The sequence below is a fragment of the Trichosurus vulpecula genome, chromosome 1 (genome assembly GCF_011100635.1).
Source record: "Trichosurus vulpecula isolate mTriVul1 chromosome 1, mTriVul1.pri, whole genome shotgun sequence".
Lineage (NCBI taxonomy): Eukaryota > Metazoa > Chordata > Mammalia > Diprotodontia > Phalangeridae > Trichosurus > Trichosurus vulpecula.
The window spans coordinates 90351627-90639984 of NC_050573.1; the positions used below are offsets into that span (position 1 = coordinate 90351627).

The 288358-nt window shown below is 39.3% G+C and overlaps 2 protein-coding genes across 2 annotated transcripts; one reads left to right on the forward strand and one right to left on the reverse strand.

Annotated features, from left to right (window-relative positions):
• Positions 1 to 17756: 17756 nt before the first annotated feature.
• Positions 17757 to 74482, forward strand: SLC45A4 (solute carrier family 45 member 4). The gene is made up of 7 exons (XM_036769643.1): positions 17757 to 18025; positions 57698 to 57886; positions 61655 to 61834; positions 64499 to 65571; positions 67911 to 68010; positions 69930 to 70141; positions 74097 to 74482. The coding sequence occupies exons 1-7, from the start codon at positions 17782 to 17784 to the stop codon at positions 74454 to 74456; spliced, it is 2358 nt and encodes a 785-aa protein (XP_036625538.1). The 5' UTR covers positions 17757 to 17781; the 3' UTR covers positions 74457 to 74482.
• Positions 74483 to 102427: 27945 nt separating this feature from the next.
• DENND3 (DENN domain containing 3) lies at positions 102428 to 220995 on the reverse strand. Its single transcript, XM_036764223.1, has 23 exons — positions 220888 to 220995; positions 196101 to 196380; positions 193190 to 193305; positions 192056 to 192198; positions 188017 to 188128; positions 183780 to 183899; positions 181319 to 181537; positions 178871 to 179001; positions 172886 to 173041; positions 169956 to 170052; positions 162747 to 162850; positions 150750 to 150952; positions 148929 to 149450; positions 136054 to 136313; positions 131934 to 132104; positions 129704 to 129833; positions 127193 to 127300; positions 121775 to 121914; positions 116855 to 117015; positions 114652 to 114791; positions 110734 to 110852; positions 110494 to 110631; positions 102428 to 104515 (listed from the first exon to the last, which is right to left on the reverse strand). The coding sequence occupies exons 1-23, from the start codon at positions 220993 to 220995 to the stop codon at positions 104315 to 104317; spliced, it is 3879 nt and encodes a 1292-aa protein (XP_036620118.1). The 3' UTR covers positions 102428 to 104314.
• Between the last annotated feature and the right edge of the window lie 67363 nt (positions 220996 to 288358).

The window sequence follows — 288358 nt, forward strand, 5'->3', positions numbered from 1 at the left end:
GAGCTAATTTTTGTCTTAACTTTGTTAACTTAATGGTAATATTTTTATACGTTAACCATGGCTCCATCTTTTTTTTCTCCTCCTTTCTTCACCAGCCCCTGAACCTTAGAATTTTTTAGATCAGATGATACTGAGAAAATTAAGGTGATCCTTTGAACCAGCCACAAAGTTTAATGAGTCATCAGTGTACCATGGCAGTCAAAAAACCCCTCAATTTTTTTTAACTTTGTATTCCCTGGGGTTAGGGTAGTGCTTTGCTCATGCTAAGTGCTTAGTTAAATGCTTTTATTAATTGAACTTGAACTAGGCTGCATTAAGAGAAGAAAAATGCCCATAATGAAAAAGGTGCTAGCCCTAGACCCTTCTGTCTTTGTTAGACCACATTAGCAGTGTTAAGCTCAATTCTGGGCGCCATGTTGTAGTAAAGACAGGCCAACTGGAGCATGTCCAGAGCAGGGAAACCCGAATGGAACAAGACTCAAGGCCATGCTATTTGAGCCACAAAGGAACTTGGGGAATTCAGCCTGGAGAAGGCAGACTCAGGTGGGGGGATAATTAAATGTCTATCAAAGTGAATAATCTTTCTTGTTCTACCTGGTCTTAGAGTTAGAAGGAGTAGATAGAAATTTCAATTACACGTAAGAAAAAGAATAATTAGAATTATTCAAAAGTGAAATGGCTTTCACTGGAAGGTAGTGGGTTTCCTGTGGCTAGAGGTCTTCAAGTGAAAGTTGCAAGACCTAGAGGTGGATACTGGAAGGAATTTTTTGTTCAAGTACTCCTCTTTGGACTAGATCCTTTGAGGTCCCTTCCAGCTCTTGAGATTTGTGATTCTTTCTGTCCAGATTGCTTTGAGAGAGATTGCGCTTTCTAGCAGCCTTCCAGAAAAGAACTTTATGTACCCTTAGGTACATAACTTACAGTTCTGAACTCCATTATTTTCTTTACTGATATGCAAATTGCGACAAGGTTATTCAACTAGTTATCTGATTAAGTCAGAACCGTTTTGTTTATCCCATTGTAGTTGACCTACTTATTTATATCATAGATTAATATGTAGTTTCTGTTCAAGAAGTAAAGATGGGCTTACATCTCAATCAGAATTTGTTTCTTCCTTTTTGCATGTACCATGGTTGCTGTGGCTCTTATCTCTCAGGGGTAGGCCTATTTACTTTTACCCATTTCAGGGTTCTATGATACCTTGAGAGAGTTGGGGAGGAGGGGTCCTTTGCCATCAACTAAAGCTTCTGCCTGATGTTTTCACCCAACACCAATTTTTAGGGTGTCAGTAATTAGCACTCTAGTTCCATTTAATCATTTACATTGGATTAACTTTTGCAAAAGGATTTTTAGTTAACAAGCAATGTGTTATATGTCTGGCACTGTGTTAAGCCATGGTGATACAAAGAATGGCGAAAAACAAGTCTACTCTCCAGAAGTTTACCATTTAATGGAGTTAACAGCATTATATAAATTGGGAGAAACCGTTGAAAATGCCTGGAATCAGGAGATGAGTGTCGTAATTAATGAGTAGCTGCAAAGAGGCCAGTATCACTGAATTTCAGACTACGTGGAGGAGAGAGTAAGGAGTAAGAAAACAAGGAGACAGGAAAGAAGGACAGGCTATGAAGCACTTTAAATCAAAGAATTTTGTATTTGATCCTGGAGGTAAAAGCCACTTGAGTTTGGGTAGAGGGGACACATGGAAAGACCATTATGTATTGCTGGAGGAAGGAAGGAGAATATTCTAGAGTTGTCAGACAGGAGCCACCAGAATATTGCTTGGGTAATGGGAGCCTGGGAATGGCAGTGGAGAGCAAGAAGTATTGCAATTCCTCCTCCCCGGGAATATGAATGAAAATTCTGTAAAGGGTAGAAGCCAGGTCTCAGTGAGTGCAAGAAGATGACTAGAACAAGAAAGGAAAAGGTTTAAGATGAAAGCTTATTTGTTACCTATGGAGCCGGCATTCCAGAGAACATAATAGATGGGTTGGGTAGCTTTAAAGTGGGACAATGCAGGGATTGACTGAGGGGGATGGGAGTAAGTGAATGGTGGTGTGGTAGTCTGAACAGTGGCGTCTTGAGGCTTCAGAATCACTTGTTGAAGGGGGTATGTGTTTGCTTGTTGTCTACCCCCATTAGATTGTGAGGGCAGGGACTGACTTTTTCCTCATTTTGTGTCTCCAGAGCTTAGCACAGTTCCTAGTACCGAGTAAGCACTACATTAATATTTACTATTATTGTGGGAATACATGATCCCAATATGTCCTGAGAGCATATCTCCCATTTTATAAAGGAATTAATGGGGAAAATAGAAATGCTTTGCAATCAGCTTGGTTTGGGGTGCAACCATAAGGATACATATAACTGAAACATTTTTTAAAAGAATTAGGAAAGTGTAGTAGTGCTTCAACCCTAAATCCTGTGATTCTTATTACAGGTAACTTAGCTAAATGTGCATTAAGTGTAGCCTCTAAGGCTAAGATGTAACAGAGTTTGGATCAGTTCTCTGTTGCTTGTGCCAATTTTGGCCTAACAGTTAACACCAAGAAAGCAGGTTTTCCCAACCAGCCAACACCATACCGTCCATCCATGAAACCATTGGTTACAAAGCAAATGGAGAAATATGGAATACTTACCTTGGCAGTATACTTTCCAGGGATGTACACATAGATGATGAAGTTGACCCACACATTGCCAGAGCTAACTCAGTGTTTGGGAGGCTCTGAGGCAAAGTGTTGACAGAGAAGACATATTAGACTGCTTACCAGACTAAAGTCTACAGAACCATTGTACTAACCTTATTGTTGTATGTCTGTGAAACCTTGACAACATACCAGTGCCAGCCAGCCAGGAAATCCAATCACTTCCATTTGAATTGTCTTAGATAAGGGTGGGAAACCTGTGGCCTCAAGGCCACATGTGGTTCTCTAGGTCCTCAAGTGCTGCCCTTTGGTTGAATTCTTTTATTCTGTGCCCCTGTTTTAGGAAGATTCTGAAGATTACCTGGCTAGATAAGGTACCAGACACTGAGGTCTTTTCTTGAGTTGTACTGCCAAACATCCACACAATACTTCAGAAAGCACAACTCTCATGGGCTGGCCATGTTGTTCGAAGGTCAAGCATTGGTTTGCCTAAGAGCTGGTTTTATGAAGAACTCCCACAGGGCAAGTACTCACGTGGAGGTTAGAAGAAAAGATACAAGGATACCCTTAACGTCTCTCTGAAGAACTTTGGAATTTATTGTGAGACACAGGAGGCACACCCACACCAAAGATGGTGCTTTGAAAACAGAATTTCAGTAGCTCAGAAGATACATGAGATGTGCAAATTTAGAGACATCTCCGCTCCAGATGTTTATGTAGATCATTTGTGCCTGACCTGTGGTGGAGCCTTTTGAGCTCATATTGGTCTGAGCAGCCACAGTTGGACATACTATAGTAGTACCTTGACCCCAGCATAGTGATGTCATTTTGATCTTCTTTGAGACCAGCTAACTAACCAGCTAAACATGAGACGGGCATTATATATGGCTTCTATAAACTCAATACCCTGAACTTTTCTTGAATTTGTGCATTTGTTCACATTGGTCCTCAGGCTTGGAATGTCCTCTTTGTACCCTTTAAATGCTAATGACTTCCCTCAATTCATTTCTGGCCTACCACTAACCTTGTCTAGTCTTTTCCTTCCTATATCTCATGTAGTATTTTCCCTTGCAGTGCACTTGTATGCATTTTTATGTAATAGCTATAGATTTGCAATATCGCCGTATAAAAGTTCTATTGTCTTAAGTATTTTCCCCTAGTGTCAAGTACATAAATAATAAATACTTGAATAAAAATGAGAGTTTTTAAGGCAAATTATAGTCAAATCATTTCTCCTCTCCAGGCCTCATTTCTCCTCTTCTCCTCCCCGTGCCCCGCCCCCCCCCCCATGATAGGATTGTTGTAAATTTGGGATCCTTAACCAAGGATCTCCAGAGGCATATGTGTATAGATTTTAGAGATTTGTGAACTTTGATGGGAAAACATTATATTTTCACCAGCCTCTGATTTCTTTTAATAGTGAATATAGGCAACAGACATTCTGAGAAGGCATCACTCTAGTGAAAGGGTTTTTCTACCAGAAAGGGTTGGCTTTTAGCCCTAAGATTCTAATCTCAAAGATGAAGGTAAAGTCATCATTATATGCAGTGTTCCCTACTCCTCTGCAAAGAAGTGTACAGAGAGGTGCAATTTCCTACCTTTTAGGTGAACCAAGCTTGAACGTTATAAATACGCATGCAACATTTTACAACATCTGAATTTTTGCAGTTGAGGAAAAATTCTCCTCAGTAAATAAATGTCAAATAGATATTCATAAAACCGATTTGATCATTATTAAAATCTTCAGTAGCTTCAGTATTGCCTCTAAGATAAAGTTTAAAGTCCTTTAGCCTGGAATTTAAAGACCTCCACAATCTGGCTCAAGCTAATCTTTTCAGGCTTAGTTAATGTTCCTCCCCTTCATGCCACCCTACTTCAGTTAGCCTCCCCTACTAGGCATTTTCCTAATACACTGTTCCTCTTCCATCTTCCATTTCCTACCTCCTACCCTAAGTCATCTTTGTTGCATGTACTATTTCCTTACCTCTGCATCTAGTTTTTTTTCAGAGCCTCACTAATGTGCCAGTGGTTTCCAAAGTGACAGTACACCCTTTGGCCATGGCCTGATCCCAAAGGGTGTTGTAATCTTTGAATTGGGTGGGGTGGGAAGATGGATCCCTCATAGCCTCTCCCAATAAGGCTGGACACTGTCCTTAAAGTGAAGGTTCTGGGAAGAGTCAACCGATTAGAGGAAGGGACTATAAATGAAGAGTGAACTTCTGGGGTGAGAAGTTTACTGTGGCATGATGGAAAAAGTCAAGAGAGAGAATGGAGCCCAGAGAAAAATGAAGACCATTCATGAAGTCTGTCTGGAAAAAATATGGGACTCATTTTGAGATAACTTAAACTAATCATAAAAAATTTTCAACAAGCTTTTCCACATAACAAATTGAAGGAAGTCACATGTTTTGGCATTAGTTACCCTGAAATTAGAAACAGGACAATAAAGGAAGTTGTTGATTTGAACAATTGTAGTTTCACTTGTCTGAGTGCATCTGAGAATCATAACAAAATGATTGTCACTGACTGTTCAAACAATCATCGGAACAAGCTCCAGTTAGATTGCTTTTTTTCTTGCTTGGGGAAATCCAAGTTTTGCTGATCTCAAGTAGAATTTGGAAGAGTTGATTGCAGTATAACTTATTACAGGAAATTCTGAATATATATGTGAAAAACTGTGATTCCAAAACCATTGGCACAGTTGTGGAGGAAAAACTCGGTCTTTCATGCTTTCAACATCATTAAGGTGTTAATATAGTTGATTGGGAATTAGAGAGTGTGTGTGTGCCTGTGCGCCTGCTCATGCGCCATATTATCAGTGAAGTAGTTGGTTGGAGACCGTGGCCTGATTTGTTATAGGAGCATTTTCCCTTTACTACAATGTGCATGTTGTGGAAAAAGTTATAGTTTCCTTCTTGTGCAATAATTATTTAAAAATACTTAATTCTTTTAAAATAGAAAGCTTTTACCACCACCACTGGTGGTGGACTGAAAATACAGGCTGTCCCTCACTTGCCTATTGTAATGTGCAAAAAGCCCAGTAGTGTAATGTAATAAAAAGAACCATGGTTGGATTCAAAGTTATAGCATAGTAGGATTTACAGACAGAAGTGACTTTAGTCAACTCCCTCATTTTACAGAGGTCACTGAAACTCAAAGTTCATGACTTGCTAGTACAAATCTGTGTTCCAGGTCAGATGTTGACAATTAGTTGTATCTGTAAGCAAGTCCTTTGTGCCTCACTTTACCTTTTCTTTGAAGCAGCTTTCCCTTCTCTATTATACTTGTAAATTTCTCGCTGTCCCCTGCCCTGTCCCCCCCCCCTGCTGGTCACACCTGGGATAAAATAGCTGAGCTTTTAGAGAGTTATCTCTGTGTTTCTGAAGTAGAAAGAGAAGAAATTGTAAAAAGATTGAAATGCAATATAGAGCTAAGTTGTCTGTCCCATCCAGTCCATTGACTGGAACACAGATACATTTTTATGTATGATGCCCCCTGTTCGTGTTGCTTCCCAGTCAGACTCCTCTCCAGATATTTAAATTTTACCCCAAGTTTCTTCAATATTTCACAGGGAAAATATATTAATACTAATATTCTATTGTATTATTTTTCCCCTTTTTAAATATTTTATTATTTATTTAATATTTTTAGTTTTCAGCATTGATTTCCAGAAGATTTTGAATTACAGATTTTCCCTCCATATCTACCCTCCCCCCAACTCCAAGATGGCATATATTCTGATTGCCCTGTTCCACAGTCAGCCCTCCCTTCTGTCACCACATTACCCCCATTCCCTTTTCCATTACTTTCTTGTAGGGCAAGATAGATTTCTGTGCCCCATTGCCTGTATATCTTATTTCCCAGTTGCATGCAAAAACAACTTTTTTTAAAAAAATTTTTAAGCATCTGCTTTTAAACGTTGAGTTCCAAATTCTCTCCCCTCTTCCCTCCCCACCCACCCTCCCTAAGAAGGCAAGCAGTTCAGCATAGGTCACATGGGTATCATTATGCAAAACCCTTCCATAATATTCATATTGTGAAAGACTAACTATATTTTGCTCCCTCCTATCCTGTCCCTCTTTATTCAGTTTTCTCCCTTGGCCCTGTCCCTTATCAGAAGTGTTCACTTTTGATTATCTCCTCCCCCATCTGCCCTCCCTTCTATCATCCCCCCTTTTCTATCCCCTTCCTCCTCCTTTCCTGTGGGATAAGATACCCAATTGAGTGTGCATGTTATTCCCTCCTCAAGTCAAATCCATTGAGAGCAAGATTCACTCATTCCCCCTCACCTGCCCTCTCTTCCCTTCCAACAGAACTGCTTTTTCTTGCCACTTTTATGTGAGATAATTTACCCTATTCTATCTCTCCCTTTTCCCTCTCTCAATATATTCCTCTCTCATCCCTTAATTTGATTTTTTTTTAGATATCATCACTTCATATTCAACTCACCCTGTGCCTTCTGTCTATATTAATATGTATATTCCCTTCAGCTACCCTAATACTGAGGTCTCATGAATTATACACATCATCTGTCCATGTAGGAATGTAAACAAAACAGTTCACTTTAGTAAGTCCCATATGAATTGTCTTTCTTGTTTACCTTTTCATGCTTCTCTTGTTTCTTGTGTTTGAAAGTCAAATTTCCTATTTAGCTCTGGTCTTTTGACTGAGAAAGCTTGAAAATCCTCTATTTTATTGAAAGTCCATATTTTGCCTTGGAGCATGATACTCAGTTTTGCTGGGATTCTTGGTTGTAATCCTAGCTCCTTTGACCTCCAGAATATCAAATTGCAAGCCCTTCAATCCCTTAATGTAGAAGCTTCTAGATCTTGTGTTATCCTGATTGTGTTTCCACAATACTCAAATTGTTTCTTTCTGACTGCTTATAGTATTTTGTCCTTGATTTGAGAGCTCTGGAATTTGGCAACAATATTCCTAGGAGTTTTCTTTTTGGGATTTTTTTCAGGAGGCAATTGGTGGATTCTTTCAATTTCTATTTTACCCTCTGGCTCCAGAATATCAGAGTAATTTTCCTTGATAATTTCTTGAAAGATGATATCTAGGCTCTTTTTTTGATGATGGCTTTCAGGTAGTCCCAATAATTTTTAAATTATCTCTCCTGGATCTATTTTCTAGGTCAGTGGCTTTTCCAATGAGATATTTCACATTGTCTTCCATTTTTTTATTCCTTTGGTTCTGTTTTATAATATCTTGATTTCTCATAAAGTCACTAGCTTCCACTTGCTCCAATCTAATTTTTAAGGTAGTATTTTCTTCAGTGGTCTTTTGGACCGCTTTTCCATTTGGCTAATTCTGCCTTTCAAGGCATTCTTCTCCTCATTGGCTTTTTGGAGCTCTCTTGCCATTTGAGTTAGTCTATTTTTTAAGGTGTTATTTTCTTCAGTATTTTTTTGGGTCTCCTTTAGCAAGTCATTGTTTTTCATGGTTTTCTTGCATCACTCTCATTTCTCTTCCCAATTTTTCCTCTACTTCTCTTATTTGCTTTTCCAAATGCTTTTTGAGCTCTTCCATGGACTGAGATCAATTCATATTTTTCTTGGAGGCTTTTGATGTAGGCTCTTTGACTTTGTTGACTTCTTCTGGCTGTATGATTTGATCTTCTTTGTCACCAGAAAAAGATTCCAAAGTCTGAGTCTGAATCTGAGACTGTTCATGTTCCCAGTCAACTACTTTACCCTTGAGTTTTTTGTTGGGGTATGACTGCTTGTAGAGTAGAGAGTACTTTGTCCCAAGCTTTAGGGTCCAAGCGCTATTGTTTTCAGAGCTACTTCTACACAGCAAGCTCTGCCACACCAGCATTTCTCCTCCCCCAAGAACTGCCAACCAGGTTAGGGCCCAGATCCAGGCAGGGCAAAGCAGGCTTTTCACTCCAGCTCTAATCCACTGCTTAATTCCTCTTGCCAGCTGGGCCTGGGGCTGGAAGCAACTGCAGCTGTAACTCTGGAAGCAGCCTCAGGGCTGTATCACCTCTGCCACTCCTGGGGTGGTGACTGAAGGAGAACTCCTGTCTCTCTTTCCCAGCAGCCTTTCCCACTAACCTTCTGTGTTGTCTTTGGCGTTTGTGGGTTGAGAAGTCTGTTAACTGCCACAGCTCAATGATTCAGGGCCCTACGGCCTGTTTTGCCCTGCTCTTGGTCTGGTTGGACCTGGTGCGGCCCACGCTGGGCTGTACTCCATTCTGCTCCCAGCTCCATGCGATAGACCCTTCCCAACGACCATCCAGCTTGTCCTGGGCTGGAGACCTGTTTCCCTCTGCTATTTCGTGGGTTCTGCAGCTCTAGAATTTGTTTAGAGCCATTTTTATAGGTGTTTGGAGGGAAGTGATGGGGAGCTTAAGCAAGTCCCTGCTTTCCAGCTGTCATCTTGGCTCCACCCTGTGTTCTGTTTTTTTTTTTTTTTTAATCAACCAAATTCTGCCTTTTCTACCTTCTGTCCCACCCTCACTTTCAATTGAGAACAAAAGAAAAACAAAACTCCTGTGAAACTCAAGAAATTTCCATGTTGACTATGTCCAAAAAATATGTCTCATTCTGTACTCCTAAGTTCTTCACCACTAAGGAAGCGGGTGGGTAGCTATTTCATCATTAATCCTCTGCAGTTGTGGTTGATTATACTGAACAGAGTCCTTAAATCTTATAAGGTTGTTTGTCTTTGCCATATTGTTCTTAGTATAATTTGTTCTGCTGGTTCTGCTTGCTTCACTCTACATCAGTTCATATAAGTCTTCTCAGGTTTCTCTGAAACTGTCTTCTTCAACATATTTTTGTAGAGAGTGTATTTTTCTTAGGGGTAATTCCTCCCTTAATCTATTCTCTCTAGTTTTCTCTTTTCCTGTTCCCTTTTCCCTCTTATTTCCCTGTTGAGGGAAATGTATTTCTGTATCCTTTGTGAGTATGTATGTGTATGTATAATGTATATATTTACTTGTGTGTATATGTACACATGTATGTGTTATCTCCTTTTCCCAGTTCACCTGAGAGGGAGGTTCAAATATCAAGCTCTCCCTCCCCATCTTGTTTGAATAGATGCCTGCTTGTGAACCCTGATTGTGTGATATAATTTTCTCTCTCCCTCCTGTTCCCACCAATATATTCCTTTCCCCTATATCATGGAGACAGAACAGAACCACTCCTAGGCCTTCTCTAATTAGATTCCTCATCCTGGATGATGATAGGTTTCAGAGGGGACAGAGACATGTATTATCTCCCCATATTTGAATGTAAGCAGTTTTTCTTATTTAGTCCCTTACGGTTGTTTATTGAGTTTACCTTTTTATGTTTCTCTTCATTCCTATGTTTGACCTTTGAAGTGTTGATGTAACTCTGGTATCAGGAATCCTTTAGAAGGCTTCTTTATCATTAAAGGTCCTTATTTTTTTAAACTCTTTCTATGCAATTTTGCTGGATAAGTTATTCTTGGCTATAAACCTATATCCTTGGCCTTCTAAAATTTCATATTTCACGTTTTTCCACACTTTAGGTCATCATGATTGTGGCTCTTTTGTACTTGAATTTTTTTCTTTTTGGCTGTTTGACCTGGAGAGAGCACCACATTTTGACTATAATTTTCCTGGGAGCTTTCATCTGGGGGTTGGTGGTTTGTTTGTTTGTTTGTTTGTTTTTGAGGAGGCAGCTGGTGTATTTTTTCTATCGCATTTTGGCCCTGTGATTCTAAGTGATTTGGGCAGTTTGTTTATTTCTTGAAATATAATTTCTGGGCTCTTGCTTTGCTCATGGCATTCAGGTAGTGCAGCAATTCTTGAATTTTTTCTCCTTGATCTTATTTTCATGTTACTCGTTTTTGCTATGAAATATCTTAAATTTTCTTTTAATTTAGTTTTTTGACTTTGTTTTAATATTTCTTGTCTGACAGAGTTCATTGGCTTGTTTGTTCTATTCTGACTCTCAGGGGGTTTGTTGCTTGAGCAGAATTTTGTACCTCTTGTGCCAAGCCTATTTCTTTCTAGTTATTTCTTCTATACTCCTTATTTCTTTTACAGTTTTTTCCTCTAATATTTTCATTTCATTGACATTTTATTTCTAACTCTTAAAATTTCAAAAACTGGTCATCATTTCTAAGAATTCTACTCGAATTTACCAAGCTATGTTTTCTTTTGAGATTTTGCTGTAGTTGTTGCAGAATCATTCTCTTCCTTTGAGTTTTATGTCTTAGGTGTCCTTGTCACTTACAGGTTTTTATGATGGGATTTTTATTTGTTCCTTCTTGCAGCCTACTTTGTGACTTTAGGCTTTAGTGCTAAAACTCTGTGCACTTCTAGAAGGACGCTCTAGACTGATTGTGTTGCTGCTTTCTTAGGGTTAGATTGTTGTGCTGTTCCAGGATTTTAGGGAAATCTTAGGCTAGGGATCATCAATCTTTTAGTGCTTCCAAATTAGTATGATACATGGCAAAGTTTGACCACCATTCTTCCAGGTCTGAGCTCTGCAAATCCTTTACTTTGGTCTGGGTCTGAGCAACAGTAGAGTACTGTTGCTGAACTTAGCCAGTATCAGTCAGCTGGGACTCTATAAGATACAGAATTGCAGGCTCCCCTTTTGGTCTGGAATTCCTGCCCTGATTATTCCTCTGTAGGCTTCATCCTAGGCTAGAAGCTGGAACTGAGACCCTGCTCTGCTCCTGATAGCCAAATCACATAGCTTCTGTTATTTTCTGAACTTGTTCCACATAGACTTCTCTGTTTATCTCCTTATGCCAGCCTGCACCAGAAAAATTACTGTGACTTTTTCTTGGATTTCCCCACCAGAATTCAGTCTGGTGTATTTTCTAGATCTATTTGGAGGAGTTTTGTGGGTTGGCAGTACTGTTTCTTGCTACTCTACCATCTTGGCTCTGCCTCCCTCCTTTTTTTTTCTCCCCAGAGGAGGTATTTTTTCAACTTTTTTAAAAGAAGTTTTTAATTTGGAGAGGAGTATAATTGGGAACATAGACCACTTAAGGAAGTAGGGGTTGTCTAGTAGGAATCTTAAGGTAACATGGGTACTAGAGCAGAGGCAGTGTCTTTGAAGTATCTCTTGATTTAAAAAAAAAAGAGAAAGAAATGAGAAATTCAACAAACTTGTCATTTAAAAGCTCCTTCATTTCCTAGCTCGGTGGTTCACAAAGGGTATGCCATGATTTTCAGCTAGTTATACCTTGAAAATCCTATGTCCTTACCCCATCTCCATTTTTTACCTGCCTCTACTTTCCACCTTGTTATCCAGAGAATCAAAATAGCAGCCTCTGTATGGAGGGAAAGCTATCTCCTCTGTTGCTAGTCCTGAGAAAGTAAAGAGGGTAGAAAGACGGTGGGGAAGTAGGGGAAGAGAAGGAAGGGTGAAAGAGTCCTAAGGCAAGAATACCTGTTCCTGCCGAATGAGATAGCAACTCTTTAGACTGTTAGGGCATTCAGTGGTCTGACTCTATATTTCTAGCCTTAATTTCATGATTTCTCTGACACTGGCTCATTATAAAACTGAATTACATCATTTTCTACAGTCTCCCTGCATTAATTCCTTCAGATGTGTCAACCTGCCCTCCCCCCACCACATCCCCATACCTTGACTGAACTGGTCCACTGCTTACCCAGTTCAGTACCTCCAACTCTAATAGGTTTTCCTGATTTTTGTGCTATAAAAGATCTCTTCCTGAAACCTTTCAAACCATTATTTAACCTCTCCTCTACTCTGTCCATCTCCGAAATTGTAGACTTTTGGAAGGCTGGAGCTATCTTTTGTCTTTGCATGTTGATCACCTAACGCAGGTCCTATGTACTTTGTAAGTGCTTATTAAATGTTTGTTGAACTGAGATGAAAGTGGGTTGCAAAAACAGTCTTTCCTAATCTTTCAACATTAGTTCTATTGGAGTGCATGGGAAGGCAACCAAATTAGAGATTATTGGTGTTGACATACTGACTGCCTTCTTAAAACATTCTCAACTTTCCATAGATTTTAATGTATGAGAGTTGCTGTTCTCTGACCTATTTGTAATCACTGGCTATGAAACATTCATACATGAGTCAATCAAGCATTTATTAAATGTCTGCTATGTGCCAGGCACTGTGGTAAGTGGTGGGGTTGCAGAGACAAGCAAGGAAACTGTCCCTACCCATAAAGGAATTTGTTCTATGTAGGAAAACAACATATACACAAATAAGCAAATGAAAATATGTATGTAGTCAATACAAGGTAATTGCAGTGTGCCTGTTAATATCCTTATAGAAATCCTAGGGCTTTACAGAATTGAAATTGAGAATCATTGTTACATAGAAGCAATAATTTGCCAAATAGAGTCATCTTAATGTGATAGGGGAGATCTGTAGGGTGCCCCATATAAAGTAAGGAACAGTTTAGGTATTGTAAAGTGAATTATTGTGGTATCATTAAAGGAAGCAGCCAAAAGCTTAACTGGGTTGAAAGTTATTTGTCTGTAAAGTCATAGTTTAGGAAAGTTACCTAAGCTTTTTTTGAAAAAGCTTTATCTAGACTCCTTGGAAACCATGCTAAGCTGCTTATGTTATATTGATAAATACTACCTCTCCTCAATTGGTAATATTATACTTGATTAAACTCCATACAGTTGCCTAGTTTTTGGTGATTTAGTATATGTATTTATTAATTTTTAAACCGAAGATGCTAATAAGGTTTGTCATTTTCACCAATATAGATGACAGTGAAGTTACCTGTGTAAAATCTATTTACTGTGCCTCCACGTTTGCACTACTTGAGGAAGGGAAGCCAGCTGTTTTAATGCCCAGACTGCTTGAATGACAGGTAAACAAAAACCAAATTTATCACATTTCATAAGTGCTTAACTAGTAATACTGCTGGGGGGACCTGGGTATAATTTCCAAAGGCAGGTCACCCTGGTAGGGCAGAGACTGGCTTTGCTTTATTCCAGTCAACTTCTACTTAACCATCTTATCTACTGTACAAATTAGCCATGCTATCCAGTTGGGTATCCTGCCAGGAATAGCTGTGTTCTGTCCCTGCAGGGGGCTCTGCCCCCAGAAGCTGGCCTCTACTACCAGGGAACCAAGACTGCCCTGTAGTAAAGGATACATTGTCTAACGTCCAACATTGTAGGAGCTGTTTCCCCATTTTTTATTGAAGGTTACTTGTCTTAGAAGAGCTTACATTACCCATGTGATAAATGCTGTATTATGGAGTGAAAAATTTTATGTATTCCTTGATGAAATGTATTTGACGATTGTATAGCATGTTAAATTTCTATAATAAAGTTTTATTGAAGAAAATGTCCATCTTTGAAATCTGAGAAAGATGTTAAAAAGGAACAAATTGAAATCAAAATGAAATATAAAATGTTTTAACATTTCCATTTTCTTCAAAATTCGGAACCCTTTCGTCTTAGTAGTTCTTTTTTGTTTAGATTAATAATATTGAATTTATATGTAAAAGTTCTGTTAGTGTGTCTAATATGATTGGAAAGCACAGGTTCTGAAAGACCTTTGCAGGGGTGGGGGTGCCCATATCTTCTGCCTGTTTTTTACATTAAATGTTATGAAATAGACTTTTCTTAACCATGTGCTTATAAATAAGACCCTGTGAAGTGTTTATATATAAAATACCTGGTTCTCTGAATTCTTACGTAATAGGGAAAACTTCTCAGAAATGAAGTGAAATAGCTGAGAACTAAAAATTTTAGTACATTAGCAATATGAAGTGTTAAGGATATTGACAGAAGAGACCTTAAATTGGAGCTTGGTTGTTACTGTATGTATCTTTTTACAACTTAAAAATTCTAAAAGTTCTTTAAAACAGATCAATTGACTATAAAAGGTTGTGCTGACTAGAAGTACCACTTAGGTATCTTGCCAAATCATCATGTTTGTGCAAATAATCTTTTCTTACAGGGAACTTAATAAACTAGCACATCTTTTTCAGCTATACATCAGAATTAGGATGCAAATGGTTATATTATGATAAAGAAATGTAAATTGTGTTACATGTAGGGTCAGTTTCATTAAGAAATCTTGTTGAAAATATAACATCTGAACTAGTTGTTAATCATTATAAAGTTGTTCAGTAAGGAGCCCTGAGAGACTTTTCATATTCTACTATCTCATAGATTCCAAGTGTAACATGCAAAGGTTTTAGGGAAGTTTAAAAAACACACACAAGATCTTATTCCTGCTGGTTTCATAACCAGTGTTATTCAAATGTATTTATAATCAGGGAGAGCTGCCTGCTTTTCTCATCTTGTAGAGAAATTAAGCTGGTTGGTAATCGGGGACCTAGCAGCCTCTCAGTGGCTCAGTTTCAGCACATGGGGGAGAAGAAGATAGAACCTTCTTGAAACAGAACCATTTATTTGTTGTTCATGAAATCCTTATGATCTCTTAGAAAACTTAATTATTTTATAGTTCAGACAAGACTACAGTTGATCTGTTATTGATGCAAATGGGTCATCTTATTTAGAGGATGGACTGATAGTAGGCTTTTTTCCTAACAATGAGCAGATTTTCTTTTATCCTCGTGATTTTCAAATGAGTGTTGAATTCACTTTGGAATGTGACATACAGATAAGTTCATAAATTTTAAGATATGAGTGATTCAAGAATCAGGTGGAGAAGAGTAGGAAATGTTTTATTTGATATATATATGTAAATGGAAGTCTAACTTAAAAAATATGTTGTTCAGTAATTTTTTTTATTCCTGTTCAACTCTTTGCGAGCCCATTTGGGATTTTCTTTGGCAAAGCTTTTGGAGTGGTTTGCCATTTCCTTCTCCTGTTCATTTTACAGATAAGGACCTGAGGTAGTCAGGGTTAACTGACTTTCTCTAGTAAGCATTTGAGGACCAATTTGAACTCAGGAAGAACTCTTCTTGACTCTAGCACTCTATCGCCTCCTAGGTGCCTAAATACATATTAGATTTTTTGAAGTATAGGGAAAGTGATAGACTTGTATAAAATTTGGGAGACATAATAGGACCAAAGTATATTTTGAGAATGTTTGAGCCAAATAAGAAAAAGTAAGCTTAAATTAAATTTCATCCTGGTATAAAGGGTCTTTTTAGTACAGTGATTCCTATAACAAAGTAATAAGATTATACTTTTGAGTACTTTCTGGCCTTCTCTAAGAATCTGTAGCTTAGTGGTATGCTTATCCTAACTGAATGACGCTTTAACTGAGTTAGAGGATATGACTGAAAAAAATTTGTTTACGTATTAAGTGTTTACAGAGTTCTTCATAGGAATCCTATGAATTAGGTAGTATGTACGACATCTTGAGGCCTCTTCTATTTCTATGACTAGAATTGTAGAACTCCAGTTAATTGGAATTGGTATGAATGTGCGTTTTGGTTAACTGAAATTTTTTTGTATTGTTTTACTTGAAGGAAAAAAAAAAACTAATTTTTGACACTCTTTTCTTCCTAAGGTTGTAGTAATGATCATTTAATTTTCCTTTGAGCCAGAACCTTGTCATTCCTAAAGACTGTTATCATAACTAAATGGTTATCAGTGTGTGTGTGTGTGTGTGTGTGTGTGTGTGTGTGTATGTGTGTATGTGTATGTGTGTACGTATTAACCACAGGCCATACATACCCTCAAAGGGTTTTTATAGGTTCAGAGCTGGAGGGGGTTGTAGAAAGAAAGGTAAGTGACTTGTTTAAGGGTGCACAGGTAGTAGGTTAGCACAGCTTGAGATGTGCACCTAGGTCTTCTGACTGCAAATCCAGGGACCTGGGAAGGAGAGGAGCTAGGCTATCCTGGGAATATGTGAGAATATATTATCTTTTTGTCACGAAGAAGATTTGCTTTTTCCTCCTAAATGCACAGTAAGTTGGGGGCTAAGGGTTGGGGGAGGAGTTCTAATTAGTTGACATTCACTTAATCAAGGTTTAATTCTCATTAGAAGATTTTTTTTGTAATAAAATTTATTTATACAAAGTATAGAATGATGGACCATCAAAGTGACATTTTTGTATAATTCCTTTTAGAAGGAATTGCAACTATGCAACTTTGAGGTTGGCATAGCAGAGAACCTTCCTGCTGGTCACTTGGGGTAGGCGTCGGGATGTGGTTTTATTTACTCTACCCTTCCATGGAAGACCTAAAGAACAATTTTCTTCCACAATGTTGATGGACATTGAAAGGATCTGCTGTCTACTTAAATTAGATGAATATGTTTGTTTGGCATAATACTTGTTTGGGGGAAGAGGATTGAAGGAACTCTTACCCTTAGCATGTTATTTCTCCTCTCCCATCTTTCCTTTTTGTTTTTCATTTTCCTTCATTCATTACTCCCAGTGTAAGACCTCAGAATTTAAAGTGGGAAAAGGACTCTAGAAATCCACCCCAACCATATATTTTCAGGAATCTGAGGCCCAGAGAAGTGAAGTGACTTGCCAGGTCACATAGTTAGAAAGTAGCAGGGCAGGATTTGAACCTAAGGCTAAATCCCGTGTTTTGGGGTTTGGTTGTTTTTTTGCCACTGTGCCATGCTATCTTTGTGTTAAGAAAATGTTGTCCTTCTTGTAAATGTTTGCCATTCTCTACATATAGAGTTCTTGAAGGCCAGAGGATCTTCACCAGATAGCTTTTTAAGGACCCAAAAAGTCAATTCTCTGGACTTTTTAGCCAACTAGGAACTGGGGAAAAGAGAGGTTTCCTGAAAGCAGAGTCCATTGAAGAACCGCATAGGCCATTCTGGCTATCACCTTTCTCACTGACTGTCTTGTTCTGGTTATTTTTCCCCTTTTTTGCAGATTAATCAGTCACTCGATGGGGATTAACAGTGGACCGCCTTTTTGTGATACCTTTTCACCTGTCTGTAGCAAGAAAAATAATTTCAGCACCTCTTCAATAATAATGATGAAACTGGTATTAACTGAATGGCAATTATGGATTTTTAACTCTAATTCACAGTAAACCAGCAAGCCATATGTTTAAAGCCCTACCAAATACCATTCTGTTTTGCTGCACGTCTCAGACATAGGTGAGAAGTTGTGAGATACCCGTTTGTACAAAGAGGAATGTGTTAACCTGCGTGAGGAATGTGACAGAAGCTGAAAGAGAAGACATCTTAATTTATCATTAAAGATATATGATAATATTATTTATATAGATAGAATAAAGATATATATTTTGGTGGTAATGAAAATGGCTCCACAGAATGCCGACTCGGAGTCTATGCAAGTTCAAGAGCTCACTGCACCAGCCCCAGACCTCCAGAAATCTGAAAATAAGGAGAGTGAAAACCACGATGAGACAGTTAGTGAAGGATCCATAGACCGCATACCAGTTCGCCTTTGGGTGATGCATGGGGCAGTAATGTTTGGCAGGGAATTCTGTTATGCCATGGAAACGGCTTGGGTCACACCGATATTGTTGCAAATTGGTAAGTGTTGTCTGTCTCTTGTGTGTATAATTATAAACATGATGTAAATGAAATTTAAATAGTGATTTTTCTAGGTAAGTAACAAATTGTGTAAGTTACTCTGCTCATTTAATAATAGCAAAAGGCATGGTCATTGGTTTTCAGGCTAAAATGCCATAAATCAAGGTCCTTACATTGTATCACTTGGGCTTGTCTGTGCTAAATACCTTCCTTTACCCATCCCCTTTCATATTAAACTATGGGCAGGTCACTGGACCTGACCTAAACTCTGCACTCATTTTGTAGTCTGATTCAGAGGCAGGAACATGACAAACTGACAACAGCAAAATGGAAAGTGATAGTCCATTGTCATAGAACTTCAGAACTGGATGATTATTTAACTGTGATTGACATCAGGAAGCTATCAGAATTTTCCTAAACCGTGGTATAGTTAAGTTGGATTTAGCAATGTGAATGGGAGTGCTTCATCAAGGAAAATTAGCCTTTACATTTTTCCAGCATAAATCCACTTTCAAAGAACTTATTTGCACATAAACAGACTCATTTGGTCCTTATAACATCCCTAATGAAACAGTCACATTTCTATATAGCTGTGATGTTTGCAAAGTGCAAGTGTGGCAGATGTTTAAACTTTTATAACATATCTTACATGTGGAAACTGATGCTCAGAGGACTGGAACTAGAAAAATAGAAGCAATGGCCAGGCAGATTATGATATACAAGTTTAATAGCTTGAAAAATATAATGTAATTTAATGCACTTACCCCCATTTTCCTACCAGAGAATGACTTAAGTTCTAGAAAGAGTCTGGCTTACTATTTTAATTTTCCCCTCACTTATACTTAAGGCTGGTATTTGAGGAGTTAGTTTCTTTTTTCACCCTTTCTCCCCCACCTTTTATTATTTTTTTCCAGTTAATAGTATTTTTTTTTTCAATTACATGCAAAGATACTTTTCAACATTCACTTTTATAAGATTCTGAGTTCCAAATTTTTTTCTCCCTCCCTTCCCTTCCCCCCCCCCCATGCCCCGAGATGGAAAGCAGTCTGATACAGGTTGTGCATGTACATACATATTAAACATATTTCTACATTAGTCATATTGTGACAGAAGAATCAGAACAAAAGGGAAAAGCCATGAGAAGAGAAAAAATGTAAGAGAGGAAATAGTATGCTTCCATCTGCATTCAGACTCCATAGTAGAATGGTGTATCGGTGGAAGAGTTCGGTACACAAGACGCAGTGGTCAATGACTATAGTAATCTACTGTTTGATCAGCCCAAAGACTCCAGTTTCTGGGATAAGAACTCACTATTGGACAAAAACTGCTGGGAAAACTAGAAAATAGAATGGCAGAAACTAGGCATAGAACAACATCTCACACCCTACACCAAGATAAGGTCTAAATGGGTATATGATTAAGTCAATAAGGGTCATAAGCAAATTGGGAGAGCAAGGAATAGTTTACCTGTCAGATCTATGGAGAAAGGAGTAATTCATGATCTAACAAGAGATAGAGAATACTATGAAATGCAAAATGGATAATTTTGATAACATTAAAATAAAAAGGGTTTATACAAACATAGCTAATACAGCCAAGATTAGAAGGGAAGCAGAAAATTGGGAAATAATTTTTGCTGCCAGTACTTCTGATAAAGGCCTCATTCTTAAAATATATAGAGAACTGAGTCAAATTTATAAGAATACAAGTCATTCCTCAATTGATAAATGGTCAAAGGTTATGAAACAACAGTTTTTAGATGAAGAAATTCAAGCTTCTGTAGTCATATGAATCGTTGTCCTTTGTTCCCAAAGAGGACCAAAATCACATCACTATGCTTGAGTCAAGATTCTTTGTGTCCAACTGTGGCTGATCAGGCCAATACAAGCTTAGGAATGCTCTACCACAGATTGGCCACAAATAATGTGAACATTTGGGGTGGATACTCCAAACTTGCGTATCCTGCATTTTCTTTGAGCTGTTTCAATTCTTCTTTGCTCATAGAGTACAGCACCTTCTCTGTGTTGGAACACCATGTTGAGCAGTCCTGTGCCAATGTCTCTCATGTCACACAATTAATTCCAAAGTTCTTGAGAGTGTCCTTGTATTGCTTCTTCTGACCACCATGTGAAAACTTGCCATGTGTGAGTTCTCCATAAAACAGTCTTTTTGGCAAGCATACATTGTGCATTAGAACAACGTGGCCAACCCTTTGGAGTTGTGCTCTCTGAAGCAGAGTTTGAATGCTTGGCAGTTTAGTTCAAGTAAGGACCTCAGTGTCTGGTACCTTACCCTGCCAGGGGTACTTCAGAATCTTCCTAAGACAATTCAAATGGAAGTGATTCAGTTTTCTCACATGGCTCTGGTAGACTATCCAGGTTTCACAGGCATACGACAATGAGATGAGCACCACAGCTCTGTAGACTTTCAGTTTGGTAATCAGCCTAATACCTCTTTTCTCCCATACTTTCCTTTGGAGCCTCCCAAACACTGAGCTAGCTCTGGCAGTGCATCAACTTCATTATCAATGTGTACATCCCTGGAAAGTACACTACAAAGGTAAGTAAAGTTATCCACAGCATTCAAAACTTACCCATTTGCTGTAACTGATGGTTCCACTTATGGATGGTGTGGTGGTGGCTGATGGAGCACCCGTGTTTTCTTGGTGTTAATTGTTAGGCCAAAATTATCACAAGCAGCAGAGAATTGATCCATATTTCCTTGCATCTCAGCTTCAGAGGCTGCATTGAGTACATAATCATCTGCAAACAAAATCATGCACCAACACTCCCTTCACTTTGCTCTTGGATTGTAGCCTTTTCAAGTTGAAAAAATGCTCTAAATCACTCTTAATTCTGGCCGGACATACAGCCAGAAGAAGTCAACAAAGTCAAAGAGCCTACATCAAAAGCCTCCAAGAAAAATATGAATTGGACTCAGGCCATGGAAGAGCTCAAAAAGGATTTAGAAAAGCAAGTAAGAGAAGTAGGAGAAAAATTGCTCTTCCAGTTTGATCTTCTTTGTCACCAAAAAAGGAATCTAGAGTTTGAGTTAGAGTCTGAGTTCGTTTTCACTGCCTGTTCATGTTCCCAGCCAACTACTTGACCCTTGAACTTTTTGTCAAGGTATGACTGCTTGTAGAGTAGAGAGTACTATGTCCCAAGCTTTAGGGTCCAAACACTGCTGTTTTCAGAGCTACTTCTACTCCACCATCACCCCAGGCTCTGTCACAGCAGCATTCCTCCAAGAACGCCAACCAGGACTGCAATTCAGATCCAAGCAGGGCACAGGAAGAGAATCTGCCTTTGTGCCCACAAAGTGCTCCTTGTACTCCTGCTCTGATCTGCTGCTAGATTTCTCCCACCATGTGACCAGGGACTCAGGAAGCTGCTGATGCTGGTGCTCTGGAAGCAGCCTCAGGAGCTTCCTGCTGCTGCTACTGCCACCACTGCATCACTTCCTCCACCCCCAGAGCTGGTGGCCGGACCATTCTGAACTCAGTCCTGCAGTTTCCTCCTAACCTGCTCTTTGGCATTTGTGGGTTGAGAAGTCTGGCAACTGCCATAGCTCAATGATTCATGGCTCCAAGGCCTGTTCCAGCTGGCTGACTCAGGGTCTGGTCTGTCCCAAAGGGGCACATGCTGGGCTGCGCTCCGCTCTCAACACCGTGTGATAGACCCTTACCAGGGACCATTCAGGCTCTCCTGGGCTGGAGATCCATTTCCCTGTGCTATTTTGTGGGTTCCACAGCTCTAGAATTTGTTCAGAACCATTTTTACAGGTGTTTGGAGGGATTTGGGGAGAGTTTAAGCAAGTCCCTGCTTCCCTGCTGCCATGTTGGCCCCACCCCTCAACCTCAATTTTTAAGGTAAAATAAGAGGCAAGGTCCTCTGCTGATGTATAAGGGGGAGAGGGAATACTTTAGTTGTCCTGAGGAGAGAGGAGGTCTGTAACAACTGTGGAAAGCAGGCTTTCATATCAGGAAGGAAGAGAATGTTTTCCTTGCTGCAGTGAGGTGAGGGCCTAGTTGATGCTACATCATATGAATTCGTAGGGGACTCATCCCTTTCTTCTTCTTTCCCCCTTCCCTACCATTTATTTAAGCTTTGTAAGTGTTATATAAATATTATCTGATTGCATCCTCAAATTCTCACAACCACCCTGGGAGGTAAGTTCTATTTATTTTCTCCATAATACAGATGAGCAAACTGAAGCAGACATAGGCTAGGTAATTTGCCTATGGCCACACTGCTTCTAAGTTTTTGAGGCCAGATTTGAACTACTAAGAGGGATCAGGTGGGGCAACGAGGTGGCGCAGTGAGTAGAGCACCAGCCCTGGTGTCAGGAGGACCTGAGTTCAAATGTGACCTCAGACACTTGACACACTTACTAGCTGTGTGACTTCGAGCAAGTCGCTTAACCCCAATTGCCCTGCCTTCCCCCCTCTGAAAAAAAAGAAAAGAAAAAAAAGCTATCAGGAAAGGCTTGAAATTTGGGTTCTTGTCTTTCACACATTTCAGGTGCTAAACTGAGACCTTATCTCTTAAAAGAAATGATAATAGTAATTTCTCTTACAGATTGTCACACTGGGTCTGAAAACTATAGTTTTTCAGTTCTCTTATAAGCTTAACTTCACTGCAAATTTTAAATGATCTTGCTTTTTCACTTCCTATTTTCTGTTGCTTCTCTAATTCTGACTTTGCTTTTTTATTGTTGTTTCATCATTTTAAAACAGGGCTTTGTCCTTAAAATCATAGGATCTAGAAGATAAGGGACGTAGAGATCATCTGGTCTGCTCACCTTTTATTACAAATGAAAAAAACTGAGGCTGAGGAAAGGGAGATCCAGTTTTACTCAGAGTAAGTGGCAAAGTTTGCAGCTCAGACCCAAGTGATGCCCTCTGTGCAACAATATACTGTTGTGTTTGTGTTCTCTTTGAGTCATTATAGTGTACAAGCTCTACTCTTTTTTTAATGACATTTTATTTTTGAAGTCCAGATCAGGGTTTTGGACATTGTCTCAGCCGACCATCCCTGGAGATATAAAAAGTTATTTTCTTCCTGGAGTGATATCTAACATGCATAGTGTTCATGAGAAGATATAGCTATGTCTTATGTGTGAATTTGTATGTTGTGATTTGACTGCATAAAATCTGATGACTCAAAGTGTGACAGAAAAAAGTGGATTATGGGTCCCTCCCGGGTCACTCTATAGCTACGGGCTCCTTTACAAGTCACTTGCTCCCATGCTTTTTTGCATGAAGTTTTCAGCAATGTTGTCAGATGCCTTCAATGAGAGAAAAAAGGCTTCAAGGTCAGCTACTGCCCTGAGGGTAAATTATTTAACTTGAAAAGGTTGGCTTCAAGCCAAGAATAAAGTGGAAGGAGTGTTGGTGCATGATTTTTTGTTTGCAGATGATTGTGCACTCAGTGCAGCCTCTGAGGGTAAGATGCAACAAAGTAAGGATCGATTCTCTGCTGCTTGTCCTAATTTTGGCCTAACAACTAACACCAAGGAAACAGAGGTTCTCCATCAGCCAACACCACACCATCCATACTTGGAACCATCAGTTACAATAAATGGAGGCAGACAGGGTGAAGTGACTTGCCCAAGGTCACACAACTAATAAGTGCCCTGATACTTTCCAGGGATCTCCGCAGATGATGAGATTGACGCATGCATTGCCAGACCTACCTAGGTGTTTTGGAGGCTCTGAAGCCTAGCGTGGCAGAGAAAAGATATTAGGCTGCCTACCAACTGAGGGGCCATTGTGCTGATGTTATCATTGTATGCCTGTGAAACCTGGACAGTATACTAGTGCCAGGCCAGGAAACTGAATCACTTCAATTTGAATTGTCTTAGGAAGATTCTAAAGATCACTTGGCAAGATAAGGTACCAGACATCAAGGTCCTTTCTGGAGCAGAACTGCCAAACATTCAGACTCTACTTCGGAAAGCACAACTCTAATGGGCTGGCCTTGTTTTATGAATGCCAAACATACATTTGCCCAGAAGACTATTTTACAGAGAACTCATGCAAGGAAAACATTCCCATATAGATGAAAAGAAGTGATACAAGGATACTCCCAAGGTCTCTCTGAAGAGCTTTGGAATCAGTTGAATGATGTGGGAGACTCCGGCAAAGGATTGCCCAGCATGATGTGCCTTTATCAAAGAAGGTACTATGCTCTGTGAGTGAAACAGAATTGCAGTAGTTCAAAAGATAATGAGATGTGCACATTTAGAGACATCTCCACTTCTCATGTTCATGTGAATTATTTGTGCCCAACCTGTGGTAGAGCTGTCCGAATTTTTGTTGGTGTAATCAGCTCCAATCAGATACTTTATAACACTTTACCTTGACCTCCCACATAGTGATGTAATTTTCATCCTCTTCAAGAACAAAGGACAACTAACAACCCCAAGTCCCTTAAATGCTAAGCTTTATTATTTTCCTCTGGAAAATGGGGATGACATTTATACTGCTTGCCTCAGAGTTGCTGCTAATAATGAGCTAACATTCACATAGCACTTAATAGGCAGCTACCATTTACTATGTGCCAGACTACATGGGCAGCTAGATGGTACAGTGGATAAAGCGTGGACCTGGAGTCAGGAAGACTCATCTTCCTGAGTCTAGACCAGGGCACTTAAGAGTTGTATGACCTTGGGCAAGTCACTTCACCCTTTTTGCCTCAGTTTCCTCATCTGTAAGATGAACTGGACAAGGAAATGGCAAACTACTCCAGTATCTTTGCCTAGAAAACCCCAAATAGGGTCATGATGAGTTGGACACGACTGGAATGACTAAACAGCAACAGCAAAATGTGCCAGACACTGTGCTGAGTGCCTTAGAATTATGATTCCATTTTATCTTCATAACAACCTTGGAAAGTAGGTGCTATTTTATTATCCTCATTTAACAGTTGAGAAGATGTAGGCAAACAAGCTAAGTGACTTGCCCAGGGTCATACAGTTAGGAAGTCTTTGTGATTCCAGGCCTGGTATTCTACCTCCTGTTCCACCTAGCTTAGCTGTTCCTCCCTGCTTTCCTCTTAATGAAATTATTAGGCTAGATAATCTTTTCTTAGAGGTAATCTGTGTTTCATTTTCCGAGTTCTTCAGTTCTAGGCATTTTTCTTCTATTATGTCTTTTATTATGGTGTTTCAGCTTTGACTTTTCTTCTGGGAAACATCATCCTTAGGTTGTCTCTCTGCATCTTGTCTGCTTGTATAGAAAATAATAATACTAATGCTTTTTAGTCTCTTCTTTTAGATTATCCTTTGCTTCTGTGTAATTGCATTTAGTGTAGTTGTAATTAGTTGTTCTCTCTTTTGTTTCTTTGGTGGGACTTGCCCTCACAGATTAAAGTTTTTCTGCTCTGCCAGTTCTACTGTGTAGGGTACAGATTTTGCTCTCATAATTTTCATTTCTCTTTTGAACCACTCAGGAACAGCACGTTATGGTCCCATGTTGTCTTCACATTCCAGAGTCTGCTGTCTCATTAAGTATTGAGTCACTTTCCTTTGTTTCACAGTATTTATTTTTAAAGGCCTGACATAATTTGCTAGGTCTGGAGGCCATATTTCCTTTTGCTGTTAATGTTTTCCTTGCATATTATTTTCAAGGTCTTTGCATTTCCTTCTCCTGTGATCTTTTGTAATTTGCCTTTTTTTCTCCCTTTATTTCTCCCTATTGCTCATTTTCTGACTTTTTCCCTCTGATGGTGGCTTCCCTTGGGGCTGGATCTCAAAGCATCTCAGCCTCCTCCCACGATGGCCAAGTCATGGTTCACCGTCCTTGCCCTATGCCCCAAGTGACTTTTGGGGAAACAGATCTGGCCCTAGTTGGATGCTGGGCTCTTTCCCTCAGGATTGGTGAAGTACTGCACAGCCCCCCATACATAAGTATCCTGTCCCATTTAGTCTTATTACCTCAGTTCAGTGGCCTTGCAGTTCAGAGTACTGCCACACTGGTAATACTGCAACTTGAGAGGATTTCTCTGATGAGTCCAGACATGTGTCCTGCCACTTTCCTTCTGTTCCTCTGCTCTCTTGAAGAGACCTTTTGAAACAGAGAATGCTATTGTGCTAGCTATCTGCATTTTGGAGTGTGGAACTCCATGGTACTGGAAAGAGGGATGGAGACTAAGATGTGAGATTATCTTTTTGTTGTAAGGCCCTGGATTACATTGGCTAGTACAGTCTCAGTGCTGGTAGCATGGTACTGAACGAGCTTTAGGTAGGTGTTAGTTCATGGAGTTGTTCGTTTTTAAAAATTTTTTTTAAATTACCTTTGGAGTTCCTAGTGTCCTAGACCACAGTGACAACAGAAGTTGTTTTATCTTTGATGCATAATTTCTGCATTGGAAGGTTTTGAGGGGTTATAGGGATCAAAGAAAAGATTTGGTTCTCCATCTATTCTAGATAAGTTTTCAAAGTCTTAGCTTTAAATCCAGTAGGTCTGCAGTCCAACCCCCATAGGGAATCCTCCCTACAGTGTTATCCAACATGTAATCTCACCTTTTGTTGGATTAAAAGACAAATAGTTCTGTAGAACTTTTTTGTGTCCTTTGAGTGGCAGACTACTTTACTTGACCCTTTATTCCTTAATGCTTTTTCAGCAAGGGAATGATATAATCAGAGTTAGGCTTTAGGAAGACGAATCCCATAGTGCTGTGAAGAATCTCCTTAAAGAAGGCTCTTATAACATTCTGGGAAAACATTAATGAGGACCTGGAAAAGGAGGCATATAATGGCAATGCAAAGAAGAGGGAAAGTGGGAGAGAAATTGCTGAGATAGGATAGATAGGATTTGGTGATTAGATGTAGGGAATAAGAGGCAGGTTAAAAATAGGTGCATTGAACATTGGTGCCTTATGGACATGTGGCTTAGATGGTGGCATCGATAACAGACATAGGAATATCAAAAGGAGATAAGAGAGATGAGTAAGAGTTCTAATTAAGCTACCCAATTATGACATACCCTTTATATAGGACAGTGATTCCAAAGTTTTTCTATAAATGAAAACCCCCTTTTAACATAAAATTTCACACCCTCATAACTATGATAATAGTTGAACTGTATGTATCTATGGCTTGAGAAAATAAAGAGAATGGCAGCCAGGATCATGTTAGATTGGTCAGATTAGAGATTGTTTCCTATGAGTACTAACTAAAGGAACCTGCAGATGTTTAGCCTAGAGAAGAGACTATTCACAGGTGACTGATAGTGGTCAAGTGTGTAAAGTATGTGGAAGGAGGCCTGTGCATCTTCTGCTTGATCCCACCTACCCAAAGAGAATTAGGAGCAAAAGGTTGCACAAAAATAAATTTAAGCCTGGTGAAAGAAAACACTTCTTTCTCATTAGAGCTGTCCCAAAGTGGAAAGTGCATACTCACAAGGTTCCCTCTCAATGTAAGTTTTCAAGATTAGATGATCACTTGTCATCATATGTTGTAGAGGGGATTCTACTTCAGGTACAGATTGGATTGTGGAGCCTTTTAAATCCCTTCCAATTCTTTGTGTGATCTTTGGCAAAGAGCTACAATGAATTTAATAATATTCTTAAATGACTTTGTATTTTATTAGTCACAAATGTTGAACCAAAAGCCTTAGTGCATCTTTAAGCATGATCAAATCAGTTAATGTCTTAGCTCCAGGCACCCTTCTAAAACTTAGATTATAGACAGGTTTCAGATCTTCATTAGTAGAGGGAGTTTCTATACTAAATGTTACCAGTACTAATGAAATCATGGGTCAGGTTGAAAAAATAACAGTTGCTTTTTTCTTATCAATAGTATATCCACATGTGGTGTTACAGAGAAATGTGATTATTTTGGTATGAAACCTGTATAGTTTAACCAGTAAAGTCATTTCTATTAGTTATTTTCTGTATATGCTTTCCTTCTCTCAGAATGTGTTCAGCTTGAACTAGGACTTGTTCATCTCTGCCTCTTCTCCAAGGTCCAGCCCCAGGACCTTGTACAATGTAGATACCCAGTCAATGTTTGTTTATTGTAAATTGAATGTAATCTTTGTGGAGTTCCTAGAACAGAAGGTGACTTCTTGTTCTTTCCACTTTTGTGGAACAGGTTTATTCATTCAGCAGATAGTCTCAAATGTGTGATCAGTTGGACCAGAACACAGGTAAAACTTTAAAAGGTTTTTGGGAAAAGTGCTATGGAACACTGACTTATTAAGAATGCTCCTCTTTGAATAGAAACAGTAAGTAAACTCAGTTTCTGTGAGTCATATCCAACACAAATTGTAATAGCCATTCTCAGATTTGTAAATCCTTCTGGGATTTTTTCCAGATAATTTTTTCCCTTGGGAAGGGGGAAGTTTTTCCCCATTTTATTGTTCTCATTTTGGACTCAGGAAATTGTGTGTGTTTGTGTTGGAGGAGGGAAAGTTAGTGTTAAGAGGGAGTCAACAGGGAAAGAAAATTATATAAAGGGGAAAAAAAATAATAGTTTTGAAATGAGTGTAATGAGTTACATTGTCAGGTCTTGGTTTCCCCCAAAATGTGAAAAAGATATATAGCATAGTATATCATATTCACATACCAAGACAGTGCATGTATGCATTACACACAGTGAATTTTTTTTGTGTGTGTGTGTTTGCTACCCTGATGCAAAACAATACTCTTTGCACACATTTCTATAGCACTACACAGTTTCTAGAATGCTTTCTCCTCTGGCTGTGAGATAGGTATCATTATCCCCATATGATAAATGGTGCAAAGGTCAGAGCAGTAATCACCCAGTCAGTAAAATCAAAGTAGGAAACTTACCTACTAATATCTATCCATGTTCACTTTGTGAAACCAGATAATAGGAGCCTGGAATTTAGTCCTTTGTCTTCTTAAACATAGGTCAGTATAATCTTTCTTTCCATAATGAACATCACTTGAGTATGGCCCTTTCAGTTGATTGTAGCTTGTATTCATTTTTAATAGAATCTTGGAATGTCAGAGCTGGAAGAGACCTTAGAACATTGAATGTTAAAAGTTAGGTAATCCAATCCCTAGATTCTCAGGGGTAGAACCCATCTCTCTTGCTTTGTACCTATGAGAAAGTAGAATTTTCCACAACTTTTAAAAAATTATATGAAGTTGATTGTATGAATCAGATTCTCAGGTTATGGTTTGTTTTATTTGCACGTATGAAAATCTTGCAGTGGGAAAGGCCTGGCTTGCCTTTTAAAACCTGCTTTAAAGAAAACTTGGGTATATTTTGATGTAGTCCACATAATAATTTTTTTTCCTCTTTCCTGAAATGTGGAAGAACACAGCCATTGGAGAGCTTTGTTCTCCAGCAAGGGGAAGGAGAGGTTGGAGATAAGGAATTGGGAGAGGGCCAGATGGAATGTGACAACTGTCCCCCTCCAGGAGGCCAGGTGCAGGAGTGGGGAACCTGTTTTACAGAGCAAATCCTTTTATTAAGGAGATTTGTTCCTTGAAGTTTGGATTCAGTCAAAGGGCCACACTTGAGGACATAAAGGGCTACATGTGGCTTCAAGGGTGCAGGTTCCCTACCCCTGGGCCAGGTCATGCTCTGAATAATCCTCCATAATCAATACCTTTTGAAACTTACATCATTTCAGCCCATTTGTAGGTCACTGAATTACCCCCTTATCTGTGTAGATTTCTGAAATGTTGTTGATCTTTTGAAGTTGTAACCCACTCACCATGACCCTATTTGAGACACTGGAGTGGTTTGCCATTTCCTTCTCTAGTTGATTTTACAAATGAGGAACTGAGGCAAATAGGTTTCAGTGACTTGCCCAGAGTAATACAGGTACAGGTAGTAAGTGTCTGAATTTGTATTTTAACTCTAGTCCTTCTGACTTTAGGCCGAGCACCACCTAACTGCCCAACTTCTTCTAAAATAGGACTAGTTAATTTTGCAAATTAGGATTTGGAGTATATTTGGTAGGCAGACAAGTATTTATTATGCACTTACTATATACTTGGGTCTTGTGCTAAGCCCCAGTGATATAAATAAATACAGTTGTCCTTTGAATAGGTATGCAGGACCTCTGGAAATGCGATAAACTGTCAGTAACTGTAGGCCCCACCCCAGACTTTTTTTTTTTAATAATTCAGACTGACTTCCGGGGTTGGGGCCAAGATGGCGGCTGGAAAGCAGGGACTAGCGTGAGCTCCCCGCCAAGTCCCTCCAAAAACCTATAAAAAATGGCTCTGAACCAATTCTAGAACTGCAGAACCCACAAAACAGCAGAGGGAAGCAGGGCTCCAGCCCAGGACAGCCTGGATGGTCTCTGGGTGAAGTCTATCCCACACGGATCTGGGAGCTGAGAGCAGAGCGGAGAGGAGGGGAGCAGAGCCCAGCATGAGCGGCTCGGACCAACCAGACCAGGAGCCAGGCGAAGCAGGCCCTAGCGCGCTGAATCAGTGAGCTGTGGCAGTTACCAGATGTCTCAATCCACAAACACCAAAGACAACAGAGAAGGTTAGTGGGAAAAGCTGCCAGAGTGGAAGGAGTTCGGTTTGGCCACCGCCCCCAGGGCAGCGGAGGTAGGGCAGCTACAGCTGCTGTTGCTTCCGGCCCCAGGCCCACCTGGTAGGAGGAATTAAGTGGCGGATCAGAGCAGGAGTGCACAGCCTGCAGAAGATCTAAGCCCAGTCCGGGTTGGGGATTCTTGGGGAAGGAGGAGTGCTGGTGTGGCAGAGCTGGCGCATCCCTCCCAAATGTGGAACATAGAACTCCTTAGTCTACAAGCAGTCATAGCCCACTGAAAAAACTCAAGGGTCAAGTTAGTTGGTTGGGAATATGGCCAGGCAGTGAAAACACACCCAGATTCAGTCTCAGACTTTGGATTCTTTCTTTGGTGACAAAGAAGACCAAAACATACAGCCTAAAGAAGTCAACAAAGTGTAAGAGCCTACACCAAAAGCCTCCAAGTAAAACATGAACTGGTTCCAGGCCATGGAAGAGCTCAAAAAGGATTTGGAAAAGCAGATTAGATAAGTAGAGGAAAAACTGGGAAGAGAAATGAGAAAGATGTGAGAAAACTATGAAAAACAAGTCAATGACTTGCTAAAGGAGACCCAAAAAAATACGGAAAAATACACTGAAGAAAGCAACACCTTAAAAAATAGACCAACTCAAATGGCAAAAGAGCTCCAAAAAGCCAATGAGGAGAAGAATGCCTTGAAAGGCAGAATTAGCCAAATGGAAAAGGAGGTCCAACGGACCACTGAAGAAAATACTACTTTAAAAATTAGATTGGAGCAAGTGGAAGCTAGTGACTTTATAAGAAATCAAGACATTATAAAACAGAACCAAAGGAATGAAAAAATGGAAGACAATGTGAAATATCTCATTGGAAAAACCGCTGACCTGGAAAATAGATCCAGGAGAGATAATTTAAAAATTATTGGACTCCCTGAAAGCCATGATCAAAAAAAGAGCCTAGATATCATCTTTCAAGAAATTATCAAGGAGAACTGCCCTGATATTCTAGAGCCACAGGGCAAAATAGAAATTGAAAGAATCCATCGATTGCCTCCTCAAATAGATCCCAAAAAGAAATCTCCTAGGAATATTGTCGCCAAATTCCAGAGCTCCCAGATCAAGGAGCAAATACTGCAAGCAGCCAGAAAGAAACAATTTGAGTATTGTGGAAACCCAATCAGAATAACCCAAGATCTGGCAGCTTCTACATTAAGAGATCGAAGGGCTTGGAATACGATATTCTGGAGGTCAATGGAGCTAGGATTAAAACCTAGAATCACCTACCCAGCAAAACTGAGTATCATGCTCCAAGGCAAAATATGGACTTTTAATAAAATAGAGGACTTTCAAGCTTTCTCGGTGAAAAGACCAGAGCTAAATAGAAAATTTGACTTTCCAACACAAGATTCAAGAGAAGCATGAAAAGGTAATCAAGAAACAGAAAGTGCAAGGGACTTACTAAAGTTGAACTGTTTTGTTTACATTCCTACATAGATAGATGATGTGTATGATTCATGAGACCTTGATATCATAGTAGCTGAAAGGAATATGCATATATATATGTTTATGTATATATATATATATATATATATATATATATATAAGTGAATGTGCATGTATGTGTATATATATATAGAGAGAGAGAGAGGAGAGAGAGTGAGAGAAAGAGGACACAGGGTGAGTTGAAGATGAATGGAAGATATGTAAAAGAAATAAAATAAAATTAAGGGATGAGAGAGGAATATATTGAGAGAGGGAGATAGGGAGAGATAGAATAGGGTGGATTATCTCGCATAAAGGTGGCAAGAGGAAGCAGTTCTGTGGGAGGAGGGGAGAGGGCAGGTGAGGGGGGAATGAGTGAATCTTGCTCTCATCAAATTTGGCCTGAGGAGGGAATACCATACATACTCAATTGGGTATCTTACCTCACAGGAAAGAAGAGGGAATAAGATTAAAAAAAGGGGGGGATGATGGAGGGGAGGGCAGATGGGGGTGGAGGTAATCAAAAACAAACACTTTGGAAAGGGGACAGGGTCAAGGGAGAAAATTCAATAATGGGGGATGGGTTGGGAAGGAGCAAAATATAGTTAGTCTTTCACAACATGAGTATTGTGGAAGGGTTATACGTAATGATACACATGTGGCCTATGTTGAATTGCTTGACTTCTTAGGGAGGGTGGGTGGGAAGGGAAGAGGGGAGAGAATTTGGAACTCAAAATTTTAAAAACAGATGTTCAAAAACAAAAAAAAGTTTTTGCATGCAACTAGAAAATAAGATACACAGGCAATGGGGCGTAGAGATTTATCTTGCCCTACAAGAAAGGACGGGAAAAGGGGATGGGAGGGGAGTGGGGCGACAGAAGGGAGGGCTGACTGGGGAACAGGGCAACCAGAATATATATCCTCTTGGAGTGGGGGGGAGGGTAGAAATGGGAGAAAATTTGTAATTCAAACTCTTGTGAAAATCAATGCTGAAAACTAAGTATGTTAAATAAACAAATTTAAAAAAAAATAATAATTCGGACCACATTTATTTAACACAAAACAAGTTAAAAGCCCAAACTGTACCCATAAAAAGTTGTCATTTCTACATGAGAGAGATTAGGGCCTAATACATCATGCTCAGCCGCCAACACTGCTTCATATTTCCTTCTAAGAGCAAGATACAAAGATCACAGTATCACTGAGAGAGAAAATGATGTAACTGAGTCTAGATGATAGAGAGACAAATGGGAAGCAGTCCTAAAGAGAGTGTCTAGCCTTTAGTGCACTGAAACTTTTGACAGAATTTAACTTTATAATACATTTATGCACATATACTTACGGTAGTAAATGACAAACTAGATTAATGTTAATTATACAGTATTTATGTATTTATAGCATACTAAATTTTTTGTTTATATAAGCACTGTCATCTGCTATTTTTCAAAGTATGCCACAAATCTCCAAAAACACATTTAATTATCAGTTGCCAACCTGTGAATAATAAACCTCGAATGTTGAGGGATGACTTTACAAATAAAAAACAGTCCCTGCCTTTAGGGAGCTTACATTCTAATGGTGGATGAAGTACATAAAAAGCAGCTAAAAAGAGATGGGGAGTTGGGGAGCTACCTGGACTAGGATATAGTGTTGAAGTTGATGGTCAAGCACAACCAGGAAGTGAATGAAAAATGATCATCCTCAAAACGAGGCCTGGGGAGGAACTCACCAATAGGGAAAGAGGGAAGGCATAGTGGGAGGATGTTCCAGAGTAAAGAAGGCACCAGATGCTGAGGGAAGATCTAGTATTTGTAAGTTTATTAATTGTGATAGTTTTCATTAAGATGACATTTTACTGGCACAAAACCCTTTCACATTATTTGGTAACATTTTCAGTAAAGCTAACAGAAAATCATGCACCAGCACTCCCTCCACTTTGGTCTTGGCTTGTAGCCTTTTCAAGTTGAAGAATCCACCATCAGTGCAGTAGCTGACCTTGATGCTGTGTTCATTCTCATTGAAAGCATTTGACAACATGGCTGAAAACATCATGCTAAAAAGCATGGGTGCAAGCACACAGCCTTTCTTCACTCCATTGGTTACTGGGAAGGCACGAGAGCATTGTCCATTATCTAGAACCTGGGCAAGCATGCTGTCATGAAATTGATATACAATGCTGATGAACTCCAGGCAACCAAATTTTGACATAATTTTCCATAAGCCCTCAAGACCAGCAGTATCAAAGGCCTTTGTCAGATCTACAGACGTTGTATATAGACCTTTGTTCTGCTCCTGGCATTTCTCCTGGAGTTGTTGGTCAGCTAACACTTTATCAACTGTTCCTTGGCCCTTTCTGATTCCATCTGTTTGCAAATGATTGTGCACTCAATGCAGCCTCTGAAGCTGAGATGCAAGGAAATATGGATCAATTCTCTGCTGCTTGTGCTAATTTTGGCCTGACAATTAACATCAAGAAAACATAGGTGCTCCATCAGCCACCACCACACCATCCATAAGTGGAACCATCAGTTACAGCAAATGGATAAGTTTTGAATGCTGTGGATAACTTTACTTACTTTTGTAGTGTACTTTCCAGGGATGTACACATTGATAATGAGGTTGATGCATTGCCGGAGCTAGCTCAGTGTTTGGGAGGCTCCAAAGGAAAATATGGGAGAGAGGAGGTATTAGACTGACTACCATACCGAAAGTCTACAGAGCTATGGTGCTGACCTCATTGTTGTATGCCTGTGAAACCTGGACAGTCTACCAGAGCCATGCAGGAAACTGAATCGCTTCCATTTGAATTGTCTTAGGAAGATTCTGAAGATCATCTGGCAGGATAAGGTACCAGACACTGAGGTCCTTACTTGAACTAAACTGCCAAGCATTCAAACTCTGCTTCAGAGAGCTCAACTCCGATGGGTTGGCCACTTTGTTCATATCCAAAACATATACTTGCCAAAAAGACTGTTTTATGGAGAACTCAGGCATTCACATGGTGGTCAGAAGATGCCATACAAGGACACTCTCAAGGTCTCTCTCAAGAACTTTGGAATTGATTGTGTGACATGGGAGACATTGGCACAGGACCATTCGGCATGGCATTCCCATATCAGAGCAGGTGCTATGCTCTGTGAGCAAACTAGAACTGAAACAGCTCAAAGGAAACTCAGGATGCACAAGTTGGGAGTATCCACCCCAAATGTTCACACTGACTATTTGTGGCTGACCTATGGTAGAGCATTCCTGAGCTTGTATTGGCCTGATCAGCCACAGTTGGACATGTTAAATCCTGACTCAAGCATAGTGATGTCATTTTGGTCCTCTTGGAGAAAAAAAGACAACAGCCAACCAGTAAAGCTGTGAGGTAGGTAGGGCATAGATTAAGCCCACCTCTGGAGCTCTGAATTAAAACCCAGGTCTTTTGACTTTTAAGTTCCCTGCTCTTTTTCTAGAAGTCCTAGGGTTTCCATTCACCATCCTGTAATTTCACCCTTATCTGACCACCACCCTTTTGTTGCAACAATTCAGCTAGCAGCTGCTGTGGGGGTCAAAGACCAACACAAGCCCAACAACAAGAATGCTGCCAGCACAAGTTCTTTTGATCTGCTTTACTAAGGAAAACAACGTTAACGGGTTAACAATCTTATTTCAATCCAACATACAAATATCATTCACTTAGTTCAGGGAAAAAAGCCAGCACCCTGAACTTCAGAGCAGATACCAACAAATTACAAACATACATTTATAAACAGAACAAATACAATTCGTAATTACCAAGAAACCATCAACATCTGAGTTCAGCCGGGAGGCTCTTAGAGTGGCTGTCCAGAGTCCCGTGCCTCCAGGAGTGAGAGCCTCAAGCAAATAGCTCTGTTCTTTCTTTTTATGCACTCTTTAGCCATCATCAAACCTCATCTGAGCCACCAGAACTCAGACTCCTACTATTGTCTCTGGTCTTAGCAATTCTCCTTAGGACCCTGAGGGCTTCACGCCCCCACAAGGCTTAACACCTAGTAGATAGGGGTTTGGGCCTGGGCCTTTGCACTTAGTAAGGCTCAATCAAAAACACTTAATCATTCTAAAACAGTAAGAAAGTCCCACCTTAGTTACCAGTGCACCTTCATATATGTTTGTGGTCTCAGCCAACCTGCCTTTGTCCCCTGTGTGTTTGTGTCCCCAGTGCCTTGGCACAAAGTTAGCACCTAATTAACAGATGCTTTTTTAATTCTTTCTTGTTGACTTGGAATCTGGAGGTCTGAGCCTGAGTCCCAGATGTGTTTTGTGATGGAATTTGAGTTGGAAGGGACCCGAGGGAGTGCATAGTCTGAATCTCCTCTTGCCCCAACCTTTCTTCCTCTGGACAGTGATGGAGCTGTGTACTACATGGTCTTTCGGCTTTCTTTCCGTTGCATATCCTATGATCTTACTCACCTGAAACCCAGAGAAGTAAAATGACTTCACTTTGAGTCAAGAAGCGTGGATTTGAATCATGCCCTTTATATTCCTGGTTTGTGACTTTGGACAGGTCATTAACCTTCTTTTCTACAGTTTTCCTCCTGGTAAATGAGGCTCTTACCGGCTTGCCTAAGGGTCGTTATGAGGAACAAGCACCACATGGTGCCAGGCACGGTATAAATGCCAATTGTTGTTACTATTGTCTGCGACTAATGAATACTCTCTCCATTCTTTCTCATTTGCAGAATTATTATTGTTTGGAAATGACCTTAGGGCCAAATACAGTTTTAAAACTCTTTGAGTCTGATTGAGAAATATATATTCATACAGTGTTCAAGTGAAAGTCTTGAGCTCTTTCCACAGTCTTTGATGCCAAGTATTCATCACTCATGAGTAACCCTAGAGTATGTTCTCCTAAGAAGTTGTCACATTATGCAATGAGAGAAGGACTGCTTCTTTGTAGAAACATTTAATTTGGGACTTCCTGTGAAGATTATAAAAATTTTTATTGAAAATCACTTTGCTATGCTAAAAGTCCATTACCCCAGAAGGCATTCAGATTATAGCCAAACAGTATGTTTCTATTATCCAGACAAATTTATAGCCTGTGTTTATGTCAGACACCACCTATGTGTTGGTATTTCACACCCTTCTCTAAGAATGGTGTACCATTCTCTAATATGAGACTTTGATTTGAGGGCTGTGAAGATCTGTTTCTGATTCCTCTCAAGGCATGCCATGTTCTAAGGTGCTTTTTACACATGGGCTTAGATAATTCATTTGGTTTGTTTCCTCATTTGGAAAACCAGACCCAGTAGCTACCTAAGCCAAAGAGATCTTCTGGCAAGTTGGATTCATAACAGACATGCCTGTTCACCCTAGTCCCATGACATCACTTAATTACAGCAAATAGCTGAAACTAATTAGAATAATAGGTGAATAATAATAAAAGGAAGAGACCTTAGGGAGTATCTCTCAATCTTTCTTGTAATGAGTGGGGGAAAACTGAGACTCAAAGAGCTGAAATGACTTGCCCAAGAGTCATATAAAAATTTTATAACAGAACTAACCTCAGAATCCATATCCTCTGACCCCTCCAGCTTTTTTTATTTACTATTGCCTTAATGGAAAAAATAATAAGTATACTTATATAATACTCGATGGATTGAAAAGTTTTAATTCAGTATATTATTTGTTGATCCCAGTCATTCTGTGAGAGAGGAAGTGACTTGTCAGGGTCAGGAGGCTAAAAAGTAACACAGTCAAACCACGTACTCAGGTCTCCTCTCCTTGAGGTTTCGTTGCTATTGGGCATAAATCTTTAAAAAGAAAATGTAAAAAATCCTGATATTTTCTAGCCCTCTCAGTCTCTGTGTAGGAAGGTGGTATAATGGTAAGCACCTTGCACTTAGTTTCAGACGATTTTGTTTGAATCTCACTTGTCTTTTTGGTAGACAGTATGACATTGGACAAGTAACTTCTGTTGGCTTAGTTTGGTTTTTGTTTCCTTATTTTTAAAGTGGAAATAATTCTCATGCCTTACAAGGTAGTTGTGAAGAAATCATTTTGTAATTCCTTAATGCAGTAGAAAAATGCATTGTGTTTTAGTAGCAAAGTACTACTTTGGAGGAGGACTGCTCACCCCCAAATGCAGTCTGTTGCCCAGTCCTGTTAATTTTCTTCACAACGTCTCTTGAATAGGCTCCCTTCTATCCTCTGACACTGCCACCTCTCTAGTATAGGTCCTCATCACTTCAAGCCTTGATTAGTGGCAACAGCCTCCTGGTGAATCTCTGTGCCTCAGGTCTCTCCCCATCATCATTTTGACTCAGCTGTCATGTTGATCTTCCTCAAGTGCAGATTTGGCCATGTCACAATAAAACTCCGCAATAAAATTTCTTATTTAAGCTTTCTGTTTCTTATTTAAAGCCCTTCATAACCTTGCTCCTTTCCTGTCTTTCTAGTCTTCCTACACTTTATCAATAACCTTCATCCAACACCCTCCGCTGCTACTGTTTGATCCAGTGGCTGTGGCTTGCTTGCTGTTCCTCAGACAAGACACTCCATTTCCCAGCTCTGGTCATTTTCACTGACTGCGCTTCATGCCTGAATTTTTTTCCTCTTCATCTGTCTCCTGATCTCCTTGGCTTCCTTCAAGTGTCAGCTAAAATCCCAACTTCCCTAGAAGCTTTTCCTGATCCCTTTCATGCTACTGCCTTCCCTCTATTGATTTATCTCCTATCTATACTGTATATAATTATTTGCATGCCTTTAGACTTCGAATTCCTACGTAACAGACTGGGGTTGGGGGGTGACAGTCAGCATCTGAACCTACAGCCTCTGATTACAAATTTACTGTCTGTGCCCCTTGGCCAGTTTCAAATGAATGTGCCAGTTGGCAATGCAAGTATACAGCTAAAAATGGAAACAAACTAGTTTCCTATCTTTTTGTAGCTTAGTAAAGCACCTTGAAGGGTTTGCCCCACATTACAGATTAAATGGTAGTCTGCCATCTTTGTAGTGGAAAAGAAGTGTTACAAATTAAAGTTTTTCATACCTCAGAGTTGTGAAATTCTTCTTAAGAAATGGCGGCCCTCTAGAGGTTTCCTTACTGTATTTTCCAGGATTCGTTGAAAACTTACTGGGGGATAAATGATTAACTGTTAAAAAAAATGTACATTAAGTTTATGTTTGTGAAAGATTATGAAGTTTTTGTGCATTTTGACCTTAAAGACTTAGGAAAAGATGAATAGAATTAATAGAAAATCAAGATTCAGAAGGGACTTGAGTGGAAATCTTGTTTGACCTGAAGCATGAATCCCTTCTACAATAACAGCCTTCTATATAAACAGCAGCTGACATTAATATACTTAATGGTTTTAATAGAGCAAATTTTTAAAATAGGATTCAAATGGAAAGAACCAAAAACTGGGGAGGAGAGAAGATTCCTTCCACACCGCCCAACCACTCAGGCCCAAGATTCTGCCTCTATTGTCTTTATATCCTCACTTTGGAACATGAGAGCATATGTTTACCAGCATAGAAGATAGAGTCCTCGAAAACAAAACTTGAGTGCAGATCTTCAAAAACTGACCATAAAGATGCCATAATGCTGATTCCTCCAGAAATTTGTTCAGCTCCATATATTCTCTTTTGTTTATCTTTTGGTTAGACTTATCTGAAAGGGATAGAAGGATATTGAAGTCTCCTGTCACTCTCGGTGTTGTCTTCTTGAAGCTCAGATAATGTTTCCTTTATGAATTTGGATGCTAAGGTATTTGGAGGGTATAAGTTTATTTTTGTTTTTTATTTGTTGTTTATGGTTCCTTTTAGTATAATAGAATGTCCTTGTTTATCTCTTTTTATTTCCTCCCCATGTGACCTTGGGCAAGTCACTTAATCTCAGCCTCAGTTTTCTCACATAGAAAAAGTTCAAATAGGTGACTCTAAAGTCTTTTTCTGCTATGCATCTTTGACCCTACTTTTTAAAAGGAGGTAACATGCTTGAATCCCATGGTATATGGTCAATCAAGCAACAATAATTTATTAATTTTTTTTAAGATCCCAAGTAAACTTGATAGGCCCTACAGATACAAATGGAAGAGAGAGTCCTTATTCTCAAGGAACTTATATTTTACTGGCTAGATAAGTACATGCAGAGCATGCATATTAAATATACAGTAATTGTGAGACAGGGTAGCAGTAACCACTGGGCAAATAAGGGAAGTTATCTCAAAGAAGACAGGAGGAGGGAATTAACCTTTATTAAGTGCCTGCTATCTTTCAGACACTGTGCTAAAGTACTTTACAAATATCTCATTAGATCCTCACAACAACCCTGGAAAGTAGGTGCTATTATTATCCCCATTTTACTCAGTTGAAAAAATTGAGACAGACAGGTGAAGTGACTCCGAGGGTCACACAGCTAAGAAGTGTCTTAGGTAGGATTTGAACTCAACTCCAAGCCCAGTGTTCTATCTACTGCATCACCTAGCTGCTGCCTGGTAGCACTAAGCTGAATCTTGAAGGGTGCTAAGGGTTTCAAGATGCAAAAGTGAGATGGGAAAGCATTTCAGGTACAGGTGACCAGATAATGCAATGTTGGGTATGGAGAAGGGAAAATAGACCAGTTCTGAATAGTGCATAGAATGGGTAAAGTGGAATCATGTGCATTAAAAAGATAGGTTACAGCCGGATTGTGAAGTGCAAAGCGGAAGTGTTTGTGTTTTATTCTAAGGCTAGGGTTCTTGACTGTGAGGTTTGCAGTTCTCAAAGGGGTCTGTGAATTTGGAAGAATAAAAAATTGTATCTTTATTTTCACTCACCTCAAAGATATATTCTCAGATGGAGTTCATAGGCTTCATCAGACTACCAGAAGGGGTCCATGAGACCAAAAGGTTAAGAAGGTCCCTCCCAAGTATAAAGGCAAGACACTGTGTAATGTCTTGAACAGAGCAGTGACACGGTCCAACTTTTAGGGACATTGGTTTGGCACCTGTGTGGAAGATGAGCTGGAGAGGGGAAAGGTAGAAACAGTAAATTGTAAAGCTATTGAAATAGTTGAGCGGAGAAGTAATATGACATAAGACTGAACTAGAGTTGTTATGGACGATGTAAATAGAGAGAAAAGGGATTGGATGATGTAGGAAGAATGGACAATACTTGGCAACTGAATTGAATGTAAAGAGTGAGAAAGAGTGAGATTCTAGTTGGCAAACCTGGGTGAATGAAAGAATTATGATGCCATCGATAGAAATAGGGAAGTTAAGGAGAAAGGGGGTGAGTTGAGAGGGAAAAATGACGACTTGGGGTTTGAGGTTGTTGATATTTTTAAAAAGTGTTGCTTTAGATCTAAAAATCATTCAGCAGAAACCCTACTGAGTAGACTCCTTCTTCATCTTTCTTATATATTAATCTTCTTAGCTTACACTATTACCTCGCCTTGCACCAGGTACCGAGTCTCTTTAGAGAGAAGAGCATTTTTTTGTGTTTATTTGTTTGTTTTTAATGAATGAGGAAACCTAGGCAAAGAGAGATTAGAACGGGGCAGGCTCAATATCAGAAGGTATTTCACCTTAAACATTTTATGATGCACCCGTTACAGGCTCTTTTAACAATGGGATGGCCTATCTCTGAAGGTAGAGTGATTTCTCCAGCACTGGAAGTGTAGCAGAAAGTATATGACTTGTCAGAAACTTTGTAGGGGAGTTTCATGCATATGTGGGGTAGTTGGATTAGGACATCTTTGAGGCCCCTTTCACCTTTAAGATTCTAGGATTTATGAAAAGTGTCAGCTTAAGACTCAGCACAACAGTCTTTCTAATGGTCTTGGACACCAATCATCAAAATACTTTCTGAAGTTAAATAAAGTACTTGAAGGATGTTCATATTGCTTTTTTAAAATATATTTAGTATACCTTCTTAAAAATAAGTCTCATGAAGAATTAATAAAAACTGTCCTCATCCAATTTGTATTATTTTTCATCAGAAATTACTTAAATATTTCTCCCTCTCCACCCCAAACACAGTTTATCATGTATTTAATTTTATTGTGAACTTGATTTTTGTCTGAGTATACAAACATATCTTGATATGGAAGGCTTTGTCAGTTGAAAGAATAAAAAATGTAAGTTCCTATTCCTATTTCAGATCTTTTGTTAAATATCGGTAGGCAACTTTCCCGCACTTTCCCACCCCCCAAAAAGTACAAGGTTATCAAAAAAGATGTTGTGAATAGAAACTATGGCACATGACTTAAGCTTTTCTCTCCAGTAGTTTGTGACCTCATACAGCCCTCTGACTAGTGGTGACACAGTCAGTATTTCCTGTGAACTGCAAGTCCGGCTGGTCCCACTATTGTTGTTCAACTTTTGCCTGGAAAAAAAACAAAAATTATTTACTATAAGCCAGTGTCCTGTTTGTTTATAACTTTTCTGGGAAATGCCATGCCCCAAGAGTCCCAGTGGCAGCGACCTGCTAGTAAAAGAAAGGTTGTTTTCTAGTGGATTGTGTTGGAGGCCGGATGTTAGTTACTCGCAGCCTGTCTTGCTGAATTGACTGGGAGGTGGCAGTGTGTACCATGTGCTTTTCCATGGTTTCCTTTCCTTCTAGGGGAAAAGTGGTGCCACAGTGCGGTAGAAAGAGCAAAGGTGTTGGGAGTCAAAAGGCCTGGCCTCTATTCCTAGTCTTAAAGCAAGTCATTTAATCTTTTTCTGTGCCTCACTGTCCTTGTCTGCAAAATGTTGAATGAGACCTTCCGTGTTTCCCTTACAAGGTTTTTGTGAAGATAAAATGAGATGTGTGAAAGCATTCTTAAGTATCATATAAGGTTTTGTTCCTTGTCTTGGCTAAATAGTCCACACAGTCTCAAGTTGGAAGGGACCTAATCTAACGCAAACATTATTTAAAACCTGTATCCCTCCCTTCTCCTATAATATCCCTAATAAGTCTTCATCAATTTCTTATTTGAAAACCTCTAGTGAATGGGAAGTCACTGTCACCTAACTCATAGCATTCTGTTCTTTGGCAGATCTAATGGTTAATATATTTTCCCTTATGAATGGAGTCACGTCTTGGGAGCAGGGTATAGAGTTAGGTTCTAAAAAAAGTTTACAATAAGATGAAAAGGCATATGAGAAAACCTCAAATCCTTTAAATTGCTCGTAAAGAACAGAAGGAGTTGCCTAGGCAACCCTTTTAACTTTAGGATAACTTGATTATTAGGAAGTTTGTCCCTCAGAAAATCTACCTTTCTACATTGCTTTTTGGGACCAGACAGAATAAATCTGATCCTTCTTCCAAATGATAGCCCTTTCAGTATTGAAGGCAACAATCATTTCCTCCCTGGTTCTAAGTCTTCTTGATGTCTTGTTTTTGTTGGATAAAAACACTGAGTATGAATTCAATGGACATGAGTTTGTGTGCCTATTCTGTCTATACGTAACTGCTCAGTTTATATGAGCTTCACTTCCTTCTTTGTAAAATGTACCTGATACACTCTACCCTTCCTCACCGGGTGTTGTAAACAGAATAGATGTCCAAATTTAGAGACATCTCCACTCCAAATATTCATATGGACTATTTGTGCATGACTTGGGATAGAGCTTTCCCGACCTCTGATTGGTCGGATCTGCCACTGTGGGACATACTTGAGAAAGGACAACAACTGACCAGCCAATCAGACTTTTAAAAGGGAAGTAGTTATTTAGTACTCCTCAACCCTGTACTCTGGTATTTTATGCCATGTTGTCAAATGCTTTCAATGAGGTTGAACACGGCAGCAAGGTCAGCTACTGCACTGATGGTAAATTCTTCAACTTAAAGGCTTCAAGCGAAAACCAAAGTGGAGGGAGTGTTGGTGCATGATTCTCTGTTTGCAGATGATTGTGCACTCAGTGCAACCTCTGAAGCTGAGGTGCACTGAGGTAAGAATCAGTTCTCTGCTGCTTGTGCTAATTTTGGCCTAACAGTTAAACGCCAAGAAAACACAGGTGCTCCATCAGCCACCACCACACCATCCATAAGTGGAACCATCAGTTACAGCAAAAGAAGAAGCTTTGAATGCTGTGGATAAATTCACTTACCTTGGGAGTGTGCTTTCCAGGGATGTACACATTGATAATGAGATTGATGCATTGCCAGAGCCAGCTCAGTGTTTGGGAGGCTCCAAAGGAAGGTATGGGAGAGAAGAAGTATTAGATTGACTATCAAACCGAAGGTCTACAGAGCTATGGTGCTGACCTCATTGTTGTATGCCTGTGAAACCTGGATAGTCTACCAGAGCCATGCGAGGAAACTGAATTGCTTCCATTTGAATTGTCTTCAGAAGATTCTGAAGATCACCTGCAGGATAAGGTACCAGACACTGAGGTCCTTACTTGAACTAAACTGCCAAGCATTCAAACTCTGCTTCAGAGAGCGCAGCTCCAATGGGCTGGCCATGTTGTTCAAATGCAAAACATATGCTTGCCAAAAAGACTATTTGATGGAGAACTCACACGTGGCAAGTTTTCACATGGTAGTCAGAAGAAGCCGTACAAGGACACTGTCAAGGTCTCTCTCAAGAACTTTGGAATTGCCTGTGTGACATGGGAGACACTAGCACAGGACTGCTCCCCATGGTGTGCCCACATCAGAGAAGGTGCTGTGCTCTATGAGCAAAGCAGAATTTAAACAGCTCGAAGGAAATGCAGGATATGCAAGTTTGCAATATCCACCCCAAATGTTCACACAGACTATTTGTGGCTGACCTGTGGCGGTAAGAGCATTCCAAGCTTGTATTGGCCTAATCAGCCACAGCCACAGTTGGACACATTGAATCTTGACTCAAGCGTAGTGCTGTCACTTTGGTCCTCTTGGAGAAAGAAGGACAACAACCAACTCTATTTGTAACTGAAGTAGAATGAGCAGCATCTTTTTTAAAGTAGAGAATAGGCATATCAGAGTATCTAAAAGTATTAAGAACTGTGTGACATGGTGAATAGAGTACAAGACTAAGACTTAAGGGATCCAGGTTTGCTTCCACAGCTGTGCCACTACCTAGCAGATTCCTTTCGTATTTCTTCATCGTTGTTCTATGAAATGAGTTGAAATAGTCTCTTTAGATCCCGTCCCAGCATTGTGACATGACAAGTAAGTTTAGTATGGTGGAAAGAACACTAGATGGAGAATCATTACCTGGGTTCATATCCTATCTCTGGCACTCGCTGACATTTGTCACTTAATCACCTGTGCCTTGGTTTCCCCATCTGAAAAATGGTGGGGATGTTGGGACTAGATTTCCTTTGACCTACCTCTTTTCCAGCTCTAGGTCATTTAATATACTGTGGTCCATTTTATGGCTCAATTAAGTCATTTGCCCAACGTCATAAAGCTAGTAAGTGGCAAACATGAGGATACTGTCCCATATCTTCTCATTCCAAATTCATTGTTCCTTCCATTATGTCACTATATATAACATTATAACATCATTTATGGCATTATATATGTTTCTGCAAGTATAGGCCTTTTTAGAATACTTTGAATGCTTCTGCAGAAATGCTAACTCTACAGTTAAAGTTGAATTGTCCGAAAGATACTGAGAATCCTGCTGAAGCTAGCAGGGAACTCTCATCTTGTGACATTTTATGTAATACTTTCTAAACTCAGCTTTAAATCTTAAATTCATTATCTCCACATTGAGTCCTTTACAAGCTAAGCTGCTGAAAGGATTGAGTTGAAGAGAAAAGAAGCATATAGTTGGCTGTTTTTTGGTGCTGAATGATGCCAAGCTTTAAAAATTACAAAGGGTGGGTGACTTAATGAGTAAGAGATGTCTTCTTCCACTGTTGTGCTTTTCTGATAATATCATTAATGCCAAGGTGACACTGCTTGGATCTTTAAAGACTTTGCCATAAGAGAACAAACAGATCACCAAGCATAACAGACTTTAAGTATGCGTAACTTTGAAGACAAGCCTAATTAATTCAGGATTTAGACTTACTGGAGTTGGCCACTAGGGTTTGGATTTTTTCAGTCTTAGACACTCATCATAATCCCTTTAAAATTAAGGCATAAAGAAATCACAGTATGTAGTAAAGGTAGTACTCTTATAAAATCACAAATCCTTAAAATATTGAAATAAGTATAGCCACATGTTATATGCTGCTTTATATTTTAAAAGCTCTTGATTCACCACAAGCCTGTGAGATGGGCTAGGTAATAGCATGGTTACTAACTCTACTTAATGAACCTGGGTAAAGAAACTGAATGACTCAGAGAAATTGTAGCTTGCTCTAGCCTCTTGGGGCAGTGGGGCCAACAACAATTATGGTATGAGAGGCATGTGGTGTAATATAAAGACAGTTCATTGCATTGGGATCTGGGTTCAGGTGCAAGTTCTGCCGCTTATTAGTAGCATGAGCCTAAATAAAATTATTTCCTTTTTCTCAGTCACAGTTTTCCCCTCTGTAAAATGTGAGGTTGAATTAAATCATCTCTAAACCGATTTTAATGATATCCTCTAAATCCAGTAGTCTTCTAGCCATAGATCTAAGAAGTAATTTCTTCTGTGATCCACTAATTTGCTTATGATGTCATACCTCTGTCTAAATCATGTGTTCATTTTGAGTGTATCTTGGAATAAGTTGTGGAATGTTGCTCTATGCCTAGTTTCTGCCAGACTGCTTTTCAGTTTTCCCAGCAGTTTTTGTTGAGTAGTGAATTTTTGTGCCAATAGAAGGGAGCCAGTAAGTTAACACACAAGATGCCAAATTAATCACCTTAATTTATAGCTAGGATCATGACTCAAAAACTTTCACTTGACTTCCCATTGGATTGACTCTTAATTCAAGGTTGTCTACAATCTATAACCCAGCTAACTCCCTTACCCTTCTCTCTTGTCCTTTGTGTACAGTATACCCTAGTCAGCTTTGCTATCACTGATCCCTCACACACACACACACACATGGGCTCATACTGTTAACCTAATTCTGGGATACTTTCTCACAACCTCCTCTTCCACATCTTTTTGTTAACATATCAGAAATGTTGAAATCCTACCACTTCCATGAACCCTGCTTGATCCTTTCAGTTAGACATGATCTTTCTGTCATCTGAACCAATAACACTTTGTACTCTCAATTACTCATGTAGTAAATTTTATTAGGATCAGAGGATTTGAAAGAACGGGAAATTATTTGGTGTAACTCCCTCATTTTATTTTTTTTTGACAAGAACAGTTAGCCAATAATTTTATTAATATCATACAAGCTTCTGTATAATGAGAGAAATTTATAATACAAGGTAAAGTCATTGTCTTAGTGCAGCCATTACTGATGCTTTGTAGAGAGTGATAAATTTAGAGACTTTTTCAGTCAATAAATATTAAGTACCTAGGTGGGCAGCTAGGTGGTGCATTGGATAAAGTTCCTGCCCCTGTAGTCACGAAGAGTTTAAATCTGGCCTCCAACACTTACTAGCCGTGTGACCCTGGGCAAGTCACTTAACCCTGTTTGCCTCAGTTTCCTCATCTGTCAATTGAGCTGGAGAAGGAAATGGCAAACCACATAAGTATTTCTGCCGAGGAAACCCAAAATGAGGTCATGAAGAGTTGGACAGAGCTCAAAAACAAACCTCCTAATTACCAGGGACTGTGCTAAGTACGAGGCATACAAAGAATGACAAAAAGATAACCCCCTGGCCTCACAGTCTCATTTGTGTAATCTTCTGGATGACATACAAATCAATACGCACAATCAAGACACATATATTGGATGAATTGGAAATCTGCAAAAGGAACTAGATTTAAGAGATACGCTTTCTATACAAGATGGAAATTTAACTGGAACATTTTGGAAGCCATGGAAACTCAGGAGACACAGATGAAGAGAGAGAGCATTCCATGTTAAGGGGGCAGAGAGGATAGCCAGTGAAAATTCCCAGAATCAGGAGATGGAACGACCTGATAGAAGAAGAGCAAGGAGGCCCATGTTACTAGATCTAAGAGTATAGGGAATGGGAGTAGGGAAAGGGGTGTAAAGTATAACAAGACTGGGAAGGCCAGATTATCACAGGCTTTAAATGTCCAACAGAAGATTTCATATCTGATCCTAGGGGTGATAGGGAGCCACTAATTTATTGACTCCGGGGGTTTCGTGGTCAGACCTCTGCTTTAGAAAAGTGACTTTGGCAGCTCACTTAAGATGAGACTAGGTGAATTGAGCCTACACCAGAGCAGTGGCATTATCAGAGGGAGAAGGGGGGAAGGTGGAATCAGTAGACTTTGATAAAATACTTTTAAAACATGTACTTAGGCAAAAGTGAGTATGGAGAATAAATTCAGAATATTATTTTTGGCTACAAGAATGCTGATTCATACTTGAGCAATCTGAAATGTGTTTTTTTTTTTTAAGTAGTCTTCTTAGTATCCTACTCCACTTTTCATTTTGTTTGGGGCAGCATTTCTAATTAAATCACATGATTAACAGGTCAGAATGTAAATAATGCTGTTTGTAATGTTCATTTTGTAAGTGCACATCTGATATGTTAAAATAATGTATGCCAATATAGATCTATATATATGCTTTCATTACATCTTTCCCTGACTCATGAATATTCTCCATACTTCCCTTCTTCCAATGTCTGCCGTAAATCCTATCCATTCTTCATACTTTTTCTCAAATCAGAGTGTTCTAATGGAAAGAGCACCTATTGTATTTGGCATCAGAGGATCGTGAGAGCATAGATTTTTAATCTAGCAAGGACCTTAGAGGTTATCAAGTCCAACCTCATTTTATAGATGAGGAAATTAGTTACTTGCCTAGGGGTCAGGTCTTCCTGACCCCATGCCCAGCCCTTTTATTAATTGCACTATCTATCTGCCTCCTTGCTTTACCTAGTCCCACCCATTCATTCTATAAGTCAAGAAATAGGCGCAGAGAGATTAAACGATTTGCCCTTGGTCACATCATTGCTGGTAGACCCTAGACTTGAACCTAAGAACCTTAAACCCAGGCCACAAGCTGGCCTTAGACTTGAGTTCAAATCTTGGCTCTGCTCTTTGCTACCTTTGTAACCTTCTTACCATTTTTCTGAACATCATTTCCTCTTCCAGAAAGTGATGAGGTTGACTACAGCATAGATCTAGAGAAGGCACTTCAGAAGTCTAACTTGTTTATTTTATATATGAAGAAATGCGTCCAGGGAGGTTTTCATTGACTTGTGTAAGGAGCAGACCTTGGTCTCACACCCTCTAACCCCAGAGCCAGTACTCTTCTCTCTCCCTTGGCAGGGTGATATTTTTAGAACCCAACAACCTGATTCTGCTGTGTTATGAAAGGATTGAGAAAGGCCACGACAAAATGTTAGGTGAGGAGAATCTTGACAGGAAGAGTCCGTGAGGCAGAGGTGACGAGAAAGAACATTCTAAGGATGAGGGACAGCAAAGGCATGAGAGTAGAAGATGGAATTTCATGAGTTCTTTGACTGTTCCAGGCCCTAAAACAAAAGAAAAATACAAAATACCACTTGGTCCTATCTGGCTATCTTCCCATTTTGGTAGTGGCAGTGGTAAAATAGCAGAAAAAGAGGCAAAAGCAATGACCTAATCCCAATTCCAGAAGACTCATGAAGTTAGCCTCTACCTCTTTACAAGGAAGTGAGGTGAAGAGTAAGATGCACATACTGGGATAAGGCCAATTTGTGCATTTGTTTTCATTCACTGCTTATTTGTTACAAAGGAGGACTTTGATTTGGGGGAGAAAGGAGAGTTGTGATGGTGGTTTGGGGTGGGGGTGGGGGGAGAACCTGCAGCCTCGAGGCCACATGCAGCCCTCTGGGTCTTCAAGTGTGGCCCTTTGACTGAATCCAAACTTCACAGAAAAAATTCCCTTCATAAGGACTCAGCCAAAAGGCCACACCCAAGGACCTCGAAAGCCACATGTGACCTTGAGGCTGCAGGTTCCCCAGCCCTGGATTGGGTAACTAGTAGTACTGATGAAAAAAGAGAAGAAAAGAAAGTACCAGTGAAACATGATTTTTAAATACTGATGATAGATACAATATAGTTATTGAATGAATAAATGTTTAAAGAATAAAGCGTTTCTTGAGCTGATCTTCGTAGTCAGTAAGTGTTATAGACATATCCTGGAAAAGAGCAGTGGACTTGGAGTCCCAAAACCTGAGTTCAAATCCCACCCCTACCACCTGACCATATGACTTTGAGCAAGACTTTAACCTCAGAGCCTCAGTTTCTTCTTCTGTAAAGGAATGGTTCATGTACTACCCGTTGGAATGAAAGTCCTTTGTAATCTTTTAAGCCATAAACAAAATGTGAACTAGTTACAGTATAGTATTTTTAAAAATACCCACGCTACCCAGCTAGATGGTAGCAGAGCCTTTCACTAACAACATAAGTAATGCCGTTTTGATCTAAGTTTATCTTCACTTCTTCGGAAGATCTGTTATTTCTTTGAAGTAATCATTTTCTCTACCACTGACAGATTGCATTTCCTCCATGCCTTACTTTTACTTCTTGACTTTCCGTGGTCCTCTCCTGGTGGCCATTTCACAAGCTTCTCTGCACACAGATCTTTAGGTGACACAGACACATGGCTGCACTCACGAAAGTGTTTCCATCTTGGTAAAATCTGCCAGAGTTTGTACTACAGTCACCTAGATGCTGTTTATGAATCTTTTTTTTTTTAACAGCTGATGTAATGTAATATAGACACACATTTCTCTCCTTTTTCATCATCCCTTTAGAATCTACTTTTTATTTGTGTCTATATCAGTAAACATTCAGTGAGTGCTTACTGTATACAAGGCATTGTACTGAGTGAGTGCTGGGAATCCAAAGGAAAAGCAAAAATGTTTGTCTGTAAAATGCAAACAGCCCCTAGGGCTAGCTCAGTGTCAGGTATATTTCATATCATGTTTGACATCTGATTTTACAGATTGTTCAGACTTTTTATGAATAATCATTATTTACCAGCATTCTTTTCCCTCTGTCTATCATTTATAGAATTGTAGATTTAGAATTAGAAGAGACTTTAGAGGCCATGTAGTCTCATTCTCTCATTTTACAGATGAAAAAACTGAGACCCAGCATAACTACCATGCCAAAGATATGGAAGTATTAAGCAGCACTGACAGGATTTGAACCTGGTCTTTTGACTGTAGAACCTGTACTTTTTGTACTTCTTCCCCTCCACCCCACCCCCCAAAAAATGTTGTGATGGTTTTTTTTTAACTTTTTTGGAGGAAGAATTCTACATTTCCCCCTCTATAACAGCATTTGGGTCAATTGACCCCAAAGGTTTTTTTTTCATACCCTAAATGTTAATATTTCTTTTGCTTAGTTATCATGCATGTCTCTGAGGGCTGCCTTGGGAATGGCACACAGTATAGCAAACCAAGAACCACAGACTTGAGACAGAGGACAATTCAAGTATTGTTCTTGAAACAAAGGCTAGCCCACCATTTTAACGGCAGTTTGCTGGTGATTCTGTGGTTCCCCAAAGCTAAAAGGTAGGGCTACTTGGACTATTAAAGAGTAGGGCTTGTACTTAGCTGAGTTCTATACTGTTCCATTTAAAGACTTAAGTTGTAACTGCTTATGAACTCTAATAAGTACTGATAATAGATATTCTTATAGCTGGCTCTTAAGGATTACAAAATACTTTATATAATTTCTCATCCTTTAAAAATGACCCTGTGAGGGACTAGGCAATGCAGGTAGTACTTTACCCGTTTTATAAAACAGACAATTAGGTTCGGGGAAGTAGGAGACTTGCTTATGGTCAGCTAGTATCAGGTGGTTTTGAAGCCTAACTTTAAGCTCACATTCATCCCACACTGTTAAATAGAATCCATGAAAAAGCTGGATTTGAATTTTAAATCAATACTTACTTTTTGGAACCCTGGAAAAGTCACTTATTTCTGTGAACAAACTTCAGTTTTCTTGATTGTAAAATGGAGGCAGTAATACTTGGATTATCCATCGCATTCTAATGCTTTAGCATTAGGCCTGGAGTTAGGAAGACATTTGTAAAAACATTTCATACGTGGGTGACCCTGAGCCGAGTCACTGAATCTCTCTTCAGTTTCCTGGCATATAGTAGGTCCTTAATAAATGTTTCTTTCCTTCCTGTTTTCCTTTTTACAGGTAAAAAAGCACTTAAACTCCTGAGACACTGCAGAACTGTGTGATAATGGCATGCTCACTTTTTGGCTAGCTAAGCCATTTTCCCCAACTCCTCCAGTGTGTAGGCCCACCTTACCCTCTTGTTCCCTGCACAACATGAGCATCATGCAGCAAGAGAAGTCACTGGATTTGCAGTTGAAAGTCCTAGCTCTCCCACTTTGCTACCTGTTTGACCTTGGCCAAATGACTAATTCTTTCCAGAACTAGATCTTGTTTTTGTATACTGAGGAATTGGGACCAGGTAACCCCTTTCAGCTAGGATATGATCTGGCAAAGTGCCTTACTTATACAGTGAGTAGGTGTTTAATAAATAAAATATTTAATTAAATTGTTTTCCCTTCTTAGCTGATGGTAACAACATTAAATAATGAGAGAAGAGTGGAGGAGCTTTTGTTGTGCTGAAACGGTTTGTCTCAAATGAAAAAGCTGATTGCAACTGAATGAATGATATGATTTATCATACTTTGAAACAGTTAATGGTCTAGAATCATAGAATTTTTAGAGCTAGAAGGGACTTTTTGAACCCATCTAACCTTAACACTCTTTAAAAAGAAAGACAGGCAAGGAAACCAAGGCCCAGAGATGTTTTTTTTTGTCTAAGGTCATATGAATAGTAAGTAGCCAGGTTAGATTAAAATTAATCTTCTGACTCTGAATGAAGTGTGCCTTATGCAGAATTTAGTCCAACACCCTCATTTGTAACAGATACTTAAGGTCCAGGGAAAGGAAGTGACCTTGTTTTAGGTCATGTAGCTTATTAGTTATTGGTAAAGCTGAGACTAGCACCTAAATCTCTTGATTCTTAATACATTATCCTTGGAATTACACCACTACACCATATTGCCGTGTCTATGTGTATCCAGAGGGTAGATTGAGACATTTGTTAATTGTTTTTGGATTGAGTCCTAACTTATGTCAAGCATCCTACCTAAGCTTTAGGTAGGTGTGTGGGAATGGTGCAATACAAGCCATCAACCCAAAATACTAGTTTGGCTAATGACAAATCTAAGCGAAAATTCCACACTGCTTTATTAATACATAAACTACCATATTAGTCATCACTGAAAGCATTTGCCCTGAACCACTAGATGTTGGACTGTACTGAACCAAGCAGTCAAATCAACATTTTTGCATTCTTAGAATTTTTGTTTAGTAATACCGACATAATTATATATAAAGAAAATATGTGTACCTAGAATTGTACAAGTATTGAACAAATATAGAATTCACAAAGAGGTGATTACTGAGGCCATTTGTTAGAAAGTTGAATGTTTGAAATGGACCTGTCCTTAGACCACAGGATGTTCAAAATTTCCATGCAGCCTCTGATTTTCAATTTCCTCATGTAAAATGAAAGCATTGCATTATACAATCTTGAAGTCTCCTTCCCTCTGAATCTCTGGCCTTTCACCCCTCCCTAAGATGTTTTATAGCTCTACAGTTTTAAGCATATTTATATTATCAAAGGCAAGTGCAGGTATCAGGGTGGTATGTTATAGAGAGAGAAGTCTAAATACTAAGTATGTGAAGAAAGTGAATTCTTCAGAAAAGACAGGTCGTTTTATCCAGTTGAAAGGTTTGTTAAGGTTTCAGGAACCCTCTAACAAAGAGAACTTAATGAATTGGAAAATGTGGGTGGGAGGCAGTCTAAAGATGAAACGGATCATAGGGAAGACCTGGGTGCTGTGCAGTCCACCTTTCCTGATTTTATGGATAAGGGAACTTGGGCCGAGGGAGATTAAGTGACTTGCCAAGGGAAAGCCATGCTGGTAGTGTAAGAGGCAAACTAGTAAGTATATGAGGCCGCATTTGAACTTAGAAGGAAGAATCTTTTTTTTTTTTAGGAAGATGAATCTTTTTGAGTCTAAGCCCACTCTTCTACCACCTAGCTTGCCCCCAAATACTCATATATACACTTCTATTTGATTAAAAAATAACAATTTTGAGATTACTTTTTCTTCTCAAAGTCACTTTTTCTTATAATGAAGAACTAGAGTCCAGTCTATGCATCATACCACTCAGAAACATTTTGTCTTCTCATATTTCAAGACACAAGTCTGTGTACTCTGAGCTAATGATGCTTTAAATAGCAATGACGTGAAACTTTCCCACAACTATTGAATGTGACATTCTGGCCAAGAATTAGAGTCAACTTGTGTTGAAACCTAGCATCGTAAATTGTAAGATGAAATCAGAAAGGATAAACTTGTGTTGATTGTAAATACTTTAACACATTAACTATCATTTCAAAAGGCATTTCTCTTTTTTCCTTTGTAAATGATTTCCTCATCATCTACAAGAGTAATTTTTTTCTTGCTGTTTGAACAAAAATCTTCTCTGCTCTTGGGGCTTTGTAGGAAGTTAGCCAAATGAAAGGACAGAGTACACAGCAGTTTCTTCTCTTGTATTTCTGGGTTCTGTGTGATGTGTGGGGGATATTATTGCTCCCTCACAGATGTTCTCAGAGCTGGAAGGGGCCTGAGACACCGTAAGTCCTGCTTCGACAGCATCGTCTACAAAGAGTCGTTTAGCTGTCACTTGAAGATTAGAGACTCTGCTTCCCAAGGTCACCCATTGCAATTTTACATAGCTTGTATTGTTAGGATTTTGTTCCCTCTGCCACTTCTATTTATTCACCGTTCCTACTTTTGCTTCTTAGGACTGAACGGAATGTGTAAATCCCTTTTTTATGTGACAACCTTCAGATCTTTAAAAAGAGCTATCATGGAATCTAGGTGGCACTGTGGATGGAACCCTTTTTATTTCCAGTGCCTATCACACAGTAGGTGCTTAATAAACATTTATTAAAGTAATACTGAATTAAATTGAAAATTTCTCCAGTCCTCTCACCATCTCAGTTACCTTCTTTTGGACATTTTCTACATTTTCCTCTCAAAACAGGTCTGAGAAATGAACCCAGTATTCCAGATGTCTGACCAGGACAGCATGTAGTGGGACTATCATATCTTGTGTTAATGACACTGACTCTTAGCTGGCTTGAGGTTACATTACCTGCCTTGTTTTAATAATAATAATAAACAGTGGTGCTTACTATGTGCCAGGCACTGTGCTAAGTGCTTTACAGTTATTATCTTGTCCTCAACAATGACCTTAGGGGGTAGGCACTATTTTATCCCCATTTTATAGATCAGGAAACTGAGGCAAACAGGTGAAATGACTTGCCCAGGGTGACACAGGAAGTATCTGAGGTGAGACTTGAACTCAAGTCTTCCTGACTCCATGCTCAGTGCTTTACCCACTGTACCACCTACCTTGTCATTCACTAAACCTCCCAGATGTTTTTTCATGTATACCATTGACCAGATGTGCTCTGTCATCCTGTATACACTATCACTGTCCATAATAAAAACTCTTCCATATTGGAAGAAATTACCAGAGCTCTTACAAGCATACAGCCTATGAAGAATTCATAGCAATATCTAATTTATTCGTCTGAGAAGAGACTGAACTGCCTAGGCCATCTTAAAGCATTCAGGGGATTGGATGCTTAATGATATGTATTCCCCTTCATGTTGAGGCATCTCAGTGCAGGTCAGGTCACGTTACTGTCAGCATCCAAAGCACCTTTAGGGAAATGAGAGATAGAGAAGAACTACTTGCCGCCTCTAAGTGGAATATGTGGAAGTGACCTAATCCCTTGTTTTTACCTTGGTATTATTTAAGGGCTCATTATAAGATTGTGGTCGTGGAGTATTTTTGAACAAATGACAAGCCTCCATCCTGAGTCTCAACTTCACTACTGAGTCTTGCCACTTCCATTCCCCTCTTACATTCCAGGAATCCTGACTACTGTTACATTTAATCTAGCTTTTAACTGCAGTATTCATCAACCGGCATTTATGAAGCACCTACTACGTGCCAGTCATGAGGAAGAATTCTTCAGTTGCAAGCAGGAGCTAACTTAGATCACTTGTATTCTAGCTTGACTCCTGGCCTATAGAGTAGCTGGCAAAATTCCATGACCTATACCCAGGGTAGTGTGAATGCTCTGATCATGGTGTAAATGCTGTAGGTTCCAAAGTAAATGTTCCAAACTGGTGACACATTTAAAGCCAGCACAGTCCAAAGTAATCCCTACTTGTGTTTTTATGTTACTTTTGATGGAATGTTAACTATAGTCTTTTCATCCTTTTAAGTTTCTAATGCTTTGGTTGAAGGATGATTTTAGATATTGTATTTCAGTGTGAGAAATAAGTACTGTTGGACTTGGAGTTCAGAATCCACAAATGTGGAAGAATAACTGGAATAAAGTACCACTATAGCCTGGGAGGCAAAACCAGACTGCATATTCTGAAACAGCGTGTCAAAGGCTTGGTCAGAGGAACTAAGGTTTGTTGTAGGTAAACTCCTAGAATCCAAGAGGGGATTACTTGTTTTGTAAAATGAGTATGAGGTGCTGGGGACAAAGTGCAGAGGAGACTTATCCTTGTTTAAATGCATCTATCTCCTCTACACATTGTCCACCTGGCTCTGCTTAAGGCCAGTAGGTTATTGGAACTGACAAACCTCACAGAGAGACCATTTCATTTAAAACTTAACTAACTAGACCATTTAAAATTTAATTAACTAGATAAAATCCCGCATCAGTACATCAGCTTTTTCATTTGCATTCAAAAGATACTTTGTAGGTGTGTGTGATTTCTTCATAGTTATAATGAGCATCTATGAAGTACCTACTACATGTAGAACAGGTCAAAGACAGCAGTGTATAGAATTGATTGCAAGAGACATTCTTTTTTGGTTCAGTAAAAGGAAGAATAAGTAAGCAATTCCTAACAATTAGATCTTTCCTAAGATAAAAATAGATTACCCAGGGAAACAGTGAGTTCTTTGGTAAAATCTGTGTTATCTCTTCTATTAGAATGTGAATTCCTTGGGAGTAGGTACTATCTTTTTTATTTGTATTCCTAGCATTTAGCACAGTGCTTTGCATATACTAAACACTTAATTTAATTAAGCTTTTTCCATTTATTCAGTAAAGGGTAAGTGGGGTGACTTGAAAGGGAGTTCGGTATTGTGTGAAAAGCACTGACTTTGGAGAGTTGGAATTTCTAAATGTAAGTCCTCTACCTCAGTGACTTTGGGCAAGTTATAGGAAACATAAACTGGTATGGTCAGGATCTTCTAATCCACATAATCAGAGGTAGAATAAACTTGGGCCTCAGCAAGAATGTAACGGAGTATAACATCCATGACAATAGTTTCGTAGTTTCTACATGGGCATTTCTGTTCCTCAAGGAGCTGCCTTTGGCCATTTATAAAATGATAATACTGTACCGCAAACCAAGGTTGTTTTGAGAATCAAGCGAGATGATTTATATGAACTGTAAAACTACCATATGACTCCCACTTATTTTATTCTGAAGGGATTAGACTAAATGACCTCTGAGATCCTATGACTTTTTACAGAGTTTAGCCTACTGCATCACAGTGGATGCTTGGTTTTTGCTTTTGGATTAATCATCTTAGCAATGCAAAACCTCCTGCGTGAAAATAAGAAGCACAGTCTATTGAGATATTCTTATGTGTTTGTTCCCTTACAGGTCTTCCGGAACAGTACTATAGCCTCACTTGGTTCCTTAGCCCTATCCTGGGTCTCATCTGCACTCCACTGATCGGTTCTGCTAGTGACCGATGTACACTTAGCTGGGGCCGCCGGCGGCCTTTCATTCTTGCTCTCTGCATCGGAGTTCTCTTTGGAGTTGCACTTTTCCTCAATGGTCCTGCCTTAGGTAAATATTAAGTGAATTTTCTCTTTGTTAAAATATGCAGTTTTGAAACATTCATGAAAAAAAGTTACTGAGCTTTAGTACTTTTCTCATTCATCATGACAGTGTCTTTCAAAGGCTTGAACTTTTTCTTGAGCTAGAATTGAGCTAGGTACTAGAATTGACTTCCCTATATGACCTTGGTTGAGTCATGTCATCATCAACCTTCATTTTCATCATCTGTAAAAAAAAAATATATTTTAGTATAACCTCACATGTGAAGAAAGGGCTTTGGAAACTGCAAAGCCCCTGTAGAATTTAGAGCAAGTAGTATTATTCTTAGCATAAAATGATTCAATCTAAGCAGAGTATATGTGAAAGTCCTTAGACTTTCAATGACATATTTTCTTTCAGAAAGCAGGTAACTGTTTTGAATGTGTTACAGAATTCTTTGCAGCGGCCACTTCTTAGTTATTATTAATACAATGGTTACTAGCATAATATTTGCATGGTTTGCAATACATTCGGCCAGGCCCTCACGTGGGAAAACCGTAGGAACCTGTTCACAGGGAAATGTTTCCTGTTGTGATCCATTTTCTTTTTAACGCATATCTAACAACACATCCTGTTTCCAGCATTATTTCAAAATTATCTTTTTTTTCCTTCTCCTTTTCTTATGTTTCATATTGAAAAATTCCAGAACCCAGCCTTAATATTTGTTTTTTATCTAAAGTAACAGTTTCTGGGAAGATGATTCTTGCTTTGGGAACCCTTATCAAAGAGAGCTATTTAAAAATAAAAGCCTCATTTGAGGCAACACCTTTTACTATCATGATCCTGAAACACTTTATACTCAGTGAGATTCTCCTAAAATACAGAGCTTTAAATTTTCCTTTACTAATGTGTCAACTTTATTTAGGAGCAGGCAGGAAACATTTTCTTAGTGTCCTAATTAGAAATTCAGTTACAGATAGCCCTCATTTGGCAGATTGAGTTCAGTAGTAGTAACTGGGAGCTAAAAACAATCTTATGAGGTAGATAGTACAGATTGTAAAAGGATCAATTTATTTTCTTACTTATCTGCAGCATCAGGCACCGTTAGCTATTTTTGTATTCTCTCCTTTCTAGCCCAAATACTGTTTTTCTTAGCAGAAGCAAAATGAGGAGGGAATAGCTCTATCTTATTCTCTGGCTTAGTCAGTTCTTCTTTCTTGTGCCTTCTCTGAACCATGTGATCCCATCTTCCCCTTCTCCCACCTGACTGTCCCATTCCTTCTCAGCATCTCAGTCTATGTCCCAGGGCTCTGTCCTAGAAATGCTTCTCCATCTGTAATTGTTCTTAGTGATCTGTTTAGCTTTTAAGCAGATGACTCAGATCCAGCCCTCTCCTGAGCGCCAGTCGTGCATCACCAACTAGCTGCTGAGTATCTGCAGTCGAGCATTGCACAGACATCTCAAACTCAACCAGTTGAAAATGGAACTTATTATCTTTGCCAAAAACCTCCTCCTCTTAAATTCTCTGTTTATACGCAGGGCATCATCCTCCTTCCAATTTCTCATGTTTGCCACCTCACCGTCATCTGTGACTCTTCTGATTTCATCTCCCATATCCATTCAGTTTCCAAGTCTTCTCCTGAAAGGCGCACTACCGGAGCTTTCATGTCTGTCTCATCTCTATTCATGTCGCTGAGATCTCTGATCTCATCTCTTGTAATTGATCTCTTTGCCTTCAGTCTCTCCCCTTTTCAGCCTGTCTTCCACACTGCTCCACTCATGGTCTTCCTAAAGTACATGGGTTATGTTCTATCTCTGCTCTCAGAAAGTTCCAGGGATATCCTTTTGGTTCTAAGGTAAAATGCAGGTGCTGTTTGTATTTAATACTTACATAATCTGGGTCCACCCTTTTTTCTAGACTTATTTCAAATTAACAACCTTTCACATGCTCTGTGTTCCATTCAGATGGGCCTATTCTTCCTTCCTTTCACACAGGCAGTCTGCCCCCCATTCATGGAATGCTTCCACCTCCACCTCTGCCTCTCATAATCCCAAGGCTTATTATTAGTCCAAGTGCCACTTTTTTCCCTAATTATCAGTGTTCCCTGCCCCTCCTCCAAATTATTTTATATTTACTTGAATTTTCTTACTTGTGTGTGTGTTGCCTCTCTCATGACTCTCACTAGCCCCAGAAGACTGTCAGCTTCTTGAGGACAGGGATCGTTTTCTTTCTGTCTTTGTGTCCCTCATTCTTTGTACAGTACCTTGCACAAAGCAGGTATTTGATAAAAGCTTGTTGGATTAAAATGGAAGCATGGTATAGTGGAAAGAATACTATCAGTCAGTAGGCCTGAGTTCAAATTGTTCCCCAGGTGCTTATTGCCTCAACAAGTCATTAACCTCCCTTGGGACTCTTGAGTCCTTTTCTGCAAGAGGAGAGGGAGGATTGACCTAGATGGCTTCTTGAGGTCCCCTCCAGCTCTGCATCTATGATCCTGTGATCTTAATCATACCCATCTAGCCCTTAAGTAGCTTTAATTTTTATATATTTTTCTTTGATCTTCCTTTTCCTTATTACAACCAAAAAGTCCCTGTAGCCTTCCTGTTTGGTGCTGAGCTCAGCTGTGTTTTTTAATGAATCTGCTTTTATCCTCTCTTCTCCCACCTCTTTATGAGAAGAGCCCTGAGCTTGGACTCTTCTGGAGACCCAGTTCTGATGCATCATTGCTGGGTCTGTCAGTTACTGGCTACATGATTATCATCATCCCTGAACCTCAACTTCTTCATCAGCTCATTGAGGGATTATCTGTAAGACCTTTGGAAAGAATGGACAATGTACTTTTAAATGTCATTCCCTCCAGTATGTGATGTTGAGTCCATAAGTGAAAGAGTTCTGGGTTCTAGTCCTAGCTCTCTCACTGACTTGTATTGACTGCAGCCTTAGGTAATTTGTTCATTTTACCTGTCTGAGCCTCAGTTTCCTCTTAAAATTAGAATTAAGCACATGGTAACTGCTTTTCAGCTTTGAGTTTATGTTGGGGAAAGCAAGAGACATTGAAATGCAACCCTCCTCCTTTTTTGTCCCATTAAGTCATAGTTTGTAAATAATGAGTGGGTTTATCCAATACGCCTGGTCTCCCATTGCATCCTGCGCCATCTCCAGTCATCCTGATGAATATTTGGCCACTAGACCCAGATGGCTCTGGAGGAGAAAATGAGGCTGGTGACCTTGCACAGCCCTCCTTCACTCAAATCAAAGTTAGCTGCAAGTTGTGTCATCCATCATCTATCTCCCTGACGTCATGGTCCTCTTCAAGAACGAAGGACAAATAATGCACCAAAGAGTAGAGCCACTTCAGAAACTCAACAAAAAGCGAAATACTATTTCTGTCACCCTTGAAAATTGGTGCTAAACTCTCCTTCCTTGATGTATTATTGCACAACTACAAAACTCATTTCATGATGGTTGGAACAGTTGGGATTTCCTCTCTCTTTTGATGAAAGAAAATCTATAATATTTTTGAGGGACAGTGAGCATTTTTTGCAGGGGAGGAGTGAGCCTACTGGGGGTAAACATAGCCTTGCTACCAGAAGAAAATCCAGTCCCGGCTACTCTCTACTGTCCCAAGAAACTCTGCCAAAGAACGCAGATACCCTTGTTCTCTATTAAAGATATAATCCCAGTAAGTGTTTTCTTGGCTCTTTTCCTCCTAGAGATTAACTTTTAAGTGCCCTATTCCTTGAGTTAACAAAGCCTTGAAGATTGTTTTGATTCCTTTTCACATTTTGTCTGCCCAGGTCTGGCCCTTGGTGATGTTCAGAATAAGCATCCAATTGGGATCGTCCTCACAGTGCTTGGTGTTGTGGTTTTGGATTTCAGTGCAGATGCAACAGAAGGGCCAATTCGTGCCTACTTGCTGGATGTCGTGGACAGTGAAGAACAAGACATGGCCCTTAACATCCATGCCTTTTCAGCCGGTAGAAAGCTCCTTTCTTAATTGTTATTCCAAATTTTGTAAGAGAAGGTTGTTATGTTAAAAGTTAGGCAAGGGACCAAGAAGCAGGATAACTTGTATTTTCCTGAGTCACAGTCAAGAGAGACTCACCTTCCTGGCTTCATTCTTTTTGAATGAAGAGTGAGGGAAATGACTAGATGATAACCTTCAAGAATGTTCAAAAACCAGCAAGAGATGGATATTCAAGAGGCATAGCCCTCAAAGCCTAGAGACACCAGTGTTCCTCACTTTTGGGCAGTGTTAGCAGACCAGGATAGCTGAAAGAGCCTCGGACTTGGATTTAGGAGATCTGACTTCCATTCCTGATTCTGCCTCTTACTAGTCACATGACCTTTTACTCTCTAGTCATTTCTGCTCAACTGTGAAATTCAGTTAATAGTCTAGAATATTAGTTCTATGGTATTAAAGCCATTCAGCAGTCTTGTGGGGGTCCTACAAGATAAAATAATGTAAAGCACTTACTAACCATGAAGTAAGAAATAGAAATCATTCCTTTAGAGGTTGTCTTTGAGAGCAGATTAGTAGAATCCTGACTCTGCATTGACTACTGCTTTGTCTGTTCCAGCACTGGTAGAAGCTCTCAAAATGAACGCATCATGTCTGAAAACAGTATGGCATCACGAAGTCACAGATTGTTAGAACTTGAAAGGAACTCAGATAGCATTTTACAAATCAGGAAATTGAGACACCAAGAGGGAGCGTGATTTTCCTAAGGGCACATGGTTAGTTGGTGGCAGAACCTGAGACTCGGGTCCAGGTCTGCTCACTCCCACTCCCCCAGTGTCCAAGTGAAGCATAAAGTCTCTGTTAGGTAGCCTCAAATGAGCAGAGCCCCAAGGTGCAGTCATTGTGAGGTGGTGAAAAGTAGAGGCTTGCTGTAGTGTCATTTTCCTTATTGTCATAATTAGTATTATTTTGTTGTGGTTTTTTTTGAGGGGGGGGAGGCAAGGCAATTGGGGTTAAGTGACTTGCCCAAGGTAACACAGCTAGTAATTTGGTCAGGTTGAATTTGAGCTCAGGTCCTCCTGATTCCAGGGCCGGTGCTCTACTCACTGCGCCACCTAGCTGTCCTTCTTATATTATATTATTATTGTTATTATTCCCTATTATATATCAGAACAGAAAGTTGTTCCTTGGTCCCTTCTCGCAGATAAGGTATTTAGGATGTAGTGAAAAAGGTCATTGAGTACATTAGACTAATACATAGCAATTATAAAAGTATGTGTAGTGGGTTGAAAAAGAGACTCTTGAAGGGTCCTTCTCCCTATAGTATCCCAGATTCTAAAGTGTCATATAACTGAGTTTATTAAAGTGAGGATTTAACTTAAATGATGAGCTGTTAAACTATTTCTTCTGCATATTCATAAAAAAAATCACCTCCAAGAAATTTGAGAGACTCACAGCATCCTGAAATGTCTTTGGTGATATGCCAGTAGTATGAATGTCTCACATCGTTGTCATACTTATGTGTGTTTCCAAAACAAAACCCAGTTAGAGATTAATACACTTTTACCTTCGACAAAGAAGGGAAAAAATAACCTTCATCTCTACAATGAGTAGGCTATTTGTTTCCTTTTTAATGTTTGGTTTTCTCCAGGAGGACTATGTGCTCAATTCTAAGTTAAGCACATATTAAAACCTAACCTTTCTCAATTGTGAGCTTAAAGACCTCCAGGCAAGAGATTTGATGCAAAATCACCGCAGTATTTAGTGCTGAGAATAATAAATATTGCTTAGATTTGAAAATATTCAGTTAACTTGTTTCTGACTATGCTCTTAGTATCACTTGTATTTAAGAATAGCTTTAGGTCCTAAATTTATTTAGAAAAACCATGAATATTGGCCTATAGTTTTTTTGGGTTGTTTTTTTTTTTTGGAGGGGGGAAGGCAGGGCAGTTGGGGCTAAGTGACTTGCCCAAGGTCACACAGATAGTGTGTCAAGTGACTGAGGCTGGATTTGAACTGAGGTCCTCCTTTCTCCAAGGCTGGGGCTCTACTCACTGTGCCACCTAGCTGCCCCTTGGCCTCTAGTTTAATGTTTAGTAGATGAGGTATTTCCTAAAGTTGAAATTTACTTTACCTAAATTAAAAGTTTCTTTTCCCTACCATCTGAGATCATTTGTCTTTAAAATTTGTTTTGAGATATGAGGACTTTTTTTTAGTCTAATCGTCACTAGAATATTATCATTACACTAGTTCCCCTTTCTGTAGCACTTTGTTGTTTACACAGCATTTTCTTAGCCACAACCCTATAAGTCTAGGTAGTGTAGATATTATCCCTGTTTTACATATTATATGTAGCTTAAGCTTAGAAAGGTGAAGCGATTTTCCCACAGTCAGAAGGCTAGTAAGTAGCAGATCAAGAACCCAAATCTAGTCGTCTTCACTCTTTGTCCATTGAAAGAACAGTACTATGTACTAGGTTGCCTGTATTGGAAGTTTCACCATATCTGAAAACAAAAATTCCACAGGCTCTCGAGCCATATTTGGATTCTTGCTTAGTTGTTCCTAGCCCAGGCCCGTGAATTTTCCCTTACATCTCTACTCTCCCGTTTCTACAGACTTGCACATGAATACCTCTCTCTCTCAGGCTCATACAGATTTCATTCTTTTTTATTTTCCTCAGGTCTTGGAGGAGCAACTGGCTATGTGCTTGGAGGATTGGATTGGACACAGACCTTCTTAGGTGTCTGGTTTAAAACCCAGTATCAAGTTCTCTTCTTCTTTGCAGCTGTCATTTTCACAGTGTCTGTAGTCCTTCACCTTTTTAGCATCGAAGAAGAGCAATATTGCCCTCAGCAAGAGCGAATTGAAGAAGCAGACACCCTCTCCAGCGGCAAATTCAGCAGCAGCCTCCCCCCGCTCAGCCGCTTGAATGTAATTAATGAGGGAGAGCCATATGGGGTGTCTATGTTTGCTGATGAAGTACAGTCTGAGCATGAGCTCAGTCTAGATTATCTCGATGTGGACATCGTAAGAAGTAAAAGTGACTCTGTACTTCACATGCCTGATGCAACATTGGAAATTGAGCCAGAGCTACTTTTCCTTCATGACATTGAACCCTCCATTTTTCAAGACTCTTCAAACCCTAACACTCCCCGAAGCACCAGCCAGGAGCTTATGAAATGCAAACGGAGCCGTTTGTCCACTCTCCTCAGGGAAAATGAAAAAGAAGATGATATGTTGCTTGATAATCACTTGAATGAAGCCAAAGTCCCAAATGGCAGTGGCTCTCCACCAAAAGATCTCATCAACGGAAACTCTAAAATGGCCTTGAAGACGTCAAACACTTCAGGCTCCATTCGGAGGAGAAGGCACATGTTCTACCGCCAGGCCTCTTGCACCTTTTCGTACTATGGCAAAGTAGGGTCTCACCGTTACCGTTTCCGAAGAGCTAATGCCGTTGTTCTGATTAAGTCATCCCGCAGCATGAATGATATCTATGATATACAGAAGAGGCATCGTCAGAGGTGTAGACAAAGAAACCAGAGTGGTGCGACCAATTCTAGTGGCGACTCAGAGAGCGAAGAAGGGGAAAATGAGACCACAGTCAAACTGCTGTGGCTGTCCATGTTGAAGATGCCCAAGGAGCTAAAGAGGCTTTGCCTGTGTCACCTTGTGACCTGGTTTTCAATCATTGCCGAAGCAGTGTTTTATACAGATTTTATGGGCCAAGTTATCTTTGAAGGTGACCCTAAGGTGAGCTAACAGAATCCATTATATATTTCAGTCCAAGGCACTTTTCAAACAATTAAGCCTAACACAACAGTTCTTAAGGTTTTTTGGTGTGATGGTCCTCTTTAGCGGTCTAGTGAACCTTATGAATCCCTTCTCAGAATGACATTTTTTAAATGCATTAAAATAAAATTCATTAGATTTTTATGAAGGGAAACACATTATATTGTAAGTGTTAGCAAAATAATTTTTTTCTAAAAAAAATTCACAGACCCCTTTTTAAGTACCCTATAGGCCAACATAGCATGTACATAATCATCCTCTAATAAATGGATGCCAAAATTGCTTGATTAAGTTAAGTAAATTTAAATGAGTAAGAGTTTTGGAACACCCCGTATTTAAAAAAAAAACAACCATGTAGCATATAGAGTAAACTTTAGTCTTTTCTTCCATTAATGCCCCAGGTTCTTGAAAGCTACTAGAAGCATAAAGTCTGGCAGATCTTTTAAGCAAAAAAGGATTTATGTATGGACCCAGTAAAGTATGGCTCTGTCCTTCAAGGTCCAATTTAACAAAGTTTAGAAAGGCTCTTCAGAAGGCTGAGGATGTTATGTCAGAGGATAGAAGAACCCACAGCAATGAAGTCCTGGGTTTGGGGTCAGACTAGAGTGGGTATTGACAGTTGGTTTTATTGTATCAAAAACAAGCACAGAAGAGCCAATTTATAACTTCACTTTATTCAAGGTGGTAGCTAGGCCCCGTGGTCTAATAGGTAGGAGGCTTTCTCATACCAGCTCTCCAGCTTGGACCTAGTAACTAACATTTCCCCTTAAGTAATGGATTACTGATTGCCCAGCATCAACACTTAGATCACAATGAGATGATCTGTTCTAATCAATCTAAAGTCTTGAGGTTCTATCTCACACAGAAGGTTTTACTGCTTACAGTAAGAGCTCACATTTAGATAGCACTTTATAGATATATGGTCCTCAGAACATCCTGGGACACAGGTACTACCGTTATCTCCATTTCACAGATGAGGAACTAAGAGGTTAATTGACTTGCTCTAGGTCACTCAGGTAGTAATTGTCTGAAGCCAAATTTAAACTCATCTCTTCCTGAATCCATATGTACTAGTGTCACTGTGCTACGTAGCTGCTGCTAGGGTAGGGAGCAGTTATCTTTAACATAATTGCCAGCAAATTTACAGTTTTTACTTAAGAGGAAGCATCCCTGATTAGAGCCTCTTCTAAGAGCGCTCTGCTTCCAGATCCCTTTCTCAGTCCCGCATATATTTCATGCTGTTTTCCTTTTGTAACACATTTTGAAGCAAACTTCAATGACAGTTGCAAAACTTTACAATGAAGTACTAAGAATTCACCAAAAATCGAAAAGGCCTTGTTTAATATAAGCAAGATTTCTGAGCTTGTAGCGACTATATTTGTTTTTATCCCATTCAGCCTTTATATTTTTAATACTTCTAGAGGGGAAAACCTTTTAAAATGGTACCAGTAGATCCAAGGTTGATGATCGGGATGTTTTAACAATAGGGCTGGTGGACTGGGGTACCTGGCAAGATCTTCTCCAACAGTCTTCCTTGGTAGTCTGGAAGAGAGATTCTAGGCTTGACAAGGTTCTAGCCTTTCCTGCTAACCAAAATTGTAGTCCCCTGTACAGTAAATTAATAAGAGGAAGTGTGTCAGTACCTTTTCTGTTTGCAAAAGGTTTTAATTTTTTTTTAATTTTGGAGATTGTCTTTGAGTTTTATTCTGAATTTAGGGATGTGGAAGTTTCTAGACATAATTGTTGTAGGAGGTGGGGGAGGAATGTGGTGCATTAGACTGGGAGATAAATAGCCTGGGTATGCAACTGCAGGATTTGAGTCTCTGGGTCTCAGTCTCCTCAAGGGTGAAGGAAGAGAATTGTACTGCATGATCTCTAGAGTTCTTTATTTTTTTATTAAGCTTTTATTATTTGTAGTGATACAAATACTGGGCCGAAGGATGCTTGAGCAGCAGGTGTAGCATTCAAATGTGCACATTTGAATCTTAGGATCACTGACTTGTCTTAGGCAAAACACTTAGCCTGTCTGGCCCATTTTCTTAGCTGCATAATGGGAAGAATAATCTTATTTTACCTACTTCATAAGAAAATTCTCTAAATGAAATGAGATAGGGCTTATTAAAACACTTTGAAAAGCATAAAGTCCTTTGTAGCTTTATAAACTAGTGATCAGATTATCACTGTAGTTATCACCATTTCTTTTCAAATGTAGTGTTTAATGTTGAAAGATAGAACTTACCTTTAAACAATATAATGCTGGAGTCCCATCAAATTAAACTCCAAATCTTTGCTTGCAATAGGCACCTTCAAATTCTACTGCTTGGCATGCATATAATGCCGGCGTGAAGATGGGCTGTTGGGGATTAGTCATCTATGCCTCTACTGCTGCTATTTGCTCAGGTAAGTGAATCTGCTTTTAAAGGGAACCAGTGAATCATGTGGGGCCGTGTAGTAAAAAATGTTTATAGATTGAACATTCTGAACACTCAGGTAATTGGAAACAGGAAAGCAGAAGACACTCCACCCCCCAATAGAAACTTTATGTTTAATATTTTTTAAAAGAATCCTATGAATAACTACAATAGCAAATAGAATAAATCCAGCTTTAATCTATTGTTAAGCATTTAGATGTCTTCTTAAAACTATACATTGGTATTTTTATAGTCTTTATATGTAGGACCTGTAGTCATGAAGTTGGAGTATGAGGTCTTTGTTATTCACCAAACACTTATTGAGCCTCCCACTAAAACCCCTCCTCCAGCACCTTTGTCATGGTACAGAGATTAGACCAGCAAATTTCAAGCTGTGACAAATCTACCAAGATGTAAAGACTTTGAATATGTCCATAGAAGTGTAGTCTCTATTATGTCATCCATGGACTAGCCTAAGTTTGGACAAACCTTTCTTACTGGAAGATTGGGCAAGTGATTTCAGGAGGTGAGGGAAAAGGAAAGGAAGCACTCACCACAAATGCATGAAGACTGCTTACTCAAAGGTCTTGTGATCTGCATCATTTTAGGAAAGTCCTATAGAGAGAGAACCACAGATGGTTTTAAGTATTGAATTTTGAAAAAATAGCCTTTATTTGGTGAGCACCTATGTTGTCCTGGGTGCCACAGAAGATACAAAGAATGACTCAGTCTCTTCTAGGAGTTTTACAATATACAGTACTTGGGGAGATAAAGCTGAAAAGTTAAAAATAAAACCAAGAAATTCCTCAAGTCAGTATGTAATTATTATGTGCCAGGGAGTAATGCAGAAGGGAAGAAATCAGAGTGGACTCGAGTGATAAGAGAGAGCCTCAAGGAAGAGGCAAGCCCAGGGTTAGACCTTGAAGGAAAGCTAATTAGCTTTAGATAATAGAGCTAAGGGCCTACAGAGTATAACTTATTGTGGTGGGTGGTAAGCAGTATGTCTGTAGGCAGAGAGGAGGCAAAAGTCATATTTGGGACTAGTGAATTATCTGGCATACCTGGAGCAGAAGACTTTTTAGGGGAGTAGGAGGAGATGAGGTTTGAAAAGCTTGAGGATGGGCTTAGCTAAGATAAAAAGCTCACTTTTTATTCCTCTAGATATTTGAGCTATGGAGAATTTTTGACGAGGAGAAACTTGATAGATATGTCAGCAATATTAATCCATTGTTATTGTATGGAAGAGGAATAAATGGAAGCAGAGAAACCGGTTAGGCTGTAGTAAAAATCTAGGCAATAAGGCCTTATAATCAGATGATGGTGGTGGGAAGGGAAGGAAAGGGCCAGATAGATAGACATCACAGTAGATGAGAGAGAAACTATTCCAGGATGATTCCAGCATTTAAAACCTGATTGGAAATGGTGCCCCTAACTGAAATAGTTTAGTCAGGAAGGGAAGCTGGCTCTATAGGGCATGTGAGTTCAACTTTAAAGGCTAGTGAGCTTGAGCTGATAGTAAGAGATAGCACTGTTAATATCAACTATGCATTTGTACAGAAAGAACTATTTGTGTTTTAGTGTGTCCCCATCTGCCTAGTGCTGAGGACGAGTCAGATCTAGAGATGACATAGGACATGACACCAATGTGTCACCAAAGGTGATAGCTGAAGATTTGAGAGTGAAGGTTTTCCAATAGAAAGAATATAGTAAAATTATTTTTTGTCACAAACATATTTGGTAAAACTGAATTTTCTTTAAAAAATAACCTCTTTGTAAAACTTTTCATCAGTATTAGGAGCTAGATTAGGAGCTTCTTGAGAATAGGGGGACCAGAAGAATGGGTGATTAAATGTTGTATACAGTCTTGTTCACTGGACTTTTGAACATAGATTTTTGTATTCTTTTCAGCCCTGTTACAGAAGTATTTGGACAACTATGACCTTAGTATAAGGGTCATTTACATCCTAGGAACGCTGGGCTTTTCGATTGGTACTGCAGTGATGGCCATTTTCTCCAACATCTACATCGCTATGATAATGATCAGCACTATGGGCATCGTCTCAATGAGCATATCCTACTGTCCCTATGTACTCTTAGGGCAATATCATGAGATTAAAGAGGTGCGTGCAAAGCCCACTCACTCCTTAGATTATTAAATAATACATGTCTATTTTAGAATGGGGGATACATATTACTGGTAACATCAACTCTTCTAACTGTATACTCTAGATAGATTTCTGTAACTACCAGGATTTTTTCAACTGAAAATAGATTGTTTCCATTGGTCTTAGTTCTAAAATGAACTTAGAATTCTAATGTTGGAGCTGAAAATGGATCATTTAGTTCACCTTTTTACTTTTACACATGAGGAAAGAGGGTTGGTGACTTACCCAAGAATATTCCAGTAGTTATAGCACAGTGAGGACTTGAACCAGCTATCAGAACTAACCCCTTGTACATGCTTCTCTTGTTTCCTTTTCTGTACATGCTCCATCAGTCATTTTCTTTCTCATGTATCTTCAGTTATCTCCCTCTCCTAGCTTCTTCCTTATACCCTATAAAGATACTTAGGTTTCCCTTATCCTAAAACAAGCATACATACAAACCATGCCTGGATTCAGCCATTCCCTCAAACTATCACTCTATGTCTTAGCAAACTTTCCTTCAACTTCTGACCTTTTAAACAGAATAGTCTCACTTTACACTTTGCCTCGGTCTCAGTCTCCATTCATTCTCTCCACTTCCTTACTACCTATCCCTCAAGCTTTTGCAATCCAGTTTCTATCTTTACCACATAAACTACAAACTAATGGCCTTTAGAGGGATCTCATCTTCCTTGACTTTCTCTTTTTTATTGCCAGTCACCAAGTACTATTTATTTTTGTGTTGTGTTTTTATTTTGGTAAATATTTCCTAATTACATTTTTATGATTATACTTTAACATTCATTTTTAAAATTTTGAGTTCCAAATTCTCTCCTTCCCTCCTCTCCCTCCCCCACCCATTGAGAAGGCAAACAATAAACCAGTTATACGTGTGAAGTCATGTAAAACATTTCCATGTTACCATGTTGCCAAAAAACATTCTGTGTTACCAAATAAAAGAGAAGAAAAAATAAAATGGAAAAAGTATGTTTCAGTCTACTCTCAGAATTCATCTTTTCTCCCTCTCTGAATATAGATAGCATTTTTTTTAATCAAAAGTCCTTTGGAATTGTCTTGGATCATTGTATTGATTAGAGTAGAAGCCTTTCCCAGTTGATCACCATTACAATATTGCTGTTAACTGTGTGTGGTGTTCTTCTGGTTCTGCTCATTTCACTTTGTGTCAGTTCGTGTAAGTCTTCCCAGGTTTTCTAAAACCATCTTGTTCATCATTTCTTATAGTACAATCATTCATCACAATTTGTTCAGCCATTCCACAATTGGTGGGCATCCCCTCAGTTTCTGTTTCTTTTCTACTACAGAAAGAACTGCAATAAATATGTTTGGACTTATATGTACTTTTCCATATTATTTCATCTCTTTGGGATTCAAATCTAGTAGTGGTATTGCTGGGCTTAACTCTTTTTAGTATTCACCACTGTACCCCATCAGAACAGAACCCCGTCTTTGTTGATGACATTTTTCATCTTCCATGACACTACCCTCTCATGGGTCTCCTCCCACATCTCTCTCCTTTCCTTCTTAGTCTTTTACTGACTTCTTATCCTTCCCCTGTCCCTTGCACAAGTTTCTGTCCTTGGCCCGTTTCTTGCTGCATCTTCTACCTTGGTGATCTTATCAATTCACAGGGCTTCAGTTATCTCAATGCAGATGACTCCCTAATCTGTATCTCTACCCTCAAATTTTCCTTATGGCTCCAGTTCTGGATTTCAGACTACCCACTAAATATCTTTAGCTGTGTTATCACATGAACAATTCAAACAATATGTCATCCCAGAACTTGCTGTTCTCCCTTAAATTCTCTATTTCTATGGACATAACAGTTTTAGAGTTGGAAGAGACTTCAGTGGCCCATCCTCCACAATAAATCCTTACTATGACCTGATAAGTTATCCAGCCTCCTTTTCTGGCAGATTGATGTCTAATCATATCTTCCCCGTTTTGTACTTGTGAAATTGAATTCTAGAGCCCCTATATACATTAATCCTACTAAACATTTGCTTTTAGTCCCGTGATGCCCCTCGCTATTCTCCAAGGTCTTTCATATATCATTGGACTGTGATTTCAGTGCCTGAAGATGTAGTGGGGCCAGGTAACTTGAGTTTTTGAAGGAATGCTAAGGGTTACTATTCTTACTATTTCTTATCTTAGATATCAATTACCCGTTAGCCATTTTTTATTCTCTTTCCTATCCAGAGGTGATTAATTTTGTTTAGGGTTTAAAAAACAAAACAGAAACAAAAATAAAACTGAAGAGTTGTGTCTTCTGCTTCCCTTTGTTGTTCTTACAGACTTCCTAGAGCGAAGGCCCTTTTTCTCTTGTGATCCCCTGCTTCTCTGTCACTGAACTGGCCCTTTTTGGTTTTTGTTTTTCTCCTTACGTTTTGCTCCAGCTAGTTCCTTTTGATCACTGACCTGATGCTCTTAACAAGACCGTCCATGTTTATATATTCATTTTCAACCTCTCTTGCTTCCATTTTCTGTACATATATTTTTAAGGCATAATTTGTTGATTATATCTCTGTTCATTCACATCAGACAACTCTCAATTTCCATCTTCCTTAGAATTATTTCCTTCTGGGTGTTCAAAAATTAATTCCAGGGCTGACTTTCCCTATACAGTATAGTCTATGAGATTCTACCTGTCATTTCTGGGCTGACTTTCCCTATACCGTATAGTCTCTGAGATTCTACCCGTCATTCCTTTGAAATCTGTTCTCCTGAAACCTAGGAGGGCAAGTCAAATGATGCCTTTCTTTTACTCAAGTCATAAATTCTAAGAAGTAGTGAGGACTTCTCCCCCAAGGTTCCCATCATTTCCTCCTTGCACAGAGTTCTTTCCTATATTAATGGGATTTGAATCCAAAAATAAAACTTCCCTGTTAGTTCCTCTGCCTTTTAAATGAGGAATTTATTCAGATAAGTCAGGTTATTAAATATTCTGCTTTCCAGGAAGAGAGTTGCCTCAGATGTCTCCAGTTGAATTTATCTCCACAACCACTATTATCTTGCATTTTTTTCCAGACTCCTTACCTGTTTCTTATCTATTTACTCTTTGTTCTCGTGATTTGTATACTCTAGTCATAAAATCATTTCTGCTTCTCCTTCCATTGATATTGATCCAAATGCTCCTTACTATGCTTCCCCTTCCAGTGTATGGATTTCTTGATGCATTTTAATAATGTCACTGATCTCCCTACTTCTGCTAGTCTCTCCTTTCTCAAATATATCCATTACACGACTACCTGAGTAATATTTCTAAGACACTTCTCTGGACACATTACTACTCAAAAAGCCATTGCTTACCAAATAAAATACAAATTTCTGATTCCTTGATTAAGGGTTCCACAATCTGCCTTAGACTTTGTAAATGTTCTAGCCAACTGATTCATTAATCCACAATCTCAGAGGCTGTCTATTCTAACTTAAACCCGGCAAAGAGTTGCCGGCTTTCAGGCAAGCACCTTCAAAGAGGGAATTCACCATGTCCTGATATTGCCTCTTTTACTTTTGGATTAGGCCAATCGTGAGGTCGTTCTTTCTTCCATCAGGACTGAATTTGTATTTTTTCTTGTACCTATTGCTCCTCATTCTGCCCCCTGGGGCAATTGTGTGTCCTTGTCATCCTTCAAGATGAAGGGGATCTCGTAATCTTCATATTTCTCATAGCTGTTTGACTGGGTCTCTCCTTCATGATTTCATTTGTCACTGTAGCGTGGTCATTTCTGTGTATTTCTTCCCTTCATCTCCCCTTAATGGCATGTGTAAGCTTCATTGCAGCAGGCTGGGGGTCATATCTGTTCTATTCCTACCACAGGGCTTTGCATAATAAAGGTGCTTGATATAAATTTGCTTAATGGATAAAAGTCTTTCCAAATCTCATCTATCTTCACCCTTTTTTTTCTTGCAGTATGTGCAACACAGCCCTGGAAATTCAAGGCGTGGATTTGGCATTGACTGTGCAATCCTCTCCTGTCAGGTGTATATTTCCCAAATACTTGTAGCCTCTGCACTTGGTGGAGTTGTGGAAGCAGTAGGTACTGTCCGTGTTATTCCGATGGTGGCATCTGTGGGGTCATTCTTGGGCTTTTTGTCAGCAACATTCCTGGTGATTTACCCTGATGTCTGTGAAGAATCCAAGGAAGAGCATAAGGGACTGTCTTCTCGCCACACAGCTGGGAGTGGCAACACTGAGGAGAGACCCAATGTTTTAAAGCTCTTTCGGAAAGAGGATACCCAAGTCTCAGTAGAGAGCGAGTCAGTCATCTGAACCTACCATTCTGATTTACACACATTCCAAGCAGGAACTGGGGCTGAGTGTGGAGGTGGTTTTAAAGGGGGGGACGTGGGGGGGGGGGGGTGGAGAGAAGTTACCGAATGTTCTATAATTGCTCTTGCCTGAATTATGGCATAAATAAGATTTTGTGCAAAAATGTACTCAAAATTCATTAGTCTTAGGTTAAGTTTGAACCAGTAGGCAAATGTGTAAAACTGATTGCTTTCTCCACTTTAAAAAATAGGGGAAAAAACAGAAAAACCCCACATTGCTGATAAATGCCTTTTTTTCTTTTTTAATTAAGAATAAGACCTTTTGATTCCATCTGTTACTCAGAATCTGCAGGTATATTGTTCTGCATGTTTTTAACATGTTGCTATATAGACAATAAGCAATTTAGAAAAATTAAGAAATATTTTGCCTTTTTTAGATTGTAATTTCAAACAGAAAGCTATTTTGACAACTTTTATGAGATGTCATCTGAATCCCTCAGATAATGCTAGTTTGACTTGAATAGACACTTTTATCGGACATTTTTCCACAGACAACTATCGGTCTGACAGCTACAGTTATTGGGTCAAATTTCACCATATTTTTTTGGTGCAACTTTTATTGAATATTTTTCTTTGCAATCACTTTAGAAAAAAATGACAGAAAAGTATAATTTTCTTTAAAAAAAATGCATTGGACATTTTCCTCAAGACTGACTGATCTAGGCCCAGGGGTTGAGGGTTGGGGGTGGGAGACAGGGTTGGGAACATACCAAAGGTGGGAGGAGCAGCCCAGAAGGTGATGATGTGTTTGAAATGCCCACTTGACAAGGACAGTTTTTTTTTAAATGCATCATCGGAACATGCTGTGATTTGACATTAAGAGAAGACCCTTTATTTGAACTGGTGAATGTGCTGCATCGTGTGTCTGTCTGGGTGTATGGGGTCATGTGTTTGTTGTGAGAGGTTTGTTGTTTTCATGGCGCCTGATGCTGATCATCTCTGAAGCAACCATGAAGGGCAGAGGGTGTTCTCCTATTATAAACCAGCTTCACAGAATGGGTGATAGCCCTCTGGGGAAGGGAGGGTGGGGATTTTTATTTTTTTAATTGCACTTTTTATCATCTTGAACCTTTTGTCGGAGAAATCATGCGAGCTGAGTTGAAGGCCTAGCACCAGTACAACAGCATGAAGGCCAACCTCTGATTTGCATGGAATTGTCTCAGATAACAGAATCCATGTCTAAGGTGGCTTTGGGCCTTTACAAAAAAAAAGAAGTGAAGATTGGTGAGCTGTGTGCCTTGCCTGCTGCTGGGTGGGTGGGCAGTCATACCTGCTGCAGCTCTGGGGCCTCTGCTGACCTCTTCAGCTAAGGAATCCTGGAAGTGGGACTTTCTTAGGCAACCTAATGAGTTTGGGTTTTTTTTCTCCGGAACAAAAGGAAAGACTGCTGATTTCTACATTTAAGAAACCTTTAGTATTTCCAGTTTTCATATACAAGCAAAACTCAGAATGGGGATAAAGTAGAAAATGCAGCTGCTATTTGGAAACTTCTCTCCAACCACAGTTTCTCTGTCAACCAAGAAGCTCCTGCTCTTTCTTGTTAGCAGTGGCCACCATGAGCAAGCATATGGATTTCAGGGAAGAGAGCCGGGGAGCCTGCTGCAGATTAAACTGATGAATTGAGACAATTGTGGTACTGCTGCCTCAAAGTGGTTGTTTTTAAAATAAAGTACTTTAGATGCATGTGAATCATGCTGCAATATGATCATTCGAAAGCAAATATATATTTCAAGATAAAACTAAGAAGTTTTTAAAATAAATTACTTGAATTTTCAGTGTATATAAGAGAATGAATATGTTTTAATGTACTGATCTAATCTACATTCTTGCCAGTGTCTGTACAAGTTGCTGATGGGAATATGTTTCTTTTGTTTGTTTTGTTCCTAATAGCTTTCTCAGTGTATGTTCATTTAAGTTAGACTCCCATCAGAAACAAATGTACTGTGTGAAGTTGCTGGAATTTCCTAGCTCACAAGGACACCAAATTGCACAGGACTTCTTCCAAGTCTCAAATGTTGCTTGACTATTTTCTAAACTTTGTTTTGTTTTTTTTTTAATTTACAACTATATGTGTATGTGAATTTTTTGCTCAGACAAAAAACCAACAGTACTACTGAAGGCATTTACAACCTTGCTCAAAACAATGCAGTTTGTTTGAAGTACCCTAGCTACCCTTTGGGAAGCAGGCTTTTTCTATCACCTTTCATTCACTGGAACAGGTGCTGCAGACAGGGAGGCCATGGGGGTTTCTCACTAGGCTTGATGCTGTAGGCAGGTTGTAATACACAATTCACTTCATATCACTTTACAACTGTAAAATACTGTTTATCGGGACTTTTGACTCTTGTTTTGGAGGATCATGGTCAGGTGGCTAAAGGCTTGTTGATCCACTAACAGGTGCTACCCTTTTAAAAATTCAGAAAATGGATGAAGGAGAGATTAGAATGAGAGCACAAGCAGTATGTTTATATTTTTAATGCATTTTTAGTTTTTTAAATTAATTAGAGGGACCTTTGCTTTCCAGAGCCCTGGTGTCTGTAGATCATGTCATTTTGCTGGTTGCAGATATGATATTTGTGGCAGGCAACTTGAGGAATACCAAGGGTGAAGAGTATTAGTTCATGGACAGGAAAAGAGACGGGATACAAAAATGCTAGGTTTCAGTTTTGTTTCTTGCCAACAGGTAGTGTCCACAGGGTTGTTACCTGAAAGGATGGTGGCTACCTTATATCCATGTCTTGACCTTTGACAGTCAAGCCTTCACCCAGACCATGGTCTTTTAAATAGAACAAAGGCAAAAAACTGGCATGTTCAGATTTTAAGGTCTTGTAAAAGTAGCTTGCATTTCGATTAACATCTTTTTACAGAAGACTATTCATGAAAAAGTTTTCTAAATGTGCCTTATGGCACTTAGTCACTGTCAGTATGTTCAGTTTTTCTTTTTTTTCTTTTTCTTTTTCTTTTTTTTTTTTGTAACATGGGCAGAAGGAAGTTGCTGCACACTTTGGTAGAACTTTTAAGCTATAACTTTTTCAGATGTTTTGCAACCAAAGTATTTAGTACTGTGTAGGCAAACTGGTTTCCACGTCAGAAATAAGGGGGAAATGCCTTGCAGTTTGAGCTCAAAAAGATTATGGAAACTGTTGAAGCTCTGCCACTTAGCTTTCAGGGAGACAGACATATTAACCAACATTTTCTTGGTTTCCCTTCTGTTCTTCCCCACTTCTCCATGCCTGGAATATGGAGGATGTGTCCTCTCACTTCTAAGGATGTTGGGGAATCCTTTTGTCTCAGCCCCTTTGGCAGTCAAATCACTTAAAAGATTGTACTGTTGAATCTAATAGAGTATAATCACCTTGTGTCTTAAGAAGTGATGGGAGAAAGGAGGTTAGCATTTTTTCCACAGCAGATTTGTAACTGCCTAAGTGAGGACATTCTCTATTTTATATATATATGTATCCTAAAATTACACTTCAGATAAAATATGTACTGTAGCAGATTTAAGTATTAGTGGTCAGTGACGTAGTAGTTAGTGGTAGGTAATTTTCCTTCCCTTAAAAATGTCTCTGTTACTATTAACTTAGAAGAAGATATTTTATTTCTGTATCAGTAAATCTGATTTGACTGTTACTGTACTTTTTGAAAGGTTCAAGTAGCCTAACATAAGCCCTCTGTACTGTGCACTGGTTAAAACACTTGCTTTAGCCAGCATCTGGCCTAGTGTTTTATGAAGACAGAAATATAAAGGTTGACTCACCTCAGGGCTGAAGACTCTGGTGGCTGAAGAACACATTGAGAATTAAGCAGGATGTCCAGAAAAAAAAAATTAACCAACAGAATGGAAATTTCCCTGACCTGTTTCTTTCAATTGCTTAACACCTATGCATTAGAAAAACTCATTTCCAAAACATGTTAGCCTTTTTCAGATTTAGGGATTAAGGCCTTTTTCTCCCCTTTCCTGCCCCCATCCTATATAGGTGAGCTCCCAGATAAGAACATTTTTTTAAAATTTGTTCTAAAAAGCTTATCATCTTGTAATAGAAACAGCAATATTGTAATAGAAAGCGATAAGAAGAAAAGGGGGTTGAAGTATCCTTTAGTCATGAATTTGAAGTCTTAAGTCCTTGGACCTTGCTTGTGCCCCGTTTTGCATTGTCCTGTTTCAGAGGGTAATTTTCAAAGTTTGACCACCTAAGTCCAGTGAACTGGGAATTCTGTTAATCTGTGGTATCTCAGCTGAAGCAGGAAAAAAAAATCAGTCTTCTGAATACATTCTTCAGCAAGCAGTATTTTATGTTAGCCTTTTCAGGTGCAATTTTATGACTAGTTCTGCTAACCTGAAAGAAATTTAATGTTAGCCTGCTGGTGTTAAAGAACAAAGGAGTGATGAATAAAGGAAGGGTTTCATCTTGGTTTGAATCACTCCTGTCATTAGGCTTATTTACCCTCTGTGGTAGCGCTCAAGGGCCAAGGAGGAGAAGGTGGCGGGTGGTACTCTTCTAAATTCATTTTAGATTGCCCCAATTGTCCTGGTTAATTTGCAGAAGGGTATACAATTTGATGAGGACATTTCCCCTCTATATTTTTCTTGCTTAGAGACATGGTTATTTATAGCAGTCCTCTATAAAAAAAGTGGGGGGGGGGAGGTTAGCTATTGTTAGGACCACATATTTCCATTAGGTTTCTCCACATCACATTCATTAATATATAAAAAAGACCATGCTGTTTTCCAGTATTTTTTTCCCTAGGTTGAGTAGAAGGTACAAAAGTGAATGCTAACTTCAAGTCTCATTAATGACAAGTCTCTTGCTAGCCAGTCACACTACCAAACAAGTGAAAAGAGCACCAAATGTTGCATGAGACAGATCCTTGGAACAGTGTGTTTGTATGTGTGTGCGTGTGTGTATATATCTACCTACATATGTGTGGAAAAAAAATACCAAATTACTAACTTTTGGAAGACACCTTGCTTCTATTTTGTGTCTGTATTTGACCCACCAAACTGTAAGTGTGTAAATTATATCTGCTAAGGGATCCTCCCCTGAAAGTGAGCTGGCCAGAGCGTATGTGATTTCCATGTTACATTGGGACAGTAGTGCTTCCTTCTGAAGAAGTGCAGTGTTTTAGCACTGGGTGAGGTAGTAGAATGTTATTGGGGAAGCTTTTCTCAAAAACTATCTCTTCTTCCTCTTTTTTAGTGTTAAAACGCCAGTGGTGATCCTTGCTACCCCCAAATGAGACAATCTAAAATAGTATTTAAAAAAACATACTTTTTGTTATCTGAATTTTCTTTACCTCTGATGTTTGATTTTCTATGTGCAAAAGTCAAATTTTCAAGTGAATCAGAAAAACGGCCAGTAAGAAGCTGTCCGCACTTTTTCTCTTTGGCCTGAAAGCCTGGATTGAATTCTTCATTTATTCTTCATTTATGGCTGATGAATAGGGTTGTTAGTGATATACTATCCTGGCATATTCAGGCACCCAAAGTTAACTCATTCACATGGCCAGAGAGGCCAGACTGTCATCCCCACGTTCTTTGTGCCAGCCGATGTTCCCAAATGACACTTGGGAAGCTTTTCCAGCTGATGATAGATTTTTGTTTTATTTTGTCCTCTCTAGGGCACAGGGCCCATCACCCTTCTCAAGGAGCATTCTGGTCCCACTAATGTTTTCAGATAGAATAGTTCGTCCTTATGTAACATGGAAATGAGTGTTCTCCTGGGAGCTTGTTTAAATGCCTCATGTCAATGGAAAAGCTGCATATAGGCATCTCATAACAGAAATATTTAGTTCCGTTGTGAACTGGTGGTAATGACAACTACTTTTTATCAACTTATTAAGTTGGGGCACTATACTAGCTCTTGCTGAGTTTAGCAATGTTATATGTGTGTGTTAAACACATAATGTTGTTAAGTTTTATGAGGAAAAAGGGACTATAAAGCAAAGTTATGTCACAGATGACGGATTTTTTTTTGAGTGCATCATTGGCACAATGTTGCATTTATTTCTATGCTGTTGAGCTTTTGGGGGATTTATTTTTTAAGGTAAAAGTTTGTTGCATGACCGATTGTTTTTACTGTTCTGCACTTTCTGTTTGTATCATCTAATTTCATTTATGAATGGGGGGGGGTGGATTTAGACATACACTCCACATGTGTCCCAGTCCGTTATTCTACATTTGAATCTTAATAAACATTTCAGTAAGTTTATGAACTGTGTGTGTCCTTTCCAACTTCACAAGTAAAACAAAGTTGGATGGTACTTTGACCTTTTAGGGTTCCTCATCCCTTCTAGCCTTCTCCCTGATCTCCCATTCCTGACACCCAGCCCTACCCTGTTCCTGTTACCCCTGACATGGTACCCAAACTTCATAGTTCAGCTTGGGTACTAAGTACTCCCAGAAGGCTTTCCTGACTAAAACACACCCTTCCCATCCAAATCAGAATAGTTTCCTCTCTTGATCCTCAAAGCACTTTGTTGTCAGGCTAAGTTTGTAAAAGTACCTCTTTTGGAAGACCTGATTCCAAACTTTGTGGGCCTTCTTAATCTAAAATGAGAGGTTTTAATTAGAATCAAATTTAGATTTCTTCATCTAGGGTCTGGAAACTTTTTTTAAAAAGATGTATTTCAAAAACTGCTTTTCAGTGTTTCCTTTATAATCCTATGCAATATATTTTATGAATTTAAAGGCCTTTTGGTTGCCAAAGGTGATACAAGTTTAAAATCCACCAGACTAGATAATTTTATAATCCTGCCAGGACCTAAGCTCAGAGATACACATTCAGTTGATCGGAAGCATGGGCTTCCAGTTTCTCTTGATGGGATAGATTAATAAACATGGTAAGAGGTGTTATTGGGGAATTAGTTGCTAGTTCTGAATACAGGTTCAGTAATTGGCATAAAGGTGTTGAATTGCTGCGGGAAACCTTTGAAAAATCAGATAATGTAATAAAATCAGAAGAATGTATGGTTTTTGAAAGCTGTAGGCCAGAAAGTTCGAAAAGTTCCTGGCAAAAAAGACTAAAACATCTTTAAAGAGATTGTGAACTGAAAAGCAGTCAATATGGTGGTTTCAAGAAGAGGTCATGACACATCTCATTTCCTTTTTTTTTTTTTTAAATACAATTGATACATTGGCAGATCAGCTAGACATTATTTTACCAGGATTTCAGTAAAAGACAGTTTCACAATCGTGGACAAAATGGATAGATGTGGGTTAGACAAATGTGCAATTATGTGGATTTAGAATTGACTGCTTGGACCCACAGTGTGGTCACTAATGATTCAGAGTCAACTTAAAGTCGGTGCCCTATATCTCTGTTTAACTCTGAACTATTAAACCTTTTTGTCAATGACTTGGACAAAGGCATAGAGAGTGTACTTAATTAAATTTATTAGTTTATATTTTGGTTTTAACATTAACTTCCATAAGTTTTAAATTTTCTCCCCCTCTCCCCTGCCTCCCTCCCCAAGATGTCCTGCAATCCGTTATAGACTCTACATATACATTCCTATTAAACATTTTCACATTAATAGTATTGTATAGAAGAATTATAATGAATGAGGGAAACCATGAGAAAGGAAAAAAAAGAAAAAAGTCTGCTTCTCTCTGCATTTAGACTCCATAATTCTTTCTCTGGATGTGGATGGTGTTTTTCATCATGGGTCCTTTGGAATTGTTTTAGGTCCTTGCATTGCTGAGCAGGAGGGCTAAGTCTATCAAAATTAGACATTGCACCCTGTGGCTGTTACTATGTATAATTGTTCTCCTGGTTCTGCTCACTTTGCTCAGCATCAGTTCATAGAAGTCTTTCCAGGTTTTTCTGAAGTCTGCCTCTTTATCATTTCTTATAGCACAACAGTATTCCGTTATATTCCTATATCACAACTTGTTCAGCCATTCCCCAATTGATGGGCATCCCCTCACTTTACAGTTCTTGGCCACCATAAAGAGCTGCTACAAACATTTTTGTACATGTGGGTCATTTTCCCATTTTTATGGTCTCAGTGGGATGCAGGTCTAGAGGTGGTATTGCTATCAAAGGGTATGCACATTTTTATAGCCATTTTGGGCATAGTTCCAAATTGGAGAGCAAAAGTCTTGCTCAGGTCTGCCTCCCCCCGCTCTGAGGACAGGGCACTGAGCCTTCTTTAATACTTAAGTGGGTCAGTGATTCCATCAATGTGAGATTCCTTCTGGATAAAAATCTCAAACCCTCTGTACCATAATTTTCATGGGTTCCTATGGCCAAACAAAGGATCTGATATCTAAAAATGCCAATAATCATAAAAGCTCACGTTATATGATAGCATAATAATTGCTAACATTTACGTAGCATCTCATATGCTCCGGTGTTAAGGGATTTACAATTATTTCATCTTTACAATAACCTTGGGAGATAGGTGCTGTTATCCCCATTTTACAGATGAGGAAACTGAGGCAGACAGAAACTAAGTGACTTACCTAGGATCATAAAGGTGGTAAATAGGGGCAGCTAGGTGGTGCAGTGAGTAGAGCACCAGCCCTGGAGTCAGGAGGACCTGAGTTCAAATTCGGCCTCAGACACTTGACCCGTGTTCTAGCTGTATGACCTTGGGCAAGTCGCTTAACCCCAATTTGCCCTCCCCCCCAAAAAAAAACATACAGGTGGTAAATATCTGAGGAAGGATTTGAACTCCGGTCTTCCTGCCTCTAGGCCTGACATTCTGCATTGCGCCACCTAGCTGCCCATATTAAAGTTTGCAAAGTGCTTTACTGAAATACATTACCTTCTTGTTCCTTATCACACCCACCTTCTGAGGCAGGTACTGTGAGTATTCCATTTTTCAGGTGAAGTGACTTGTCCCTGATCATTCCGCTTGTGTCAGAGACAGTTTTCTCACCCACATCTTCCTGACTAGTTAAGGAGATGGTTATTGGCAGCTGCGTCATGAAACATCATACCAGGCTATCTATATTTCCTTTTTTGACACGTTGACACTGTCAAACCCAGCTAAACCAGATCAATAACATTCTCCTGATCTACACAGTACAGTGTATCTGGAGTTGAGCAAAGCATTCGCTAGAATATCTCAAGAATATCCTGAAGGAAATAGAAAGCTGGGTGGCCAGTGGGGAGAGTCTGAGCCTGGAGTTGGGAAGACCCAAGTTCAAATCCAGCCTCAGACGTTTACTAGAGTTGTGACCTTGGGCAAGTTACTAAACTATTTGCCTCAGTTTCCCCAACTATAAACTGGAAATAATAGCACCTGTCTTCCAAGGTTCTTGCGAGGATCAAATGAGATATCCGTGAGGCACTTCACAGTGTCTGGCATGTAATGTTCAGTCGTTTCAGTCGTATCCAGATCTTCACGACCCCATTTGGGGTTTTCTTGGCAGAGATACTGGAGTGATTGTCCATGTCCTTCTCCAGTTCGTTTTACAGATGAGAAAGCTGAGGCAAACAGGGTTGAGTGACTTGTCCAGGGTCACACAGCTAGTAAGTGTCTGAGGCTGGATTTGAGCTCATGAAGAGGAGTCTTCCTGACCACAGGCCCAGTACTCAATCCATCATACCACCTAGCTGCCCCCAGAGCTCAGTCACTCCAGCAAAATAAAGAGCACCAGAAATCCAATGAGAAACTACAATAAATGACTGTCTAACCCAGTTCTCCACCAAGAGATTGCCATAAGCCTACAAGCAATAAGGACAGGGTCCAGCCAGAAAAGCCTGGACTGGGAGTGCAGAGCATGGAAGCATTCCAGCCAATCATGGACAATTGGAGCTATGTTGCTTAGAAGTAAGAAGTTGGGAGTATGGACCAGGGGAGATCCAGGGACACCTGGTGCCTGCAGCTATGCCTTTGGGGCAGGAAGACTGCATCCTAGATCAGTCAGGGACACCAGAAGTGTCACTTTAACCCTGGTTGGGATCCTACAAAACTCAGACTGGAAGCTAGTGATTAGGCCATACCATAGATTAGACTGTTGCCTGGGGCTCTTATGCCCTAAAGAACACAGCACTCAATACCTAGAAAAAGCAGTGCCAGGATCCAAGACAATACAGATCAGAAGCAAAGCCACACCATCTTTCCAGAAATGCACACAGGCTGGACCTGACACAAAGTTCCAATTCAGGAAATAAAGCTAGAAATGTGAGTAAAAAGAATACTGACAATAAATATTATGGACATAGGGATGCCCAAGACACAAACCCTATCAAAGAGAATGATTTTTCAGTGACTACCTGCAATACCTCAAATAAAAATGCAGCTTAGTCACAAGTCTTATTAGGATTCCTAGAAGAAAAGAGTCAAGAATTTTAAATACACACTTACTGACCATGGTGCAATAAAGCTTATAGGTAATAAATATACTTTGAAAAAAGGATTAGCAATTAATTGAAGACTAATAATCCTTTAAAAATTGGTGACCTGAAGAATCTATAGATAATTTCATCAAAGAAAATGAGGATAATGTGACAACAGACCAAAACTTATGAGATATAGCCAAAGAAGTCCTTAAGGGAAAATTCATCTCTCTAATACTTGTGTCAGTGAAAAAAACAAATAAGGAGCATATAATTTAAAAAATAGAAAAGCAACAAATGATTCCAAAAACCTTATCTAAATATAAAAATTAAAATGCTTAAAACCAGAGATTAGTTAGGTTAAAAGCAAGGGAAAAAAATCAATAAATAAACTAAGAACTAACAAAATAAGCAACAAATCTGATTTTTAAAAAGAAAAATCAAATTACTAGTAATCAAAAACAAAAAAGAAATATCAAATGGAGATGAAACAGGAAAGGAGTTATTTGCCCAATTATATGCCCCCCAAAATTGATAAAGGAAATAGATAAATATCTAAAAATTAATTGGAGATTAATTAATTGAAATTAATTGGAGAAGTTTTAATTGTTCATGGCTAGACCATGCCAACATAATAAAAATAACATGCTACTTAATCTTATTTACTTATGTTTGGTTGGTTGTTGTCCTTCATTCTCAAGAGGTCCAAATGACATCACTATGCTAAAGTCAAATTTCAGCGTGTCCTGTGGCTGATCAGACCAATATGAGCTTGGAATGCTCTACCACAGGTCAGGCACAAATGGTCCATGTGAATATTTAGGGTGGATTCTCTAAATTTGGGCATCTTACATTTCTTTTGAGCTATTTCAATTCTGCTTTGCTTGTAGAGCCACAGTACCTTCTCTGATATGGGCATGCCATGCTGGGTGGTCCTGTCCCACTGTCTCCCATATCACAATCAATTCCAAAGTTCTTAAGAGAGAACTTGAGAGTGTCCCTGCATTGCTTCTTCCGACCATCGTGTGAGGGCTTGCCCTGTGTGAGTTCTCCATAAAATAGTCTTTTTGGCAAGCATACGTTTTGCATTTGAATTTACTTATGCAGGACCATACCAAATTGCTGAAGCATTACTTTACGGAGCTAGGAAAAAGCAATAACATTTATCTAGAAAAACAAGGTTTTGTTCAATTCAGAGGAGTAACTTGAGAGGAGAGTGACAATGATCAAGCATTTTAAAAGATAAAGACTGAGAGAGATGTGGAGATCTGCACTTTTATATCCAACGCCCTTTTCTGAAATTCTTTTTATTTAGAAATGTTCATGTTAAGTGCTGTTTAAGTATAGAGTAATTTTTAAAAAAGAGTTTTGTTTTTTAAAAAGGCCTCCAGGCTTTGTGCTTTGACTAATATTTGAATTGATGACTTGGATAAAGGTACATTTGGCATCCTAATCAAATTTGCAAACAACACAAAGTTGAAAGGGGTAGTTAATACCAGATAAGAATATCCCCCCAAAAGATCTTGACCGGCCAAATCTAGAGATGGTTAAGTTGCAATTTGTCTGAAGAAGATCTGAGAATTGTCATTCAAGTATGCAAGCTGTGTACTATCAGCTAATAAGCGTTTATTAAGTACCCACCACCAAGTGCCAGGTACTGAGTTAAGCATTGGGGATGCAAAGAAAGGCCAAAGATAGTCCCTGGGGAAGCACTCAAAGCCATAAATGCCAATTGGATCCTGGGCTGCTTTGAGAGGCACACCTTCTAGGAAGAAGGCAATTGATGGTGCTACTGTCAGACCTCAGCTGGAGTATTGGGCATTCTGGGTATGACAGTTTATTCAGGAAGGACAAAGAGCAAAGAGAACAAAGAAAGACAACTGTAGCAGCAAACATAATTACGGTCAACATTTTTGATCATGCTACTTGTAACATGTAAAGGCAGCCCACTTTGGGAGAATCCTCCCCTAAGTAGAAGAAACTTTTGTATTAAGTATGACCTGTTGTAAGCCTTTTTTTGCTAGCTGTTGAGTTAGTCCTTATCTCTGAAGCCTAGACATTTGGAATTGCATTATTTTTTCATTTCTTTGAAATTTCATCAAAAGGCTTTTCTCCCCCTCCTCCATTCCCTTTGCAGCAACTTTTCTCAAGGTCATTCTCAAGATATTTATCAGTTTCCAAACTATGGAAATGGCCTATCCAGCAATAACTGCCACCTCCTGATGTCATTTACTGTACGTCATCTTTAGGTTAATTATGAGACCCAGCCCATTATAAGTGAGAGAAGTTGGATCCCTTTGGAAATTGGAGAGAAGTTGAATCCTTTTGTCCAGATGGCCCGAGGCAGCCAAGTCTCATCTAGCCACATTTTCAGCTGGAGGAGGTGAAGACTTTCCTGGTAGACTGGCCAAACACCACCCAACATAGCATGGCATACCTCCTCCAAAGAAGGCTCTGTGCTCTCTGAGCAAAGCAGAATTGAAATAGCTCAAAAGAAACCCAAGAATCCACCCCAAATGTTCAGATAGACTATTCGTGCCCAACCTGTGGTAGGTCATTCCAAGCTTGATTCCAAGTCTGATCAGCCACAGTCAGATACACTGTACCTTGACTCCAGCATAATGATGTCATTTTGATCCTCTTGGAGAACAACCAATTATTCACCAATCAGGACTGAGCTATATTCACTCATCTCTATCTTTCTCTTGGATATCTCAAACTAGATGCCCTTGTAGGCGTCTCAAACTGAACATGTCCAAAGCAGAACTCATAATTTCTCCTCCAACTCTCTTCCTGTCATAAATTTCTCTTTCACTATTGAGAACACTCTACTTCCCAGTTATCGGGGTCCCAAACTTCAGCCTCATCTTCTATTTCTCACTGTCATTTACTACCCCCCATTGCCAAAGCTTGTGTTTTCTACCTCTACAACATCTCTCACTTATGTCTGCTTCTTCCCACTTGGACAAACACATCTCTAGATCAGGTCTTTATCTCTTCTTACTCAGACCACTGCAATGGACTTTCAACTGGTCTCTCTGCCTTTTCCGAACTATAATTCAGTCAATGCCACCATTGTTCCTGGAGAGATATGCCAATCCACTTCCCCAGTGGCTCCATTCACTATCCTTGTAATTTTCCAAACCAAAACATCCCCCCTTGACCATGGTCTTCCCTAACTGTGTCCCTCCTTAGACTAACTATGTCCCTTACTTAGAAAGTAAGTTCTTAATCTTTACACCTAGTATCACTGATAAAGGCCTCATTTCCAAAATATACAGGGAACTGAACCAAATATATAGGAATACAAGTCATTCCCCAATTGAGAAATGGTCAAAGGATATGAACAGACAGTTTTCAGAGGAAGAAATTAAAGATATCTATAGGCATATGAAAAAATGCTCGAAATCACTACTGATTAGAGAAATGCAAATCAAAACAACTCTTAGATACCATCTCTCTTCTGTCAGATTGGCTAAAATAACAAAACAGGAAAATGATAAATGCTGGAGAGGATGTGGGAAAATTGGAACATTGTTACATTGCTGGTGGAGTTGTGAACTGATCCAGCCATTTTGGAGAGCAATTTGGAACTATGCCCAAAGGGTTATAAAAATGTTCATACCCTTTGACCCAGCAATACCACTTCTAGGTTGTATCCCAAAGAGATCACACAAGTGGGAAAAGGACCCATATGTTCAAAAATATTTATAGCGGCTCTTTTTGTGGTCGCTAAGAATTGGAAATCAAAGGGATGCCCATCAATTGGGGAATGGCTGAACAAGCTGTGGTATATGAAGGTAATGGAATACTATTGTGCTATAAGAAATGGGGATGGTACGGACTTCATAACAACCTGGAAAAACCTACACGACATAATGCTGAGTGAGCGGAGCAGAACCAGGAGAACATTGTACACAACCACAGATATATGGATTCTATGAGGACTAACCCTGACAGACTTTGCTCTTCTCAGCAACACAATGTGCAGAGACAGCTCCAAAGGACTCATGATGGAGAGTGCTATCTACATCCAGAGAAAGAACTATGAAGTATGAATGCAGATCGAGGCACACTTCATGCTCGCCTTTTTCTCCCCCCTCTTTTTTTTCTCTCTTTTGTATTTGTTTTTGGGTTGTGCTTTTTTTTCTTTTGTTTCTGTTTCTTCTTTCTCATGATTCATCCCATTGGTCATAATTCTTCCCCACAACTTGACTAATGTGTAAATTAATTCAATGCGAAGTTATACATGGAAGTTATATGGGATTCCATGCCATCTTGGGGAGGGAGGTGGGGAGGGAGGGAAGAAAATCTGGAACTCAAAATTATGTAGAACTGTGTGTTGCAAACTAAAAAGAAAAAGAAAAAAAAAAGAAAGTGAGTTCTTTGAGGGCAGTCGATCTTGTATTCATATCCCCAGTATTTAGCACCATATTAAGTGGTTTGCACCATAGTAAATGCTTTTTCATTCATACATTCAAATAACATAGCTGGAACTTAGGCCCATGTCCTAGAGCCTATCCGTTGCTCTTTCCAGTACTCCAGTATAAGGATACTTTCATCTTTGGGGGGGGAGGTCCCCTCATAATAGTGGGGGAGGGCCGAGCAGCTTCCTTAGCTGCAAAGGCCTCATTTAGGATTGCAGAAACATCAATGCTGTAGATAGAGGAAGGTACAGAGTATGGAGTGTGGATCAGACTCGGAGTCAGGAGGATTTAGCTTTAAATCTTCCCCCTCCTGCTTACATTAGACAAATCACTTAACTTCTCTTTGCCTCAGTTTCCTCATCTGTGAAAGAAGGATAATAGTAACCTAGAAGGGTGCTATGGGACTCAGATGAAATAACGTATGCCAAGTGTTTGGTAAACTTTAAAACACTGTATAGTTGTGGCCAGCATAGAAAGCTACCATTTTTTATTCCTGAAACCTGTACTTTCAAAGATAGAGTGAGTGTATGGGGAGAAAAGCAACAGCTTCAGACCTGAGCCAGCAAAGTTAGATGGGAACTCAGATCTAGGTCTGTGAATGCCCTTTCTGGAGCCCTGCTGCAAGCAATCTAACTCACTGGAGGTGGGTTTTGAGTAGGGCCACAGCACCCCCTGCTGCCCAGCCTGACAAAGGGTCAGAGCATCAGTTCTCCAATTTGGCCCGTCAACGGAGGACCTTAGAGATCAGCTAGTTGAACCTGTTCCTTTTACGAAGGAGGAGACTGAGGTCTGGAGTTAGCCCTATCACACAGGAAAAAGCAGAGGCGAACTTGAAAGGAGGTCTTCAAGCAAAGGCTAGAGGACCACTTGGGTATAGCGTTGTAGGGATTCTTTTTCAGTATGGCCTGGGTTAGGTGACCACTGGGCATCTCTTCCAACTTAACTTCCACAATTCTGTGAACTTGGAGAATTTACCGAAGAGGTTCATGTTGCAGTGTGTGTGGCATTGGACACCCTAGGAGATCCCTTCTGGTTTGGGAATTCTGTACGAGGATCCATACTCCCACTGGGGTAGCTCTGTTCCCATCTTGGAAAGTCTATAAATTTCCAAGCCTGGACCTTAGGGGAAACCTCATTTTTCCTAAAAATTTTGCAACAATCCTATGAGATAGGTGCTATTATGATCCCCATATCACAGTTGGGGAAACTGAGGCAGATAGCGATTAAGTGATTTGCCCAGTGTCACACAGCTAGAATGTGTCTGAGACCAGATTTTTTCCTAAAATAGTCAAAGCCTCGGGACCTGCCAGCCAAAAGAATGGGAGAAAGTGGTCCTAGCTCTCGTGCAAGGAAATCCTCCAGGCTTAGTCCAGTGGGAGATTCTAGATAAAGGTCTGAGACTTTAGCCCTGCCTTCTCTCACAGCCCCGATACTAATAAGGGGAAGGAGCAAATAGAGATTCAGGAGGAAAGCCCCATCCTCCCCCCTGCCCAACCCCCTTCAGCAAAAGGCAAAAGGACTGAGCACTATGCGCAGGCATTGTAAGTAGTGAGCCCCCTGCTGAGGTGCATTGAAGACCTGGGTTCAAGTCCCAGCTCCCTTCCTTAAATACCACAGAGCCAGGCACAGTTCCCTGGGGGCATTCCGCCTCTTTCCAAATTGATGTATAAATCCATTAAAAATATAGAGGCATAGCCATTCAACCAAATCAGAATCCATCTAATTATTCTATCATCTAGTCCATATCTCCCCATCTTTCCCACAAGAATTCCATGAGAGCCTTTGTCAAATACGTAAGTAAAATTTAGGTAAACTATATTTACAACATTGTCCTGCTCCACCAGGCTAGTAATCATATGAAAAAAAAGTAAATGAAGTTAGTCCAACATGACCTGGTACCAGAGAACAGAAGGAGGAACGAGGGGTAGAAGTTATTGAGAAGCAAGTATAGGAATAACACCTGAGCTGGAATTCTAGACCAAAGGGAAACCTACAGTTCTATAACTCTGAACCAATAGAGCTTTCCACCTGGCTTATAGTGACTGTAAATCAACCAACTTTGAAAGATTTAGGAACTCTAATCCGGAATAATGGCCAACCATAATTCCAGAAGACTAAGGCTGAAAAATGCTATCCACCTGCTGATAGAGCCAAAAGATTCTAAAGTGCAAGACTGAAAGACTCAGAATGCATAACGAGGCTTGGGGTCATCAAGGAACTCTGCAGTTTCCTGATGGCAATGCAACCCACTCACCTCCTCTTCAACCTCAGGCCCAACTCATTGCCCATTTGAACTGTATGTACCAGATATGCACATTAATCCGTTGTTTAGTCATTTTCAGTTGTGTCCAATACTTTGTGACCCCATTTGGGGTTTTCTTGGTAAAGATACTGTAGTGGTTAGCCATCTCCTTCTCCAGCTCATTTTACAGATGAGGAAACTGAGGCAAGCAGAGTGAAGTGATTTGCCCAGGGTCCCACAGCTAGTAAGTGTCTGAGGCCAGATTTAAACTCAGCAAGATGGGTCTTCCTGACTCCAAGCCTGGTACTCTATCCACTGCCACCTAGCTGCCCCCAGAGACATTAATAGTCAAGCTCTGTAGGCTGTCCATCCAACTGTATGTCATAATTTGGGCAAGAGATATTCTTCATCCACTTGATCTTTTCTGTGCGGATGATCAGGATAAATCCTTCTCAGTGATTATGGCTCTTTTTTAGGACACTGAAATTTTACACAGCTTCACGTAATGAAAACAATTCATCTACAGGAAGGAATATCTAGAGGACCTCACCATCCATAGGGAATCCCTCTTCAATTTGGACCTGCACTGAATCTTCTCCTTCATAGTGGAAACACATTCAGTGAGCACATATTCCCTTGTTTTATGCCTTTCTTACTATTTATGACCGGTGGATTTGTAAACACAGTTACTTCTATTCTATCTTTCAAGGCATCTTGAATGATTTTGGTGTATGGATAAGGGACATCTTGTGAGAAGACCTTCAAGGACATATTTTGCTTTACTGAATCAGATATTTTTCTTAATCAATGAATGATAAAAACTATGGAATATTTTTGTTATCTGTTCCAGTGGTGATGAATAGCCTATTGTAGACTGTCAGTTGTGAAAGCTTGTTAATTTACTACTCATAAACTAATCAGGGATGACCTTTTATTTACTACAAATAAACTAATCAAGGATGACTTTGATGTGTGGAAGAATCTGATAAAGATTTTGTATAAATGGAGAAGTAGAAATATAGTTCACTAGGTTATGTTCTCTCAGCCACCTTATTTCATTATTAGTAAGGTCCAAGATTTTTTCCATGCCTTTTGCTATCTTCCCTTCCTATAGATACTATGTGAATCAATTTCTTAAAGCTTTTACAATTGTGTTGCCTTCAACATGGCTCTCTTCTCTTTATAACTGGTCCAATTCACCCACTTGTCCCATCTTTGCCTTCTCCATTAGAATGTAAGTTCCTTGAACACAGAAAATTTTTTATTTTGTCTTTTTGCCTCAGTGTCTAGCACAGTATTTGGTATATATTAGACACTTAATAGACACTTGTTGATTAATTGTTTGGTAGTTCCATTTCTATCCCTTCTATAAGCATATTGAGACTGTGATATGTAAGGGTGTTGACTGTACTGTCTTTGGTGGTGAAAAGTTTGCTATAAAAAATCTTTGTAGATCTCTTCCACTTTCCTTGTTTATAGTCCTATTTTCATTTTTTGCCCTTAAAAGCCTTTGGAATGACTTTGCTTAGTCATATCTATTCCAAAGCTTTCTTTAAACTGGTTTCACCTTTCCTTGCTTCTTGCTGCTTTATGAGGCAATGCATTCATAATTAATTACCTGTGATTCTCCTTCATAAGTTTTTAAAATGACTTTATGTTCTAAATTGGTTTTTGGTTGCCCAAACAGCCTTTGGCTGCCATCTCTTCACCCGGCAAGTCAATGAAGTGTTTGGTAACTAAGGTGCTTTCTGGAATCTCTTATGACTTGTTATAGCAGTTGATCTGAATCAATTAAACTGCATAAATGATCAACATTAATGTCCTTTCTGCTGTCCATAGTCCATTTTCATAATCAATTACTTATTTAAATATTTAATAAAGGTTGAATGTCACATCTCTCTTTTTTTAAATTAAAGTTCTTTTCGAGCACTCCCTTCAGGGATAATTCCACGAATCTCATTTGCATTGGCCAGTTGTGTCACCAGAGTGTAGCTAATTACTATTCTCTTCAGGGTTCTCTCTCAGGAGTCTAACTCTGACCCTCACTGAAATCCTCAGTTCCCAAAGTAGGAACTCGCTAGGCTGGATCCATCAGGACTGAATCAACTATTGATGTTTCTTTGCTATTTAAAAACCTCAGGATTATGGCTGGCCCATTTAGCCAACCAATCAAGCTACTCTGCATGGTCACTGCTATATGAGATGACCAGATAGTCCACAAAATATCGCACTTCCCCATGTATAAGACATACCCTTTTTTGAAAAATTCAGGGTCTAAAAACTGGGTGCATCTTATACAGTGGTTGTAGATTTTTTTACTTGCATTTCCGGCATTTTTGCACTTGTTGTCTTTGCGCTCATTGTTTCTTATTTGTTACCAGTATATTAGGTTACGTTTTGCCATGTTCCGCCTAGAAATAGCTCAGAAAAGATTTTCGTACAGTGCTGAATCCAAGTTAAAAGTGATCCAGTTTGCAAAAGTGAATGGAAATCGTGCTGCTGAACATAAGTTTAGTCCTCCTCCAACTGAGAAAACAATCCAAGACTGGCTACGGGAAGAAGAGACCCTACTGAAAATGCCACGGCAGAAGAAGGCCATGAGAGGCAGGTCAGCAAAATGGCCTGATTTAGAGAGGGAGTTGAAGATATGGATTGAAGAGCAAAGGGCAATTGGAATTCCTGTGTCCACAAAGACGGTTCAGCATAAGGCAAGAAAAATTGCTGATGAAAAAGAAGTTACTGATTTGAAAGGAGGACACAGTTGGTGCTTCAGGTTCATGAAACAGAATAGACTAAGCATGCATACATGCACCAGACTTGCCCAAAAGATGCCTGAAAGCTATGAACAGATGAATAAAACTTGAGTTCAATAACTTTATGTAATACATTTTTTTTCAAATTTTGGGCCCCAAAATGAAGGTGTGTCTTATATATGGGGAAATATGGTAATATTTTTGTTGTCTTTTGGGCATATGATAAAGCCTACATCAATTCCTGCCTTTGCCTCTCCAAGGAGTGTCTATCTATAAGCTGTCCTTACATTTAATCACAATTTTCTTCTTTCTTTTCACAATGAAGACCTTCCATTTTTTAATGAACAACACTTCTTCCTCCTGGATGACCTGGAGACTAGAAGGGCATTTCTTGAGTCCATTTACTTTCTTTTCTAGTGTCAGGAGCAGCCCGCACTTTTGGCATAGATGCCGTTCACTAAACATTGCTCACTATGCAGGTCACTGGGAAATCATCCCTGTTCTCCATACTTGCTGGAAGGGAGATCCTTCATCCTTTTATTCTTGCTAGTAGAATTGTGGAACTACCCTGGCAAACTCCATACGGTGATCTTTTACCCCAGAGTTGTTCCTCTTTTCACCGCTTCCCTTCCAATCTCATGAACATCTCAATAGCTACACCCAACGTAGTTTCCATTATATTGCTAACCAGAGGCATGCTGGAACCAGCTCCTACCTGCTGAAGAGAGCCAACTGTGAAATTTTCAGAGTTCACACACGTTCACATTTAGTTAGCAAACATTTCAGAGAGGGTTTGAATTATTATTCCAGCGATTATCTAGATCAGGGGTCAGCAAACTACAACCTGTGGGCCAAATCTTACCTACCATCTTCATTTTATTTAAAGAGCTTTATTTAATAAAATAAATACATTTGTTTTATTTATTTGATTAATGAAGTTATTTATTTAAAAATGTGAGAACCATTCTTAGTTCACAGGCTGTACAAAAACAGATATAGACTTAAGAAAGTAATGGAGAAAATGATAGTAATGCGGATTAAACTTAAAGTATGTCATGCAGACTTTTTTTTTCTTGGAGAGCTGGTTGCTAAACTTTTACCAGCACACCTCTGTTACAAACCCTCTCATCTTTTCTTACCAACTACCTTCTCCTGTTTGAGCTCACCGTCTTTCAGCTCAAGTTTTTCCTTCTCTTCTTGAATCTTTCTGTAAGGGCAGGGATTGATTGAGCCATTCAAACAATTATTCTGTCCCATTTAAAGTAAGGGACAAGAGATTGTACTCTGAAACTATCAGGTGAAACACATCTGGGTTGCTCACTAGGTGTGAACAAGGCCTGAGCATCTGTGGCATTTCAATTAAATGCACTTGGAAATCTGCTTTGGATTGGTTGAGGGACTTGGTCATGCCCTTTGGGGCATGTAAAACACCAGTGATATAGCTTGGAATTGAGGATGTAAGCATCTGGCAGAGGAAAGAAGCCCCTAGCCGAGCCCCTGAGAAAGAATTGCTTGGGAAGCCTGGGAAGAAAGCACCTCAGCCTTTGCCTAGGTTCCCCCCTTTCCACTTTGGCAGGAGGAGGACCTTATGAACTTCTGAGGACCACAGAATTCAGATTTTTTTTATCCTAATCCTAGCAGTGTTCTCATAATAGCAATAACAAACAATCAATGGCAGTGTCTGTATCAGGAAACCAGGACAGATTGGATGGGATGAAGAAATATAGATTCAGGGCCATGTAGGAAGCCCTGCAGAAAGGCTACACCTAATCCAACCCAATCAACATTTGTTAAGCACCTACTATGTGCCAGGCACTTACACCTAAGGGTAATATCTTGAGAACTTCCAGGATCTATAAGTTACCACTTTATTACATGTGCTCTCTAACCTTTTATCCACCTCTTATACTCTATGTATACTTGTGGAAGGATGTGACACAGACTTTTGGGAGGATGTTTTATACCAAATGTTCTTACAATGCCACCCTATTATAAATATCCTTTTTAAAAGTAGATTAAATCTGGCTAACTGATATCAACTGATAATCATAAGTGACTGAGTGGTGGGGGCTCAAGAGCTTTAGTAATAGAAAATACATGCTCCAACCTCTTAGGATAATTCCGAAAGGGATGAGTAACTACTTGAGCCCTGTGGGCTTGACCTGCTGGAACAGGTTGGGGGCAAAGAAAATAATTCCAGGGCATGTGCTATACTTCTTTTTCGGCTTCATTTCTTCTGCACCTTCCACTTGAATCTTTAAATCAACCCCAATTTTCTCTCTTCAAATTCAATCTCTGGTCTTCACAATTCCAGATCACCACCACAATTCCTTCTCTTTCTTCATTTTAAGTCTTTTCCCCACAAAAACAAGAAGACTCTTAAAAGATGTCAGATCAAATCTTTGCTCTGGTACTTGCTACCTATGTGACCTTGGACATGTCAGAGCACGGGAGACCGAGAAGATGGTGGTACCATTCACATAAAATGGGGCATTGGGAAGAGGAACTTCTTTCCAAGTCTTTGTCAGATGTACTACAGCTGTTCCCCCATCTTTGCCTATGACCCAACCCTCTGGATGAGGCCTGGTACAAACAGGGCAGGGTGTGACTATGTTTGCCTCCTCCCACTGAAATGCCCCTCTGCCTACACACGTGTTCTGTCCACCAAATCTTGTCCCTCCCCTTCTTTACAAGCTGGTAAAGACCATAAAATTCTGATTGAGGCAGTGACCACGTAAACACTTCAGAATACTCATACTGAAGCATGTCACTCTTTTATTGGCGGAAAGGTGATGAACTAGAGGTACAGAAGAGAATGTAAATTTTCAAACACCACCGACTGACTTCCATTGCTTGACTATGCATACTTGTTTTGGTTTGGAGGGCTGAGTTAGTGGGTAAAAAAGTTACATTTTTTTGGAGGGGGAAAGGCAGGGCAATTGGGTTTAAGTCACTTGCCCAAAGTCACACAGCTAGTATGTCAAGTGTCTAAGGCTGGATTTGAACTCAGGTCCTCCTGACTCCAGGACTGGTGCTCTACTCACTGCGCCACCTAGCTGCCCTACATTTTTTTTAAAAGGAAAGAACATCAATAAAGCAGAATTACCAAGAGAAAACAAACAAAATTTAGAACAGGATACAAAGAGGGCAATTTTACTGCTACCATATTAAATTTAATACATATTTTTTTAAATGCCATATGAGATGACAATTTATATACAGTCCTTTTTTTTTGCTTTTTGAATACCAAATGCTGAAATGTTTATGTTTGTTGATGATTAAGTCTATGATAAAAAAGAAAATAAAAAAGAACTAGCTCAAAACATATTTCTAAATATTTCCTGAGTTCCAGTTATGTGCTTGTTTCTATAAAAGAGACAGATTAAGATGACAGTCTAGAAGGAATGAGATAAAAGTTCATAAATGACTAATTCAAGTTAGGAAGCTTTAAATGCTATGAGAGAATCAACCCAACAGATAAACATTTGATGGAAGCCTACTTACTACCAGGAGCTGTGCTGGGCCCTAGGGGCACATAACTCTAGCAGCTTAAATTCTACTGGGGGAAGCACATGTAAATAGAAGGTAAATCAGAAGTAATTTGAGGAAAGAGAAAGCACTAACAAACACCCAGGAGGCTTAGGAAAGGCTTCCCATAGGCTGAGATGCCTGTGCTGAGTCTTACAGAAAGACAAATATTCAGGCTGGCAAAGAGGAAGAAGTGCATTCCAGGAATGGAGGAGGGCTTATCTGAATGGAGACAAGAGATGTAATGTTGAATTCACAGATCAGCGGTCCGGTTTGGCTGGACCACAAAGTAAATGTAACAAAGTAATATTGGAATAAAACTGGAGTGGTAGCTCGGAGCCTGACCCTAAGTGCCAGGCTAGGCAGCTTGTATTTTATTCCAGAGGAAGTTTTATCCTGGAAGCTTTTGACTAGGGATATGACATGGTCAGACCTAAGCCTTAGATAGGATAGTTTGACAGGTGTGTAGTGGATAGAACGGAGAGGGGAGAGATTAGGAGGCTGTGACAATAGTAGTCCAGTCATGACTGTACATACCTAGGCAAGGGGGATGGCCATGGAGATAGAGAGGATATGAATAGGATTGATGATGTAAAGGGAGAACCAACAAAGTCTTGGCAACTAATTGAATATGGTGATCAAGGGAGGGAACGGGGTGAAGAATGGGAGGGGCCAACAATGCAGAGTGGATGAGAGTCCAGGAGTGAAAGATCTTCATATACCTCCTTAAAAATCTGTAAGAAACATATGGGTCTCAAAGGTGTAGCTGGAAACTCAGCAAAATTGTTTCCAACGTGCTATTATCCCAGCAAGCCGGAAGGCAGTTCGTGAGTAATTCAAATGTAACCATAACTCCTGAATTTTTAGCTGCCATATGACCACATCCAACCAAATGCCTTTAAATGAGATAAAAGCCAAGCCAGGCACATTTTCTGGGGCGGGTCATAAAGCCATCACTGTACAATCATCCTTCCAACTTCGGCAGCAGTTAAATAAAATTGAGCACAAGCTTCTCACCAAGGCCAGCAAACAACTTCCTGCTTTGAAATGCAAGCTTTCTCCTCTCACTACCCATTTTGGGGCTAAAACTAGATTCCTGATATTCAAATATGTTCTTCTCTACTTTAGGATAAACTTTTCTCCCTGATTGAGTCCAGGTTCTTGATGGCTGTGACCTCGAGAACCCCTTAATAAATTCAAACTCATCTCAATCCATTCCATGACAACGCGATTCATAATGTAATCGCTCCAACATGCAGAAAGAGGGAAAGCTACAGGGACAAAAGGCCCCTGTTAAAACAAAGCAGCACAAAGGATCGAGTTTAAAGAAATACAGAACCTGCCAATTTTGGTCTTTTCAACTCCAACATTCAGTCCCTCGTGCAAGTCTTGAGATTTTTCTTCTTTGTATAACTGATGGCTTTCCTAAAAGCCTCTCCTCTTCCTGTGTCATCTGTTTCAAATATAATCCCTGTGAAATAAGGCACCGAAGATCATAACCAAATGCAGGAAGTAAGGAAGCTGCTTGGAACTCGAGGGTAATAAATCAGTCACACGCTTTAGCCTAGAGGTATGAAAAGAGCCCAGGAATCGGGGTCAGGGTTCAAGTTTCAGTTCCATCCCGAGTTATGTGGATTTGGGCAAGATGTTTCTTATCTGAGACTCAATTTCTCCATGTGTAAAGTCCATATAATCTTTATGCTACCTGATTCCAAAAGGTAAGGGACTAATAAAATACGTATGAAAGCACTTTGTAAACCATAAAAGTGCTTTGCAAGTTGCAAAGCATGACAGATTTCCACTATGGAATAACAGCTAACTGTTAGATAGTGCTCTAAGGTTTGCGAAGTTCCAGATGTTACCTTATTGGAGCCTCACAACTCTGTGAGATAGGTGCTATTATCTACATCTTACACATGAGGAAATTGAGGTTGAGAGGTTAAGTGATTTGTGCAGTCACGTAGCTAGCATCTGAGGATGGATTTGAACTCAGGCCTTCCCGACTCCAAGTCCAGTGTTCTCATCCATTGTACAACCTAGCTGTCTAAATAATGCAGCACCATATACATATGTAAATAAGCATAGAAAAAACCCTTAAGTTGTCCTTGTATATCTGGTAGGCAGTGTCTATGGAGGTGAGGTTAACAACCAACCAGATGGAACAACCAACCAATTGGAATATATTCAACTTAATTGTCATTTGGGAAAACCAATCCAGCAAATACCAATTCCTCTTCCCCCCTACCTCTTTCTCCTCCCTCTTTGCTCTAAGTGATTAATAGTGTCAGGGCTGATCATTCAGGGAACTGAAATTTGGTGGTCCTTTAGATTTCTGAAGACCAACAGAATTCCTTCTCTGTCATTCTCTAGGTATACTTAGCCACTGGACATCCCACTCTGATTTGCTGCTTCCCAGTTAATCCATTAACAGTCATTTACTAAACGTCTATTATGCACTGGGTTCTGTGGGTACAAAGACAAAAACGAGATGGTTCCTGCCCACAAGGAAGCTTACATTCTCTCTCTATATTCTCTATATTCTGTGCAAAGTACATGCAAGGTAGCTGAGTGAGGAGTTGCTACCAGCTGGGTGGACCAGGAAAGGTCTTATATAGAAAATGGAGATGCAAGTGCCAGGCCTCCTGGTATGGTAGGCAGCTGGTGGCACTGGTAGGAAAATGCATTTGCCAGTGTTATCAGCAATTATAAATGACATATGTAAGTGTGTATGTGTGTGTACACATATGTGTGTGTACACATATGTGTGTGTATATATATAGATATATACACACACACACACACACACTCTCTCTCTGCCTCTCTCCCTCTCTCGATCTGGTACAAGTTACATTTAGGTATGCTGTCTCATTTGATCACCCTGACAACCCTGTGAGGAAGTTAGGTATTATTATCCCCATTTTACAGACAAGGATACTGAGACAGAGCTAAGGACTTCAAACCAGGTCTTCTGACTGACTGCAAGGCCAGGGCTCTTACCACTACAGAAAATAATACTAGACAATTTAAAGACCTACTTGTGAAACTAAAATTGGAGAAAATAAAGAAACCAGTGATCGATACTTATAAAATAAAAATGTCCTTTATTAGAGATGGGCTTGGTATATTAATATACATAGCGTGATATTAAATAGTTTAAACTATTCAGATTTTATTTCTAAGTTGTAACTGTTTACCAAAGCAGTCATCTATATTTTAAAAAAAACGCTATTTACAATTGTGAACACAACACATTTATTTTCCTTCATTCGAAGATCAAGTAGAAGCATCTGTAAGGAGGGAAGTCTCCAATACCATGTAAAAATGCTGGTAACTCAGCTAAAATACACTATTTGTACATAGAATCCATGATTTAAAACAGGGAATCTACACTTCCACTGAAATAGCATTTCCAGAAATACATTTAAATTACTGCTATCACATTATGGTAATCTTAACCTTCAGATACATTTACAAGCATAGCCCATATAAAGACGCAGTGATCTGGGTCATCCTGCAGTAATATCACTGACAGTTATCGCAATCTCGCCAGAACGTTATTAGGTAATGCTCACTAGATCGTAAGCACCTCAAGGGTAGGTATTTTGCCTCTTTTTGTATCCCTAGCACTGAGCACAGGGCCTGGCCCATGTAGGTGCTTAATAAATGTTACCTGATTGATGCACCAACGCATCCATTCCTAACCTTGTTCCCGCGGAGCTAAGTTCCTGTAAAACTCTAATACGGGCTGCTAATTTGCAAAGCCCTTTACATCTATCTCACTCGATCCTCACATTGACCCTATGGTTATATTACTATCTGATGATGACGATAATATTAGCATTTATATAACACCTTGAGGTTTTCACAGTGCTTTACAGATGTCGTCTCTTTGATCTTCACAACCACTCTGGGAAGTAGGTGTTATTAATATCCCCACTATATAGATGAGGAAACTGAAGTTTAAAGGGGCTGTGACTTGCCCAGGGTCACAGTTAGGAAGTGTCTAAATCAGGATTTGAACCCATATCTTCTTGATTCCAAGTCCAGCACTCCACTCACTTTATCACCCAGTGTCCTATCTTTCAGGATTCAGTTACTGATGTCAGGCTGGGTAGCCCTGTAGATAAAGCTCACATCTTTGAAAACTCAAAATTGTGGATTGGGGGGGTAGGTAGAGGGGCGACAGGAGGAGAAAGAAATGGATCAGTCATTGACTTTGTCTAAACACCTGGACCATGGCAACTGGTCACATGGCCTTTAGACTCAAATTTCAGTTTTCATTCAATATGTCTGACATAATGGAGAGAAAGCCCCAAAGAGCTTGTGAAAAGAAAGTCTTGTTTCTACTTAGTAAAGAAATTTCACCAGATACCACTGGAATAAGGGGTACCTCATTAGTGTTTGAATGGAGAGTCTAGAGACTCACAGATACACACGCTCACTGCGTGTGCTATGTTCTCTCCAATGCTGCACATATGACACATCAAAAGTATAAATCCTTCCAATGGACTGACAAAAGCATTTGTTTCTATTGTATTGACTTTGTCATGGACTTTTTTTTCTGCAATAAGAGAATGCAGTCCCAACAAAAGAATTATTTTAAAATGTTTTCAATCTCCATGAAAGTCCTCCTGTAATGCTTCCTCATGGCACGGGGGTGAGCAGGGGCAGGGGTGGGGTGGGGTGGGGTGGGGTGGGGCTTGACGTTCACATTAGAAAAAGGCAAGGTCTAGAAAGTTCCACAGCAAGCTTGAAAGACTGGGATTTATGGACCCTTTGGCTGATTGTGTTTGCAGTGTGAGGACTAGCCCAGCCAAGTGCAACTTTCATCACCAGAAAGTTGGCAGCCAGGTGATTTTTTTTGGGGTGGGGTGGGGCAGGGCAGGATCTTATAGGAACTTATGAAACTGTCTACTAAAGAACAGAAGAATTTCAGTTTGCATGAATAAAGAGAGTACTCACACTGATGAAAACACAGATAGTTGAATTACTGAAATACAAACATTTTTAATATTGATATTAAAATTCCTAGAACTTTTTTCTCCCTAATTTAAATAATGTAGCACCATATACATATGTAAATAAGCATAGAAAAAACCCTGAAGTTGTCCTTGTATATCTGGTAGGCAGTGTCTATGGAGGTGAGGTTAACAACCAACCAGATGGCTATATAATACTTTAAAAGTATATCTTGTGGTGTGTGCTTTTTTAAGTGCTACCCTTACATAAGAATCTTGTTACTCAAGTAACTAGAGATACTTAAACAAAAATATTTATTTTATTATGAAAAATATTATGAAGGTTTCTTCATTACATAAGTTATGAAGTCATTAAGAAAAAATCCAGGCATCGGCCACAGGTGGTATGACGCAAATAGCTGGCCAGATCAGTCATTACTCTGCTGTCAATACAGGAGAATCATCGGCTTGATCAAAGCAGTGTCAGGATGGAAGTTTTAATGATGAAAATAAGAGTGCTCATGAAACCCACTTGAAAAACAAAATATAAACATAGCGCATTTAATCACAAACCTGTGGCTATGCAGATGGACCCATGACACGTCCAGTGGTCATACAAGGCAAACGGTGCCACACAAACACCCAGGGATCTCTGTCGGATTTGGTCAGAAAGTTTTCCAATTTGCTTTTCCAAGTCACAGCACCATTGTTATTCGGGTTTTCAAGCATAGCCAAGAATTCACTGCGTGGATAATCTTGGAGTTAATGGTTTTAACTGTGGGGATTCTAGGTACGTGAGATTTGGCAACTTACTGTTGACAATCTCTCATATTCATAGTTAAGTCTTAGCCCACTTTCTATTCCAGATAAAGGATCAGAACATAACTGAGCCTGTTCAGCAGAGGCTGCATTCCTGATTCATACCTTCTGAGATCATTCCCCCCCACCCCCTGCAAAATGTGCTTGAGGAGGCTTAGTTGGTTGATGCATTTTAGGGGGCTGACAAGTTAAATACTAGTTTACCTAAAGGTAGAAAAATGGACTCGATGTCTCCTCAGTGTCCTTGTGTCTCTAGGGCTATCGGTTTGTGATCAGTTAGAAACCTCTGAGGAGGTTGAGTCATCTCTTTGAGGCTTGGAGAGGCAAAAATCTTGTAAGTATAAGTTTCCAACTTTGAGAATGATAGAATGTTAGAAATGGAAAAAACTTCAGAGCTGATCAAGTCCGCCTCATGAGGAAACAGACGCCCACAGATGGAACATTGTGATTGTCTTGGCAACATGAATATAAAACATCATGGTGGAGTTTAGTCACAGTTCTGTGACCTTAAATAAGTAACTTCCCTGTTCTGGGCTTTCGATAAAATGGCTGGATGAGTTGAGCTGATGGGAAGAGTTGAATGAGTTGGACAGAAGGACTTCTAAGGTTCCTTCCACTTTAAAAAGGATAAATGTATAACAGCAAAGATATACATTTATTTAATACCACTCCCAGTGGTCCTCTTTTCTGGCCATCATAGTGACCATTTGTGTGTAACACTGTTACACATTACACATTTGTGTGTTACACATTAAAATGTGTAACATTTCAAAGTGCTAAAAATTATTCAACTTTCCAAATAGCAATCTTTCCTTCCTCTTTGCCTGAACCACTCAGCACATATCGGTCCTCTGCTGAACATAAAGCCTTCACCATGTCAGCGTGGGCTACCAGCTCCTTCTCCACAATTTTCTTATCAGCATCAATTACATAGATTTTTCCCTTGTATTTTCCCTGGGACAGTCCTTTGCTGCCAACCCAGATCTGAAGAAGAAGAAGAAGAAAAAAAAATCACGAGAGTACATTAAAAAGTATAATTTAAAATTTTTTCTTTTGTTTTTCTCAATTCCATGTACACAATTTTTTTAAACATTTGATTTTTAAAATTATGAGGTCCAAATTCTCTTGCTCCCTCTTTACCCTCCCCCCACCCCGCCTTGGGAAGGCAAGCAATTTGACATAGGTTATATATGTGAAGTCATAGAAAACATATTTCCATATTAGCCATTTTGCAGCTAGGGGTGTAGTAGATAGAGAGCACTGGGCCAGGAGTCAGGAAGACCTGCGTTCAAATCTGGCATCAGACACTTACTAGCCTTGTGACCCCGGGCAAGTCACTTAACCCTGTTTGCTTCAGTTTCCTCCTCTATCAAATGAGCCAGAGAAGGAAATGGCAAAACCAGTCCAATATCTTTGCCAAGACAACCCTAAAGGGGGGTATGAAGAATCAAATATGACTGAAAACAACTGAACAATAACATGATGCAAAAGAAAACATGGACAAAGAAAGACAAAAAAGAGAAAAAAAAGTGAAAAAAAGAGAAAAAGTAAAAAAAAGGGTATGCTTCAATCTGCATTCAGACTCCATCAAGAGTCTGAAGCATTTCCTACCTCCACCATCATCCCAAAGCATTTTTCCATTGTACATATGATATAGATCCTTCTCTACTAAGTACTTACATTGCAGTTTTGGACACCAGCAATGCAAACAAAAGACACGATAATAACTCTGGACTGAAGAATTTTGTAATAGGTCCTCCACAATCAAAAGTGACACAGATATCCCAAACCCTGAAGGTAAAAATCCTTATAAGTAAGAAGATGCCTTGGGAAAACCACAGTGATGAAGTAATAATAAAAATAATGATAATTATAATGATACATTTATAGAGCACTTCAACCCCAAAGGAGAAAAGGTGCTGAGGCCTGAAGAAGGAACAACTTCAACCTTTCTATTTGCTGATACCATGAGTTAAGGGGTATAGATACCTGGGGAAGGTGGAACTTTTAGAGCAAAATGATCATTTTTGACTATTTATGGACTTGAGTATGAGTCCTTGGAATTTCTTTATCGGTTGAAATATAACCTGTCCTATATTCAATGTTTTGTTAGTCTGACTGCTTGTATGAGAACCGAAGGCCTTTCTTTTTTCCTTTTTTTTTTTAAAGGAAGACCTAGGTATGAGCTAAATTCTGATGTTCCAGTTAAGTGGTGCAGTGGATAGACCACTGGGCCTAGAGTCAGGAAGACTCCTCTTTGTGAGTTCAAATCTGGTGACACTTACTAGCTGTGTGCCCCTGCGCAAGTCACTTAACCCTGTTTGCCTCAGTTTCCTCACCTGTCAAATGAACCAAAGAAGGTACACCGCTCCAGTATCTTAGCTAAGAAAACCCCAAATGTGATCATGAAGTTTTGGCTGCTTTCTATCTGTGTGTGTGTGTGTATAAGAAAATTACTGAGAAGCCTCCTCCAGGACTGAATCTAGGCCATGTGAACTCAGAGCCACAGGTTATACATAAATAAGACTTTTTAATATATCCACTTAATAAAGCATTTTCTTCTTAGTAATTCTGTGACATAAGATTATTAGCCCCATTTAACATAAGAGGAAACAGGCTCAGAGAGAGGAAATGATCCACCCAAAGTCACACAGCTAAACAACACTCTTGCCCTTAGATCATGGTTGCCTCTCCTAATTTATGGGACTTTTATAATTTTTCATCATCTCAATTGACTTTCATGAGAGCCTTCTAAATTAGGAAAAGTACGTATTTGATTTATTTGCCAAATCCAATGACCTCTTCTCAGTGTAAATCCTTGACCTCTCTTCACACTGTTGACTGTTCCCTCCTTCTCAATGCTCTCTCCTGGTTCTCCTCCCACCTGTCTGACTGTTTTTGCTGGATTTTCAACCATGTCATACTCACAAACTGTGGTTGTGCCCATGGCTCACATTATCCTGAGCCCTCTTATTTTCTCCAATCTTCCATCACCAACTCCCTACTGGACATTCTGAACAGGCATTTCAAATGCAACATGTTCAGAACAGAACTTATTTCTTCCCCAAACCCTCCCCTCTTATATAAACCAAGGGCACCACCTCCTACTAATCACCTAGGTCCAGAACCTTGGTGTCTTCCTTGACTCCTCACTCTCACTCATCCCATATATCCAATCTGCTGCCAAATTGCATCATTTCTCTCTCCGGTTTCCCTAACCCCTCCTCTCCACTCCCACCATAACCACTAGTTCAGGCCCATTACCTCTGGCATGGACTATGACAACAACCTCTTCTCCGAGCTCCCTGCATTAAGTCTTGCCTAATTCTGACAGCCGTTAAGAGAGCTGCCAGAGGGATTTTTCTAAGGCACAGGGCTAATCGTGGAAAACCCTTGACAAACTACAGTTACTCCCTATCACCTCTAGGGTCAAAAATGAACTCCTCTGTCTGGAATTCATTCATTCATTTGTTCATTCATTTATTAGATTCCATTTTTAAATAATATTTTATTTCCCCCTCAATAACATGTTAAAACAATTTTTAACATCTGTTCTATTTTTTTTTTCAGTTTTGAGCTCCAAATTCTATCCTTCCCTCCTCCCTGAGACAGTAAGCAATCAGATACAGGTAATACACGTACAATCATGTCAAACATTTCCATGTTAGTTATTTTGTACAAGAAGACTAGAACAAAAGAAAAGAAAGAAAGAAAGATAGTATGTTTCAGTCTGTAGTCAGACAATATCAGCTTTCTCTGGAGATGGATATCATATTTTTATGAGTCCTTTGGGATTGTCTTGGATCATTGTATTGCGGAGAATAACTAAGTCATTCATAGTTCTTCAATGTACAATACTGCTATTACTATGTACAAGTCTCCTGCTTCTGCTCACTTCACTTTGTATCAGTTCATGTCTTTCCATGTTTTTCTGTCATCAGCTTGCTTGTCATTTCTTATAGCACAGTAGTTTTCCATTACATTCATATACCATAATTTGTTTAGCCATTCCCCAATTGATGGGCATCCCCTCGATTTCCAATTCTTTGCCACCACAAAAAAAGCTGCTATAAATATTGTTGTACAAAGAGGTCCTTTTCCCCTTTTTTTGAATCTCTTTAGGATACAGTTCTTTCTGGAATTTAAAGTTCTTCACAATGTGGCCTCAACCTAACTTTCCAGGCTTCTTACACACTGCCCCCTCCACACACTGTGTAGGGATAGGTCTGGTCGTACTGGCCTTCTTGTTACTCCTCACACACAACATTCCATCTTCTAGTTCTTTGCTTTTGTAACCTGGAAGGCTCTTTCTCTTTATTACTATCTCCTGGAATCCCTGCTTTCTTTCAAAAGGCAGCTCAAACTCCGACCTTTACCTAAGACATTTTCTGATCTCCCCATCTGCTAGTGCTCTATTTCTCAAACTACTCTCGATTCATTTTATATACATACATACAAGACACTTAATAGCTGTGTGACCCTGGGCAAGTCATTTAACCCTGTTTGCCTCAGTTTCCTCATCTGTCAAATGAGCTGGAGAAGGAAATAGCAAGCTGCTCCAGTATCTTCGCCAAGAAAACTCCAAATGGGGTCACGAAGAGTCAAACACAACTGAACAATGACTGTACATATTTATATATATGCATGTTTTGTTTCCCCCTTTAGAAAAAAGGAACTTGAAGGTAGGAATTGCTCCACTTGGCACATAAATGCTTACTGATTATCTACCTTTTGACATAAGGAAGTTGAGGCTCAGGGACAGGAAATGACATAAGCTTGCTAGTAAATGTGGGAGTCGGTATTTGAATGCAGGTCTTTCTACTCCATAAGGCTTACAGATATCTTACATATCATTCCTTTAACTCAGATGGGTCTGGTTCTTCCCCATGTTTTGGATCCCACCCTTTAAATATACACACAGAAAAATTTATCATTTTCCAACCTCCATCAGTATGTAGGTCTCTGTTGAAAGCAACACTGTGATCAGGGGGATGGTTTCAGAAAAACCACCTATATGAACTGATGCAAAGTGAAGTGAGCAGAACCAGGAAATAACTGTACATAGTAAGAGCAATATTGTAATGATGATCAACTGTGAAAGACAGCTACTCTGATCACTACAATGATCCATGACAATTCCAAAGGACTCATGATGAAAGATGCTATCCATTTTGAGAGAGAGAACTTAGGAACTCAGTGCAAACTGAAGTATAATTTTCTCACTTTATTTTTATTGCTTTTTTTGTACCGTGGCTAATAATACGGAAATAGATTTTGCATGATTTCACATATATAACTGATATATTACTTGCCTTCTCAGTGGATGGGGGAGGGGCTGGAAGGAACAGAAGAATTTGGAACTTAAAGTTTTTTTAAATGTTAAAAACAAATAAACAACACATTTAAAAGAAAAAGAAAAAGAAAGGAGTGCTGTGCTGAGGTCTGGAAGTAATTGGGAGTCTCTAAGAGGTAAGCCACATCATAGCCACAAGATTCCAGTGGGAGGATGGTTGGAGGTCTTAAGTCTGATTCTATGTCCTTTTAGTATGTATTCTCACAGCATTTAAGTCCTCTAGAAGTAAAAATTATAATCTAATACTCAGAACCATGATGTCCTGGGATGAAGTCATAAAAGCTAACAGGCATTTTACAAAAAGAAATGGATGTACCTCCAGAAAATTCAAAGAACAAGGAAAATAATTTATTTGTACAAAAACACTTATAGCAACTTTATGTAGTGTCAAAGGACTGGAAGGTAGGGGGGTGGCTGAATAAATTATGGTCTGTGAATATTACAAATATTATTGAATGAATATTATTGTACTGTAAGAATTATGAAAAGGACAATTTTAGAAAAATCTAGAAAGATCTGTGTAATACAGAGCGAAGTGAGTAGAACCAGGAGAATAACTTATGTAATAAAAACATAAAGACAACTTAAAAGCATTTAAGAACTAATTGATGCAATGTTGCTGCTTAGTCATTTTGCAGTCATGTCTGACTCCCCCCCATTTGGGGTTTTTGTAGCAAGGATACTGGAGTGGTTTGCGGTTTCCTTCTCCAGCTCACTTTACAGATAAGGAAACCAAGGCAATCAGGGTTAAGTGACCTGCCCAGGGTCACATAGCTAGTAAGTGTCTGAGGCCAGATTTGAACTCGGGAGTATTCCTGACTTCAGCCCTGGCACTCGGTCCACTGAGCTACCCAGCTGCCCCACTGATGCAGTGACCAATCACAATTCCAAAGGACCAATGATGAAGCATGCTACTCATCTCCTGACAGAGGTGATGGAGTCAAGATGCATAGTGAGATATACATTTTGGGGCATGGCCAATTTGTTTTACTTGGCTTGACTATGTATATTTGATAATGGGTTTAGTTTTTTTTTTCTTCCAACGGGATGGTGGTGGGAGAAAGAGAGAATAAATGCTTGATAATCAAAAAGAACAAAATAAAATAAGATTTTAAAGTGAGTAACAGATCAATACAACTCCTTAGCAGTATCATACCTTTTGTGAGGCCTAAACTCCAATCACCTCAGTTCAGCCCTAAAAGTACCATAAATCACATTTGTTCCAGAGAACAAAACTAGTACTTCCATGCATGAAAGCATTAAGGTGGTGTATTCTGACTTAATATAAGAATACTCTAATATTTAGAGTTTTCCAGAAATGCTATGGTCTGCCTCATGAGGTGCTGGTTGAGTGACTATTTGGCAAGAATGTTGCAAGGGAAGTGAGGTTCACTCTTGCACAAGGCCTTTCCCCACCTTACTGCCCTCATCTACAAAACAAAAGAGATGGGGCTAGATAGCCCAAAGGTTACTGTAGTGCTAATATTCTATGACTTAATGACTGGTCCTGGGCTAATAGGTGTATACACAAATACATTTTTCTTTCTGCTGCCCTGGGACTGGGACCAACCCCTATGACTTTGACAAGTGACAGTTACAAGGCTGATACCTGGTTCTTCACTTTGATCATACAGCTGATCTCTGAACAGTCTTGAAGCTGAATTTTATGAGGTGGCCTTGAGAAGTCCTTTATGTTCCAGACATATATCTCTGTGTGTCCAGCACATGCTGTCCAAACCTGGTCTTGCTAAAAATACAAGTGACAATGTGACACTTTTATTCAGGCATTTTACTACTAAGCAATATCAGACTTGCTGATTTTGTTTCATAATGAATTGTTTTGAAATACCTCAGGAACCAGTTGGAAACAGAGGAAAGAGGGGAATATTTCCTCAAAGAGCTCGTCAACTTTCAGTTCTTGCCGAAGAAATCCATTTGTTGTCACAACCATAATGCTCCGGCCTATACCTGCAATGTTTAAAAAAAAAAGCTGCTCACAATGGGCGTATCATAAAAGTGAAATACGCTTAACTTCCATATAACAAATCAAGTGAAGGGTTAAGGGAGGAGTAGTTTAAGTGAAAGAAGAATACCCTCACTGTGCTGTGAGGAGCACTTACTTATTTTTTTTACAAAGCGCCTTTCTAATCTTTATGTTAAATATCAAATTCAAACGTCTGTTAAATTCCTATCATGTGCAAGGCCCTGTGAGAGGCAGCTAGGTGACAGAGTGGATAGAGGGCTGCACCTGGGGTCAGGAAGACCTGAATTTGAATCCAATCCCGACACTTACCTAACTCTGTGACCCTGGGCAAGTCACTTAACCTGTGTCAACCTCAGTTTCCTCATTTGTAAAATAAGGATAACGACAGCACCTACCTCCCAGGGTTGTTGTGAGGATCAAATGAGATAATATTTGTAAAGCACCTGCCACACTGTAGGTGCTCAATACATGCTAGCTGTTAATATTATCAATATTGTTAATTAATTAATATTGTTAATATTATTGCTGGGGTGGAATAAGATTAGGAGCTTATGTTCCAGTGGGGGACATGCCACATATCCAGACATCTATAAAACAAAACAGAATGGTAACTCCACAAGAAATGTGTAAAAGAAAAATAATTTTTAAAAACATTTAATTAGAACACACTTGTTGAAAAGGAGAGAAATGGATAGTGAGAACCGTGGGACAGAGGAATGAACTAAGTGCCCAGTGTTCGCAAGGTACTGGGGCAGCTGGGTGGCACAGTGGATAGAATGTGGGGCCTGGAGTCAGGAAGACTCATCTTGCTGAGTTCAAATCTGGCGTCAGACACTTACTAGCTGTGTTTAGTTGAGACATCATCTCTGCCCTCATGTAGCTACACAATTTAGTAGGGAGATATGTGAACCCAGGTAACTATAAACATCCTGTTATGGCACATTATATAATTATATATAACACATTAGAATGGTACCAAACCAAGTGCTATGGGAGGCAGGAAGAGGAAGGTCCGAGGCAGCTCCATGGAGGTGGTGGCAGAGCCTGATTCAGGCTTTAAAGGATCTACAGGGCTGGTGAGTCCTATTTGCATTATGCTTTATTTTGTAAAGTGTTTTGCAGATAAACTCCTCAGTTATCTCCTAAATACCTGATTCCTTGAAGAGTTTCCTTCCTGATTCATGCAGGAAAACTTCAGTTGGCTGAAGTCACTCAACAAAGAAGTATTAAGTTCAAGTATTAAGAAACTGAACTTTTGATAAAATTAATGAAACATAAAAAAAAAGTATGACTAGGAGGAGGATGTCCTAATCAGTGTAACAGCATACGAAAAAGTACAAGGACGGGAAAACACAAGATATGTTTTACAGATACAGGTTTGACCAGGTCATGGAGGACATGAGCAATGGGAGGCCTTGAATGACAAGCAACAGAGTTGTAATGTTACATGTCAGGCAATAAGGAGCAAATATCTGTGACTCTGGACAGGTCACTTCACCTGTTTGCCTTAGTTTCCTCAACTGTAAAACCCTTCCTTGCGGGGTTGTTGTGAGGAGCGACAATAACAATGATGAAAGAAGCTAGCATTCAGACAGCTCTCACTCTCTGCCAGGCTCCGTGCTAATTGCCTTATAATTAATATCTCATTTCATGTTCACAACAACCCTGAGAAGTATGTGCAATTATCATCCCATTTTACAGATGGGGTTGAAATCACCGGCCCGGTGTCACGCAGCTAATAAGCGTCTGTCGCCAGATCTGAGCTCAGGTCTTCCTGACTCCAGACCCAGCACTCTACCCGCTGTGCCACCTAACTAACTCATGAGATCAAATGAGATATTACCTGCGAAAGTGCTTAGTGCAGTGCCTGGCACATAAATGCTTACTCCCCTCTCCTCTTCTAAATAAATGTTATGACCGGATCTTTGCATAAAACTTTCCAGTAAGTTCCTAGAGGGTAAAGACTTTCATTTTTACCTTTGTGTCCCCAGCAGCTAGTATAGTACTTGGCACACAGTAGGTGCTTAATAAATGCATGTTGATTTGAATAAGGAAGAATAATTTGGCAGCATTTGTAAGGATAAATTAGAAGAGAATGATCTTCTTCCTCTACTCCGCCTCCTAGCTTCCCTCAGTGATTCAGCTCAAATCTTACTTTCTACAAGAAATATTTCCTGGCTTCCCCCTAACCGCCACCCCCCTCCCCGGACCTTCCCTCTAGGATCATCTCCCACTTACACCTGTACATATCTTGTATGGACCATATTTTGCTCCTTACAGGCAGGGACCGTATTCTTACTTTTCTCTGTTTCCCCGGGACATAGCACAATGGCTGGCGTGCAGTAGGTGCTCAATAAATGTTTATTGACTGACAGAGATTAGGGGCAAGACGAATGATTAGAGAGCTCCCCTAGAAATCCCACTGTGGGATGAGGGCGTCGATCGGTAGTGCTGCAGACAGTGAGAAGGGGCCCAGAGTGAGGGATGCTGCGGAGAGCTTGGCAACCTCCACCGAGTGAGGATGTTCATAGCAGCAAATTCTGCGGAGACTGATCACCGTCTTTGGGGAACGGTTTGAGGAGATTCTTACCGCCCTGCATAACGTTCTCTGACCAACATTAATTCACAGTAATGTCCTTGATATGTTATAACCCTCTAGATGTTGTGAAACCCTGTGGCCACTTTTAGAGAGATCCCTATTTATAATGTTCCCCTGGAAGCAATGTTTATAATCCCTATTTATAATGTTCCCCTGTAATGTCATTCTGACTAATGTCATGCGTTCACACAACCAATTAATTGTGTTAGGGAGGCCATGCCTGCCCCTGCTTTGTTTCTTTCATTTTATGTTACGGACTTCAATTCAACCTTGGATGGAAAACCACTGGTTAAAAATAACCAATTAGAAGCATTGAAAAATTAGCAGAAGCTAGATTTGATTAGGCTTAGAAGCAACATGATAAAGTAAGAAAAGGGCTGAACTCGGAGGCAGGGGAGACCTGGGTTTGAATCTTGCTTCTGATGACTATTAGCTATAGAACTATAGAGCCTCAAGAGCTTCTTCCATAAAATGGAATTATTAACAGCTGTATTCGTTACCTCACAAGGTTGTTGTAAGGATCATATGAGACAGGCTTTGCAAAACTTAAAACACTGTTATGTACTATTGTTAAAGGAAGGGAGAGAAGAAGGGAAGGAGAGGGGGAGAGAGGAGATAGGGGACAGAGAGAGAGAGAGAGAGAGAGAGAGAAGTGATTTGGAAGGTTACAGTAGAGGCAGTGGTGGTACAGTGAGTCAGCCACATAACCAAGAAGGCCTGTGTTTGTGTGCCCCTGGCATGTTGGAGAGACAGCCAGCTTTGGAGCCAGGAAGGCCTGAATTCAGGCTCCACCTCTGATACTTATTGGGGGTGTGTGTGTGTGTGTGTGTGTGTGTGTGTGAGAGAGAGAGAGAGGAGAACCAGTTTTATGAAAATAAAAACAGAAAAAGTAGAAAACAAAAAAAAGAGAATCTAAGTGCTAAGATACACACACACACACACACACACACACACACACACACACACACATACGTTATTTACATTTTGTCTCCCCGCCCCCTCCCCCAGAATGTGAGCTCACTGAGGGCAGGGACTGTTTTGGCTTTCATTTATATCCCTCGCACATAAGGGCTTAATTAATGCTTGTTGTTTTGCTGACTGAAGAGTGAGAATGAACTTAAATAAAATCAGAATGCTAAGTTAGTTCCAAAATACATTTTGATTGTGCGCATCGCCAGACTTACAGCACCAAAGGCGGCCATTATGAAGCTTAATGGAAGTTAGAGTTTGGTATGGCAGACGAAATCTCCTATTCACTTTCAGGGTACTGACATTCCAAGCAATGATTACTCCATCCAAACTGCATGAATAGACTTCACTGCTGCTGTTAAAAAAGAAAAATTTTAGGACTCACTTTTATGTATACTTTAAATCAAGAGAGAATATAAGTTATCCCTGGATAAAACTGTATGTAAGCCACAGGAACAGTAAACAAATTACATGGAGAACTAGGGTTAAAATATCGATGCCCAGAAATGAGAACAGCAATTTGATAGTGCCAAAAGCTTACTTAAATTTAATCGAGTCAGGGCATGACTGTCGGTTTGATAGGATGACAGCTGCTTCCTATCCCCGACTAATCCTCGGCCTCTGGTGCTTACTACCTATGTGTGATTTTGTATAAGTCACTTGGCCTTCAGTTTCCACATCTGTAAAATAAGGGGGCTGGACTAGATGACTTGTGAGGACCTTTCCAGCTTCCGGGACTCGTGGAGGGCAGTACCCAATGTCATATTATGGGGACTTAGTAACTCTTATGGTGATGACATTGGTGATAAGAATAATCACAGTTCCCACTTCTAAAGGACTTTTCAGTCTAGAAAGTGCCATCCTCACAACAGCCCTTTGAGACATGATGTTACGTGATTAGTGACTAGTAATGAACAGGCTGATCTTGTGAAGTGATTTGGAAGGTGACAGTAGAGGCAGCGGTGGTACGGTGAAGAGAGTCACCCACATAACCAACAAGGCCTGTGTTCGTGTACCCCTGGCACATTGGAGAGACAGTCAGCTTTGGAGCCAGGAAGGGTTGAATTCAGGCTCCACCTCTGATACTTATTGGCTGTATGACCCTGGGCCAGTCACTCTACTCCTTGGTTTCTCTGTGCAAATCTCCAAGATTATAAATAGTATTAAAGGTGTTGACTCATATGGACAGAGGGAGTTTCCTATGTCAATGAAAACACCAGGCTAGTCCCTCATACTTCTCCCTGTCCATACCATCAATAAGTGGGGCAGTCAGGCCTTCAACTTAGTTATCTAACACCAGATAGTAGAGGACCTCTTCAACTGATAAAGGGATTCTGAATTTTTTTTTTTTTGTCATAAACTCTTCTGGTATCTGGTAAAGCCTATGAGGCCCTTTTCAGAAACATGTTTTAAATGTATAAAACAAAATACAGAGGACTACAAAGGATTGTATTAAAACAGACTTATCAAAATATTTTTTAAAAAACAAGTTCATAGATCCCAGGCTACACAAACAAAACCTTGAATAACTGAAAAGCTAAAATATAATTTCTAATGTTGAAGTTTAATTTTTCACACAAACGATAGCCAGATAGCAAAAATGAACCTTACAGGATTAGATTCTAATGAAGACAATACATAACCTTTTCACCCTGTTTTAAACCTTCATGTTAATGACTTCTAGTCAGTGAACTCATATTAACAAAACTTCCATTATTCAAAATGGAAGGGGCAGCTAGGTAGCACAGTGAGTAGAGTACTGGCCCTGGAGTCACGGTTCAAATGCAGCCTCAGACACTTGACACACTTACTAGCTGCGTGACCTTGGGCAAGCCACTTAAACCCTCAAAAAAAACCTTAAAAATATGAAAACAGGACGACATCATGGTGGGAAGGAAGTTAGATGTTAAAATAGCACTGAATGGTAGTCAACTTACTAGCTTCTCTATATCTGGCTCTGCTACTGATTTGTACAAGTCCCTTCATCTTTCTGGGTCTCAGTAGCTTTATGTGTGAAATGTCGGGGTTGGACTAGATCAGAGGTGTCAAAATTGTGGCATTCTTGAATCAAATTAAAATGTAACTGGGAAATGTTTAACAAAATATATAAAAATACACTGCAGCAGAGATGTTAATTTGTAGTTTCCTAAATCAGTATGCAACCCTTAGGGATGCATTTCTACTTGAATTTGATACCGCTGGATTAGATGATCTAAGGTCCTAATAGAATTAAAAATTCTAAGATTTGTTGGCAAAAGGAAAAAAAATTTGCTGCCTATTCTTATAGCCACATAGACAATTTAACTCAGATTATGACCTCTTTCCAGAAATAGATTTTAAATTTTTTTCTCTTTTTTTAGTATTTTGATTCTTATTAAAAGATATACCACTTATTTCTCTTTTTCAGCCTTAATTTACCTAGATTCCTTGTTTCCATCTTCTACAATTAAATCCATGATGCTAGAGCGATGATCAGTGAGTTGCTTGTTACAGGACATACTATGAATGTTAATAATATAAATAATGGAGTCCTGAGAGCCGATCCAAACTTGATTCTGCTCTGCCATCAGCATGCAATTCTGCAAGATGCAAAAAGATTAAGAATTTCCTTAACAAATGAACAAAACTGAACATTCTATCTGGAGATAAGGGTTCAAAATTCTTGTTTGATTTTATAACTTTAAAAAAATGTTCAAAAATGAATGATTTAATAGATGCAAATTATGGAAACCAATAAAATATTGCTTTTAACTTAACCATTTATAAAGGACTATAGTAAATGGAATAGTTTCATTTCTCTGTTCCATGACGGTTCTACCTATTAATATAGACAATGTGATTTTAAATTTGATCATGGAAGCAGTGGGAAGCCACTGGAGTTGATTGAATATTGGAGTGAGATAGTTAGATCTGTATATTTGAGAAGATCATTCTAACAGCTAATTGGAGAATGGACTGGAGTGGGAAGAGACTTGAGGCAGGCCAACCCACCAGCAGGCTATTGCAATAGTCCAGGCATGAGGTTATGAGGGCCTGCACCAGAGTGGCTGTGGTGTCAAAGGAAGTGTATATGAGAGATACTGAGAAGGTAGAATCAACCAACAATTAATTAGCTCTGTGTGGGGGGGGGGAAGGTAAGAGAGAATCAGGGATGACGAGCACATCATGAGCTTGGCTTTCTCCCCATTTTGTGCTTGTGAAGCTGATTTTTTTTTAGACCAAAGGTAAAATGTTATATTAATCATTATTATATTTAATCTTAAGAGATTGAGTACAAACTAACTAACCAAGGACTTTTTGAATCCTGAATGTCATGTCAAGTCTCTATTTTGTATTACTTATAAATACAGCATGCATGCCATTGTGCAATTTACTTAAATAACTGATAATAACCTGAGTAATAAATAATCCAATATTTATAATATTAGATAGAATAAATACTAAAATATTAGATATAATATTAAATAAAATATGATATATAAAAATACTAAACACAACAGGGTCAACTACAGATCTCTGGGAAACTGTAAGACTTCCCTCCAGGTTGACACCAAGTCATTAATTACTATACTCTGAGACAGGATTTTGGGGTGGGAGGAACAAGTGAGAGAAAGGAACACTCCAGCATTTGTCCAGATAAAGTCTCCGTCCACTACTGCATCATGTGTCTGTGTCAGGCTTGTTGTCTATTTCCTCAAATTTCTTATCTGTTCTTCTGTCTGGATGATTTGTAGTATATTTTCCCCACAACTTTCTCTCTTCTCTTCCTGCCCCTATAGATGTTTACTCAAAAGCTCTCTGACTTTATGGTTCTTAGATTGCCTCCCATGAGTTTATTTTCTTGTTTTTTCTTTTTAAATATATTTAATATTCTATTTCCCCCAATTACATGTAAAGATAATTTTTAACATTTGTTTTTTAAAAAGTCTCTCCATTCTTCTTTCTCCTCCCCCCATCACTGAGAAGGCAAACAATCTGATATGCACATGCAGTCACGTAAAACATATTTCCATATTAGTCATGTTGTAAAAGAAAACACAGACAAAAAAAAACCCAATAAAAATAAACAAAATTTTAAAAAGTAAGCTTCAATCTGTATTCAGACTCCATCAGTTCTTTTTCTGGATATGGATAGCATTTTCCATCATAAGTCTTTCAGAACTATCTTGGGTCATTGTACTGCTGAGGATGACTACATCATTCACAGCTGATCATCGTTACAATACTGCAATTACTGTATACAATGTTCTCCTGGTTCTGCTCACTTCATTTTGCATCAGTTCATGAGTATATTTTCTTAACATGTAATGCAATTATTCAATATTACAGTTCTCACATTCAGCCCCCTTCTCCCCTCCACACACTCTATTTTCAATGAACAAGTTGTCTTCTCACACCTGGAATTCACTCCCCTCCTCACTTTTGCCTGCCAGAATCTTGTTCTTCCTAAGAAGTTTAGCCTGGGGGAGACTAGAGAAAATTCAATTCCCTCCTTTCTTTGCTGAGATGGGGGAACCAGAGGGTGGGATACTGTATAAGTGAGGAAACATCCAGAAGGCAACCAGGTTAGTGAAGGGCCTTGAGACTGTGGCATATGAAGTTCATTTCAAGGAAATGGAGATGTTTAGCTAATAGAAAAGAAGACTTAAACCAAGGGGTTTTTAATCTGGGAACTGTGGATAGTTTACAGGGAGGTTCGTGAACTTGGATGGGGAAAAACATGACATTGTGATAAAAATTTGACAATATTGATGCTTTCGTGGCCAGAAAGAGCTGATGTTTTCCAAGCATCCAACTTGTAAGCAGTGGTATAACCCAGACCTGGAGAAAATGGAGCCTCATAACTTAATAGTCCTGACATGTCTTTTATTAGTAATACACTACTGCTGTTCATTTATCTATTATTTGTTGTCAAATTTTTGGTCACCAGTCACATCAAAGGCGATGGGTCCAAGAGACAACACCTGCCTCACCTCCCCATTCAACTCACAACTACAAATGCTGCAAATGCAAATTCTCTATGACTAATGAGATTACTACCGAGGTTAAATCTGGGTTGTCAGAGCTCTTTTGGGTCAGGGAGGTATCACTGGTCCATAATTGCCTAATGAACTTCTAGTTTAGTGCAGTAGTTCTTACATGGTGGCCCAAGATTCCCAGGAGCCCTCCAGGGAGGCTGTGGTCTTGTCTCTTTTATTATATGTTTTTAATGGTAGTAGGTTTTTGCTTTTATTATTGGTGTGAATTAACATAATTAAACAGCCAATGCTATTTAACATGCATCCCTAAACACTTAACTTATTACCAAAAGTATGGGTGGCAGAGGGAGCGGAGTGGATTCACCCAATGTGTCAGCACACTCAGGGATCGACATGACCATTGGCTCTTCCCTGATGGAAAGGAGATGGAGAAAATGAGCCCCAGAAAGATGACGTGACTTCTCAAAAGAAGCGAGGGACTCTGGGAGAAAAAGAGGAAGGGCCAACGGTAAGTCTAGTCTTCAGGCCTGCTGGCACAATAGCCAGTATTCTATGCCTGGGACCAAAAGAAGAGCAATAATCTGACTCATTATCAAAGATGATTCTTCAGACTGGAAGACGAGCAATTATTCTTAGCATTTAAGACAACAAAATATAAAAAAAAATGTACGCAGTCTAACAGCACAAAAGATGATGCTGCCCATTCATGAGACGATTGTTCTATTTTGTGAATTTGATTGGAAGTGGTCTGAGATTTAATCCCCAAAGCATGTAAAAGTAATTTAAGTTTCTGTTTTAAATTACTGGGCAGAAAAATATGAGCAAAGTGCTTTATATATGCCATCTCATTTTATCCTCCCAACAATCCTGTGAGGTAGGGGCTATTATTATCCCCATTTTACATATCAGGAAACTAAGTCTGAAAGAGACTGAGTGACCTGACCAAGGTCACACAGTGAGGTCACTGATGCAGGATTTGAACTCAAGTTTTCATGACTTTTAAGTCCAGCACTCTACCCACTGTGCCACCCAGCTGCCTACCTAAAGGTTTGTACCTTTTAGCCCATCATAGTATTCGTAAGTAAGTATACTTGGTAGAGTGGAAAGAATGCCAGACTTGAAGTGGGAAGCCTTAGATTTGAATCTCAGCTCCCACATTTACTGGCTGTGGAACTCTGGGAAAATGATTTCATTTCACCTCTCCATGCTTCAATTTCCTCACCTGTAAGATGGGGTAATAACATTTTCTCCATCTGCCTCACATGGTTTTTGTGAAAAATTAACTCGTAGCATTTATAAAGTACAATATAAATATGAGCTACTATTTGGATAGGATAGGATAGACCACTGGGCTCAGAATCAGGAATACTCATCTTCCTGAGTTCAAATCTGGCCTCAGACACTTACTAGCTATGTCACTCTGGACAAGTCACTTCACCCTATTTGCCTCAGTTCCTTATCTGTAAAATGAGCTGGAGAAGGAAATGTAAAACATTCTAGTATCTTTGCCAAGAAAACCCCAAAATGGGGTCATAAAGAGGTGGATACAACTCAAAATGACTAAATAACAAAAACAAAAGTATAATGGAGCCAAGTCAAATGAATGAGAGCATTTCCCATTTAAGTTTGGTAATTTAGTAAATTAAAATGAGTTATATGATATCATGAAATACTATAACACATTGTTTTTGTTGTTCATCCTTCATTCTTGAAAAGGACCAATGACATCATGAGGGTGACATCTTGACTTGTGCTCAAACTGGATTTAAGCAAGGCAGGGCTGCTAAAGTCCTCACTCTCTCCTCCTGGGTCATCAGAGTCTAGGGGCAAGACAAATGTCAAGATGACTGGCAATGGCCCGGGGTGCAGTGGGTGACCTTGACCTTTCTAAATTAAGGTCTTGCCCAGGTCTCAGTCTGTCTGAGGCAATGCCCATTCAATAACTAAGGGCTAGGTAAGAATTGAGACAAAATGGGGCAGCTAGGCGGTGCAGTGAGTAGAGCACGGGGCCCCGGAGTCAGGAGGACCTGAGTTCAAATGTGGCCACAGACACATGACACACTTACTAGCTGTGTGACCTTGGGCAAGTCATTTAACCCCAACTGCCCTGCCTTACCCCTCCAAAAAAAAAAAGAATTGAGACAAAAGATGGCCTAATTTACACTCACAAAAATATCAATCTGGGAGGGGAAGACCCTCAAAGTTTCTGGCCAGAACAGAAAACAATTGCTATTTATAATCATTCTAATATTCTAGAGTAAAATGGATCTGGTTTGAGAGAAGAAATGCTGACAAGCTGGAAAGTGGGCATGAGGAGAGGACAGTAGGTGGGAAAGAACACACCCTCCTTGTTACTCACCAACTTAGCAGTGCCCACTTTGAAGGATTGCTGATGGATTGTCCAGGAGGATGCATCAAACACAATCACTTTCCCTTCACTTAAAGCGCACCACAGTTTGGGATGAGCATCTTCAATCTTTTCTGCCGGATCAAGATGTCCTAAAAAAAGGAAATCAATCCAGAAATTTCAAGAGAAAATTATCACCATAGTACACACAAAAGTAAAAATGCTAAATGTCTGTTCATAAGTAAATCTTTTAAAAGGTAGGAATCTATCAATTCCTCAAATAATAATTATTTTAATTAAAAAGAGGCCAAAATCAGGTTTCTCTTTTATTCTATTTCCCAAGTCTCTTTTTGAAATCTTGTTCATCACTAACAGAGAAAATGATTAGTCACAAGATAATAAGAAAGGTAGGCTGTTAACATGATGGTGATTCTGCTTGGCTAGGCAGTTGTGGGTACATATGTTCTGCCATCTACTATGTGCCACGAACTGTGGTAAGGGAATGGGGAATACAAAAAGAGGCAAAAGATAGTCCCCACCCTTAAGGATCTTACAATCTAATGGGGGAGACAGCATACAAACAAATATATACAAACAAGCTATATACAGGATAAGTAGGAAATTATTAACAGAGGTAAGGAACTGAAATTAAGAGGGGTTGGGAAAAGTTTCCTATGAAAAAATGGGATTTTATTTAGGACTTGAAGGAAGCCAGGGAAGTCAGTAGGTGGAGTTGAGGAGGGAGAACATTCCAGATATGAGGGTATATAGCAAGTGAAAATGCTCAGAGCCAAGAGATGGAGTGTCTTGTTTGTGGAAGAGCCAGGAGGCCAGTGTCACTAGATCAATGAGTACATGTTGGGAATAAGGTGTGAGAAGACTTGAAACATAGGAGGGATAGGTTATGAAGGGCTTTGGATGCCAAATAGAATATTTTCTATTTGATCCTGGAGGCAAGAGGGAGCCATTGTAGTTTATTGAGTAGGAAGGAGTGACATGATCAGACTCTCAATCTAGGAAAACCACTTCGGTGGCTGAACGAAGGATGGATTGGACCAGGGAGAGAAGAAGAAAAGGAGAATCTGGGGTTGAAGAATTAGAGTACATAAATCCATCATTTACCAGGGAAAGTTATTAGAAGTTAAAAAAAGAAAATGAAATGTGAATGAGGGAAATCAGATTTAATCCACTGGTAAAACCTGTCACTTGTGAAATTTAGGGCTGGAAAATAATCTAAAAAAAATCACCTAGTCCAATGTTTTATTTTGCAGGTGAGGAAACTGGGTTCAAAAAATCAACTTTATGAGGAGAATATGGGGGAAGCATGTTTATCTGGACAGTTTATTTGAAAAAGCACTGGTTTTTGTTGACTCTGTCAGACTACTGAGTCAAAGGTGTGACATAAGACAGCTGATGAAACCTCTGGCTGCATTAAGAGAGGCAGTGTCCAGGACAATGGTGGTGATAACCTCAGCCCAGTCAGATCATATGTGGAGTACGGTGTTCACTTCAGGGCATCACATTTTAGGAATGGCACTGATAAATTGTAGAGGGGCAAAATAGAAATAACTAGGATGGTACAGAGTTTTATGATCAAACCAGAAGAGAATCAGTTAAGGAAATGAAGATGGTTAGCTTGGAAAAGAGAAGACCTGGCAGGACTTACTGTGAGGGAGCAATCAAGCATATGAGTCTATGATGGAGGTTAGCTACTATTCTTCTTGGGCAGCTAGGGGGTGCCATAGTGCACCAAGCGCTGGGCCTGGAGTCAGGAAGACTCATCTTCCTGAGTTCAAATCTGGCCCCAGACACTTATTAACTGTGTGACCCTGGGTAAGCCACTTAACTCTGTTTGCCTCAGTTTCCCATCTGTCAAATGAACTGGCAAACTACTCGAGTGTCTTTGCTAAGAAAACCCCAAATGGGGTCAATGAAGAGATGGACACAAATGAATACAGCTGAACAACACAACAAATTATTCTCCTTGGGAATAAGAAGGAATAAGAGCAGTGAATAGAAGCTGCGAAGAGACAAATATAAACTCGAAAGACTCCTAACAATCAGAATTACCCCAAAATGGGATCGGCTCCTTGAGGAGGTGGTCGGTTCCCCATGATTGAGGGTCTTCAAGCAAAAGCTGAATGAGCCCTTGGGTATGTTATAGAGAGGGTTCTTGTTTAGGCCCAGGTGTACCCCTGGTTAAGAACCCCTGGACGAGGTGGTCACTTCTAACTGTGACATTCTGTGACTCCGCTGATAATCTTTTATAGGATGATGTCGCAAGGATTTGAGTAGGTTTCCTTTCAAATTACTGGATACGGCACACACGTGCAAAATGAGAGACAAAGCCATAACTTATAAAAGCATCCTTGAGTGCACGCACCTCGGGTACTACACCACACTCACACTGACTCTCACTGGTTTCCCTCATCGTCACCATCATCACTTATATTTTATAGTGCCTTAAGGTTTACTAAGCACTTTATTATCTCATTTGATCCTCACGACAGCCCTGGGAGGTGGGTACATGCTGCTATTATTCCCATTTCATAGCTGAGGAAAGTGCGGCAGACACGCCCAGGGTCACAAAGACAATATCTGAGGCCAAATTTGAACTCAGGTCTTCCTGATTCCAGGTCCAGCACTCTATCCACTGGGCCACCTAGTTGTCCCAATTCTCCTCCATCTTAAAAGCAACTTGATCTGAACATGACTACTTGTCTATTTGAAGGAATGCATATGCTAGGATAAAAAGAAATACTCTTTTTTGGAGTGAATTCAATTGACAGAAGGTACTATGTTCCTATGACTTTTCATGGAATTGCCAACTAAAATGAAAAAATTCTTATTACGGAGACAGCAAGAAGCATTGTGGTATCTATTGTGCAGAGGGCCGCCATCCTTCAACAGTTCAACAGAGGAAAGAACACTGGATTTGGAGTGGGACAAATCTGCGTCTGAATTCCAGCTCTGCCCCTCATTCCCTGTTACCTTGGGAGATGTTCCATCTCTCTGGACCTTAGTTTATCCAACTCTAAAGAGGGAAGGCAGGACCTACTGACATCTGAGGTCACTCTAGCTCTAAATCTAGAGTACCAGGATACTATGAATACATGGTTATTAAATGCTGACAAGGCCCTGTGCTAGGTACTGGGACACAGAGGTCCTGTCCCAATGGAGCCAGACTGGGAGAAGCTTTAAATGCTAAGCAGAAGAGCTGGTATTTCATCCTAGACAAAGGGAGTCACTTCAGCGAGGAAGTCAAATGTCCAGACCTGTGTTTTAGGAATATTAATTTGGTGGTTGTGTGGGTGATGATTTAGAGAAAGGAGTAACTAGAAATCAGAAGACTAGTTATGAGACTATTGCTGAGGTCCAGGATTGAGCCAGGGTGATGGCCATGATGGTGGGGATGCGATAAGTGTTGTGGACTCAGAATTGATACAACTCGATGCCTGATAGGCATCAAAAAGATGAGCGTGTCTCCAAAGTCTTGAACTTGAGAGAATGGAAGGATGGTGATGCCCTCAACATAAATGGGGAAGTGAAGGGGAGGGGAAGGTTTACGGGGAAAGATGTTTTGGATATGTTGATGGCTGTGAGATATATGGTGGAGAAGTCTAGGAGACAGCCAGAGATATCTCATGAAAGAGATGAGGGCAGAATACATAGATTTGGGAATCATCCTTGCAGAGATGACAAAGGAACCAATGTAAACTGACTGGATTACCAAGAGAAAAATGCAGAGAAAAAAGAGAAGAAGAGCCAGCATAGATCCTTGGGGAAAATCTGTGTTTGCGATGTTACATGGATGGTGAATCAGCAAAGGAGAATGAAGAGGAAACAATCAGACAGGTCAGAGGAGACCCATGAGATAATAATATGAGTAAGCAGGACAGAGTATCCAGGAGGAAGGCTGATCTACTGTGTCAAAAGATGCAGGGAAGTAAAAAAAAGGATGAGAACTGAAAAAAGGCCATTGAATCTAGCAATTAAGAATCTGTAGGTAACTTTGGAAAGAGCAGTTTCAGTTGTGTGGCAGGGTTGTGAAACAGATTACAAGGTACTGAAAAATGAGCGAGAAGCAAGGAAGTGGAGGGAATGAGTGTAGATAGCTATTTTTTAGGTGTTTGCTTAAAAAAACTTGAAAAATAGGGAAGAGGATATAGGAGGATGGCTTGAGGTGATGGAAGATTCAAATGACAGTTTTTTAAAGATGGGGTATGGGGAGATCTGGACATGCTTTCTTTCAGTGAGTAAGGAAGGAGCCAGTGAAAAAAGACCCTCAAGATTTGGGAAAAAAGTGGAGATGACTAAGGGATGATCAGAGCTCCCAGAGAAAAGGGAAGAGGATGGGATCAAGGTTACAGGGAGATCCATTCTGCACTGCTATGTGACTTTGTTCAGCAACATTCAGCAGCACGCAAGGAGAAGCAGAGGAAGCAGAAGGTGAGAGTGACGTTTGGGAAAGCATACGCAGCAGCAGGCTAGGGGAAAAGGCATTCAAAGGGAGGCATCAGTGTAAAGTTGACCTGGTTAACTATAGGGTCAAGAAGTAAAGTGAGGAAACTGAAGTCAGAATAGAGGTGATGGACTGAGAAAGCTGGCAAGGACAGAGCGATTAGAGGTCACAACGACCATGACAAATAGTTTTAGGATAAATGAAGAAGAGGAGAGGGACAGATGGAAAGATGCACATAAACATATAAGAAGTTAAGAGAAACTTTTCAGAGTTCTGGAGCTTGTAGTTTGAATAGTGATGGGTGATGGTGAGATCAGAGGTATGATAATAATTCCTGTGCCTGAGTGGGATGGAATGGAGAGAAGATTGATGAAGTGGTAGGTCTAGATGTTTGAGGGCACATCAACATGTACACTGATGTCCCAGTTAAGGGGAAGAGAAGAATGAGCCAGCGGTTGAACTTGAGAAGATGGAGGAAAAATAATCCAAGAGTCTGCAGATTAAAACAACCAAGACATGGGCAGGATAATGCAGATAAATGTGAGCTATTATCATCGTTATTACAGATCAAATGAGTATCAAATGAGGAAAAGTTGCTGAGTGATATCAGCCAAAGGGAGAATTGGAAGTGGCAGGGGGGAATAATGAGTATCACAACTCCTCCTTCCGGCCAATGGGTCAGGATTTTTAAGAGAGAAGAAGCAACCAGAACTAGAGAAAGTGCCTAAGGCTGCAGCATCTTCTGTGAGGAGACAGGTTTTCATGAGTGGAAGAAGTTGGAAGGAGAAGGATATACAGAGAGGGAGGAATAGCTTCCTCCAGAACAGGCAGCCATGCCCACATTTATACAACTTCTTTCCAATTCTCCATCTCACCCCAAGGCTGCCCTTGGCTTAAACTATAAACTAATGTTTGTTTAAAAATACCAGCCTCCTCTACCTTATCCCCTCCCCCCATGCCCAATTCACCTGGTGTGTATAACAGGAAATCTATGGCTTGCGGGCAGGTTTCTCCTAAGGAGGGATTTATTTTATGCTTCAGTGTTTCCGAAGTTGTTTTTGGAACTGACATAGGCACTAAAATAGAAACAAATGGTTTGAAAATTAGTTACGTTTTCAAGAGTGGCATTCATTAATCACCTACTACATACATACAAGTCATGATGCTAGCTGTTGAGTATACAAAGACAAGGGAGATGACATTCCTTCTGGGTAAGACAACACGTACACAGATAAGTTTATGAAAACAGATATAAAGTAATTTCAAGAGGGAGAGAACACTCAGTTGGGAGCTGGTAAAGGCCTCCTGTAGTACACAGGATTTAGGCTATATTTAGAAGGATAATCCAATGATCTCATGATTTCTTCCTTCTCTACTGAACTACGCTTTAAAAAAATTATTTATTTATTTTCAGTTTACAACATTAGTTCCACAAGCTTTTGAGTTCCAAATTTTCTCCCCTTCCTCCTTCCCTAAGACGGCGTGCAATCCGATATAGGCTCTACATATACATTTACATTAAACATATTTTCACATTAGTCATGTTTAAAGAAGAATTACAACCAATGGAATGAATCACAAGAAAGAAGAAACAAAACAAAAAAGAGAGAGCAAATAGTATGCTTTGATCTGCATTCAGACTCTGTAATTCTTCCTCTGGATGTGGGTAGCATTTTCCATCTTGAACTTTTTGGGGTTGTCTTAGAAGCTTGCATTGCTGAGAAGTGCCAAGTCTATCAAAGTTAGTCACTGAACAATGTGGCTGTAACTGTGTACAACTGAACTACACTTTTTTGTGGGGGGGGGGGTGGAGAAGAGAGGCAGGAAATTCGCTAAAAGGACATGCAATATTTGTATAACAATAATTTGTATTATAAAAGTGTTATAATAATAATAATAATACATTATATAATAATTGATAATTCCAATAATGAGGCATAACATATAAAGTATTATATTTTATATTATGAAAGAGGCAGCTTAGGTGGCTCAGTAGATAGAGTGCTGGGCCTGGAGTCAGAAAGACCTGAGTTCAAATCTGGCCTCGCTCACTAGCTGTGTGACCCTGGGCAAGTCACTTAACCTCTATGCCTAATCCACTGGACAAGGAGATGGCAAACCACTTCAGTATCTTTGCCAAGAAAACCCTATATGGTGTCACAAAGACAGACATGACAACAACTGAACAACAATTTTGTAAAGTATCTAGCATGTATACAGTGGTTTAAAGTTTGCAAAGTGCTTTATATACATTATCTTATTCAATACCCACAATAATCCAGTGAAGCAGGTGCTACTATTATCCCCATTTTACAGACAAGGAAAATGAAGCAAGCAGGTGAGATATCTCACACGGGATCACATCAGCTAGTAAAGTGTTTGAGGAAGGATATGAACTCAGGTCTTCCTGACTCCAGGCCTGAAGCTCTATCCACTGGCCACCTAGCTACGCCAGCCCCCCCCACCCCCCCGCCCCACACACGTCAGGTTTAACAACCTTGGAAGATTCTCCACCATGTCCTAGACCCATGCCTCAGGAATATAACACACTTTCCATTGTTAAGTCTGGCCAACAAAAGGATGCCTCAGTACCCCTCAGAAGGGAATCTCCAATCACCACTCTCAGATCATTCTGACCCTTATGAGATGACCTCTTTGGTGATGGTGCCTACAGATTCATTATCTGAAGCAGGTTTCTCTTCTTTGGGAGGTGTATTCCACTATTACTCTGTTCCAAGCATTATGGGAGACCTCTTTCCCTTCTCTCCTGACATCTCTCTTTCTTCCTGAAACAGGGCAGGATCCCCTTGGCTTTCTACCTCGAAGCCCTGATTCTACTCCTTAAAAGAAATACTTTATTTTTCCTGATGACCTAGAGAGTGAAGCCTTGTTCCTCTTCTTCTGCTGTAGAAAGGAGACCTTCCTGCAATATGGGTACAAGTGGCAGTCGCTTGATGGGCATAAAAATAACCATCTCATACACATGCTATGCACGTCACTGCAAAACTCTCTGGGACCTGCTGGAAATGAGATTCCCAGGGCTGAGTCTTCTTGGGAATTCCTGCGGTCAGCCCCCATGGTAAACTGTTTTGGCAAATTAGGACAACCTTTACAGAGTTAATTGGAGGTTTCAAAAAAGAAACAATTTCTATTTCTATTTTCTAGCTGAATCCGCTAATTTGCACTGGAGGTTGTATAGTTTCTACTGATAGCTGTAAAAAAACAAGGAAGACTTTTTAGTGGATCATTTCACAAATGAGCAAGTAAACTGCCTACACGCCAAAATAAAGAACAAAGTATTAAATTAATTCAAAAGGAAAAATAATCCCTCCTCACTTCAAAACCTTCTCCATTTAAACACTCCCTAGGGGGAAAAACTATTTGAGAAAATTGGGGAAATGATTTTGAATGATGTAACAAAATGCCGATTCAATTAGAAACAGGATTGAATATTGCTATTCCAAAAATATTAATCTTACTTTCAGTCTTCATCTTATCAAAGTAAGATAATTTGGAGGCAGCATAAATGGCATTTGATGACTGAAGTGCACCAACCACAGCGTCCATTAACAGAACGTTAGTCAGTGCTTGCTGGATATATTGGGGATCCTAGAAGAGAAAGAATCCACAAATCATGGTCAAATTATTCATCTGTTTTGAGGGTGGCAGGGCTACATAAGGGGGAATTATTATTAGCACCCCACATAGCATATTCACAACCAACATCAATTTGTAATACCATTGTTAAAACATAATAACTAGGGTGGTGGTAGGAGGTCAGCATGGATAGTGTATCTAAATATGACTGTGACAGAAAAACAAAAGGTATAAATAAAATAATACAATAGTAATAACTATAGCCAGTGTTTACATAAGGCTTTTCAGGTTTACCAAACATTTTATATATATTGTCTTAATTGATTTTCTCAAGATTAACTCTGGTGAGGTAGAAGCAATTATCACCCCTTTATACAGATGACAAAACTGAGGCAGACAGGTTAGATGGTTTGTCCAGCCTCACACAACCACTGGGCATCAGGGGCAGGATTACAACTCTGGTCTTCCTGACTCCAAATCTAGCACTCCTATTCACTCTGCTCAGGCCTGCTGTTAGGTTAAGCCAGTTAAAACCTATCCAGTTCAGGCCTTACACTACCTACCACATGACCAACCCCGCCCAATTCCTTTTATTCGACACAGTCTGGGTACCCCACCTCCCTCCTCCGTTCAGATGAATTCTTCAGGAATTAAGTATCTCCAGTAATGCTGTAAGCTCCTTGAGGGCAGGGGACATTTATTGTTTTGTCTTTTTCATCTCTGCCCCCATAATAGGTGTTTAATATATGCTTGTTGAAATGAACATGTTTTTATAGAAACAATTGATAACATATTTCTATTGTTTTACAAAAGGCATTAAAATGACACAGACTGAAATGTCCTGTGCATTTGAGATTTTTGTTTAGATTTTTTTTTCTTGCTCTAAACTCAATACAGCCTACACTAATGAAGAAGAAAATATATAGCGTAGTTAATAAAATCAAATGGATAATTCCCCAGCCAGATTGGAAGGTCATCCAGAATTACAGAATAGTGGGGTTCTTGGTACTCTCTTCCTCCTTTTCTGCTTCTCTACTTCCATCACTACAGAAGCAGAAAAAGGGCTACAGAGTAGGTGCCATTTTGTGTTTTTGTCCAGTTCATGGGTAGCTGTAGCCAGAAATGTCATTACTTGATCAAGTACCTCTTTGTGCTTAGCTGGAATCACAGGCACAGTTATGAGCCTGGGCATACACTGAAAGCCTTTCTCAGGTGGAGAGGTCCATCTAAGCTTATTTCTGGCTGATCTTGCTGGGTTACCTCCATGCCATGAGGAGGCATCAGAGTAACAGGGAAAGGATGTAGTTGTGTAGTGGTAAAAAGAGTACTTAAGTTGCAGAAATCACACATATAACATTCCCCAAATCAAAAGCTAATTTTATGCATTGAATTGGACAAAAAGTAGATTAATAAATGTTAGAAGTATATGTATGGGCAATTAATGGGTTTGGGCACACAGTATGTTTTAGGACAAAACTCAATGATTAGGTCCTTTAGAATGAGTCCAATACTGTTGACTGAAAAAACTTTTAAGACTTTACCAAGTATTTTAAGTGTTTACAGGTAAGTCAAGGCAGGGAGGGGCAAAAATAAAAAATCTCAGGTGAGATCTACTCTTGGTTGGCCAAGGCCAACACAGTCAAGCTTCTTTGTAACTTCTCCTTCTTACCCAGAACTAGAGCCATGGCTGCCGGGTATGGGATTGGGGCAGCCCCGGAGGTAGTTGTGGGGTGGGGGTGGAGAGGAGGCAGCTGCCAACACAGGCACCAAGGTATCTACCATCTTGTTTCCTAACCCACTTCTCTCCTAGTTTTTGCTTTTTCTTTCCACATGAGATAGTAGCCACCCAAGTGCCACCAATTTTGGAGACAGACAGGCAATACGGTCTTTTCAAGATTTTGATAATTAAGACCTCATCGGACCTATTGCAAAAACAGCTTGGTGATCTGCAGGAGACTGGAATGTGGACATCAGGTTCAAATGACTGTATTTCACGGGACCAGTGCCTAAGAGCTCAGCAGTTTGACATTCTGGCAAAAGAAACTGATGTGATGAGATCAGCAGGATAAAAAGAAACAGACAAATAAACAATTCGACCGCAAATTCTCTGACCTTATAATCATCGGCCATTTTCTTTCCAGCCCACATCTCCTTCACCATCAGGTGCCAAAGATCACACTCTGTTTTAAGATTAGCCTCAAAGACTTCCTTTTTGGAAATAGTTTTAATTTTTAGTGTGGGTATTCTCAGAACTAGAAAGGCCACAGTTGTACTTTTCACTTCCTGTAATCGAGAGGGAAAGAAAAAAAAAGGTGGATGATAGACTTCCATTGTTGTTTAGTCACTTAGTTGTATTGACTCTTCATGATCCCATCTGGGGTTTTCTTGGCAGAGATACTCTGGTGGTTTGCCATTTTCTTCTCCAGCTAATTAACAGATGAAGGACTGAGGCAAACAGGGTTAAGTTACTTCCCCAGTGTCACAGAATTAGGAAGTATCTGAGGCTGGATTTGAACTCAGGTCTTCTTACCTGCAGGGCCAACATTCTATCTCACCTTCTATCCACTTCATCACTCAGATGCTCCATAGACTTCCAAAGCATCCCCTGCCTCCTCCCCCCAATTCCCATGACAAAACAAAACCCTTACCAATTTTAAACTAGTTGGAGAAGAAAGTAAATTGAATTTTTGTTTGAATTAAGAAATATTTTTAAAGATGTGCAGTGTTGCCACCTGTTAACTAATACACACTTCACGGGTGGCCAAAGAGTTCGTAGATTCTACAACTGGAAAGTACTTCAGAGGCCATTTAGCCCAGCTCTCTCCTTTTACAGATGAGGAAACTGAGCCCCAAAGAAGTCAAGAGAGATGCTGAGGTCACAGCTGGTGAGGGGCAGAGCTAGGCATATTAGCCTTTGAGGGCTGCTCTAATAATCAGGGGGCAATGACAATAAGGAGCACGCCAGTTGTTAGTACACAATTCATTTCTTTTAAAGCTTTTTAAAAGATTTTATTTTCATAAGTACTTAAATACTTGAGATTTCTAGGAGGAGGTTTGGGAAGACTAGCCTCTGAGGTCTCTTTCAGCTCTAAATCCTATAACAACAACAAACACCACAAATATCCAGGATTTGTACGGCACTTTAAGGTTTACAAAATGCTTTATAAATATCATGTCATTTTAGACTCACAACGGCCATGTGAGGTAGGTGCTCCACTTTACAGTTGAGAAAACTGAGGTTAAGTGACTTCCCCAGGGTCACACAGGAAGCACCTGAGGCCAGATTTGAACTGAGGTCTTCCTGACTCCAGGCCCAGAGTTTTATTTATTTATCCACTGTGGCTAATTATACGAGGTTTCCCCATACACATTAATAAATACTTTTCCTGGATAGAAAAAATGATTAGTTTTAGAATAAACTTTGCATTTAAAAGACAACTTTAAACACAGAATCAAGCTTGTATGCTGTAATGACCATTTAAATTTGAAGACCTTTCCCATCCATTAATAGGCTTACATCACAGGAAGCCTAAGTCACATGTGGTGGGAGGGGTGTGCTGAGAGGAAAAGGAAAGTGTGCCACAGGAAATGCTGAGAGAGTTAGAGCTGAGGGAGAGAGCAGACACGTGCTGTGCTGTGCTGTGCTGTGCTGTGAGTGTGTTTGTCGGGGGCAAGGCCCCAGCAGCGGGGCGGACGGCTTTGGGATGGAGTGGTTCTCTGCTGTGATATTGTGCATTGAATTCTTTGCTGCTGTGATGGATTGGGCTTGTTGGTTTTGGGATCTAGGTCTCTGGTGTCTGAATAAAGGTTTCACTTCTTCTACCTTCTATATGGACAGTCTCTTATATTTTTGCAACACAAAACTACATAGGCATATTGACAATTATCATGTATATTGTGACTACTGCCTTGCTAATACACATGCTAGAAATATATGAAGTGATAGTAACACTTAAATACACTAAAATTAAACTAATAGGTAGCACTGATATTGCACTTTAAGGTTTGTAAGTCAATTTCTATTTATTATCTCTTCTGCTTCTCACAACAGCCCTGGGAGGTAGGTGTTATTATCAGCATCCCTTTTTACTGAAGGGGAAACTGAGGCATCAGAGGTTAAGTGACTTGCCCCAGGGTCACACAGCTAGTAAGTATCTGAAGCAAAACGTGAACTCCTGAGTCTTCCTGAATCCAAGCCTAGCATCCTAGCTATTATCCCACTTTGCTACTGATTTCACACTTTGATATAATGATGTTGTTTTTTTTTCTAATAAGCCTCACCAGAGATCAATGCACTGACCACTTCACATCAAGTAACCTGAAACCAAGAGTCTTGGGAATAGCAGTGACCACCAAACCACCAGACTTGCTTCCAGTCCATCCTCCACAGTCATCACTGAGGAGGGGCCTGCCTTCCTCATCCCCACCAGAGACAACTGCTAGATGAATAACAATAGGTAGATGAACAGGGAACCCTGTGAGTGGCAGCACTGTTCCCCCCCTCTTGCCCCCAGACCACCAGTCCCACATTCAGTCCAAGACTTACAGTCATTCTCTGGTGGAGTAAATCTTGTGGACAAGGGAGCAGCCATGCTTACCCACTGCTACTCAAAAGGGAAGCAAGCCAGCCTAGCTGAAGCAACAGGCCACCCCGAGAGAGAAAGAAAGCAGGCAGCACAGGCCGGGCAAGTCAGACTGATGCCACGACCATGTCCACCATCTCCCCTCAGACCCTGATGGAAATAGGCCAGGGCCTTGAATCTGACAGCTTAGGGAACAGCAACACCTCCAGCCCAGTGCCCACAGACATCATCCAAGAAAGCGACTGGAGATGCAGACTGGCCACTGTTCCTGTAGGTGCTAAAGTCACATCCATCAAAGACCCAGAAAAGAAAATTCCTATCACCAAAGTCCTTGGCACTGTCAAATGGTTCAACATCAGAAAGTGACATTGCTTTATCAGTGGAAATTATATTAAAGAAAAGGCTTGACCATCTCCTTTGCAGCTGCACTCTAAGGCCCATGGGACCCCTCCATCTGAATTGTACTTGAAACCTTCCATATATGTTGTCTCCCCCATCAGAATGTGAGCCTCTTGAGACCAGGGACTGTCTTATTTTCCCATATGTATTCCCAGCACTTAGCATAGCGCTTTGTAGACAGTAAGGGTTTAATAAATGGCTCTTTAAGGGGAGGGGCAGAGAGGTGCTGTTTTATAGTTCAACCTCTAGCTCTGACCTCTCTTAGTCAACAAATAGAAAGAATCTTGGTCTCAAAGGTCCATGGATTTTTTCCATGTTCCCCAACTCTCCTGGATTAGTTGGTCTCATCTATCTCAGAGAAGAAACCCATCTCTGCAGGAAAGACTCCTTGAAGGAACCCATCACAGAATCATTAAGACTATGGATTTAGAGCTGAATGGGGTCTTAAGAAGATGTCAAGTCCAATCGCATTTTATTGATGAGGAAACTGCAGCTCAGAGAGTTGATGACTTTCCCAAGCATTTCACAGCCACTGAGTATATGCGGAAGGATATGAACTCAGGTCTTCCTGACTCTAAGTCCTCTGTTCATTATGCCAACTAGCTACCAAAGGAAGATCCTAAGCATCACGTCTTCATATCCCAACTGGAAGTCTAGTCCACCACTGAAAGAGTCAGGTGGTGACCACGCTCATGATTGAAGAACATCTTTGGGGCAGCTGCTATAGTCTCCTCAAGGACCCTGCTCCTTGACTGCTGCTATGAAAGAAAGGGTTAGGATGTGAGAAAATCAGCTGAGGACTATGGGAAGTAAGGCAGGCTCCTAGTGACTAAGGCTCTTCTGGATGTTAAAAAGACCATTAGCCCTGGGGAAGGAGAGCATCTTACTGTCCTGAACCTTACCTAGCACTCATTTTAAAACATAATTAATATTTTATTTTTCCCCAGTTACATGTAAAGACAATTTTTAATACTCATTTAAAAAATTTTTGATTCCAAATTTTCTCTTTCCCTACCTCACCATCCCCCTTCCTGAGACAGAAGTAATCTGATAGAGGTTATACATGTTCAGTCATCTAGCACTCACTTTCCTAAAGTGATGATGCCCTCTCTCCCTCGAACTCTAGTACCTTCCGTCCCTTGTGATCACAGTTCTGTACTGTGATCAATTTTCTGACAACTTCAAATAAGACACTGGACTTATTCTCACACTAAGACAAGATGACAAGGCTACCATGACTCCCTTCTTACCTCTATGTTTCTGAAGGTGGAAATTTCCACATAGCCAGGTCTTCCTTCTGTAAGGAGGAACAAGCGCTTCTGTGTCATGGCTATTTTCCCCACTCCGTAGTTCGTTTTGACTGAGCTTGATAGTTTGTAGACACATTCATTTTTATCTAGGTGCTCGATGACCTCAGGTGGAAGATTGACTTCTTGGGCCTCTGCCTCTGTCTCTTTCCAGTAGTTGTAGAAATCTCTGAATGTTTCAGGGTCAATTTGCTTCTGATGTCCTTAATTTCAAAGAGAAATTACCCTTAAAATTAGTGCCATCATGACATTCTATAAGACCCCAAACTTCCACGTAAGCTCACCGAAACAACAAGATAATGCTCCAGACAATCTAGTTCAATGACATCTCTAAATATTCTAGGCTAGGGGTTCTTAACCTGAATCCATGAACCTTCAAGTTAGTTGTTCTATGAGAATGACATCTCTAAATATTCTAGGCCAGGTCCTTCATCTGGATCCATGAGCCTTCAAGTTAGTTGTTCTATGAGAATGACATCACTAAGCATTCTAGGTAAGGGACCAGAGTGGCCAGTAGCTGAGTCCATGTATTCTCAAATCAATAATTCTATAAAGATGCCATTTGATAAATGTTGCAGGCCAAATCCTTAGTTTGAGTCTGCAGACCTTTAATTAGGTCTGGTTCACTTGATCTGAAAATTACATTTCTAAATATTCTAGGCCAGGGGTTCTTAACCTGGGATCCACAGATTTGATAGATTTAGGGGGAGAAAAGGAGGAAGTCTGTGAACTTGGATGGGAAAAAATAACATTTTTATTTCAATATACTTGGTTTGCTTTGTAATTTTCTGTATTTTGTTTTATGCACACAAAACTCTTGTTCTGATGCTTCACCAGATTGCCAAAGGGGTCCATGATGAAAAAAAAAAAGGTCACGAATCCCTGCTCTTCTGCTCTAGGCTCTAGTGGAGAGCTGAGGGGGCCTGTGCAAAGAGCTGGACAAAGTAAGCAGATTAAATCACTAGCTCCAATTTCTACATTGGATGGAAAAGCTCTATGGAATACTGATGGGTGACGATGGTGGTGAAGAGATGGCTTTTCTTTTCTGCATCTCCAAGTACTTGATATATAGGCTGGATTTGAAGATTTCACCCCAGAATCTACTACCCAACATGAAAGCAGTACCAGTTATGTTCTGTCACCAAACCATTTGGGAAGATAATGCCTCACCTTGTAAACCATATCAAGCATGCCAGCTGCCACTGGTACCTAAGCTCCTGTCCCAGGACCTAATTCCTCACTTTTACTATCACTAGACCTGAAAGGAAGAGATTCTCACCTTGGCCCCGCCTCAGAAATAAGAGTTTGGGGGCAACATTTCTTGACACCAAGTGCCAAGGTCGGGGGGATCCCTAACCTGGTTTTAGAGGCTGTCTGACCTTAGAACTTATTGTCATGTATGAAAGCAATATCTACTCTCTCCTAAATTACAAAATTACTGATTAAACACCACCTTCCTCTTCCTTTACCTCCAATCACACAGATATAGAGGTCAATTAGAAGCTGACTGCATGTTTCTCATACGGGATCTGGATGTGTTTCATAGTCTGTGTTCTTTGGATGAGGCAATGGAACCGGCCCCAAGGTTAAGTTCATTCAGGACCTGATCACCAGCAGGATGTACAGGGAACTCAGCCAAGGCTACTGGTGATGCCCAGGGATTATATTATATTAATATACTTTATTATATATTATATAACATATAATAATATATAATATAAATATATATTATATTTTATTTTATAACCAACTTATATTTTAAAAGATTTATATAGCCAGGTGTGGCAGGACACATCTGTAATCTCTATTACCAGAAGGAATTAAGGGTGGTGGATCCCTTGAGCTTGGGAGTTCTAGGTTGCAGAAGGTTAGGCTGACTGGAAGTCCAAACTAACTTTGGTATCAATATGGTGAGCCCCTGGGAATGAGGAACTATCATGCTACTTAAGGTTGAACTGAACCCATGTTGCAAGGGAACAGATCAAACCTTCTGTGCTAATCTGTAGTGAGACTAGCGGGTTAAGCAGCCCCTGCATTTCCATTGTGAGCAAAATAGGAACACCAAATATAAAACCAAAACAAAACATTTAAATAAAGAGATATATACAGAGGATAAAATCAAGTATAGATAAAAGGATAAATTTTAAAACGTGGAATGATCCTATAAGAATAATGCTAACATATAGAATAAGTTGAGGTTGGCTAGGAAAGCTACAGATAACAAAATGATGGGGTTTTTGTTGCTTTATCTTAGAGGAGGATCAAAGTAGAGATAAGATGGTTGCTCAGGGTTGATGGGATGATAACTGATGACAGACAGCAGAGCTGCTCAGTTCTCATTTTGCTTGTTTTCTGTGCCAAGGGAGAAAAAAAAAACAACCACAGCACAAAAAGACAGATAGGGAATTGATACACAAGCAAATTGAGAAGAGAGTAAGGGACCACCTAGCTGTCCCTGATGACAGCAATTCCCCTAGCCCTGACATATTACACTATAGGATGCTAAAAGAATTGGCAGATACGAGTACTGAGTCACTAAATAAGTGAACATAGAGAATAGGAAAGGAATCACAGGACTGGAGAAGTGAAAATACTGCCAATTTTAGTAACAATACTAGAATGGAGTTCTGACTTTGATGCCTAGTCAAATAAAATATATTACTAAAGGGATGGTTAGTAAACATCTAGAAAAGGAAACAGTAATTACAAAGAGCCAGTGTGACTTCCTCAACAAGAAGTCATGCAATAAAAGCTTTTGAAAGGCTTTGATCAACATAGTGACAAACTATGATTCCAGAGGATTTGTGATTAAACATTCCACCTACCTAAAGAAAGAGGAGTGATAGACTCAGAATGCAGAAGGAGAAATAGCTTTTTTTTTGGACATAGCTATTACAAGAATTTGATTTGCTTGACTATACATGTTTGTAATTGGTTTTCCTACTTTTTTAATGGTGGGAGAGGAAAAAGTGGTAGAGAGAAAATCTGAAGCTAAAAATAAAATACAATTTAATTTTAAAATGAACAAGTCACACCAGAATAACTATTATCCTTTTCTGTTTGTATTTCTAACATTGAAGATCAGAGAAATGCTGCAGATCTTAGTAAAGCACAAGACCAAGTCTTCCATAGTATTCATTTGAAAAAAGGTGGGGGAAAATGGGCCAGCCCCAAGAGAAATTGGTGCAATGTCAAGTTGGAAGAGAGTCTTCAGTGAAGTGCTCCAGAATCTGTGTAGAATTGTGCTGTTTAATATTTTTATCAATGACTTGGAAAAAAGCAAAGACAATGTCATTATCAGATTTGCAGATAATAGCAATCTAGGAAAAACAGCTAACACATTGGATGACAGGGTCCTGATTTTTTGTTGATAGGATAGAACACTGAGCCAATTGTAAAGAATTTAAAGTCTGATGAGAAAAGTATAAGGGCCTATGCTAGTGTTCAAAAAATCCCAAAGAATCAACACGCATTTACTAAGTATCTACTATATTCCAGGCATTGTTCTAGAAATTAGAGATATAAAGACAAAAAACAAACAGCTCCTTCCCTTAAGGAGTCTACAATCTAGCCAGCGTGGCTAGACTGTACTGTATGTAAGGTAAGAAAGGGAAAAACATATAATAAGGCTGGAAAGGTAGATTGAAGCCATCTGATCCAAGAGGCAATAGGGTGTTACTGGAGTTTATGTAGTAGAAAGCCAACAGGGTCAAATCTGTACTTCAGGGAATTGTTCTGGCAGCTATGGGGAAGATGGATAGGAGAGGGGATAAGACAAGGCAAGAAGACCAGAGAGTTAAGGGATTAATTAAGTTAAGGGATCAGGAGGTCAGCTGAGTATTTTTATAGTCAAAGCAACAGATGATAGGGACCTGAATGAGGACAGTGACCAAGTAAGTAAGGAGAAAGAGGAAGATGAAAGAGATGTAGACGAAGAAAAAAAAGATTTTGTAATTGACTGACTGCATGGGACCAAGGGGAGTGAAAAGGTTGTGAACGTGTGTGACTAGAAGGATAGTAGTGCCCTTGACAGATATAGGGAAGTTTGAAAGAGAAGTGAATTCTGGATATAATGAGTTTGAAATGTTTCTGAGACATTCAGTTAAAAATGCCTAATGGGCAGTTGGTGATATGGGATGAGAGTTCAGAAAACAGATGAGAGCTGGATGCATAGCCCTAGCAGTTCTATTTGGAATCAGAAGACCTGGGTTTAGATCCTGGCTCTGCCATTTACTACCTGTGTGAGCTTGGGGAAATCAATTAAACAATCTCAATTCCTCAACCGCACAAAAAGGAATTCGACTAAATGGAAGTTCCTTTCCATCCCTAGAAGCTATGATTCTATAAGTTTTGGAAAAAGCAGTTTCAGTTGAGTGATGATTGCTAGAAGCCAGATTGTGAAGTGTTGAGGAGGTATGGCTAGACAGCATTCTGAATGAAAATGTATAGAAGTTTTAGGGGAAGTTTAGTATGACTCAAAGGTGTGATAAAATAGAAAGTTAATGCAATCTTAGGCTACACTAAGAGGCAAAGTAGTCAAGAATAAGGAGGTAATAGTACCATTTGTACTTTGCCTGATTCAGACCCTACCTGAAGTATTAAGTTCAGTTTTGGGTAATATATTTGAGGAAACACATTAATAAGCTGGTGACCACTGAAGGAAAGCAACCAGGATGAGAAGGATCCTTAAGTTTATAACACATGAGGACTGAATGAGTGAACTGAGAATGTTTAGCCTGGAAGGAGAAAATTCAGGGTGAATATGAGGGCTATCTTAAAGTCTCTGAAGGGCTATCATATATAAGAGTAATTAGACTTGAATAGAACAAACAGCAGAACTAGGGATGATTGGTGGAGATTACAGAGAGGCAAATTTAATCTTGACATTAGGAACTTCCAAATGATTAGAATTATCCAGAAGTGGAATGGTCTACTTCTGCAAGAATTGGATCTTTCCTTCCATCCCAACCAACTTGAGGTCTTCAAGCTAAGACTGGATGACCCCTTATTGGCTATGATATAGAAGGAGATTCTTTTTTCAGGTATGGATTGGATTAGATGGCTACGGATGTATCTTCCAAATCTGAGATCCTATGATTCTCTATTGACCAACCTAGATACCTAACTTTATCTCTTTGCTGACTTCAGCCCTTCCCCACCTCCCACCCAGAGTTTCCAAGTATCTGGGGAGAAAACAGGATAATGGCACTGCCCCTGTACAAAGGTTATTACAGGATAGTGGAAGTGGGGGCCTCAGCCCAAATGGTACTTGCTCAATCCTATGACTAGAAAATGAAACTATTCCTTCTCTAATCTAGGTAATTAAGACCTGCCAACTGCTGATGCAAAACTTCCTTTCCCTTCTACTACTCTGCTCTGTCATGCCATATCTAGATCACCTATAATCCACAGTCTCTGCTCTCCTTTGACCTTTTTTGTGTGTGTAACACTGTTAAACGCCCTTTCATCCTGAACATCATTTTACTTTCTTTTGCTTATGGTCACTCTCTCTCTTGTTTATCAAAGAAAAAGGTTCACCTAGTTCAGAGCTTTTCTCTTTACCCCAACCCTGGGTCATACCTGGGGATTTCAAAATAAAACTCATGCTGAACATCCTTTAAGCACCCTGGCCTTCAATTCATCAACTTTCTCACTTTCCATTGACCTGTAAACTCAATCTACATAGACTACCCAAAAGGTTGGTCCTCCTTAGGTATTCTCCTTAAACATCACTTCCCTGATCATTAACTCTGAAATTTCCCGTTCTGATCATAACCTCTTGTTTTTCCAGCTCTCCCTCTGCTCCATTCCTCCTAAAGTCATTTTTCATCCTCACTGTGACCTTCAGTCCTTCACCTTGTTCTTTCAGTCCATCATTCATTTTTACTTTCCTCTTTTGAAAGTCTTGACCCTACAGCTGATTAGTTCAACAACAACAGCAACATGCCTAAACCTTGTTGCCGGTGCTCTTTTCTCTAAGACATACTATCAACTGTTATGGGATCGAATATCATCTCTATACAAATATCATGTATAAGATACATACTCATATGTGTGTATGTCTATTGTGTGAGTATATATGTCTATGTATTCAGTCCTCATTTTTTTCAGATTTCCAGTTTCCTATCCAAAATTGCCTGCTATTCTCCACTTTTCTCCATTGCCGTCACCATTCTCTCTTATATCCAGTCTTTTCCTGTCTACTATCTCCTTCTCTGCTCCTGCAAACTCCTCCTCCTCCTCCTCCTCCACACACACACACACACACACCCACACACACATGCATGCACACACTGTTCTCTATCTTTGATTTCCTCGTCCTATTGCTGCTCTTGGCTTGCGAAACCCTAAATCACATCCTCCTTCTCCACTTTGCACTTATGCTGCTAAAGTTCGGGCACACTAGAGGAAGTCACAAAAATCTCCTAATGGGATCAGCTGTAAGTTCAGGTGCTCATCTCAACCAGGACTTCTCAGTGCTGCAGGATAATCCTTTTCTTCTTTCCAGCTTGACTACTACATTCCCTAAAGCAACTGTTCCAAACCTTCTCTTTCCTCAAATCCTTTGCTAATTCTGTCCATCTTCCTTCCAGTAGAGGACCTCACCTCCTACTTCATGGAGGAAATAGAGGCCACTCTTTATGAGTCTCGTCTCCACACAACTAAACACTCCATAGAGTGTCTCCCCATTCTCTCCTCGCTAAGGATGAGGGGGCCCTTCTTGCCAAGCCCTTTTTTTAGTAACCTTGATCCTATTCCCTTCCATCTTTTTGGGAAGCTTGTTCGGATAATTTCCTCTAATTCATGTTCAATCTCTTCCTAGCTAACTCCTTTGCTGCTGCCTACAAACATATCCAAGTCTCCTTAATTCTTCAAAAATCTTCACTTGATGGTATACTGATTCAACCATTCTGTACAGCAATTTGGAACTATGCCCAAAGGGCTATAAGACCATGCCCTTTGACCAAGCAATATCACTACTAGGTCTGAATCCCAAAGAGATTAAAAAAAGAGATGGATCTATGTGTACAAAAATATTTATAGCAGCTCTTTTAGTGGTGACAAAGAATTGGAAATTGAGGGGATGTCTATCAATTGGGGAATGGCTCAACAAGATGTTGTGTATGATTGTGATGGAATACTATAGTGCTATAAGAAATGATGAGCAGGAAGCTGTCAGAAAAACCTGGAAAGACTTACACGAACTGATGCAAAGTGAAATGAACAGAACCAAGAGAACACTGTATACAGTAACAGCAATATCGTATGATGATAGACTGTGAATGACGTAGCTATTTTCAGCAACACAATGATCCAAGACAGTTCTGAAGGACTTATGATAAAAAATGCTACCTATCTCCAGAGAAAGAACTGATGAAGTCTGAATATAGATTGAAGCATACTTTTTCTTTATTTTCTTTCTTTTTCTCTTTTTTGTCTGTGTTTTCTTTCACAACATGACTAACATGGGAATATGTTTTGCATGACTGCACATGTATAATCTATATCAATTTGCTTGCCTTCTCATTAGGGGTGGGGGAGGGAGGGAGAGAAATTAGAACTCAAAAATTTTTAAAAATAAATGTTAAAAATTGTTTTTACAAGTAATTGGGGGAAATAAAATGTTAAAAAAAATTTTAAATCTTCACTTGACCCTGCCCTTTCCACTAGCTATCATTTAGATCAATCACTTTTCCTTAACTAAATTCCTGGAAAAAAATCACTACACTTACTTCCTCTATTTCTTCCTCTCACACACACTTCTAATATCACCACTCTACTTGCTTTCTTAAAGGTTAGCAGTAATCTTTTAACAGCTAAATCCAATTATCTTTTAATATTATCTGTTCTCCTTGACTTGACAGCTTTTAACTACTTCCCCTCTTCTTTTAGCTTCAGTGACACTGCTCTCTCTTGATGCTCTTTCTACGTATGTCACCACTTCTTACTCACTTTTGTTTGTTCATTTTCTTTCTCCTTCTCCTGAGAAACTGCACATGCCTAAACCTTGTTCCCGGTGCTCTTTTCTCTAAGGCATACTATCTACTGCTATGGGATCGAATATCATCTCTATACAAATATCATGTATAAGATACATACTCATATGTGTGTATGTCTATTGTGTGAGTATATATGTCTATGTATTCAGTCCTCATCTTTTTCAGATTTCCAATTTCCTATCCAAAATTGCCTGCTATTCTCCACTTTTCTCCATTGCTGTCACCATTCTCTCTTATATCCAGTCTTTTCCTGTCTACTATCTCCTTCTCTGCTCCTGCAAACATGCCCACATCTCCTGCACCATTAAAAAAAATCACTTGATCCAACCACAGCTATCATCCTGTATTTCTCCTCCCTGTCCTGTCTAAACTCCTTAAGAAAGCCATCTATACTTGGTTCTTCCCACTCTTCTCAAATCTGCGCACTCTTGCTTCCAACCTCATCATTCAACCAAAACTGCTCTCTCAAAAGATACCAATGATCTCTTAGTTGCCTGATCTAATGGCCTTTTCTTAAGCTTCATTCTTCTAGAAATCTCTGCAGCCTGTGACACCATTGATCACCTTCTCCTCCTGGATCCTCTCTCTTCCCTAGGTTTTTGTATTTTGTGTCACTGCTTCCCCTTGTTTCCTTCTTCTCAATAATAGCTCCCTTCTCAGTCTCCTTTGCTGGCTCTTCATCCATGTTATGCCCATTAATTCCTCACTTTCACTCATTCACATACCCAATCCATTGCCAAATCTTGTTATTCCTTGTTTCACACATATATTTTTCCATCTCTCCACACACAAACTGCCAGCACTCTAGCTCAGACCCTTATCTTCTCTCTTCTGGACTATGGCAATAGCCTCAAATCTCTCCTCAGTCCAATGCAATCCAGTCACACGTTACTTAATATGTGCTTAAGTTCATACAGTGCCTTAAGGTTTATAAAGTGTTTTCCTCTCAACAGTTCTGTGAGGCAAGTAGTGAAATACCGTCATTTTACAGAAGGGGAAACTAAGTCTCAAGAAGATTGAGTGACTTGCCCATCATCATATAGCTACAAAATACCTGCAGTGAGATTCAAACTCAACCCCCTGACTCCAAGAGCATCACTTGATCTACTACGACATAACCTATTGCACAACATACTCAAATGTACTTTTATTCAGACAATTCTATTATTGCTATTCATTTTCTATTAAAAAAACCTCACAGAATCATAAACCCTTAGATTTGGAAAGGACATTGAAGTGCATCTGGTCCAATCTCTTCCTTTTGCAATGGATAAAACGGAAGCCCCAGAAAGCTGAAATGACTGGCTCACGGTCACTGGCCAGCTGGCTTCAGAGACAAGATGACTCCCCAGAGTTGAAGCATTATGGCTTGAGAAAGATCACTGGTCTTTCAGTCCATACACCTGGATTTGAGACTCAGCTCAGACATTTACTTGGGGTGTGACTTTGGGGAAGTCACTTAACCTCTCTAAGGTTAGTTTTCACAGCTGTGAAATAGGAATAGTAATGTTTTCATCACTTATCTCAAAGGGTTAAGCCAAGGAAAGGACTTTGTAAAAGGACTCTATCAATGTGAGCTATTGTTAACTGCCTCCTTACAGAAAGCAGCCCATCATCAGGTCCATTTTGGCCTAAGTGTAATGTAGAAGCCCAGCCTAAGCTTTTTTCAATGATAAAAATGGGAAGTAACGGTGATTTATGAGTAAGAACTGGATAACCTTCAGGCTTTTTACTTTGTGAGTCAGTTTTTAGGTATTTTTCATTGAGTCTGGTAGTTTTTCACTCACTCATTACCTTCTGGTGGCCAAAAGGTGGCACTGCAGTCTCTTCTACACAGAAGAAAGACATGCTCTTCAGCTTAGCAAGAACAAAGAACAGAGATTTTAGGACCACAGTAGAGAATGGGAGCTAGAACCAAGGGTGTACCAGACAAAGAAGAGATTTTAGGAGCACACTGGAGAACAAGAGGTAGATCCAGGGGGGTGCTGGACAAAGAACAGAGATTTTAGGACCACAATGGAGAACGAGAGGTAGAACCAGGGGTGTGCTGGTGGATGGTCAACAAAGCAGTTCAGGGTGGGGGGAAGGATGCACAAATGACACACTTGTATGTTTAATGCGCATTACCAACATCTTCTCCATCACTTTCTTAAGTCTTGATAATCAACAAAACAAAAAATCAAGCCCTGATTTGGTGTGTAAATGCTCAAAGAGAAAATTTAACAACTGGGTTAGCCATTATGAGCTGGCTCCAGCACATCACTATCTAGAACCAACCAACCTCAGTGGCTCTCCAGCCTTTCAACTCCTTCATTGACAGAAGAGGAAACTGAAGATTTGGGAGGTTAAGTACCAGCTTAACGTTATGCAAGTAAGTAGCCCAAGAGCCAGGATTTGAACCCTGATTCAAATTCTTGATTTAAAATCTAGTAACTTTACCACTAGACCTTTCACACAAAATAAATGAGCATTAATATTATCACAGGAACCCTGCTGACAGTTGATACATGCTGAGAACTTCCCCCCTATTATTGCAGACTACTATTTGCCCCTTATGGTCATAATCCACTATGACTATGTAAAATTTCCTCCCCCTTATGCAGCCTACCATATCCTCCGAGGTCTCTTAGGATCATAAGGAAGCAGGACTATGTAAAATAATGACAAAAGGAGACCCAGACAGCTGAGGAAACTGAGGCTCAGAAAAGTTGAGTGACTTGCCCAGGGTCTGACAGTAAGTTTCTGAGGCAGGTTTTGAATTTGGAAGTTCTTGAATCCAGTGTATATCGGCTAAGTTATGCTGCCTCTTACACCACGTCCTCCTACCTCTCAAAACACACATGCAACTTCTAACACCCAAACCTAATCTCGTGCTGTGTTCAAAAATACTTTCTGGCTCAATCTCTGAAGGTCAGACTCATTTTCTTTTTTACACCAAGACTTTGGAGAGACTGGAGATGAGTTGGAAACACAATCCAAGGAGCTATGAGTATCGCTGGGAGACTAGAGGCTCTGAAAGCCCATATGGGCAATCATACCAGGCATCAGACCCTAACACTGTGTATGTCAAGGGTGCCTGCAAAAATAATGGAAGAGAAGGAGCGCAAGGAGGTATTGGTGTCTTCTGGGACCCCAACAATGGTCGAAACATAAGTAGTACACATTCTGGACGACAGACAAACCAAAGAGCATCATTGGAAGCAGCTACCAAAGCGATCGAGCAAGCAAAGGCCCAAAATAAGGACAGACTCACTGTGTACACAGATAATCATCTTGTCACCAAAGGCATGAATGAATGGATTCACAATTGGAAAGAAAATGACTGGAAAACAAGTAAAAATAAAGAAGTAGTCCACAAAGACCAATTCACTAAGCTGGATACTATGACTCAGGACATGAAGGTTGAGTGGAAGTATGTACCTGCCAGTTCGAAAGTTGAAGGCAATACTGAAGCTAAAAGATTAGCCAGAGAAGCAACTAGAAAGAAGTGAGAAGACTCAATTAATACTTTGCAGAGGGTGAAATTTAAAGTGTTACTCTCTTTAGTCCTGCAATATAATCTCCAAATCAATCTCTTTACCCTTCTCCCCCTCTTGTGTTGGAGCTGTCTTCCATGACTATCTGTTTAGCTATGTGCTATTTTAATTTTTCTTCAATAATATGAACAAAATACTATATTTTATACTATAAACATGCTATAAACAATTATAGAAATTGTTCACATTTACTACTAATTAGAGTAGAAATTATTATAAACATACTCTAAACAATTATAGAAATTATTCACATGTACTACTAATAAAAGAAAGGCAGATTCCTCATCTCTGTCAGATCCAACTGAACTCTGATGTGCTCAGCTCTTACCCTAAACTACCTATAAGCTAATCCAGACTGCTATCTAAAGATGCCTGTCTGGGCCATGCAATCTGCCCCTCTGGTGCATTCTTGCGACTTTTAGGAATTAGAACTTTTAAAAGTCTTTTCATTTACCCAGCAATTGAACTCTCTAATAATATGTTGTCTCCTCCCCCACCCACTGCCAAACTGTGAACTTGACCATAGACTGTCTTTCCATGGTTGTCATCCATCCCCAATACTGAGCTTAGTAGGAATTCAATAAATGTTTTTTCATTAAAAAAAAAAATACTTTCTGAAGTCAACCATGCCCAGACTTATAATGGCAGAGAACTAATGAGAAGAGTATCAGAATTTATAGTTTCACTCCTTTCTCAGCAGACTAATCCGGAATAATAATGATAAGAAAAAGAGTTCTAGCATGTTCTGAGGAAAGCACTTTGTGAACTGAAAAGCACTTTATGGATACAAGCTATTATTATTAAATATTATATTCCTGTCCATGCTATGCTATACATGCACACAAATGCCAGCCTGCCTTTAAGAGGGTTATACCAACAGAAAAACAAATAACATTGACATTACTTAACATATCCCTTTCATATGATACCTTGATACTATAAAAACTGTTAATAAAACACCTGCTATGAGTCACTACATCTGATGTGACAGTGGTTACTTTCTGGGGAACCATAATTGTACCCAGGGGTGATTTCCTTCCCTATCTCACTTTATAATTCTCCCTCTATTACTTCCTAACCCTGGGACTTAGGATTTAGAAACCAAGGCAAATAGATACAACCTATCTCTTAAATCTCCACAGTGCCAGCGATTCCAATAATAGCAAAGACTGAATGCACACACATTACTGAATAATCTCTAAAGAAGGTACAATTTGATAAGGATCATCCCCGCCAAAATGATGTTTACATTGAGAGGACCATAATATATTTTTCCTCTTACCTACAGTCAATGCCTCAAACAACCGGTGGATAATTTTGATATCCTTCACAATTCCTGATTCCTGGATTCTCTTCACAAAATCATCCAGATGCATATGCTTCTTTGGTAACTCAAAGTTTTTAACGTGGTCATCTACCTTGGTGGCTTCTCTTGGTTTTTCCATTATTTCACTAATGAGTCTTCTGAGCTCGGGCTGCCGTTCAGCTTGGGAACGCTCAGAAGAAGACATTGACTCCACCATTCTATTTACGAGATCAGCGGGAAAAATACTTATGTCCGTTCTGTATAGACTCTGAAAATCTGAAAGTGCACCCAGGAGTTTCCCTTGCATTAAATTAATGAGTCCTCGAAGGTAGAAATACCTTGCCAGCAGCACAGAGTTATCAGATGGTGGGAAATTGATAGCCTTACTCAGAAGGTTGATAAAATCAGCAAAATAGGAATGAACACACTGACTCACCAGCGGAAAATGTATTTCTGGTATCTTGAATGTGTACACTGATTTGGAGGTCAGCTTTGGAACTAAAAGCCAACAAAAAAAGTAAGGTTTAATGTAAGAAAATTGTTGACATATGCCCTCAAAGTCGTATTTGTTCATCATGACTTTTAGGTGAAGTATCTGTGCACCCTGGAAACCATGTCTACATGCCCCAATGTTACAAAAAATCCAAATGCTGCAGAACCTGAAAATGGAGTGTTTATAATCTAGCATATATTGGCCATGGAACAAACTTCTGTGCACATTCCTAGACCCCATATGGTTTTTAGGAAATGTCTCAGAATCTGCTTTAATCAATCAGTGTTTATTAAGCACCTCATTGTGTGCCTGGCTTGTACTAAGCACTGGATTTTTAAACTCAGATTTCTTTCTTTTCTTTTTTTATTATAAAGCTGACAAACATCAAACATGGACATTTAAGCATGCAGAAGGCAGGAAAAAGGAAAAGTATATGAAACTGTGAACTTCTATCATATACAGTTTCTTAATTATATATTAAATTGAAAACAATAGTAACAAAACTGCCCTGCTTATCTGTGTCCCTACTGAACTTCCTTCTGTTCTCTTCTGTGTTTATTTTTTATATTTCGTTGACACTTGTCTTTCCTTTTTTTACTATTGCATCATTATCAACTCTTCGCCCCAGACAAAGAATTTCAATATAAACTCTTATATTGTTCTGGATATACGTCAGTCAGTATTCAGATCTCTCTGGGGGCCCCATCCTATCCACTCATGAAATATTCCAGGGATTCAAATGAAACTGGGACTCTCCCTCTACTATTTCCCATAGAGAGATCAAAGAATGCCTACTCAAGCATTCTCAAGTCCCCACCATGGGGGCTTCCCTTGACCAAAAACTAGTCCAGCAGAGATTCAACTTGCCACAGCAGTTCCAGATAGGGGTGAGTGTCCCGGCTCTTGTTTATACTTAGAAGGACCTCAGAAACTCTTAAACAAGCTGATGTTTACAGAATGACAGTTATAGTTGGCCCCCAGGCCAGTTTACAAACAAGCTAGTGTTATAATGGAGCTTGATTTGCTGCAGCTCAGAGAGAAACAAAATGTGGCAAGTGTCAAAATGTCAATTTGTATTTTATTGTATTTTATATTCCAAGGGCTCCTTGGATACTTCAAGACGGCATTATGAGCTCAAGTATTTTTATGAATTTAGCTATTTTACATAAGCAAGCACCATGTCATTCAGTTAGGGTATTTAAAAAATATGTATCTACAAAGTCCAGGATTGCATTTCTGAATTATAAAAAGTTTTAGTAGCATTCATCAAAGTTTGGGGAAAGAAATGACACACACTTTATCACCTGTATTATTGCCTTTACAACTATTCACAGTTTCTATTTTCCGAAGTGATGAATTCCTTGGGGGTAATTCAGGTATTGCTATGTCTTGTAGATTTGGCATGCTCACTACCATTCGTCTGTTAGCTATGTACTGACGGGAAAATCTTCGAGAAGCCATTTTCTCAATTGTTGGTCTTCTTGGGCTTACAAGCATGATACTCATTCTGAAAAGACAAACATATTCTATAGATATTGCAATATACTGAAGAATAAGATTCCTTAGAGGCCAATATGAATGGCAGACACAAGCAAAGAAGTAGAAATTAGAGCTATTAATGAAATGGCAAAACATACTGCATAATTAAAGTGTTGACCAATGACCATTTACTAAGTACCTACTATGTACAGTGTTCTAGACCATTCTAACAGACATCTAAAACTTAACCTGTGTCCAAAATGAAAATTTAGAAATTTAGCAGTGGCTGATATCTTTAGCTCCAGAGCAGTCTCTAAAGAAGGGATTCTTAATAATTTTTGTGTTATAGATCATCTTGGCTGTCTACTGAAGCCTATGTTCCCTTTCTTAGAATAATGTTTTTAAATGCATAAAATAAAAATACAAAGAATGGCTGAGGAAATTAATTTAACTGAATTAAAAGATAGTTATCAAAATATTTTTTAAAAAACAATTTCATGGACCCCAGATATTCTAAACAAATCCAATTTAAGATATTTTGGGTTTAACATTTCAACAGACTCTCACCAAACACTCAGCTTAACAATTTAAGCATGATTATGTGTTTGTTCTGGGGAAATTCTAAAAAGGATTATTAAGAGAGATGGTTTGTGAAAAGAAAATTGGTAATTTCAAAGAACATGGTTTCAACAAGAACAGGCTATGCTAGACTATCCTAATTTTTGTTGTTGACAGAATTGCTAAACTAATAGATGAAGGGAATGCTGTGGCTACAGTCTCCCTAGATTGCAGCAAAGCTTTTGATAAAGTATCTCATATTATTCCTGTGGAGAAAATGGGGAAAGGCCGACTAGATGACAATACAATTACATGGACTCAGAGCTGGGTGCATGACCAGACTCAAAGAGTAGCCATTAATGGTTCAATGTTGACATGGCAGGAGATCTGCAGCAGAGATTTCCAGGGATCAGGGTTTAGCCATATGCTGTTTATCAGTGATTCAAATAAGGGCATAGATGGGAATCTAATGAAATCTGTCAATAACACAAATCTGGAAGGGACGGCTAATACAGTAGATGATGGTCGAAACACAAAAGAGTCTTGACAGGCTAGCACAGGGGTCAGCAAACTCCTGGTTTCACCCACAAGCTAAGAATACCTTTTACATTTTAAAATAAAGTTTAATTGTATTTAAAAATATTCTTAGTTCATGGACTTTACAAAACAGGTCAACGGCCAGCCATAATGTGTTGACCCCCTAGGCTAGAGAACATTGGGCTGAATTGAATAACATAAAAATATAGAGATAAATGTAAAATTTTGTATTTGGATACAAAAAAAATCTACAAGTACTAAACTGGGGATGGTGGGAAGTGAGGAGGGAATGCAATTGTTCTGAAAAATATCTGAAGGTTTTGGTGGACTGAAAGTTCAATGAGTTGGCAGTGTAATGTCACAGCCAAACCCCACCCCCCAATTATTATTAATGCAATCTACAGCTGTGTTTAGACAGTCATAGCTCCCAGGAATGGGGAGGTAACAGTCTTACTGTACTTTGCCATCATCAGGCCTCATCTAGAGTATTGTGTCCAGCTTGGGGAGGTTAAGAAGGATATTGATAACCTTCTCAGAGGCGGCGTGACCAGGATCATCCAGAGCCTTGAGTCTATGACACATGAGGACTAATTGAAGGAACTGAGTAGAAGACAAGACTTAGGGGGCACATGATAACTGTCTTCAATTATCTCAAAGGCTATCAAGTGGAGGAGAGAGTAGAAGTGTTCTATTTGGCCCCAGAGGACAGAACTGACCAACCTAGGCTTGATGTCATCATAAACATAATAATGAGAGCTGCCCCAAGTAGAATGGACTGCCCTAAGAAATGGTACATTCCTCTTCTTGGAGGACTTCATGCAGAGATTAAGTGGCCACTTTAGGGGAGCTAGGTGGCACAGTTGATACGAGTGCTGGCCAGGAGTCTGGAAGACCTGAGTTCTAATCCAACCTCAGCTACCTCCTAATTGTGTGACCTAATCGTGGGCAAGTCACTTGACTTGTCTCAGTTTGCTCAATTATAAAATAGAGATAATACTAGGACCTACCTCCTAGAGTTGTGAGAATCAAATGAGATAATATTTGTAAAATGCTTAGCACAATGTTGGGCACATAGTAGGCATTTAAGACAGGGTTCTTTTCTCCCTCCCTTCCCTGTATGTCTGATACATCACAGGAGGAATTCCTTTTGTGCATGATTGCTACTGAGGTAAGCTTCCCCAAGCCTCAAATTCTGTGATTCTATGATGCATACAAGAATGAAGAATGCCTATTTTCCTGATCATGATATGAAGTTAGAAGGAGAGCTCATCCATCAGTATATATATATATCTTGGACAGATACTGCAAATGAGTAATGTGAGCCAAGGATTGAACAGAAGGAAGAGAATGGGCAATGACCTTTGGGAAATTAAAAAGTTCCTTTAATGATCCCAAGATTCTGCCTGAAACAAAAGCCTATCTTTTTAACACCAATATTCTTCTGGTGATGTCTTGGGCAATAAATCATGGAATATCACAGTCTCTGAAGAAATGAAGTTAAGAAGGTTTTGGAGTGGTTGTGGTAGGTATAATAGAATCTACCACATTATAAATGAAGAAATTATGCAGGACAAGAAGTATAAAAGCTGTCATCAGAGAAATGTATGACAGGTAAAACAAGAAGAAAGAATATGACTGAGAGAGGACCAATGGACAGATAGCCTGTGTAGTCTATGGGTGCCCATAAAATGTCAAGAGAATAAGAAAAGTTTCCCTAATAATTTAGGTGGGCCTTCCACGGAGGATTTATGGGAAGATGTGGAGGAAGTCCCACAAGATGGACACATGGTACATGGTACGTATGAGTTATAATCTGCTCTGCTCGAGGAAGTACTCACAATGATGAGATCACAAACACATCATAGTATCAGTGTATAAGGGCAACACTTCTATTAAAATGAGAAATAGATGGTATGCATATTTTACTATGCACATGAGAGACAATATTTGACTCACACACTATAACCAAATCAATATGGTACGAGGAATCAGAAAACCTGGACTCAAATCCTGGGCCTGCCATGTACCAGATGTATGACACTGCTCATGCTGCTTCATCTCTTTAAGCCTCAGTTTTCACATCTGCAAAACAGAATGCCATCTGCCCAGCCCATCTCAAAGGATGGTTGTTAGGATCAAAAGGGCTACTCAAATGGATCTATGATCTCATAGATTTGGGAGTGTATTCCAACGATTTAGCCCACAATCTTCATATACTTTCCCATTCTGTGTAACTCTTGTCCATGTGTTTCCAGAAATTCACAACTGGAAGTTCACCCCTTGTGCTGAGACCTTCCTGGTTTCCTTCTGCCATTGACAGGACACCAGAGGAGCACAATAGCTGTTATCCCCAGGCAGACAGAGTCCATCTTCTCTTCCACCTTTTTTTTTAAATAAGCATCAAATGAGATAGCATTTGTAAAGCACTTAGCACAATGCCTTGCACATAGTAGGTGCCTACTAAGAGCTTGTTCCTTTCTTCCCCATCCTGTATTTCTTGGATGATATATTGTACTCCAGTTCTTCTATGTTTCTCATTGGTTCTAGACAGCTCAAACATATAATGCACCACTCCATTGTCTTCTGTGGGAGATCAATTTTTAAAATTGTAATATTTTGTTATTTTGAGCTTGACAAATATCAACTTCTCACACACAAAAAAGAAAAAGGATTACACATGAAACCACAAATGAGATTCATTTTTCAATTCGAGTTTGTTATATTTCATATCTTGCTGTCATACAGGAATACTAGAATAAATTCCATACAGGAATAGTGTTGTTGATATTAAAAAGATGGCCCTATGTGTTCACAGGAAGCTTGTGGTTACTAAAGACAATTTTTTCCCCAGAAGACAATCTAGCCCACTCTCTTCCTCCTGTTCAACTCCAAGAACAGCTTGCTGTCCATCTGCACTCTTTGTCCCAGATATACAAATTGATGGAAAAGTCCTATAGCTGTCCATCCAAATGCACGTTATAATCTCAGCCCTAGCCATTCTTCATGCACTTTTTATCTGAATAGTCACGTCGAACTTCCAGAAGATTCTGCAATGTTCTAGAGGATGCTGCAACCAAGACAATGTCATCCAAAAGCATCTAGAATACTTTTTTTTGACCTGGATTCTGAGGTGGATCTCCTCTATCACAATGATGAACACTGTTAGCAAGCATACATATCTCTGTTTTATGCTTTTCTTGATGTTCATGAGCCAAGGGCTGTTGAATAGGGTTATATCTGTTATTATGTCTTTCAAGGAATCCTGGATGCTTTTGATATAGAGATGGGAAACACATTATTGGAAAGGGGCCTTTAAGATGGCATTTCCCTCTATTTTCATAATCAAGAAAAAATAAGAACAGTAGGATCTTATATTCTCTACTGCTTTGAGGCAAAAATCAAGTCAACATGTCAAGTCAAGTATTTATTAAGGACCTGCTTTGTGGTAGGTACTATACTAAGCATTGAGGAAACAAAGAAAAGCCAGAAATAATCCCTGTGAGCTCTGAAGGAACTCACAGTCTGATGAAGGATACAACATGCAAACAACGATGTACAAAAAATTATCTATATGGGATAAATGAGATAATCTCAGAGGGAAGGCACTAAAATTGATTAACTGAGGCCTTAGCTTGAAAGGTAGCCAGAAAAGCCAGGAGGCAGACATGAGGAAAGAGTGTTCCAAGCTTGGAGCCCATGAAAATGACCAGAGTCTACAGATGGTGTTATGATGTTTGAGGAACAGCAAGGAAGCCTGTGTCACTAGATTGCAGAGTATGTACATAAGGGCAGGAACTGTCTTTCTTTCTGCTTGTATTTGTATTCCTAGCATGTAGCACAGTATCTGGTGTGCAGTAAAAACTTAACAAATGCTTTGTTGACTGACTGACATGAAAGGAATAAGGTATAAAAAGACTGGAAAGGTAGGAAGGGGCCAGGTTATGAAGGGCTTCAAAAACCAAACAGGTGATTTTTAATAGTATTTTATTTTTTTACCAATTACATGTCAAGCCAGTTTTTAACACTCATTTTTACAATTTTTCAGTTCCAAATTTTTCTCCCTCCCTTCCCTTCCCTCTCCCTAAAATGGCAGACAATTTGATATAGGTTATACATGTATTATCATGTAAAACATATTTCCATATTAGTCACAGTTGTAAAAGAAGAAACAGATCCAAAGAGAAAAAGTCATGAAAAAGAATAAAGTTAAGTGAAAAAAAAGTGGCTTCGTTCTGCATTCAGACTCCATCGTTTCTTTATCTGGATGTGGATAGCATTTTCTTTTGTGAGTCCTTTATACTCTTCTTGGATCATTCTGTTGCTGGGAAGAGCTGAGACATTCATAGTTGATCATCACACAATGTTGCTGATACTGTGTACAATGTTTTCTTGGTTCTGTTCATTTCACTTTGCATCAGTTCATGTCTTTCTAGGTTTTTCTGAAATTTGTCTGTTCAACATTTCTTAGTGCATAATAGTTTTCTATTACATTTATATACCACAGCTTGCTCAGCCATTCTCCAACTGATGGACATCTCCTCAATTTCCAATATTTTGCCACCATGAAAAGTACTGCTATAAATATTTTTGCACATGTTAAGGCCTTTTTCCTTTTTTATGATCTTTTTGGGATGCAGACCTAGTGGGTGGTATTGCTATATCAGAGGATGTGCACAATTTGGTTGCCCTTTGGGCATAGCTCCAAATTGCTCTGCAGAATGGTTGGATCAATTCACAACTCAACCAACAGTGTATCAGTGTCCCAATTTTCCCACATCCTTTCCAACATCTATCATTTTCCTTTTTGGTCATATTAGCCAATCTGATAGATGTGAGGTGGTACCTCAGAGTTGTTTTAATTTGCATTTCTCTAACCAAAAGTGATTTAGAGCACTTCTTCATTAGTCTAAGATAGCTTTGATTTCTTCATCTGAAAACTACCTTTTCATATTCTTTGACCATTTATCAATTGGGGAATGGCTTATATTCTTACAAATTTTACTCAGTTCTCTTATGTATTTGAGAAATGGGGCCTTTGTCAGAGACACCTGCTATAAAGATTGTTTCCTCACTTTCTGCTTTCCTTCTGATCTTGGTTATAAGTTTTGTTTGTACAGAAGCTTTTTAATTTAATATAACCAAAATTATTTTTTTACATTTTGTAATGCTCTCTATCTCGTTCAGTCACCTAACTTCTCCTTTAAGAATTTGGATGCTATACCACTTTGTGCATCTACGTTTAGTATTGATGTTATTTCATTGTCTCTAGTACCTTTTAGAAAAAATGTAGTTTCATTTCTTATCTCTTTTAATTAGGTCTACTTTTTGCTTCTGCTTTGTCTGAGATCAGGATTGCTACCCCTGCTTTTTTTTTTTTACTTCAACTGAAGCATAATAGATTCTGCTCCAGCCCCTTATCTTTTCCCTGTGTGTGTCTCTCTGCTTCAAGCATGTTTCTTGTAAACAACATATTGTAGGATTATGATTTTTGATCCATTGTGCTATCCACTTTTGTTTTATGGGAGATTTCATCCCATTCACATTCACAATTATGATTACTGTGTATTTCCCTCCATCCTATTTTTCCTCCTGTTTGTCCTCCCTCTCTTTTCACCTTTTCCCTACTCACCAGTGTCCTGCTTCTGTCTACTGTCTCCTCCGATCTGTCCTCCCTTCTGTTAGTCCCTTCCCGCCCTCCCCTACCCCTTTTATTTAATCACCTCCCCTCCTACTTTCTCGTCAGGTAAGATAAATTTCTATATTCAACTGATTGTGCATATTATTCCCTCTTTGAGCCAATACTGAAGAGAGTAAGGTTCAAGTAATGCCCATTGCTCCCCCTCCCATCTTTGCCTCCACTATAATAGGTTTTTCTTACCTCTTCGAGTGAAATAATTTACCCCATTCTACCTCTCCCTTCCTTCTGTACCCTGTGTACTCCTCTTCCTCATCCTTTATTTTTTATGTATTCCCTCAAATTCACCTTATGCCCATACCCTCTGTCTATGAATATTCCTTCTAGATGTACTACTAGTGGTACAATTTTAAGAATTAGAAGTATCATTTTCCTATGTAGAGACATAAACAGTTCGGCTCCATTGAGTCCTTTATGTTTTCTTTTCCCTTTTTTCCTTTTTAGGTTTGTCTTGCGTCTTGATATTGGAGATCACATTTTTGTTCAATTCTGGTCTTCTCCTTATGAAAGCTTGAAGTATTTCATTGAACGACCATTTCCCCCCTTGAAGTATTATGCTTAATTTCACCAGGTAGGTGGATCTCAGTTGTAGCCCTAGCTCCTTTGCCTTTCAGAATATCAGGTTCCATGACCTCTGATCCTTTAATCTTGCAACTGCTAAGTCCTATGTAATCCTGATTGTGGCTCCTTGATATTTGAATTGTTTCTTTCTGGCCACTTCCAGTATTTTTTCTTTGACCTGATAGTTCTGAAATTTGGCTATAACACTCCTTGGAGCTTTTATTTTGGGATCTCTTTCCTGAGGCGACTGGTGGATTCTTTGTCTATTTTGCTCTCTGGTTCCAGGATATCAGGGCAGTTTTCCTTGATAATTTCCTGAAAGATGCTGTCTAGGTTCTCCCTTTGATTATGACTTTCAGGTAGTTCAATGATTCTAACATTGTCTCTCCTGGATCTATTTTCCAGGTCAGTTGTTTTTCCAATGAGATATTTTACATTTTCTTCCATTTTTTCATTCTTTTGAAGTTGTTTAATTAATTCTTGATGTCTCATAGAGTCATTAGTTTCCACTTGCCCAATTCTAACTTTTAAGGAGATATTTCCTCAGTTAGCTTTTGTACTTCCTTTTCCATTTGGCCAACTGTACTTTTTAAGGAGTTTTCTTCAGTGGATTTTTTTGTATCTCCTTTTCCATTGGCTCAATCTACTTTTTAAGCAGTTGTTTTCTTTTTCTAAGCTGTTGAATCTTTTTTCATAATTCTCTTGCATCACTCTCATTTTCCCCCAATTTTTCTTTTACCTCTCTTATAAGATTTTTAAGCAACTTTTTTGAGCTCTTTCATGAGTTCTTTCTGGGCTTGAGACCACTTCCCATTTTTCTTTGTGGTTTTGCCCAATTGTTTGCCTACTGTTCCCGTTGCTGCCTTCTTTTGAGTTTGTATCTTGATCTTCCCTGTCACCATGATAACTTTCTATGGGCAGATTCTTTTTTTGTCATTTTTTGCTCATCTTTTTTGGCCTTTTCCCCTTCTTTTAAACTTGAGCTCTGCTTCCAGGGTGGAAGGGATACTGTCTCAGTCTTCTTGTGCCACAGGCTACAGGTCCTGGCTGTTTACCTGGTGGTGTACTGATGCTGCCTTGAGGGCCATAGGGGACCCTCATGTCTGCTGCTGTGCTGAGGGGATGGGATGGGGGGGCTGGCACTGCTTGAGGCTGTAGGGTCTGACAACTTACCTGGTGCTGAGCTAGGGTCCTAGTGGTGGTGTCTGGTGTGTGCTGAGGATGGCGGGGTGTTTCTGTATTTCCCTGAGACTATATTAAAGCATGTAGTGGTTTGCCCAGGGTTATGCTGAAGCATATGGAGGTCTGGCCCCAAACAGATGATTTTATATTTTATACTAGAGGTAATATGGAACCACTGGAGTTTACGGAATAGGAGGTGATAAGATGAGACTGATTTGTACATAGATAGCTCATCTAAAGATTTTGTAGAGTTGGTAGAGTAGGCATTGTTGGTAGTTGTGATGTTTTTGGTATTAAGAAGGTCGAAGATTTTTTTCTACACTTTTGGTATCTTCCTGTACTTTGACTACTTCACATATGGGCCCTCAGGACTTTCACTTTTGTGTCTCCCTCCAGCATGGATCTCATTTCCATATATTTGGTCCAGTCTAGCTGCTTTCCCCTTCTTTACCACCACTTCTACTTCACCTATCATCATATCTGAGACTATGGTATTGGATGTCCAAGTGTAGCAGTAATACTGCCCTGGACAGTGAAAAGTTTGTCACCATAATATTTACAGATCTTTTCCAAGTTTGTCCTTAAATGCCCTTGGTATGACTTGGTTCAGTTGACTCTTACCAAGCTTTCTCTAAACTGGTTTTAGCCTCTGGTGCTTCTCTCTCCTTTATCAGATGCCGCTGCTCATAGTCATTTACCATGTTTCTTCACTAAAAGTTTTCATTATAAACAACTGTTGCCTTTGGCTGCCATCTCTCTCCACTTGGCAAGTAAGTCGTTGTTTGCTGAATAAGTTGCTTTCAGGGTTTTGCTAGTTTTCTTTGTGTAGTAACATATTTACTGCAGATCAATGTCTTTATAAAATTATGTAATCAGTGTTCATGTCGTTGTTGTTGCTGTTGAGTCACTTCAGTCATATCTGACTCTTCATGATCCCATTTGGGGTTTTCTTGGCAAAGATACTGGAGTGGTTTGCCATTTTCTTCTCCAGCCCATTTACAGATGAAGAATTAAGGCAAACTGAGTTAAGTGACTTGCCCAGGGTCATCCAGCTAGTAAGTGTCTAAGATCAGATTTGAATTCATCAAGACGAGTCTTCCTGATTCCAAGCCCAGCATGCTCTCTATTGCGCCACCTAGCTGCCCATGCAGTGTTGATACCCTTAGTGAAGTCCATTCCCATTTCTGATTGCTGGCACTTGTTTAAATAGTTCAAGATTAAGTTGTTTCAATTGTTCAGCATTTATTTTTCTCATGATCATTCTTTTTTTTAGCTTTTTACTAATTCTGATCTTTTCCCTGATAAGCCAGCAGTCTGACTTATCAAAGACAGGTGATCCAGAGATAACACTACATCAGTAACAAATCTTTTTCTGCCTGGGTAAAATGCAATCTTTTTATTTTTTTAATTGTTGCTTGATGCTTGCCATGTATAGCACCTAACAATTCTTTTCTCAAAAAAAATCATGACATATAAGCATCAGGATGTTTTTTTTGTTGTTGTTTTTGTTCAGTCATTTCAGTTGTGTCTGACTCTGTGTGACCCCATATGGGGTTTTCTTGGCAAATATACTAGAGTGGTTTGCTATTTCCTTCTCCTGCTTATTTTACAGATGAGGAAACTGAGGCAAACAGGGTTAAGTGACTTGTTAGTGTCTGAGGCCAGATTTGACTTCATGAAGATGAGTCTCCCTCATTCTAGGCCTGGCACTCTATTCACCTATGAGTGGTCTACAAGTCTTTGGTCTCTCTTTGGTTTTCTCTGAATCATGTTTTCCCACATATTTCTCATCATCCTCACCTTTACTCACCTTTGCACTGAAGCCACCGAGTATCACAGTATATGTTGCTTTAATTTGGAATGTCTTAAAAGTTTTTGTAGAATTTCTCTATCTCTTCATCCTCAGCAACATTGGTTGGTGCATAAACTGAAATTAATTTCATGGTGGTCTTTTTGTAAATACTTATCATCAGTACTACTATATGAGTTTATCAGCCATTCCATGAAATAATCTTTTTTCTGTTTTCTTTGGATGTACAATAAAAACAACTCTACCAACTCCTTTTGAAAGGGATAAGGAATATAAAATTTCTATTGAAATGATAAAATATGACCCAAAAGTAAAGTTATATTGCTATTCCTCATAGTCAAAATAATTAGTAATTGTAGCAGTTACTTCAATACATCAAGTGTCCATGATTTCATTGTTGTGTATACGCTCTCCCTACATACTACTGGCAACCTCTCCATTTCTCACCTCTTCCTAATTGTAAATGGCCAAACCAATACCTGGTGGCCAGTCATCTGGTCATGAGTATCTCTTAACTTGGGCTGGTCCTTGAATGCCAGATCATTGCTAGATGCAAAATTATCTTTCTATAGAGACGTACTCTTGGTCTAAGAACCAGGAATCACCCTCAAACCACCATGAGACACAAGAATAGGACTTTAATGGAGGACTCTTATTATAGTTTTAAGTAATAATAATAAAAAAATAATTTAGGATTAAAAATGGGATTATCCTGAGACAAATTTGAAATAGTCACTAACCCTCTTACTGTATCATCTGATTGTAACTTTCAAATGTGAGTGATACATAATGGAGTTTTACTGTAATAATTTATCTTCATCCATTAAAGTCCTACAGAATCCTTCATCATTGTACAGGGGTGGTCATTAGCTCTCAAAGACTATGCCAGGGAAACACAAGTTCTAGAAGGTCCATCCTACAAACTAGAAAGGCCTTAACTATAGGCCCTGTGATCCTAATGGTCAAACATCTGTCTGTTGTTAAGGTCCAGACTAATTAAACTCAGAAAGACTCATCATTCCAGTTGATAACAGGGAGGTACACTTTTCTGCCACAGCAATCCCTGAAAGGCATTTGTTAAGTGACAAAATGGTTGAGCTCTGCACCAGTGGAGGGAATACCCACATCAGTGAAATGACAAACCCTTGAAGGGCTGAAGTAATTGTTTATCTTACCATTTTCTTAGCTTTGTGGATCTGATTTGGGCAATCATCCTTAGAGAGGATTAATTATAATGAATATCAAATTATTTAATATTCCCTTAAGAAATGAGGCTATCCTAAGATAAGTTTGAAGTAGTTACTGACCATATGATTTTGGATTTCAGATAGGAACAACAGTTTTTGAAGTAAGCATACTATGAAGTATAAAGGTTTTTTTTAGCCAAAATAAAGAAATGTTTCTTTCCAATTTACTATCCCAGATCATGACCCCAAAATCCAGCTTTAGACTAAGCCACTAAGGGGGGACAACATGTACCTGTCTTCTTCAGACTCGGTGCTAAGTTCCATTTGAGCAAATGCATCCATCCTTCTGTTAAGACGAGCTTTAAGAAAAGAATGAAATATGTAGGTCTCTAACACCTGAAATGCACAAGAAAATTTCAATTACAACTAAGCAAATTCAATTGTACCAAGTTTCCTTCTCCATAATCCACAATTTCTAGCACACAGGCACTTAATAAGCATTTGGTAATTAACTGAATACCACATCTAGACAATAAGAAGTAGGGGTGACTATAGAGGATTTGACTCAAATGATTGAAGTGAGAACTAAGAATTATAGAGGCAAAGGTGTGGAGGGGAAAATCTTCCCTGAGAGGGGATAATCAAATGAGGGAACTTCATCTGGGAAGTGGACATTATAAGGGATCTCCTCCAATTCAGGATTGTCTTGGCTTCCATGAGCCTTGGCCTGGCCCTCTCCTCCCCCATTACAGTCAACTGAAGGGACCCAACCTGAGAGACACCATCAGCAGAGCCCTTCCCTAGCCCATGATAGCAAATTCCATCCTCCTGTTGTTGTAATCCTTAAATCTACTGAGGGAAAACCTCTGCCCCTTGCTACCTCTTTCTCCAAGTTCTTATCCCCATTCAGTTGAGCACTACAAATCTCTGGTTCAGATTCTCTTCTTCTATTTGGAAGGCTCACTCTACAATTAACAAACTCCATTTCACCCTCTATCTCTTCCTCTTATACCCCCTTCCATCTTCTAGCATTAACCATTCTCCAGTGATGCCCAATCCTCTCAGACACCACCACACAGGGCCAAGAGTTAGCACAGTGTTTGCTCTCTTGCTGCTCTCAACAAACTCTCTTTGGTGAAGTGCACATAATTTGACTATAATACTCCATCCAGATCTTTGCTGCTATAATGTAGTGATTTCTAGGTCATTCTTTCTCTTTCTTCAATGAGTTCTGTACCTAGCAGAGCCTTCTCACTATTGGTGGTATCTGACACCCCTGGTCTCCTCTTCCTGGCCCTGGACTATCTGATAACCAACCTGAGACGGCCAGGTAGTGGGGAGAGCCTCCACTACCACTAGGCGGGAGGTTGCTCTTATCTCCTTACTTTCCCCCTCCCCCTATTCTCCTCCTAGGCTATTCCAGAATATATCTGAGATGTCCTCACCATCTTTCTGGTCTCTGTGCCCCACAGTCCCTCAGCATTGTCCTCTTAACTACTTAAGTAACTTAAGAATGTCTGGGCCTTGCCATTTGCCCAACCACTTAAGGCTGAAGACTTTTGGGCCTTTCCATCTGCCCTGGAGCTAAACCGATTTATAAACAATCTTTATGAGAGCAGGGATTCTCTAACTTTGTCTATTTCCATGCCCAGCACTTAGCACTGTGTTTGGCCCAAAGTAACCACTTAATTTTTTCCTCATTCATTCAAACCTTGTGGAAAATCCATTCCCTAACACCTAAATTAATCCTTGGTACCAAAATCATACAGAAGACTTCTCAAACATCTGGACCTCCCCAGGTCATTAACATCCTCTGTTCTTATGACCTCTATTATCATCCTACCTTAGTCAGCTACCTGAGTGGACCTCATTTAGTTAGATCTCATATCACCAAAACCTTTTCACCCTCCGAAAATCTGAACTCTGAAAAGTCCATTCTCTGATCACAACTTCCGTTCCTTCTACTTCCACCTAAGCCTGCTCCTGGTCCTTATCACAACCTGTAGTCCATCCATCTCTATTCTCCTAACCCATTCTCTTTGTTCTGGTTTCACATTCTTTCCTTCACAATCTTGACCCTAGTTCAACAAAGCACTGTCTTCCACCCACAAATTCCTTCATGCTTTTGTTTTCCCATTCTTCAAGGCTTGCTGAGCCTCCACCATGGTTCACACCCATCATCTACTTTCTCCACTTTTACTCCTAAGTCACTGATCCCTAAAAAGGAAGCTACAAAATCACAGACATTGGCTCCACTACAATTCATGTTACTTAATAATATATGACATTTATACAGCATGTTCTAAATCACTTCACATACGTTATCTCATTTGATCTTCACAACAATCTTATGAGGTAGGGAGGAAAGGTCTTAACATCCCCATTTTATGGATAAGGAAACTGATGCTCCATGTGTGTCCATGGCCACACAGCTAACAGGTATCAGAAGTAGGATTCAAACCCAGGAGTCTGCTGACTCCAAGTTCAATACTCTTTCTACCATACATTGCTGCTAAATTCAACTGGGCCCTCGCTGTTGTATGGAAATCTTTTTATTTACCCCAAACTTCTCCTCTCCCCTTAAATCCTCAACTTCAAATCTAATCCCTTGCTTTCTATTTTGCTGAGCTCTCTCACATTCCTTCCTCTACACCTCAGTCTTCTGCAGTGGTACATTGCAGTGGGCTCATACTGGCTTAAAAGAGCTTACTGTTAAATTTCAAGGGGAGTATTTGCACCTCAGAAATCAGCAAATGCTACAAATCAGGACTTGATTTATCGTTTCATGATTGCCTAGATTTAAGAAAATATTGGAGAAAATGTTAATAATGCTGATTAAACGTAAAAGGTGTTATATATACACTGTTTCCCATAGAGCTGGATGCTAACCATTTACCAGCACACACTACCGGCTCCATCCCAGCTCTTAGGGGAAGAAGTGGGCTTTCTCTTAGCCAAGGCTAACCCCTTCACTTGCTCCCCTGACTCTTCCCTTTCATAAACTTAACCTCTGTCCTCCTCTCAACTTCAATCTCTCTCCTTGCTGTCCACAAACATGCTCTTGTCTCCCTAATACTTGAAATTTTTTTTTAAAAAAAAAAGAAAACAACTTCACTTTACCATCTACCTAAAGCTATTGTCCTATGGCTCTGTCCCCTTTCACTGCTAACTTCTCATTAACAGCTGACAGTAACTGCAATTACCACATCTATGCAGATGACTCCTAAAGTTATGTGTCTAGCCTTAATCTCTCAAATATATTCTGATCCCATATCTCCTGCTTCCTATTATACACGTCCATATGGATCAGGGATGTGCTGGAGCCAGGTCAAAACATCTTATGGGAGCCTATTGTTAAATTATCAGTGTGAGCATTTAACCCTCCATCTACTATACCACTAGATGCCTCTAAATGAGACTGGAAAGCTATCATATCTGTGATTCTCTAAATCTAGAGCTGTCCAAGAGTATACTGGGCTACCCCAGGAGGTAGTGAGTTCCCTATTGCTGAAGGTCTTCAAACAGATACTGGATGCCCCACTTTGGGGGATGTTGTAAAAAGTGGATTCCTATTCAAGTATGGATTTGGTTTATATAACGTTGGTGATCTCTTCCAACTCTTAGATGCTATGTTTCTATGATACATCTCACAAAGATGGTGGCTAGTCATACTCCCAGATCACCAGGTGACTACAGAAATTACAATTGGAAGGAACGTTACAGATTATCCAAGCTAAAACTTTGTTTTACAGAAGAGGAAACCAAGGTCACATACTGACGTCATGGCAGATCTGGGACTAGAACCCAGACCATTATATCAACATGAAAGCTGTTGTCTAGCACACCCGAACAAAAACCTCTAGAAAGAAACCTTATTTAAATGTTGTAACAACAATGCTACTTGCTGCTACTGTGGCTATGTAAGGGCAATAACACCAGCACACAGGAGGGCTGCTAGCACAGGTTCTTTGATCTGCTTTTCTAAGGATCAAACAATCTTACTTTAATTAAATATATATATACATATATATGTATATATATACATATATATACATACATATATATACATACATATATATACATACATATATACACATATATATACACACATATATATACACACACACACACACACACACACACATCATTCACTTAGTTCTGGGGAAAAAGTCAGCACCCCGAACTTTCACAGAAAATACAAACAGAAATTACCAACAGGAATTATAAACAGAGCAAAATAACACAAATTAACAGACAGGCTTCTATCTGTCTGACTAAATCACAATACATAGTTACCAGAGAGAGAAGCACCAACATCTGGGTTTTCAAAGCCAAGGGGGCTCTTAATGGCTACCCAAAGTCTCATCTGGCCAAACCCACAACCACTCTTCCAACGAGTAAAACCTCCAAAAGCAAAATGCCAACCTCAGAACATATATACCCTGTTTAGGGCCCTGAGGCTTAGTGCCTACTTAGCAAAAGAGTGTGGGAAAGATCTTTAATGACTAGCACCACATGATATATATTGTTTCCAATCAATGACTCGATTCAAACAAAGGCAAGGTACTTAATTGCCTTAGTGCTAAGAAGCACTCCAAAACAAAAGACAACAAAAGTCCCACTTTACTTGATATCGCAAATGTATACTGTGTAAATAAATGGTGCCAAACTCAAATAGAAACTGAGCCCCCTACTGACTTAGAAAACTACAAATTAACATTATTTATGCTGTGTTGTATTTTTGTCAACAATTGTTAACAAATTAACAAGTTAACAATTCCCAATGACACTTTAATCTGGTTCAGGCCTTACTTGAGAGCTTTACCAACAGAGTAGTCCACAGGCCTTTATCTAGTCTGACACCTCTGATGATAACTGTCTAGAGCATGTGGGATGATGGAGAGAGCTGGTTTTGAATCCCAGAGAGTCTGAGCTCTTCCTCTGACACCTCCTGATTATGCAGTGCCGGGCAAGTCACTTTAACCTCTCAGGACTGCAGGAAATTCTACAAGGCTCTAAGTTGCAGAGAAGATGTAGACCTTTGTTGGTAGAAGGACTTTTCCTCATCCAGGAGTTCCCTTTATCAATGAACCATTGATCTCTATCTGAGTTCTCATCTTCTCTTAACCATTCTTTCTATTTGAAGAATTTTCCTGCTCTAATCAGTTCAGAACACTGCAGAGGATGAAATTAAAAACTGCTAGACTGCTGTTATGATAATAAACAGCCTCAAACAGGAATTTTTAATTGCATTTCCATTATATTTTATGTATAATTTCATATAAGTCTTCATACCTTCATGGATATCCATAGATAGATACTGGATCTTGAATTCCTAACTCACGTAAAGTGGATTTGCCTTCATTCAGTGAATTAATCAATTGATGAATAAACATTTATTAAGCAACTATTATGTGCTAGGCACTTTGCTAAGCATTGGGATACAAAAAGAAGCAGCTCCTGCCTTCAAGGAACTTACAATCTAAAGGGGAGAAAACATGGAAACAAATGCATACAAAGCAAGCTATATACAGGATAAATAGTAAAAATTAACAGAGGGGAGGTACTAGAATTAAGAGGGGTTGGGAAGATTTTCCTGAAAAAGTTGGGATGTTAGTTGGGACTTAAAAGAAGCCAAGGAAATCAGTGGGAAAGAGCTAAGGAAGAGCATTTCGGGCATGGGAGACAGTCAGAGAAAATGCCCAGAGCCAAGAGATGGAATATCAATTGTGGAATAGTCAAGACACCAGTGTCACGAGATTGAAGAGTATATAGCAGAGAATAAGGTGTAAGAAGGCTGGAAAGGTAGGAGACTTGGGTTCAAATCCCCATGATGAAACTTACTAGCTGCTGTGTGATAAACCTCAATTCCTCTGAGCTTCTTTCCCTATTTATACATTTGAGATAATGCCACCTTCCCTGATTTGTTGTGAGATTCAAATGAGAAATCCAACACAGAAGTCTGTAAATGACAAAGTACTAGAGCAGTTTCAGCCACCATTATTTTATTTCTTTTTTGATACTACTAGCTATGAGTAAGTCTCTTCTGACCTATACACCCAAACAACATCAAAGAAGAAAAGGATCTACATTTACTATATTTATAGCAGTTATTTTTGTAATGGAAAAGAACTGGAAACTAAAAGAGGTGAACATCCATTGGGGAATGGCTGAACAGATAAAGTATATGAATTTAATGGAAGATTATTATGTTGTAAGAAATGAAGAAAGAGAAGATTTCAGGAAGATCTGCATGACCTGGGGCAGTCTCAGTAGAACAATTTATTCCATAGCATAAATATTATAAAAATGAACAATTCTGAAAGACTTAAGAACTCTCATCAACTATTAAATGATCACCCATAATTCCGGAAGACTGATGAATAAGAATGCTGCCCACCTCATAACAAAGATGAAGAACTGATAAATGAGATGCAAAACATGTTTTTGGACCTCATCAATGAGGTGTTTATTTTGCTGAACTATGCCTACATGAGTTCTGTATTTCTTTACTTTCAGGGGGTGGGAGAAAAAATATATTATCATTGAAAAAATTAATCTTTTAAGTCTAATATTTTAGCCAATTTGCAAAGATATCAGGATAAGAGATCCCCCCCACACACACACAAATTACGTTGGTGAAGCTAACTAATAAAGATAATTGACGCATTTTCTTATGTGCCTGTGACATCCTGTTAAGCATATGAAGAATCTATTCCTTACTTTCAAGATGCTTATATTCTAAAATGAGAGTACAGGCAGGCATTTATAAAAATAAAATCTTTAATTTTATGAAAATAAAAATATGCTAAAGAAGTTGAATTCAGTTTTAGATGATTCAATCTAGTGATTTGTCAAGCTTTCTTGATCAAAAACTAATGCCATCCAGAGTATATGGGATGAATAGAAGAATTCTTAAAGGTAGGAAATTACTCCAAGATAAAGTAACAATAGCTGATATTAACATAGCACTTTAAAGGTTTTCCAAGAACTTAATAAATATTTTTTGCACCTCACAATAGTCCTTGGTATAGCCTTCTCAGCCTGGAATAAATATTCCTCCCCCACTAGTCCCACTGGTGAGTTCTTCCTGGAGCTTTCATTTTATGGAGAGGCCCAGGCCCACCTGCCTTCATTCCCCTCTAAGCCCTGTGCTGACTTCCTGAACTTCAAAACCAAAACTCATTTACATTACACAGACCTAATAATGTATTCATGTTGTCTTATCAAAGTATTGGGTCCTTTGTATAAATACTGGGTGTTCCAAACATCTTACTGCTGTTTAAGCTTTAAGCTTTAATATGTTTAAGCTTTAATCAACCTCCACCTGCAGGAAGACATTTGGGACATCCTGTATATAATGGAATAAATAATGCTTCTAAACTACAAAAATAAATAATTGAAATGTCTAAGAATATTAATAAAATTATTTTAATTAACCAATTTTACATGTAATATAAATATTTACAGATGCTATATAAATTAAAAAGTTTTTTTTTACCTTTTTATAAAATGGTTGATCCCCTGGTGCTCTTGTTTTGAGAAATTCTTCACTATTGAACACTCTATGTTCATAATTAAGATGGTTTTTTACTTCTCTAATAAGAGAAAGTACATTATAAATAATGAAACATCTTAAAATATATGAAACTTTTACATAGTAATAGAAGAACAACTGAAAAATATATGCTTTGCAAGTATCTTCTTCGGAAAGTCTAGCCCTATCTCCCAGTGACATGGTTAAGATGACATTGGTTACATGCTGTTTTCCAGTTGTTTCATGCACGCAATATGACTTTCTTACAAAACAAAAGGTCATGAGCTCCTCTAGGGTAAGGACTGCCCTTTCCTTTTCTTAGTTCCCACTATCATGAGTAGGAAATCAAAGAATATTTATTTATTCAGTACATTTAAGAAGGCAGAAGCGAGTCTTTCATATGTGTGTGTGTGTGTGTATACGTATATATACACACACACACACACACACACATACATATGTATATATGTATGTATATCTATCTTATACATACATATCTATCTATCTATCTATCTAATACATCATACAGTATACCAGAGCTGTCGAACTCTGGGCCTTCAGGCCGCAAGCCTTCCCCCAGCACCTCCCAAGACATATTAAAATGTAATTGAGAAATATGTAACAAAAATACATAAAAACACAACACAACATAGATAATGTTAATTTGTGGTTTTCTAAGTCAACGTGTGGCCAGGGATCACTTTCTATTTGAGTTTGATACCACTGGAGTATACATCTAATCTATCGTCTCTTTAAGACAGAGGAAAAATGTACACATGATTTTGGCTATTTGTGAATTAAGGAAAGGATCTAATTTAATACTAATAATAGCTAGCATTTATGTAGTACCTTAAGGTCTACAAAGTATGAACATATGTTATCTCATTTGATCTCCATCAAATGCTTGGACTTTTGGTTATCTTCAGGGTTTTGTTCTGGTTTTGTTTTTCCCAAGAGATTTCTCTTAGTCTTCTTTGGCATTGTGACATGATTGAAACAAAGCTCCATTTTTAGCAATCTCAACATTTTAAATGTTTTCCCCTTATTTTTAAACATTCCAATTACAAAGTTATACTAGTTAAATACATTTCCTCATTTCATTCTGGCTTTCTCAGCTCCCTGAAAATTAAGTCCTTCCTCACACATATATTTGGATATACTGAGAGAAGTTAGAGCAGTACAATATAGTGGAAAGAATCCTAGAATTGGAGTCGATAAGACATGGATTCCAGTCCTGGCTTGACTACTCACTAGTCACGTGACTGTGAGTCAAGTTTCCTCATCCGTAAAAGGGGATAATACCAATACAATTTCCCTCACAGGAATTTTGTGATAAAAAATTTATGATCTACAAAGTTCTATACAATGTGAACTAAAGATCACTTATACATGAAGATACACAAAAAAAGCTCCTCTCATCTAATTTTTCTATTTTTTTGTATGGACTTAATTTATAAAATAAATACTATTTAAAAGTTTTGCTCCTTCAGAGAACAATAAAAAAAATGAGAAATGGACTAAAACCTGAACTGTATGTACATCTGGGAGTCAGAAACAGCATGAACTGTCTAAGCTGAACAGTTTTTTTTTAATAATATGAATCATTATTTAGTTCAAAGAAATAAGTGCATAGTCAGTCAATCAACCAGCATCGATTATGAATCTAGTATGTGCCAGGCACTGCACTCAGTGATGGGGATACAAATCATGCATAGCAAGCAAAGGTTAGCAGAAGATATGTGATGATAATCATTTTGGGTATTTTGAAGTAAGAAACCTCTACAGTGGCATCCAGAGAAGTGACAGATCCTTCTTGGAACAGGACACAAAGTGACAGCAGGAGCTATCAGGGCAGAGTACATCAAAGAGCCTGTTTTTCTTTGCTAGAGGACTCTGGTAGATGAGAAAGCATTACAGAATGAGAAAGGGAAGTGCTGGAAAAGAAAAGGAAGAACAGAGAGTTGGAAAAACGAAAGACCCTAAATTCTCCAGCAAAGATCAATCTGATTGAAAAAATATTTCCAATCAATATTTATATTGCACCATTTTGTCAAGTATCTAGCATGCTTTTCTTTATAGGGTGTAAATTGTACATCAGAAAGAACAGCTGCTGGATCCCTGTATTGGTCCAACAATGATCCATGCATTGATTGGTCATCTTGAAATAAATTTTGTTTATTTTAGTATTTTACTATACTTTACTAAACTTACTTTAGTACTGGGTACCTAATGAAAACACAGATTCTTGAAGATGATAATCATCAAAGAAAAGAGACACAGGAAATATTTGTGACAACAATGAAGCCACTCCAATTGACTCAAATTTTCAGGGTTGGCTTATCCAGTTTTAGAATCACATGTAATTTTCGCTTCTTTACCTGCTGACTGCCAATTACTAATCAGACCAATAACTGACTATTAGTACCCCTGCCCTCCATTGTAGTCAATCTCCAGTGCCTCCCCTGTGCCAGGAAAGTGACCCCACAGTAAATGGCTATGTCCATGAAGCACAAGTTCTAACAGTTCCTACACCAAACTGGAAAAGCTTCAGAAGTATAGCTCCAGCAATGAACTGTGAGCTCCCACCTACTAAGACAGGGAGGGTTTGTCTGCCCTAGTAAAGGGAATACTCATACTGATGAAATAAATCATGGATCTTTTTAAGAATCCAAGAAGCATTTCATCGATGCACACAATGAGAAAAGGGTAATATGCCACCTAATTTTGTTAATGCTTAACATTCATACTCAGAAGGTCTCATGAAGAAGAAATATGAAATTCATAACTAAAATGAACTTTACTGACAGCTGATGGCTATAATTTAACCATGGTCTCTCACTAACATGTAATTGCATGTAATGGCTTTTGTAAAGAACACAGTTAAAAGTGCATACCTGAAGATGTTAACAATTAGTTGTAAAGTAATTTGCTGCATTTCAGAATTTCGTTTTTGTTGCCATGCCCTTCTACGCGCTTGGACCTCACTTAAATCAGTGCTTGACATTAAATGGGAGAGTTCTAGATCATAGTGCAACTGAAGGCTTTCTACCCTAGAAGAAAAAAGATTTTTGTGAGGAACATTACATTTCAAAAAATTATATTTAATTTTCCCCCAATTACATGAAAAACAATTAAAAATTTTTTTTAAGTTTTGAGTTCTAAATTTTATCCCTTCCTCCCCTCCCTGAGACAGTAAGCAATCTGATATGTTATACATGTGCAATCTTATAAAACATTTCCATATTAGTAATTTTATGGAAGGAAGGAAGGAAGGAAGGAAGGAAGGGAAAAATAGTATGCTTCAGTCTGTATTCAGATGCCATCAGCTCTTTCTCTGGAGGCAGACATTTTTCAGCATGAGTCTGATGGGATTGTCTTGGATCACCATATTGCTAAGAATAGCTAAGTCATTCACAGGTGGAGAACATTACATTTTAATAATAATTAGCATTATATTTGATAGTAGCATTCTCTCTATTAAAGTCAGATAACTATTAAACTCTCTATTAAATACAGATAAATCAGAATGGCATAGAGATGGCTCTTGGTTCTCAACAGTGAGGGCAGTGGGTCCAAATAAAGTGGAAGGGTAGTAAGCAAGGCCCTGGTGATGATGCATCTCTGCTTTCCAGCCTAAGTTTAAAGAGGCTCATCATCAAGTTTTTCACAAGGTGATTAATTTTTTGGCCATAGCAACTCTCAAAGACCATCTACTGCATTACAATGGGGCTTCAATCAATGGAAGGCATTCCCATACTCAACATTTCTAAATTCTCAAAGTAGTAAAGAAACATTTTTATTGACAGTGTTGATCTTGTTTAACCATTTTCCAAATGTATGAAATTCCTATTGTGAATAACACTATTATTTCTTGGGAGACAGACTTCCTGCCCTGAAAAGAGTTTACAATCTAATAATGGCAATACAGCCTTCTCTGGGAGCAAACTGTTCACTTCTAGATGTAAATTAGCTATTTTGGTATATCTGAGGGTCAGTCAAGGTCTTGATAGAGAGGGGGAATCACTAGAAGAGTGCTTTCCCTTTCAAAAATGACCAAATTTACTTTTACAATGTGGACTGCTTATTACAGAATCTTCATTTATAAAATGAGGTTAGATTTAAGCAACCTTTAAGGTTTCTTCCAGTTCTGAAATTCTCTGATGGTGATTCAACAACTTTATTAAGTCAAGGCAAAGAAATTCCCCCTGAAAAAAATAATTTTTTAACCAAGCTAAATGCTCTTTCATTGACCAAAAAAAGTTAGCTTTAGATACTGGTTATAATGATGTTATTGATGATGATGGGGAGGAGGAGGAGGAACAGGACCAACACATGTTCTCAAAGCACATGAGAAAAAAAGAGCTATAAGATGCCCTTCCTTTCACCTAGGCTACCTGCATCCCAGCCCATCCTACAGGATCAGGAACCACGAAAAGCCTTTCCCTGCCCAATCCCCTAACCTTCTTGCCAATTCTCTGATTCCCTTTTCCCTCCTGACTAGATACTGACTTTCCACCTCCACACCTGTGGGAAAGAACCCAGGGTCCCTGCTCTAATCAAACTTATGGGCCCACTCATCTAGATGGATATAATCCTCACACCACTTGGATGAGCAAGGAGGCACCAAATGTAATACTTACAGCAGGATGGAAGACCATTTGGCCCTACTATCTGCTCTGCTACTGCGCCCTAAGGTCTACCACACCTTACTACCTCATGTCCTTCAATAAAGATGATAAAAGAGGAAAATGATAAATGTTGGAGCGGTTATAGGGAAACAGGCATAATAATCCATTGCTGATGGAGCTGTGAATTGTCACAGCCACTCTTGAAAGCAATTTTGGAATTATGTTCCAAAAGTCACTAAATTGTGCATACCCTTGATTCAGTGATAGCACTACTAGGTATAGGCAGAAAAGAGATTTTTAAAAAGACAGAAAAGATCCATATATGCAAAAATATTTATAGTAACTTTTTTCATAGTAGCCCCCAAATGGAAACTGAAGGGGTACTCACCTATTTGGGAATAACTAAACAAATTATGATATATGAACGTAATGGGATATCATTGTCCCATAAGAAATGACAAAATGGACGGTTTCCGAGGAAACTGGGAAGACTCACATGAACTGATGCAGAGCAGAATTAGTATAACAATTTCTACAATAACAGCAAGATTATAAAGACAAGCAACTTTAAAATTCTGATCAATACAATTGCAAACCATGATGGTTCAAAGATGAAGTACACTACCCACCTCCCCTCAGTGAGGTGAAGGTCTTAAAATGCAGAATGAGACATAGATTTTTAGATGTGGGCAATGCAGGCATTTGTTTGATAGGCATACCTGTTATGAGGGTTTCATTTGTCTTTTTAAAAATTGTTCAATGGGGGAGAAAGAGAAATAAATGCTTGTTAATTGGAAAAAATAATAAAAATTAAATTTGGGGGAAAACTGGAGCACTTGAAAAACATTTAGAAAGACATGATTAAGTGACCAGAATTATATAACAGAAGTGCTTGATTCTTCACAATCTAATGGATGACAAATCACTGAACTACAAATACAAACCTCAAAATTTTCTTGAGAATTTAACAAAAAAAATTTGTACCATAACCAGTGCATTATCAAAGATAAAATTTTTCACCTATAATTGCTCGAGCATAATTATGATCCACAAACATCTAGGAACAACACTTGTTGAAAGATTTTTGAACATCTTCAATGTTTTAAACATATAATATCTGAATGATGTGGAATGGAAATCCTTCAAAGCATTGAGAGTCAATGACAGTAATAAAAACCAAGTGAGAAGAGAAAGTACTTCCCATTCATGTTGTCCTGTCTGTTACTGGAATTGTCCCTAAAAGGCTTTTAGTGAGTTACAGAAATTAGCCTTGAGGCTACTACTTTCATTCTATTACAAAATCAATCATTTTATCTGTCTATGGAATAGATTCACCAAACACTAGACATAAAAGAATGGTAGATAGTGACTTGTCCCAGGACTATTTCTGAGGACCATCAACATGAAAGATTAGACAAATGAAGTTAATAATAATTATAATTACGATAATGATAATAATCAGAAGAAAGGGAGCGTGGTGGTATAAGTGTAGAGAGTTGGACTGAGAGTCAAGAAGACCTATTTCCAAGTTTTGCTTCTGACACATACAGACAATAGGACCCTGGACAAGTCAATTAAGCTTATAGTTCCACTGGGAATTCTTAAGGCTAAAAGCTTCAGAAAAATTGTCCATATGCATTGGTAGAAGCAATGTCCTCACAGAGAGTTCCTTATACCAATGAAATCACAGATCTAAACCAAATAATATTAACTAATCTTATTACATATCATAATAGTATGCATACATAACCCCATCTTCTACAGGAAGCTTTTCCCAACTCCTCTTAATTCCAGTCCCTTCTCTGTCAACTATTTCCTATATATAGTTTGTTTGTACAGATTTGTTTCCATGTGGTCTCTTCCATTAGATTATAAGCATCTTGAGGGCAGGGACTGCCTTTTGCTTCTTTTTGTATCCCTAGTACTAAGCACATTTCCTGGCACACAGAAGGTGCTAAATAAAAGTTTACTGACTTTCTGACACATAATATCACATCATGTACAAGAATATATAACAGATACTTAATATCTGTCAGATGATATACAGGGAGTAACAGAAAATGGAAGGCACATGTATTATAAAGGGCATAAGTGCATTTGGTTACTTATCTCCTTTAAAATGAAATAGAGCTTTATACTTTTATAATTTTCACATCCACTATCTCCCTTTTCAAAACAGCCACATGGGTTAAGTATGGCAAGGATTACTTTTGCTTTTCAAAGATAAGCATAAAGGTACAAGATACCATGCATTAGTAGAAGGTCCAGGAACAGAACCCAAGTCCCCCAAGTTCTAGTTCAGTGAGACTTTCCATCACACCCCCTGGCTTTTGCAGTATCACGGGCAATCAATTGGTATTTCTCTTGGCAATTCCTTCTATATGGCAACAGTGCAGTTTTGGGAGGCAAAAAGCTGTCCATCTTGGAATTTTGCTGCTGACAGGGATCCATTTTGTATTATGCCTTTTCATTCACTGCTAATGTCAGATAATGCTCTTCAAACAGCTAGGATGCATTATGTATACTGTACAGCATATAGAGCACGTTTTCACCACCAATCCCCTGATTAATGGTGATGGATATATACTTCATTGTGCTTTTAGTGACTGCTTGCATTATTTATCAGAACATCTGACAAGCAGATGTTCCACAGAAAATGGAGTTAGCCTTTGAATATTCTCTATACAGGGAACCTGTGATGACATCATAGACTCTATTCTACTCACATCTGGTTAGTAGGTTGGTTGACAAAAGATTTCAAAGGCCCACAGATTTAAAAAAAATCAGTCAGCAATATAATTCAGAAATAGCCCTGGGTTTTAGAAATTAAAATTAAACCCTTCAAGTTGAATAAAAGTATAGGAAAGAGGCCCCAAATCAATATTTTTAAATGGTGATACTATAGACAGTAATATTTAAACTCTACTACATAGAGTTTAGAAAGTGAAACTTAATTCATAATCAAACAGGAAAAGGGAAGAGGGACTACACAGCAAAGGGCCTTCCTAGAAATGCTAACAATACTAGAGCTCTATCTTTCCTAATAAACTCTCCTCTTCCTGTTGTCCCCCGTAAACACAGGCACCTACTACAAGGAAGACACATTTAGAAATTCATTCATTCAACACATACTAAGGAGCTACCCTGTACAAAGCACTGTGCTGGGCACCAAGATGAAAATGCCATCATCTGCTGCCAAGAAACTTAAAGTCTAGTAGAGATTTACAAAACATATAGCTGTAACACAAGGCTCAAAACAGAATGCGGGAGTTGGGTAAGGAATGCAAAAGCAAAGAAGTCCTTCTTCCTCTTCAGAGGAAGTAGTATTTCAGCTGGGCCTTGAATGACCAGTAGAATTTCCAATGAAGAAGATCTGAAGGTGGCATGGAGGGAGGAAGAAAGTGACTTCTAGGCAGAGAAAATGACATAAGCAGATAAGAAAACGACTGACTGAGAGATTAGACTACGTTAGAGCCAAACTACAGAGAGCTTCAAATGCCAACATGAGAAGTTTTTACTTTTATTTTTAAAGCAATGGAAAACCATCCATGATCAAAATGACATTTTGGGAAGATTACTGTGCCAACATGTCCAAGATGAATTGGAAGGGGAGTAGCTGAAGGAAGGGAGACCTGAAGGATAGGATTGCAAAAGCCCAGGTTCAAGAGGTATGAGATCTAAAGTAGGGTGGCAGCAGCAGGTGTTAGTAGAAAGTAGGTGTAAGAACCTTTGGGAAGGAACAAAGGCTCTCATTACTGATAGGATGTTACAAGGGGGTTGCAGGGAGGAGGCAAAGTTTTGCATCTACGGGTAAACAGGGAAATGGCGGCACCATTGAGGGAAATAGGGAAATGATAAGGAAGAGCTAGTTTTAGGGAGAGAGGAGAGATTCAGTGTTAACCATGGTGAATTTGAGTTAAGAGATGAGACAACCAGGTAGAACCAGCCAACTGGACGTTGGGAATACGAGACTAGCTACGGCTTTGAAGACAGGTTAGAACTATAGAGATAGAAAGATATTCATCTTTTCTGACCACTAAGGAATAATTTAGTGCTCAATACTATACCAAATACTTAGAACTTTAGACCAACACTAGAATTATTGAAAAAAATTTTTTTAGGATTTTTCCCAAATTAAAAATAAAAACTAGTAATCCATAAATTGGGAAAACATGCCCCAAAGCATATGACGCCATAGTCTAAAAGTTAAAAAAAATTCCAAGTTTTCAAATATAACATTACCACTGTTACCTTTGAATGAATGTCTGGGCAGCTTGTAAAGGGATGTCTGGAATATCAATATCACTGTTATCATCATCCAAGGATTTGGAATAGGTAATGTTTCCATTGTCAATATTTATTAGGATTAAGCCATCTGCTTCCTTTTAAATAAGGATGAAAAGCAAAGGTTATTTTATGATGAAATATTCTCATATAAAACCTTGAAAATTTAAATACAATAATTTTGCAGTCAAGAATTCAATTTTATCAATGTACTTTGCTATGATAAAATTTCAGTAACTTAACTACCTTTAGTTCATAGGCTTTTGCATATCTGACATTTTCTTCCATGAAAAGTTAATAATATACCAGAAGCTGTTGATAGCAACAGTTAACACAACTGAACTGCCTTCTGTCTTCTCTTCTGAACTGGGAGAAAAGATTCGAATAAATGTTTATGGCAGATTTTCTTTAAGCTATTCAAATCCTATAATCTTACCCACCAAATCCAGCTAAGTGCATTTTTGACAACCTGAAACGCATTTAATTCTTTTTTGACACTAGGATCTTTGCAATTCATGTCTAAACTAGCAGAATATCCTTCTTGCCAGTACCCAAACCTTGCTTTCATCTTTCTGGATGTGGAAAACACACAAGTACAGAGTTCTAAAGCACATGTCTAAAATCAATTGTTTTGAAGACATGCTTAAATTAACCTCACTAGCAGAAGAAGATACAGAGCAAATAAACTTTATTTTAAAAGATCTGTATTGTTTTTACATTAAAAAGCAGTGAGAGTCATTGGTAAATACAAGCCTATACTTACTTACTTCTCATTTCTGTACTCCCTAAAAGTCAGTTTTATAAATATTAGAGAGATCTGCAAAGTAAATAGTTTGTAGTGCCCACAGCTTCATACTCTGTTTAAACTTTTAAAATGTTTAGAATCATTCTGGGTCAGCAGTCATGAATAAGGCTATGTTTTCAAATGATATATACATTAGCTTTAAACCCCAGTTCTTTTTCTGGCCTCACAGCTCTCGGAAGTAAAATAGAATATAAATCTGAAAGCTAAATAGAGGTATCCTTTGTCTCACTGCTGGGGGAGGGGGAAGGAGAACCATACATAAATGTCTGGATATTGTAAATATCTCTAAAACACTGCTGGTGCCTTCCCCTGGCACAAGACTACTGGCGAATAAAATCAGAGAACCAAATCCAGAACTCTGTTAGTTAAAACATTTGTCTTCACTTCTGAAAGTTTCCAGTGTAAGATCCTTCTACTAAAGGGATTTACTTAACTATAGCCAGCTGGAATTAACCGTCTGTAAAAAAGCCAAAGCAGGCTTCCCTTCTGAAAATTCTGGAGACAGGGTGTTGCTCACTGAGGGCTAAAAATAGAAACAACACATTAATACTATGATGTTTTTTTTCCCACCCTTTACTACCCAGACCAGATGACGTCTTTTAGTTTCTTCCATTAGTATTTGAATAGCCTTTTCTTGAGGCATATTTTTTTTCCTGGTGAATCATGCATTTCAGCATCAACACTTAACTACACCCAATTATCCTAATCACTCATATCCTTAAGTATGACTACCACTAGAAACATCTCCTATGGTCACGCTGGCTGGTAAAAAGCACTTAAAAATAACTTCATAACCATGCCGCTTACCAATCCCAGTAGGTTTTTAAAAATGTAACGACTCCTAGTGTTTTCAAGTGTGAAAAAAAAGCACTTTCCCCACAAAAAAAATTGTGAGCAAGGATTAGTATCCTGATTTTATAAATGAGGAAACTGAGGCTCAAAGAAGTTTTTTTTTCCCATGTCTACATAGAACTAGAATCCCAACTCAGGTCTCCTCACTCCGTGTCAAATGCTCTATGTCAGACTGCCCTTCCAATTTACCTTTTCTTTCATTTAGGGTAATGTGTTCTCTAACTGAAATGCATAACCTGCTATGGAGTCAGCCCACAGTGAGATATAAAAACATGACCTATCTTGTCACATACTAAATTATGCTACAGAACTTTCATTTTTAAACAATTCTTTACCAGGAAATAAGTAGCTTGAGTAAAACTTACTTGGAATGTTATATATTGAAGTGAATATAAATAGATTTAAAATGTATGTAACATAACACTACTGGGCTATCAAACAAAAGCAAAAAAATAGGGTTTGATGTCTAGAAGCATAATTTATATTACTACATGTCCTCGTAACCATGTCTGATTATATTACAATCAGTTTCTGCAACACAAAAGGGTAAAATTTTTGCTCACATGTCTAAAATTAATTGTTTTGAAGACATGCTTAAATTAACCTGGCTAGTTGATGACCTTCCCTCCCCATCCTTATAGCACCTTGTCTGTCTTCTGAGGAGTTCAGAATCCTCTCAAATATATTATCATTAACTCATGAGTCCTAACAATATTGTTCTTAATAGTTAAAAGATAGTCAGACATTCCATATCTCACCTTGCTAACTTCTTCAAAGTGATCAAGATGACAACCCATAAGGAAAGACGTAGGCGCCATTACAAAGTCTAGCATCTGACCAGAAAGAATGGGTACAAAGGTGTGCTGCCACTGAATGGGGTGAAGATACAGCATAAAGCACTCAGCGATGAGCGTGAGTAGAGCCCAGTCCGAAGAGAAAAAGACAATCCGCTGTTCAGTTAAAATGCAGGAGATGATCTAGGGGGAGAAAAATAGTTTTGAGAATCTATTCATTCACTGATGAAGTCTTAGATGGAGATTCCTGACTGGGGCTATTTTCACTGGCTGTTCCCCATACCTGGAATGCTCTCCCCCCTCCCAGGCCCTAGCTTTCTTTAAATCCAACTAAAATCCTACCTTCTAAAAGAAGAGTTTCCCAATCCCCCTTATTGTTTGTGCCTTCCCTCTATTGATTATCTCCAATTTATCTGACCTCTTATTTGTATACAGTTGTTTTTGTGCTGTTCCCCCATTAGATTGTGAGTTCTTTGAGAACATAGACTGTTTTTTATCTTTCTTTCTCTCCCCAGGACTTAGCACAGTGCCTGGCATAGAAGGACCTTAATATATGCTTGCTGATCTGATTTTATGCAAATGCAAGGTGTTTGACAAAAAGAGCACCCTGTAAATATTAGTCAAATAAGTACAGGCTATATTCTAATACTTTGTGACAAGAATAGCATTAAGGTACCCCTATATACATACTACATTTTAAACAAAAGAGGCCTAGAAATGTAAAATGTTCAACTAATCATAAAGATGGGGACTAGCCTGTTTACCATGGACAAGCAAGATATAAGCTTTTCATAGAATTATACAATCTTAAGAGGTGGGAGGGACTTCAGATATCATTTAGTTCAATCTATACCTGAAAAAAAAAGCACTCTCTATGGCAGTGGTTCTCAAAGTTTTTTGTCTCAGGACTTCCTTGAACTCTTAAAAATTATTCAGGCTCCCCAAAGACCTTCTGTTTACACAATTTAGAAATTAACTCTATTAGACTACAATTTTATTAGAAATTAACCAATATTTATTAAAACATCTTAGTACTACTATGAAAATAATTTCGACCTCATAGACCCACCGAAAGGGTCTCAGGGACATACTTGGAGAAATACTGCAATACAACATCCTCAACAAGTATTCAGCAGCCTTTGTTGGATCTGGAGTAATAGCTAACATTTATACAGCATTCTGAGCTTTGCAAGGTACTTTACAAATATCATCTCATTTGATCTTCATGATAACCCTGAAAGGCAGATGCTAGGGATAATAACCCCTGTTTTACAGATGAGGAAGCTGGAGCAGACAGAGGTTAAGTGACTTGTCTAGGGTCATACTGCTAATAAGTGTCTGAGCCAGGATTTCAACTCAGGTCTTCCTGATCCCAGGTCCAGGACTCTATCCATTGTGCCACCTAGCTGCTTGTATATAACCCTAGCTCTTGAGGCATCCTATTTCCCTTCTAGATAATTTGAATTATTTTCTCGTATCAATAACCCACCTCCCTACAACATCCTCTTATTAGTTTAAATTTTGCCCCTGAACCTCATGCAAAACCCACCTAATCTCTCCTCCAAACAAAGGTCTTTCAAATACTGGAAGACAACCATCAAGTGTCTTCTCTAGACTAAATATCTCCAGTTATTTCACCCAGGTCTTTTATGGTCTGGTTCAGTCTGATTAGGGAAACTCTCTTGATCTGCCTGAGTTCCACTGTCACCTTTCAGATGGCAGACAAGGGCAACAGCTCCCAGGCCAAGGTTCTAGTAGCGGGCAGCCAACTTTCCTGCTGTTCCCCAACACTTAAGAGTACAGCTACTATCCTTCCTCCATCCCTTTTGGTCATAGCATAAAAGCTCACCGGCAAGCACAAATGAGCGAGGACATTTCTATCTACAAACACATTTTTAAGAAATTACATGGCTGCTAAAAAGAAGTTCAAGTGGTTTTAAAATAAAGAATTAATACAAAGATTAATATCTGGGTTTGGTTCTGGTTTCCATTGAGTGTTTACTCTGACATACCACATCAAAACTCTATATCAAAGTATCAAACTACCTTAAGGTCCCAGTTAGGAACACTTCTAATTCTAAAATGCTATGAGTCTAATAATTAAGTTTTATCATTATCAGCTCTAACGACCCTTTGAATCCCCCCATTCCAAAATACTTCAACCCTGTTATTTGCAAATAAAGTCTAGACTGAACATTTGTTTTATGCGGGGTTCAGAAGACTCCTCCTCTGGACATGCCTAACTGTGATAATACTGGAATCATGGGATTTAAAGTTGGGGCCATAGAATTTCATATAGTCCAAACACCTACTTTATAGATGAGGAAACAAAGGCCCAGAAAGGTTAGATATTACAACACAGCAATTTTGATTGCTGCATTAAACTAGTGAGAATGGGATTTGACTGGCATTAAAAGATGCTTACCTGTAATACGTTCTCAGGTTTGAAACACAGTAAGGGAAGGTGAAGGTCCAGGTCTACAATGGGGCTGTCAGGATCCGCCCGTGAAGGAAATACTATCTGTAGTGGTTTCATGTTAAAAACCTGGGAAAACCAATATTAAGGTTTAACACTGATGCTATGATTCGGTAGATTCTTAATGATAAGCATAACAATTTAAAAATAATAAATCAAGAAAACCTAAAGCAACAAAATCTCACTAATCTACTGGTAGGGGAGGGAGGAGAGTATGGATTAAAAGATATTTCTAAAAAAATACACACAATGCTACTGTATTATGTTCATGTTATAACCCCCATTAAAATGTCAGCTCCTTGAGAACAAAAATGATTTTCCTTTTTTTGTGTGTGCATATTCCTTGCACTTAGCACAGTGCCTGGCACAAAGTAAACACTCAATAAGTGATCGTCCATCAATTGGGTGACTCAAGCAATGTAATAATTCAAATTAGGCTAACTGATGTGTCGCCAAATAGAAGTCTTTGAAAACCTGCTCTAATAGGTAAAAATGATTTATCACTGTCATATCAATTGTTGACATGCAAAAGAATTCTCCTAAAGCACTTAAAAATTGCTTTGCCTCTTAAGCAGGTTGAGTATACTCTGTAAATATTTACATTTTATTCATTAGCTTAGCAAATCCTTTTTTGCATAGTCAGAGAAAAAATAAACTTCAGATTAGCTGCTTTGTCCAAATTATCACAAAATGAGTGGAGTCCAAATTTATAAATTACTGTTCCTGAAGTATTTCAGTTATAATTTTGTCATTTAACATTTCTTGAAAACATACTCAACCAAAAAATGCTCTAAGAATGAAAATGTGATGCTCTGTACAAGTATTTACACACGTCAAAAAGTGTCAAAAAGCTAATTGTTAATTCATCTGAACAGGGATGAGAGGTAGGTTGCTTGATGAAGTACAATTTTACATGAGAAAACTTCAACTAGGAACAGCTGAGTGACTAATTCAGTTACAGCACAACAGGAAGAACTTTACAAAGGAGTGTTCCCCAATAATGCTATATTTGGAACCTTTTTTTGTTTTTACCAAGTATCTGTCATCAGAGAAATAAAGAATTCTAAAGATGAAACAAAGTAAGATACTACCAGCTATGGCCTATCAATGTTTATTCACAAAGGCTATATGGAAAACTATCCTTAGAGGTGAGAAGAAAGTTCCTGAATAGTTTCCTACATTAAAAAAAAAAAACAAAAACTTATGATGCACAATGGGAGATACTGGTTAACTTCTTCCCAAATTTTTCTACATTCTCAGTTTAAATCTCACAATGTTAATAAGCACAGTGGTTATACTTATCAAGGAATCTGAAATGAAGTTAAAATATGCACAAGACTCCTTTTTTGGAAGTTGTATTTTGATCTTAGTTGGATGTTGTTTAGAAAAAAAATCAACCAACCATAAACACGGAAGGATTTTATACTCTGCTCTTTTCAGTCAAATGAGTGACCAGTTTAAGGTGGGGGAGAAAAAGGACAAAGAATGCTACAGAAAATTGTTATGTGTGCTGGTTTCCTTCTCATATTTTCATCAAGGATGTCCTTAATATATGTGTAGTTCATTTTCATAATAATTTTATAAGTTGTCTGCTACTGTTGTATAGAAGGATCTGTCCCTCTCATTTACAGATTATATTGGGGACAAATCTGGGGACGCATACCGACTACATCAATCTCTGGAACATTTCAGGGCCTCTTCATTGAGATACTTTATTTTTCAGTCAGTTAAATGAGTATTTATTAAGTACTTACTACATGTCAGGCACTATGCTAAGTACTGAGACTATTTAAAAAAACCCTCAAGGAGCACACATTCTAATGAGAGAGACAACATGTAAATCATTAGGTCCATATAGGATAAATAGAGATGGAAGGAAATAGATCCATGCTGAAGAAATAGGTACAGTAAGGAAATATTAAATAGAGAAATAATGCTTATTTTCAAGTTTCTGCTATAGAGGTGGATGCCTAGTTCATTAAGTTAGAGCACGTACATGTGTATGTGTGCATGCGTGTATGTGTGCATGCGTGTATGTGTGTGCGCATGTATGTGTGTGTGCATGCACGCGTGCATGTTTGTGTGCATGTGCGTGAGTGTGTAAGAGCAAGCTAGACTGTATATGAGAAACTGTACAGTGTTTCCAATGATACTAAGCTGGTCCTTGGTCCAAAAACCTATCTTTTCTAATGCAAATGTTTTGGAGGTGCGATCTAGTTGTTAATTTTGGAATATGTTAATCTTTATAGAATGGAGAAAGTCATGAGTAATACAAGGGGAAATGGAATGATATGTGGTAGGCATATTTCTAAAGATGATTTACATACAAGATGCAGCCTAGAGATGTTGACTAGGAAATACTAAATGGGAAAATTATGTAGGGCAGTCATGTGCCAAGAATAAAGGAGATGAATGCCAAGAGTGTTACCCTGGTAATCATGTAATGTGAAAAACAAAACAACTTGGAGGAAGGCCTCAAGAACATTGGGTAGATGGATCTTCTGTGGAGGACCTATGGCATATATAACATGAATAAGCCCTGCATGGATGAGCTGTCATCTAGACAAATGAAGGAAGTAAATAATAGTGAATTGAGAGAATTTATATAGCACTTCAAGCTTGCCAAAGTGCTTTACATATGTGAGCTCACTGGATCAGTGAAATCACAAATCTAATGAGATACTGAAGACATAACCCATGTTTCAAACGACCACACGAGATTTTAGCCCACCACTGGAGAGGGCCTCTGGCTAGAACCAAAGGGCCTATTAAAGCATTTCCTCACCAAGTTCCTGGGGTTCGAGGTCCAATTGTGCTAGTGATAAAAGTATGTGACCTTGGGCAAATCACTTAACTTCTCTGAAATCACCCATTTTTCTAGAATGAAAGAATTTTGAAACTGGACACAGACCTTAGAGATCAACCCTTCATTTTACAGATAAAAAATGCTGTGACCCCAAGAGATAAAGTCAAAAGTCCTTCTGACTTTCTCAAGTCCAAGACAGGGGTCTCTTGACACATCTCTCAATACAGAGCTAATTACTGAATCAAAACCGGAATCTGAATCTCCAGGCTTCCAAATCATGGTTGTCACTGCTTCACAATTATGATCAACTATCATTAACATATATCTCTACAGAGGTGCTGTCAAGATTTTTGGATGAGCGAATGCCAGACCAATCAACTTCTATGGCATTCATTTAGGAATTCATTAACTGATTTTTTTTTACTCAATTTTACCCTCCTGATATTGCTTTAAGTAATGCTAAGACACATCCTCATTTCCTGAGAGGCGATGTATAGTATTGAAAAGAGGAGCTGGTTCTTCTCTGGTTCAGATACTTTCTAGCTGTGTGAACAACAGGAAAACAGTGTGTCTCAAAAGTCTTAGTGCAAATTAAACTTCAATAAGCTTATGCTATTATTAATAAACTTTAATAGCATAAAATAGCATTAAGACTTTTGAGACACCCGGTATGAATTTCTTCATCTAGGAGTATAATCTTTGCATGAAACACATTACAAGGTTGCTATGAGGAAATAGCTTAGTAACTTAGAGGAAAAAAAAAAATAGAGGACTACAGATTTGTTAGAGACTTTGAGAGATTATGTAGCCTAGGAAGTCTTAACCTGGGTTCTGCAAACTTTTTAAGAAAATATTTTGATAACTGTATTTCAATATAATTGGTCTCCATTGTAATCCTATTTATTTTATGCATTTTAAAACATTATTCTAAGAAGAAGTCCATAGGCTTCACCAGACTGTCACAAAAAGATTCACAATCTTTTGATCTAATCCAATCTCATTATTTTACAGGTGAAGAAACTAAGGCCCAGAAAGTTAAACTGGTTTGCACCAGCTCACATTGCGAAAAGACTGCCTAAGAGCCTGAACTCAAGCATCCTTCTGACACAAAATCTAATGTTCTTTCAATACATGCACTGTACATCCTCTACCTGCTAATAACCATTAATTTGTCATTAGTACAGCATGTGTCACATTTCCAATAATTTTTCACATAGACTTCATCTTCAGAAATAGTGCACCAAGCAAGGTTTAGGTACACTCCTTATATGTGTTCATTTATCCGAACATATCTAGTTTGTGAAGTGCAAGGTTAGACTGCAATAGATTAGTTTATATACCAAGTATCATAAAAGCATTGTTAATTCATTAGCTAATTACCAGATGGAGCGGTCCAGGTGGAGGACTGGGGATTAAAGACAATTTTGCAGCAAAATCTTTTATTCGCTCATCAACATCAAAATCCTTACAAAGTTTCAGTTGTGCCAATAAACTGAAAGAAAACAGTCATTTCTGTTAATTTAATGAGAAAGAAAAAATAAAATCAAACACTCCTGATTAATCTCAATTATAAACCATAGCCTAAATTTTAACTTAATGTCATCATCTGAAAAAGTTAAATGCCCTATCCTAAAACATGTCTCAGAAGAAAATTATCAAGAAATTTTACATCAAGATTTTATTCTAATTACCTCCATGCATAAAAAGCTAGAATTCTATGACTAACAAGGAATACAATTTTAAAATTATTGTGGCCTAAGAAGGAAGCTTTTCAAAAAGTAACTAAAATAAGACATTATAATTTAATAACAAATGGTGATAAAGGGTGATAAAGTCATTCCAGACTTTTTTAGATGACTCCTCCTCATACACTCAACCTTCCAGCCAAATCAGTCTACTTGCTGTTCCCTCAAATCTTAATTCTATCTCTCTCCTCTGCGTCTGTTCTGCTGGTTTAGAAGAAACTCCCCCAAATCACCCCTGCTTTTTTTAAACCTGTAGATTTCTTCAAGGCCCAATGCAGGTGCTTCCTCTTATAGGAAGCTTTGCTTGATTCTCCTAGTGCAAATTACATTTATTAGTCTGTGTCAGTGTTGTCCTCCTCCCTCTTCCCCCTCTTCCAGAAAACAGCCTATTTTTCATTTTATGTCCCCAGAAGAGAGGATAGTGCTTTGCCCACAGTGGGTACTTAACAAGTGCTTGCTGAACGAAGAGTTTTAATTACTACAAAATTTTTCCTAAAGACTAAATCTGCCTTTCTGCAGTTTCTGCCTGCTGTGCCTACAAACCTACCCACTCTTCCCCCGCTTTCAGAAACCTCTCCTTCGATCTGTCCAACCCTACTAGCTACTGACCTAGACTGCCACTTCCCTTCTCAGATAAACTCCTAGAAAGAGCCCTGTACATACTTGGTGCCTCTACTGCCTTTCTGCTCTTGATTTTAACCCCTCACAATCCAGCTTCTGACCTTAGTCTTTAACTAAAACTGCACTCTCCAGTCACTAACATCTCTGAATTGCAATTCAAACCACCTCCTTCTTGAGCTCTCTGCATCACTTGACACTGTTGATCACCAGTCACCCCTTGACTTTCTTTTGATTTGTCTTTCCCTTCTCTAGGTTTTCAGGACACTGTTCTCTTCTGGTTCTCTTCCTACCTCTCTGGCTGCTCTTTCCCAGTCACTTGTGGGATCTTCATCCAGATCATGCCTACTAACCTGAGATATCCCTCTCAAAATTCTGCCTACGTGCTCTTTTCTTTTCCCTCTCTGCTACCTCACGTGGTGATCTCATCAGCCCTCATGGGTTCCATTATCACCTCTGTGCAGGTGATTCCTAGGCCTACATGTCTAGACCTAACCTCTCTCCTGAGCTCTAGTTTGGAATTACCTACTCTCCTTTGGATATCTTGGACCGATTGTCCTACTGACACCTAGAAATCAACATGCCCACAAGAGAACTCATTATCTTTCCTCCCAAGCCTTCCCCTCTTCTAAACTTTCCTATCAGCATCAAGGGTACCCCTCCCCTATCCTGTCAGTTACTCAGGCTTATCATAATCCTCGATTCATCACTCTTGTTCACTCCACATATCCAATCAATTGCTAAGTCTTATTGTTTCTCTCTGTACAACATATCCCATATACAACCTCTTTTCTCCCCATCACACAGTAACCAGGCCTCTTCTCCTATCACCTGAACTAATGCCATAGCCTTCTAATTGGTCTTCCTGCCTTTAGTCTTTCTTCATTCTAATCCATTTTCAACTCAGCTGCTAAGGTGATTTTCCCAAAGAGTATGTCTGACCATCTCCACCCAATAAACTCCAGTGGTTCCCTAGGACCTCCAGGGTCAGATATAAAGTGATCTGTCTGGCATTTAAAACTCTTCATAACCTGTACCCTTCTTTCCAGTCTTGCCTCCATGCTCTCTATAATTCAGTCATACTTGCTGTTCAATGCACAGGTCACTCCATCTCCAAGCCCACATGTTTGAATTGGCTATCCCTCATGCTTAGAATGCTCTTCCTCATTACCTCCACCTCTTAGTTTCACCTGTCTTCCTTTAAATCTCACCTTCTAGCAGAGGTCTTTCCTGATCCCCCACCCATCTGCTAGTGCTTTCCCCTCTGAAATGGCCTTCCATCTTGTTAGCAGCGGTTACTTATAGGCTGTCTGCCCCATCTGAATGTGAGCTCCATGAGGCAGGAACCATTTTTGCCTTTTTTTTGACTCCCCAGGGCTTGGCTATCTGAAAGCCCTTAATAAATATTTTTGCTTGACTAATAGAATCAAATAGAAGCCTGATCCCCTTTTTCACACATCACCATACTTAAAGCAGCTAAGTCTTATTCAGGTTAAAAATCCCTAGTCCCTTCAAATGATCCTCAGAGGTCACGACCCAAAGGCCATTCATCAGCCTGATTACTCATCTCTGGACATTCTCCATTTATCTTATCAAATGTGGTACCCAGAATGGAACATAAAATCTCAGATGTGGTCTGATCAAGGCAGTGCAGGGTATCACCTTCTTGGTCCTGGATACCATGCCTCTCAATATATCCTATGACCTTAACCACATTATGGCTGCCATATCACACTTATGACTCACTTGAGGTTTGCAAAAATCTGGTCTAGCCACATCTCCATTTTGCATTTATGAAATCGGTTTTTTGAACCCAAGAGTAAAGCTTTACAAGGACCCCTTATAAATTTCATCTTTTTAGTTTTGGCCCAATAATGTAGCCTATCCAAGATGTTTCTGAAACCTGAATGACATCCAGAATTAGCGATACTTAGAGGTCGGGAAGTGGGCCAATGGACAGAGTGCTGACTTGAATGCAAGAAGATCGAGTTCTAAGCCAGACTCAGATACTTGGTAACTGGGTGATCCTGGGCAAGTTCTGCCCACCTCCATTTCCTCTACTGTAAAATGGGCATAAAAATAGCACCTACCTCTCAGGGTTCTTGTGAGGATCAAATGAGATAATGTTTGCAAAGCATTTTCTAACCTTAAAAGTGCTTTATAAATGCTAGCTATCATTATTACTTACTAGCTTCATATCATTGGCAGATTTGATAAGTAATGTTCGAGTAGCATTTAATGTGACATGTCCCAGCTAAAAGCTAGACAAAGCACTCTGTATATGAAAACGTACTATCTAATATGCTTCTGTCACTAAACACTCCAGTCCAACAAGGTTGGCTTCTCTTGTGATTATGTTCTTCAACATGCATGAGTAAAGGAAAATGTACTTCAACTTCATATATCTTAACATTTCATAACAGGGTTCTATCCACTTCCAACTAAGCCCAGTGCACTTTGCATGCACATCCACTGGTAAAGAATTACCTTCATAATGAGAGATCAAATGGGTCCTAATTCAGGAATGTATTATTTTTTCTCACTATAGACACAGGTTAGTGTTTGCTTTATAGAATTAATAAATTTGCTCATTGTTTTTCTCACCATAAACATTCATTTACATTCAGTCATTAGTTAATAACATTAGAAATTTTCATAATGGAAATACAGAGGAATAATAAATTCATTCAATTTCCGATGTAGAAGACGTGTGACTGTAAAGTAATGAAGTTCTTTCATATGTGGCTCAAGATGTCAACCTCATTTCTCCATTACTGCATACTGCCAATAAAACTGTTCTTGTGATATGCATTTTGTTTCCTGCACTGCTTATTTTATTTTGTTTTTTAAATAAAATATAAACGGACAACATATAAATTATTTGTATCAAAATTAAGACATCAAAATGTGGCCAGAAAAAATGTAAATAAAAGTCAAGAGAAGGCAGTCCTGTGATTTAACAGAGTTATCAGACAATCTTTCCAAATATTTTCACTTATTTTGTCATTTTAAAAACTTTTACTACTAATACAAAAAAAATGATCCATAGTTCTTACCAGGAAAGACAATCTCTGAGGGCATTATAATACGGATATCTAGATATAAGACAAATAGCAAAAGGCACAAAGCAGCTAACAGCATGCGTGGTCTGCCCAGGTAATTCGAAGTGTGTTTTGCCATTGTAGAAACAGTGTTCATCCTAAAAGTAAAGTCAGACGATTACTATTTTGACCTTTTCTGGCACTAGACCTCTCCCTCATTAATAAGTTTTAGGTAACTTGTGACAAGCCAAGGAAAGTGAGATAGTACAAGTCAGGAGCGCCAGACATCCTGGCACAGTGGCAAGAATGCTAGATTTGGAGTTAGAAGACGCTTGAGTAAAAATCCAGGCTCTGCTGCTTTCTGTGTCACCCGAAGGAATGGTCTCAGTTTCCTTACCAGAAATCAATAAGCAAGGATTTCTTAAGTATTTACTATGTGCTGGGCACTATCAGCTGCCTAGGATACAAAGACATAAAGAAACAGTATCCCCCTCTTTCCATCGCCCCCACACATGTATATGTATATGTATTTACATTCTATTAGAAGAAATAACATATGTACATGCACATATATGCACATGTACACATTCATAGGTGTATTTCTATACGCACACAGAAATATACATATGTGTGCATATGTACACATTCATATATGTGTATATTCAACATGTGTAAAATATATAAATAAGCATGTATGTGCATATTTATATGTTTGCATATGTATATGTATGGATAAATATATAATGTGCATGTGTATATTAATATAGGTATGTATAATTATACAGGTTAGAATCCCTTGCCTTACAGGGTTGTTGTGAAGATTAAGACAACGCATGTAAAGTACTCTGTAGACCTTAACGGGCTCTATAAATATGAACGATTCTCTTCAGTACATCCCTTGATAGAGGTGACATGTTTAAGACTCACTTTAAACATCACCAACAAGTCAATTGCAGAGCTGGGAAAAAAGCACCCAAGGATCCTGGAATCTCGTTTAATTGCTATTTTAAGCAATGAGATTACCTTCTCTAAAGTAGGGCATAAAAATCTTTAGGTAGTCATATTTCCCTTTTGAAAATGCTTTGAAATAAGAAAATTCCCTAAATCTACCAAAATACCAACAGAAACTGTAAAACGTAAATAACCTACTTGTATAGGTCTGTAGTATTGTGCGACCACACCATATGTTCTGTTCCCACATACATCAGTAAGGACCAGGAAATGCACTCGGTCTTCCTTGTTTTCGGGAGCTACACAGAGTCCTCCTATAAAAAGAAGGCAGGGGCAGGGGGAAGGAAATTCTCATTAGTCACCTACACAGGACAAATCCTTAAAGAAATGGCACCTATAGTCAGCATAGCACAGGAGTACTAAAGTCATCTCAGAGCCTTCATTTATAGAGGGCCAAAACTGGACTTCCAGCTCACTCTTTTCTCCATCTGTAGATGACATGAAGCTAGTAAGTAATAGTAATAGGTAGCATTTATAAAGCACTTTTAAGTTTGGAAAGGGCTTTATAAATATTATCTCATTTGATCCTCACAACTATCCCAGTATATCTCGTTTGTACATAGTTGTTTGCACATTGTCTCCCCCACTAGATTGTGAGTTTTGAGAGCAGGAACTGTTTTTTGCCTTTGTTTATCCTGTATATTTAGCATAATGCCTGTGCTAAGTCCTGGGGATACAAAGAAAGGCAAAAAAACAGTGCCTGGCATACAGCAGGTGCTTAATAAATGGTAGTTGACTATTTTTGCTTTCACATTAAGTACATACTTTCTGTTTCAGAGCTGTTAGTGCCATGGCAGCAAATTTTGTTGAACTAGGAAGCACAACAGTGGGGGCTCAGGAGCTACAGTGCTGAGTATTAAGAATGTATTCTCTCTCCCCCTACTAAAGGGTTATCTCTAGGACCCCAAGAGAGTTTGATTCCTGACCATGAGCTGATGTTCCACCTTTAATAACCCCAGACCTACTGGTGAGAGGGCAGACTGGAGTGAGCAAGCCTGTTCAGAAAGAGAGGAGGTAGCCACATCCACACGGGCTACATAACATAACAGTAAAGTCTTACTAACAGAAAGCTTTTTTCCAGAGCACAAAAGAAGTAAGGAAGGTGGTGTTTTGGGTGAACTCCATATCTGCCCAACCCACAGTCATGGTCACTGTAGCCAGTGGGGATCTGGCTTCAACTTCTCTGGATATGATCACAGTAAAACAGGGGAGGGCAGGAAGAGGTAGGTAGTTATACTGTTAATAAAAAGTGCTTAGCTTTGGTCCTCTTCCCCTAAACACTTCAACCTCTATTATTACCAGTGACAAACTGGTGCCTGGGATACCATGCTCCTTCCATGGGAAATAGTGTATCTGCAGGATAGCTTTGCATACAGGCACACCTTTGTCTTTATTTATACTAGCATCATGAAGAACAGTGGGAGGTGGGCAGTGGACAACATAGGTAAACATGGCCAATTCAAACTCTACAAGGTGAACAGAATTTTGAGGATGGCTTTTTAAAACCACCTGCTGCTAAGCCTTCTTGAGAAATGTCTAAATTAATCTCCAAGTTTTAACAGCATTTATCAAAACAATGGAATTTAGATTTGCTGTTGTTGTTTAGTTCTTTCAGTTGTGTATGACTCTTTATGACCCCATTTGGGGTTTTCTTGCCAGAGATACTAGAGTGGTTTTCCATTTCCTTCTCCAGCTCATTTTACAGATGAGGAAACTGAGGCAAAGAGGGTTAAGTGACTTGCCCAGGGTCACACTGCTAGTAATTGTCTGAGGCCAGATTTGAACTCAGGTTCTCCTGACTACAAGTCCAGTGCTCTATCCAGTGTATTACCTAGCTGCCTCAAATGTAGATTATATTATCACAAAGAGTGATACATATGAAGAATATATAAAAATATATAAGATGTCTAGAAAAGAATGCAAAGTAAAAAAGACACAACTAAGAGAATTATATCCACACTAACTCCTTTATATCAAAACATTTAGTATAATGCATATGTGACTGTAGAGCCATAAGGCAGTAGTAATAATCATTAAAATTCCAACAGCTACCATTATATAGCATTTTAAGGTTTGCAAAGCACTTTAAATGTCATCTCATTTGATGCTCACAACAACTCTGGGAAGCAGGCACTATATCCATTTTACAGATGAGGAACCAGAGGCTGAGAGTAATTAAAGGACATCCTCAAGGTAACATGGCTCCAATGTGTCTGAAGCAGGATTTGAACTCGTCTTCCTCATTCCATATCCAACGCTTTATTTACTGTGCCACATAGCTACTTCTGTTCTAAAGAAGTTAGTTCACTTCCAATTCTTATAATCTAATACAGCTACGTAACAAACCTAAGTATTCACCTGGTTTGGCTTCCTGACATGTTCATCTTGACATGTACAACAGGTTGGTGCTATGAAAATTGTGAGCCCACTTAAACACAGGCTGATTTCTTGCAATAAATTATTTTATATGAGTAAAAAAAATGTACCTTTTTAAAATTAAAAAAACAACCTCCCACAACTGAAATTTTTTTAAGTGTTAAAGTATGACATAGGATTGTGATGGAATACTACTGTGCTATAAGAAATGATACGCTTAATGATCTTAGAATAACATGGAGACCTGCATGAAATAATGAAGAGTGAAATGAGCAGAACCAAGGAACATTGTATACAGTAACAGCAATACTGTTTTAAGAGTGACTTTGAGCAAATAAGTCATTTTGACTATTATAAATACCCAAATGAACTATAAAGGACATATAAGGAAAGACGCTCTCTGCATCCAGAGAACAAAATGATAAACAGAAGTGTGGATAGAATAATCTTACATACATAGACCTATTTGTGAATAATGGTAGCCATCTTTAGGGTGGTGGGAAGGGAAGAAAAAAGGAAAAAAAGGAAATTTACTTGATAACTTTATTATATATTTAAAAGGAATAGCAAGTTGTACACAACAGATTTGCGGTTTTGTGTGCAATTATCTTTTTTTATTATATGGAAGGGCTTACTTTATTCCATAAATTAAAAATAAATAAAGAGACCATACCTGGAAAGCATAGCTGTGGCAAAGCACTTAGATCGACACCATTTGGAATACTAACATCTTCTACATCAGGTACTTTCTGGTCTCCATGGGGGTTCTTCCAGTTCTCAGTTCTGAGCTTGTCTCTTTTTTTCCTGAAAGATCGTCTTCTTGATTTATTCAGATTAGTACAACTGGCACTAGCTGTCGAACTGTCCTCTTTACTGATGAATGGAGGTACAAACACAGAAAGAACCTCAGGCTCAAGAGGAAGAAGTTTTTTCATTCCTTTCTTCTGGGCAACCTAGAGCAAAAGAAAAAAAAGGAATAAAAGTGTGATTTATTTTTTGCATGATACTTTACTGCTTGGCCTATAGCTTTCAAAATTCACAGAATCATAAATAACTTTGGAGGGCATTTAGTCCAACTCCTTTATAATTTACAGATAAGGATGAACATTCATCCCTGATAACCATGCTCCCGTATCTCTCTTCCCTTTAGTGGCTAAAAGTCTTTAGAAGACCATCTGTACTAGATAAGGATAATCTTCCACCCCGGAAAGCTATGGCCCTATATCTTTCTTCCTCCTTGTGGATAAATGCCTTTAGAAGACTATCTGTAACAGACGCTTTCACCTCCTCTCCTCTCACTCTCTTCTGCAGTCAGGCTTCCAAACTCATGATTCAACCAAGACCGCTCTCTCCAAAGTTTGGCAAATCTAACAGCCTTCTTAAAATCATCATCCTTCCTGAAATCTCTGCAGTATTTGAAACTGTTGATCATCCTCTTCTTCTGGATGCTCTCTCCTCTCTGGATTTGTGTAAGTGTCTTCTTTGCTGGCTCCTCCTTTGTCCCCTTTGCTGGATCTTCATCCAGGTCACATCTATTAACTGTGCCTGTCTACTAAGACTCTGTGCTTTATATTATCTCCACTGGTGATCTCATCAGCTCCCGTGAGTTCAATCATCACTTCTATGCAGTTAATTCCTAGATCTATAGCCCTAGTTTCTCTTCTAAGCTACAAACACATTATCACCAAGTCCCTTTTAGTAATCTCAACCTGGATGTTGCATAGACATCTCAAACTCAACATGTTCAAAACAGAACTCATTATGTTCCCCCTAAACTCTACCTTCTTTTGAACTTCCCTATCTGCCGGGCTCACTTCCTGGAATCATCTTTGACTCATTCTCACTCACCTCATGTGTCTCTAGACAAATCTTATTGTTTCTACCTGAACAATTTAGCCTGTAAATGTCCTCTCTACTGACGCAACTCTAGTTCAGGCCTTAAGTACCCCACTACCTCTCACTTGGACTACTGAAATAACTTTTAAACTAGTCTTTCTACCTTAAGCTCTCCTCACTTCAATCCATGTTTGGCTCAGTTGCTGAAATAATTTCCTAAAAGATAGTTTTGACTGTATCGCCCCTGCCATCTCAGTGAGTTCAAGCAGTTCCCTATTACCTCTAGGAACAAATACATTTACCAAATTCAACGATGTGTACCTTTCACCAGCCATTACTACCAGTGAAGTGATGTAAGTTTGTTTCAAAAAAATATTTTTATGGACTTTTCAATTGTTTATCTTAGGCTCCATCTTCATTCTCCTTTTTGACAAGGCACTGTTACTCTTTCTATAGCTGTTTCGAATCTTAGTTTCATTCATATTAGATGTATTTGTGTTAAGGGGACAATTAGATGACACAGTGGAGAGAATGCTGAGCCCAGAGTCAGGAGGACTCATCTTCCTGAGTTCTAATCTGGCCTCAGACACTTACTAGCTGGGGGACCCTGTGGGACTTTGTGTAGGCAAGTCACTTAACCCTGTTTGCCTCAGTGTCTTCATCTGTAAAATGAGATGGAGAAGTAAATGGAAAACCACTTCAAAATCATTGCCAAGCAAATCCCAAATGAGATCACAAAAACTGAAATTACTGAACAACAACATTTCTATTAGGATGCTTTCCAAATTAGTTATGGTCTGTTTTATAGATCTGAAAGTGTAATATAGTAATATAACATAGTATTAATATAGTATAAGATAGTAATATAACACAATATAGGTATTAATTGTTTTAAATTTGTTCATCCCATTCAGCTTTGGTTTCAGGACCACTAACTTTTCTTTGATATCTTTAGGCTCAAAGTGTCTTGCCTGGAGGAGACAAAGACATTTGTTAGATATTGCCTTCACTTACTGTTTCAGTGCAGCATCTGGATTCAAGAATACGATTTTTACTTTCTATCTTTCCTTGTCATGCATCAAGAATTTTACAATTAACTATTTCAAAAGCCATTCTGATATCATTGGAAGAAGATTCCATAAACTGTTTAATGTGTTTTTTGGTGGAGCCATATAGTTTGATGGTATCCGTGCAGTGTATCGGTAATTAAGGTGGGACTTTTTTTTTTTTACTGTTTTCTCTTTTAGAAATGCTAAAGTAATAAAATGCCTTTGATTAAGCCTTACTAGGTGCAAAGCCCCAGGCCCATACCCTTTTGCTAACTAGATGCTAAACCCCACATCCACACCCTTTTGTTGATTAGGTATGAATCCTTCAGGCCCTAATACGGGTATGTAAGATCCAAGGCTGGCCTTTGACTTTTGGGGGCTCTCAGTCACTGGAAGAGTGGTGTGTTACTCTGGGCAAGCCGATGTTAAGAGCTCCCTGGCTTGTCAACCCAGCTGTTGATGCTTTCCTGGTAAATGAATTGTGATTTGGTCTGTTTATATTGTGTATGTTTGTAATTTGTTTGTATTTGCTCTGAAGTTCAGGTTGCTGCCTTTTCCTCCTGAACTAACTGAGTGATATTTGTATGTTGGATTAAAGTAAGATTGCTAACCCCTTAACGTTGCTTTCCTTAGTAAAGCAGATCAAAGAACCTGTGTTGGCGGCCTTCTGTGTGCTGGTCGTTGCTGGTTTTACACAGCCACAGTGGCTGCTAGCAAGATTGTTAATACAATATTAAATGATTAATAAATAAGGCAGTTTGGTTTGACTCTCTCTTAAATTTGAAAGCCACCTTTACAATTCTATTTAGGAGAAATGATAATGGACTTAAAACAAGACAGAACCATACACTGTTTAAATCATTAACTTGAAAGACACCATGTTTGAACGTTGGTAGCATGTTTTAAACAGAGGACAGTTTTCTATGTGGCCAACAACTCTAATGTTCTCTCTATATTTTGGCCCATTATGTGTATTTGCAGAACATGAACAAACCGTAAGTGTTAAATTGAAACAAAGGTTTTTGCAATAATCAACAAAGGTAGTTTAATATTCTTGAATTTTTTGGTTACTTGTTCGATAGTGTCTATGTTGCTAATAAATTATTCTCTACACACTCGGGAACTTTTTGTTGTAGTTGAGTTTGTCTGACCCTTTGTGACTACATGGTCCATGCTGTCTACGGGGTTTTCTTGGCAAAGATACTGGAGTGGTTTGCCTTTCCTTCTCCAGTGGATTAAGGCAAACAGAGCTCAAGTGACTTGCCCAAGGTCATACAGCTAATAAGTCTCAGGCTGGATTTGAACTCAGATCTTCCTGACTCCAGGCCCAGTGCTCTATCCACTGAGCCATCTAGTTGGCCTGGGACCTTTCTTTTGATAAATCTTTTTTGCTCCTCAGTCAATCTGTTATTTTCGCCTAAATGTTTGTAGATTTTAAGTGATATGAGCTATGAATGCTTTGTATAAAATACATAAACATGTAACTGGCCTATATATGGAGAAGTCATTAGTGTTCTTATCTGTTGGTGGTAGATTTGCAATCCTTCTATTAAAGGGGAAACCAGATGTGTCTGAGAGGAAGCTGGTCAAATTCTTTGCTAGAAATTCACCCTGTGAATCATAGCTTAGAGATCCTACCCAGACCTATCACTTCCCAGTTTTTCGGAGAAGCTTGAGTTTGAGTATTTTCCTAGACATAAATGTTCTAGCACTCATGAAATTAATAGTGCACAAGCTGTATATTTCACGTCTGATATAGCTTACATTCTCATTGCACTGGACTTCTTGTAAACATACAGATCAACAGAAATTTTCCATATCTACTTTCTTCAATGATTTTCTCTCTTTCTGCTAATTTCCTCGCAATTCAAGCCTCTGTAGTAAAGATTTTGATTGATATAAATTTATTTTTTCTTCTTCACATTGCTTTAATGTTTTGACTTTAAAACATTTTTTATTTATGTCTTTTTTTTAACATCAACATTTCTCCCAGTATCCTTCCCCCTCCACCATTCCACCGAATCATCCCATATCATATTTTTAAAGTAAAAAAAAGAGGTTGAAGAGAACAAATTGGCAAAACTAATCAATACCCAGAAATAGCCTAAAGATATATTTAATATTCCATGCCCATGGACCTCCTATCTCTGCAAAGGAGTATAGTGGGTCTCATATTGATTCTCTGGGGCCATGTTTGTTCTCTGTGATTTTGCAACATTCACTCTTGATTGTGTTTGTTGCTCTTCCATTTACATTGTAGTCATTGTTTATACTGCTTTCTTGGCTTGAATTACTTCATTCTGCATCATTTCATGGAAATCTTTCCATGCTTCTCTGTCTTTATTATGTTTGTTGTTTCTTATAGTACATTTCATTACATTCATGCTCCACAATTGTTTAGTCATTCCCAAATTGATGGACATATCTTTTATCTTTTGACTTTTATAGTCAATTACTGATTAAGTAATTCTAGAATTTTAAATGTGCTTTTATTTTCCAAATTCCTTTTGTTGCCTTTAATTGGGAGACCTGACATTCAACTTTTCTATTGTATGTACAAGTTAGATATTGACATGATCCTCTGATGCTTTTCTTCTGTTCTTTGGTAGCTTTCTCAAGATGATTTTTCCATGGTGGTATGTGATATTTCTCCTTAAGAGTATTCCTTGATAATTCTACCTTCCTTCCCATTGTCATTACTGTTGCAATCAACATAGAACATTCTGCTGTATAAAAGTCCTGAATTGATTTTATGTTTTGTCAAATATTATGGGAGAATGCATTCATTGATGAAGATTATAGCAAACCATAGCTTTTTAAATTACTCCATTTTAGTATTGTGCTAATTCAAAAGGGCTTTTCAAAATTCCTGCCTGACTACGACCGTCTCCTCTTCAAAAATAATTTGAGATGTCGGTATTGTTTTGTCATTTATTTCATTATTAGGCACTGTTTCTGGAATTTGCAGTAAGTGAAGATTATGAATGACCTCACCTGTTCCTCCAGATTCCAGTAGCTCCCCAATCTTATCTCATCTAATCTGGGTTTAGGGTTGAAATGATTTCTTATGATCACCATGCATTGGCTAGAAAGACAATGTTGTGTCTTGGAGCCGAAAGGATTATGAAGAAGTCTTTGCCTGCAACTGGTAGGATCTGTTTCTAATTTTATTACGCTCTAGGACTGGAGAATAATGAAAGCATTCATAGATTTAGTCCATTTAATACCTATTTGGGCTTTGCCTTCTATAGTGGCCACCATCATTTGCACTTAAGAATTCCCAGCAGGTGAGGCATAGTTATTTCTGATCTCTTTTGGTACTTGAGTTTTTGCGGTACCAGAACAAGAAGAAGTGACATTTTTTTTCTGCTACCCTCTGTGTCAAGATGATCATCAAGAACCTAACAAGTAGGACTGGCAGGCAACCTGTGCTGCCTTATTTATTTCTTGGATGGGAAGAATTGTACACTCTGACTGTGGTGCAAATCAATAAACGGTACTATCAAAAGCCCAATTCTCAGCATTTTGGGGCTCATGAGTATAAAGCAGGCCTTCCGAGTTATCACAGTAGTCTCGGGGTACATGAAGTCCACACTGGCTGATATTCCCCTACTTTGGCATTCTGGCCTCCCTGGCCTGCCAAGGCATGGAAGATAGGTTGGACTTTGAAGGAATAAACATAATAATCATTAAATTCATCTCATCCTTTTCATCTTTTACAATGTGCTACAGAGAGAAAAAGTCCTGGGGTAGGTCTCCAGCCGGCTGTTTTGCTATTATTACTATAATTGTTACTATCGTGATTATTATGGTTATTGTTATATGCACTGGAGGCTATGTTGTATAGTCACCCAAGGAGGAAAAAGGGAGTGAACAAAGAGATGAGGTAAAGAAGAAACTTGAGATACTGAGGTTGAATGAGTCTAAGCCTGAGAGAGGTTAGTGAATCAGATAAGACCACATACTTCCAGGTATGGAGTCAGAAGAACCTATCTGGCATCAGACACTTACTAGTTGTGTGACCTTGGGTTATTTCGTTGCCTGGAGAAGTTCATCAGTATTGTACACCAGTTTCACGAGGGCATGCTTGCCTGGGTTCTCGATAATGGGCAATGCTCATGTACTTCCCCAGTCACCAATGGAGTGAAGCAGGGCTGTGTGCTTACTCCCATGCTTTTTTTTTAATATGACGTTTTCGTGATGCTGTCAGGTACCTTCAGTGAGGACGAAAATGCCATCAAGGTCAGCTACTGAACTGACGGTAAATGATTTAATTTGAAAAGGCTATAAGCCATGACTAAAGTGGAGGGAGAGTCAATGCATGATTTTTTGTTTGCAGATGATCATGTAATCAATGGAGCCTCTGACGCTGAGATTCAACAAAGTATGGATGGATTCTCTGCTGTTTATACTAATTTTGGCCTAACAATTAACACCAAGAAAACACAGGTTCTCTACCGGCCAGTACCACACCATCCATATGTAGAACCATTTGGAGAGATAATGAATACTGTGGGTAAGGTCTATCACCTTGGCAGTGTACTTTCCAGGGATGTATGCATAGATGATGAGGTTGGCACACGCATTGCCAGAACTAGATCTATTTGGGAGGCTCGGAAGGAAAGTGTGGCAGCGAAGAGGTATCAGACAGCCTACCAAACTAAAGGTCTACAGAGCCACTGTGCAGACCTCATTGGTGTATGCCTGTGAAACCTGGAGAGTATACCAGCACCATGCCAGAAACTGAATCGCTTCCATTTGAATTGTCTTAGGAGGAGTTTGAAGATCACCAGGAAATAAGGTACCAGACACCGAGGTCCTTTCTTAAGCTGAACTGCCAAGCATTCAAACTTGACTACAGAGAGCACAACTCTGATGGGCTGGCCCCGTTGTTTGAATGCCAATCATAGGTTTGCCTAAAAGACTATTTGATGCAGATCTTACACAAGGCAAGCAAACACTCACCAGAGATCAGAAGAAGTGATACAAGGACACTCTCAAGGTCTCTCTGGAGAACTTTAGAATAGATTGTGAGACATGGGAGACACTGGCACAGGACCACCCAGCATCCCGCATCAAAGAAGGTGCTGTATTCTGTGAGTGAAGCAGAATTGCAGTAGCTCAAAAGAAACTTGAGACATACATTTAGAGATATCTCTACTCCAAGTGTTCATGTGAACTCTTTGTGCCCAACCTGTGGTAGAGCCTTTCAAACTTCTATTGATCTGATCAGCCACAGTTGGACACACTGTACCTTGACTCCAATATAGTGTGATATAATTTTGGTCCTCTTCAAGAATGAAGGACAACAACCAACCAGCTGTGTGACTCTGGGCAAGACACTTAACTTTATTTGCTTACCTCAGTTTCCTCATCTGTAAAATGAGCTAGAGAAGGAAATGGTGAACCACTCTAGTACCTCAAATCGGGTCATGAAGAGTAGGACACAACTAATTGATTAAACAACCACCACCAAGATAAAACCTCAGTTCTTCTCCCTCCTCTAACCTCCTTCACAGTTCCTGGTTCATGGCTTAATACTAAGCACTAAAGAAATGCTGTTGACAGAGTGACTAATTTTAAGAGATTTTTCAATGAGGGTACATGGTATGCAAAACCTTTTAACACAGGAAAAGAGCATGAGACACCAAATTAAGAACAGACATCACTGACAATCCATTGTAGTGCAGACAACAAGCAATTAAGAAGACGTAAGGGAAGTCAAAAATTTTTGAGAGGCCCGATGATGGATGTTAAAATGAGAGTGAGATGGCTAAGGCAGAAATTTGTTATGCTTGACTAAACATTTTTGTTAACAGGTTTTGTGTTTCTCAGAGGCAGCTACATGGTACAGTGGATAGAGCACAGGGCCTGAGGTCAGGAAGACTTGAGTTTAAATCTGGCCTCAGACTCTTACTAGTTGTGTGACCCTGGGCAAGTCACTTCACCCTATTTGCCTTAGTTTTCTCATCTGTAAAATGAGCTGGAGAAGGAAATGACAAACCACTCCAGTACCTCTGCCAAGAAAACCCCAAACGGGGTCATAAAGAGTCAGACACAAATGAAAACAACTGCACAATAACAACAAATTTGTGTATCTTGCTTTCTCAGTGGCAGGAGCAGGGGATGTGGGAAGGAAAGAATTCAGAACTGAAAATAAAATTGAATTAAAAATGAGAAAGAGAAAGTTGCCTATGAAAGAAGGTAAGTGGGTTAAATAGATGAAGCAGCTAAAATTTCTAGGATTTTTAGCATTACACAAGCAGTGCCTAGTAAGCTGTTCTAGGCAAATGAATTCACACAATAATCACTTCATACCTTAATGGCTCAAACTAGTGGCTCATGTCATTAGGGTTATTTTTATGTGCTACTCTTTAAATTTAGTCAAGAAATCTTTTCTACTTCTAAAAGAAATATTTAGACATGTCAAAGTTCATACCTTTACCTCTAGAAAGAAATGATCAACTAGAGGAAGTCATTTTTTTTTTGTCACTAAGAAAGGTCATCAATACATCATTCTTGGAAGCAATCCATTTTAATTGTTGGCCGAAACCAAGAAAGGTCATCAATACAACATTCTTGGAAGCAATCCATTTTAACTGTTGGCTGAAATTCAACAGTATTCATCAGCATTCATCAGAAAGCCTGGCCTAATTTCTCAAAGTTATAACTGTACATTTCTATATGAATTTTTATATCACAAAAGAAGCTCTCAACATTAATTGAAATTTGAAATAGAAATACAAAGGGGGTGAGCTCTTTATAATGGATAGGCAGGAATAACAACATTGTAAAGAAGGACAACCCTAAAAGACTTCAGAACTCTTATCAATGCAGTCAGTGATCAATGAGGATTCCAGAGGACCAGGTCCAAAGTAGTGGGCAAGGACAGAATATCCCCATGTCTGGCAGTGGTGGGGAGCACATGAAGGCCAGCAGTATGAGATAAGGCTGGTTCAAGTTATGCTTTGGACACATGGTGGTTGTGTGACCCTGGGAAAATCCTTTACCTCTCAAAGCTCCAGATAAGCAGTTCTCTCAGGGACTCCTAGAGTTGCCCAAAATCACTTCAAGGTGTCCTTCAATTCAAAACTATTTTCATAATAATACTAAGATGTTATTTGCCTATTAAAATATTCTTTCCTTTTTCAACTTATAAACCTATGTGAAGTCAATTTTCTTCATAAACTTCAATCAAAACAATATATTGCAATAAACTGAATGCAGAAACAGATACAAAAATCCAGTTCAATTTTATTAAGGCAGACTTTAAAGAGATTTGCAAAAATGCTTTTTAAATGCCATTTTTCTTACTAACTTTTTTGTTTTGAACAATAAAATTTTTTCATAAAATATGTTACCTATGTTAACATGAAATGGACTTAGTGTAATTTTTAGTTAATATACAGTTTTAAAAATATCAGTTTTAATGTCTAATACAATAAATATCAATAGATATGACCAGAAGTGTGCTGGAGCCAGACTGTACTGACTCTCAAGTGCCAATTTTAGGGCAAGCATTTACAGTTTAGAAATCAACAAACTACAAATCAGGACCGGATTTATTGTTTTTTTGATTATCTAGACTTCATAAAGTGATGGAGAAAATGTTAATAATGCAGATTAACCTTTAGTATTTTGGGGGGAGGGGGGAGGCAATTAGGATTAAGTGACTTGCCCAGGGTCATATCAGATTCAATTTTTAAAAACTCCTGAAATATGTTTTAATGAGTTCACATGTACAATTGATAATAATATTACTTGCCTTCTCAATGAATAGGGGATGAGCTGGAGGGAGAGAATTTAGAACTCAAAATTGACTCAAAAGCACTTGATTGCCTTAAGTGCTGAGAAGCACTCCAAAATAAAAGACAACAAAAAGTCCCACCCTGCTTGTCATTACAGACTGTAAGTTGCAGAAAAAGTGTGAACTTGCATTGGTAGAATCAGTTCCATCCCCATAGTTATCAATATCAATGAAATCACAGGTTCCATCTCTATTCTTCCCTGCCCCAAACCCGTCTCCACATATGTACACCTAAGACCTAAGCCAAGCTAAGGAATTTAGATCTTAGGAAGCAGCATGAAGTCAGAAAAATAAATAGGCATCAGTTCAAGCTTTCTTCCTGCAACTTACTATGTGACCTTGGACAAAAGCATTACATCTTTCTTGGTCTCAGTTTCCTCATAGGTAATATGGGAGTGGGAAGACACTACTATGCTAATGCCTTATGATGGCAGGGTGGTAGCCCCAAATCCTCAAAGGTTATGCCAGAAAAACATGAATTCTAGCAGTTCTTATCAAGTCAGAAAGGTTTCAAGCCCAGATTAAGTGACATGTGTGTGTGTTCCAAGGACCAGTTTGAATTCACAAAGGATTGCCACCTGATTGGCTGCAAAGTAATGAATTCTTCAACAGAAGGCACTCTTAGAGGCTATTCACTTAAGTCATAAAGGGGTTATAATTTGCCTAGTGGCTCTAATACTGTCACCAACAAAACCAATTACAATCAAAAATCAAAATCAAACACAAAATCAAAAGCAACTGTTCAAGCATAACACCTGCATTACCTAACTCATGGAGGACTATGATTTGTAAATCATGAAGGTTTACAAACATACTAACATAAATGTGTAAAACACAAATTATATACAAATTACACAAATACATAAATAGGAACTGTTGAGAACTTCTGAGTAGCAAAGTGACAAGATCAGTTCTGTGCATTAAGAACTGCCTTGCATACTGCATGAACTCTATAAATACTCATTGAATTTATTTGTAGAATTAAAGATTAATGGAATCATAATTCAAGAGTTGTAAGGAACCTTGTAAGCCAGCAATTCCAACCTGTACATGAAAGAAAAATCCCCTCTAAAACAACAACAATCAGTGGGTTGGTTGGTCATTCAGCATTTGCTTGAAAATCCATCCACTATTGAACAATTCTAGGTACAGAGGAAAGAATGATCAAGCTGAAGTCTAGGTTCTGAGTTCAAATCTCAACTCTGCTATTTACTACTTATGTGATCTTTAGGCAAGTCACTTAATTTCTCTGTATCTCAATTTATTTCTTCATCTAGAAAATGAAGGAAGTCTCTTCCAACTTGAATTTTCTGATCCCATGACCTCAATTATTAGGAAATTTTTTTCTGTAAATCAAGTTTAAATCTGCTCCTCTGTAACTTTTACCCATTGTTTCTCTTATGCAAACATTCAAGGTAACACTGCATATCAGGCACAGGACAGCTTTTCTATTATCTCAAAGAAAATGTAGGCAATATCTAAAAGTCTCACAAGGGTCAATAAATTATCAATCCAATTCTCCTGTTTCTCCACTGAGTCCCAATTTTCCCCTAGGGATCTCTATAGTTCTCCAGACTCAGTATCACCTTGTGATTTAGATTTTCTTTGTGAGGGAAATGACTTCAGGTTTGCCAAAAAGGAATCCTCCTGGCATCAATAAATCAACAAATGTTTATTAAATACCTACTACCCACCAGACACTGTGCTAAACACTGGGGATACAAAAGAAGCAAAAGATGGTCCCCGCTTCCCAAGGAGATTACAATCTAATGTCATTCCAGTGAGGCCCTTTGTCACCCTAGGTATCCATATAGGCCTCTAGTGTTATGGTGCTACCAAAGGCTAGGACTCTCCAGAAATTAAAATCGGGTAGGTGGGTTGCTACTGAGAAAACCTTCTTCCTACTGCCACTGTATTGTCTCAATAATTCACAGTAATAAATAGCGTAGGGTAAAGTACTGGTTCCCTCCTGTATCACTGTCTTGTTGTGGTGGAGGGGCTTGAGTAACTTAACGAAACGATGAGCTACGCCATGCAGGGTTACCCAAAATGGACAGGTAATAGTAGAGGATTCTGACAAAAGGTGATCCACTGGAGAAAGAAATGGCATACTATTCCAGTAACTTTGCCAAGAAAACCCCACGGACAGTATTAAAATGATAAAAGAAAAGACACCAGAAGACGAGCCCCTCAGGTTGGAAAGTGTCCAGCAAACTACTGGAGAAGAGCGGAGGACAACAGGTCCAGTACTAATGAAGTGTCTAGGCCACCGCTGAAAGGAAGCTCAGCTGCAGATGTGTCTGGTGATGAAAGGAAAGACCAATGCTGTAAAGATCAAAATTGCATAGGAACTTGATCTATAAGTCAAAGTAAGGTGGATGTGGTCAAGCAGGAAACATTGACATCTTGGGGGTCAGTGAACGTAAATGGACAGGAATGGGTGAATTTAATTCAGGTGACACTACATATACTACGGTGGGCAAGAATACCCTGGAAGAAATGGCCCTTACCATCAATAAAAAGGATGAGAAAAGCAGTATTGGTGTGTAATCTCAAAAATGAAAGAATGGTACTTGTTCAAATTGTTCCACATCACAGCAATACAAGCCTATGCTCCAACCACTGATGCTGAATAAGCCAAAGTTGATCAGTTGTATGAAGACCTACAACATATTCTAGAAATAACACCAAAAAAAGATGTCACATTCATCATAGGAGACTGGAATACTAAAGTAGGAAATCAAAAGATAATTGGAATAACAGGCAAGTTTGGCCTTGGAGTATAAAACAAAGCAGGGCAGAGACTATTGGTTTTGTCAAGATAACTTGTTGGTTATAGCAATACTCTTTTTCAACAGTTCAAAGGGCAACTCTATACATGGATATCACCAGATGATCAATATCGAAACCATATTGATTATATACTTTGCAGCCAAAGGAGGAAATGCTCAATATAGTCAGTTAAAAAAATATCTGGAGCTGATTGTAGCCCAGATCATGAGCTTCTTATTGCAAAATTTAGACTTAAATCAAAGAAAGGGAAATCATTAGATCATATACTTTTGACCTAATAATATCCCATATGAATATGAAGTGGAGGTGATGGTTAGACTTAAGAGATCAGATCTGGTAGCACGTCTGAAGAACTAGGGACAGAAGTTTGCAACACTGTACAGGAGGCAGCAACAAAAAACATTCCAAAGAAAAAGAACAGCAAGAAAGTAAAATGGCTGTCTGGTGAGGCTTTACAAATAGCTAAGGAAAGAAGGAAAGGGAAAGGGAAAGATACACGCAACTCAGTGCAGAATTCTAGAGAATAACAAGGAGAGATAAGAAAGTTTTTTTAAAAGAGCCATGCAAAGAAATAAAACAATGAAATGAGAAAGACAAGAAAGAGCTCTCTTTAAGAAAATGAGAGATATCAAGGGAATGTTACATGGAAAAATGGGCATGATAAAAGCTAAAAATGGTAGGGGATTTAACAGAAGATGAAGAGATTAAGAAGTGGCAAGAATATACAGAAGAACTATACAAGAAAGATCTTAACATCTAACCATGATGGTGTGGTTACTGATTTAGAGCCAGATACCCTAGAATAAAATCAAAGGGCCTTAGGAAGCACTGCTAACAACAAAGCTAGTGGAGGTAATGGAATTTCAGCTGAGTTATTTAAAATCCTAAAAGATGATGCTGTTAAAGCACTGCACTCGTTATGCCAACAAATTTGGAAAATTCAACAGTGGCTACTGAGTTGGGAAAGATCGGTTTATGTCCCAGTCCTAAAGAAGGGCAATGCCAAGGAATGTTCAAATTAGATAGCAATTGAGCTGATTTCACATACCAGCAAAGTTATACTTAAGATTCTACAAGCTAGGCTTCATCAATATGTGAACCAAGAATTACTGAAGAGCAGGCTGGTTTTTGAAGAGGCAAAGGAACTAGGGACCAAATTGCCAACATTCGCTGGACTATAGGGAAAGCAAGGGAGTTCCAGGAGAAAAAAAAAATTGCTTCATTGACTACACTAAAGCCTTTGACTGTGTGGATGACAACAAAATGTGGTAAATCCTCAAAGAGATGGGAGTACCAGATCATCTTACTTGGATGGAACAACATGGAACATGTTTTAAGATTGGAAAAGGAGTTCAACAAAGCTGTATATTGTCACTTATTTAAATGTCATGGAAACATCGAACATGTGCTTGGACAGACTTTGAGAGATAATGGAGGACAGAAGGCCTAGCAAGCTCTGGGGGTCACAGAGTCGAACACAACTGAATGACTGAACAATGACAAAAAAATACTGGTCTTTTGTTCTCTTGTATCATGGTTCAGTCCTTTGCTCTTCTTCCACTTTCAGGGTTACATGTACAGTTATCTTCTCCCCAAAAGGCTAGTGCTGCCTAGGAACTTCCCCTTCTCCTCTCAGAAAGTGGTATGCCTGAATTTTCCAAGAATTTGACACTGCCTAGGAAATTCTCACAAATTTATGCACAAGGCTGGATCCCAGAACTCACCAAGAACTCAACACTGTCCAGGAATTTCATCTCATCTATTCGAAAGCTGGGGCTCTGAAACTTCTACTATTCAGGACACAGCTTACGTGTCTTTTTTTAAATAGTATTTTATTTTTTTCCTAGTTACATGTCTTGTTTTCAAGCTGCCATCTTGGCTCCGCCCCTTCCCCAGTTACATGTCAAGAACATTTTTAGCATTCATTTTTACAAGATTTTGAGTTTCAAATTTTTCTCCCTGCCTCCCCTCTTCTGAAAATGGTAGGCAGTTTGCTATAGTTTATACATGTGCTATCATGTAATACAGATTACATTTCTATCATTCCAGGCATCTAAGTAGCACAGCAGATAAAATGCTAGACTTAGACTCAGGAAGACTTGAATTGAAATCCTGTCTCAGAAACCGGGCAATTCTTTTAACTTTTCTCAGCCTCAGTCTCCTCATCTGTAAAAGGGAGATAATAATAAACAATAAATAAATAATAATAAATAAATCCTATCACAGGATGGTCGTGAGGAACAAATAAGACTATATGCAAAACACTTTGCAAACCATTAAGCACTATATAAATGTCAGCCATTATTATTCCTAGTTCTCCCCTCTGGAGCTAAGAAGTACAAATCTAATCCCTCTTCCAAAAGACAGTCAGCAAATGAAAGACAGCTATCTTAAGCCCAAGTTTTCCCTTCGCCAGGCTAAGTGATGAACAAAACATTTATAAAATACTTTACACAGATCACGGTGCTAAGCAACAGGGATACAGATGGCAAAGTAAGAGATTGTTCCTGTTCTCAAGGAGCTCACATTCTAATAGGTTGTTGTTGCTGCTGCTCAGAAACTTTTCAGTTGTGTCCAACTCTTCATGGCCCCATTTGGGGTTTTCTTGGCAAAGATACTGGAGTGGTTTGCCATTTCCTTCTCTAGTTCATTTTGCAGATGAGGAAACTGAGGCAAACAGGCTGAAGTGACTTGCTCACAGTCACACATCTAGTAAGTATCTCAGGCCAGATTTGCACTCCGGTCTTCCTGATTCCACCCCAGGCACTCCATCCACTGCACCATCTAGCTGTCTCCACATTGTAACAGAGGAGAGATAAATATGGAAGGATTCAGCTGTAAGTCATATGGAAAAGTCTCATGGTCCTTGGGGTACAGCAGTAAAACAGATGATCATGGCTTTTCTTTAATGACATTTCCAAGGATAAAATGATATCAATTTCTGATGGAGAGCCTTTTGATAGCACCACGAACTTTGGTGGCCCGAATTTTCTTTTCTGGGTCTTCAGTAACTGTAGCTATAGCGCCTGTAGGAGCAGTTGCCAGGCTGCTGGCACCACGTCTGGTTGTTTTCCAGGATGACGGCTGAGGGCAGTGGGCTGGAAATACTGCTATTCTCAAGGCTCTTGGGTTCAAAGGTCCTGGACTGTCTCCATCAGGGTGTAGCAACAATCTACTAGCAGCTGCTGAAGGGGTATAAGACCCACCAACAACCAGCACACAGAAAGCTGCCAACACAGGTTCTTTGATCTGCTTTACTAAGGAAAGTAACTTTAAGGGGTTAATAATCTCAGTTTAATCAAACATTCAAATATTCACAGTTCAGGGGGAAAAGATTAGCCCCCTGAACTTTGAGGCAAATACAAACAGAAATTGCAAACATTTACAAGCAGACAGACTTTGTCTGATTTAAATCACAATGCATAGTTACCAGAGAAACACCAATATCTGGGTTGCAAAGCTGGGGGGCAGTTTGCAGCTTGCCCAGAGTCTCAACACTCCTTCCATCAGTGTGTCCCAAAAGTCAAACTCCAAGCTCTCCTCAATCATATCCTGTTCAGAGCCCTGAGGGCTCTGACCTCACCCAGGCTGGGTGTGTAGAAGTTCCCCATCCCCAGTATCACATCATATACAAGTCAATGACTCCCGATTGTCTTAATGCTGAGAAATAGCTGAGAAATACTCCAAGACAAAGACAGCAAAAGGTTTCCCAGCGATTCAAAAAAAAGGCCAGAATCATTAAAGGCACTTAAGAGAAGAACAGCAAAAAGTCCCACCTTAATTACTATTACACTGGGTCTGAGGGGAGATGGCAGAAAAGGTGGTGGGGTTGTCTGCTGAAACATTAGAATTGCTAATCTCAAAAACTCTTTATATGACAGTTTCCCATTCTTACTATTCTGTTCTCCATTCAACATTCCAGTTTGTCAATATCTACCCCCTAAAGCGAGGTTCTTAGAAGTTACCACAGTACTCTAGATGCAGTTTAACCAGGAGAGAGTAAATCGGCACTACTGACCTGGACGCTATACCCCCAACTCATCATCACATGCAAATGTTCCACTTTCTTGATCAATAACTCTGGAATTCTTCTGGCCATATCCTATCCTCTCATCACTCTCTATGTCTCAATCCTGATCCTCTCAAGGAGCTCACATTCTTTTTTTTTTTTTTTTTGAACCAAACAAAACGCTTTATTTTGTAAACAATTATTAGAGTCCAACCAGCCTTGGGTCTGCTTCCTGAGGGTTCAGAGATTAAATGTGCTGAAACCTTTGGGTTTCTAAGAGAACCAAAGAGTAAAATGGCTTACCAGGACAAACTTCTGGTTTCCATAGGAAGAGAACATTCACAGCCTCCCTGTACCTCTTTAGCTCTTCATTCATCCTTCTTCCGAACACTTTACGTACAAGGTCTGGCCCTAGTGCTCAGTCCAAATGTTTCTGCGTACACTCTCGGCCAATGGGAGGCTCACATTCTAATACACTGTTGTTTAGTAATTTTTCAGTCATGTCCAATTCTCTGTGACCCCACAAAGTTTTCTTGGCAAAGATACTGGAGTGGTTTGCCATTTCCTTCTCCAGCTCATTTTACAGATGAGGAAACTGAGGCAAACAAGGTTAAGTGACTTGCCCAGGGTCACACAGCCAGTATGTATTCTTTATCCTCAATGCAACCTCCAATCCCTCCACTGCTCAGTCTTGTACCAGTTTATCATCCTTGTTCTAGATTCACTTTCCTCCCCTCCCCTCCCCAATCTTGACACTCTCCTCCATCTCTGATTCCCTTCTCCCCTTCTCCTATCACCGCTCAGGCCTTGCTAAATTCCCAGCCCTAAGCTACCCTATCTTCTCTGTTCACACTCACATGCTTCTGAAGGTGCTGGAGGAAGCCACTCAACCCTGCTAACTAGGTCCATTACAAATGTATGCTACTTGGTCTTAATTGGCCAATCCTTTTACTAGTTGATTCTCAATGCTAATTGGACTCCTTTGTAGCCCTACATATTTTATTTTATATAATGACAACTTATTCTGAAAAGAGATGCATAGGTTTTAACAGACTGACAAAGGGTTAAGGTTAAGAATTCCTGCATTAATGGATTTAGAAAGAAATGGGAAGAATTACCTTAAAAATCAAAATGAGTTCGTTTGTCTCTATTTCAAAAGATAATGATGTGTTACCTCTATATGTAATAATGAGACTGTACATAATACAGTCTCTACTTCAAAAGGTAATAATGTGTTACCTCTGTATGTAATAATGAGACTACTAATCAAACAGACATATTCAATTAATTTAATGAGTATTCGTTAAGTGAAGTATATGCCACAAGTTGCAGGGCAGCTAGGTGGCACAGCGGATAGAGTGGAGAGCCTGGAATCAGAAGTCTCATCGTCCTGAGTTCAAATCTGGCCTTAGACACTGACCAAGCTCCTCATCTATAAAATGAGCTGGTGGAGGAAGTAGTAAACTGCTCCAGTATCTTTGCCAAGAAAACCCCAAATGGGGTCGTGAAGAGTCAGACACAACTGAATAACAACAACGTGCCTCAAATCCATCCTGACCCTTGTTAACCAGAAATCATGACTTCATGAGACACCCTTTACCTCTTTATAGGATTAAAAAAAAAAAAGCACTGGACCTAGGATTTAAAATTCTGGCTTGTTGTCCCACCTCCACCACTCATCAGTCATGTGACCTTATATTATAAGAGTACTTTTTGTTATTCAGTTATTTCAGTTGTGCCCAACTCTTTGTGACTTCATTTGGAGTTTTCTTGGCAAAGATATTGCAATGATTTGCCATTTCCTTCTCCAGCTCATTTTACAGATGTTTACAATAAACAGGGTTAAAGGACTTGCCCAGGGTCACACAGTTAGCAAGTGTCTGAGGCCACATTTGAATTCAGGAAGATGAGTCTTCCTGACTCTGTGCCTGGCACTCTAGCCACTATGCCACCTAGGTACTAAATAAACATATGTGTGTGTATAAATACATACATACATACATATATATATATATATGTATATATATATATATATGAAAAACCTCAATAATAATGAAGTAAAAAAATAGCTAGCCTCTGTATAGCTCTTTAAAGGTTTACCAAATGCTTTACAGAATTATCTCATTTGATCCTTACCTGAATGGCAGGTGCCATTATTATTATCATGCCCATTTTGCAAAGGCGCAAACAGAGACACAGAAAAGTTAAATGACCTGCCCAGGGTCACACGGCTAGCAAGTGTTTAAGACTGGACTTAAACTCTGGCCTTCCCCTCTCCAGGCCCAGCGCTCTATTCACTTAGCCACCTACCTGCCTCTCAATAGTCATCCTGAAAATAACATGGAAAAGATGTACCAGAATTGGTAAGTTATTTCACAGTCTTGTGGGCTTCAGCTCTACACTGACATCAGGTTGGAAGGCTTGCCCATGCTATCGTGGAGAATTATGATACAGCCACTAAAACAAATGGAAATGATTTAGCCACCCTGATTAATAGTGCTATGAAAGTAAAACCCAATGAAAAGCTTCATGAACAATGGCATTTATGGGGGCTTTAAAAGCAAGTGGTTGCCCATCCACTGCCCTTTCTCCTACTGCTTGGCTACTTCTTTCCCCCTTTTGCTCTTAACAATGTAGAAAAAAAGAATAAAAGGGGCTTTTCTACTTATGTTGGCAGCCCTTTCCATCAAATGAGAAAGACTCCACAGTTGGTTTCAGTTTGTTAAACATGCTATTTACAAACATTTCAAACGGACTCATCCTGCTCTCTGGAAATGATGCCCCAATCCAAGACAGCTAAGTAGACAAGTTATAACCATCCAAAAAGCAAAACCTTTATAACCAGCAAGACGTATAGTAATTGAAAGCAGGTCATTTCCTATTTCAGAACACAAAGACATGGGAAAGATGCCATTTTGGCATGTTTGAGGAAGTGAGACAGCACAAAGCTGGAGTGGGGGGCAGGGAGGAAAAGGGCAAGGGAAATATTTCTATTCCGGGAAAACCAAAAAAAATGGAAGAGAGAGTTTCTTAATAGAAGACATCTTTCCCCACTAAGATATAATTAGGAGTAAATAAATTGAGACACTAAGATGACATCACTCCTTTCAAATCCATTAATTTCTATTAGAAACACAATGTAGTATGATATAAGTGGTGCTGTACTTGGAGTCAGGAGGTCTGGGGAGTGGTCTTCATCCATAATATAGGGACAATAATATTTACCCTACTCAATTCAACAGGTTATTGGGAAGGTGGGAATAAGCATTTATTAAGGACCTACTAAGTACTAAGCACCTTATATTCTCTCATTTGATCCTTACAACAACCCTGAGAGGTAGGTGTTATAATTATCCCCATTTTACAGTTGAGGAAACTGAGGCAGAAAGATGTCTTCTTTGCACAGGGTCACACTCTTAGTGTCTGAGGCTGGATTTGAAATTTTATCTTCTTAACTTTATCTTCTGTGACTCTATCCACTGTGCTTCCTAGTTGTAAAATGCCCCCCAAAATGGAAGGGATTTTCCTATAATCATTAGACCATGAGCACTTTGAGGGCAGGGACTGTCTTTTGCCTTTCTTTGTATCCCCCTAGTGCTTATCACAGTGCCTGGAACATAGAAGGCACTTAACAAATGTTTGACTGACTACAGCCTTCATTTTCAATTGATAGTCCCCTTAAAATTACAGTAATTTACAGGTGATTAAATTAAATGACAAGCATAAAGATTGAGTAGCAGAGTCAGGATTGAACGTAACTAATGCATCAAAAATACTGCTACTATTCCTACACCGCTCACCCACTAAGGAAAAATGACAATATAATACCCAGCTTTTTCTAACATTAGCAAGAAGAGAATAATGGAGAAGTTCAACTGGAAATCAAAACTATCGAGTACTCTAAGAATCAAGAGAGAAAGCATGGGAAAGGAAGGCAGCACGGAATTAGAGAAATCCACAGCAGAATGGGAAAGTCTGAACTTCTATAGCTTCCACAGAGATAGTGACAGACGTTCTCTCGGCAGTAATGAGGCAAGGTAGAATCATAGAAAAGAGGACTGACTGCCAGTTCAAAGGAGAAAACCAGCTTACTTCAGTCCCCAAAGCATTGGATACTAGGATTAGAGGTCCTGGATCTTAGACCTGACTACAAAAGTAACTTCCAGACAAGCTGAGACCCTGGAAAAGACCTTCACTGAGAAAGGCCAAGGTCGCCCGCTGCATGCAGGGCCAATCCTCTCCACTTCTGTCTTCCCACTAGACTTTAATGACTCTGGAGGACAGAGTGAGGCTGCTGACTTTGCACCGCTCTTCTTAACTTAAATCCAATACCCTCTCAAGTCAAGACATCACTCTTGTGACTTCATTGGTTCTCTTCAAGAATGAAGGACGAATGGCAAATTATAAAAGTAATTAACTATGGGACAATACATTGATATTTGCTGGGATAGGAATTCCTCACACATGATAATCTTTGAGCATTAAGCAATTTTGAGACATGAGTGATTTGCCCAAAGCCCAACAGGGTACAGCTAGGTTCCTATTAGTGTGAACAATGAATCCCCTGGACCAGCTGCATGTATGTGAATTTACACTATTCCAAATAAGAATAACTAACATCTTATACAGTGCCTCAGTGGATAGAATGTTGGCCCTGGAGTCAGGAGGACCTCAGTTCAAATCCAGCCTCAGACACTTCCTAGCTGTGTAACCCTGGGCAAGTCGCTTTAACCTTGTTTATCTCAGTTTCTTCATGAGTAAAATGATCTGGAGAAGGAAATGGCAAACCAATCTAGGACCTTTGCCAAGAAAACCCCAAATGCAGTCACAAAGAATAGGATGTGACTAATAGACTCAACAAGATATAGAGTCTACATGTGTTCTACAAATCTTATCCCACTGTAAACCTCACAAAGCACCCTGGAAAGTAGGGGCTATAATTTATCCCCATTTTACAGACAAGGAAACTGAGGCAAATAGAGGTTAAGTGCCTAGCCCTGAGTCACATGGCTATTAAGTATCTGAGGCCAGGTGTCAGCTTAAGTTTTCCAGATTTCAGGCCCAATGCTCCAGCCACTGTACCACCTAGTTATAAAATGTACATTATGTAAAATACGGTAATCGATTGCAGCACAGTGGAAAAAAAGGTCATTTAACCTCTGCAGGCCTCAACTTCCTCACCGATAAAATAAACCTGGGCTTGAACGAGATGATCTCTTAGAACCACTTAAAAACCCACTGATCAATGTGGTTAGAGCACTGGGCTTGGAATCAGGAAGACTCATCTCCCAGAGTTCAAATCTGGCCTCACACTAACTGTGTGACCCCGGGCAAGTCACTTAATCCTGTTTGCCTCAGTTTCCTCATATGTAAAATGAGCCAGAGAAGGAAATGACAAACAACTCCAGTATCTTTGCGGAGAAAACCCCAAATGGGGTCACTGAGAGCTGGACTGAACCACAACAAAAATTATAACTGAATATTTAAGCAAGATGCTGCACCAAGCGCTACCACTACAAAAAGACTAGAAGTATTCAATCTGACCTAAATGAGCTTACAATTTTATTGTGATGACAGATGCACGTAAATAAGATAATAATGACGATAACAATGAATTTTCTATAGTGCTTTGAAGGTTGTAAAGTGCTTTACAAAGTTATCTCCAGTAATCCTCACAACAGCCTTTTAGGTAACTGTAAGAATTATTATTATGCCTATTTTGCGATGAGGTCATTTGAGGCTCAGGAGGAGTTAAGCATGACCCACTAGGAACTGTGAGAGGTGAGATTTGAACCCAGGGATTCTTGAATCTAAATCTTATTCTTCCTCCACTATAAGACTTCAATACAAAGCAATAAAGAATAATGGGCAGATCTCACAGGAATGTTTCCAGGAAAAAAGATGCAAATGAATTTAGAAAGTAGCAGGGCCAAATGCAAGTGAGTGCAATCCTGAGGGTAGGGGGTAGGGTGAGGATGGGAGTTAGACTGGTGATTTCAACAGAGTAGGGACCTCCCAATAAGAAGCTTCCTCTTCCCCAATGCAGATGACACCTTCTTTGTGATTTCAAGAGCTGACTAGGGACATAGAGGGGTTAAGTGATTTGCCTCCGATCACATAACCAGCATATGCCAGAGCTTCCTGATTTTCACTCCCCCCCCACCCCAGGTAATGTTATATTATAGGCATCATAGCTGCAGCTGAGGAACCACACTGACAAAATGGTGCAGGTGATGTCACTGTGTGAGGGGGCTGTCCACGGAGAAGAGTGAAGAACAAAATTGAGGGTACACGATAGTTTGTTCATAGAATCCCAGAAAGTCAGGGCTGGGAGGGACTTTCGTGATTATCTTGACCAATAACCTCATTTTGCAGATAAGGAAGCCCAAGGCCTCAGTGGTCAAGTGTCTTGCCAAGGTTACACAAGTACCTAGTGTCAGGGCCAGGAAGAGAGCACAGGTCTCCAGGCTCCCATTCTAGGGCTCTCTCATTATTGTGGGGAATGGAGTCCCAGAACGAAAAGTCTGGAAAGCTAATCCATCAAATCCACCCCAGCCATCTGACAGATGAGGAAATTGTGCATTGGGCCCAGGGCTACTTGTCCCTATTCTTGGTTTTCTCATGCTACAGCAGCCTCAGAATTAATTTCAACCCTTTCCTCTTCCCCACCCCCTCCACCATTCACGAGCTCCTTAAATGTTTCCTAATCTCCACTAAAAACCATGTAATTTGCACACTCTATCCTCCACGGTCCTTTCTTGTTCCATAACTCCCCAGCTGGCAGAGGCTAAGGGATGGCCTGACCTAGAGGTGCAATTAGCAAGGTAGATGTGTAGTCCTTGGAGTGTCTCTGAGGATGGTCATGAGAAAAGACCCAAGGGGGGTTCAGATTTGATAAATCTCTATTAAGCAAATGTAGCTTTTTTAGAGGCAACATCACATATTGGATAGAAAGCTGGACTCGTGATCAGGAAGGCCTGTCACACCTATAGGAAGTATGACAAGTCACCAATCCTCTCCCGCCTGCCCCAGGCACCTCTCAGAAACAAAACTAAATGAAAAAAAGAAAATAGTTGCAAAGGTGTCCTGCCAAAGGAAGTTCCACACCCAAACTCTCCGACCCCAAAGAAGTCGGTACACACACACAAAACAAAAACCCATTAAAGGACCGGAACCACGAAGCAATACAATGAAAGGTCAGATCTCCAAGGATCTCCAAGTGTCCCGACACTCAGAAGTGGAAAGGATCGTGTCTGGCCAAGGTGAGGAGGGGAAGCTTCAGGGAAGAGGGGGACCCTACAGAATGTCTCCAGGCAGCAAGAGCGGGATTCTCCTTAGAGAGGGAACCACCGCGAACAAACTCCGCAAGTCGGGGAGGCGGCAACCCCACTATGTCCACGGCCTAACAGACGCGGCATGACTGTCAGAGCCCAGATCACCTTAGAGATGATCCGGTCTAAGGCATCCCGGCCGGCTCCGGGGTCAGTGAGTCACCCAGTGGGGCTCATACAACGGGAAAATAAACAATTCCTCGGACGGGGAAGGAAGGAGAGGTCGGGAAGGCACCCGGGGCGCGTGGGGGATGGGGTGGGAGAAGAAAGGTATCCCAGAGGGAGGGAGGTGGGCGGAAGGGAAGAGCATCAGGAAAAACCGGAGGAAAGGGTGGTAGCTGCTGCGGCAAGGATATAACTCGGACAACAAACAGCAAGAAAAACGAGTGGACAGAAAGGAAGGGTAAGCCAAAGTCCTAGACCGGGAGTTGGTTAAGAGAGATGAGCTTTCTGCCGCACTCGCTGCGTGACCTTGGGACAGTCCCTCCGAGCAGCCACTCCGGACATTTCCAGAGAGCGCCCCTCGGGGCCTCAGTCTCCCCGTCCGTGAAATGGGTCGAGGTGTGGGTCCGAGGCCGGACAGGCTGCGCCGGGGGCCCCCACTCCCTTTCATCCCCAGGTGGGTGCCCGCTCACCTGCTCCACATCGCGGAGGCTCTCCCGGGGGGCTCCCAGCAGCGCGCACAGCTCCAGCAGCCCCGGGGGCAGCAACAGATGCGGCGGCACCGAGCCCGGCTCAGCCATGGCTCCGGGAGGCTGGCGGACCGAGAGCCGGGGCAGGGGCAGCTCCCGCAGCCGCGACCCAGACGAACCCGCGCCCGCGCCCAGCTGGACCAGGATGCGCGAGCCCGAGGGAAGGGGCGGGGCTGGAGGAGGAGGAAGAGGGCGGGGACGGGGACGGGAGGGGAGGAAAAACAGAGAGGCGCGCATGCGCCCCAGCCCCTACCCGGTCTGAGCTGTAGTCTGTCCCAAGGGAACCTTCGTGAGGACAGTTGGTCTGGGCTGCGAGAGACCTCAGAGGCCGTCTTGGTCCATTTTACAAATGAGGAAACTGAGTCCTAGAGATGGAAGGAAACGTGACTTAAGGTCCCCAGAAGTAGAATTTGAACCCAAGTCCACTCACTACACTGCCCTCTGACTTCAGAGCCCGTGCACTTTCCCTTACGCCAAGGTGTCTGCCTTCATTTCTTTCTCCCTGGCAGTTTAAATGTGTGGGGGGACAGGGTGAGGAAAACAAGGGTTGGTAATTGGAGAAGTCCACCGATGCTTTAGACTTTGGAAATGGGTCATAGAGTGGAGGCCCACAGAGAGGTTAAGTAACTTGCCCAAGGTCACACAACAAGGAAGCAGTAAAAGTGAGACAGGAATTCAGGTCTTCTGACCCATTCATGGGTCTTCATGCCACGCCAGGCTAAGGAAGAGCCCAGGGTATGAAGGGTACAGAGTGAGGTGAAGAGGAAACCGGAAACAGAAAGTCAACTCAGCCCCAGCAAGTTTTATAACAAGTATAATAATGATATTTATAGCCGACGTTTGGATAAGCCTTATCTGATAAGGCATTAGGTTATAACCAGTAGCCCAGAGCCTCCGTTCTGGTTTACCAAAACTGAATTCAACCTTGAGGGTTCCTTTCTTATCCTGCCTTTTAGCTTGTGTCTCCACAGAGTTTAAAATTTCTACCGCAGAAGTTAGCTAGTATCTAGGTCTCTACCAGAAAAGAAAAGTGCCTTCAGTTCCCATGCAAACACACAGGCTAACAAGATATTAAATACGGGACAGACTTTATTTTATCTGATAGAAAACTCAAAGGAACTCCTGCCCAAGCCTGTCCTATTCTGGTGAACCACCGCAGCTCCCAGGGACTTGAACAGTATCCCAGGTTGAGCTCAATCCACTCTACCACACCAGCCTCAAGGCTCAAGCAACTCAAGGTTGTCAGAGAGTTAAGCCACCTACCCCCTCAAATGAGCCTGGTCTCCCCCAGAAACTTATACGGTCTTCCAGATTTATAGTACTACCTTGGGGTGGAGGTCCCTAAGAATGTGAAAATGCTCAGGATCACTAAAAAGTTGATCCCTTCTCTACAGATCTGCACAGTCCACATAACAGTATTAGTAAGCGGTGAGGTTTGAGTTGGCTCCCTCCACATCTGACAATTATTCTTTATCTTCTATTCTGCTATTGCTGTGAGTAGAAGTCGTAGAGGGACAGATTTAGGTTTATGGAAACCATCTTAACAACCAAAGCTCTCCCAAAGCAGAATGGGCTGCCTAGGGAGGTCGTGGGTTCTCTCTCACTAGAAGCCTTCAGAAAAGACTGAAGATCACTTGTTGGGAATGGAGATGGGGATTCCTATCAGGTACAGAGTGGTCCAGACACTCTCTGAGGCCCCATCCAGCTCAGATCTCAGGATTGTTTTGAGTTGCCCTAAGTCACATACCCCATAAAATGGAAGCAGTATGGTCCAGTGGAAGGAATGCCAGCTCTAGCTAGAGTCAGAGCACTCAGGTCTGAATTTTAGTTCTGTCAATTATTTCTTATGATACCCTGAGAAAGTCATTTAATCCCTTTCTGAGCCTTTATTTTCTCATCTACAAAATGAGAGTATTGGACTATACCAGAGGTGTCAAACTCAGCAGATAGGCTAAATGAAGCTGAATCAGATTAAAATGCAATTTCAAAATGTTTACCAAAATAAATAAAAAAAATACATCATAGATAATGTTAACTTGTGGTTTTCTAAGTCAATTTGCCTTGAAGGAATTATTTCTATTTAAGTTTGACACCATTGAACTAGATAACATAGATAACCCTTACAGCTCCAAATCTAACATTCTTAAAAAAAATTACCTAAACCCAGGTCTTTTAACACCAGCCTCCAATGTTTAACACAGTATCTAGCACCTAGTAGGCACTTAATAAATTCTTACTGACACTCCTACTGACCATGCTCATTGCTCCATTCGATATACTGACTGTCCCAAAAGTCTTAGTGTAGTTTTAAGCTATTAAAACTTAAAATCTTTTTACATTATTAAAGCTTGAAACTGCATTAAGACTTTTGGGACAAATGTAGGTTGCTACATCCTAGGAGATAGCACTGTTAGCTGTGGATATCAGGCAAGGAGACACAAAAACAGAGGGGTCGCCTGAGCTGGCCTTTGAAGGAAGATAAATATTTTGACAAATGGAAATGAGGAAGGAGGCTTGGAGGCCAGAGTTGGAATGTTTAGTTTGGAGAACAGTTGGTCATCTGATTTGCCTGGAGTGAAGGAGAGTGATATGAAAGAAGTTTGGAAGGGTAATTTGGAGACATATTGAAAAGGATTTTAAATGGCAGGCTAAGCAATTTCTGTTTTATCCTTGAAGTAAGACTTTGAGTAGAAATAACACGGTCAGATAGAGCTGAGCCTCAGGAAGGTTATTAGGAGCGGACTGAAGATGTATGAGGGAGGTTTGGTACTATAAAAAAAGAGACCAATTAGGACTCTATTACAATAATTGAGGAAAGACTTAACGAGGGCCAGAAATAGTGTTGTGGCTGTGTGTGAGTGAAATAAAGGGGTGGATGGGAGAAATGTTGTGAAGGCAGAATTGCTAGGCTTTAATGATGGATTGCTATGGGGGGATAAAGGAGAAGATACAATCAAGAATGACTGAGGTTTAGGGGAAAGATTTAGGCTAGATATATGTATAGACATCTGAGTGGAGATGATATCTAAGTTATCAGAGTAGAGATGATAAACCACGGAAGCAGATTAGATCACCAAGGCATAAGTATAGGAAAAGAGGTAAAGATGGCCTAAATATTGCCTTTGGGAATACCTATGCTTAGGGGGTGAAGTATGGATGATTATCCAGCAAAGGGAACCAAGGAGAAGTCAGACAGATAGGAAGGAAAGTCAAGAGAGAGCACTATCACAGAAACCAAACGATGAGGAAAGTACAGGTGTTGCTGTTCAGTTGTTTTTCAGTCGTGTCTGACTCTTCGTGACCCCTTGGAGTTTTCTTGACAAATATCCTGGAGAAGCTTGCCATTTCCTTCTCCAGTTCATTTTACAGATGAGAAACTGAGGCAAACAGGATTAAGTGACTTGCTCAGGTCACGCAACTAGTTAGTGTCTGAGGCCAGATTTGAATTCAGGAAGACAGGTCATCCTAACTCCAGGCCTGGCACTCTATCCACTGGGCCACCTAAGTACATGCATACCTCAAAGATATTGTAGGTTTGATTTGAGACCACCACGATAAAGCAAGTATCACAAAGCAAGCCACACAAAGTTTTTTTGTTTCCCAGTATATATAAAAGTTGTGTTTATAGCAAACATTAAGTGTACAATAGCATTATGTCTAAAAATCCAATGTAAATACCTTAATTACAAAATACTTTATTGTGAAAAAATGCTAACCACTGTCTGAGCCTTCAGCAAAACCTTTTTGCTGGGGAGGCGGGGTCTTGCCTCCATGTTGATGGCTGCTGACTGAGCAGGGTGGTGGTTGCTGAAGGTTGGGGTGACTGTAGTAATTTCTTAAAATAAAACAACAAATGAAGTTTGCCACATCAATGGACTCTTCCTCTCACAAAAGATTTCTCTTTTGATGACGTTTTACCAACTGTAGAACTTCTTTTAAAATTGGAATCAGTCCTCTCAAACCCTGTTGCTAATTTATCAACTAAGTTAATGTAATAATCTTCAATAATGTTGTATCTCAGGGAATAGGGAAACCTGAGGAGAGATGGGGAACGGCGAGTCAATGGAGCAGTCAGAACACATGCAACATTTATCAATTAAGTTTATGGTTTTATGGTTCATGGTGCCCCCCAAAATTACAGAAGTAACATCAAAGATCTCTGATCAGAATTCTCCATAACAGATATAATAATAATATAAAAGTTTGAATCATTGGGAGAATTACTAAACGTGTCACAGAGAAATGATGTGAGCACATGTTGTTGGAAAAATGGCACCAATAGACTTGCTCATGCTGGGTCGCCACAAACCTTCAATTTGTTTAAAAAAAATAAAGCAACATCTGCAGAAACAATAGAACATTGACAACCATTGAAGGATGATTTTCAGTAAAATGTGGCAGTCAGAAGCCTGATTACAAGGGGGAGAGAAATAAGTGAGAGGAAAGAAAAAGGAGATTATGACCAGAGATGACTTTTTCTATGAGTTTGTCTGTGAAAGGGAAAAGAGATATGGGAACATACTCTTAGGGAATGTCAGTCAAATGAAGGCTATTTAGCAATGAGGGAGACCTGGTATGTTTGTAGTACTGGGGAGAAGCCAGTAGGTAATAAGAGAGATTGAAAGTGAAAGAGGAAATGAAGGAGCAACTTCCCTGAGCGTTTGGGAGAGGCTGGGATCAAGGGCATAGTTAGAGAGCTCTGCCTGAGCTAGATCTTCCTTCTCAGAGAATGGAGGGAAGGAGGAGCGATAGAGGATGATATAGAAAGGTTATGAGATGGTCAACATGGAAGAATAATTTATAACAAATGACCATGATTTTCTCAGTAAAGTATTAGAGGAAAGGTGATGGCATAAGAGGATCGAAAAGAGAAAATAAAATTAGAAACAATTGCTGTGCTAAGTGTGATAGAGAGCCAATCAGGGAAGAATTAAGGGTTGTCATGCAGCTATAAGAGTCCAGTTGAGATTAAATGACATAAATTTGCAGTGGATTCGATCAGTTTGTTGATATTAATTCCTCCAGTGGCTTTCATCATGAGAGTAGGCCCACTCAGCTGTCAAATTAATCTTCTTAGAGCATTGGTTTGAGTAAGTCATCCCCTTGCTTAATAAACTCTAGTGGCTCCCTATCATCTGCAGGATCAAAGATACAATCCCCTTTTTAAATTTTTTTTTGGAGGGAGGCAATCAGGATTAAGTGACTTGCCCAGGATCACACAGCTAGTGCTGTGTCTGAGGCCAGATTTAAGCACGGGTCCTCCTGACTCCAGTGTGGGTGTTCTATCTACTGAACCACATACCTGCCCTGATAAAATCTTCTGTTCAGTTTTTAAAGATCTTTGAAACCTTCCCCGCTCCTAGTGTCTGTCTTCTTACCTCTTACCCCCATGTACTCTTCGATTCAGTGACACTGGCCTCATTATTGTTTCTCACACAAGACATTTCATCTCCCAACATTTTTACTGACTGTCCCCCATAGCAACAGTTCATGTTTATAAATGATCTTAAAACTCTATATGATATAATAGATGGATCACTGTACTTGGACTCAGGAAAACTTGGGTTCTAATCCCACCCCAGACACTTACTGTATGATCCTGAGGGTGATTTCACTATGTGAAACTGAACCTGGGATTGTATAATCGGTAATATTTTGAATTCTCTGCTGTGGTTTTTACTATTCTGCTGTCATCGATGCAGAAGTTGGAAGGGGGTGACAGAATTAAAGGCCATTTTGCATTTTTAAAATTTGTTTTATAGGCTTCCATGGCCAAAGAATTCATCACCTCTGGGGTGGTCAGCCTCTGGGGATAAACTACTCGCTTAGCCTGGTTCTTGGATAATAAATCCAATCTGTGGTAGGAAAGTAACTATACTAAATTTAATATAAGGAGAGGCACAGAATCGTTCTGGGCTCAGCTGTGGGCCTTGTTTTAGTCATGTGGTCACAGTGCCAGAAAGTTTTGAAAAGCTGGTCAATTAAAACCACCAGGGACTTTTACACTGAGTACAATTTGAACTCTAATGACCCTGGTTGGTTTGGGTTTTTTTTTTTGAAAGGTAACATTTTAGTTTTTTAAAACAGTTTTAAGCTAAATTTTATTTCTTAATCAACAAAAATCCACCTTTCTCTCCCTCCCTCCATACCTTGTCCCAACATTGAAAAAGAAAGGAAAAAAATCCTCTGTGTGTGTGTGTACACACATACATATGTATATATGTATATGTATATATAGACACACACTCACACACACACATATATATATATATATTCAAACAAAACAAATTCTGACTTGACTGTGTGTAAAAAATTATTTCTCAATCTGCACTAAGTCCATCTCTTCCCTATCAGGAGGTGAGTAAGGCTGTTTAGGTGTGAGTCTGCTGATATCATGGTTGGCCGTTGCCATGATAAGAGATCCTAAATCTTTCAAAGTTGTTTTCTTTTAAAATGATTTTGTTATTGTATAAATTGTTCTAGGGCAGCTAGGTGGTGAAGTGGATAGAGTGGGGGGCCTGAAGTCAAGAGGACTCATCTTCCTGAGTTACCCTGGGCAAGTCACTTAGCCCTGTTTATCTCAGTTCCTCATCCGTAAAATGAGCTGGAAAAGAAAATGGTAAACCATTCTAGTATTTTTGCCAAGAAAACTGCAAATGGAATCACAGAGAGTTGGATACAACTGTTAACAACTGAACAACAATAACAACGATAAATTGTTCTGCTCCTTTCCCTCTACACCAGTTCATATAAGTTTTCCCAGGTTTCTTTACCATCACATTCATATGTTATAACTTGTTTAACACCTACCCAGTTGATTGGCACTCTCAATTTCCAGTTCAGCTATAAGAGTTGCTAAGAAATACTATAAGTATTTTTGTACATATAGGTCATTTCTTTCCTTCTCTGATTTCTTTGGGATGTAGGCCTAGCAATAGTATTTCTGGGTCAGAGTGTTTGCAGAGTTTAGTGCCGTTGGGAGCATAGTTTATTATTCTTTACTCCATAAATACATCCGTGAGGTGTGTGTTTACTTGAGGTATTTGCCAGTACCACGGAAGATATCTTTCACAAGGTCCAAATAGAATAGTAGTTACTTATAGATGGTGAGATTCTATGGCTGCTGCTCTTTGAGGGTGATTATTGTGTTGATTCCATTAAGCCAAGGAATATCACAGAGCCTCATCATTGAGCTCCAAGATACCTCAGAAGACCTGGGCCTAAAAATTCATGAAAAAAGAAAACCACTTAAGCCTACAACATTAACTCCTCAGATATTATGGCATTCAAACATTCGCCATTCGATTTAAGCCAGCAAACATTCATCGAGTGCCCATTATATGTAAGATGCATAGTCTAGGCACTGTGAATTTAAAGACAGGAACAAAATGGTCCTTGTCTTTAAGGAGTTAGTGGTTCAAATGGCAAGGAGGAGCCAGGTAGGAATAAAAAATGTATACCGACACCTAAAATCAAAAGACAGAGTAGAGTAGCAATGTGCACCAAGAAAGCATTCGGATGCGAAGAAATCTAGAAACCCAACATAAGAAGTGAACTTCTGAAGTGAACTGAAGGACAAACAAGCAATATTAGAAATAGAAGTACTCTTAAAGGCAACCTAGAACCTGGAGTCAGATGAGGAATACAGGAAATAGACCACAAAACCAAGAAATACAGAGTCAATCAGCAGGACAGTTTGTAGACAAGGTGGAACTGGTCTGAAGCTGGATTTGAACTCAGGCCCCCTACTCCATCCACTTCACCTAGCTGCCCTAGACCAATTTATACAATAACAAAAGATGGAGTCAGACAAGGCATCCAGGAAATAGACCACAAATCCAAGAAATACAGAGTATAGGACAATTTGTAGACAAGGTGGAGCTTTGCAGCCAAGGGAGTGCTTGGGATCTCTAAAAGAGCTGTGCAGTAATCCACATTCACAATAGAGAGATGGGTGTGAGTTAGTTATAGTTTATACCAAGTGATGATCTGCATTCAAGAAGTGGCTTAGGGGATATCATTAAAGAAAAGTACTATGAGAGAAGGAGGTAGGACCAATCATGGGGTGAGAGTGAGAGATAATGGATGCACAGCCTAAGTATCCTAATGGTCTCCTCGAAGAGGGAAAGTAACCTAGAAGAATGCTTTCTAGAATGTTAGCTGGATCTTCTCTGGAGAGGAATATGAATTTCCTTTGCTTAGGATCAGAAGGTATGAAGAGAGAATGTGTGTAGGCAATATCTGAATTGAAAAAATCTCACGATCCCGCAAATCATAAACTCCTTGATGCAGGAATCACGTTTTCTTTATCTTGTGGCATAGTGGATAGAGTGCCAGGCCTGAAGTCAGGAAGACTCATCTTCTTGAGTTCAAATCTGGCCTCAGACACTTACTAGCTGTGTGACCCTGGGCAAATCACTTAATCCTGTTTGCCTCAGTTTCTTCATCTGTAAAATGATATGGAGAAGGAAATGGCAAACTTTCTCCATTATCATTTCCAAGAAAACCTACAAAATAGGGTCACAAAGACAGTTGACTGAAACAACTGAACAACAAAAAACACCTACTCAAGGAAAGCAGTATGGTATTGTATGTAGATAGAGTACTGGACTAGAAGTCAGAAAGACTTATGTTCAAATCCTACCTCTGATACTTATTAGCCATGTGACCTTAGGCAAATTATTTTTCTGTGCTTCATTTTCCTTATCTGAGAAATGGAAATAACAATATATGGAGTTCCTACTTTACAAGGTTGTTTTGAGTCTCATATGAAATAATTTGTGTAAAATGCTTTGCAGTCTGATAGTGTCAAATTCAAATAGAAACTCAAGTAGAAATAGATCCCTGTGGGAATATACTGACTTAAAAAACCAGAAATTAACATTATCTATGTAGGATTGTATTTTTATTTATGGCTAAATATTCTGCAATTATATTTTAATCTTTCTCAGAGTTTGTGAGTTTTGCTGGCCTCATTGCCCATATTAGTGAGTTCGACACCTCTGGTTTACACTATAGGAATGCGCTTTATAACACTTTCTGCTATGTAAATGTCACATATAAAAATATTTGATGAATGAATGAAAGTTTCCTTTTCAGCAGCAAAATAAACTCATGTGTGCTAATAAACAGTGAATTGGTCAAAACACAGGTCACTTGATGGAGAGAAACAATGGTTTAAATATTTCTGAATAATAAATTTAATCACTGAGGTAGTTGGCATAATACTTGAAAACAAATAAACTAAAATGAACTAGAAAAACAGGGTAAAAACTGACATCAAAGATAAAACTAAAATGTTTGCTGAAGGGTCATAACTTCAATAAATAAGCAGCAGAAAAGTAAAAAAAAAAAAAAAAAGAAGAAGCCTGGAATAAATAAACAAACTTTCTTGAAATCACAGGGCAAAAACTCTTTGAATACTTTAAAGCTACATGAAATTCCATCATCCCATGAAGGCTGTAAAATCACTGAGCTATAGCTATGATTCTTTCAGTGTCTGGCATAGTTTTTTTTTTTCAAGGTCTGTGGTTTTATTGATGTAAGAAGCTCCCAGGGAGGAAATTCCCATTACCAATGCAGATGGACAACTGATCTGCATTTCATAGTCTTAAAACTGAGTTGGGAACATTGGGGACATTAAGTCATTTACCAGGGTCACACAGTCTAAGTGTTAGAGATAAAATTTGAACTCAAGACATCCTGATTCCAAGGCCAGATCTCTATCCCTTATATTCACTGCTTCTCATAAACTTTAGCACCCATAAAATAATGTATTGTTGTTTCTATTAAATTACCTAATAAAAGCTTTTGATGGGTAAAAAAAAATTACCCAAACTGAATATGCAGCTGCGTGGCCATCTCATGGAATTATTACAGCAGTATATACATCCAGGATAGATGGACAGATGGAAAATGACCTGGAATCCAATAGAAGAAAGGGAGCAGGATTCATTGCATTTGGGAAATTGAGCAGTGCTTTCAGTGATTCCAAGATGGCCTCCAGTTTATATTCAGTAATTATAATAAAGGTATTAACATCAAAAGTAGTGATTTTTTTCCCTGTGAACTCTCAACAAGTAGGTAAAAATTGGGGAAAATATCTGTTGTAACCCAAAAAGTCCCTATGGTACATAAAAGAATATTAAAAATATTCTATATTGGAAAAATCAAATAAGTGGAAGACATAAAGAATCTAAGCAGGAATGAATGTAAGAGCCCCAGACTATTTTATTATAAATATTGATAAGCTTGAAACTCCCGAGAGCCATCCAGAAACAACAATTCAGTTCTAATGAGAGTTAAATTCTATGCAGTTACAAAATCTAAATAATTAGCCCAAACTAGAGAGACTGAAACAATCTAATCTTGAAGTTTAAGGAGCTTGGGAAAAATGTACTTATGTAAAAAAAAAATTCAGAAACCTCTCTCCTGAGTTCCAGCCCTACATTTTCAATATATCGTTTATTTCTTCTTGGATATCCCTATCATCATCTCAAATAATAACTAAAATACTTTTATTATATTCCTCCCTAAATCAGACCTCTTTCCCAATTTCCCTAACCTGTTTGTTAAATTGTAAATAATCTTAAGAATAAGAGTTCAAAAAGTATCTATTGAATTGAGTTAACTGGCACCAACGTTTTCCAAGTCACTTCTCCTTGGAGTTATAGTTGATTCCATCCATGGTTAATCCAAAATTCTTGATTCTTTGAACATTCTTTGTGAACCCTTCAACACCTAGTATAGGGACTTGCTGATAGTAAGTACTCAATAAATATTTACTGGTTTATTGATGGAGGGTTGTTGTAAGGATAAGATGAGATAATATTTCTAAAGCACTTTGCAAGCCTTAAAGCAATATATAAAAACTAGCTATTATGGTTAATATTATTATTTCCTGTTGGATTTAACTTTGCTTTGTCCTAACAAGATGTCACATTTCTCCAGTTTTCATGATGTGCAAAAAAACTTGTACACATTCTTTTATGAGCATTGTCTGAGTTTCTTAAAATTATTTTTAGGGGTTTTACTGGGCAACTGTTAATTCTTTATTGACCTGGATCAATGAGTTATCTTGATGTCAGATCAATGAAGCCCAAATGCCTCCATCTTGTCTAGACAATTACATTTTATGGAGTTCTGGAATCATCACATTGATTAGCCTCCTTAGCCTTATATTCATTTCAGATTTTCCAAACAGCACATCAGAATAGAGCTTTAATAATTAGTGGACAGAAAATCTTTTCAAGTTGTATAAAAAAACCTCGGTCTTAGACACTGGGCATTTATCTACTTGGAAGGACGGGGTATTCAATGGCAAAAATTCAGTTTTCTTGATTTATTCTTATAAATAGAAAACTTTTGGAAAGTTTGGAGACTAGATGGTAAAGGTAAGCATATCTCAGCATCTTAAGTAGGGTAATGTGGGTATAAGTAGGTTAGTATGAGTACCTAATGGAAAGGATTCAACTATCTCTAACCTCAACTCATCCTTCCTTGTTAAACAAGACTGGAATAGTATGCCATAATGTCTGGCTTGCAATGGAAAAAAAAAATGTGCAGCATCTCCCTATGTGGCTTAATAATAAATAAACAGCTCCTTAGGAAGTTCAGAGTGGCAAAAGTACCAGAGGTATAATTTCCTTAATGAAGAGATGCTGGGTTGGCAAAGAGACAAAAAATAGACCACCTGACTCAGAAACTAGAGGACCACAAACACATGACAAGGAAGCCAAAACCTCAGTGGGATCATAAAACGATAGAACTGCCAAGTTGAAGAGTGCCTTAGAAATAGTCTAGCACAACCGCTGCCTACATTTATGACAAGAAGTCGTCTAGCCTCCATTCCAAGATTTCCAATGATGGGCATGTATTCTACCTCCAATTTTTAGGAAGTTTTTTTCATATTGACTTGCAATCTGTCTTCCTTTAATTCCCACCTCATTATGCTAGTTCTAAGCCTTTCATGTCTTAGACCCTGTTCCCAATGGTCCTTATAAACCAATAACCCAATTATTTGGAAGATAACGGAAATAGGAAGTAGTGGTTTGTGGATTTTGGTATTTAGTGAATCTGTGCTCTCATCAGAACTTCAGGGTGAATGAATGAATCAACAGCAAAGCATTTTGTGTGCTAGCAGCATAGCCTTAAAAAAAGAGTAAAATACATTTCTGCATTTTAATGAAATTTTATACAAATATTTCAAATTGTACCAGAAACATATAGTTATAAAAAAATTAGACTGTGCACTTGACATCTTAAGCACCTTCAGCCTCCTGTGCCTGGACTACTAGGCATTTCCATTATTTTTGTTGCATTTACTAGCTGTGTGAACCTGGGCAAGTCACTTAACCCTGTTTGCCTCAGTTTCCTCATCTGTAAAATTATCTAGAGAAGGAAATGGCAAACCTTTCTTTGGCAAGAAAACTCCAAATGGGTCGCAGAGAATTGGACATGACTGAAACGACTCAACAACAAACAACAACATTTTTTCAAGGTTGTTCTCATCTTTATTCTCTCCCTTTCTTCCTATTACATAAATTCTCCTTAGCCTTTCTCTTTTTTTTCCTTTGGCTAACTTCCTCCCTTCTTTGCAGGTACCTTTTAGGGTCTAGGTTCTGGCCTTAGAGGGACTGGTTTAGCAGATAACTGAAATAATTTCCTCTGTGGTTCATCCTTAACTTGGTTAATCCTAGGACGAACCAAGTTTGGGCAGCCAGCACAAGAGGATGTGGCATCCCCTGGCGGAAATAAACCAACAGAGGATTTTCAGAGAATGAATGAGACCCCTCTCCTAGATGGAAGCAGGAACCTGTTGTTAGAAAACTCAAGGGAAAGAACAAAACAAGTTCTTAGATGTTAAAGTTGGATACGAGGCTTTCAACAGGCCGTGACTCTTTTGACACCAAGGTCTCTAGGATCACAGACAACCCCCTCTTCTGACAGCTGTGGAAACTGAGACCCGGGAGTTAAATGACTTGCCCAAGGTCACAAGCATCAAAGGCAAGATTTGAACCTAGGTCCTATGATTCCAAAGTCTGCGTTCTTTACAATGTAATACATTACCTCCCAATAAGAAGTACTGTAGGTAATGTGATTGAATTTTAAAAATGGACCTCACCTCAAAGACCACGGGATTCTAAATGTAATTATATAATCGAATTGCTATGAAACCTCAGGTAAATCACTTAATTTCTCTGGCTGAGATTTTCAGTTGAGAGCCCATAAATGTGTCCCCCAGGCTCTTGAAATTTTCCTGTTTCTTGATTCTGAAAACATGGGTGGGAGTGGCAGAGGTTCTTTGGAAGGGAATCTTAGTTATACTAATAGAAGATCTGCTAAAAAAAATTTCAGACAAGTGTAAATGTTAATGGCCTGATAATTTTTTTTAACCATTCTGCCCTGTACTTAATCTGTCAACGCATTCCAAGCTATCTAATCATAGTAATCCCTTTCTTATATAATTACCCTTCTCATAATAACATGGTATATTACTAAAACCAAATTACCTTCCTGCCTATTCCCCACTTCCTCCTCACTTATGCAATTGGCATAGGTACCTATCCAGCCTCCTAGAATCATGGCAAAGGGGGCATTGCTTTCTTTCTCCCACTTCAAGATGACCTAGCATACCTTTCTAGAAACGGCTCCAGACCCTTGAAAGGCAGTACTGCTCTTTGTAGGCTAGTCTGCTTAGTATGATATCAGACACTCTCTTTCTTCATCATCACTTTCTTTCAAGGATACGTTCATTCATTTTCTGAATGTTTATCAACAGTGTTCTGAAGGCTATGGGCATTATGGGAGAAACAAGTTTAAAAGACATATGATTCCTATCTTTATGGAGTTTACAATCCATGGCAGGTAGATATGGTTCTATGCCAAGTCTGAAATATCTCTCTTGGGAGCATCTCTGCATTAATCACTCTCTATTCCTGAATGTTCACTGTTCCAACCAACACTCTCCCCAGCATTGGTTAAATTACTGTTCATATGATGTACCTCCACTTGACTCCCTAAGCCCTCTCTCTCCATCTTGACTTAGTTGGTATAAAATGTTGTTTGTGTTGTTCAGTGGTTTAAGTTGCGCCTGACTCTCTGTAACTCCATTTGGGGTTGTCTTGAAACAGACACTGGAGTGGTTTGCCATTTCCACGTTCAGCTCATTTTACAAATGAGGAACTAAGGCAAACAAGGTTGAGTGACTTGTCCAGGGTCACACAGCAAGTCAGTGTCTGAGGCCAAATTTGAACTCAAGAAGATGAGTCTTCCTGATTCCAGGCTAACCTAACTGCCCTACTGTGCTATCGTAGAATAGAGGTTTTTTAACCTGGGAGTCTGTGAATTTGGGGATTTTTTGGGTTGAAAAGTAGTATTTATTTGCAAGATAATGTGCAATTTAATTTTACACTTTAAAATATAGAATACAACTATTGGTTATGTATAAATATAACTAAGCATCAGAAAAAAAAATTGCATGTTACAGATAGATATTTGTTAGAAATTGGGCTCAATTGGCTGATATCTTGTGATACCGGATGCTCTTTGGAAATTCCCAAGGAACATCTCTGTTGAGAGTAATGCCAACGGCAGAGGAAAAGTTTAACATGAGATGAACGTAATATTCGTGACTTTCGATTTTTCAATTCCATGTTGTACAAGAACATCAGAATCATTCAAAGTCCTTGGAATCGGGGTATCCAGGAAGGAAATAGACAAAGGAAGAGGAAGTTTAAATATAAGAAATACTTCATTTAGACTTTATTTGACTATATGAATTTGGTTTAAAACAATTAACTCTCCTCTTTCACAAATTCAGCACCATTTGTCATATTTTTTTGTTATTCTATGTGAATTTATTTTAAAAAAATATCTTGATAACTCTATTTCAATATATGTGGCTTCTGTTATAATCCTCTGTATTTTAGGTTATGCAATTAATAACAGTATTCTGAGAAGGGAATAGTCTTCACTAAACTGCCAAAGGGGTCCATGACAAAAAAGGGTTAAGAACTCCTAGACGTTAGCCACTGGAACATCAAAGACCTCATGGATTGTCTTAATTTTTCATCGCTATCATTGTTTTATTTTTTGAAGATGCTTCTTTTTATTGTGTATGTTTTGAGTCATTAGCATAGGAAGTTCACTGTGTGGGAACTCCCTCCAGTGAAGCAGATTAAGGACTCCTGTGCAACTTCAAGTCTTTTTTTGGGGTGGGGGGAAGGAGGGAAGGCAATCAAAGTTAAGTGATTTACCCAAGGTCACATAGCTAGTAAGTGTCTGAGGCCTGATTTGAGTTCAGGTCTCCCTGACTCCAGGGCTGGTGCTCTATCCACTATACCACTTAGCTCTTCTGGAACTTCTAGTCTTTTTATTAAATTTATTTTTAATTTATGGAATAAAACAAATATTTCCATAACATAGTATAATTAAAAAAGATGAGCACACATGAAACTTCAAATCCATTATTTAAAGCTCGCTGTTCCCTCCAAATATACAACAGTTTTCATGTAAATTTCTTTTTTTTTCCTTGTTTTTCTTTTTTTTTCCTTCCCTCCTCCCCTACCGCCCTAGAGATGGCTAATGTGAGACACAAATTAGGGTACGTGTGTGTGTGTGTGTGTGTGTGTGTGTGTGTGTGTGTATACCAGAGGTGGGGAAACTGCAGCCTTGAGGCCATATGTGGCCTTCTAGATCCTTAAGTGCAGCCTTTTGACTAAAAAGCCACATGTGGCCTCAAGACTGCAGGTTCTTCACCCCTGGTATACACACACACACACACACACACACACACACACGCATATATATATATGTATGTATGTATATGTATATATACACACATGTTTATATATATGTAAATTATTCTATACATACTTTTATTTATCAGTTCTTTCTCGGGATACAGATAGCATCTTCCTTCGCATGTCCTTTATGAACTTCTAATCTTAAAGAGTTGCCTGGGATACCACTTGCCCATGTCCCATAGCAAGTCTGTGTCAGAGATAGGACTTGAACCCAGGCCTTCCTGACTCTAAGGCTAATCCTCCATCCACCTCTCACATTTCATAAGGAGGTGGAAGGGAAAAGGGAACAAGCATTTATATAAGTGCCTACTATGTGCCTGTGCCAGTAAGCACTTTACTACCTCATTGGAGTTATTACCTCATTTCAATTTGATTTCATCAGATTGCAATTTCTCATTTGTTTTTATACATTACCCATTTACCCTCATTTTAAGCCTTTACTTGAAAATAAAGCTTTTGACTGTGCACAGCATGAAGTCCTGGATGCATCATTTTCCCTTCCAAGTTTGCTATTAATTATTACTTTCCCACCCCCTTCCCCTTCACTCTGTGGCACTAGCCCAGACTGGTTAAATATTTCTCACATCTTTCTTCTTCCTCTTTGATCATCTAGAAGGCCTATGGGCAGCAGTTACCTACTAAAACAGACAAACCACAGTTTCCTGGCTTTCTTCATATAGACGAGAATGAAAATAGAGCAAGCTATCATGTGTTTGTAAGGTTCTGTGCAAAATACCATGTCGATTTTGCCTACCACCTCAGCTTCATTTGTGTACAGTACAGAGCATCCAGATTTCCCATTGACTCTAAAGTAAAGATTATCTGCAGTTCTTACGACAGCCTTTCCTGTCTTCTTCCCCTCTTTTCCTTCTATCGAGTCTATGGTTCTGAAAGGGTCTATTTTTGGGGGAGGGAGGGGCGGAGCAGGGAGGGAAGCAATTGGCTGATGTCTTCTGACTTTACATCGCAGACATTTCCAATCTGAACCCCCATCTTGTGACAAAGAAAACGATAGCCATCAAAGCATCCACTATGGAAACCCTCAGTGACAATGTAGACAATTCTAGTCATTCTTCACCTGTCTGCCATTTTTTATTTCTCAAGAGTTTCTTAGCCAAGGTTTTATTTCTTCTCTACCGTTTTGTTCACTGGAGCAGATTATGTAGCACGGCAGATAAAGGGCCTGGTCTCGGAACCAGACAAGGCCTAGGAGCAAATCCCTCCGTTGACGGCTTGTAGATGTGTGACTGCGGGGAAATCACCTGCTTCAGTTTCACTTTCCTACTCTCTAAAATAGGGACAATAATATCTGTACTACCTCTCTCCTGGGCTTGTTAGGAGGCTCAAATGAGGTAATTTATGCAAAGCATTGAGCAAGTTTTACAGTGCTACACCAATGTCAGTCCAGTGACAGAGAAACAACCTGGGGCAATGGATAGACAGCTAGGCTTAGAGCCAGAAAAGCCTGGGTTTGAATCCTGCCTTAGCTACTTTCTAGCTGCGTGACCATGGGCATTTACCCTCCCTGAGCTTCAATTTACTTATCCATAAAATATGAATAGTCATAATAGTTGACATTTACATAGCGCTTTAAGGGTATGCAGAACAGTTTGTATACACACACACACATGTTGTTGAGTTGTGTCTAATTCTTTGTGACCCCATTTGAGATATTCTTGGCAAAGTTACTAGAATGGTTTGCCATTTTTCTTCTCCAGCTCATTCTACAGATGAGTAAACTAAGGCAGAGTTAAGTGACTTGCCCAGGGTCACACAGCTAGTAAGTGACTGAGGCTGGATTTGAACTCATGAAGATGGGTCTTCTTGATCCCAAACCCAATCCTCCATCCATTGTGTCAACTAGTTGCATATATATGTATATATAATGCGCTCTGTATATGTGTGTGTGTGTGTATACACACACGGAGATAGATATAGATATAAAATCTCATTTGATCTTCACAACAACCTAGAAGGTGAATACTATTATTATCCCTGTTGTATAGAGGAAGACACTGAGGTTGAGAGTGATTAAATGACTGACCGAGGGTCACAGCTAATGTCTGGAGGCAGATTTGAACCCGGGTGTCTCCCCACTCCAAGTCCACTACACCAAATAATACCCTCATGTGCTTCCCTCATGGCGTTCACAGTGAGACTCAAATAAATCATGTAAGACTCTTTACATAATATACAGATGTCCCAGAAGACTTAATGCAATTTAAAACTAATAAAACTTAGAATTGGGAAGCTGGGTGGTATAGTGGTTAGAGCTTCAGGCCTGGGGGCAGGAAGACTCATCTTCCTGAGTTTGACTCTGGCCTCAGACACTTACTGTCTGTGTGATCCTGGGCAAGTCACTTAACCCTGTTTGCCTCCGTTTCTTCATCTGTAAAATGAGCTGGAGAAGGAAATGGCAAACAGGGTTAAGTGACTTGCCCAGAGTCGCATAGCTAATAAGAGTCTGAGGTTGGATTTGAACTCAGAAAAAAAAATCTTTCTGATTCCAGTCCCAACGCTCTATCCACTGTACCACCTAACTGCCCACAGCCTGAAAATAGATTCCTCCAAATGCAGTATGAGCTTATGATATCCTTTAATTTGGAATGCCAGTTCCCCCCCCCCCAGCTTATCCCTCCTTTACAGGTTTGTGTAAAAAATAATTAATAAAAAAGACAGTGTGGTGTAGTGGGAAAAATACTGGACCTAGGCTCAAATGCCCAGCTTTGCTACTTACTATGTGTGAGACCTTGGGTAGGTCACTTCTTGGATCTCAGTTTCCTGATCTGTTAAAATACACAGGGGTTTGTCTAGATGACATTTAGGGTCCCTTGCACTTTGAATCTATGATCCTAAGATTACAAATGACAGAATCACAGAATTTAAGAGTTGGAAGGAACTTTGGTGGCCATGTGGTTCAACCCATATCCTAAAAGAATCCCACTATAATACATCCAACAAGTGTTCATCTAAGTCCTCCTGTCCTGAGGGGGAGCCCAGGACCTCTTGAGACAGCCCATTTGTCTTTTAGATAATTCTAATTGTTAAGAAACATTTGAACACACACACACAAAACAAACAAACAAAAGAAACATTTGAAATGATAGTGAATAACTATCAATAATTTATTATATAATATTGTTATATAATAAAATATAAGTTTATTATATAATACTGATATAACAATTTATTACAGAATATTATTAGATAATATTATAACAATTATTATTACCTTCAGAAATGACAGAAAACAATTATTTGTTTGTTGCCCTATTCAAATGTCTTTGTAACGCCTGACCATGCTACAGTTTAGTATGCATTCTGTGTATACTGAGAGGCTTCAGGAAGTGATGGGGGTAGTGTTACATATTGAGATATTAATGAATGAGATTTACTAGTTTTGTCAAAAGCAAACTTTTTTCTTACTCACGGATTTGAGTGAAGCTTTCATAAAGTCTAACAGGCAAATCCTAAGTCTTGGACGACTCGAGAACTCCTTAAAGTTGGAAGTAATCAGTGTGGAATTTCCTTGTCATCATTTTGAACCCATTAAAAGGTTTGGATATTAACTCCCAGGTCAGCTTACAATTCTGCTACTCTGCTCAGAATGAATGTCTGCTTTAGAACAAAATTACTTGGTTTAAAAATAAACTTTGCTTGAATTATTCTTTATCAGGGTCACAAATTTCTGAAATGCAGGAATTGCACCCAAGCATGCCCTAGGAAGAACCATCCTCTCCTGGGAGGCTGGGTAACATAATAGAGAAAGGTGGGACTTGGAATAGGAAAGATCTGAGTTTCACTCCCGTCTCTGACAGTTGCTTGTGGCCCTGAATGAGTCACTTAAGTTTTTTGAATCTCAGTTTCCTTTTCTGTAAAATGGGGATAACTTCATACCTACCTCTCAGTAGTGAGCCTCAAATGGGATAATAGATGTAAAGCAATCTGCTGCTGTTATTATTCATAATTGCTTTCTCTTGAACAAGACATCTTGCCCTGGGCAAAGTAAAGTATGAATAAAATTTCCAGTTAAATCTCATGGTTCATTCTTTTTTTGGTGGTGTTGTTGAGTTGTTTCAGTCATGTCTGACTCTTCATGACCCTATTTCGGGGTTTTCTTAGCAAAGATAGTGGAGTGGTTTGCCATTTCCTTCTCCACTTATTTTACAGATGAGGAAACTGAGGCAAACTGGGTTGGGGACTTGCCCAGGGTCACCCAGCTAGTAAGCATCCAAGGCCAGATTAGAACTCACGAAGAGGAGTCTTCCTGATCCGAGCCCTATCTAACCACTGTGCCACTTAGCCGTCCCCCTTTCTACCTAGTTTAAAGTAATAGCTAGAGACAGTTAGATGGCAAATTAGATAGTGTACTGGGCCTGAAGTCAGGAAGGCCTGAGTTCAAATCTGGCTTCAGACACTTACTAGAGGGCGAGTCACTTACCCTCAATTTGCGTAGGTTTTCTTATCTGTAAAATGAAAGAAATTATCTTGAAGGATTGCTGTGAGGATCAGAGAGTAAAGTGTAAATTAGCACAGTGGCTGGCACATAGTAGGTACTATGTAAATGCTATCTATTATTACTAGTAGGCAAACACATCATCTGGAATTGAAACTGAAAAATGACAACTAGAGGGCTAGGAAGCAGAACTGGAAGGGACCTTAGAGAGTATCTATTCTATGCTCTTTAATGAGGCAGAGAGACGAAAGGTTGTGCCCAATATTACATAGCTAGTTAGTGGCGAGATAGAGTTAGAATGAAGGCCTACTTCTCATGGTTACTCCCATTGGTTCTAATTCTTCTACACAACATGATTAATGTGAAAATATGCTTAATAGGAATGTATCTGTAGAGCCTATATCGGACTGCATGCTGTCTTGGGGGAGGGGGAGGGAAGGGAAAAGAAGAAAATTTAAAGCTTGTGGAAGTGAATGTTGAAAACTAAAAATAAATAAATTAACTTATTTAAAAAAAAAGAATTAAGGCCTAGGAACTCACAGATCAATCCTCTTTCCACTACATGGTTTTGCCTCTCAAGGCAGGTCTTTTATGGGTGGAAAACAATTTAGGATATCTCTCCCAAGCACAAAATAAAGGGGGAGATAAGATGTGCCAATAATGTAATAAAATTAGCAATTTAATGTAATAAAAATAGCAATCCTAAACTTCTAAGGGTGGAACAAACTGATCTGCCCTCCACGAATATTAGATCCCCATTTTAGATGTTAAAATAAACCCAAGATATAGAGAGAATAAATTCATTGATTCTACCTTGCCACATAGAGGCAAGTAATCTAATCTAAAGCCCAACCTCAAGGAATTTTTTAAAATGAAAAATGAAAACAAATCTAATATAGGAGATGACATGTATCTAAATAACCATGATGTAACACAGAGTTTGTTATAAAATGAGAGGTCAAGATAATGTGCTTTGAAAAAAATTGAGAATGATTTCAGTTGGGGTAGGGGATGAGTTTTATGGAAGAAGTAGCACTTTAGTTGATCCTTGAAGGAAGAGACATTTCATTAAGCCAAGATACTGAGGTGGGATCCAAAGAAGTCCATTTTAGTCATGGGGGATGATGGGAACAAAAGCATGGGAATGGGAAGAGAAATCAACAGCCCTCATTAGAGTGCCCAGCCCATGCTGGCTGATGGACTCTAGCGGAATTCAGGGTCTTGCTCTATCAACTACCTTTTAACCCATTTTGTGTGTCATGGATTCCTTTGGCAGCCTGATGAAGCCTGCTGGTCCTTTTGCCAAATAATGGCTTTAAAGGAGGTAGCCAATATTGGCATTGTGGCCAGAGAACTAGACTTTGAGTTAGGATGACTTGAGTTTGAATGTGGCCTCAAATATTTCTTAACTATGTGACCCTGAGCATGTCACGTAACATCTTTCTGCCTCAGTTTCCTTATCTGTAAAATGAGGATAATAGCAGCATCTATTTTCCAGGGTTGTTGGGAGGGTAAAGTGAGATGATTATTTGCAAGGCAATCTGCAAAGCTTAACGTGCTATTTAAATGATACTATTTGTATCTATGCACAAAATAGAATTACAAAAGAAATAAAATATATAGAAATACTATCATCCAAATATTTAAAAAGAAAGTTCAGGGACTCTAGGTTAAGTGCCTCTGCTTTATAAGTATGTTACAAAAGAAAGGAATAAGGCATGGTTTAGGATTGTTCAGAGAAATCACCAGGAAGTCAAACAACATAATTTACTCTTTGAAAGACTGATTTATGAAATGTATGTAGGACAATTAATCTGGGCAGCCAACCTAATGTTTTAGGATGTTGGTGTCACAGTCATTGGAAACCGAGCTCTATTTCATTTGAGTTTCACAGAGCTACAAAGGACTTAATCTAAAAACTGAAGAATTCCAGCTGAGCCATTCCAATTCGATTGGATTCTGCAGTAAAAGCATTGAAAGCAAAGAAACACCTGCTGTTTGTGGTTGGAGTGGAAAAATCAAAGGATTTTAGAAGTGAGGAGGAGAAAAACAATGTCAAGTCTTGTTTAGACACTGAGGCGAGGAGTGTGTCTCCAAAAAAGTGGACAGAAGAGTAAACACAATTCTGTCTCTGGAAAATGAAGGGATATTGATCTCATCTCAGGGTCATTTCATATGATCGGGGGTGCTCCCCAAACACCCTCCTCATTCTTATTTTAAGGGAGAGAGCTTTAGAGACATCCAGGTGCCCCCTTCAGTTCCTCAGAGGCATCAGGACACTATAGAAGCTTAGAATGTGCTTTGATTGTGACTTTACAAAACCTGTGAGGTCTCAGGAAGCCTGTTATAGGTTACTCTAAATCAGGGGTTCTTAAACTGGGGAAAATGAAACCCCAAGTGGTCTGTCAACTTAGATGGGAAAAATAATTACGTTATGATTTTTCACTAACCTTTAATTGAAGTGATTATTATGAAATAATTATTATAAATTAAAATGTTTTATTATGAAATAATTATTATTGGCTATAATGATGGCTAATACACAGTGCTTTAAGATCTGCAAAGCACAGTTTACAAATGTTACCTCATTTGATCTGAAATTCAGGATTTCCTCCAATTACAAATTTTTTAAAAAAATTATTCTGAGAAGGGGCCCACAAAGTACCAGTAGTCTGAAAAAAAAAAGATTAAGAACTTTTAAAATCTGCTTTAAAGGTAGGATGTTAGGGAGACAGTAGCATCTGACTCTTACCTTTCAGAATACAGTTGAGTTTCTCCCCAGTCCCAAGCTCCAGTTCTGGGAGAGTTTCAGGATATTTAGATTATCATCTCTCCTTCCTGTAACCTTTAAGTTCCTCCCCCCACACAGGGTTCAAGGAACAGTCACTTGAGGATCCTTCTTCCTCTTCCTAGATAATCTCCAGATAAACACCTCTTTAATCCTTATTCTAGGATTTTAAAGGTGAAGAAACTGAGGCCCAGAGGATAGACAGGCAGCTGAAAGCAGAAGCAAGACTAGAATCAGGAGTGACCCTTGGTCCAGTGATCTTTTCAATGCTGGGACATCTTGAATGGTAACTTGAGTTGAGCTTTGAAGAATAATTAAGACTAGTTGGGTAACTCAGCTCATCCTCTCCCTCTCCTTCTCCCTATCTTTCTCTTCCTCTCCAAAGGAAGGTAAATTTTGCTGGCCAGAAGCTGCCCACTTAACTTGGGGTTTACTGGTTAGATCTTTCTTTCTTTCTTTCTTTCTTTCTTTCTTTCTTTCTTTCTTTCTTTCTTTCTTTTTTTCTTTCTTTCTTTCATTCTTCCTTTCTTCCTTCCCTTTCTTTCTCTTTCTCTCTCTCCCTCTCTCCTTCTCTCTCTCTTTCCCTTTCTTTCTTTCTTTCTCCCAGTTCACTCATAGATTGGACCACAATAGGTCCCTGCCCAAGCTCCACCTAAGGGCTATATTTTGGGCCCTCCTGGCTTACAGTGAATGTCAATGGTAACTGTTTCTCTTTGGAACAGCAACCCTGAGGGTCTTCCCCTTCCAGCTTGACTTTTTTTTTCTTTTTTCTAATTTAAAAGGCCATCCCTTAACTCACTTCTTAAAGAGGCCTTTTCACTGAATGGGTGTCACCTCATTCTAAATGAGTATATGAAAAGGCCTTAGCCTAAAAGGGCCAGGGTCTCTCATTGCATCCTGGGTCATCTCCAGTCATCCTGATGAATATCTGGTCACTGGATCCAAATGGCTCTGGAGGAGAAAGCGAGGTTGGTGACCTTGCACAGCCCTCCCTCATTCAAATCAAAGTCAACTGCAAGTCATTTCATCATTTCCCTGATGTCACGGTCCTTTTCGAAAACAAAGGACAAGCACAAGGTTTGGGTACATGGAAGAAAAGAAGAGTGCAACCCAGAGGCTTGCCTGAGCAGAGAGAGGAAAAAGGTGGGAATGGGGATTTTCTTTATTCTAAGTACAGTGAGTAAGGAGAATAGTCTGACTGAAGCACAGGGCGTATGTTGGGGAACAGGGATGTCTAGACCCCTAATGACAGCACCTCCCATATATTTTGCCTTTAGTCCACCAAGGGACAGATCCTCCTGACAAGAAACCATCTACTTCTGGCAAAGGTCACCCCCATCATATTATCAAGTGGATTGCGGGGTGCAGGGACACTCTAGAGATGGCCCTTGCTACAACAGTTTGGGTTCAGCCTATCGTACCAGTAGTACTTCTAGAGTGGTTTATAAAGGGTAAGCACCAGCTTGATGGTACAGTAGACAGAGTGTTGGCCTGGGAAAGAGGAAGTCCTGAGTTCAGATGTGACCTTAGATGCCATCCTCCTTGTGTGACTCTGGGTATTTATTTAACCTCTCTCAGTCTCAGTTTCCTCGTCTGTGAAATGGGGCTGACAATAGTACCTACCTCCCAAGTTTATGAGGCTCAAATGCAATAATGCATACAAAGAGATTTGCAAGCCTCAGAGTGCTACAAAAATGCTAATTTATATCTATATATCTATATATATATATAGCTAATTATTATAGCACTTTACTTACACCAAACATCCTGCGAGGGAGGAAGTAAAACGGAGATTAAGTGATTTGCCTAGAGTCCCACAACCAGTAAGCTCACAGTCTTCTGGGGCTCTCACCTTATTTTCCTTATATGCTGACCGTAGACCACCCATCTTCAGAGTGGGAAAGGACCTTAATTTATAGAGGAGAAAACCGCGGTTTGAGTATGATAAGTGGCAGAGCCGGAATTCAAACCCAGGTCCTCAGTCTCCAAACCCAGAGCTTCTTGTACAAGATGATGCTATTTTTCCCATACCTCTTACTGTGACATTAAGCGATTCTTCCACCTAGGTATGATTGCAGGTCTTACAATGTTAATGCTTTAATGCTCCTTTGCTTCCGTGATCTCATCAATGTGGTTACTCCATACACACATGCAGATCTAGAGCCTGGCACAGAGAATACATGTCTGTTGATTGCATCACTGTTCACCACTCTGCCTATTTGCCCTGTGTGATTCTCCTCCTCATCCTTCTGAGAGCTCAACACAGACTGTCATACCCAATGTGCCTGCCTCCCATTCTCTGGACATCTGAAACACACCAAGGAGGACATGGGCCGTCCTTTACCCTTGTCGAGTGACCAGCCTTTCGTCTTTTTCACTCATAGAACTGCAATGTTTCACCTTTGCAGTTCCTCATTTGTAATGTGTTGAAGCTTGTGTGTGCTCTTTCTGTGTCTGTCTCTGTCTCCTTCTGTTTGTCTGTCTGTCTCCTCCCCTCACCTTCAACTCTTGCCCAATTATTAGACCTTGAATAAGGTTCCCTGTTATAGACCAACGTGACTCCATATGCTTTACAGGTAAAAACGAAAACAATAGAACCCAGTGTGTTTTGCCACAGGCTTAAGAGTATATGTTTCCTTTTTAAAGCAATCAACTAAACCACTGTCCTCAGGCCTCTTGGCTACCTTCTCGGGCTAATGGGGCCTCATTACAGCTTCATAAATGGCTTTATTAAGGCCTAAATGAACAGATAGGCCTTGTGTATATTTTCAGAGCTCTGAAAATTCAAGTTCAGCCCTTTCTAAATGTTAGACGAAGCAGATTGCTCACTTGCTGGTCCTCTCTTAAAAAAAAACAAACTGAAAGCAACAAACCTCCTCTGATGTCAGGTCTTAAAGATTAAAAATAGGGTAGATGGGGAAACAGTTTGGAGGGGAAAGGAAGAGCAATGTTCGGTCTAATATTCTTCCCACTCCACCAAAGGGAACCAGCAGCTGGGAAGACTCTGGCTATGAAATCCCCTCTTTTAAAAGAGGCTAAGCTTTTTATCTAGAGCAATCTGAATCCATTTAACTCTATCCTTGCTCAAAGGCCGGGGGATGTACTAAATGACTTCCTTGGGTCTCTTTCAGTCAGATGATGTTATAATTCCACAATTTCCCACCCATTGTTGGATAAATCAGAAAAATGTAGTGAATCCTAGAACTGGAAGGAGCCTCAGAGGTCATTTAGTTCAATATCTAAATTTATAATAGCATTTTAAGGATTGCAGAGTGCTTCTCAAATATGATCTCATTCGATCCTCATAACAACCCTGGGAGGCAGGTTATATTCTTATTGTCATCCCAATTTTACAGATGGGAAAACCAAGATGAAAAGAGACAGGTTAAGTCCCCAGGTCCCACAGCTAGAAATTTGAACTCAGGTCTGTTCTGACTCCTGGTGTACTGCACCACCTGAACATTTAATGTGAAATGTGATACTTTTCATTAGAAGTTTGCCCAGGGTATCGATATTAATTGTGCAAATAAACCCTTATCGGAGCAGTGCCTCCTGCCAGATCTTCACGATTGCGCACAGACCGCATCTGAAGTTCAGTTCTGGGCACCAGAGTTTAGGAAGAACACTGATAATCTGGAAAGAATCCAGAGGAGGGAGGGCAACAACCAGGATGAAGAAAAACCTTCAGGAGCCGACATGGTAGAGGCACTGGGGATGTTTAGACGGAGAAGAGGAGATTTGGGGGGAATGTGACGGTAATAATAATGATGATAATTATAATAATAGCTACCATATGTGCATATGTATGTTTATATATGTATGTACATATATGTATACACATACACACATATATGTGAAAAGTTCAAAGATATAAATTTAGGCTCAATGTCAGGAAAATTTGTTGTTGGTTAGTCATTATCAGTCACATTCAACTCTTTGTGACACTTTCTGGGGTTTTTTTTTTTGGCAAAGACACTGGAGTGGTTTGCCATTTCCTTCTCCAGTTCATTTTACAGATGAGGAAACTGAGGTAAACAGGATTAAGTGACTTGCATAGGGTTACACAGATAATAAATGTCTGAGGCTGCATTTGAACTCAGCTCTTCCTAACACCAGGCCTGGGCTCTATCCACTGCACCACCTAGCTGCCTGAATATTGGGAAAAAATTTCATAGCGATTAGACCTACCCCCTATTGAAATGGGCTGATTTGAGAGGTAGTGATTTCTTCCTCATTGGATGTATTCAAGCAGAATCTGGACAACCATTTTGGAGGGGGGGTGTTGCAGAGACAATTATGTGTCAATGGTTTAGGCTCCTGACTGATGAGGTTTCTTCCAATTCTGAAATTCTGGGGTTCTGGTAATCTGTTCTGTATGTCTCTTTCAGGAATGAATCATGCTTGGTAATTTAACAATCATTATTTTTTGCTTAACTAAAGAGAAGTTGCCTCTATTTTAAAACTGATGGAACAGAGAGTAGAAAAAAAAAGTCACTTCCCTGCTGATTTACATAAGGCACATCAAAAATATTGGCCCTCCATGTTTTGATAAAGTTCCAGGAGAGATGGGGTTAAAAGCTTTCCTTCTGGTAGGCAGCAGTAACAGCTGCTGCCAATTACTTTTTCTGGAATGTAAACTCTCTCCTTGCCTGCTTCAGACAGGAATGCAATCTCACCACCTTGGGGGAAGGTAATCGAGTGGAGGAGGGGCAATACATCAGCCCCCTGGTCTGGCTCTGCAGGGACAAAGGATTGGCACCTCAACACGACAAGGGAAGTATGTTCCCTGCCCTTCTAGCAGCAGAGACAAGTTGTCCTCCATCTCGTCTTCCATGATTCACAGCTGTACGTGGCTGGGGAAAATCTTTTTGGGGGGCAGGATATTTAATTGTCCTTGTGTGAGTTACTCAGCATGAGTGGCCTAGTGACTAACATTCCATCTCCGGAGAATGTCAGGATTCACTCTCCAGGTTTGAAACACAGCAGCCTTCTTCAGTAGTGAGGCAGAGACAAAGGGGGACAAGTAAGGAGAGTTTAGGTATGGCACTTCTCAGAAACCAAGGAGCCAAACTCACTCGGGGAGCCAGGAGATTGTGAGGTTTAGTGTCTCAATTTGGGGTACAGGGGTTGGGGAAGTTTAGTAAGAAATGAAAGATGAAGTCTCTGGGCCAAAAGACAGAACTTGTGGATTTCTTGTTCAGTTGTGTCTGACTCTTCATGACCCCATTTGGGGTTTTTTGGGGCAGAGGTAGTGGAGAACTTTGCCATTTCCTTCTCCAGCTCATTTTACAGATGAAGAAACTGAGGCAAACAAAGTTAAGTGATTTACCCAGGGTCACACAGCTAGTACGTGTCTGAGGTCAGATTAGAACTCAGGAAGATGAGTTATCCTGACTCTAGGACTGGCACTCCATCCACTGTACCACCTAGTAGCCTGAACTTGTGGATACCAGGTTGTAAAGTGAGGAGCTAGCGTCTTGGGAAGCTAATTGTGGGTCAGTGGACCCTAAGATTCTGGACTGGATCCTTTCACATCAAAGGGTAGACCGTCAGGGTCATAGAATCATATTTAACCCAGTGGCTATCTGAGCATTGTTGAGACCACAGAGGCCTCACCAAATCCAGTCCTTTAACCACTGTTGTGGTTTGCCTTGGGTTCATCTCTTTGGGATTGCCTGATCTCTCAACAGAAGACCTAGGCTACCAGATTTTTATGTTCACTTCGTCACCCCCATAATAACTAGAGGAAAAGTTGCTACTTATAGATAGCTAATTATAGAAGTGGTTTGGGGCTCATATTTATGTTCTTCCCAGCAAAGGGCAAAATGAAAAAGTTACCCAATGTACAACATGAATCACACGTGGAACATGTAGTTTGTTCCTACATAGAAACAGGAATGCTAAGCAATAAAGAATTTTAGTAACCTCTCAACTAGGATAATAATTTGGAAGGCTATAATTTAAGTCTCTTAGATACATAAATGGCTCTTTCAAAATTGCTAATTAAATGCCAGTTCACATTTTACTTCTTCTAAATAGTCCTAGGCAGCCACATGATGCAATGGATAGAGCAGCCAGTCCTGGAGTCAGGACGACTCATCTTTGTGAGTTCAAATCTGGCCTTAGATACTTACTAGCTGTGTGACCCTGGGCAAGTCACTTAACCCTGTCTGCCTCAGTTTCCTCATCCATAAAATGATTTGGAGAAGGAAATGGCAAACCACTCCATTGTCTTTTCCAAGAAAACCCCAAATTGGGTCACGCAGAGTTGGACGTGACTGAAATAACTGAACAACAACAAACATAGTCCTGTCAAATGGGACCTTCCTTCCAGAGACCCTTCCTCTCCAATATCCAACTTTTCTTGTCACAAATTCAATTCTGCTACTGCTATAATTGCACTCTGGTCAACACGCCCTTGTCATTGGCACACCAAGGCCTTCTGGGATCTTTTGATGTTCAAAAAGTCACTGCTCAAGAAAAGGAAACACAAAAGGAGAGCCACAGCAGCCAGACACCTCCAGTACAAGTACAAGCACATTAGATTGAATCCATTCTTCACGTGGAGAATAGGGCCCTTGCTCACCATTATGCCGGGATAGAGAAGGATCCTTCCTTCCTCCATTTCTGGGCTATAGTTACATCTTACCTTCTCAATCATTGCTTCCAAGACAAACACCACTTGAAAGCTGCCTCTTTTTTTTTTAACCAAAAATGTTTTCTACCTTTTTTTCTTCATCAGCTTTTCTGACTCAGCAACCCATCAAGGAGACTCAACCCATCAATGATTCATGCATAACTGGAAACAGAAGGTACCTACTCATGCTCAGGCTTCTGCATGGTCACCCTAGGGGGAGAAGGAGAGAATATCCATGCGTGCTCCAAGGGCTGATGGGATGAAGAGAACCCATTGTGCATAGAACTGGAAGGGACCTTAGAGGTGGACTAGGCCAACCTCCTCATAGAGGTAACTGGATGGAGTAGTGCATAGAGTGATAGAACTGGAGTCAGGAGACTTCACTAGCTGTGTGGTTTTGGGAAAATAATTTACCGTCTTTCATTTACCACCATCTTAGTTTCCTTATCTGTAAAATGCGGCTAATAATAGTGTCTGATTCATTCTCTTATCACATGCCTTTTCATCTGGTGTTTCAATACTCTATTAACTATGACCGTGATATCTTTTCCCAGCCCAAAGATTTTATTTCACAGGTTTGTTATGAGAATCAAATGAGCTGATGTGTGTAGAATGATGATAATGATAGCTATTGTTTGGATAGAGAGTTTTAAGGCTTAAAAAGCAATTTACAGATATTATCTCATTTCATCTTTACAACAGTCCTGAGAAGTAGGTGCCACTGTTTGCCCCATTTCACAGATGAGAAATCTGAGGTTAACTGATTTGTCCAGAGTCACACAGCTAGTAAACGTCTGAAGCAGGAGGTCTTCCTGACTTCAGGTCTAATGCTCTAGTCCAGGGTTGGGGAACCTGTGGCCTTGAGGCCACATGTGGCCCTCTAGGTCCTCAAGTGTGGCCCTTTGACTGAATCCAAACTTCACATAACAAATCCCTGTAATAAAAGGATTTGTTTTGTAAAACTTGGACTCAGCCAGAAGTCCGCACCTAAGGACCTAGAAGACCACACACAGTCTCAAGGTCATAGGTTCCCCACCCCTGCATCTAGTCACTGTACCACCTGATGCTGTGCATACCTTCAAGTGCTATATACATGCTATTACTACTACTCCTGCTACTACTACTACTATTATTATTTTAAATGTGAAGAAGCTAGAGCCTAAGAATAGAGTTATAGTATAGGAAAATACTTGCTAACAATTAGAGATGTTCAATGGGCTACCTCAGGAGGTGCCGTAAGGACCGATGACACCATGGGGTAATGTCTTGACTCACGCATGTATCGGATTTAAGTGAGGCAGAGTTACACAAAGTTGTCGGCCTCACTGAACCTTCCAGAGTCATCCAAGTTCAGCAGCAAGGAAAAAGTTAGCACAACTGGCAATGGCCCAGGTTGCAGTGGATGACGTTGGCATCTTCCAAGTCTGACCAAGGTCTAAGTGCTCCATAGCACCTGCTTCAGCCTCTTCATGGCTGTTGGAATAGATTGTTCTTATCCACCCATTCCACCGGCGGGGGGGGAGTCTTCATATGCTTGGGGTACACATCCCTCTACCTCACCAACAGATTTGAAGCCAATTGGTTACCTCCAGCCTGGGATGGTTTTATCAGGATGTAGCTGCTGTGCATGCTACAGCTTCTTGGAGCCACAGGTGAGAGTTGGGTGACAGATGGACACCAAAGCTGGATGAATAGGGCTGAAAAGGGTTTGGCAAGCTCTCACACCAGAGGTGCTAAACCTCCTTGAACACCCCATGCACCTTCCCTCAGCAGTTAATGGATCCAACATTACTAGAAGTCTTTAAGTAAGGGGAGATCACGTTCATCTCATCAATTCTATGATTCTGTTTTATCTGGAGGGAAGAGACTATATCGGATGCTTCTTTTGTACACCACGTGATATCTAACTAGTATGCAGAGTAGGCATTCAATAAATGTATGTTGGTTGATATTGAGTTAAGGTCTTGTGAATATAATGTGAATAAATTGGTGTCTTGTATCTCGAACTTAAAATATGAGAATGTTAGAGAAGGAAGGGATTTTTAGACACTGTCTAATTCAATTTACAAATTGGTCCCAGAGTGGTCCCAGAGCTAATGAGTAAAGGAGCTAGGCCTAGAACCCACTACTCCTGATGACTCCTCTCCACTTTCCACCATCTTTCTAAGAAGCCACTTTGTTCATTAAAGGATTGTAATCCTATTTTCCCCAAGATGTGAAGCTCAACAGGCAATGTTTGAATCTGAGAGGGAAAAACAAAACTCTCTAAGTTCAGGCTGGATTATTGAGATAGCATGAAATAGTGGACTTGGAATCAGATCTGGATTCAAAAGTGTTCCACCACCTGGACCATCTGTGCTCTTGGATAATTCACACCCACTGTTTCAGCATCACTTTCTTCTCCCATGTATTTTCAGTGTTCCAGACAAACCAGCCCGCTAGCTTTTTCCCAGAGCCCTATCACCTAGCATCTCTGCATTCATAAAGTCTATCCCAGATGCCTGTAAATAGCTCCCTTTTTACCTATGTCTCTTGGAATAAGTCACTGCCTACAAAGCTCACCTCACCTGCTGCTATCTTTGTGATGCCTTCCTTGATTTATCCTACTGAAAATTTTTCCCTCTTGTTGAAATTTTCCTAGAACACTTTAGCCAAGAAGCAGGTAGGGGGTATAGTGGATAGAAAGACTTGAGTTCAAATCTACCTTCAGACAGTGAGCTGTATGTGTGACCCTGGGTAAACTGCCTAACCTCCATTTCCTCATCTGAAAAATGGGAATAATAATGATAATGATAATAATAATGATACCTCCCAGAGTTGTTGTGAGGATCAAATGAAATAATATTTGTAAAGTGCTTAGCACAGTTCCTGGCAGGCAGTAGGTGTTCAATAAATGCTAATTTCCTTTGTTTTTCTAGATCTCTTCTTTGTGCCCCGTCCCCTATCTTGTATCATATTTATCATATTTCCACCCAGTCAAATGTGAGCTCCTTGAGGGCAGACATTGTGTTATTTTATCACCATCATTATTATCGTTATATTCTATCATCATCATCACCATCATCATCATCGTCATTGCATTCTCAGTGTGTAACACATTCCCTTGCATATTTGGCAGGGGGGATTCTGAACCTATGATTTCACTGGTATAAGGAACTCCCTTTGGGAAAACATCCTTTACAATACAGATGTGCAGGTATTTTGTAAGTTAAAGTCTTAGACAATGCAGGAATTGCCTCTGCTTAGTCACGCATATTTGTTATAAGAGTCTTTTTTTCTCTTTTTTTCTTTTAAATCGGGGTAAGGGAAGTATGAGGGGGAGAAAACAAAGCTTGGTAATTAAAGAATAAAATAAAGAACAAAACAAGAAACTTATCACCTTAAGCAGTTGGCCAGAAGCTCTAAGGGTTCAGCGACTTTCCCTAAGTCACACATATGGCATATCCAAGCTGTCTTTCTCTACCCTATGCCATGCTACCTCTCCTGCCATTCATATAGTAGAAGCCAACTAATAAATATTGTTGTTCCAATGAGATGATGGAATAAGTAGAGCCAAGATGGTGGAAAAAAGGCAGTGACTAGCCTGAGCTCTCCCCAAAACCCCTCCGAACACCTTTAAATAATGCCACTAAACAATTCCTGAGCAGCAGAACCCACGAAAGGGTGGGGTGAAATAATATTTCAGCCAAAAACAACTTAGAAGGTCAGCAGGAAGGGTCTGTCACACCTCAGTGAGAGTGGAGCACAGTTCAGCATGGGCGGTACCAGCACAGACTGGGCCCAGCAAACCAGGAGCAGGCCTTGGGAACCATTGAATCAGTAGTGGCAGCGGCTGTTTCTGCAGCTCTCAGCCCACAGATGGTAAGGAGGCCAAACAACCAGTCAGAGGGAAATTACAGGAGTCTCTTTGTTAGCACTAAGGAGGGACTCTGTTACTTTGCCCATACTTGGATGCAGGTCACAGTCCCAGGCAAGGAAGAGCACTAGCATACCAGAGTTTGTGCCACAGTGGAGCGGAGACCCTCACCAAAGTTCCAGGGCAGAAAAGAATGCTTGTGGTTACTCACAGACCAGACCACAGGCCCAGAGAGTAGTAAAAACCTCTCCTTAGATCATACCACTTTGGAAGAACTGAAAACTTACAGGTTCCTTGAAGTATCTCTGAAAACAGCTGCACAAAACTTCTGAAGCTTGGGATAGTGTACCCTCTACCCCGGAAACAGATTAAAAGTCAAAGATTAAATAAAGATTAAAAGTCAAGAAATAGACTGGGAAAATGAGCAAACGACAGAAAAAATTCTGACCATAGAAAGTTACTATGGTGACAAGGAAGATCAAAACACACACTCAGAGGATAACAAAGTGAAAGCTCCAATATCCAAAGCCTCCAAGAAAAATATGAATTGGTCTCAGGCCATGGAAGAGCTCAAAAAGGATTTTGAAAATCAAGTAAGAGAGGTAGAAGAAAAATTTGGAAGAGAAATGATAGTGATGCAAGAAAATCATGAAAAAGAGTCAACAACCTGGTAAAGGAGACACAAAAAAATACTGAAGAAAATAACACCTTAAAATAAAGACTAGGACAAATGGTAAAAGAGGTCCAAAAAGCCAATGAGAAAAGTGCCTTGAAAATTAGAATTAGAATGGAAAAAGAGGCACAAAAATTCACTGAGGAAAAACCCTTAAAAAGTAGAATTAGCCAAATGGAAAAAGAGTTACAAAAGCTCACTGAAGAAAATAATTCTTTAAAAATTAGAATTGAGCAAATGGAAGCTAATGACTTTGTGAAAAATCAAGAAACAATAAAACAAACCCAAAAGAATGAAAAAATAGAAGACAATGTGAAATATTGCATTGGAAAAGCAATTGACCTGTAAAATAGATTCAGGAAAGATAGTTTAAAAATTAAGGAGTTGATAAAAAAAAAGAGCCTAGACATGATCTTTCAAGAAATTATCAAGGAAACCTGTCCTGATGTTCTAGATATTCTAGAACCAAAGAATCCACTGATCACTTCCTGAAAAACATCCCAAAATGGAAAGTCCCAAGAATATTATAGCCAAATTTCAGAGCTCTCAGGTCAAAGAGAAAATATTGCAAGTAGCCAGAAAGAAATAATTCAAGTATTGGGGAGATACAGCCAGGATAACACAAGATTTACAAGCTTCTATGTTAAAGGATCAGAGGTCTTGGCATATGATATTCCAGAGAACAAAGGAGCTAGACTTACAACCAAGAATCACCTACCCAGCAAAACTGAGTATAATTCTTCAGGGGAACAAATTGATATTCAATGAAATAGAGGACTTTCAAGCATTCCTGATGAAAAGATAAGAGCTGAATAGAATATTTGACTTTCACATACAAGACTCAGTAGAAGCATAAAAAGATAAAGAGGAAAGGGAAATCATAAGGACTTAATAAGGTTAAACTTTTTACATTCCTACATGGGAAGAGATACTTGTAACTCATTAGGCAGTTAGAAGGAATATATATAGACAGAGGGCACAGGTGTGAGCTGGCTATGAAGGATGATATCTAAAAAAATAAATAAAATTAAGGGCTGGGAAAGAGAAATTCACTGGGAGAAACGGAAAAGGAGAGGTAGAATGGGGTAAATTACCTCACATAAAAGAGGTTTTAAAAAAGCTTTTACAATGGAGGGGAAAATAGGGGAGGTCGGGGTGGTGAGTGAACCTTACTCTCTTCAGAATTGGCTCCAAGAGGGAATAACATACACTCAATAACATACTCAAATGGGTATAGAAATCTATCTTACCCTACAGAAAAGTAGTACAGGATGGGGACAAGAGAAGGAGGGTGATAGAGGAAGGTCAGATTGGGGGAAGTGGTAATCAGAAGCAAAATATTTTTAAGGAAGAACAGGGTGAAAAGAGAAAATAAAATTAAAGGGGTGGGAGGGGCAGAAATAGGATGGAGAGAAATACATTTAACAATAGTAACCATGAAAAAAAAATTGAAGCAAATTTCTCTGATAAAGACCTCATTTCTCGAACATATAGAGAACCGAGTCAAATTTATAAAAACAAGAGCCATTCCCCAATTGATAAATGATCAAAAGATATGAACAGTTTTCAGATGAAATAATCAAAGCTATCTATTGCCATATGAAAAAAAATGCTCTATTTTTTTAAAATTCAAGTTTCAATTGAGTAGCTTACTGAGCAGTAGATGAGATTTCAGTGAAATTCCAATCAGGAGCTCAGGATATAAAGCAAAATGTTCAGTGGCAGACCCCCAATTCTGTGTAAATTTTTACAACCCAGGTTGTATGTATGTGTATACATACATGCATATTGTATATATGTGTTTATGCAAATTCAAGACTGACTTTTGATTTTCAAAATGGTTGAATCTGTAGTGTTAAATGTAGTTCAACCACTATTAGGAACGGAAATTAATACAAAGAGAACATAAGGGACTTCAGTTCCACTTGATGTAACTGAGGTCCTTTTAACTAAAAACAAAACAAAACTGTTATAGAGCACTTGGGGGTGGGGGGATGTTAAGACAATCAGATTGGTGGATTGATTAAATGCTCCTAACCCTGCAATTTTGTGCATAGAGCACCTTGTGCTGTGGAAATTAATGTTCTTAGATTTTCATTGTAACTGGACCATTCACGGTCCCCAGAGGGAAAGAACATTCCTAATTTTAATAAAATAAAATTTTATTTTGTTAAAAAAATGCTCTAAGTCACTATTAATTGGTAAAATGCAAATTACAACAATTCTGAGGTACTACCTCATACCTATTAGATTGGCTAATAGGACAGAAAAGGAAAGTGACAAATGGAGGGAACATGGGAAAAATGAGACATTAATGCATCATTGGGAGAGTTGTGACCTGATTCAGCCATTCTTTAGAGCAATTTGGAACCAATGCTCAAAGGGCTATAAAACCATGCATACCCTTTGGCCTATAGTACCATGACTAGGTCTGTATCCCAAAAGAGATTTAAAAAGGGAAAGGACCTATATGTACAAAAATATTTATAGCAGGTCTTTTCTGGTGGCAAAGAATTGGAAACTGAGGGGATGTCATCAATTGGGGAATGGCTGAATAAGTTGCAGTATATGGTTGTGATGGAATACTATTGTATTATAAGAAATGATGAGCAGGATACTCTCAGAAAAACCTGGAAAGATTTACATGAGCTGATGCAAAGTGAAATGCACTGTGTACAAAGTATCAGCAATATTGTAAGATGATCGCTGCAAACGACTTAGCTATTCTCAGCAATACAAAGATCCAAGGCAACTCTGAAGGACTTATGATGAAAAATGCTATACATCCCCAGAGAAAGAACTGATGGTGTCTGAATACAGACCGAAGCATACTTTTTTTAAAACTTTATTTTTCTCGAGGGTATTTTTTGGTCTATGTTTTCTTTCACAGCACAACTAATAAGGAAATATGTTTTGCATGACCACCCATGTATAACCTATATTGAATTGCTTGCCTCCTCAATGAAGTGGGAGGAAAGGGAGGAAGGGAGAGAATTTGGAACTCAAAGTTTTAAAAACAAATGTTAAAAATTGTTTTTACCTATAATTGGGGGAAAATACTAAATATAGGGAAAAAAGGTAAAAAAGAAACTGTTTACATCAAAATAAAAAAGTAAAAAACAAAAAACAAATGAGATGATAATATGTGATCAGCTCAAAGGCCACCTTTCCTGAGCAGCTAGGTGCTACAATGGATAGAGCACCAAGCCTAGAGTCAGGAAGACATGAATTTAAATCCAGACTCAGAAGTTTCCTAGCTGTGTGACTTTGGGCAAATCGCTTCACCCTTTTTGCCTCAGTTCCTCATCTGTCAAATGAGCTAGAGAAGGAATGGCAAACCACTCCAGCTTCTCTTCCAAGAAACTCCCCAACGGGGTCACAAGGAGTTGGACATGACTGAATGCCTTCCCTATTCTCCCCAGTTGTTGGTCTCTTCCATCACCAGAAATTATCTTATTTTTACTTTGCATAGATTCTGTGTTACTTGCCTGTGTACATGTGTTTCCTTCCTTCCTCTTTCCATCCCCTTAACCCCAGTAGAATGCAAATTCCTTGAGATCAGGGACTATATCTCTAATAGCAGTGCCTAGTACACACAGTGAAATGCTTTTTGAATCAAACTGAGGTCACATATGTAAAGCAATTTGTCATGCTTTACTCTTTGGTAGTGAAAGCAATTTTTATTTTTGCTGCTGCTTTCAGGAAGTCTGTAACTAGTTTCAAAATTTTAACCATAATTTCTCATCCAAACTTCCCATCCAAACTACTCTTGGCTCTGTGACTGTCCTTTATTCATGATGGTCTTCCTCCTGCCCCCCCACCCTCACCCCCACACCCCACGGTGGGCACTGGGTTTTCTCAGTAAAGGTGCATGCTTTGTCTGCACCCTCTTCTTGAACAGCCAAAGCCTCAGAAAAACCACAGTTGTTTGTGACTAATGGCTTCTTCAGATAGCTAGGAGAACATTGCCCACAGCCACCAGACAGATCATTCCTAACCCAAGTCATCATGAGAAGTGGTAGTCTTCAGAATTTCAAGAATGACCCTTTGCAGCACAGGATAGCTGCTTTGTGAGCGGGAGGAGGGGACAAGATAAGTTTGCCCGGATTTTGCTATGTAAGAATCCAAATACTGACAGCAGAAATGAAAGGGGTAGCCAGAGGATTCCAGAACGTCAAAGTTGCAAGGGATTCTCAGGGGCCATCTTGATCAATCCCTCTACCTAAAGAAGAACCCTCCCTTCCTGATGCATTAATCTGCCCTACAATATTCCTGCCCAGTGGTCATTCAGACCTTGCTTGAAGACTTCCAGGGATAGAGAATTCATCACCTCCTGGGGGAGACTCATTCTCCTTTTGGATTGTGCTAGAATACATGGAAGAGGAAGGTGTAGCACAGATCTTATAGGTGACTTGGAGACAGACAGATGAGACCAAAAGTAGGAAAAAATGGATTTGATTCTGTGGTCCCAATCCACAGAAATACAGTACAAAGCACAACAACATGGGAATCATAGCTTGCTGTAGCTGGTAGGGGCCTTAGAACAGGGAATAGGGGATGGTAGAGCTGGAAAAGACCTACAATATGGAACATAAAAGGGCAGTTAGGTGGTGCAGTGAATAGAACACTGGGCCTGGAGTCAGGAAGACCTGAGTTCAAATCCAACCCCAAACACTTACTAGCAGTGTGACCCTGAAAAATTTGCTTAACCCTGTTTACCTCAGTTTCCCTATCTGGAAAATGAGCTGGAGAAGTAAATGGCAAACCACTCCAGTATCTTTGCCAAGAAAACCCCCAAAATGGGGTCAAGAAGAATCAGACACGACTGAACAATGGAACCCGGAACGAGCTAGTGCAGACCTTAGAGCAGGGTTGCCAAATGCAAATAGCAAGAGTCCAGATCCCTGCTGGCTGCATATCGACATGGTTTTAAAATGTAATATCATCTACGTTTTTATCGTATTTTTTATTCATTTTAGTAAATATTTCCTAATTTCATTTTAATCTGGTTCAGGCTACACTAGGGAGTGTTGTGAGATGCATGTATCCTTGGGCCTGTGTGTTTGATGCCTCTGCCTGAGAGCATAGAAGGAGAAAGTGAGAATGAGGGTCAAGATCACCTAAGCCAATTCCTAGGTCATATACCACAGGCAATGTTGTAGAGTAAATAGGTCATTGGGCTTGAAGTCAGAAGACCTGGGCTGAATCCTGCCTTATACACTTACTTACTTGTGCCACTGGGGAAAAAAAAATCACTTCATCTCTCCAAGCCTCAGTTTCTTCATCTGTAAAATGAGATTGTGGGTATAGGTGGTCATTGAGGTCCATTTCAGCTCTAGACTTAGGATCCTATGGAACCTCATTGTACTACTAAGGAAACTTGACCCAGAAGAACAAGTAATATAAGTGTAAGAATGTAAAGGACTGGAGACAGAGCGTACTGAAGTCTTGAGGGGCAGGGGTAGGAACAACCTTTGTAAAACAGGAAAAGGGACAGGAATAATAACTGAAGTTTCTATCTACGTGAAAATGTGAGTGTTTATGGAAATTGGGAGGGGAACTTTGTCCAGTCAGAGAAGAACACTAAGTATGTACAACATGTAAATGCAATTTCTAATGAAACATGTCTGCATGTTAAACTTGAAAACTAATTCAAAAGAGAAGTGAAAATCTCTATGCAAACAGGAAGTGTTTTTCAAGACCCTTGCTCCCTTATTCCAATAAAGTGGTCACAGATACTGAATCCCACATGAGACTGAAGGGTCAAAGGAGAGGGTCATGTGCCACCTTGTTGAATGAGGCAACCCAGTTGTTTTTTTTTTAATCCAGAAAATCTGACCTCAGTTATATCTTTACTGAGAAGATTCAACTACTTTGCATCCTTTGCCTCAACATTCTTAATTCTGCATAAAGGACCCTAGTTTTCTACTTTTAGAGCTATAATTCTAACTGTAGAACTAAGCCAAGGAAGGGACTCTGGGTTCAATTAGATCAGGTTCATTCCTGGAGGTGACCTGACCCCCCAAAAAGGGGAATTAGGGTTTGCTCACATTCTTTGGCTCTTGTTACCCCATCACCCGAGTGCAAGACTCTTGGGGAAATCTCTAAAGCAAAACTCAGATATGACTCATGTCTAGGGTCTCCTCAATAGGGATTAACAGGATACCTTCTAGCATAAGGTACTGAATGTGAAAAGTACACATAAGGCATGAAACAGCAATTTATTTTTTTCCAATCATAAAAGAAATGCTGAAAACAAAAAAGACTCAATGTGATTTATCAAAATTTAAAACATAAAATAAGAACCCATAACACCTCTTACTTCTGTGGGGAGTTAAAGGCAATTTTGTCAAATTGGTGAACAGATATTTGATATTCACCTTAGATCTATGCTAAGCATTCATAAAGTCAAGATATTCTGGCCAGCCAGGAATGACTCTTGAGTTCTGTCAGGTTCAAGACAATCCTGTTGATGGTCAACTTCTGCTCCAAGAAGCCATATAGTCAATGGAAGCCAGCACCCTGACTCAAGAACTCTGTGCCTCTTGAACTCATAAGGTTTCTAGCCAGGGCTAGAAATGTCCATTTCTCAGGACCATTGGTTGCTGACCCAGGCTGAGGGAAAGAAACACAAAGGCATTCAGGGACCTGAAGACTACTTTCAGGCTCACCTACTATAGTAGGAACAGTATCCTAACTCCTCTCCCTCATGCAAGTTAGAGTAGTTTTTCCTTAAAAGGCATTGAGGCCATTTATGACACTTTCTTGTCTCAGGAGACTAAAGGCTCAAATTGTGGACATCGCTCCCTGAACACCTAAATACAAAACAGCCTCAGATTGCTCTAGGCTGCCTCTCTGATGTTTGGCTAATAGATCATGATGGGCCACTCAGGCAAGGGGGCTTAACTCAGCCGAACCAACACAAGGTATCCTCAATGCCTATCTTTACTGAATAGCCTTCTCCTGCTGTAGCTACGTAAATCTCTTTCTGTTAACTGTTGGATGAACTAAGAAATGATTGTCCTATTTTATTCCAATATTGAATGTAAACAGTTAGAGGACTGACCTGAGTCAGGCCCACACCTGAACACCAACACAGGACCATGTGCTGATTGTCATGTTCTCAAGTTGTAGCCACCATTTCTGCTAAAGTAGAGGAGAGAAATCCTTGCCTCCTCACCACTGTCCATAAGTCCAAAGAAGAGCTAGGGATAGACTATTGTTGAGGGAACCCTCCCTCACCCCCAATAGGTTATAAGAGCTATATAAAGAGTTTACCCTTTCTCTTTGTATATATTTGTTTGCTTGTTGTCTCCACCATTTGACTGTGAGCTCCTTGAGGTCAGGGACTGTCGGTTGCTTCCTTTTGTATCCCCAGCACTCAGGACAGCACTTGGCAGGTGCTAATAAATGCTTATTGACTGACTGGTCCTCTCTTTGGGGACAAAATTATATTATATTCTGTCTTATGTTGTTGTCCTGTTTATTTCCTGGGTGTATCTGTTATCTCATCAACTATATTAAAAATTTCCTTGAAGGAAGGGACTGCTTGCCTCAGTTTCCTTATCAGTGAAATGAGGGGCTTGGGTTAGAGAAATGAGGGGCTAAAAGGTCCCTTCCAACTCCACATCTATGAACTTATGATTATACTCTAATGCCTTTTATATCTTCAGTAGTTGTATCTCAACAGCTAGATAAATTATGGTATATGAGTATAATGCAATATTATCATGCCATAAGAAGACAAACATGAATTTAGTGAAACATGAGAAGACTTAAACGTTCAGATGTTGATTAAACAGAACCAAGAAAAAAATATATCCAATGATTACAACAATGTAAATGGAGAGAACAAACAAACAAAAAAGGGAATGTAATATTTTATGATATTAATGATGAAGCTTGGCCGTGAAGTGGAAATGAAGTGTAAAAAAACACCTTCAGGGGCGGAGCCAAGATGGCCGCATGAAGGCAGCGTCTTACCGGAGCTCTCTCACAAGGTCTGTCAGATTCCTATAAAAAAGTGAATTTGAGCAGATTTGAGAGAGTCAGAAACCACGAGCAGTCAGCGTGGGGCAAATTTCCGAGCCGGCAGAGTTTGAAAGGCCGGAGGAACGAACCTGCAGGCTCGGAGAGTGCTCGGTGCGGAGCTGCTCCAGACCAAGGCAGAAGCGGCTGGCCGAGAAATCCACATGGGAGACGGGCTGGGAGAAAGCTGGGCACCCGAAACCGGCAGAGATCCCCAGGCCTCCCAACACAGGACGGCAGTCTGTGGGAGTGACGAGAGGCAGCGCAACGCCACCAGCCGTGAAAACACCCACTCCTGACGCCTGCAAAACCCAGGAACGCGGCTTCTTGAACTTCCGGAAGACTCAATGGCCAGGTAAACGGCTCTAACCCCTCCCCCCCTCACCCAGAGAATTCCTCGGGAAAAAAAAAAAAGAGAACTGAAACAGAGGAGAGAGTAGTGGGGCCTCACAGGACAAATACTAGAAAGGAGTCAACGCCAGGAGCCCAGACGTAACCTTGCCCCCCCAGGGGAAGTGCCAGACATCAGCTCAGACAACAAACAGCTGAGACCATTGCTGAAAAGCAAGTGCTGGAGAGCACCCACAGGGAGTGAGACGCCAGGGAGCCAGACCCCTCCCCCACACCTCAGGAAACTGAAGGTTTTAATTCTAGACTCACAACCCCCAGAATAAGAAAGCTGGGACAGAGAGCCCAAAGATAGAAATTCGTTGTAACGCCAGGAAAAGGGAAAACAACAAATATGAAGAAGAATACAAAAAAACCGAGGACAATAGATTCTTTTTATGGAGACAGGCAGGATCAAAATATCGACATGGAGGAGGATGGCATTGACACGGTAGATACATCAGATACCTCAAAAGCTAATATGAACTGGTCTCCAGCCCAAAAAGCACTGCTGGAAGAGCTAAAGGAGGATTTTAAAAACCAAATTAGGGAGGTAAAAGAAAACATGGAAAAAATGGAAAAGTCCCTAAAGAATAAGATTGGTGAAATGGCTACGGAGATACAGAATCTAAAGAGAGAAAATGACACCCTGAGAGGTGAAATCAACCAATTGAAAATGGAGGCTCAAAAGCAAAATGTAAACACTAACTCATTTAAAATTAGACTTGAGCAAGTGGAAGCTAATGAATCTATGAGGCATCAAGAAGTAATAAAACAAAACGTAAAGAATGAAAAAAATAGAAAAAAATGTGAAATATCTGATTGGCAAGACAACTGACCTGGAAAATAGATCCAGGAGAGACAATTTGAGAGTTATTGGTCTACCGGAAATCCACGATGAAAAAAGGAGCCTTGACAGCATCTTCGAAGAAATTATCAAAGACAACTGCCCAGAGGTCCTAGAACCAGAGGGCAAAATAGTCATTGAAAGAATTCACCGATCACCCCCTGAAAGAGATCCCAAACTGAAAACACCAAGAAATATTATAGCCAAATTTCAGAGCTATAAACTGAAGGAGAAAATACTGCAAGCAGCCAAAAAGAAGCAATTCAAATATCGTGGAACTACAGTCAGGATCACACAGGATCTCTCAGCTTCCACATTAAAAGACAGGAGAAATTGGAATATGATATTCCGAAGGGCAAAGGAGCTGGGACTACAACCAAGGATCAACTACCCAGCAAAACTAAGCATAATTTTCCAGGCAAGGCGATGGACATTCAATGAAATAAGGGAATTCCAGACCTTCCTGATGAAAAGGCCAGAACTCAACGGAAAATTTGATCTCCAAATACAAAACTCAAGAGAGACATAAAAAGGTAACCAGGGGGAAAAACCCCACAAACCTCATTAACCAATAAGCTTAGGTTGTTTACATCTTTAAGTGGGATTATATCATCTTATGTATGTTTTTTATGTATATATATATATATATATATATATACACATATATAAGTCATTCTTGTGAATGGTACAACTATTATGACAAATGAAAGGGATATACATAGGTTGTGAATGCCTGTATAAATTAACCGATGTAAAGATATAAAATATAAATAAGAGATATAAAGGGAGGGCTATGAGGGAAGTGGTAAAGAGGTAGTAGAAAAGGGTAAATTACACCAAAGGAAGTGGCAAAAAAACATATTATAGTAGAGGGAAAGAAGGGAGGGAGAAGAGCAGTATTTGAGCTTTACTGTCATCTGATCTAGTTCAAGAAGGGAATAACATACTCTGATAAGTTTAGAAATCTAACTTGTCCTACGGGAAGTGGGAGGGAAAGGGGGGAAAAAGGGAGGGGGGAGGGCAGAAGGAAGAGGAGAAGTAGCAAGTGGGTAACGGTTAGATAAGGGAGGGGAATAAAGAGGGAGGGTTAACTGAGGAAAGCGGCGGTCAAAAGCAAAACTTTGTTGAGGAGGAGAAGGGGAAAGGGAGAAATAAAAGCATAAACAGGGGGAATTAGGATGGAGAAAAAGACACAGATAGAAATCATAACCCTGAACGTGCAGGGGATGAACATTCTCACAAAACAGAAGCAGATAGCAGAATGGATTAAAAACCATAATCCTACAATATGCTGTTTACAAGAAACGCATCTGAAACAGGGGGATACACATAGGGTTAAGGTAAAAGGCTGGAGTAAAATATATTGTGCCTCAGCTAAAGTAAAAAAAGCAGGTGTAGCAATCCTAATCTCAGACAAAGCAAAAGTAAAGATAGATCTAATTAAAAGAGATAAGGAAGGACATTATATCCTGCTAAAAGGCACCATAAACAATGAAGCAATATCATTGCTTAACATATATGCACCAAGTGGTAAGGCATACAGTTTCTTAGAGGAGAGGTTAAGGGAGTTACAGGAAGAAATAGACAGCAAAACTATAATATTGGGAGACCTCAACCTCCCCCTTTCTGAACTTGATAAATCTAACCTCAAAATAAATAAGAAAAAAGTTAAGGAGGTAAACAGAATTTTAGAAAAGGCACATATGATAGACCTCTGGAGAAAACTGAATGGGGATAAAAAGGAATATACTTTCTTCTCAAAAGTACATGGCACATACTCAAAAATTGACCATGTACTAGGGCATAAAAACCTCACAATCCAGTGCAGAAAAGCAGAAGTAGTCAATGCATCCTTTTCAGATCATGATGCAATAAGAATCATTTTTAATAAAGTACCATGGAAAAACAAGCTAAAAACTAATTGGAAACTAAATAATTTAATTCTAAAGAGTGAGTGGGCCAAAGAACAAATCAGAGAAACAATTAATAATTTCATTCAAGAGAATGACAATAATGAAACAACATACCAAAACTTATGGGATGCAGCAAAAGCAGTTCTTAGGGGGAGTTTTATATCTCTAAATGCCTACATGAATAAAATAGGGAAAGAGGAGATCAATGATCTGGGCATACAGCTGAAAAAGCTAGAAAAAGAGCAAATTGAAAACCCCCAATTAAATACCAAATTAGAAATACTGAAAATCAAAGGAGAGATTAATAAAATTGAAACCAAGAAAACTATTGAATTAATAAATAAAACAAAGAGCTGGTTTTATGAAAAAACCAATAAAATTGACAAACTTTGGCCAATTTGATTAAAAAAAAGAAAGAAGAAAATCAAATTACCAGTATAAAAAATGAAAAGGGTGAGGTCACCCTCGAATGAAGAGGAAATCAAAACAATAATTAGGAATTATTATGCCCAACTGTATGCCCATAAGTTTGACAACCTTAGAGATATGGATGAATATCTACAAAAACATAAACTGCCCAGACTAACAGAGAAGGAAGTGAAATTTCTTAATGACCCCATATCAGAAAAAGAAATTGAGCAGGCCATCAACGAACTCCCTAGGAAAAAATCTCCAGGGCCAGATGGTTTTACATGTGAATTCTATCAAACATTTAAAGAACAACTAATTCCAATACTTTGTAGACTATTTGGGAAAATAGGTGAAGAAGGAGTCCTACCAAATTCTTTTTATGACACAAATATGGTACTAATACCCAAACCAGGTAGAGTTAAAACAGAGAAAGAAAACTATAGACCAATTTCTCTAATGAATATTGATGCAAAAATTTTAAATAAAATATTAGCAAAAAGATTGCAGCAACTCATTACGAGAATAATACACTATGACCAGGTAGGATTTATTCCAGGAATGCAAGGCTGGTTCAATATTAGGAAAACTATTAGCATAATTGACCATATCAACAACAAAACTAGCAGAAATCATATGATCATCTCAATAGATGCAGAAAAAGCCTTTGACAAAGTACAACACCCATTCCTATTAAAAACACTAGAAAGCATAGGAATAAGGGGAACCTTCCTCAAAATTATAAATAGCATCTACCTAAAACCATCAACAAGCATTATTTGTAATGGGGATAAACTAGATGCATTCCCAATAAGATCAGGGGTGAAACAAGGATGTCCATTATCACCCCTATTATTCAATTTGGTACTGGAAGCATTAGCTGTAGCAATAAGAGAAGAAAAAGAAATTGAAGGAATTAGAATAGGAAAAGAAGAAACTAAATTATCACTTTTTGCAGATGATATGATGATTTATCTAGAGAATCCTAGAGAATCAAGTAAAAAACTACTTGAAATAATAAACAACTTTAGCAAAGTTGCAGGATATAAAATAAACCCACATAAATCCTCAGCATTCCTATACATTACTGACAAAGCCCAACAGCAAGAGATAGAAAGAGAAATTCCATTCAAAGTTACTGAAGGCACTATAAAATATTTGGGAGTCTATTTGCCAAGACAAACCCAGGGCCTATATGAACATAACTATGAAACACTTTTCACGCGAATAAAATCAGATCTAAATAAATGGAGAAATATCAGTTGCTCATGGTTAGGCCAAGCTAATATAATAAAAATGACAATTCTACCTAAATTAATCTATCTATTCAGTGCCATACCAATCGAACTACCAAAAAATTTTTCTACTGAGCTGGACAAAATAATAACAAAATTCATTTGGAAAAACAAGAGGTCTAGAGTATCTAGGATATCAATGAAAAGACATGCTAGAGATGGTGGCTTAGCCACACCAGATATTAAATTGTACTACACAGCAGCAGTCATCAAAACTGCCTGGTACTGGTTAAGAAACAGGGGTGTGGATCAGTGGAATAGGATAGGTACACAAATAGGTGAAATCAACAAGTTTAGCAATCTACTCTTTGATAAACCCAAAAAGGCAAGTTTCTGGGCTAATAATTCACTATTTCACAAAAACTGTTGGGAAAATTGGAAAATGGTAGGGCAAAAACTGGGCATAGACCAATATCTTACACCATATACCAAAATAAAGTCAAAATGGGTTCATGATTTAGGAGTAAAAGTTGATACTCTAAGTAATTTGGGAAAGCAAGGAATAGTTTACTTATCAGATTTGTGGAAAAGTAAAGAATTCATGACCCAACAAGAGATAGAGAGCATTACAAAATGCAAAATGGATAATTTTGATTATGTCAAATTGAAATGTTTTTGTGCAAAAAAAGCCAATGCAACAAGAATTAGGAGAGAAGCAGAAAATTGGGAGAAAATCTTTGCAACTAGTATCTCTGATAAAGGCCTCATCTCTAAAATATACAGGGAGCTGAGCCAAATATGTAGGAATACAAGCCATTCCCCAATTGAGAAATGGTCAAAGGATATGAACAGGCAGTTTTCAGAGGAAGAAATTAAAGCTATCTACAGGCATATGGAAAAATGCTCTGGATCGCTGCTGATTAGAGAAATGCAAATCAAAACAACTCTTAGATACCACATCTCTCCTGTCAGATTGGCTAAAATAACAAATCAGGAGAATGATAAATGCTGGAAAGGATGTGGGGAAATTGGAACATTGTTGCATTGCTGGTGGAGTTGTGAGCTGATCCAGCCATTTTGGAGGGCAGTTTGGAACTATGCCCAAAGGGCTATAGAAATGTTCATACCCTTTGACCCAGCAATTCCACTTCTAGGGTTGTATCCCAAAGAAATCACGCAAGCGGGAAAAGGACCCATAAGTACAAGAATATTTATAGCGGTTCTCTTTGTGGTAGCCAAGAATTGGAAATCAAAGGGATGCCCATCAATTGGGGAATGGCTGAACAAGCTGTGGTATATGAAGGTGATGGAATACTATTGTGCCATAAGAAATGGGGATGATGCAGACTTCATAACAACCTGGAAAAACCTACACGACATAATGCTGAGTGAGCGGAGCAGAGCCAGGAGAACGTTGTGCACAGCCACAGATATATGGATTCCGTGAGGACCAACCCTGACAAACTGTGCTTTTCTCAGCAACCTAAGGGGCAAGGACAACTCCAGGGGACTCACGATGGAGAATGCTATCTTCATCGAGACAAAGAACTGCGAAGTTTGAATACAGATTGAGGCACACTACATGCTCGCCTTTTCTGCTTCTCTTTTGTTTTTGTTTTTGGGGTTTTTTTTATTTTTTTTTTTGGTTCTGTTTCTTCTTTCTCATGATTCATTCCATTGGTCAAAATTCTTCTCCACGACTTAACTAGTGCATAAATTAATTCAATGTGAAGTTATACATGACAGTTATATGAGACTTCATGCCGTCTTGGGGAGGGAGGGGGAAGGGAGGGGAGAAAAACTGGAACTCAAAACTATGTAGAACCGTGCGTGGTAAACTAAAAATAAATAAAGAAATTTATTAAAAAAAACAAAACAAAAAAAAACACCTTCACCATAGAGGTAGGAGACTATCGATATGAAATATTAAATATACTGTCAAAATTTTTAAAAAATAGTTTTGTCTCAAAAATGAATTACACTGAGCATCCTAACTTAGCTCACTGCTCTTCTTCCCCTATTTAAAGTATACTACAGAGATTCAGAAAATCTCTGACGTTCTGACTATGAACATGAGAGGAAGAATCAAGATGAGATGTAAAACAATTCAATTTGGGACGACTGGAGCAAGGGAACAAAATATAAAGTTGATGGCAGGAGCTTGGGATGTAGTGGGGCTGAGGGATTGGAGGGAGAAAAGTACAGACCTATACTCGTCCTTTGCTACAGAAGGGCTCCTCCGTTCTCCAGGTAGGATGGAATAGCCATGGGTCTCCGCAAGGGTTTGCAATTCTTGGAGGGTATTTAAGAATATCAGGTGGATGGCTCAGGAATGGAGTCTGTGGATTGGGTAAGTAGGAGATTAGACTGGAAACCATGAATGTAGCAGCCTGGATGACGGGGGCAATTATAGTGATAGTATGTTCTTCTTGCAACAGTGTGCTGGAACCAGCTCTAACTGGCTCTCGAGAGCCAGTTGTTCAATTTTTTGGGTAAGCATTTACACTTTAGAAATCAGCAAATGCGGCAGATCAGGGCCTGAATTATTGTTTTGTTGATTGTCTCTAGAATTAAGAAAGTGATGGGAGAAATGTCGATAATGCAGATAAAACTTAAAAGTGTATCATATGTACTTTTTGTGGGATTTTTAAACATTTCCTAGCACCTTGTTGTTTCTTCTATTATTAGTGGGAGATTGCGGAGTATGTAGGGGCACTATCCTGAATGAAAGTGCTTGACTATTTGCTATTGGCTGGTGGGCAAGAGTTGGCATGTATATATGTAAGTATCACACCTAAGGACCCTGGGCAGTGCTGTTGTCATTTGGCAATGCTATGTATGAAGTTAGGGCCATGACTGTGTCACACAGTGATTCTGTCAGGCCAACATACATGTGTGGAATAGAGCAGGAGTGGGTTTGAATTGCACTGTAGCCGCTTGATATTCTATGGTGCTGGTCAATTCACTTAACTTCTCTGGGCCTCAGTTTCCTCATCTGTAAAAGAAGAGGGTTGGAATTGATGACCTTAAGGGTCCATTTGATCTTTTAATATATGTTTTTTATGAATTTCTAAGGTCTTAAGGAGGGATCCTTAACCTTTTTTTCTATCATGGACACTTTGACAGTCTAGTGAAGCCTATGGACCCTTTCTGAGAATAACTGTTTTTTTAATTCATAGTTGAAGTAAATGCCAAATTTCAATTAGAGTTTAGTAAAAATAATATTTTTTCCCCATGCAAGTTCATGGACCCCAGTTAAGAAACTTTGGCCTATGATCTCTTCCATCTCTGATGTGATTCAGAATTCTCCCTTGGTGACTCCATGGAGAGAGCAAAGGAAATTACCAGGCCATAGCAACAGCATCCTAAGCAGGTCTCAGGTATATAAAATGCAGGCTTTAGGGCAATTTGGGGGGTGGCTAGGTGGCTCAGTGGATAGAGCACTGAGCCTGGAGTCAGGAAGATCTGAGTTAAAATCTGGCCTCAGACACTTAGCTGTGTGACCTTGGGCAAGTAGCTTCACCCTGTTTGCCTCAGTTTCTTCATCTGTCAAACGAGCTGGAGAAGGAAATGGCAAACCACTCCAGTATCTTTGCCAAGAAAGCCCCAAATGGGGTCATGAAGAGTCAGACCTGACTGAAAAAAACTGAACAACAACAACAAAGGGCAGTTTAACAGAAAGACACTTTAACATAGGAAAACGAATGCTGAATGTTGAGGCATAGAACCTGCTTTAAAATCTTAGCTCTGATAAAACCTGTGTTAATCAAGTTACTTATTGTTCAAATCACCGGGTCAAATTTACCTAGAATTGCTACTAACTGTGTTACTATCCAAGGCAACCTCCCAGACCCTCACTTTCTTCATGTTTAAAATGAAAAGACTGGATTAGATGGATTCTGAGATTTCTCCATCCCTAAAGCTATAATTTTATGAGCCTTTCTTTGCAAAAATGTCTTCATCTGTAAAATGAAGTTGATTGAGATTAGAGATGTTATACAGACTTCTGGCAGCCAGCACCAGAGTATAAATACAACAAAACATAAGTAAAGACAATTTACGGTTTTCTAAGTCAACATGTGGCCTGCAGGGATCCTTGTGTATGGCTCAGAGTCCTGCTTCTATTTGAATTTGACACCACTAATCTAGATGATTTAAAGGTCCCTTCCAGCTCTAGACCTATGATTCATTCTATGATCTATGAGCCCCTGGAGGTCCCAGTTTCCTGACGTGTAGAGAGAAAGGAATGGAATTTATAATCCCTTAAAGCCTCTTCCATCTCTAAACACTATGATTTAAAGAACAATTTTCAATTAGACAAAATGCCTACTGTTTTAAAATTGCAGTTCCAACAAGATCTGTGTTAACTTAAGCAAGTATATGCATGACACTGTGATAGGTCCTAAGGTTTCAAGAACAAGGAAAAAAGACACTGTTCCTCTCTTCAAGGAAATTATAGTCCTCTAGGGCAAGATGATATAGTATGCACACAGAGGAGTATAATACAGAATAGAATGTGATAAAAGAAAAGGAGGCATCTAAGGTACTCTAGGAAAGTTTAAAAAGGAGAGAATACTTTGAGCTGGAGAGGTCAGGATATGCTTCGTGGAGAAGGTCTCACGCTCTCCTCCAGAGTCATTGGAGTCCGGTGACAAGACATAGTCAAGAAAATTGGTGACATATGCATGCAGCTGTCCAGAAATCAGTTGGAAATTTAAGATATCAGAGACAAGATTGAGGCTGGTTATGTAAATCTAATATACACCTACATAGAGAGGGTCATTGACACCATACAAGTAGCTGAGTTCATCAGGGGAGAAGATATATAGAGTGAGGTGAAGTGGACACAGGACATTGTCTTGTGGTGAACCTGCACTTCAGGTGTGGGAAAGTTAGGACTGGCACATAGTAGGTATGTTAAGTAGCTGCTTAAAATCCCTATTGACTGATGAACTGATTGACAAACTAGTGAAAGGGAATAAGAATCTTGGGATTCAGTGAATGACCTTGGCATCTTTGATGTCTAACCAAGCTCCAAGCACTCCATAGTGCCTGTTTCAGTTGCCTTCATGGCTGTTGGAACAAATTGTCCTTTCCACTGCCTTTCCACTGAGGAAGTCTTTATCTGCTTGGGGTAGACACCCCCCCAACTCACCAAAGGGTTTGAGACCCCGTGGTTACTTTTAACTTATCACTCTCAATAGAGAAGGTAGCTAAGCCTTGAATGAAGAGAAGGATTTTAGCAGGTCAAGATAAAGAAGGAGCATGTTCCAGCCATGGGAAGCATATTCACTTATGTGAAAGCACAAAGATAAGAGATGGTAGGAAGAGATCCAGAAATAAGCCAATAGTCCAGTTTAACTGGAATTTTGGGCATGTGAAGGGTGTTAATGTCATGTAAGCCTGAAAAGGTAAGTTGGAGCCAGAGTGTGGAGGGCTTAATATACCAGCTAAAAACTGAAGTCGCTGAAAATTTTTGAGCAGGGAAGAGTCATGGTTGGACTTGGGTATTAAGGTTGTGTTAGCAATTGTGTGATGAATAGACTGGTGAGATGAGAAATGAGAGGCAGAGATGTCAGTTAGAAGGCTATTGCTATAGTCCAGGTGGGAGGTGATGAGGGACTAGTCATAGTATGACCAGAAAAAGAAGACTGCCTTAAGAGATGTCATGGAGATACAGGCAGTGGTATACTGATAATGTTAACAATTGGCTCTCCAGAAAAAAAAGTATACACATGACATACTTTTAAGTTCAATCTGTATTAATAACATTTTCTCCATCACTTTCTTAAGGCTAGATAATCAACAAAACAATAAATCAAGCCCTGATTTTTAGCATTTACCAATTTCTGAAGTGTAAATGGTCACACTGAAAATTTAACAATTAGCTCTTGAGAACTGGTAGGATCTGATTCTAGCATACCATTAGATAGAGATATGAGAGATAACATGACATAGTGAGTAGAGTTAGTAGGTTAGTAGGTAAGTAGTTAGTATGTTAGCCTTAGAGTTGGGAAGACCTAGATGAGTTGCCAGTCTCAAGAGATTGAGAGAATTTTATCTCAAGAAAAGAGAATTTTATCATTAGGAGCACACTGATGAAATCATAGGTCCAGACCACAAAGAAAAACACAAAGATAGGATCAAGGTGGCTCAGTGGATAGAGTGCTGAACCTGAAAACAGAAAGTCATCCTCTTGAGTTCAAACCTGGCCTCAGACACTTGCTGGCTGTGTGATGCTAGGCAAATCATTCAACCCTGTTTGCCTCAGTTTCCTCCTCTGTCAAATGAGCTGGAGAAGGAAATAGCAAACCACTCCAGTATCTTTGCTAAGAAAACCCCACATGGGGTCATGAAGAGTCAGACGTGACTGAACAAAAGGATTAACAATAGGCTTGACAACCAATTGAATGTATGAGAGAGGAAAGATTCAAAGACAATCCTTTGGTTTTGAGCATGGATGACTAGAGAGACAATGGTGCCATTAAACAAAACTATATAAGTAGGGAGAAAGGGCAAGCTTAGGGAGTAAAGCTGATTAAGTTTTGCTTTGGCTTTGTTGACTTTGAAGCCTACCATGATATATGCATGGAGCTGTCCAGCAATCAGTTGGAAATTTAAGATGAGATCAGAGACAAGATTGGGGCTGGTTGTATAGATCTAATATATATCTACATGAAGAGGGTCATTGATGCCATACAAGTAGCTGAGCTTACCAACTGAGGTCAGGGGAGAGAATAAAAAGAGTGAGGTGAAGAGGACACAGGACATTGTCTTGTGGTGAACCTGTACTTCAGGTGTGGGAAAATAAGGACTGGCACATAGTAGGTATGTTAAGTAGGAGCTTAAAAATGTTTAGTGACTGATGAACTAGTGAAGGGGAATAAGAAAGAACAGTCAGATGATTAGAACTAAAGGAAGTTAAACATGGAAGTTAAAAGGAGAGTGATCTTAGGAAATTCACTTAACCTCCCTTGGTTTTAATTTTCTCATCTCTGAAACGAGAGGATCAGACTAGATCAGGAGTGGGAAACCTGTGGCCTCGAGGCCACGTGTGGCCCTCTAGGTCTTCAAGGACTGCACTTGAGGATCTAGAGGGCCACATGTGGCCTTGAGGCCGCAGGTTCCCTACCCCTGGACTAGATGATCTCTGATATACCTTCCCTCTCTACATATATTATCCTACAATCTTTTCCTTGAACTTCTACATCATTCAGATATTAGAGGGGACAAGATAACAGTCATCAAGTATAGGAAAGGCTACCATTTAGAAGAGAGATTAGATTAGCTCTGCTTGGCCACAGAGGACAGTACCAGGAGCAAAGTTACAGAGAGACAGAATTAGGCTTGATGTAAGAATGTCGTGCTGGCAACATAATGATCACATTAAATTTAGCAAAGTGTTTTACAAATATTATCCCATTTGATTCTGATAACAACCCTGGGAGGCAGATACTGTTATTATCCTCATTTAACAGTTGAGGAAATTGAGACAGAAGTTAAGTGACATGGGCAGAGTAATGCAGTTTAGAAAGTATTCTGAAGCTGGATTTGAATTCAGGTCTCCCTGACTCCAAGTCCAGCTGTCCATTGTTCCACCTAGCTACCTCCTGACAACATATGGTGGGGGGTGGGGGGCATAAAGAGCACTGGACTAGGAGTCCAGAAGATGTGAATGTGGAACCAAGATGGTGAGAATTACAACACCTGGCACATAGTAGGTACTCAAGAAATGCTTGTTGATTGGTGGATTAAGAAGACTAGAGACCAAGTCACATGGAGGTTCATTTAAGGAACTGGGGAATATTTAGGCTCTAGAACAGTAGACTTAGAGGTGACATGGTAGTATTTGAATGGCTGTCATATAAGAGATGGATCAGGTTTGTTCTGCTTGGCTCCAGGTGGGAATACAAGCCAGAATGAATAGAAGTGACAGAAAATTAAAGTTACCTTTGATAGAAGAAAAAAAACCTCCTAAGCAATTAGAGCTGCCAAAAATAGAACAGGCTCAAGCCACCATTGATAGGTTTGCCATTACTAGAAGTCTTCAGGTTAAGGCTGAATGACCATTTATCAGGAACATTGTAGGGAGGATTCCTGTTCATATCTGAATAGGGTAAGTTATACATCTATATACATCCAATTCTGAGATGCATTGTTTCTGTGACATGGAATTCCAGCTCTCCCCCTTGGGATTTGTGTAATCTCAGGCAAATCACTTCTGCAAAACCATGTTGGTGCCTACAAGGTGTCCCAAAAGTCTTAGTACCATTTTACACTTCAATAGCTTAAATTAATATTTTAAGTTTTTAATAGATTAAAATGGCATTAAGACTTTTGGGATACCTGCATAAAACACAAACACATATAAGGGATAGAAGCAGTGAGGTGGTGCAGTGGTTAAGAGTGCTGGACTTGGAGTCAGGGCAAACCCAGTTTCAAATCCTGGCTTAGAAGCTTACTAGCTATATGACCTCCTAGGCAAGTCATTTAAATTCTGCCTGCCTCAGTTTCCTCAGCTGTAAAATGGGAATAATAAGGCACCTCTCTCACAAGGTTATTGTGAGGCTCAAAAAGAGATAACATGTTATCCTAAAGATAACAAAGCGAACTCCAAGGTGCCCTAACGCTAGTTATTATTATTATTAGAGCCACTAGACAAAAGGGGAAGGGGGGAGCCCGGGAACTTCCTCTGTGGGCACTAAATTGTAAAGTTAATGTCTTTTGATACTTCTTCCCTGAACCTTAGCTTCCCCTTTTATGGTGTGAGACAAACTGTGTATCTGGTAACAATTCATGTGCATATGACTATGATACCCTTTCTGTACTGGCACCTGTTGCTGAGGAAGGGTCTCACATCACTCTGAGACATTTTTCTCACCAGATTTCTTTGAATGGAGGCAGCCACAATTACCCCTGTCTCCCCCCCTCCCACACCCAGTTTTGTATATAGCCAGAGAGACACACAGAGAGGTAAAGTGACTTACCCACCCAAAGTCACATAAGAAGGCATTAACAGAATTAAGATTGCAACCCCTGTTTCCTCATTCCTGGTCCTAGTGTGTAATCCTTGGTCACCCTTCCTCCACCCCAGCATCTCAAAAAGCTGCTTTCATTTACAGCATTTAAAATATTTCACAAGCATCCTCCTGGTAATTTACGCAGTTCCATTCTATCACTTGCCCTACCCTCATTGACTCCACCTGGCTAAAGAGGTAGAGATAAAGTATTTTGCTCCCTAAGGTATCTGGAATCTCAGCAGGAAAAGAAAGGTCACTTTTTAATGGGATAATACTGACTGCAATACTTGAAGAAGCTAGAATTCCCTCCTGTATGTTCCCTTCACCAATGCAGAGAGCAACACTTGATTTGAGTGGCCATCCCTCTAGTGATGAACCTCTCTGAGCTAGATTAGTGCTTGGGTGACACATAATGGTCCAGTAACAATGACCTCAACTGTTCTTAAAGTGGAAAGATGTTACTTGAGATGATGATGATAGTTATAGCCCACAGCTACATGGCATTTTAATAAGGCTTTGCGTTTCATTTGATGCTCACGGCAATTCTGGGAGGTAGGTAGTCAAGGTAACGATAATAACAATTTATATTTCTATCACGCTTTAAGGTTTGCAGAGGACTTTTCTGGTTGCAATATTGTGAGATGAGAGGTATTAAGGACGATTACCCCAACTCTGCTGATGAGAAAACCAAACCTCTCAGGTGGAAATTGATTTGCCTTGAGTTAGATTCAGAAAAACACAAGATCAGATTTGACAAAAACCTGAGAGATCATCCAATCCGACATGGACCTGAAAAAGAATCTTTTCTAAAGAATGACCGAGACGGGGTCATGGCTGGAAGTCTCTCCATCCTTATCTCTGCATCCTGATTTCTCTGGCTTCCTAGGTGGTCCAATGACTAGAACCCTAGACTGAGAGTCAGGAATCGATCAATCAATAAACATTTATGGAGCACTTACTAGGTACCAGGCACTGTTCTAAGAGCTGGGGATGCAAAAAGATGCAAAGGACAGTCTCTGCCCTTAAGGAACTTACAATCTAACAGGGTAGTCAACATGCAAACAAATATATACACAGTAAGCTATATACAAGATAAATAGGAAATAATTAACAGAGGGAAGGCACTAGATTGAAGGGCGGTTGGGAACCAAGTTCAAATCCAGCCTCAGACACCTAGTAGCTCTGTCACCCTCTAGTCACATGTCATTTGACCTCTGCCTCAATTTCCTCATCTGCTAAATGGGGAAAATAATGGCATCTACTTCCCAGGATTGTTGTGAAGATAAAATGAGAGTATTTGTAAATTGCTTTGGAAAGTTTAAAGCGCTATATAAATGTTAGACATTATTATAATTTACCTTTCCCTCTTTTGATGGGCCCCCTCTAGCACAGGAGTTAACCAGACAATACTTGTGCCATAACCTTGAGCCACTACCTTGAAAGAAGAGAACTCTGGGAAAATTTGGTCACTTTCAGAGGATCCAAGAGTCTGGACTCCTGGACTCCCTCTGCTTCTTGATCACCTGACAGACACTTTGTATCTGGGCTTTGTACCTCAAGTTCTCTGGAATTATCTGACCCAAGGGATATATTTTGATTCTCTGGGACCGAGCTTCTCTAGGGATCTGGCAGCAGCTGAAGTAGCCTTGGTAGAGTCCTTCTTGACCTTCCTTGGGCTAGATATATCATCTGTCCAACTCACCCATGCCTGAGGAAGATGGGTGACTAATTCTAGGAAGCAAGATATCAGAGAGTTTCCTGGTGGGTGTAGAAGAATGACCTTTGAATGGTATTCATGAATAATTCCACAAGGATGGGTTCCAGAAACAAAAACAGCTCTTCTCATGCCCTCTCTGTCAAAACAGAAGACTGGTCTTGTCTTTACTCATCCTTTTATTATTATCAATAATACTATGTTAATGATATACAATTAACATAACATAAATATATTAATAGTGATAATTAATAATGATAACAATAATGAAACATCTTTGGAATAGTAAACGGAAGACAATGAATTTAGAAGGCAGCCAACCCAAAACTCATACACTATTAACAAAACACAGGGCTCATCACTCCAAAGCTGCAAGAGAAAGATCAATATTTTCTAATAAAAAGGGAGGAAGAGAAATGATAGATGATGTTCTCAAATTAGCTATAAAGAGGTAAAAAATTTACAGAAATATTTCTTGAACAGACATCCCTTCACAGAGAAATAGCAAAGGCTGATCATGACGTATTTCACTGGACACATCAGAAATAACTGATATTGGTTTACTGCTAGATAAAGCCTAGGAAATGGCAAAGATCCAAGGATGGAACCAAAAGGTCTTCTATGGGTGATAGCCATGTGAAATTAACCAACAATGTATTGACAAAGAAGCATGAAAAAAAATGACTGTCAAGCAAGTTTGTTACAGAAATAGAGGGGTTTAGGATAGCAATATAACATAAGGTCATCATTCCCAGAAACTACAGAAATTCTTAAGGATCCAGGATATACTGATTGATATGGACTTGGCAAGGAAATGGATGAAACTGTTATATGTAACTGCACATTGCTAAAACTTAGAATCATGTTTAGGAAGACATGATCAAGTAGTTTGACCCATACACCACAATCTTGCTATTCTTAATAAACTAACATACTGCAAAAGCCTGTACTCCAAAAATAAATTGCAGAATATCCTGGGGAATTCAACAACTAAAATGTACTGCAATCAGAGTATTACCGCAGATAAAAACCATCACCCATAATTCCCCTGACATAACATTGATTTGCAAAAATTTAAGAACAATATTTTAAATAAATGTTGCCAACCTGAACACTCACAATCTCCAAGTTATATGGAATTAAAAGCTTTCAGAATATAGTGACCCAGCAGGAGTAATAAAAACTATACAGGAAAAGGAAAAAGTACATATTATGCCTGCCATCCACTGTCTGCATCCCAATATTTTCATTCAATTGCCAAAAAAGAAAATAATTTTTCCCCCACTTGAACAATAAATAGTTCCCTCAGCACCAAACACAAAAGAATAATAGCGGGATAGCAATCTTTTGTCTGTCAATATAATGTTGGGAACAAAATTATAATATACTATATTATTATATATTATGTATACATACATGTAGTATATATAATATAAGATATAATATATTATTCATGTTGTTATTTAATGAAATTAATGTTATTTAAAGTTGATAAGACACTTTTCCACACATTTTTGTTTGAACCTCACAACTCTGCTGTGAGGTAGGTCTTACAGATAGGTCAGTCAGTTCATCACATTTGTTTACATGCCTACTATGTAGTAAGCATACTAAGCCCCAGGGACACAAAGAAAGGCAAACAACAGTCCTAGTCCCTGAAGAGCTCACCATCTAGAGGGAGAAAAAACATGCAAATAATGGGCATTTTTCATATTTTGCAAATGAGAAAACTGAGGCCCAGGGTGATTTGCCTATGGTCACTCAGTCAAAGGCAAGATTTCCTGACTTCAGTCTACCATTATCCACTAAAACAGGGTATCAAACTCAAATAGAAATGGGGGTCACCAAACTATATATAAGGATACATGAATGAATATTAACTTAAAAATCACACATTAATGTTATCTATATTCTATTGTATTTTTGCTTATTTTGTTAGATATTTCCCAATTACATTTTAATCTGGTTCAAAATGTTGCCTGCTGGTCTCATGTTTGATACTACTATACCATATCATTCAACAAACATTCACCATGTGTCAGGGCCTTTTCTCAAGATACAATCACAGAAGTTGAGAGTTGGAAGGGATCTCAGAAGCCTACTATTCCACTCCATACATGAAAAGGTAGATATCCCCAATCTCATCTTAAGAAATCAAAACCTACTTTTCTTCAGATGTGCTTGGCTTATTATACTATTTCCATTTTATATTTTAGAATTCATTTTTTAAAACATTCATTTGTGAAAAATTTTGAGTTACGAATTTCTCCCCCCATCACTAATCCCCCATCTGCTGTGAAGGCAAGAAATGTGATATCAATTATACATGTTAATTCACTCAAAATGTATTTCTATATTAGCCATATTGCAAAAAAAAGCAAGAAAATAAAGTGAAAAAATCGTGCTTCAATCTGCATTCAGGCTTCACCAGTTCTTTTCCTGGAGGTAGATAGCATTTTTCATTATAAGTCCTTTATAATTATCTTGGATCATTGTATTGATCAAAATAGCTAAGTCATTCACAGTTAATTACCGTACAATATTGCTGATACTATGTACAATGTTCTCCTGGTTCTGTTTACTTCACTTTGCATCAGTTCATATAAGTCTTCTCAGGTTTTTTTAAAGTCATTCTGTTCATCATATCTTATAGCACAATAGTATTCCATCACAAATCATATGCTACAATTTGTTCAGTCATTCCCCAATTGATGACATCCCCTCAATTTCCAATTCTTTGCCATCAGAAAAAGACCTGCTATAAATTGTTTTCATTTGTATAGGTCCTTTTCCTTTTTCTTTGATCTCTTTGGGATACAAACCTAGTAGTGGTATTGCTGAGTCAAAGGGCATAGTTCCAAATTGCTCTCCAGTTCACCACTCCACCAAGAGTGCATCAGTATCCTGGTTTTCCTTCAATCCCTCCAACATTTGTCATTTTCCTTTTCTATCATATTCTATCATATTCAATCTGATATGTGTGAAATGGCACCTCAGAGTTGTTTTAATTTGCATTTCTCTAATCAGTCATGATTTGGAGCATTTTTTCATATGACTATAGATAGCTTTGATTTCTTCATCTGAAAACTACCTGTTCCTATCCTTTGACCATTTACTAATTGAGGAATAATTCATGTTCTTATAAATTTGACTCAGTTCTCTATATATTTAAGAAATGAAGTCTTTATCCATGAACCTTGCTGTAAATTTTTTTCTCCTAGTTTCCTGCTCTCCTTCTACTTTTGGCTGCATTGGTTTTACTTGTGCAAAACCTTTTTAATTTAATGTAATCAAAATTATCCATCTTAAATCCTGTGATCCTCTTTATCTCTTGTTTGGTTGTAAATTCTTCCTTTATCCATAGATTTGACAGGTAAAATTTTCCATGCTCCCCTAATTTGCTTATGATAGCACTCTTTATGTTTAAAAATGTACCCATTTTGACTTTGGTATATACAGTGTGAGATGTTGGTCTATACATAGTTTCTGCCAAACTGCTTTCCAGTGTTCCCAGAAATTTTTGTCAAATAGTGAGTTTTTTCCCAAAAGATTGGATGTTCAGGTTTATTAAATACTAGATTACTGTGGTCATTTACTACTTTTTCCTGTGTACCTAATCCATCCCACTGATCTACCACTCTCTTAGCCACTACCAGATTGTTTTGATGATTACCATTTTGTAATATGGTTTGAGATCTGATACTTCTGAGTCACCTTCCTTCACATTTTTCATTGATTCCCTTAATATTCTTGACCTTTTGTTCTTCCAGATGAATTTTGTTATTATTTTTATAGTTCTATAAATAATGTAATTTAAGACACAAATATAAACTAGGAAGAGCAAAATCAGAAAAAAGAAAATTGTTAGGCCAATTTCCCTAATGAATATTAATACAAAAATTTTAAATAAAGTAATAGGATATTACAGCAATATATCATAAAGAGCATACATTTTGATCATGTGGGATTTATACTAGAATTGCAGGACTGATTCAATATTAGGAAAACTATTAGTATCATTGACCATATCAATAACAAAAACAATAAAAATCATATGATTATCTCAATAGATGCAGAAAAAGCTTTTGATGAAATACAGCGCTCATTCCTATTAAAAACACTAGAAAGCATAGGAATAAATAGAGTTTTCCTTTAAATAATAAGTAGTATCTAACTAATACTATCAGAAAGCATTACCTATAATGGGGATAAGCTAGAAGCCTTCCAAATCATATCAGGAGTGAAACAAGGATGCCAATTATCACCACAATTATTCACTATTGTACTAGAAATGCTAGCTATTGCAATACGACAAGAAAAAGAAATTGACAGAATTAGAATCGGCAATAGGCAAACAAAACCATTACTGATGTGACGATATACATAGAGAATCCTAGAGAATCAAGTAAGAAGCTCGTTTGAAACAATTAATGACTTTAGCAAAGCTGCAGGATAGAAAACAAATCCACATAAATCATCAGTAATTCTATATGTTACCAACAAAGTCCAGCAGGAAGAAATAGAAAGAGAAGTTTTATTTAAAATAACTGCAGACAATATAAAATCTTTGGAGTCTATCTGCCAAGACAAACTCAGCAACTATATGAACACAATTACAAAAAACTTTTTACACAAATAAAGTCATATCTAAACAACTGGAGAAATAGTAATTGCTCATGATAAAGCCAAGCTAGTATAATAAAATGACAATTCTACCTAAATTAATTTACTTATCCAATGCCATACCAATGAAACTGCCAAAAAGTTATTTTATAGAGCCCATTCTATTCTTTAGCGCTCCCTTGAATGAAGGATTCCAAAACAGTGCTGTCTAGGTTGTTACTGTCTATACTAGGAAAATGAAAGGTCTCATTCTCCTCCTTTTTCAATGGTTTGAACCAGTTTTAAGAAGTGGAATGGATGGAAATAAAAGGGGAAGCACCCTCATGGTTCATTCTCTTTTGTTTAAAAAAAAAGGCATATGAGTTACATTGACATCACATTTCCTTCCTCTGATGCTTAGCCCTGCCCATCAGTCCCCGTGGGAAATCATTGTGCTTAGGGCTGAAATAGCACAGAGGTGTTGTCCTGTTCCAGCAACTGACTTATTGTCATCTCTAGTAACAGGAAACTTTTGAACTTGGACTTGCTGTACTTTAAAAAAGAAATAAAAAAAAACGATCTGATAGCTGTAGTAAGTCATTTAACCATTTCTCAGGCAAGATCCATTTTCAGAGCCATACTTTGGTTATAATTGCACTAGGGCTTCACCTATGAGCCAAAAAACATGTATTATGCTCCTCTTATGTGTATGGCCTCTTCTAAAGCCCTCCTCCTATGCCTCACAGAGATGTCAAGGTCACCTGATAATCTCAAAGCTATTGTCAGCAGAGCCCAAGTTGGAAAGGCCATCAGAAGGCCAAGCTAGCTAAGTTTAGAAAGGCTAGTCAGCAGAAATTTGATGAACTTTACTTAGGGTGCAAAGACCTGATTCTATATCTACACCCTCATAACTCCTAGTTCTGACACCCTGGGCAAGTCACTGGCGCAGTGGAAAGAACAGTGATTTGGAAGTTAGAGGATCTCCAATACTTACTACATGTCAACTTAGGAAGCCACATCATCTCTAAAATGAGGGGGTTGGTCTGGCTGAGTTCTGAGGTCCCTTCAGCCTCTAGTTCTATGATCCCCTAAAGCTATCATCAGTAAACTAGTAATAATAATATTTGCACCATTTATCTCACAAGGTTATTGAGAGGAAAGCATTTATAAAACTTAAAGTGTAAAGTTTTTTTAAATCATTTTATCATATTATATTTTATCATATCATACATGTGAGTTTTGTTGTTAATATTGCTTTAATACAGAAGAGATGTAATCTGTGCTGGTGGAAATCACTGATGAAATCATGAGTCTTTTAAAATAGTGAAGGATGTATGTACAGGGGAAAATAATGGATGGAATAAGTCATGGTCACTACAGTCTATTAAAATCAACAACTATTTCTCAAGTGTCAACTATGTGCAAAGCACTGTGCTAGGTCTTGACTTGTGTATGAATTAGATTTAAGTGAGGCAGAGTTGCGCAAAGTCATCAGTTTCATTCTCTCCTCCAGAGTCATCAGAATCTAGCAGCAAGATAAAAGTCAAAATGACTGGTGATGGCCCAGCATGTCACCTGTCCTCTTCAAAAATGAAGGACAAACAACAACTGTGCTAAGTGCCAGAGATGCCAAGATGATGTAACCATATGGAACTGTGTTTACCCTTTCCATCAAAAGAAGCCCTTTACCTCTAGACTCACTTGGGCAGACTGGGTTCAATCCTGGAAGAACCTGACTTCTGAAGAGAGGGGTCAGGTGCTTTCTTACACTCTATGCTACCACTCCAGAACCCCAGGAAAAGTCACTTAAAGCCTAATCTTAAGTCATGTCTAAGCTCTCCCCAAAAGAGGTCGGAAAGTTACCTGATATACAATGTACATCAGGTATAGGACAGCTGCTTATTTCCTCCATACAAACAAAATGCTTAGAACACAAAAAACTCACCTGTGTGCATTGACAGAGTTCTAAATGCCAAGTAGCAATTTATAACTCTTATACTCTCCTAAGAAGTTAATGCCTAAAACATAAAAACATGAAACATTTTGTGGGACTGCTGAATAAACAGATCACCTTCCCCTCAGTTCTATATTGTCTGAACAATTTCCTCAAGGTGATTTCTTCTAGAAACATCAGCTCAGGATGGGGTTACTATTGTCTATAGAGTTGTAGTAGCTACAAGGGTTCTACTCAAAGTATAGCCAGCACTGATCGAAGAATGTAGGAACTCCTGACCTCTCAGGTAGCCACTCCTAAAAAGTCCATCTCTCGGGATTTCTGCTTTATCACCCTTGCCCAGGGAAATAAACACAAAGCAAACAGAGGCAGCCAGAGGCCAAAGATCCCAATTCAAGCTCTGTCAGCACATTTATTTGAAGGCACCATGAGAGTTGAGAGTGGGGAAGGATGCCCCTCATCTACTCCTTACAGGAAGTTCCAGTAAGGGAGTTACATGCCATACATTCTCATGAAAAAGAGAGAGTACTCCCTTTAAAATCTAATCTTAAGGTCTGCTTTGGTAACTCTTTCTGGTTCAGTGGCCAGTCCTCTCTGAGGAAGCTCACTTAGATGTCTCCTTCCCCTCCTCACTGCTGCCATTACAGGGTCTGAGGAATTGCTACACCATCCCAAAGAACCTAATCTTTTAGCACCATCAGGACATGTATCCCACCAAGGTCAAGGTGACTGTGTCACCAGATGGACCCCAGCTGCAAGGACAGCACATATAACACTGGAAGGAGCCCAGCTCCAAGAATATTTGAGGGAGTATAGTCTAGCCAGAGCCAATGGGGAGGAGGGTGAGGAGGATCCCTAATAGCATCTGTTACAATGAAAATGAAATAGTCCCTGCCTTCAAGATGCTGATATTCTATTGGGTATGAGGGATGAAAACACAACATGTGCACATATAAGAAAGCAGAAAATATATATAAAGTAATTTGTGGGAGAAGTTTCCTGTAGTAGCTACAGCTTGAGCCTGGCATTAAGGGAACTAGAGGTCCTAAGACAAGAGATGAGGAAGGATCACATTCCAGTCATAGAATGTACAAAGGCAGGGATGGGGGAAGATGGGATGGCATATATAAAAGGGGAAGGGGGCTAAGCATTTTTATATGCCTACTGTGTGCCAGGCACTGAGCTAAGTGCTTTTTACAAATATATCATTTGATCTTCCCGACAACCTTGCAAGGTAAATGGTATCCTGATCCCCATTCTAGCTGAGGAAATGGAAGCAAACAGAGGGCTAAGTGACTTGAGGTCAGGTCTTTATGACTCCAGGTCCAGTGTAGTAACCACTGCACCATTAGCTGTCCCCCTCTCTCTTTCTATATACATATACATATATATGCATATGCAGATATGTGTACATACATACACATAAAATACACACACATGTGTACATGTACATGTACACGTGTAGTTATACAATACATATACACACATACATTTACACATGCACATGCATACTATACATTTACACATGCACATGCATACTATACATTTACACATACACATACACATATACATATTCACATACATATACACACACATACACATGAAATACACACATATATACATATACAGATACATATACACATGCACATATACACATAATACACATACACATACTATGCATTTACGCATACACATGCATATACACAGATATACATATACACACATGCAATACACATATGCACACATTCACATACACATACATATACACATATACATACAATACACATGCACATACATATACACATGCACATACTATACATTTACACACATGCAATACACATACACACATATGCATATACATGTGCACATGCATATACATATGCACATACACCTACATATACACATGCACATATATACAATGCACATATACATACATACACATACATATACATATACACATATACATATACAATACATGTGCACATATACATACAATACATATACATATACCCATGCACATACACATACACATATGTTTGGCTAGAAAATAAAGTATAATCAGTTTGAAAAGATGGTCTAGAGAGCTGGATTGTGAAAGGCTTTAATTACTAAAAGGGAATTTCTATTTTATCCTAAGGGAAATAGGAAGCCACCATAGGAATGGCAGGGAAGTCTCATTTGCTAATTTGGCAGCTTTGCAGAGAATGGATTGGAGAGGGGAGAGACTGGAAACAAGTATCCCAATTGGGAAGCTATTATAATAACATGTCCTTTTTTTTGGCTGTTCAGTCGTTTCATTCGTGTCTAACTCTTCATGACCCCATTTGGTGTTTTCGTAGCAAAGATACTGGAGGGGTTTGCCATTTCCTTCTCCAGCTTATTTTACAGATGAGGAAGTGAGGCAAACAGGGTCACACAGCTAGACACTTGTCTGAGGCTGGATTTGAACTCAGGTCTTCCTGACTCTAGGCCTGGCACTCTATCCACTGCATCACCTAACTGCCTAAAATATACTATAATTCTACACAAAGCATCCACAATGCAGAAATGATCATGGTCAGTTGATTCCTCTTTTTAAACTCCTGCCAATTTCAAGTAAAGATGTTATCTCAGATTTCTCTGGCTCAGGTGAGAGTGTCCCTCAAGCCTCATCACAGACTATTGGTTTACCAGTAATTCTGCTAACAGGTCACTTTGCCTTGGGGGCCTGATAGCTCCAACAGAGCAGATGGACCAACAAGCCAGCCTGCTCTCTGGAGAATGGACGTGGTAAGTCAACCCTGTCCTGAGCCAGTGCCTGAAACCTAGACTTTGGACACCACACAAACACTAAAGGAAGGAGGGGCAGTTAGTGAAACAACTTGTGTCCTGAGGGTCTGCAGGTCTGGCAGGCAATGATACTTCAAATAATAACAATAGTCTAGGCTCAGAGCCAAAGCCATGAGCTCAAGTGGAAGCGATAAGTGGGATAACAACCAGCGATGGGTGGGACCAGTGCGCTGGTCCTTATAATGATGTCCACCGTCTGGACATCACTCCTCTAGTTTTGCTAATAGTCTAAGCTGCCTTACCAAAATGTTAGATTTTCTT

Excerpts from the sequence above, each read along its gene's own strand:
- SLC45A4 (XM_036769643.1), top strand. The coding sequence starts at position 17,782 with ATGAAAATGGCTCCACAGAATGCCGACTCGGAGTCTATGCAAGTTCAA. Across the intron at positions 61,835-64,498 it reads CATCCATGCCTTTTCAGCCG|GTCTTGGAGGAGCAACTGGC; the intron begins GTAGAAAGCTCC and ends TATTTTCCTCAG. Across the intron at positions 65,572-67,910 it reads TCTTTGAAGGTGACCCTAAG|GCACCTTCAAATTCTACTGC; the intron begins GTGAGCTAACAG and ends TGCTTGCAATAG.
- DENND3 (XM_036764223.1), bottom strand. The coding sequence starts at position 220,995 with ATGGCTGAGCCGGGCTCGGTGCCGCCGCATCTGTTGCTGCCCCCGGGG. Across the intron at positions 179,002-181,318 it reads ACTTTGAAGAAGTTAGCAAG|GAAGCAGATGGCTTAATCCT; the intron begins GTGAGATATGGA and ends CTTATTTAAAAG. Across the intron at positions 110,853-114,651 it reads TAATGGCCGCCTTTGGTGCT|GTATAGGCCGGAGCATTATG; the intron begins GTAAGTCTGGCG and ends TAAACATTGCAG.